Here is a 232,910-nt window from a genome sequence, read left to right as displayed (position 1 = left end):
TTATAGCTGGTGGATTCCCAGCAAGCCAGGGTCATAGAGGACTGGAACCTGTCACAGCCACAGCAATGGTTTTTGGACAATGGGAGGAAGCCTGAGTGCCCAACAAAAAGGTCCCAAGTTCAGCCCAAACTATTTTTTAAAATAACAACCGTGCGAATCGCTGAGACAACATTGTCCATGAAGAGATATAGATTTCGCCAGACTCAGTCTGCCACAGAAACATTAAATGATCTTGTCATGGTGAGCGTCTGTGTTGGCGCCGCCTCTTCTCCTGGTTCCCCCTGTTGCTCTGCAGATCAATATTGTAATAACTGCAGAAGAGTGGGCCAATCATAATCGATAAGAGCAACGTATAGAGGCAGTGGAAGACAGAGAGAAATCACGCTGCCCGAGAGCGAAGCTGAACGTTTCTGACACCTCATTCATTACACTATTGAATAATCCATCTGCCGCCGCGCTGAGCAGCTGAAAAGGACAGTCGACTGGCTCAGACGCATCTGCTTGTGGGGCTCAGTGGAGGAGGCAGGAGATTCTCTGTCGCTCCGAGTGAACACGAGATCCTTGTTTTTCAAGGGAGGCGCCGTAATCACCTCACGGTCTGAGGCTTTCATAGTCGCACCAATTTGCAGGGCACCATGTGTCGCGCGTTTGAGTTCTGAAAACTTTCTTCGGCTCGATATGCAGTAACTTTCCAATTTACAAATTTGCTTCGGCATTAAAAATGGTCATTGCCCGTCAGATATATTCAAGTGCGTTCATACATGTCAACAGAAATGCGGCCGCAACGCATCAGTCTGAGGAGAAACAAGGCTGTGTGAATTGAAATGTCAAGCAGCGAAGAGAGAAGCGCTGATGCAACACGTAAACTCATCAGCTCAGATTCGCATATATCTGACAGAGAAATGAAACGCTTGTTATGAGTGGCCCCCCGGAGAGCCTGGAGGTTTGTCAGTGGATTCCAGGATGCTTTAAACTCTGAGCTAATAAGGTTGTTCTGTTGGGAGCGTGCGAGTGGGCGAGGAAGGAAAACCTACTTCCATAAAGAGAAGCTGAGACTTCAACCTGAATGAAGAGCGGCGGTAAGAGTCCTGTGTCAGGGTCCACTTGAACTGGTGTAGCTTCTCCTGCGCTGGCATTAATAAAGCAGCGCCAGTGCAGATGATTACAAAGTCTTAAGTCGCCATGGGAACCACAAAAATAGTAAGCCATTGTTCGCAGTCCATTTCACACTGGGAAGAATTCATTATGACGCTGTAATTCGTTTTTGATTGAAGATTGCAAGTGAACACTGTGACCACTTTGGGAAATAAACAGCAAATGTATGTCAAAGCAGCAGCGGCAGCAGCGGCAGCCGCTCGCAGTCGAAATCATTTCATGTGTTTGCCAACAAGCTTTGCTCCGTCAATCTCAGTGTTTACTGAGCTTTGCTATTTTTCCTCGCAACAAAACGTCATCCGACTTCAAAGAATATGGGAACAAGCTGAGAACAATAGACTGACATGAGCACAAGATGAAAGAATTATCGGAAACCACCGCAGCCACCGGGTCTTAAACCATGTTTTTCTTTATTGGTCGCAAGTTTACAGGTGCCCCGACGCCCCCACAACCCCTTTAATTCGAGCAGATGATGACTTTAAACTGAACATTAGAAATGAAGAAACAGCTTAATAGAATCCAGCTCTGCTCCTGATTTCAAAACACTGCTGTTGTGGGATTGTGGCGTAAAACCTGTTGAGGGCCCACTGACATTAACACTAGCGGACTGTAGGGCTGTTTATTTATGAGGGTCAGAGGCAGAGGTGAGGGAACGCAGCGAAGGTAGCACGAGTGGAGCATATTCATACTTCACAAAAGGTCAATATTTCACTGGCAAAACAAACATGATGGTTTCATTGTGTATGGATACATCAGAGAGCGACATGAAAGAAGCAACAATGAAGCAACCAGAGTTCAAACCACATCTATCTCCCAGCCTTCTTTGTCGCTCCAGTGCTGCTCCTCTGCAGCGGGAGAAACATGAGAGGAGATTGAACCAGAAAACACCAGGAGTCCTCTCTGTGTCGGCGGCTGGGAGTGAGGAATGTGCACCCGAAAAGGAGAAGGTGTTGACACAAACACTGCAGCTGCTTCTGAGCTCTGTTTGGTCGCCCAGGCGGAAAACCATCAACACCAGACGCGAGCAGTTCTTTTACCCGAGAGGCTTTTAATGATTTTACATCTAACTATTAACATTACTGGGAGAAACATAATGACAATGAGTTCAGAAGTTAAAAAAAAGGGGCAAATAAATCTAATCATAGTGATGTGGGAAAAAGTTTTTTTGTAGAAGTCAATGCCAAGTGCCTAGTTGAAATGCTCAGTCTCATTTATCCCATTTATGCTCAATGTGACATATGGATCCTGATCCAGACTGAGCCTTCCGTTCGTGGTCAGCGTTCACTTCGTCCATATTTCTGCACGTTTTCACAAAGTTTACTGATACGGACCAAACGGAGCAGTACCAGCGGGAACCATGGGTGGCAGTCTTGCTGTTACTAACCCATACGTAGCTCTATTGAGACACGAAGAAGACATAACAACGGCAGAAATTCTCCGTCCTTCAGTCGCTATATATAATGGCAAAAAGTACTTTATCAATGCTTCTTCCATAGTTGCCATGTTTGTTCTGGAGTTTATCATTGTCATAAACTTTTGACTCTGTGCTGCTCCCCCTGGTGGATATATTGGTGAACAGCAATATGAGACCAGTGACGGTAACATTGTTGGACGGGCACAATTTCATACAGGAAGCTAGCATAAATGGCCTTTAACTCTCCTTCATCATGGATGGGGTTTTTTTACGACATCATAACCACAATTCTTCCTGTCTGTAATATATACCCCAAACTCTTAAAGTCAGCCATAGTATAAAGGCAATGATACAAATATTTTGAAAGTCTCTTACTCAAGTTTCAAGATAATCCATCTCTGGTTGCAAGACCGTAACTGCACACCTCAAAATGTTTCCCATGCAAAATGGATCCATGTTAAAAACCAGGGCGGTCAATAGATTCAAATTTTAATCTCGATTAATCGCACTAGACAGCTGAGTTAACTCGCTATTAATAGCAAGTTAATCACACATTTAGCATGAGGCTTAAACAGGGATTTTAGCAACACAAAACCTCGGAGACACTGACCAATTTTCCTTCAAGCTACATGGAGAACAGATGCAAAATGTGTTTGCCATCAATCACAAGTTAACTCAGCTTTAGTGTGATTAATTTAGATTAAAACTTTAATCCATTGACAGTAACATCACCCTTTTTTGTGACATTATTTCATCGTATCTTGAGGTTGACTCACAGGGCTGAGAAGTTGGCGTCGCTATCCAAACCGAAACCATTCTTTGTGAGCGTCAAGAAATCCTAGTGGATTTGAAACATTTGCTTTTATTCCACCACCTGTGTCGACAGTGGACGCAATAGTCTTCTTGCCGAACATCACTATGTGTTGCCTGCGGAGTGAGAATGTGACATTTTCTTGTCGTCTCCACTTGTGAGGTAGCACAGGTATGTCACCTCAGATAAGCAGTTGAATGAATGGAAAAAGTGGATTAAGCTCCAGCTCAGGTTTGAGTCACCGCGACAGTTGCCATAGAGACATACTGCTCCACAATGCCTTCTTCCACCTACAAATCTGAAATTTCCCTGCACTTATCAGGAACACCTAAGGACAACTGTCGCCCCAATCAGAAAAAAAGTGGTTCTGAGGCCACACGGCTGAATGGTAGACTCGAGTTCCTCGGTCACTCTGTGATATTTATGCCTTATTACACAGCGAGGGAGAAGTTTGGGCCGGGAATTTGAGAGAGAAGGTCATGTTTCAGCTTTGAATACATCATTTGCACCTGATTTCCTCGCCCAATCCAACCCAAGCAGAAGCTGACACCGTCAATTAATCCTCATCCAGTGAAAAAGGTTATTTATTATTTTGACAGAATAGACCCAGCGATGACAAGAAGAGAGAAGGCTGCAGGAGATCTCCCCAGGCGGCCTCATCTGACTTGTTATTTCTGTGATGAATAATGATTTTAAAGTTGTTTACCTCCCAAACTTTAATTGCCACAACTCATGGAGCTGCGCGCTGGTGAGCCGAACTGATCAAGAATGCAAAAGGCGCCGAACAGGGACCTGCTTCAAAGCCGCAAAGATCTGACTCCGTCAAAAGTCTGACAAGTCGAGAGCGCTAGCTCTAGTGCTGCCGTCGGAAAAGCACTTGAAACAACCGTACAATTGTGGACCGATCGGGAGGACATTCTGTGAACGGTGGAAATAATAGCAGCGGGTGCAGGCACGCAGCAGCATCAACACCAAACCAGAGGAGGAAGAGGAGTGCAAAGAAAGATGATGCAATAAAGCTTTGACACTGCGCCCAAGATGGAGGGAGCGGAAGGTGATGGATGTAAGAGGCGGGAAATAAAATAGAAATCAGCGGGGAAATGTTTTTTTTGGGGAAGGGGGAAATTGACGGGGGACACACATTTACAGAAGAGACACCGAAGATGGAGGCCGCGGAGTGGGTGGCTGGTCATCAGTGCCGGAGCCCAAAGCAATGAAACATTACAGCAGGATAATGAAGATGGTTTCGCTCGGTCACACTCCGCATTAGCCCAGAGCCAGACCGACCCCAAAATGTCAACAAGTTAATAGACTGGGCATCAGCCATGCTTTTCACGCGGCTGCTCGCCACCTCACACACCCATTATTTACAGGAATTCGGTGGATAAATAAACGTGGATACCGCTACATGGAAATTAATAACATGGCGCAGCCGGCGGCATCGGCGAGGATGAGAGCTTTAATGAGTTTGGCGAGGGCAGAGTGTGGCGTGACCGTGGCGTTCATGGAAGAAAGTTGACAACCTGTAAACATGAATATACAGTTTTAAACAGACTAGAGTCTACTATAAGTCAAGTGCCTTGACTCACCATAGTGGTTTAAGTGTTGACTGACCATGTTTAACCACAGTATTTTTCAGACTATAAGTAAAAAAAATTGCCTCATGAAGAAGCGATATTTTCATATTTTTCAGTGGAAACTTTTGTTTGAAAATTTTGTTGCATGAAGCGTAAACACCACACAGGTCCTTCCACTTAGTCAATGGAATTCATTGCTCCCCCAACATTATTTTGTAGCATAAATTTCCCCTTAAAATACGACTTATACTCTTGTTTTTTCTTGTTCATCCTCCTTCAACATTCAGTCACTCATAACTGCTTTGATAAGTTAGTCTTTGAGTTGTCTCCTTTGATCCGATCGTTCATTCCAGTTCTGCCATTTCCCTTCACAGGGTGGAGCCTGTCCCAGCTACTTGGGGTGAGAGGCCCAATGGACAGACACATGAAGTCATGAAAAACAATTTTTAAGGTTGAAACAGCCAGAATCATCCTAAGCAGTGGCAGCTCTGGAAGACCACATGGATCAGGCTTCTGTAAAAGCCTGAAATTCATCTGAAACTGACCGCCAACCGCCATGTCCAGCACTCCTTCTTCAGTGCTGTGTGAAGCGAGTTTCACATTAAAACTTGTCAGTGAAGAGAGGTGGAGTCTGCGCTTCAGTGGCAGGTCTCTCAGTCTGTGTCCTCTCTCTCACCATCAGCTCAATTAAACGTGGAAATAATGCTGGCTGTTCCATCTCCGCCTTCTTTCCTAAGCATCTTAAGCAATGTCCTTCATTTTGGGGACACAATGAGCCTGATTTAGTTTGAAACATTCCTCTGACGTGATCTTGGCGACTCGCTGGCTGTGACTCGAGCCTTCAACTCTGGACCGAAACCCTCTGAGCGATGAATTCATAACTCCGGCTTCATATGAAATGCATCATTCATGGGCCCCGGCCCTGCTCGCCGCGCGTGAACAAAGTGCAATCTTGTGTGGAATTTAGCCTCCTCGGCACATTCGGGGACACTGGTGGGCTCCCGGCTAATAGGTGACAATAACGTCCATGTTACCATGTCAAAAAGTAATTTGCAGCTAATTATGTAGGCAAATATTCCGAATCAGTCAGGGCTCCAGATCCCAGAGTTCATTTTGGATCTGACACAGTAAACATTGAGGGAAGCCGCCATAAACTAACCAAGCAGCAAAATGAGATGGAGCAGCAGCAGCCTGGCGACCCTCAGTCTGAAGCTATTAGCCGGACGCAGGACCGACACCAGACCAGCGGGACGCGGGGGACGTGTCAGGCAGCTGCACCCAATGATCCTAATGCTCGCCCCCCTATATTGCTTTACTGATCGGCCCTTATCATCCCGCCTATTAATCTGATCAGTCAGCTGCGGCTGGCTGCTCTTCTATTATTGAAGTCTGCCACTTGCTGAGCAAAAGGATGAGGCAAACAAAGGGGCGCGTTCTTTGCCAAAATCTTTAGTAATTGCTCAAAGTCATTTGTAAATGGGGTAAAAATGGATTCATATAATTATCTACTTCATCTAGATTCACAAATGTCCCTCAGCGAACCTGGATGCAAGACTGTTCTGGAGGTTGGAAGTTTCTCAACTGTTTATCGGTGCAGCAAGTTGTGGCCCAGGGGCCGAAAGCTGCCCTTTGCTTGTTCATGTGTGGCCCGTCATTGGTTCGTGTTCTGACCGGAAAGTTTCTGTTGATGGTTTGGTTTGTTTTGTTTTGTTTTGTTTTGTTTTGTTGACATTTGGTGGAGTTAGGACCTTTTTGCTTCTCCTAACAAAGTTAAGCCTCAATGCGAGAAATAAAACATCACGATAACTAGGGGACCAATTCCGAGGAACACTCCTACTTGTGAGGTCATTTTGATTTGTGGGGACATTTTTACCGGACTCAAGGACACAAGGTTCACCCTCATCTTGAGGATGAAGACTTCTAAATAACAAGGTCATTAGGTTTCAGTACGTCCAGGTCCTGGTCAAGTTCAGCCATTTGTTTTAGATGGTCAGGTTAAGGCTGAGCGTTACGGCAATGAGAGGTCCTCACAAAGAAAGTGTGTGTGTGAGTAAAAAATATTTACATATGGATTTGCATTAATATTCTAGCTGATTTCTGATTGTGTACATTTTAAAAATATCATTGATTTTTTTGTTTATTTGTTATTATGATTTTATCTTGTCATGAATTGAATTATGTCAATTCTTTATTTATTTATTGACCTCCATACAGGCATAGTATTTGAATGGACCTGGAGAAGATTTTAGTTGGTTTATTTAGCAGTTTTTATTATTCATAACTATATGTGATTTATTAATTTGTGTCTCTGTTCCAAAGTCATTCTTAATAATCATTAATAAGTGAATCTGCAAGAACTTATTCATATTCTTTTCATGAGACCCCTCAGCTGTGAAAGGATTTATTGAAACATAATCCCAAACGTGTTATTGAAGACATGTAAACTGACTTCATATGAATCTTATGTATGTGAAGTAATATTCTTAGCTTGCGTTTTTGTGATTTGTATCTTTACTTATTGTGTTTTTTTAACAAGTTTTGTTTGTTCACTGATCGCCATAAAATGTGGGGGCGAATCTTGGATTAGTATGATGTAGTTACACAGCAGGATCAATAATGTAATAGCGGAGAATGTGTGGTTGAGTTATGAGGAAGCTATTTGCATTTCATTTTTTATTTTCATGTCATGCTTTGTATTTTGATGGCATTCAAACAACAGAAGAAGGATTCTGGTGTCAGTATGAAAATAGCATCTTCACGTAAAGAAGTTTGAGATGTGAACTGCGCAAACAGTTGGATCAGGGACATGAAACGGTGAGATGTCTTTGAGCATCTCTCAGATCCAACCTCTCCAAAGGAGCTGACAGACAGCAAAGATGCCCTTATTGAGCAGCCAACAACAGTTTGCCTGATGTGCTTGTCAGCTATAGCTCCATCAGATTCTCACGTTGGAAAGAGTTTGTCCACTTGAGACTCCCTGAGAGGGCCGGCGTGACACGGTCAGACGGTCCCAGCAGACCCGTCAGTGTTTGACATTAAACATGCCTGAGTGAGGAGACTCATCCGCCGGGTCCCGTCATCTGTTCCTCGTCGTCACCGAGCTGAGCAGAAAGATTAGAGCGGCTTGAACTGCTCAACATGATAAGAATACTCAGCGTGGGAACATTCGGACGAGGGGACAAACAAAAACTGGACCCCAGTTTGAGGAATTCATTATCGATACTGAACTGGAAATCGCAAAAAAATACAGTGAAAATTGTGAATAAAAACAGCGCAAGACGGAGAACAGGAAGTGGACTTTATGAATGTTGTAGGGTCACAGTGTGCATCGCTTTGGCTGCAGGATGCTGGATGAAATATTTAAACTCAGAAGTTCATGTTAGTGCACTGTCTCTGCAAAACCAACAATCTTTGACTGTCAGAGCACTGAACTTCCACATGTCTGGAAGTTAAAGATCCACAGCTGCTCTCAGTATCATCATCTAAATTTGCTTGGTGCACAAAATTGGTTCACAGATAGAATGTATACTTTTATATATTTTTTTTATTTTTTAGTACACAGTATTTAATGTATTCTCCAACCATACTTTAATTTAACTATGTCAGTTCTCTTATTTATTTTTTATTTATTTGTTGACCTTCATAAAAGCTTAATATTTTAATGGACATAGTGATGATTTTAGTCTGTTTTATATCCTATTTATTATTATATTATAAATTATTATATCCTATATTTTACATCCTGAATGTGACAACTACTCAATATTTTTTTACGAGACCCCCTCAGCGAGGAACACGTTATTGAAGATTTGCCTGTATTTATTAAAATTCACATTTCTTTGCTAACAAAAAGTTCTTGTGATTTTAATCATTACTTATTGTATTTTTTACAACATGTTTTGAGGGCTAATCTTGGATTTGACAGGACATGTGTGGATTAGGATGATAGAATGACATGGTTGTATAGCATCATCAATACTGTAAAAATACTGTACATTTGAAGAATAAACCACAGGTGTGGTTATAGAACACATGGTTCTTATGAAGCACCAATAGCATTATGGACGTCAGCGTTCTGAGAAGGCCAACTGAAGCAGGACGACACGTTTTGTCAAATATTCCTGGCGTTTACTTCACTCTGTTTAGTTGGTTTATAAACTCACAGCAAAAAAAAATATTTTTCAATCACTGAAATCCAATAACACATTCCCCAAAACAGCCACTGGATCAATCTTAGTGGGTTTAATAATACATTTTTAAAAAATGAAAAAACTATTTGATTATTGTCTTTGTAACTCAAGATACAAGATATTGAAACTCAAGGAACAAGAAGTTTAAGTACGTAAATTCTGTAGTTGGCTGAGAATTTTAACTTTAAAAGACTGAAATAGTCCAAAATATTGAAGCAGATGGAAGGAAAAGGTTTTCTTCAACTTTTCTTCTGAGGAAAAGTCGGAGCTAATTTTATGCTAACGTTAGCCTCATGACGGTTGTAGAGACATTCTCCTGTCAGAGTGCAGAAGCACCAGTCCAGTATCAAACAAACCTTCTTTAGCTGATATTCTATAGCAGAAGGTGAAAGATCTTCAGCTACGGCTCAAAAATATTCAAGTTTTTGAGTTAATGAGGTGTACATTTAAAGTGCCAGTCACGTGTCAATGTACCTTATACATGAATAATCTCATTTATATTCAGCAGCAACAGTGATTGGCAGGTGTATTATTAAGTTCATTTATTTTCATTCTCTGTTCCTGCTGCAGTGAGGGAACCCACATCCATTATTGATGACGCCGTGTTGGACATGCTAGTAAAAAAAAAAAGTCGACCTCTACAGGTCGCTTTTTATTTTTTTAGCTGAGTGCAACTCCATATTTTGTCTGCAGGAACATACTGTACTGTCATAAATCAGAAAAATGTGGTCCACTTTTGAGGTGGGAGATGACGTAATGAATGTGTAATAATCTATTAAAGCACAGTGGGAGTCGCCACTGAATTACATCTGTGCGTTATTATGCTGCTCTCGCTTCAACTAGAAGTGGTGCTTCAATTCAAAATCTAGGTCCAAACACTTGCCATCTAATATGGCGTTTGAAGATGCTGATGCTTGGCTTAACTCTGAACTTAATCTGTATTTTCACTTGATCGTAAAATGAGCGCTGCCAGCTTAACTGGTGCTGCCCAAATCCACGTTGCTGAAAAGAGAGACCACGAGTACAAGGAGGGCATCGCGTTTCAGGAAATAACATAAAAGCACGGCGCTGACGGAGATATTCCAAGTGCATGTGTTCCTGTGGAGTCGGGAATCGGCAGCAGCTGAACGTAACGTTAGATTTATTGTGTCTGCTCGCGCTCCCTTCGACACCTGTCTCAAAGGGCGAATTAATCCCAACCCAAAAAGCATGTCCCCCCCACCCCCGCACCCTTCCCTCTCCCGCCGCGTACAGACACGACACATCTGCCTCCGCTTTCAGAGACCAATCACATGGCACCTTCTCATGCAGTCATGCTCCGGCGGAGAGTCAGAAACAAGTCTATGCTCGTGAAAGACTTTCCCCGAGTAATCTCCAAACATTTCCTTCAAACAACTAAAGTGATAACAAATGTGTGGAGAAATATCCGGCTTCTCCACAGGACGCCGCGGAGTTGGGAGAAGAACCACCACGCAGGCAAAGATAAAGGATGAAAATACCATGAACCTCATGTAGGCTGCACAACAGCATGCATCCAGGACTTTGATAAATATTTCAATACGCCCCTGTTGATTCGGTTGTTTCCCTCACCCACAGTTATAGAAATGAATGGGAGTAGATCCGTTTTGAGCTCAAATACAAAACTTCCAAGTTCCTTGGCTGCACTAATCTGAGCAGTATAGAAATTTGATGCGCTGACACGGGTTCAAGACAGGCTTATTTAAATCTGCGACTAAATGTTTCATGGTTTACAGCAGTTACACTTCTGATGGGTGGATGAGGTTTCATGAAACAGTTTGCTGATTTTCAGTGGCCACTAGATGGTGCTCATGTTTAAAAATGGGAACAGTTGTTCAAAGCCAAATATTAAAAAGAGACAGTGCCATCTAGTGGAAAACAAGGGCACTGTTTCATGAAACTTCATCAACCCATCACAAGGTGTCAAACTCAAGGTGCGGGGGCCAAAGCTAACCTGCCAAGTCCGTTTATGTGATGTAATAAACTCACAAACTAACTTTCTCTTTCTAGCAACCAGACATTACCTTATGTGTGTTTTGACATCACTCATCATTGAGTCAGCCTCCTCCAGCTTGTCGCACCTGTCCTCTTCATTGACTTGTAGGATGGAGAAATAAGTATTCGCAGCCTTGTACTGGCAGCTCTTCACTGCACACTGGTGTCTTTGGATGTCGCCCTCCAGCGTTCTGCAGTTCCAGGAAATGATCTTCCAAAAACAAGTGTCAATTGGAAACAGGTGTTGCGCTCAGAGGTGACTCTCCACTAATACGACAACAATGGGGTAACTCAAAGTACTGAAAAGTGGGAAGAACTTTTCTGGAACTACGCCAGTGCACCTCAGAGCTTGTGGTCCAGTCACATGATCGGCATACAGGAACAACAGGCCAAACACATTCTGATGTTAAGTGACCTACTGTGTCTAGTAAGTCTGTTGCACTTGTACATATGACAATATGTGACAGTCCATTGTGTCGCAGACCACTAAATCTGTGATCATGTATTGCTAGTTGGGCAGCGCCAGCATGTTGTTTTGCAGCAAGATACAGTTTGCGTGTGTCTCTATTATGACTAACAGACTTATCAGTCTTGATCTCACTCATTGGTCTTGGTCTTGACTCGGCCTCAGGTCCTCAAAGTCTCGGTCTTGAACATGGTCTCAATGCAGTCAGGTCTCGACTATGACAATAGGCAGCATGATGGAGTAGCGGTCGGTGCTGCATCCTCACACAGTTATGGTTCAACGCATCTTTTGGCACAAGCTGGCATTGAAACAATTTTCTAGGCACTCCTGTTTCCTCCCCCTTATAGTTTATCAGTGAGTCTTCATTGATATATATGAAACATATTTTAAAGTAGATAGATTTTAAACCGTCATTTCCTTAATAAGACATATTCCGATCATAACTAATCTTGGTGATACTACATGCAGCACATATCGATATTATGTACTTTGTATGTACAATTTGCATTTGTTAAAATACTAGGGCTCTTAAATAGTCTATGAACTGGTGGGAGACGCTGCTCCTCAAACTGCGCAGGGTAGGATTCAGTCGCCTGGTGGTGATGATTAATACATGCTCCTTGCTATTGTAGCGTTCTGCATAATGTACATATGTTCCAGTTTGAGGGACGTAAGAAATGAGCCTGAGGAGCATTGAGCAGAGGCAAAATGCATTAAGCAGTCTGTGCTTTTGTGCTTCATGATTAGCTTCAATGCTATTTCATGTATAGAGTACTCAGAGATGTTTGTCTTATTATTATTTATAGCTTATTTATGGGTGAGCCATGCTGTGGTGGAGTCAGACTGCAGACTCTTGGTGCAGTTAGGTCTCCGATATTTATAGTTTTGAAGCAAATTGCACTGCATTTTACCAGTGTGAAAACTCCTACAGCCAAACTTGATCATGATAATGTAACATTAATAGAATAAATAAATAAATCCCCATGTATCCCACCGCCTCCACGATCGTCTTAAGACACACATACGTTAAAACCCACTCGCCGAAACTCGTGTCCGTCAGAGAGAGGCGGAGTGAGAGAAGGAGCGGAGTGAAAGAAGCGTTATTTTGTGCCGCCGCTCTTTCATCCTGCTCACTGAGCCATGCGTCCTGCCTTGTAAACGCTACTGCTCCTTGATTACTTTGTCAGTCTTCCCTTTTGCAAGTGGCTTTTCCTCTGGCTCGAGAATATGGAAACATATACAAAGGAGAAAATGAAGCGCTTCCTAGGGACATGGCGGTTTGGGGCCACGGGTGTCAGAAAACTGAATTACAACTCAAGCAAGCTTCGAGCTGAATTGATGATGGGTTTTATTTCAAGGTTTATTTATTTATTTATTTACCTGACCGGAGTAAACAGCGCCGCAAAAGCGGGGTTTTGTTCAATCGGTGCGACAGCGCCCTCATCAGGACTAACTGTAGTACTGCCGGTCTAATCCAAAACTAGGAAAGAAAATCTATGGATAAAATGGTTGGTTTCCTGCCATAAAATAATATAATTTATTATTATTATTATTATTTATTTTTATTTAATTTCTCTCAATAACATGTTCAATTTGTGATCAACCTTTGTTATTTTTGTTTTTATTTTATTTTATTTTATTTTATTTTATTTATTAACAGCACTTTATTCCAAAGCACTTACCTAGTTGGTGGAACCCCCACTGACCATGGCAATAAATTTAATTCTATTCTATTCTATAATACGAAGTTCGATTGCTGTGCTGTCACATGACCTGTGATGTCATAACTCTAAAGAGACCAGGGAGACCTTAGTTAGCGATTAAAGTGAAGTATAAATAAGTTAGTAACATCTGTTCTTCCTCCTGAAATTAAAATAAAGTCACCTGCTTCTGTCAAGTCACTGTTTTTGATCATTTTTTTTCTGTAGATGTTTTACATAAACATTGATCCTGGTTGCAAGCAAAATGTCGCTTTAATATTTATTCAGTCGCACAAATCTCACAGCTGGTCTTAGTGTGACCTTTATATGTGGTCACAAAAGTAACTCAAGAGAAGATGGCGGGAAGCTCTGGAGCACACAAAAGCCTACATGAGGAAGAGTTCCAAAATGTGTCAGAGGAAAAAATGGGGCAAATAAAAATATAAAACAAGTGAAAGTCCTTCAGACAGGGGGGGACGGGTAGTCATAGCCGTCGTCTTCATCATCTTCACTCTTGGTTCTGCGGCTCTGAGAACCGACAAGTTCAGTGTCAACTTCAGCGTCATCATTTATCCAACACTCTTTCATGCTTCTGCCCATCCACCATAGAAATACGAGAAGTCATCATCAGTTTCTCATGAGTAGTTACTACAGCAGTGGTATTACTGTGTACAGTTTATAGGATGTTTCACACTCACAGAACTGTTGTCACGTGATCTTTGGTCCCCTGAAGAGAAAGATATTTCTTAGCATTTTGGAACAGATGGGTTAAATGAAAGAACATTTCCTCACGCAGAGCTCTGACGAGAAGCACGGTAACCACGGTGACCAGGAGGAGTTCAGCCCCACGCATTGCCAACATCAAATAGTCCAGAGTGGACGAGTCTCTCCCAGCTGAAGGGAACATCACAACGTTAAAGGGTCTGTTGAAAAGAACGACGTCACAGTGCAAGAGGAAGAAATGACTTCAGTAAATGACTGTGTTGAGTGAAGTGAAGTGTGTATGTTGTGTGGATCTTTGCGTGGTGTTCACTGGACTTGCTTCCTGCAGATGACTTCTTATTAGTCTCTTAGTCAAAAAGAGAACCTGCTGGTCTCAAGAGAACTCGGTCAGTTGCTTCACAAGTGCCAACCCTGCAGTCAGGGTATCGCAAAGACTCGGAGTCTCACCTGCTGCTTCGAAGGGGAACATGTGAACGTCCGCGACTGCACATGTGAAGATCTGGTCTCTCATGTAAGAAGAGGAGGGAAGCCGAATGGCTGCCCCATTTTCAAACCCCATGGTCTCCGGCATTGTTTCACCTTCTGGTACATGTTGACCCTGGAGCAGCCATCGGACCTCCTACCTGAGAAGTGAGGACACCTCACAGGTCAAAGTCACGCCACGGGAACTCTCCCAGCGGGTCACTTGAGACGAAGCCATGGTGAGATAGAGGGAGAGAATCCATCAATAGAGAACAAAGATCCTCCATCCTCTTCAGGGGACATGTTCATTCTTGCCACTCAGGACCTCTGAACAGTCACCTGTTGTCAACAGACAAAAATGCCACTGATCCAATATGTTTCTATCTAAAGCACCAGTGTATGAAAAGGACCATAAACTCTCTCTTTCATGAAGCATCAACACTTGAGACATTTGTCTAAGTACTGATAAACACGAGAATAGTTATGAGAGTAAAAAGTAACTAATTCATGCGCAGCATAAAGACCAAGATTCGGAATAAATGTTTTAGAAGAAATAAGAAACGCATATTTTGTTCTCAACACTCACAGGTAACTACAGAGAGCGAGGACATGGTTCCAGTCCAGATGTTAATCTGCCTACAGAAGTAAAGTCCAGCATCTTCAGTCTTCATTTTCTTGATGACCAGAGAGCAGTCTGGTGCCAGATTCAGCCGCTCCACATCAGCTGTGACTCTACCAGATGTGACCAACGGTTGGTTTTCTCCACTTTCACGTTGGAACCATGTAGTTTTGTCGCAGGAATCTGGGGCAGGGGTTCGGTTGTCACATGGCAGAGTCACTTCATCTCCCTCCAGAACTGTGATAAAATGATCGTCATTTGCTGTGAGTGAAGAAACGTGTGTTCAGTCATAGCCATCGTCCACAAACAGCTGGGCCTTCATGTATGAAAAATAAAAATAGAGAGGAAGTGAGAAGAGAGCGGTGCTGAGGGAGTGACTGCAGAGAAGCAGGGAGTCGCCTGGTTGCACTGGCACCTTAGCGTGTGCTTAAACCAGCAACATAAACAGGAGGAAGAGTGGAAGATCTCTTCATGAACGAGAAGGTCGATAATAACGTTGGTCTCAACACTAACAGGAAATCACATGCAGGGACACCAGACCATCCTCCCAATCATCTGCTGTTGAGGCGTCGTACTCAGAATGACAGTAGTAAACTCCAGCATCTTCAGTCGTCACCTTCTTGATGACCAGAGAGCAGTTGGGCGATACCGTCAGTTGGTCCATGTCACCACTGACCCCTCCAAGTGTGACCCACTTTTCACTCTTCGCTGCATTCCATCTGCTCCAGGTAGTTCCATCACAGAACGGCTGGTCAGATATTGGGTTGAGACATGGCAAAGCAACTTCTTCTCCCTCCAGTCTATAGAGAAAAGTTTGTCCTGTTGCAGCTGTGAACAGAGAAATTGTGACTCCAGTCCATCATCCACTGACAGAAGACTTACCAGTGAAGGTAAGCAGAAGCCAAAGGAGTCGGGTCCAGCGTCTTTCTGCCATGATCCTGAAGCAGCTCTGCTTGATCACCTCTGGCCTCACAGTCACACAACAGGAGTGACTTATGCTCGAGTCTGTGGCTATAACCTCAGAGAAATGTTCCTCTGCTTGTGTGCTCGCGCGCCTGACCACAACACAGCGCAAGCCACTGGTTTCCATGCACAAACATGAGCAACATCGGTTCATTCGTTCATTCCTTCTGCCCACATTTCTGAGATCAAGTCAGGCAATTGTATTGTATTTCTATTTTTATTTTCTAGTCTCTAATCAATGCTTATTTATTTTGTAAAATGTTGGAAGATTTAGTTATGTAAAAGTAAAACGTAAATAAGTGCCTTTTTTATTATATTTACTTCTTTTAATCTTCGTGATTATATATATATATAATTTATTTATTTAACATACAATGTACATAATATTGAACAAAATAACTGTTTTAGCTCAAATTATTTTGTGGTACAATAATACTTGATATCCATCTTATAAACAATTCCCTCTATTTTATGATTCTTCTTCTGCTCTTTATTTCTTTTGACCGTTCACAATCGTCTTGATAAGTAATGTGGAGGCTTGGGACATGTAAATGCACACCTCTAATGTCAAGGTTTAGCCAGAGAAGGACCAAAGGTCTCAGGAGAAGTGGTTGTGGTTGACTTGATGCTGACGAATGTTGTTGACAGGCTTGTTCAGGTTTGTGGTTTATAGTTGGGAGGATGTGGCTTCTTCCGGTAGCACTCTCTGATACTTTCATGTTTCAGAAGTTCTTCCAGATGAAAAGTAAGAACAGCAACGTTCAACGCTGATCGAGGTTTTCTTGGTAGATTTTAACTCCTGTTTATTACTATTCATTTCCCCCTCATTGCAGCTGCAAAACCTCTTCACGCTGCTCTCTCTCCCCACGCAGGACCACACGTGTCACTGTGTGTCAAAATCTAATTCAAGAGTGAAAAGCGTGGACTTGAATATGGCATGAAACAATCCAAGCTCTGATGGAAACCTTGAAGCCGGTGATGCTCCTGAAGGTGACGGACAGAAACATGATGAGCTCAGTCAGCGAGGCAGACGGCACATGGAGGCCAGAGACGGGAGCCGGGCAGGCAATCAAAAAGACACACCACTGGTACATGAAAGAGCATTAATGCTGGGGCCGCCACCAAAAGTTTGAGCCCGATATCGATTAAATAAGGGAGCGGAGCGATGTGGCTGGCAGGAGCAGACAATTATGACAGGGAAGCCACGGGGTTCATTAGAGAATAACGATTTTACACTTTTCTATTAAAGAGTGAAGTCATGTTCTGGAGTAGCTGAAGGTGAACTGGCGGCCGCTGAGTTATGGTGTCACTGCTGCTTTTGTTCTTTCATGGACTCTCTCAAAGCCGCCCAGATATAATGGCCGAGTGGCGGTGAGTGGAGATGAGCCATGGGTCATTCTAGGCCAACACATTCATGAGAGAAAGATCTGTCTATGAAGGAAAGCATCATTTGTGGAGGTCAAATGTGGTTATTCATGTCATTTGAAAATCATAATCTCAAAATCAGAAACAAATTTATTGCCATGGTCACTGGGCATCCCACCAAGTAGGAAAGTGTTTTGAAATAAAATAAAATAAAATAAAATAAACAAAGGCTGTTCACGAATTCAACAGTCTGACAGCCAGGGGAAGAAGCTGTTCCTGTGACGGGAGGTTCTGGTCTGGATCGACCGTAGCCTCCTGCTCACTAGGTCCGGAACAGTTCAACAAGGCAGATAAGAGTGGTGCTTCCGTCCAGAGTCAACAGGTGTAGCTTGACAGTCTAAGTAAGTTTAGGGTCGTCTCCCCCAAACCCTGACCTTTGCTTTGCTTAAGGTTTCAGTCTCTTCAATCCGCTACCATCAGGAAGAAGGCTGTGAAGTCTGGGGGCCTGAACCAGTCGACTGAAGGACACCTTCATCCATCAGGAAGCTGAACTCTCTACCTGCACCACAGCACGGATAGTAAGACATTAGAACCTCAGGGACATATGTGTTCATTCATTCACACATGCACAGTCATATACACACACACCCATACTCCTAGTTTCACATTAATTCTTTGCACTCTTATTGTTAACTCAACACTTACATTTTTGTTGTTGTTTATGTTTGTTTTTCGTTGTTCATGTTGTTTTTTTTGTTATTTATACTGTACAGTGGTACCTTGGTTCTCAACCACCAGACGGCTGCTCAAGAAGGGAATTGTTCGAAATCTGAATCGATTTTTCCCATTACAATGAATGGAAAAAGAAATAATGTGTTCCAATCCTTAAAATAGTCTTTTGTAGGAGTGAATGTAGAGTGTGTGCTGCAGGTGCGCTGTTCCTCTATGTGTGTGGCCGCTGCATGTGGGAGGGGTTGCTGAGTGAGTGACGTCTCTCCAGAAGTGAAGAGGTGCCCGGTGCGTGTCCAGCTCTGAATGTGCGCTTCTGTGCAGTTTGGCTGTGACAAAGTCATAAACCAAGTCACTTAGCTCTGTCCCAGACTCGCCTCATCCCTGTCCCAGCTCCAGCCCACAACAGGACATCAAACCCTGGAGTGAGCGCTCCAGCCTCGGAGGTGTGGAGAGCGAGCACCTCCCCTGTGACACTCTACCACGGTCCAGTGTGGAGACAGGAAAGGTTTTACACCTCAATATGAAGAAAAAACAGTCAGTAAATGTAGCTAACGGGACACGTCTGCATACAGAGGCTGCGTTATACACAATAACTAAGCACGTTGTGGGTCAGCTGATCGGTCCGCGCACGTTATGTTTTTTCTGGCTTTTTTTGGGGGCGTTCGAGTTCTGGATTTTTGTTCGAAATCAGAAGCAAAAAAATCTCAAACTTTTTGTTCGAATTTCGAGACATTCGAAAACCAAGGCACCATCGTATTTCATACATGTCGTATATGTCAGCTCATGGGCCGCCGAGTAATGATAGGTAGATTCATTGTCAACGATTGACAATGAATCTACCTTACCTAACCTCATTTTTAAGACGAGCCATGCTCACATAAAAGACGAGTAGGAATGAACATGTGGCGCTCTTCACAGTACAAGGACAGCACAATGTGCTGATCGTACTTGAAATTCGTAAAATGATACGTTTGCGATGGGAAACCTTCGACGGACGCGTCTTATCTAACGGCCATTGTGTCGGCTGTAAGACTTTCAGCTTTGCGTCCTTATTATTTTCGAAAAAATATATATATTTTCTGACAGAAATAATTCGAGGCAAACATATGATTCAGGAAGTGATGTAATTTGGGCGGGACTAAGGGTTAGTTTTCCACCAATGGGGACGTGGCGTCAGAGAATACGAAAATGGCGGCTCTCAGCGTTGAGTTTGGGAATCTGGTGCAGATCAAGAAACAACTCATATCTGTCATTGTGCTCTGTAAAGAAAGAGGACTGCTGCACAGCGCCAAGTGGTAGGATGAGTTGGGTGATGTGGTGTTGAAGCGGTGCTTGTTTCTGCAAACATACGCCGTCAATGACCTGTTAGCGGCGTTAGCTGTGACTCTCGGGTCTCTGTCTATGCGTTTCCCTGCTGTATTTTAACAACTCCTTATGAATTTGTTCGGTACTATTGTGATATTGTTGTAGTTTATCTTTAATCTGCGCACTTTAAAAGGTCTATGCCGTCGTATTTCTCTCTTAAAATGGCATTATTTTCATTTCTATGCAGGGCGTCAGAGCTGGCGTTTGCTTTGGATCCGCTTCCTAAAGATGAATTACCTCCACCACCACCATTCACTGAGGTGTGTCCCGGTTTCTATTCCATTCACACCTCATTGATAAGTGAAATAAACTTTGGAGGACTTGAAGTAGCTGTAGTATGGAGGGGGTTTGTTCATGAGCGAGTGATGGATAGAGCCCGAGATCGTCAGTCCGGTCATATGGCGGTGTCACGGCAGTTTCTATTGTCATAGGCACAAGCTGTGAGTAGCGACTGAACGTACAACCAGGTGAATTGACCCCCTTTTTTTTCAATTGCGTCCATCACTTTATCTTCTTAGACTTAGACTTTCTTTATTGTCATTGCACAAAACGTATCACTATATTATGGCAACGAAATTTCGGTCTGTGGCCTCCGGTTTCCAAAAACAAAACTATATGTCCAAAAATAAATAAATAACGGCCCATGTTAATTTTTTTTTATCCCGAGATAACAGTTATCTCGAGATCATTTTTATTTCGAAATAACTGTTATCTCACGATAATTTGTATCTCGGGATATTTTTTTTTCTCTGGATAAAAAAATAAAGTCATGCATGTCACTTCTAGGGCTCCGTAGTCTTCTGACATCTTAAAACAACTAATGATGGGAGATCAGCACTACTCTACGGAGCCCTGGAAGTGACATGCATGTGTTAATGTTTTTTTGGATGTGACATGCATGACTTTATTTTTTTTAGCCTGAGATAACAGTTATCTCGAGATCATTTTTATCTCAAGAAACGATGACTTCCTGTAACCACTATGTCTCCCATGGCTTCGTAACTGTTTGTCAACATTGTCATTCGCTGTCTGCTGTGTGCTCTGATCACACTTTGATCAAGTGGCTTCTACTCAAAATAATACCACATGTGGCATGCATTCTCCCGAGATAACAGTTATCTCGATAATTTGTATCTCGGGATGAAAAAAACAAAGTCATGCATGTCGCTTCCAGGGACATGTAATACGTCTAGCTTAGCCATGTATGGACTTATTTTGAGTAGAAGGCACTTGATCAGAGTGTTAAAAGCGCACAGACTTGCAGACAGTGACTGGCAACGTTGAAGAACAGTGACAAAGCCATGGGAGACATCGTGGTTCCAGGAGGACGTATACAAAATGCTTTGCCTGAGAGGCAGCTACGCATGCGCTGACGTTTACGAGTGTATCTTGAGATAAAAATTATCTCGAGATAACTGTTATCTTGAGATACACATTATCACGAGATAAAAAATATCTTGAGATAATTATCTCGCGCAAAAAAAAAAACACATGCATGTCACTTCAAGTGCTCCCACTACTCAGATGTAGTCTTTTTTTAAGATGATGATAATTGCACACTGACATAGTGACCCCTACTGACCGTTTTGTGTATTTTATTTTATCCCAGGAGGATGCACAGGACCTGGACACGCTCACCTTGGCCAAGTCTTACTTCGATCTGAAGGAGTACGACCGAGCAGCTTTCTTTCTGAAGGACTGCTGCAGCCAGAAGGCCTATTTCCTCTACATGTACTCCCGCTACCTGGTGAGTTTCTGCTCACCTTTCACCTGGAGGGTGTGTCTCTGACATATTGTTTTTGTCCTATAAATTTTCAGTCGGGTGAGAAAAAGAAGGATGATGAGACAGTGGACACTCTTGGTGAGTAGATGAGACTTTTAGAGCGTTGTGGGTAAAATAGGAGGTTTTTGTTTTGGTGTCCAGGGCCTCTGGAGAAAGGCCAGGTGCGTAATGAAGCCTTGCGAGAGCTGAGAGTTGAACTCAGCAAGAAGCACGCATCAGGAGAGTTGGACGGCTTCACCCTCTACTTGTAAGAGCTGTTTTCATTGGGAGAATGAGTGATGATGACGATGATGGTGATGATGATGATGATGTGGTGCAGGTATGGAGTCGTGCTGCGGAAACTGGACCTGCTGAAAGAGGCGGTTGAGGTTTTTGTGGAGGCCATTTACGCTCTCCCTCTGCACTGGGGCGCCTGGCTGGAGCTCAGCAGTCTGGTCAACAACATTGAAATGGTAAAGCTGCTGTTCTTCTGACTGAGCAAACTGAAGTCTGACCATTGACACCATTGGCACAGCTGAAGTCGCTGTCGCTGGCCGAGTGCTGGATGAAGGACTTCTTCATGGCCCACATGTACACGGAGCTGCAGATGATCAAAGAGGCGCTGCAGAAATATCAGAACCTGATCGAGGTCGGCTTCTCCAAGAGCACCTACATCATCTCACAGATCGCCGTGGCGTACCACAACATCAGAGGTGCTTCTGCCTGGACTGAGGAGCCACTCCGAACAGTCTAACATCTCCTCACTGTTTTGAAGATATTGATCAGGCGCTGGCGATGTTCAACGAGCTCCGGGAGCAGGACCCATGTCGCATCGACAACATGGACACCTTCTCAAACCTCCTGTATGTCAAGGTGAGTTTGGGGTTGAAATCTGGGAAGCTCAGTGAGGGAAGGTGTCGGCGTGGCTCTCAGCACCTTCAGGTTTCTTCTCTGAAGCAGTGGCTTGGTGAGTAATTGTCGTTGGTCCTGGCTTCTCTCCAGAACATGAAGCCAGAGCTGAGCTACTTGGCCCACAACTTGGTGGAGATCGACAAGTACCGAGTGGAGACGTGCTGCGTCATCGGTGAGTTTGATCCAAATTCACGTGGTTCTATTTATTTTATCAAGAGGCAAGCCTTCATATATGTATTTTGTTGAATGAATGAATGTTAAGAAAACCGAAATGGCTAATACAACTGTTGCTTATCTTGCATAAATGTATAAAGGAAGATGAACAAATTCAGGTTCAGTCTTGTTAAACAGCTGACCAGTAGGGATGTGCAATAACTTATCGTACATGATATACCGCCAAAAACAATATCCACAATGACAATTCTGCATCTCACGATATATTCGTTTATTATATTGGACCTGCACATGTGAACCTGACGAGACCACGACGGCGCGCCACACTCTCCGGCTTAGCGGTGTTTGACAGCCAACACTGGAGTGTGACAGCTGTGGAGAGTGTGGTGGACTTTGGTTCATGATCGTAGTTTTAAACTCATTTTTAATACAGGGAACCTTTGATAATGACACTGGACGACTCTGAGTCTCTGGATCTGAGTTTATTTTATTAGATGGAGTGGTCCTCATAGGTTCTCTGACACGGTCGTCTGCCTTGGTTCATATCAACACATGCAGGTCTCCCACTGCGCTAGCGCCTTGTGAAACACTGTGGTGAAAATAGTTGGATATTGGACGGAGCTCCACTCTGCTATTGGCGGAGGCGTCTTCTTATGCGTCCCCATTAGGGTTCACCGATCGCGGACACACTCTCACGGGCAGCGCTAATGCTACGACCCGGCATCAGTTAGGGACCATCAACAAATTCTAAAGCGGTCAATCAAACATAACAATAAAAACAACCATTTTAGGTGAGAGACAAAGGACTGATAGTTTGTATAATGATTTGGAGAATAGAATATGACTAAATGATAATTTATTCACATTATTTCTAATATTTCTTCAATCTAGGAAATGTGTCCAGACCGGTCCATAGTTAAAGTCGACTGTTATGAGACATGGGATAGAGCAGACAGGCGGCTCAATTTAACCCCTAAATAAAGCTGGCAGAGTGGTCGAACAGACTCGAGTGCCTTCTACCAGAGACGTGAAACATTGAATTTCTCATCTAACTATAACTATTATATTTAAACATAAACAAATAATAATGTTGGAGACAAACACCACTAATAATTATATTTCTTTTATAATGAAACTGTTTTATAATGAAATTATATTTCATTATAAAACAGTTTCAAGAGCGACGTAGTAGAAGTAGTGTCCAACACATGGAATGGAATGAAAATGTTATTTTCATTATAATTATTGTCATCGCCCAAATGACATTTATCGTGATAACTCTTTGTTCATATCGCCCATCCCTACTGCCCAGGAGACCCCTGCATCTGAAAGTGTTACTGTGGCGACAGCTACTGAGTTTATCTCTGTTTGTATAAAGTTATTTTTGTACAAATGGATGTTTACAGCTTGTTTTTTTTTTTTACCAAGCAAGTTGTTTGGGCAGTCGTCGACATAGTGTTGGGAGGTGAATGGCCTGGTGCCTGGGCTTTGGGCGCCCTGTTTCAGAATCCTTGCTAAAAGCCTGGTCATAATCCTGCCCATATCGATCGGCTCTGATATTTAAAGTCATTTTGGAGTGCTATGCTGAAGGCCTGTAATCTCTGTCCTTTACTCCAGTGGGTGTTTCGGGCTGTGGACCGCCTCAGGTTTACGATATCACGGAGCTTTAGGCGAGGATTTGTTTTTAGTGAAACTTTTCCAATGAGGCAACAATAGAGGTTTGTGATGGAACAGAGCGCACATGTGGACTGGCTTCCCTGTGATGCTTATTCATAGGATCCCTCAATTGTCATTTAGAAATTCATACTTTTTTTTTTTTATTCATGTAAATGAGAATCAGGAAACAATTTAATTCTAGGTTTAAAAATGAGAGAAAAAAAAAAGCAAATTTCATTTTAGTTAAGAAGAAGGCTGAAAGTTGATGGCGATCTCGTGGCAGGAAACTACTACAGTCTGCGCTCTCAGCACGAGAAGGCGGCTCTGTACTTCCAGCGAGCTCTCAAGCTGAATCCTCGCTGTCTGGGGGCCTGGACTCTGATGGGACACGAGTACATGGAGATGAAGAACACGTCTGCTGCCATCCAGGCGTACAGGTGAGATGGCGAAGGAGGGTGGAGACTGAAGAGTGGTTCCTCACCCCATCCTGGAATATTTCCTAGACATGCCATTGAAGTGAACAAGCGGGACTACCGGGCCTGGTACGGTCTGGGCCAGACCTACGAAATCCTCAAGATGCCTTTTTACTGTCTTTACTATTATCGGAAAGCTCACCAGCTCAGGTATGAAAAGCGGACGTGTGCTCGGACGTCGGCGGGTTGTTGACTGCGCTTTTTTTTTTTTACTTGTAGACCGAATGACTCGCGAATGTTGGTGGCCCTGGGTGAGAGCTACGATAAGCTGTCGCAGCACGTCGAAGCCAAAAAGGTAGCGCTCACACGCGCCTGGTGAACTTGTGTATTTGAGGTCCAAACTGTGTACGCTTCTCTCCTCCAGTGTTACTGGAGAGCATACTCTGTGGGGGACGTGGAGAAAATGGCTCTGCTTAAACTGGCCAAGTGAGTGTGGACCTGCTGAGGAGGTCGGCTTGGATCAAGTCTGACTTTGTGTTTGATCGACAGGCTAAATGAGCAGCTGAATGAGTCGGATGACGCTGCGCAGAGCTACATGCTTTACATCCGAGATATTTACTCCTGTGGGGTAAGAGACGTGCAGAAATGCTCTGTTTAACAGTGGAGTTTGATCGACTGATGCCGGTCTGCAATAGGAGCAGCTGGAGCACGCGGAGGTGAGCACGGCCCTCAGGTACCTGGGTCAGTACTTCTTCAAGAACAAGCTGTATGAGGAGGCGTCTCTGTGTGCTCAGCGCTGCTGCGACTACAACGAAGTGAGTAGAACCTCAGGGTCCCCCCTGACGGGCTGCGCTAAGATTCTGAAACACCTCACTGTTGTTTCAGTCCCGGGAGGAGGGTAAGGCCCTGCAGAGGCAGATCGCCCAGGTGAGGGATCAAGTGGAGACTCCCACCACAGATCTGTTCACACCGCTGGCCAACAACAACACCACGCCAGTACGGAGAATAACGTCGCTCAACCTCGGCTCCTTCACCCCCTGACACGGACGTGTGCTCCCCCTTTAGTTTTCTGGATGTTTGGTAACATTAGTGAGCTTTTCTGCTGCCCAGTTAGATGTTTGCTGGAGGGTCACCTTCCACCTGACCGACAGACTACGGACTATTGTCAGCAAATATGGACTAGTACATTTTTATTGTACTAATGCCAAAAACTCAAAACAAGACAAATTTGTATTTATGTACATACTGAAAATAAAGTATCAATGCCACCGACAGCACAATCACTGCTGTAGAAAATGATTCAGTTACATTTTTAACAGAAACAACCAACGCATCACAACAAACGTAGAAAAGAATGTGATAAAGGAATATATTAAAGGTTTACACATAATGTGGGGTGTCAATACTTCCCCCTGTGGGTGCGGGGTGTCATCATGGGGCTTGGAGGGGGGGAGTGCTGTCGTGAGCGCAGGATCCGGGAGTACGGCGTCACATTCTCCTCCGCAGTGCGCGTGTTGTACTTCCGCGTCGGTGTCCGAGAAGGAAACAGGGACTGGAAAAAGGGGCGTTTGTTTGGAGGGCGGTTCTCCGTGTCACAGTGTGGCGCGGCAGCGCAGCCCCTCTTGTTGCACGACCCCGGCGTGGACCCTGCAGTGGTCAGGGGCGGTAGTGCGGCGGGGGCCTGCGTGGCCTTTCTCCTCAGGTCTGCTTTGATGAGCGTCAGACCGTTCTGGAGCTCCGACAAGATCTGGTCCTGAGAAGACGTGAGTGCACAGGGTTAGACTGGAGCACAGGTGAAGGAGGACGAGTGAAAGTGAGTCAGTCTTTTAGTTCAGAGCTGTTGTAGCACCGTTAGTCAAGCAGAGAGGGAGAAACGGAGGACAACAATGAGTTTGAAATCTGGTCGGATTCTACTTTCATTTAGTACCTGCTTGGCCAAAGTTTCGTCGGCGGAGCTCAGCGCCTGACGCAGACGCTCGCCTCCGGTGTTGCGACAGCATGCTCGTTCTCCGGACTGCAGGTCGGTGCCGAGCCTCTGAAGGTCCGCTCGGAGCTGACTCAGGTTCTGGACACGTGAAGATACACACATGAGCAACTGGTTTCAGTCACTTTCCCCGCACCTGTCTGATGCACTACTGACCCGTTGACCCTCCTCTATCTTGCGGTCCACGGACATGGTGAGGTTCCGACTTGAGGCAGGAACTTCCAGTTGCCTCTGGAGTTTTTCCACCTCTGCATGTGGCGGGGGAGCGAGAACAACAGGGTCAGATGGCGTCTTGTGAGACCAGCCAGAGGGGACCGTCTCACCGAGAGTCTTGGCCGAGAGCTTGGCCAGACACTGGTCCAAATCAACTTGCAGCTTGGCATGTGACTGGACCGTCAGCCGCTTGGACCGGCGGAGGCTGCAGGTCTCCTCTTGGATTTGAGTTAGTGACACCGGCTGCCTATTCTTCTCCAGCTCAGCCATCAAAGCTGCGATCTCCTCATCTTTCTCCTGCAGCAGGACCAGATGAGCAGTTAGACTTGCAGGTCACATTCTGCAGGTCACTTTCTGTCTCACCTTTAGCTCATTGCTGTAGAAGTTCTTCAAATGCCTCTGCAGGTTGGCGACCTTCTCCTCACAGCGCTCCTCGATCAGCCTGCACTGCACCTCCATCGTCTCACTGCAGACGAGAGGAAGCAGATCAACCTCACCTCGTGGTCAGTCATGTCTGCCCCAGGATGAGGCTTCTCTCTCAAGCTTCTCTTCATCTGCCAATGTTCACGCTCAGAGCACCAGAAGGTCTGGACCCACCTGAACCCTTCCCGCATGGTGGTCATGATCTCCATCATCTCTGAGACCACCTGCTCTCGGATGTTGGTCTCCAGCTGGTCCTTCTCCACCCGCTGACGTTGCAACTCCCCCTTGAGGACGTCAATGGCTCGCAGCAAGGCCTGGATGGAGGGAGGGAGGGACGATGGTAACCTGGTTGTTTAAACTAGCTACAGCGAAGTTTGGTACCTCAGTGTCAAACATGGTGACGTCTCCGTCTTCCATGTCACTGTCCTCATCCTCCTCCAACACGGTGCTCTCGTTGTGCGCGTTCCCCGCCGGCTCCCGAAGAAGAGACAGGATGTAGGCGACCCTGTTCTTGGTTGACGGCCCGTGGACCAGCTAGCAAAGAGCCATGCGATCAACCCTTTTGACTCCCAGTGTTCGGACCTTGTAAACCTCCTACCTGAGACGCAATGGCGGAGAACTTGAGGGCCTGGAGGGTCTCGTCATAGATGGAGGCACAAGGGTTGATGTTGACCACCATGCTGGAGGTCCCTCTGCCACAGAAGAAGCCCTGGAGCACCCGGGTCAGCTTGCTCTCCCTGAATGGGACCACCTGAGGGGGGCGAGTCCTGCGGGCGGTAAAAAAATAGGCCCATGTTTTTCTTTTCTTGGAGATGAAAGACGGCTGCTGCTTCAGAAGAAGCTAGTTCCAGTCTCTCTCACGACTTGAGGATTCCAACACCCACTTGTTATTTTGGTTTTGCCTCAGAGCAGCGATGCAGCGCCCCAGAGTCAGAAGGGAGGTGTTGATGTTGTTGGCCTCCTTCATCCGCTCCCCACTGCGCTGGTCTTTACAGCGCTCGGATCCGGCGAGGTCGCACACGGTCAGTCTGCAACACACAACACGGCCCCTTGTCACGACACCTTCATCTGGAGGAAGCAGCAGGAGCCTGGAGGCTGAACGTGCCACTCACTCGCTGATGTGCATGTTCTGACCCGAGTCTGCCTCCGGGTGGACGTGCAGCACGCGGATGGAGAAGATGCTGTGGCTGCTCAGGTGAGACGGCGGAGATTAAAATAAAGATGGATGACTGGATTCAAAGCTTGAAGGGCTTCTTGCCTGCGGCTGGAGTTTTGGTTGAGGAGAGTGCTGGCGAAGCTCTGGTTGCGCTGTCCAGCCCGCAGAACCTTCCAGGCTTCTTCTGCACTGCGGACCTGGATCCAGCTGAGGTCTGAAGGAGTTTAAAAAAAACAAAAGAATGACCTCTGTTTTCTTCCATTGTTGGCAGGTGAGCCACCGTACCCTTCACATAGGGGTTCCCATGCTTGTCGTCGCCCAGCCGCAGCGTGGCTCTCTTCCTGGGCTGCTGGGATGGAGCAGCGTCCAGCAGGTCGTACAGGAACTCGTTGTAGATCTCGTAAAAGGACACCCAGATGGAGAAGCGCACGCCATCCTGCAGGTCGTCGCCTCCGCTGTGCGAGAGGCTGTCGGGCTCCAGATTCACGCTGTCGCTGTCTGCCAGGAGAGGAGGACACGGTGACGCTTCCATCGGTACTGACAAGCTCCTCGCCACATGTTTGTCAAATACGTGAGTGAAATGTAATGTAATGGATGAGTGAGCTCACCTCCCAGCTGAGTCAGGATGTTACTGGAGGACGAGACTCCTCCGATCCCGCTGTCCCAGATGGTTGTGGTCCCGCCGCTACGTGTCGTGTTCTTGTCCTGGAATCAAGGATTGTGTTGTTATAATACACAACACGTGACCTGGGGAAACAGGAACACACCCTTTCCCCCTCGACCATCACTCACCTCACTGAGCAGAGAGTTCCGGCGCATTTCCTCCATGTGGACCTCGCAGGGCTCCAGGTGTCGGACGTCCTGATACAAGACTGGCTTGAGGTCCAGGCCGCTGTAGAGGCGACCCTCCAGCTTTCGGAAGAGAGATGCGAGGGCACGCGGCAGAAGCCCGGCTTCTCTGCCGGTTCCTACACATGAATTGAAGCGTCAACATCCACCGAGTCAGAATCGGTGCCATCATTGTGACTCATCTCACCTTGAATGGTGTAGGTCTTCCCAGAGTTGGTGACGCCGTATGTGTACAGGAGCCGGTTCTCGCCCTTCAAAACATCCCCGACCATGGACTTCATCGAGTGCTCGTAAAACTCCTGTTGCGTCGTCTCGGCTGCAAAGATCTTGGAAGATCAAAGAGGATTAGACTCACCCGACCTGGGGTCGCGACTCAACCGGTGCTTCAGTTACAGATCACGTGACACACCTGTGTGAAGCTGAACTTGTGCATGCTCTGGGAGATGCCTTTCTCTGCCGTTTTCATGTTCAGAGAGGCTTTCGGCGCTTTGAGGAGCAGAGTCTGGTCGTCCTGGACCGCCACACAGCCCTGGAAGAGCCAGTCACCCAGTCAGAACCTTGAAGAGCGATCCTGGGGTCAGTGCCTGACCTGTTCTTCGCCCCTCTCTCTCTCCGCCTCGGTGAGCGGACGGATGCGCAGGAAAACCTTCACCCTCTCCGTGTTTCCTTCGTCCCCGCTGCCCCGCCGCACCACTGCAGGTTTCACCACCAGCTTCTGGGGTGTCATAAAAATACAACATAAAATACCTATTCCATTTTAAATCTCTATCTTAAACTTTAAAAGCGTCAATCTAAATGTCCAAATGAGCAACAACATTCACTCAAACAACCATTAACTAGGTTATTTTCCTTCTTTTTTTGGACTTATCAATCATTAAAGACGTTGCAGATTCACATGTTTCAGTCCTTCCAAGGTCTCTATTTAACTTCCAAGATACAGCACAGATGAAGATGAAGTTCCCATCCGTCCATCACTTCACATGAGCCACATCTCACCGGTTCTGCAGCAGCCTGACGGATGTCCAGTCCTGGTGAGATGACCGATAGCTCAGGAAGCCTGGGTCGTCCCAGACCTCCGTATTCCGCCGCCGTAGATTCAAACACCGCCATCTCTTCCTCATCGTCGGAGCGAAGGCCATTTGGGGACAGGATGAAAGCCATGACCGCCTGCGGGATGAAAGTGAAAACTTGGTCAAGCTACAGCCTTTATTATTCTTGTAAATAACTCACACATCTTTTGAGAAATGAAGGCAACAGGAAAATAATTTAATACACCATTGTTACATTGCTCATTTACTCAACTTCGCTCTGCTCTTCCCGAGCCTCCTCTACCATAGCGCATCTTTATCATCCTCTCATTCACTCCTTCCTTAATCCATGAACCTCACTGGTTGTCTTGCTCTCCTTTCACCTGGCATCTCCACCTCCAACATTCTATGTGCAACATGTACTGTGTCTGTAATGGTCTCCAGCTCTGTCTCCTGTCTACATGTCACGCCCTAAAACAAACATCAGGGTCAACAGGTCTCACCACGTTTAAGTTTCGAATAAGCACCTAAAGAAGGTGCAGGATTTTTGGTTGAATGTTTATGTTATTCAAATGTAAATACGGACACTTTTACCCTCATGCAATTGCAGGTCGGTTTTGACACAAACATTGCGCAATGCTGTTTCCTTCGAGTCAAAACGCTGCGGTATATTCAAAGCTGCGTTACAAGATAAACAGGACATGCGCTACCTGCCACAGCAAGTTCAAAAACGAATTAATATGTAGCGCCCTCGAGCAATTTAAGGCGTGATCTGGATGGAAACGTCCAGTCCAATAGATTATATTAGACTTTAGATATTTTATTAGTCACACAGTGGGGAAATTCAACGTGCCACAGCAGCCAATGACAAACACACTGACACAACATACATACACACATGTATGTGTGTGTATATATATATATATATATATATATATATATATATATATATATATATAGTGACTGACTGAATACAATCAATTTTATAACATGGATGCAAGGTTTTACGTTTTCCAAAGGGTAACGCAAACGCATCGATGACGATGTATGAAGTTTTATTTAGCACGGAAAACCAACGAAAAACAAGTGAAGGTTCTAGTCGCCATGTCTGAAATCGCAACGCGATCATACCTCGAATGGTGTAGACGAGAAGGCGTCTCTACTTCGGTCTGTTTCCTCGGTGGTTACAGTCTAATAGAAGCGAGTCCTGTTTCCCCTGTCGACACCGAAGCGTTGCTCTGAAGTCGCTGCGAGACGATATTTGAACGACGCGCCTTCTCCTCGCTGATTGGTCACAGCAACACAAATAACTGCTCGCTGATTGGCTGCTGCTAAAACAACGTTGCCACAAAGAAGGTGCACTTCCGCCTGAGTTGCCTACACCGCCACCTACTGCGCAGAATAACACATTACAACACCCAGGCGTAGACGTAAACGCCAACACAAATAAAGGTAAATACCGGGCTGAATTTCTCTGTTTATTTTGAACTTCTGAAATTATACAAAAAAAAAAAAAAAAAACACCAACAAAATATAACTCTTTCTGACAGACCAGGGGGAGCATTTAGATAAAAATATCGACTTTTTTCAGGCACATTTGTAATTTAGTTCCCAACTATAAAAAAATAAAAGGGGGGGAGAATTATTTAAAATATATAATGCTGACTAACGCAGCTTCCCCTTCAGTCATCAGCTTGTTGTACAGACTCGTCCACCGTGCTTGTGTGTTGTTGCCGAACTTGCTTCGGTGGACTTTCTAGTCTCCGTCTCTGAACGCTGTGCCGGACTCCATAAGCAAAGTAGATCAATAAACCTGTTGGAAAACAAACTGTTGTATCTTTGGAAATGATTGGAAATGTTTGTCACTTACCCAGGGCCATCCACAAGGCATAGCGGAACCACGTCCCGGGTCCCAGCTGGATCATCAGCGTGATATTGACCAAAGTACTGAGAACAGGAAGCAAGGGCACCAGAGGGACCTGCATGCACACACACCTGAAGTGTTACTGGTTGAAATAATGATGCAACAGGCTCTGGATAACAGTGAGAAACCCGCCTTGAACGTAGCTCTGGCCGTGCTCTGAGGCTGCCTCCAGATCAGCAGGATGCAGAGCACCAACATGAGAGTGATCGCACTGACCAAGAGGACACTCCAACACTCGAGAGACTGCAGCGACGCTGATGTCTTTGTCACGGTGACACTCAGCGCGATGCATAAAAACACTATCACGGTGGAAAAAAACATTGACATCAGATGAAACTGAGGTTTTGAAGCGGAATACACCACTTACGCATTATAAACGTAATAAAAGAAGCAGCACTGGACGTCATCAAGGTGGCTTGTGGAGGAGGGTGGAACAGTTGTCGGATAGAGAAGGTTTCTAGTTTGTTGGCAGCCTGACCAGGATCCGACTGGTACCTGTGGATGCAGTTTAGAAGATGCAGTCAATGAGATAAAAAATAAACAGACATGACATTGTTATGTGTGGCATGAGAGTCTTGAAAGAGCAGGTCGGCCATTTCTTCCATGTCATTTATTATGTTTTATATTGTTTCATAACATCATATTTCAGCAAGTCATATAGTGAAGTGATATCATGAATACTGTTATCTACTCATTTCCCAGAACTAGAAAAGCACTGTTCCTTGAATTTATTCGTGACATATCACATACCATGAATGATGAGGCCAAAGAGCTTAAACGGAATGTGGATGTGAACAACTAAAAGTGCAGTGTCAAGACTCATTTCAGGTCACGGCTTGGGTGATGATGACAACGTTATTCTGTGATCCATCTTACAGTTAATATAAATGTAAATAATAGTGTTCATGTACCTCAGTATCAGAATACAAATGGCCACCAGTGTGTAGGCAAACAGGGTCCCAATAGACATCAGGTCCACCAGGGACTTCAGGTCGAACAGAAGCGTCATTCCGGCTGAGGAACACAATTATGATCCGCATTAACCCTGGCAGAAACGCGATAAAAGTCTGAATGAATTTTACCCGCCACGGCACCCGAGGCCAGTGTGGCAACGGCAGGCGTTTGCCTCTCACTGAGATCACTCAGACATTTGAAGAGCAGCCCGTCTCTGGACATGGCGAACAGGACACGTGGCATCGGGAACATGGATCCTAGAAGGCTGCGGATGCAGGAAAATTGTCTTATTTGAAGCCTATTTAGAAGTATCAACTGAGCACATCGTCGAGTGTTGGTTTAGAGGGAGTTCCATACCTTGTTGACAGAGCACACAGGGATCCCACTGCGACTGCATACTGGGCCGCGCCCCAACCAACGTAGGTGAACGATTCAGGCAGCGGGCTGCTGGCGCTGAGTAAATAGTAGGGCATCATGAGGGTCAGCGCGGCAGACACACCGAAATAAGCCAGGAAGCAGATGAGCAGGGAGCTGATGATGCCCAGCGGGATGGCCCTCTGAGGGTTATGCACTTCCTCTCCTGGAAGAAACACATGTCAGACTCGACATTTACACAACCATTTCAGGGTCTCACCTGAGGAGGCGATGCAGTCGAAGCCAACGAAGGCGTAAAAGCAAGTGGCTGCTCCGGTGAGCGTTCCCTGCAGGCCAAAAGGGAAGAACCCTCCAGTGCCGCAAGGAGAGGTGTCATTCAGGGAGGTGCAGTCTCTGTTGGGACATCACTGTTATCCTCCCCGGTTCAAGACGAGACTCATATCTTTATTACACTTTGAACTGTGCTTCCCTTTTACCAAATCACAGACCTGTTGGACATTGTACTAGGGTTGTAAGAAAATATGGATGTATTCAAATATCATGATACTTGCGTGATATTATATCGATATTTCAAGTGATACTAAGTAATACATAAATATATGCTGCTGCATAGTTATTTTGTTGTTTGCGATACAGCGAAGGAGCCGCTCACATGCGCAACTTCCTGCTGTTTTTAAACCTGCCTCTAATTTCACGACAGAACGATGGAGGGAGGGGTCCGTGTCAGACGCCAAAGACTGTCTCACTTCAAAACTTTGATACTCATGGACTGCCAAAGTTTGCCTCGTGGTTTAAAAGTTGGCAAAAAACTAAATGCATAACACAATAAATGTGCTCCAAAATGTGAAGAGAGAAAGAATTAAAAAAACTACAATAAAATCATGTAAAAGAGAAGTGATAAAATCCAAACAGTTATTTAAAGTAAGTAAATAAATAAATCAGTCATGATACATTTTGCCATATTGCCCGACCATTTCAGGACACATTTGAAACAAATGCATTTTCTGCTATTTGTTTCTGCTAATAGCCTGGCAAAATAACAACAAGTGTCAGTAGCTAGTTTTTTACAAATGAATAGGGATTTTCTACAGGACTTTAAGCACAAGTGCGCTTTGGCCGAGGTTCCTTTGGTGCTGAGCCTTGGGATTTTTTCAATGAACCAAGAGTGCTGTGGCTCAAAAAAGGTTGAAAAACACAGGCCTATAGTATGGCGAGAAAACATACTTGGGTGCATCTTTGAAAGACTCTTCCCGGATCTGCCAGTTGTCCAGGTCTCCTTTAATGAAGCCGGCGAGAATGACAAATAGCAGCACCAGTACGTTCACTGCTGTGAAGACCTTATTCACAATCGCCGATTCTTTGGCCCCAAAAGCAAGAACGCCTGGAGAGAGAAAAGGCACTTTAGGGCGCCTCATTTCTGGTGTTGTCAGAGGGAGTTGGTTTTACCTGCCAGGATTAATATGAGCGCAGCTGCAAAGAAGTCTGGGTATGGAGCTAATCCAGGTAAATCCATGGCTGCGTGGTCTGCCAACATACTGCTGATCTCGTTTCCAATGAGATCATCGAATGTACCGCTCCAAGCCCGGGCCACGCTGGACGCACCTTCAACACACAGGGGGGTTATATCACACCAAAGAAACGCTTCTGCACTGTCGCTGCACTGTAGGCTCCCAGTTACCTATGATGTAAGAGAGTAGCAAGTTCCAGCCGGTGACGAAAGCCCAGATCTCTCCCACGGTCACGTAGGTGTAGAGGTACGCCGAGCCAGTCCTTGGAACCCGGGCGCCGAACTCAGCATAGCACAGCCCGCTAAAGATGGAGGCCACGGCTGCTATCAGGAAGGAGATGATGATGCTGGGTCCGGCCACTGATCGGGCCACTTCCCCCGACAGCACGTAAACCCCGGCGCCCAGTGTGCTCCCCACCCCGAGGGCCACCAGGTCCACCGTGGTCAGGCATCGGTGGAAGTTGGACTCCTCACCTTCTGGTTCGATTGGCTTTTTGCACACCAGACTTGGGAGGAACTTTGAGTCAGACATCCTGCCAGTGAACAAACCAATATTTGGCGTGAAATATTTGATAAAAATAGGAAAAACAAGGTATGTGAAAATTTAATGGCAGCAAGTATGAGTGTATTTCACTTTTAAATCCAAAGTCCCTGATATCAAGGATGAATATTCCATTTATAAACATAGTTTTCGAGCAAAAGATTGTGGAGATTTAGACACACTTTGCTGTGGAAGTAGTAGAATCAAGTAAACTGTGCAAAGGTACATGGAATATATGTCTGTAATGTACAGAAATATGAGCTATGAGGCATCAACATGCCGTGGATGACACATCAGACAGTGACTGCTTCATTCATAATAAAAAAAAACAGTCCCTCAGAAAAAAGGTTGCTATAAAGGAACACTTGAAACCAAATAGAGTAAATAACACTGCAACAAATAGGTTTTTCTAAGGTACTTAAGAGGTCTGTTAAGCAGCCTTACCTTGAGCTGGTCGCTGTCAGTTGAGCAGCTGTTTTGACGCGTCTGCCCAAAGTGTGAGAATGGTTCCATCCGTTCGCTCTTCTCGCTCCAGCTCTACATTTTTTTACACATTACGTTACATTTCAGACGCTCCTGCCAGTTCCCAAAAACACTATCAAAATGGTTCTCCGGGAATTTGAATTCGCCGTGAGGACGATCTTAGACCAACATTTCACACACGAATTAGAAACTGCAAGTTGCCACACAGAGAGTCTCCCATTCCCATCCCATCTTCTTCTTGGTGATTTTGGGGTCTATGAAAACTACTTCTCAGTTCATTATTCTTCATTTGCACTGCATTTTATAAGCTTGTTTTCTGAGCGTGTCGTCACGAAACAAAGGAAACTACATTTGGTTTTGATGGCTTTGATCATGACCACTTATATCAAGCTTTTTTTAAAGTCGAAGCAGAGTAGAAGTGACGTGTGGAGAAGCTTGGGGACAAGGGACGGGAGGCTTGGACATGTTGTTCAGAAACTGTCATGGAGAAGAAGAGGAGCCAGTGAGAATCATGCATTTGATATGGGGCTCACCAAGAGGATTGGTTTGGATGGACCGATCTTCACTCCTGATGTAACTAAATAATGAGAGACAAAGAAGCAAGGCTCATCTTAAACCACCCAAAGTCCATTTCACATCAGAGGTTCAATCCACATTAAGTCATTGAGTGACTCATTTTTTTCCAATAAATAAAAAATGTGTTTTTGGTTCGGGGTATGACACTTTGTCTTTCACTCTGAGGCTGCGGTGCGAAGGCTTTTGTGAGTCAACATGCAGTAAAGTGACATTGCTTTGGCTGGGCAGGTCTGCTCAGCAACAAATGGAAGGGAGCTCCATCAGAGCAGAAACACAATTGTTTGAGGAAGAAAGTGGTGCAGACCAGTGCTTCTGGGGTTCCTGCGGTACCACGTGTCACCTGGGCTCGTGCAACATAATTACGCCTCTTTATCATCAGATAACATGAGTAAACAAGTGAGAGAACTCAGTTTACAATTGAGTTAGTTTCTCCACATGACCGTGTGAGTTGGTAATAAAATGAAGCAAGTCAGTTTCTGCCACCTACTTTACAGCATCAACTTTATTTATACAGTTAATTTAAACATCACAAGATTGATGCCAAGAAAAAAGAAACATAATAATTATAAACCTTTAAGTTGTTTATTACAAAACGAATGTGTAACATGTTAGATTTGGGAACAGAAAACTATTAATAAATGACTTTATTCTTTATTTACAGTTATTTATTTACACTAGAAAAATCTAGTCAGACACTAAGTAATACTTTATAAGGATTAAATACTGGATATGCTGCCGATACACATTTGAGTAAGTTGTTTAACTAGGGTAGTAAATGTTCCTGAGTCTAAAGTGCGACCAAAGAAGGATAAAATCAGCAATGTCAAGCGCTAAAAGATTAAGTAAATTCCTCAGTGAAATTACACTAGAGCAGTGATTCTCTGTAAATAGTATCATTTGTCTATAAAATTACCACCACTGCTTAACACTGTGTCCTTATTCACATGTAAAGAAAAGAAAAAAGAAAGTAATATGGACAAACTTACAATGAAGAATAACTTTATTATCAATTTGCCTGAAATTAAAAATAAATAAATAGGGGGAGAAGGACTGCATTAGACATCAAGTTCAACAGAACCACAAGTCGAAACCAATGTGGGACTTTTCAAACAATGCCGTGTGTCAAACTACCAAATAAAGAACATGGGTGGTAAAGCAAGCTCAGCACATCAACAAAATATCAGACACTTGGCCAGAAAATGTGAGCAGAAGTGTGTGTACTCGGATATTTGTCTCAGTGAGGCAGTGATGAAGCAATACAATATTTCAACAGTTGGTGTTGATTTAGATTTGAGGGGTGTGAGTAGACTTCATTAGCTGGAGGAAATGGACGACCCCGCAGCTGGTCAATGATTCACCAGGCAAAGGAGGTTTTGAACACCATTGTCCCCATCACCTCATTCTGCTCCTGGAGATTTTGCTTCCAGGCCTTAATACCTGCAGTCGAGACACTTTCAGATATGGTGAGTTTGTTTGATTCTTCAGTTCGTGCAAGTCAGCGTTGCCAGTCTATACATTGATTTAAATCCATTTTAAAAAGAAAAATCAGTCTGTGATGCGACACTGTGACTGTAAAACAAAAATGTTTTTGTGCTGAAATGTGCATTTTTATAAATATCTAGAGCTGATATGAGTTACAATAAAAACTAATGTTATAAGTTTAATGAACTCAACCTAATGCTATGCTGAATGTTACTAAATAATATTTAAAACTAAAAAATATAAACAGAAGATTTAGACTTTTTTAGAGGCTTGATCTGGTAGAACAAGGGAAATTGTTCCGACGACTTCATTATCATGGTCCTGCTCCAGCATTTTTCCACGAGTATTAGCCCGACGTGGAGGTGTTTCTCCATGACAACGGGGTTCACTGGCCGTGGCGTGAGACTGCAGGAAGGAGGCTCATTAGAGTGTGACTTCACTTTCAGCTCACACCTGTTTTGCATCACGGGTTTCAGCCAGTGTTGCCACTCACCATCAAACAATAGCACTGGAAAACAGGCAAAGTAAGTCCACTGAAATGTTTCAGTGTCAAAAGGATTCTGTTGACCTGGTCATACCCAAGTGTTTTGTTTACTCTCAACCAAAATCACTAACTTGGATTTGTAAAAACTATAGCAATAACACAATCGATGTTATCGAATGACATAGATTGGATTGTCGTGAATGTTACTGTTTTGGAATTGAAGGGCAGAATCCCTAACACGACCAATGATCTCGCCTCATTCAGATGAAACACTGCTGCTGCCGACGACATGAAGAAGATGAAGTGCAGCCGTGAGATCGACAGGAGATAAATCCCACATTCACATTTGATTCAGGAGCATTTAAGCTCTTGCCAACATGCAGCTTGCTACATTTCTTCTGCTGCTCCTGGCGTCAAGTGCTGTCATTTCCACTTACGGGCCCAACCAGAGAGCGCAGATGACCGGCGACATCCTGCTGGGGGGTCTTTTCCCCATTCACTTCGGTGTTGCATCCAAGGACCAAGACCTTGCAGCGCGGCCAGAATCCACCCAGTGTGTCAGGTAGTCTTAATGCAAACAAACACCGCTGTGTCCTGGATAACCCGAACTTCTGTGCAGGTTTAACTTCCGAGGCTTCCGCTGGCTGCAGGCTATGATTTTCGCGATAGATGAAATCAACAACAGCAGCTCGCTCCTGCCAAACATCACTTTGGGCTACCGGATCTTCGACACCTGCAACACGGTGTCGAAAGCCCTGGAGGCGACGTTGAGCTTCGTGGCTCAAAACAAGATCGACTCGCTGAATTTAGACGAGTTCTGCAACTGCACTGATCACATCCCGTCCACTATTGCAGTGGTGGGAGCGGCAGGATCTGCTGTGTCGACTGCGGTCGCCAACCTGCTGGGACTGTTTTATATTCCTCAGGTGAGGAAACCTGCCGACTTCTCAAGTGCACGCTGACTTAACGGCTCTTCTTTTCAGATCAGCTACGCCTCTTCAAGTCGCTTGCTCAGCAACAAGAACCAGTACAAGTCCTTCATGAGGACCATCCCCACGGATGAGCACCAGGCCACGGCCATGGCCGACATCATCGAGCATTTCCAGTGGAACTGGGTGATCGCGGTCGCTTCAGACGACGACTACGGCCGTCCAGGGATTGAGAAGTTTGAGAAAGAGATGGAAGAGCGTGACATCTGCATCCACCTGAACGAGCTCATCTCCCAGTACTTTGAGGAGCAGGAAATCCAAGCTCTCGCCGACAGGATTGAAAACTCCACAGCCAAGGTCATCGTGGTGTTTGCCAGCGGCCCAGATATTGAGCCTCTCATCAAGGAGATGGCGAGGAGGAACATCACCGACCGGATCTGGATCGCCAGCGAAGCCTGGGCGAGCTCTTCGCTCATCGCTAAACCAGAGTATCTCGATGTGGTGGCGGGGACCATTGGCTTGGCTCTCAAGTCAGGACACATACCAGCTTTCAAAGAGTTCCTCCAACAGGTCCAGCCGAATAAAGACAGCCACAACGAATTTGTCAGGGAGTTTTGGGAGGAAACGTTTAACTGTTACCTCAAAGATAGCCCCAGGTTGCAGGAGAACGAGAACGGCAGCACCAGCTTTAGGCCCCTGTGTTCTGGGGAGGAGGACATCACAAGTGTTGAGACGCCCTACCTGGACTACACGCACCTTCGAATTTCCTATAATGTGTACGTCGCAGTTTACTCCATTGCTCAGGCGCTGCAGGACATTCTCACCTGCACTCCAGGAAACGGGCTGTTTGCCAACAATTCCTGCGCAGATATAAAGAAAATGGAAGCATGGCAGGTAAAGCATGGCAGAATTTGATTCTCCTTCCCGTCCTCACTGAGTGATGGTCATGTTACACATGACTCAAAACACCTTCAAACACAGCTAGGCATCAGGTGAAAGAATGCTTTGGTCCAGAGAGGCTTTCCCTTTGCCCTTGTCTAAAGAGAGGCGACTAGATAAGAGAGGGCAAGTGATCGCTCAAGGACGGAGATAGATAAAGCTCGCAATGAGCTATCATTGACCTGTCTACCATAGGGTTTCCCACAGAGCTATATAGTTGAATGAACCGACCACCAAAACACACTTTACTCTACTTTCAATTTTAAACTCCGCAGGTGCTGAAGCAGCTCCGACATTTGAACTACACCAGCAGCATGGGTGAGAAAATACGCTTCGATGAAAGTGCCGACTTGGCAGCCAACTACACCATCATCAACTGGCACAGATCAACCGAGGACGGCTCGGTGGTGTTCGAAGAGGTCGGCTACTACAACATACACAGCAAGCGCGGGACAATGCTGGTTATTGACAAGACCAAGATCTTGTGGAACGGACAACACTCCGAGGTTTGTTGAGGACTTGTTGTTTATCCACCATCACTGTTGCATTGTGGTAGGTCACATTAACTCACTGGAAAGTCAGTGTTATCTTCTCGTCCCCAGAAGAGATGATAGCTAAGCTGACGTTTTCATGCTCCTTGCCTCAGGTGCCGTTCTCCAACTGCAGCGAAGACTGCGAACCTGGCACCAGGAAAGGCATCATCGACAGCATGCCCACATGCTGCTTTGAATGCACCGAATGCTCTGATGGAGAGTACAGCAACCATAAAGGTACCGTAGCATTCATGGCTAATCTGCCCCCGGGTTCTCATCCTGAGCTTTATCCCCTGCAGATGCTAGCGTTTGCACCAAGTGTCCAAATAACTCTTGGTCCAATGGCAACCACACGTTCTGCTTCCTGAAGGAAATAGAGTTTCTTTCCTGGACAGAGCCGTTTGGGATAGCGTTGACCATCTGCGCGGTGCTGGGTGTGGTGATGACATCATTCGTGATGGGCGTGTTCGTCAAGTTCCGCAACACTCCCATCGTGAAAGCCACAAACCGAGAACTGTCCTACGTGCTCCTCTTCTCCCTCATCTGTTGCTTCTCAAGCTCGCTGACCTTCATCGGAGAACCTCACGACTGGATGTGTCGCATACGCCAGCCAGCTTTTGGGATCAGCTTCGTTCTCTGTATCTCCTGCATTCTAGTCAAAACCAACCGGGTTCTTCTGGTGTTCGAGGCCAAGATCCCAACTAGTCTCCATCGTAAGTGGTGGGGGCTAAACCTGCAGTTTCTGCTCGTCTTTCTCTTCACATTCGTCCAGGTGATGATCTGTGTGGTGTGGCTCTACAACGCTCCCCCGTTCAGCTACATGATTCTCGACATAGATGAGATCATCTTCATCACCTGCAACGAAGGCTCCGAGATGGCGCTCGCCTTTCTCATCGGCTACACCTGCCTGCTTGCCGCTGTGTGTTTCTTTTTTGCGTTTAAGTCTCGAAAACTCCCCGAGAATTTCACAGAGGCCAAGTTCATCACCTTCAGCATGCTGATCTTCTTCATCGTCTGGATTTCCTTCATCCCGGCCTACTTCAGCACCTACGGCAAGTTCGTCTCTGCTGTCGAGGTCATAGCCATATTGGCATCCAGCTTTGGAATGCTGGCTTGTATCTTCTTCAACAAGATCTACATCATCCTCTTCAAGCCCTCCAGGAACACGACTGAAGAAGTGCGGTGCAGCACCGCCGCCCATGCCTTCAAGGTAGCGGCGAAAGCGACGCTGAAGCATAACTCCGCTTCAAGAAAGAAGTCCAGCAGCATCGGCGGCTCCTCTGGTTCGTCCCCGTCGTCCTCCATCAGCCTGAAGACCAGCGACTGCGGAGGTTCATCCGGCAGGCCGAGGGTCAGCTTTGGCAGTGGAACAGTGACTCTCTCCTTGAGCTTTGAGGAATCCAGAAGAAGTTCACTGATGTGAATTATACTACGATAATCCCAAGTGTTTTATTGGACTGTTATTGAGATACAGCATTTATTTTCTCCCCCTCACAGCAAAGCTAGTGCACCCCACCCCCCACCTCAGTAATGGACTCAACTTTATCCAACCGTGACATTCATGTTCACTCATGTTTTGTACTATAAAAAGCATCAATAAAAACATCACTTCAGTGACGCTTCAGTGTTCATTCTGGCTGTTTTACTAACATCTTGTAATGGTTATAACTTCCATTGATAAAAGCTGAATCAAAACAAAAAAGGATAAGCAATGTTTTCCCCTCACAGTGGAGGAGGCCCAGGCTCTGCTTGCTTATCACAGGGCCCTGATATCTACAAACACTCAGGCCTCTCTCACATCTTCATGTCACCACTGAAAAATTTCCAAACACCATAGTGATGGAGGATTGAACACACAGAATATTTATAGATTTAACTTTGCAATCCTGTAACTGCAAAGCATTGAACCTTTGACATGACATTTGTTCTTCAGCCACAGAATTGCCAGCCCCTTCAAGACATCTGTTGATAACAGGGAGAATACATTTACTATGGAAAGAATTTGATGGCATCAAGGTTAAAGTTTCTCCTTACTGTGTATACAGTATATATTGTTGCAACAAGACAATTGTATCCAAGATTGAAATTGACGTTTGTTGTTGTTACAGAACATGTACTATGTATTTGTTCTGTTTTGCACTGTTATTTATGGCTTAATTTATTATTATTATTATTATTTTTTTAAGTAAATTGTTGTAAAAGATGAGAATTCTGACTAGTGCTTTCCAGTAAATTACACAGCAATGTACAACACATTCAAATATGACATTAAGTTAAGTGAGTGCCACATGCTTTCAAACCAATGTAAATACTTCAGGCTCAAATTGGGGAAAAGGTCTTCATCTGAAAATAGTGCAGGACTTTTCTTGTGCCAAACATGCTGAGACACCCTGCAGCTGGAAAACAAAACAAGCGTGTGACCAGCAAGCTGTCGGAGCAGAAACAGCAAGACCAAAGCATAGACGGACAAAATAGATACATTAAATATAGTATTTAAAAAACAAAACTACAACACTGTAATGTTTCTTTTCAATATATATATAATTTATGGATGTCCATATCCCACCAAAATATGAAGTATTGTATCAATAAATCGACAGTTTAAAGGGAAACAAACTGGACTATTGCCCCAACAGGAGTGTTTAATTCAACGTAGTTGTGTATTAAACAAAGCATGTTGCGTTGTATTAAAGCTTTAATTAAGATTCAGTCGCCGTTTGTAAAACAGGAAATACTAAGCACGTTTGCAAAATGAGATTACAAAATAAAAAAAATTGCAGGGCTTTGTATATTGACACTTCCGCGATTGTAGGATTCAGACGATCATAATCAATGTTAAGAACTTGTGAATCAAACAAATGTTGCAATTTGATGGTGACGACCCCGCCTTCCCAACGCAGGTTCACCGTTATACCTTTATTCTGAAAGGACAACACCGGATGTACTTGCGTTATTTCACGTGAATTTATTACCAAACAGTGTCGTTCTGGAGTAGCGTTAGCCTGACAGGTAAGAGGAAACCTCGCTAACTTCGAATTATTTGAACTAAATCCGGGGAAATTGTTTCGTACATTTGCTCCTGTAAGACATTTGCTATACCTGACTGTTGAGAGCGGCTAACTTTTATTGTGCTTTGCAGCTCACATCCGCATTCGTCTGCTAGCCTCGCAAATAGGACATTTACAATCCAAGTTTTTGTTTGTCATCACCAGAAACATGCAGCTAATGCTACGATTACGACGACATTACGATTAGAAATTTGCCGCTATGGTCCCCGAAGATGCTTTTGTTGTCGTCTGCAAACATGAGATGCGGATGCGAAACGTTTTACATTCATTTTTATCATAACATTTCGCTGTAACGTCGTGAATGGAACGTTACAACACTCCCGAGGACAGTAATAACGTGGTAGCTGTGAACTGTGTCCCTTCTGCTCATGTGTTTATTGGTGACGTCGCTGTAAATCATGTGAAAGAGGAGAAGGAATGAGTGTCTGGTATCGCCAGAAAGCAACAGTACAATGAGAAGGAGGAGTGAGTCAGGTGAGAAAACAACACAAAGGGACCAGCTGGGTTTAGGTTTCAGTGTGAAAAGTGTCATTCAGGAGGCTTTTCTTTTGAAGAGTAATGTGCGAAGTGACGAGTGCTTGAAGAGAGGAGCCATTGTTTATGACCTGGTTACACTAACCTTCAGGTCCCAAGCATCTGTGGAGGACATGTTCTCACTGACAAATACCGTGGAATCCATTTGTTTCCATTACGCCACCAGTCAAGATTCTGTGACTGAGCGAGTACTGCCCTTGCATCACAAACGCATCGAACCCCTCCGTTTTCCCTCTGTAATCGAGTTGAATGTGATGCAGTTGCAGTATAAACTTGTGTTTAACTTGTGCGAGAGGAAATCCATTGACTGACTTGGACCCTTTGTGTTACAGTTCATGCGAGTCGGCTGAGGATTTGCGGGATTCAGCGATGGATTTATGCTCACAGTCGGTCTGGATGTGAGGCAGTTTCACCCTCAGCCACCATCATTTTCACATGAGGACAATGTGAAGTTGACAGTGTTCCTCTGGAGTCTGCCGCATGGAGGAGAAGTCCTAAACCAACAGCAGGGACTGTTGTCAGCGGCGTCGCAGCGATGGGCCTCTGCTCGCCTGTGTGCAAAGCTCTGCGCAGGGGGAAGTACTTTGTCTTGCTGCTGCTGTCGGTATCGGTGCTGGTGTGGATCGCCACATTCTCGAGTGAAACTGTGAAGGCAGTCATCGGAGCGACCAGACAGACTCTGAGTAAAGCTGAAAGCCTGAGGGATAAAGTGGAGTCTTTGACGCCGGCAACTGTGCGGGCTCATTCTCCCACAGCAAGAGCTCAATGCCCACAGCAGTCACCGCTTCTACGTAAGTTTTGATTCTATTGGAGCTGGTGGATTCCACGCGAATTACCAGTTCATTTGAAACAACAAAAGGTCATTTAAGTGAGAGATTTATTTGTCGGTGTTATGTTGAATAGTCTTGATTCTGCTGAACTTGGAATTTGTTTAAAATGTTGGTTAAAATTTAATATTAAAGATTGAAAAGTTCTATTCTAACTTAGTGTAAGAATCACTTTAAGTACATGAGCAGCCAGCAAAGGCCTTTAAGAGCACTACAAACGTCCCCGGTCCATCAACTCACTGACAAGTTAATCTAGTCTTGTTTATTGTTCCTGCAGAAGGAGAAGTGAAGTTGACGTTTGAATCCTCGCTGACACTCAAGGACGTAGAGAGCGAAAACTCCAAGTTGATGCACAGCGAGTATGAGCCTGCGGACTGCACAGCGAGGCAGAGCGTCGCCATTCTCATCCCTCACCGGCACAGAGAGAGACACCTCCTCTACCTGCTGCACCACCTGCACCCTTTCCTGCAGAGGCAGCAGCTCCATTATGCAATTTATGTCATCCAGCAGGTGCCGTTTGAAATACTTCAATAGAATTCTTATCTTACGTGACAGAGATAAATTAAAATTACTGTCATATCTTTTACGTTTAATCCTTTCATTTAAAATTCATTGAACCTGATTACATCACCAAAACAATTTTAAGATTTTTTTATTTGGTTTTGAAACTTTAAAAAAACACAATTTCATTTGAATATTTAATATTTCAATTTCACCTTATTGAGCATTCGTATTGATAATTTTTCCCATAGTAATTCAACATATATATTTATCCAACTATTACAATTTTCCCCACATTTCATTGTATATTATTGTTGTATTATATTTTGTTGTCTTTTTGCTTTGTGTCGTCAAACATTTTTTATGATTATTTTTCATTGTCCTCTTGGTCATTTGCGTATTAGAGCTAATAATTTATGGCCTGTTAAGCAGAACTGTGTAAAATTCTAAAATAAAACAACTCATTTTCTGGATGGAAAATGATTCAAATGCTACCAAAATATATATGAAAAAAACTGCCATGTAAATGTATTTTTTTTAAACATGTTTTGATTGATTTAAACAAAAATGATGAACAGATATTGATTTTTTTTTTTTTTTTTAGTAGCTTCATTCCTTCTCTTTGTGCCACAGGCTGGAGATGTGACATTCAACCGAGCAAAGTTACTGAACGTCGGGTATCTGGAGGCCCTGAAGGACCACAGCTGGGACTGCTTCATCTTCCACGATGTGGACCTGGTTCCCGAAAATGATCGCAACTTATACTTGTGTGATAAACAGCCGAAACATTTAGTCGTTGGCCGGAACGCGACGGGATACAAGTAAGAAAGACAGGACAGAGCGAAACCTTGAAGGAGTGATGTGGATCATTTGTTTGGTCTCCTCTGGTCTCAGGTTGCGTTACAAAGGATACTTTGGAGGAGTCACTGCAATGACCCGAGAACAATTTCTCCAGGTCAACGGATTCTCAAACACTTACTGGGGATGGGGCGGAGAGGACGATGACCTACGCATCAGGTAATAACCACATTTAACAGTGATCATTTTGTTGTTCTTCTGGAGACCACTAGGTGGCAGCATTGATCCATTTTATCAAGGCAACAGACTTGCGCTTTAAAATGAGAATGTCTAAACACCACATAAGCACCTCAGTGGTCTTCCTCCTGTGGCTCCACAGACATATCTGTACAAAACTGGCAGCCTCTTTTTTAGCTTTCTCAGTCAGCCATCTTTGTTTGTGCTGTCTCTGTGATAAACTGTATGTCTCCAGAGTGGAGCTGCAGAAGATGCGGATCGTGCGGCCGCCTGCGGACGTGGCCCGCTACACCATGGTGTTCCACAAGCGCGACTCCGGCAATGAAATAAACAAAGACAGGTGAGCACGACGGGACCCAATGAAAGTCCTGACCGGGCAGAATGGACCCCCTGATGAGTCTGCTCTATCTTCCTCTCACAGGATGAGGTTGTTGGGACGAACACCACAGGTTTGGAAGAAAGACGGCCTCAACAGCTGCTCCTACAAAACCCTGTCAGTGGAGAGACTTCCTCTGTATGTGAATGTGACGGTGGACATTGGGAAGCCGCAGAGCTGAGACACTGTTTACTGTGTGCACGCCATGTTCGCACCATTCCAAACAAAACAAGTTTCCATTTTGCCTTCAGTTTCTCATATCAGAAGCTCTGCTTGGACGTTTGCATTTAAGGTACATGCGAACATGTCGACCAAGGCCATGAAGTGAGTTTTACTTTCTGTTTAAATGCCTTAAGCTTTCTTTCTCGCAAGTGAGGAAACGCTACTCCGGCCCCACCTGGTGGCCTTCCGCTGTTAGCAAACTAGTTTGCACTTTTCACATTCCAAACTTGACTGACATGTTCAGATCTGGCTCGGTCACTTAAAGCAATATGGCGAGTGCGTCAGTGAGTTTGTGAAATACAAAGGTCAATTTGTTTGATGAGTGAACACTGGAATACACACTTTCCACCAGTAGGTGGGAGAATGACCCCCAAAACTGCCTTCTTATTACTGAATACTTTTTGAATTGCCTCCCATGACTGGACCATCCTCACACAGAAGTTGAAATAAAAGAATATGTTTGACTTAATACATAAAAAAATGAACATTCACAGTGGCAGTGTTCGTCTCCGTGTGGAGTTTTAAGGCTTTATTGTATCATGGTTCCTTTTAATGTCAAGGTAAATTCACAAGCCATGTTGAAGTTACTTGTATTTACATGCGTTTTCATCCTGTAAAAGGGTCAATGTGATGCTGTGAATGACTGAAGCCTTTGAAGTAGCAAAAATGCCTCATTTCAAAATGCTGAGATCATTTCAGAAAATGAGCCAGAGTTACGTGCCAGAAAACAGAACTATGAAATTCTAATGATTATGATCCTTATGTGGTGACAGGTGTGTGTGAACGTCAAAAATGTGTTTGGTTGCAATACTTCTTAAGGGACCTATGACTGACAGAGTCACCTCTGTCAAACTTTTACGACTGAAATATTGTTTTTTTTTAAAGAGAAATCTTTAGGGTGTAGGGTTGGTATTTATTCCCAAGAGTATTTAAAGTAAAAGTAGGATGATATCTGTGAAATTATATTTGCCGCCTCATGACAAGAATCATAAGTCTATCATTGCATGCTCATAGTATCAAACGCTTAGGTTGCTGGTTTGTTCTTCCGTTGTTGTTTACATGACCATGTCAGTCTTGAGAACTGACAGTTACAAATCTGAAACTTCCTGCCGTAGCTGAGCTTGTACTTCTTGTACTTGGAACCAATCTGTGTGCTTGTTTAGTTTTTGTACTGGATTTGAACTTTATATGAACAACTGAAGAAGTAAAGACTGATTTGCCAATTCATTGTTTCCTGTGTTTTATTACTCTTTTTATTCTATATATTTATTTATATAAATGTATAGATAGATGTATAGATAAATATATAGAACATATAAATACATAGATATATAATTGAAAATTAAATCCCACATTATTTAATAGTGATAACATATTGTTTAGCAAGAAAAACATATAGATATTAAAAATACATACACAATATTTATAGATTAAAGAAGTAGATATTTAAAATAAAATTTAATTCTGGTAAAATACCCTACATCAATATATAAAATATATTAATAATATTATTATTAAATAATGACCGATTTTTTTTAACCAGATTGAGGGATTTAATTTTCGTTTTTTCTAAAAAAAAAAAGTATTTTTTAGAAATGTAAATGTTTTTCTTGCTTATAAGACATACATTCACATACACAGACATTCACATACACATCATAGACATACACTTACATACATTCTTGCAATGTGGGAGAAAAAAAAAATCACCAAGCAAAAAAAAAAAAATCTCCAAGCAAAAAAAAAAATTCACCAAGAAAAAAAAATCACCAAGCAAAAAATAAATAAATAAAAAAATAAAAATCACTAAGCAAAAAAAATTTTTTTTTTGCTTGGTGATTATTTATTTAATTTTTTTTCTTGGTTTTCTCTGAGTTTTTTGTTTGTTTTTTTTACCTGGCGGAAATGGGCTTCCACAGGCACAAAGCCCATACAGACGCAGAAAACTATAAATGTTGTAGATGACAGAGGTCAACGTGTTTGGAGTGGGCCATCTAGTGGCGAAACGCAGACAACGCAGGGAGAAGGCGTAAACTGACTGTGTTTATTGTGCCTCGGCACAGTCGGAGATACTATCGAGGGACGCCCCTCGCGGTCATAGATGGCTCCCTAGTACCAATTGGACCAAGGGTGACTGAAGTAATTGTATATTAAAATGCAGAGTGATTAAAAAAAATGGTTTAAATATGTACAAGAATTAATCTATGTTTATTCATTTTAGTACAGTGTGCAAGAATGCATGTGAAAAATACAAACATTAAGACCATGGTTCAGATATTTTTTGTAAAGATTGTGTAAAAAAAAGTTTATTCGTAGTAGTTTAAGAGAAGTTGTTCCCAAAAATGCATAGTAATTAGTAGTAAATAAAGCAATATATCTACCATATCAACCTAAAACTTGTTTCACGTTGACTTCACTTTCTTATTAGAAGTGACAGACTAAAGACGATCTTCACTCGTGTGAAACTCTTCTAAACGTAGTTTCAGCCAGAGGAGTGTGAAACTATTTGTAGTTTGTAGCAGTCCTAACCATGAAATCACTTTGCTCCAAAGTTAGTCAGCGACAATAAAGGGACTTATTTTGGAACAGTGGGCCGAGGGAGCGGAGGGTCTGAGTCTTTGTGCGGACGCTATGATGTCATCTCCTCTTCCTTTGGGGCAGAAAGAAGCTTTGTCTTTACTGAGGCCCGGTCATGAAGAACACATGTGACATTCACACAACACCAAAATATCTCCACTGTCAGAGCCAAGTTCTCGTCTGCAAACATCAGACCCGATGCTCCATTATCAGAGGGACTTTCTTCCACAGAGGAACAATATCAATCTCATGAAGCGCCTACAAACATCCATCCTTTCATCGTGGAGGCCACAGACATGCAAAAAAACCTCCTCCAGAAATTGACTTCACAGTTTATCGTATAAATTCAAGCTTGGCCTTGTCACATGACGCCTCCATCTCAGCGCCATGTGACCTCTGCTGTTGACAGGAAATCGCTTGCACAACATGATTCTTGTTTTATTGCTCCAATAACAGTCGAGGAGTTTGACAACAGAAATGCGACGGCTTCACTCTTAACTTCAGACGCGAGACGGCAAAACATTTCGATTAGAGCTGGGACTCCATCGTGATCGATCCCATTTTAAGGATAATATTTAAGTCCAGTCTGTACACATGAGCTAAGCATCATGGTGGCAGTGCTCCAGTGCTGAGTCAACTCTCTGCTGCGCATAGTTGTTGTCATGTAGTTGAATGCAGTAGGACCTGGAGGAACCAGCCACAGTGGCAGTGGAGCGAAACACTGCCGGGGGCAGCATTGCAAGTGAAGTGGCCCCTGAGAGAGAGAGATTCCTGTCTGATGCTGAAGTTTTGATGACAAAGCCTGTTCTCAACATCACCCCGATGTAAGAGGAGCACTATGAGTGTCGCCATTTTTCACTCGTGAATTAGCCACCAGTGTGTGGTCCGGTTGGAAAAAGATAAACGGCTGTTCATAACCAGAACCATGTGTCCGTCCTCCTCTTCCTCCTCCCTCCTCGCTGCCCTCTCTGCAGTCACCTCCCACTTCCCTCTTCCTTCTGAACCCCTCTGTTTTTGTTTTCCAGCCTGGACTCTTTGCACAGGAAGCTGTACACATAGGAAGCATTCAGGAAGGTCGGGCTCCGCTTTCCCGTCAGAATGTGGACATAAACGCAGAAAGTGACTCCAGATCTGGGAGTGGACACACTAGTCAGCTGTTCTCCTCCCCTTCTCCACCCAGAAAAACCCTCTCAGCCACGAGGTGGTCTCTAAACAGAGCTCTCCAACAGAAAAGGCACATCTTTCTGGGATGATATTCGGGTTCTGAATGCTTCCTGTGATTGAGGAGTCGGCGTGGAATGGAGGGAGGGAGGAGGGGATAAAGAGAGGACTGGCCAGGGGAGAGAAGAAAAAAAAAGAAACAACAGGAAACCCAGAGATTCTGACGCGGGTTCTGCAAATCCTTCCCAGATAAAGCCTCCGACTGCCACGTCTGAGCCAGCCAACACTCACACTGCAAGTTTCTGTCACTATCAGCAGAGCAGAAGTTGATCCCGAGGAGGGAGAGCGTGGAGAGTGACGTCACTTCTGCTCTCAGCCTCCTTCGGAGTGAGCGGATGCAGAGGAGTCTTTTTTTTTTTGGTGGCTGGGATGTCTATGTGGCTGCCTTCTGACCGACAGGCTCGTCCACTCCCGGGGTCATATGGATCCATGTCTGCCCTCTCAAGAAGCGGAGCGTTCTGATCGGCTGGACGACTGAGTGGAGCCACATGAAGAATAAAGGGACCAAGCAGAAGTCCAAGAAGAAAGGGAATGACAATGCTTTCGGCTGTGACCTGATAGAACACCTTCAGGCTTCAGGACGAGATGGTAAAGCTCCCAAAACTCTCGCTACATTCAGACATGAGCTTGTGTGAGCTGAACAAAGTGTTGTTACGTAAGGATTCCAGGAGGTTTGACGTTCAACACGGGCCGCGGGGCTACATGTGTTTCAAATTTGGGATGGCAATGGCTTCACCCATTGGCCAAATTAAATCCTCATTTGCCACTCTGGGTGTGGCTGGCTGAAATGTGCTTTAGTCAGAGCAGCGCCTGTGACTAACCGAGTCAAACCCACTCGCTGGAAAACCACTCAGCAGTTCGACTAGACTGAATGGAGATGAGTTCCACACTTGAGCTCCAGCTTCTTGGATGTGAGATCCACTTTCACAACACTTGTTTCTGGAGATATTCCCATCATTTATGGTAACCAGACATATAACATATTTACAACTTTAAGAAAGACCTGTCGGATGTGTCAACAATGAGAGGCGGGACATTCGCGGCAGGAAGTCAGGGAGGTGGTCTCAGGAGTGCCCCCAGTCTGGGATATCAAAAAAGTTAATAATCCTTTATCGAATTAAATGACTACTAAACTCAATGGTGAGTCAAATAATGATCAAATATAACACATGACTCGCACTAAATAAGTATACAAACTTCAGGTGCTGCATGTAATTCGCGACTCCACCAGTAGGGGGGACTCAAAGAGGGGGGCCTATCAGGGCTGGACGCTACAAAACATTTTCATTTCATCGGCGTCTTTTCACCAAAAGGAACGCTGAAACACGGCAGCAGTGCAAATAAGACGTCAAATATTTCCAAGGAAGTTAACACACAAACAGCAAATTTCAACGTATGTGATATATAAACATAAATATTTTGGAATAAATACAATGGGAATCATCTAAAAAAAAAAGTCAATGTGAAACAATTCACTTCCCATTAAACCTCTCGCATAGAATCTAGAAGTAAACCCAAAATAAAGTTCATTTGAAGTGTCAGTAGTTGAGCAAATAAGAGAAATGTATTTATTACACGTATTTATTCATTGAACAATTACTCGTAAGACTACTACTAATCGTCCTCCTGTTAGTTCTACCACTGATAATGGCTGCTATGGTTCAGTATTGAGGTCAGGCAAGCGTGTTGTCTGAGCAGACACCCAAACCATCCACTTTCTGCGAAGCATGCCGAGGGCTCGCAGCAAGATAATAAAGCGCATTAGCCAGCGTCGGCGTTAAACGCTCCAGTGGTGTCGACAAACGTGGTCAAGCTGCGAAGAGCAGAGAAGCAGACAGCTGAACATGAACCAGCAGCGCCGTACGGAACCTGGAGCCCTTTCTATCAAGAATCCGACCCTGTTTACCTCCCAGTACAAGAATAGCAGTTCCAGCTTGAGGAAAATTAAAAGGCTAGTCAACCAAAAAAAGTTAGTCAGATGAGACAATAACACGATGCTGCGGAGTGTGATTACAGGCCAGGAACAAACCGGCTTGCATTTGCTTCCCAACTTGTACGTTTGTGTTAGTCAGTGGCTTCTTCCTGCTATTACAGGATGAATGAAGCCTTCGGGGTGTGTAATGAACATGGCGGACGCCATTACTGTCTGCAAAAATATGAGCTGCATTTAACAATATGGCCATGAATATCGGAAGTTCAGTGCGACAACATATATTTTCATCTCTCTTTCTGTATGTTCTATGTCTATAATTCACTAACATAGTTTCAGTATTTATTTAACATATCCAGCCTCTTAACTCACTCATTTAATGGTATATATATATATATATATATATATATATATATATATATATATATATATATATATATTATAATACTCATTTTGTCCAGCATTAATATACAATTGAAATATCGGTGACTTATCCTCCCACTATTTTAACTTGTTTTTAATATAAAATTATAAACTTTTACTTTATACACATACTATTCACTCTATTTTTTGTTGTTGCTTTGAATTTCTCACTTCTTTCTGAAATTGTTTCACGAGCAAGTCTTTTCTACTGCATGCACCATGTCTGGGGCTGTGAAGGAGAGTAGATGGCTTCTCACATCTTCACTTTTTTCAACCAATTCCAACTCTGTGACATATTTGATCTCCAACATAAACATAAAACGGATGGTGCATCTTTCTCCTCTTATTAACCCTCATTTGAACGCAACACTTTTTATCGACACTTTATAAACAACTTCAAAATCTGTGACTTCCTTTTTCTCTCCATCCAGCTCTGAAGTATTTAACTGGACATTTATATCACTCATATATTATCCTCTCCATGACTGAATTAGAAACTACTGGGAAACCCCACTGGGTTTACAATTGTATGTCCTGAGACAAACACTTCAGAAAAGATGCGGTCAGTAGCTCTTGCTGTCCATATGACTGGAGGCCATTCTCAGGAAAACACAACCAAGTAGTCTGAGAAAGACTGTCTGAGTGGTGCTGTGTGGAGGAGACATAAGCAGACAATGATGTCACCATCTTTATCAGAATGCTTCGCTGATTGTTCACGCACCTATCACATGCTTACATTGGAGGAGCAAACAGAGCAGCAGCAGTGTTTGCTTCCACATCTTCAATCGTTGTTTTCAACCACAAATGATACGGCTGTTGCTCACAAGGACACCTCACCTACATAGTCATAATGTGGCGATAAAGCAGTGGCACGAATCCATCTGCTGGTCAAGTCAGTTGGTGCAAACTAGCTCCTGTTAGCATTGGTTCCTAAAATGGAAAGTAAGTCATGGTGATTTAATACTTATAGTTGATGCTGATAATAACACTTATATAAAGTTAGAAGCAGTTAGTGCTGTATGCTCACTGCAGGAAGGTTACAGGTTGTAGTGTCTGGGGTTTGCCTTTTCCGATCCACCCTGAACTTTACAATGTGTAGCACAAGGAATGTTCTTAGCGAGTGTCGGAATGAAACAGGCCATTCTCTTGCACCGTCCACACACTAGAACCCTGTCTCCACTGAGATATGCCCCTAGACAGAACGCAACTTCAGCCATTTGATTCTCTGCCTGAGGTCCAAAATCAAAGTGATGACATCATGTGTGATTTTGAAATGACACTTTAAAAATGTACATAAAACGTTGGCTTCTTCTCGATGTGTCTCACACATTTCAAAATCTACCTTCAATTCTGCTGTATTTTAAGGGACAAGAAGTACTTGTAAAATAGTCGTTGGCAAAGACGAACAATAATCAAACGAGAAAGTTATGTTTCAATTGCATCATAAGAAACAAAATAACAATGCACAAGACAAAAATGTCAGGGACAACAACAATGCCAGTTTTATAGCTTTCCTCTTAGTCCAGGAGGGCCACATAAATACAGTCAAAGGGCCGCTTTTGGCCCCCAGGCCGCACTTTGCCAGGTCTGATCTCATATGTTGAATCAGATCAGGGCAAGGTACGGCCCACATGAAGTCCTGTATTAAGAGTATACGGCCCTCATGAGGCGTCAGAATACATTTTGGAAATGTCTGTTTGTGGTGGAAGGTTTTGTTAACTTGGCTAGTTGTCAGTGGAAGAGTTTGCTCAGATGAAAAAGAGCAGAGCAACACTTAGAGCTGCTGAACTGGGTTTGTGTCGCTGGCCTCGACAGAGTGAAGAGGTCAGTCCTGTGAGAGATATTCCCAGTGGCACAATGCGAAGACGGCCTGCCTTCTCTTGGAGGTCAACAGGGGCTCTTGTAGAAAGAAGAGACCGCAGTATCTCAACTCTGGATTAGGTAGATGTTCTTTTCTTTACTCTTTTTAGATTGCTGCCGCCCACTTTAACAACGCGGACACAAAGGCACATTGTTTCCGTGTCTTCATTTTGAGCTGGAAGAGTCCACAGAATCATATGATTCCACTGAAGAATTTTTTTTTTTTAAAGAGAGATGAGGCCGACAACTGTGTGCGCAGACTGTGCTGAACTGTCTTGCACACCGGTGTGCGGGCTGCTGGTCAGATTTCAAAAGCACTTTTCTATTAGAGGAAATGGCGTAAGTAATAGTGGCTGCAAGGACCGGGTGTGTCGACCTTCCTCTGAAACAAACAAACCATTTTTTACTTCCTGTCCACCTACAAGTAGCGGCTCGGAGGATTAAAAAACAGCGACGGTGAAACAAAGGACAACTCAGGGCGCAAAGATAAGAGAATGTTCAGGAAAGGACTGTGATTATTTTGGAATTAAGATGATGATTATTCTTTAATTGTATGAGATTGAAGAATTCAAGGCAAATAAACAGTCTATTTCACAGTCTGGTGCAAAACTGAGGAGCAAACGTGATAACATTTCTTTCATTTTTGTTGCAGTAATACAATTCTGTCAAATACACAACTTTTCTTCAACTGTTTCACATTTTTTTACCAATATAATGTAATTATGTTGTGCATATTTCATCTATAATGACTCACTTAACTGCAGTCCCACAGGTTCTGCAGAAATGTGCAGAGTTCATTGAGAAACATGGGATTGTGGACGGAATCTACAGATTGTCGGGTGTCACCTCTAACATCCAGCGGCTCAGGTACCAGAGAGAGCTCACGATACACTTTGTCTTCAGCTCTAGACTTGAATGGAATTTCACTGCTTCATACACTTCCTTGTTGTTTAAAAATAAGTTGCAAGTTGGGGACATAAATTGTTGACACAGCTTCCTGGTGAGGCCCAGATTGGGGAGTCGATCCAATCCCCTGAGATCATGACGACATGCTTGTATGTATGTGTGTGTGTGTGTGTGTGTGTGTGCGTGTGCACAGGCAGGAATTCAGCTCCGAGGCGTGCCCTGACCTCACAAAGGAAGTGTACCTCCAGGACATCCACTGTGTGGGCTCCTTATGTAAGCTCTACTTCAGGGAGCTTCCCAATCCTCTGCTCACATACGAGCTGTACGGCAAATTCACAGTAAGTTCAGTCAGTCCATCTAACCTGATAACATGAAGAGAAATGCAAGATACCACTCCTGTGATAACAACCTCACTCAAGGTCAGAGTCTCTCTGTGCAAACCAAGTTGAAGAAAGCTGAAAACTCAGAGACCTGCTTCTTGCCGTCTGTGTATCTTAGCGTTCCACTCGCATAACTTGGCACTGATTCATTTTGGGCTGGAATAGTTTGGTGTGAAGAGGGTTGAGGGAAAATCTGCTTCTCTTTAACTCGCAGTAGAAGTGAAAGGATTTTTAAAACTATTTGTATAATGTATGTGGGGTTGAAGTTCATGGTGGCGAAGGCCTCTGAGGCAACACTTGAGCTGCTGTTCCCAGGTTAATTCAGATACATTGCAAAATTACAGTAAAAACAACAATATTTTTGGCAGACTTTTAGATTTGTTCATGTCAAGATCTATTGCAGGGAGCTCATTTTAATGCTGGGATGCTCTTATTTTTAGATTCTACTGACCAGTTTTGACACCTCACCTCAAGAGGAAATCTTATTTCTAGACTTCTAGACTGGAGGTGACATTTTTTTGCAGTGTGTAAGTCCCAACAATGGATGCTAGGTGTTAGAGGAAGTCAGTACAAGAGTAAAAGTCGCTCACATCTTCATCCCTTAAGGCTGAATTCAAATGAATATGCAACCTAAAAGCCTTATTGTTGGAATGTCAATTCTATCTGCAGGAGACCGTTTCTGTCTGTGGGGATCATGAGAGGCTGCTACACATCCAGAAGGTCATCAAGGAGCTGCCCAGCCCACACTTCAGGTCGGCAGATGTTTTGACCTGCAGGCGTCACATGATACTCTTCTTTTAAAATGTAAAATAAAAAAGACAAATGTCTTCAGAACTCTGGAGTTCCTCACCAAGCACCTTGCTCGCCTGGCCACCCTGAGCGCCAAGACGAACATGCACACCCGTAACTTGGCTCTCGTGTGGGCCCCTAACCTGCTCAGGTGAGTGACGGCTGACTAAGAAGACGCTCGACGTGAAGTTTAAAGAGGTCAGACGGCATCTGGAAAGTGATTCTGGGGATGTGTCCGTATTGTTTCTCAGATCAAAAACGATCGAGTCCTCGGCTGGAAACGGCGACATGGCCTTTCAGGAAGTACGGATCCAACAGTCGGTGGTCGAGTTCATTCTGAACCACACAGAGCAGATCTTCAATGACTCAGCAATTGTCAAACCCAAAGATGGTATGACAGGCCTCATTACTGTGACCTACTTCTTCTTCTTCTTCTTTCTCTTTCGGCTTCTCCCTTCAGGGGTGGCCACAGCGGATCATCCTCCTCCATCTCACCCTGTCCTCTGCTTCCTCTTCTTTCAAACCTACAAACCTCATGTCCTCCTTCACCACCTCCATAAATCTCTCTCCACCTTCTGCCTGGCAGGTCCAACCTCGACATCTTCCAACCAACGTACTGGCTCTCTCTCCTCTGTACATGTCCAAACCATCTCCATCTAGCCTCTCTGACTTTGTCCCCTAAACACCTGACCACTTGTCCTGTCCCTCTGATCTACTGCTTCCTGATCCTATCCATTCTGCTCACTCGCAGAGACAAGCTCAGCATCTTCTCGAATCTCTGCTACCTCCAGCTCTGCCTCCTGTCTTTTCCTCAGTGGCACTGTTTCCAAACCATACAACACACATCACACACTTTTCTCTGCATCCTGTAACTTCACCTGTCCACTTGGGTCCCACTCATTCACATAAATGTATTCCGTCATACTGCAGCTAACCTTCACTCATTACTGTGATCCACTGCCGACAGCTGAACCTTATACTTCTCAAGGTCCACATGTGAAGTGCGGAGAGAAGTATGCCACGCTCCCGATCAGCGGTCAGTGCGGCCCGATGAAACTGATGAGTCTGGAGGAGGCTCAGGCCCGATCGCTGAGTCCCAATCATCCTGTCCACAAAGAACGCCAGCGAGAGAACAGCCTGCCGGACACCAGCAAAGCCGCTCTGTACCACACCGTCATCGACTTGTCAGACAAGTAGGCACACTTTTACTGACTCATTGTAACTACTTGGAGACTAAACCAGTGAAATGTGTTGCAGGAGGAAGCTGAACGGAAAGTCAAGAAAGTGGAAGTCAATCTTCAACCTGGGGAGGTCGGTGGATTCCAAAGGCAAATTGAGCAGAAACGGCAGCGTGTTCATCAGGACAGGATCAGCAGGTGGGTTATTCATATGGGTCACTCAAGTGACATGACTGAACCTCCATGATGGGGGTCAATATTTTGATCACATGACTAAATGTTGCTTCCCCTCAGAGAAGACAGCGCTCCGCCCCTCCAGGAGCATGGAGTCATTGTGCTCTTTAACTACAGGTAAATTATGAGAGAAATATTAGTATGCAAACTACCTCCCACGCTCACGTCCTCCATCTTGTTTTATAATGTGCAGATGAGGGCCAAAGTGGAAACAACAGTACAGCCAGCAGCAGTAACTCTATTCAGAATATGAAATCCAGGACCCTCGACTCTGACTCCCTCCACGACCTGAGCGAAAATGACCAAAAGTGGGATTTTAAAGGGAAGAAATCTGGTGGCGCCACAGGTGGATGGGGTAGCATCAACCAGAAGAGCCCAGCTGGAGCTTCAGGGTCGCCTCAGAAAACCCTGCCAGAGCAACTGAAGGTGTTCAAAGGTGATGACCTGAGAGGCAACCAGCCCACATCTCCAAAGAACAGGAGGATGTTGTACTCAGGCGCGTCCCAGAGCGGTTCCTCCCGGCCCTCATTTCCGGGAAGCTTCTTCCCATTGGAGTCTTCCCCGCGGCATCAGCGCAGAGCTGTCAATATCTCTGAGCCATTCGCCGTGTCTGTCCCACTGAGGGTGTCAGCAGTCATCAGCACCAACAGCACGCCATGTCGAAACCTCGCCAAGGACAAAGCAGCGACCCTCAAACCGTTCAAGGAGACGTCAGAGCCGAGCAGCAGCTGTGGAAAAAGCAACACATTCCCACAGCTGGACTCCAAGAGGCAGGAAGGAACTGAGAAGAAAGAGACAGAGGAGCTGGTAGACAGAGTCCCAGGAGAAGGTAGGCCAACTGGCTCTACACCATTAAACACAGCGCATTTATCATGATCATATTTATGTTTCCAAGCAGACACAAGCTCAAAATCGGTGCAGGGAGATGAAAAATGGATTTATAAAACTGAACTGGACAAGCTGGCAAATGTGACAGAAGAGAGGACGACAGGACCATCTGCTGAGGAGCAACTGAACAACCAGTATTCTCTTTTGAACCAGGTACATCTCCAACGAACAACACACAACAAAAGGAAATGCAACCAGTCTTGTAGCACACAGTCCTGACCCCACCACCAAAAATACCCTCACATACAGCCTCCAGTCCTGGCTAGTGAAGAGATGGGTAAAAGTGCAGTCATGGGTCCAAAAGCTTTCATTCAAGAGTTTCACTCTCTTGGTCTGCACGGCAGTAGAGATCTTCTCTACACTTGGCCATGACATGGCTGAACTCACTCTATTTAATGCCTTTAAATCATCAATCTATTACTTGGTTTTCTTTCAGAGTGAGACTTCATCCAGTGGAGATGATCTGTGGCCTGACCTCAGCCAGGAGCTGAAGATAATTGAGCCGGAGATTGATCTACTGGACAAGACTTCGAAGCCCGTTTTCAGCTCGTGCAACAACATGAAGTTGACGATGGACGTGAAGTCCAAGAGGAGCCGCAGCTCTCCGTCCCTCACTCTGTTGTGCAGGGAGAAGTCGTCGCCGATAATGGACCATGTTGTGGTGGAATCCTCTAAGAAACAACCGTCTGAGCCGGACGTTATGTTTCATAAAAGCCTGGAGGAGCTGGTGGCAGGAAGCAAGGATGACAAAGAGAAGAGGAGTCTCCCGATCTCACCTTTGAGAAAGTTCAACTCAATTGAATGCAAGATGCTTCCTCTTCCGTTGCGAGCAAATGGCGCAGGGGAGGGTACTAATCTGCCCACCCCGGGTGGAGCGGCTGACCCAAGTGAATTCCCTGAAGCCCAAAACACTGACGTGGGAAAAAACAACACACTACCTGAGTTTGAGCTGATTCAAAGGCTGTCTGTTTGTTTGGAGGAGAGGCCCAACACTCTGCATATCCCAGATGACGACGACGAGGGGCATCATGAGGAGCTGGACTTGGTCGAGTCATGGGAGGACCTCAGCTGCAACAAGCAGTGGGTCACCAGTCCTCTGCACTCGCCGGACGTGGAGGAGCTCCTGAACAAGCTGTCCCCGTTCCTCACACCGGGCAAAGGCTCGCATTGCGATCAGGGAAACATGTCCTTCACTACGCAACCCTTCAGTAAAAGCTCTGACCCGCACCCTGGAGCAGTTCCTCCACCACCCAGCAGCAAACCTGACGCTAAGAGAACCTATTTGCCGGCCGTTCCGATGCGAGTCAGCAGCAATTCCGCTCAAGCATCCCTGGCTAAATGCTCAGCGAAACAGAAGTCATCTCAGCGATTCTACAGACAGATGTCCTACGAGGCGGCCTCAGAGAAAAAGGACGAACATCACTACTCCAAGAGTAGACCGTATTCTCTGAATCTGGACCTGGGTCAGCGATGCATCAGAGATATTTCCAACCAGCAGACCAGAACCTCATCTGAAGTTCTTGCGGCGCAGAAGGCGTCACTGCCCTCAACTGGAGCTATTTACAATGGCCTTACCTCAGATCTGGAATTCTTTCTCAACGACGGACTAGCACCCCAACGGAGGAATTCAGCACCGGTCAGCGTGTCTTCGGTGCGTACCGCCTTCATGATCAAGACCTGCCAGGCCAAGGCAGTTCCTGTGGTCCCTCCGAAGGTGCAGTACAGTCAGATACCTCATTCACGACAGGAGAAAGACGTTGCTCCTGTGAAGCAGCAAGAAAAGGAGCCTAAAATTAGCTCTGATAAAAACAACGTTGCACCGACTGCAGTGATGTCAGATCTGAAGGAAGAGATCGAGAATAAGGAACCTGTTCCAAAACACCAAACTGCTGCAGAGTCGGTCAGAACTGTGCCAACTCCAGAGGTGCCGGTGATCACAAGGAGGCACGCTCCAAGTCTGGAAGTGTTTGTGGATGGTTCCAGACCTAACAAGGCTAACCTTCTCCAGAGACCCTCCTTCAGGAACAGACAGAGACCACAGAGTCTCATCCTGCTCAGCCCACCGTTTCCTATCATGGACTATCACCCCTCTGGCGACGACAGCAAAATCCTGTCGTCCATGAAGAGCCTGAATGAGGCCCCGGCGGTGAACGCGCTTTCAAAGGACGTGTCGGAGAACTTACGGACCTCGGAGGGTCTTCAAAACAAAATGACAATTCCAAAAAGTGGTCAAAGACTGGAGACCTCAACTAGCTGCTTTTATCAGCCGCAACGGAGATCGATGATCTTCGACAGTCGCAGCCACAGACAGATTGAGTGATTCAGTTCCCAACAGACATTGAATGACCTTGTAAATTCTTTTATTTTTAAGATTATTGCTGAAGGAAGAGCTTTTTATGGAAGATGAATATGTGGCTCGAGCAGTATTTATCAGATCAACCAAGAACATGTGTGAGTTTCTTCAAGAATCAAGGGAATATTTAAGCGAACGGAGGAAGTTCTGAAAGCTTCTTCTTGTTTGGACTGGAGTGTTTGATCAATGTATTCACAGCAACACATTTTACTCTTTGGATAGTGTAAATTTGAATGGCTAGCTCTTGGAGATACAGTGTCTCTGCAGTGCTGGAATAGTCTCAGAAATTGAAGTGAAGTCACCAGCCTGAAAATCATTGGCTGCTGTTGAATTGGTTGTAAATGGTGTGTACATAATCTGGACATGGTCACATGACATGGTCGCCAAGATGTAACGCTTGGAGTTTTACTCCGTTTTTCAGCTGAAAGAAATACATTTTAACGCCAGTGTTAGTTATACAGCTCTCAAAGGAGTAACTTCGATCGTTTTGTTCTGTTATCGCCAACTAAGACTTGAAATAAAGAGATTACTTTGCAAATCAGTTTTTAAAAAATAGTAAATACATTCTAGATTTTATTCAGTTTCACTTTAGAACTATTCAAGTACTAAAACTGGATACAGCACACAATAGTTATTATTATTATTAATAAATTAACAACCTCCATTACTGTTCATGAACAACTGAACAAATATTGCCACCCAAATATCATGCTAGTGTTCTAATGTATCACCAGACAGATGCCTACTAATCCATTAGTGTTAAATTCCAATGAATACCCTCATAAAATATGTTGCTGTATATTTTTAGATGTACATTTTATTTCAGTCACATTGACAAAAAGACCTGTTGTAAAAGAAAAAAACACGGCAAAGTGAATTCCTGTGCTCAATAGTGGACAGGAAGGGAGCAAAGGCTAAATATTTTACGTTACATATGGAGCTGTCAAGAAATATATCACTAAATGTGCTTATTTATTCCCTAACCAAGTGACGTACATTATGGTAGAGCACAATGAAATATAAAGCTTGATGAAAAACTGATCTGGAACTAAGAGATGAACATGTATTTACTGTATGTGGAAGATCAACATTGTTGAAAAGATGAGCAGACGGGACACGTGCTGCTCTCCTGAATGTAAACTGGATGTTTTGTGCACACCGACTGTAATCTGTGTGTTTGAGGTCTTCAAAAATAAGCCATTTCTAATCTCCTCTTTTGCCCGCAAAACAGGATGTAATCACCAACTGTGCTAGTGTGAATGTAACATGTTATAGTTAAAGATAAACCGTGCTTTATACTCAAGTTTGACTGGACTGGGTGTCTGTTTATGGAGTTTTGGTGAGGAAAATGATGGAGATATCAGTGTTTTGCTGTCACTTTTTGTTTTGTTATTGAAAAATAAACTGTTATTTCAGAGATTGTCTCTTGTTTGTCTTTTATCAATGACTTGACCCTCACATCTGGACCCAAAGTTTGATAGTTTGGGATATTCTTTGATCACAATTGGGGCTCAAATACTTTATTTTACTCATATTGAAAAACTATATTTTGGGGAGTCAAGTTATAAGATATTAACTGAATGAATAAGCCGTCCTTCAAATGCATTTTCAGCCTGACCAGTGACCTGTGTCCCACACATAAAGGTTTACACGCACTCACCTACACTATCAGGAAACAACCACAGGTTCCTTTTTTAGCACCTAGTGTTTCCTTCATTGTCGACAAGAACTCTTGGAATTCTTGGATCAGACAGCAGAAGTGCCAGTGAAAAAAGGAACCTGTGGGCAGGTGCTCATAGCATGAGGACCAATGTGGCATGTTCAGTTTGCAGTCTGTTTTCCTCAAGTGTTGAGAATGTCATACAATTGATTTTAGCCTTCAGTCCTGAGAGAGGGGCGCCTGCATTACGGTGTGACTGAGGAATGTCTGAGGGGCCCCGGAGACTGTTCAGACTCTGGGAAATCAGTGTTGATAAGGGCACTATGGACACATTGATAATGCAGGAAGAAAATAAATAGGTCGTGGGCAGCTATAGATCATATGCATTAGCAGATAAAAAAAAGAAGCATGACTGTTATGTTTTCTAATCATTTTTGACACATCATACAAAAAGAATCATTAAAAAAAAGCTAGTAGTGGGAGTTGATTACTAGCTTGACACCAACCAATTTGTGAAATTCTGCGACAATTTTTATTAATCTAATGTTTTAGCACAAGTCGATGCTTTTTGTGACTGTAACACGTTTTATAATTTCGCCGCTAGAGGGCGTCTCAGCACCGCAAAGCACAGCTTCGACGTTGAAACCATCCAAGCTCTGATGATGAAACTCAAATGATCCTCAGTGAATGTGGGAGTCCAGCTTCACTCTATAACACAAGCCACAAGTCAGTCACAGCCCTTTACACTTACACATGAACCGAATAATGATCTGTTTACCTTTTTAATTCAATATTTATTATCTTCCACTTGTTATGAATGTCTTATTTTTCTTTTTTCTCACCAAATGTCATGATCTTAATCATGTACAGTCAGCTCTGTGTTTAAACTTTTGCCCTTGTTTTATTTTAGTCTTATATTTTCTGTGATATTAAATCGATGTATAGTTACAGATACAATTTGTTCCTGTTACCAATATTCATATTTAGTATTTTGGCTATATATATATATATATATATATATATATATATATATATATATATATATATATATATATATATATATATATATATATATATATATATTCCAATGCCTCTTGATGGAACCGACTGATGTGCAGGTGCGTGACAAGACTCAGTCACCGAACAGTCACAGCCCAAACTTCAGAAGCAAACCTGCACCCTTTATTTGGATCATTGGGCGCTTGCAGAGGTCACTTCCATGTCTGTGCAGTTCATTATTTGTCGACCTTTGACACTGCAGGCCGAGAATTAAAGAGGCGCATTCTCAGCTCACTGAAAAAGGCAAGCAGGGCCGTGCGCATGTTGAATATTCAATTAGTGGGGGGCACCAGTCCTTCATCTTACATTACTGATTAGCTGTTAAATAGATTATATACAGATGAATGCTCCTCAAATGTCGCAGGGGAGAAAAAACGCTGCCGAGTTTCAGCACTCTCTTCACACCGTCACACCCACACACTCACTAATACACACAAAACACATTTTACTTCTTAAAGTAGTGAATGAAACATTGTATTTTAAAGAATACGGGTCGGAAATATGGTTTACGCCCCGTTTCTAAACAAATTCATTTCACTCCCTTCCAATATACTGTGAAACAATACGCTATTTTTTGTTAATTTATCATGTAGGTCTTCAAACATCGATGAGTCCTCCATTAATGTAATCGCCAAAACGGGTCATATGTGTTTAAACACGTATATCATCAACATTCACGAGCCCACAATGGCGGAGACAAGTCGAAACCGGATTTGTTTATAAAAATAAACTTCTATCCCTTCACTACTTTGTGTTTCCAGGTTCGAGAAAGCGTGAAGCAGCAGAAACCTGTGCTCAAAAAGTGAGCAAAAACGCGCGTTTAAAGTTGTTTAAAAGTGTTACAAAGATATAAAAGTGTGAGTAAAATGCATAGTGGTTATAGTGCTCGCTTTGTTACTTGGATTTGTTAAGATAAACAAGTGAAAAGTGGGTGTATGTGCAGTGCCACAGCAATCCACGCGGGTCCAAAAGAGCTCTCATTGAGAAGCCACGTGTCCGTTTCCAAAGCCTCTCCAACTTAACCACCTCCTTTGTACCACTAACCCACATCGGCAGCGTCCCTCCACATAAAGGGATTTGCAATTTCAAGATATTTCAGCTTAAATGTTTTTGACAGTTCCCTCGCTTTTACCTCGGCGTGCTCATTTTAACTGTGCCAAATGGGTCACCTTGGGTTGCTGTCTGCGCGCAAAGGGCTTTTGCGCGCATTCAGTCTGAATTTTTTCCAACTTTCCTTGACGGGGAAACCAGCTGCTGGTCGTGAAAAGACGGCTTATTAATTGTCCTTTGTCATGCAGAATTGCTTGATTTCTAAAGAAACGTACAAAGGCTCTTTTTCAGGATTCAAGTATTTTGTTTCGTGCGTATTTTCAAACCATCGAATCAGCTGCAGCGCCGCGCCGTCTACCAGACTCTCAGGTACTGACTGCCTGCTCCCTTTGTCCCCTTTTAATGCTGTTGTAAATCGTGCAGACTGATTTGTTACAAGCCGTTCTTTTTAATCTGATAGATAAGAGACATGTCAAAGAAAAGCCGTAAATAAAAAATTAGCCGGGATAAAGACAAGGGCGAGTCTGCTAGATGGGCGCCTGTTGACTCAAGCCGCTCTCCAGCGTCAGGGGAGCCCTCTCCTCAGCTCCGTCAAGGTTACGTCCACAATCCCCCTTTCTTCTTTTTAAAAAGACACCGTGGTCCTTTTGCTACAATGAATTGATCGGCACAAAATTAAGAATAAATAAATTGAGCATTTGGAGCAGCGAGGCTATAAGCTCCCCCAGGGCGCATACCCCCGGGCTATTGAATGGATAAAGGGCGCTTTGCAGAAGACTTTGTGAGCAAAACGGAGGCTATATGATGCAATTAACAAAATAGTCCAATCCGGGATCTTAACAAATGCAAATAGTGGAGTTTTGTTAAATGGTTAAATGAACAATTAAGTTAAAGTGACGAGAGTGAAACTGATCGCTGGAAAAAAAGGCACAGTAATGCTGGCAGCGCGGTGTACGCCATTTAACAACCGTTATTTCTGCTTTTAAAAGTCCACAAGTGTGTCTTTATACTGCCACAGACAATTTAAAGCGTATTCCAGATTAGAAATATAAATACCAGATCAAAGGGTTCAGCCAGAGAGCAGCTGGGTTGGTGCGTAAAATAGGCGATTTAACAGCAACGATACGCTCCAACCATCAACTTTGCGCGTCTTTTTACACATCTTTTTACACGTTTATATAAAAAATATGACCATATATAAGTAGGCACAATAGAACTCACCGCATATAAGCCTTCACTGCGGTAGAATTAACCTTAATATAAAACATAATACAGGATTAAAACCGATTCGCACTTGGCACTAAAGCTTAAAGCCATTTACGCAGATTTTGCACAGACAAATGGAGAACATTGGTATGCTAATTAATCATATTTATGTCTTAAACAACAATCTTGTCACATTTAAAGAGGCTTCTTAAGCCGAAACACACCTGGTGCTAATAAAAAAAAAAATCCTCAATAAACTTGCGCACGCTGGGGAGCGTCACCAGCAGAACAATGCGGGTCATGGACACCAAACTGCGTCTTTCCCTCATTTATTTTCATAGTCAGATCGATATCTCTAAGATATGCACACACCATTGTACACCCACGCTGATTATTAACTCCATCACACGAGACGGGTCACTGCAGCCTGCGTGGAGCTTAAGAGAAGCAGATATTTGGGTTGAGGGTCCCCCTGGGGAAGCCCCTCAAGAGGACCCATAAATAATGTCTCTATCACAGAGTGCTTTATTTACTGACTCGTCATGGGCGCACATGAGCTGACCATGTAAACAAGCAATATTGCCACTGTGACTTTTGACTGGTGGCGATGAAAAGCGGTGCGCAATACCAGAGACACGTCGTTGGATTACTCGATTTAACTGAAGATATATATTCTAGGTCGTAAGGGACAACACAAATATACGTGTAAAAATGAAAATAAAAGTCACAAACATGACATTTTGTGGATTTCGACTCAAACATCACCTCAAATTTGGGTCTCATTACAGAGTTTAAAGTTTAAATTAAGGCACCAAAGCTTGCCTTTTAGGATGGATCAAGTAAACATCATGACCTACAAACATTTTAGATGTACAAGAGCGTGAATTGGGAACAAAGTTCCGGCACGCAAAACAAACAGTGAAGATGGGTCGACTTCCTGTTTACCTGAAAACACACGTGGTTTTTCAATAATGAGTAAAATATAGGCTCAAATAGATACTAACTTCAACGTATTTAAGCAGTTAGTCTGCTCCATTGCAACGCAGCCAACGCGTAAAGACGTGACCGTAAATGTGCCAAATCTAGGAAAGCACACTAAAACACCACACGTTTTCCAAATAAAAGCGAAGACACAACAAATTACAGAAAAAATCTGGCTTTGGATAGGATTTTAGTCACATTTCCTTGCGCATCGCCGCTTATTCATTCAGACAATTTGGACAGTGACCATCGTTGCGCAAAGTAGAAATGAAAAATGAAAATGAATATGAAAATATACGGTATTTATGCACAGCAATACTGATTATTGGCCGATTTAACATTTATTTCAGGATTACATGAATCCCAAATCCTCAGTTTGGACAGCAAATGAATGTATTTTAAATCTGATTTTTTTTTTAATTTATTTACAGCCTTTACAGTAGACCCAGCGTTTGTACACATTAAAATATGAATATAAAGCGCACACACAAGCTGAAGGAGATGCATTCCAACTGTCAGAAATGATCATGGAACCGTGGGTTGCTTTTACGCGCGTCGTGAGTGCGTTCGGCGCGCAAAAAAAACACGCAACAGAAACTGTAATCGATCAGAAATATTTTTATTCCAGTATGAACATTTTTAAATAAATAAATACTTTTCATTTTCAGTTACACTGGAGATATACTGTTCTTCCGTTTTTTTGGAGAGGGCCCGTCACTTCCACCCCGCACACAGAGTAGGACTAATACAAAATACTGTCTTGGCAACAACAACTGTTTTCAGAAAAAAACTACATACAAAACGTACAACAAGTATACAAGCTTTACAGTACTTCAGAGAAAAGTCCCTGATTAAATATTCTCTGTATATATTTACACTCGACTGCACACCAGCGCAACAGTCTCATTTTTGGCTGAATTTGAAAAGACTTCAAAGAGGAGGAGAGTTCACGGAGAGACGGACAAGTCCACGTCCTCTTTCTCGGAGGATGATGATGGAGAGACGGGCATGTCGTCCTCCTCCTCCTCGGAGCACCGGGCCGTGGAAAGGGAGGAACACTTGCAGCCGTGGCTCCCGCTCCTCTGCCCGCTGCTCTTCCCTTCCTTCTTGTGCTTCACCCGCCGGTTCTGGAACCAGATCTTCACCTGCTTCTCGGACAAGTTCAGGTACGTGGCGATCTCGATGCGCCTCAGTCGGGACAGGTACATGTTGGACGTGAACTCTCGCTCCAGCTCCAAAAGTTGCGTGCTGGTGAAGGCGGTGCGCATGCGCTTGCTGCTCTGAAGTTTGCTGTTGCTGCTTTCTGTGGATCAAGGGAGCGATATCGTCAAATAATGCAACGGGGAAACGGTGCGTAATGATGTGTCGGTACTCACCGATGGAGATGCAGTGGAACTGTCGCGGGTCCGGGACCGAGTAGGCGGCCTGGTAGATCCCCGGCGCGTGGCTGAGGCTGTTGGATGTGGAGTGCTGCCGCGACAGAGCCGAGTGGCAATACTGCGAGCTGAAGGCCGGAAAACTCGCCTTGAGGAGCGGCAGTGTCGGAGGGGAAGGGTGCAGCTGGGTAGCCGCCATGCACAGCGGACAGAAGCAGAGGAGTCCAGCTTTCCTGGAGTGGCAGGAGCCCGGGAGTCCGTGGTGCGCGTGGTGCGGCGTGTGCACCGCGTAAGGGAACAGCGGCGGGCTGTTCTCGTTGCCTTTATCGCCGGCCTCGCGTAAAATCAAGGAATCCACGAGAAAAGACCTCGGCATGGTTGCAGGCTGCGGTGCTGAGAGAAGTCGGAGGCGCGCGTTCCTCGGGAGTGTGGACAGCGAAGTGGTGCTGAAGCTCAGCCACGCTGCTTAAATACGCGCAGTGGACGGGACTCGGACATGTGACAGCTACGCTGCAAGCGGCCAAGAGCCCTCAATAGGGTTTTGTGCCTTTCTCTCGGCATTCCCACTGCACGCTTCCCCATTATTTCACTTGTTAACTAAATGAACTGCATAATGTAGTCTATTCTTGTCAGCCCCACCCACGCCGAGAGAGGCGGCTCTGCCCATTCTGCCTCTTATCATCACTCTCATTTTTATCATACAACTCCGAGCAGGTTTGGGGGGGTGACGGAGAAAGCGACGTTGCTGTCACTTTTAGTCAGAAGTTTGTCCTTTACGCACGAGTCCGCCTCGCTCTAACTTTTTAAGCGTCTCTGGATTGGAAATGTATAGAGGCAGAAGAACAGCGCGCAAGTCACGCCGCACACGTTCAACCCAATGTGAAGCAAAGCTGTTTTGAGTTGAAATAAATGACAAGACTATCGTGAAACATCGAACAACATGTGCAAGTAGATAATCGCTACATTGAACGTTAATTTCTATATATTGAAGGAGGGAGTGATTGGAGATAGCACTTTTGAAAAAGCATGTTTACATTTAAAATAAATAGATAAATAATAATGGAAAATGTTGAAATGAAAGTTGGGAAGAACAAAATGAAAGAAATAAAAAATAAGAAAAAAATAATGATTTAATCGAATGCATTTAACTTGACATATTGTTATAATAATAATAATTTAGTAGTGATGCAAAATGAAATGCATTAAACAGAGAAGTAGTTTTTAAGAATGCAGAAATACAGTAGTGGAGGATGGAAGACTAGAGATCATTTAACCAGTGAAAGTTTTTATTTGGAAGGAGGATTTACCTATATGATACAGAAGAAGTTGCGTTAAAAATAAACATGTTGCCAGACAAGCTTCATTTTTTGGTGGGGACTTGGTGTAGGGTCTTTACTTGTAAAGCCTGCGGCAATGCACATGCTGAGTTTCCACTCAGAATTGATATCCAATCCACGAAGGTTTTGTGATGACGATGAATCAAACCAATGAGTTGCTCCATCTACCCAGCAATTTGAAGTAAACAACAAATGTACGGCTTGAAAGAGATTCAGGTTTCTCACAACAGTTCTAGAACTGACGCAGAGTTGCTACAAGAATCTTCAGGGTATGTCAAGCACCTGCTCTAAGGCTCATTGAGAATCATAGGTCTGACTTAATCATAGTCATCCCACTCTGATGTTGTGGGGGGGGTTTAAAAGTCTCAATATGTGGCTGGATTTCAAGTGCAAAATGGTGCGACTGCTATAGTTGTGGAGTCACAGTAAAGAGTTTTGAGTTGAATAAAAAGATGTCTGTGAGGCAACATACTGAATGTCGAAGTAGTAGTGAACAAATCCGATTCAAGGTCATGCGACTGTTGACTCTTGTCACATGACCTTGAGCACCTCTGTGATCAAATGTTTTTATTAATAACATTTTAATGTGACCTTCTTGAAAGAAAGGATTTTACAAATAAAACTTGTTTCACAGGGGAATTATCACATGTGCAAAATCAAATGTCCATGGAAAAAATGTCACTTGATTTTCACTAATTGCATTTTGCAGTTATAATTTAAATGAAACTGATGCAGACTGAAATGAAGACTGTTTTAATGACCATCTTGTCATTAACCTTCCCCTCTTGCTGAATTGACGCATCACTGGTGTTTGTTGCCACAGTTACGCACGTGTGGCTTTGTCAACGCACATAAACATTTTCGCACCAGCTGAATGTAAAGTTGATGCATATCCATTTCAGGTTAATGTGTCATTTTTGGCCACAAAAAAAAGGGACAAGTCATTGCCTGAAGGCAGTGCTGTTAAAGAGCGCTGATTAATTCCTTTGCTCGGGCCCCTGCCGGGCCCGGGGGGGGCAGAGAATATGTAAAAATAACCAGGTTTTCACTCGGCGGCCCTTATTGAATGTCATTGTGGAGGGTTTTCAATGAGAGAGAAAGAGAGTCGAATTAAAGTGTGTGACAGCGGCGGATAGACGCAACAAAGGCGACTCTGTCACGGAGCAGGCCGGCCCCGGTGCGTGGAGCCCCCGCCTTATCAGCTCTGATTCAATTAGGTAATAGGAAAACATTTTCTTTCACTTTAGATCTCTGTGAACACCAGCTTCAATGACTGTGCACTCGCCAACGTGCCAGTAAACAGCTCTCATGGCTGGGGAAAATAGTTGCAAAGGGTTTGACTTCCATAGCAACTCTGAATATAATCCACTTAGAAGGTGGAGTGTTGCTGTAATCCCTCAGATCTGGACTCCCGACAATGACCAGTTATCAATTTCAGTGACTCCACTAACTCCCTGAAAGAAAGGGAAACTGCATTATCTGAGTTCTAGCACAGATAAAGCAGCCAATATATTCCATAAGTATTTCAAGAGTGAAGATCAAGTTGAACTGTCCAATAAAGCAAAAAAAAGCAGGAGTAAAATCATATTATATAATTATATTGGAACATGTAAACACAAAAAAGTACAACTGAACCCTAAACCTATTGAATGAACAACATTGCTAAACCAATATCCTGTAATTCTGTCTGCAGCTCCATGTGTTTGTCACGATATATACTTTCTATACTCCATTGTGAAAATTCATACTGTTTTGCGGCTAAAAAAAAGCCCATCTTGTGGAGCTATAGTTTCTAACTTGCAGAAAGTTTTGACAGTGGCAGCGTGTTGATGCGCCGCCCCACACACAAAGACACTATCAAAGGCACTAATTTTCAAATTATGTACAGCAGTCACCCTGTGGATAGGAATAGAGGTTCTGTGGGTCGTCACGCAGGGAGGCTCATCCTCATTTGCAATCCCAACTGGAGACTGACAAATAGTTTTGACCTCCCTCTGGAGGCGCAGGCCAGAAGTGCAAAGAATCCCATCCTCCGTAATCACTTGTTACTGAGATAAATAATCGAGGGAAATAGCCCACTCACACTGCTGCAGCTCTGTTTTTAAACCAGGCTTCGAACACACACACACATCGAGGGCCACTTTATGCATCATCATATCTGTGTTTCCCTCCAAAAGATCAACAAATTCAGCTCCGGCGTTCAGCATACAGCTGTGTGTGCGCAGCCACCAAGCAATGGCTCCCAAATAGTAAATTATTTATAAGATATTAAGTTGGAACAATTGCCATCACTCAAATTCATCCCCGATGATAACACTGACCAGGGCCTGCTGTGCTGCCGCACAAGCACATTTTCAGGGGCTTTTATGCAATTATACCCAAAGATCTCGTGCCTGATGACAAAAAGAGAACAGTCTGTTTATGGAGATGTAGTCAATATCTCCTTTTCTTCTGGTATGAATTATTCATAGTTTAAGACACTTTCCCCCCTCGCTTAATGTGTACACACACTTAAAACACCCACACATCACTGCTACAAATGATGGTTTTAGCTGACAGTGTAACAGGATTTAAGGTCCCACTGGGGTTTGGCCGGGCCGCCGATGGGCGCTGTGACTGTCGAGGTGACACAGAGGGCCGGCTGCCCCTCCTAATCTCCCCCTGAGGCAACATCACAGGCCGCAGATCCTGCTGCACCTCTGTGGCCGCACAAAAGCCTGATTATCATTCATATGTTCGCCACAAACACCAGTCCAATAGATAACAGATGACACATAAGTACCAGCTCAATGGTGCAATATGTTGAGGCTGCTGGAGTCTATAGGGACTAATGAATCCTAAAGAGAGACTCGCTCGAACAAAGAGGAGCAGTCAGACCCGCTGAAATAATGCCACACGACTCAGGAGTCCACAGGTGAACGTGCACTTGTGGAAACCACAAATGGATAAAGTGGCAATCGGAAGAAAGAAAATAAAGGTTGCATCATTGTAAGCAATTGTGTCGATGGCATCTTCCTTAAAAGTTACATTTAGAACAGATACAAAATGTTTGCCATTAATCGCCAGTTAACTCATCTTTAGTGCGATTAATTGAGATTAAGATTTTTAATCGATTGACAGCAGACATTGCTGAGCTACAGACAGCAAGAAGCTATTTAACACAAGTTCTAAAACTTTTTTTTTTTTTAGGATTATCTGATTGAATTTGAGCTATATAAAACCTATTGAGATATTGGTAATCATTGCTAAAAGTCCATGATAAGTCTTTAAAAATATACACATAAAAAATATTTTTTCTTTGTTCCATTGACCAACTAACATCAGTCATATCACTTTCTTCAATTCTCCCGATAGAAACATGGATGTTTGCAGCATTTTTGGTCAGTATCGCCAGCTGTTATTGAATTACGTCTAAAATGGATATTCAAAATTCAATGCAAGTTTTGGGGTATGGTTAATAGTGAGACAGAGAACAGGTGGTTTAGTTTTGGCCGTCATCAAAACTACCGTCTGGATCCATGAAACTTTCAAAGGCTTCGCAACTCTTCCTTCTATTTGTCTCACGTGTGCCAGAATGCTACTGCCACCTACTGTCCCATTGCATTTTAAAGCTCAAACAAGTATGGAAATATGGAAATAAATGTAGAGCAAACTCATCGGACTGACAGAAATACTGGGAACTCAAAATGTGTAGTTGTTGTGACCATTCAAGTTCCTTTCATAGCTAAAACTGCTTTGGCTGCCAGGAAGTTTAAGATTGACCATGTTTACATGCGGAGAAGAGCCAGACCATTGGAGAAATTGCAGCTGTTTGTCCCGGTTTAAATGCAGCATGAGTGAACTGCGGGGTTGAACACTGACCTCAAGTGCCTCTGGTTCAACCCTCAATAGTTGAACTTCAATGGGAACACTGTGTCTACAGTTAGCAAAGATGCATTCTGAGATAGTTATATCCAACTAAGGACATGGCTCCAGAGACTGTGCTGAATGTTCAACTTGTTGAACTGAAGAGGTCCAGAATCTGGCCAGTGGTTCAACCCCATCACCATCCAGGAGCCGACCATATAGCAAAGAGCTTCCATCCATGGTTTTCTGGGGTGAAAATCCCTCTGAACAGTAGCACATACATATTTCCTTACTGTATAACCATATAAAGTAACTGAAAGCGGCATCTTTCAATAATCTATATCTGGATTATGGATTATAGGATTATGATGCACTGAAAATAAAATGTACATTATTGTAACTACTGCCATGCCACCTGTTTCATAATGTACTGCAACAATACAGGGTCTTGAAAAAGTCAAACATATATGGGTAAGTTACATAAAGATGAGCAATAGTCAAAAGGGGAAAAGTTAAAATTAAGTATTCTGATTAAACATGGCTAGTTGAAAAAAACAAGCCTCAGCTTTTTGTAGTAATCTCCGCCACACGAGGAATCCCTGTTAAGTTTGTAATGTGACAATCCAATAAGGCTATTTAATGGTATCTGTTGTATGTATTACACGTTGAGGACAGTGAGAGTCGGTGACGATGACTAGGAAAGCACTCAGAGAGTGCAGACCTCCGCCAATATCACACCATCACCAGATGAGTAATAACCAAGTTATCCCACACTCATGGTCCTGTTCCAAGGCAAAATGTTCTCAGAATTGTCGAATAAAGTTCCGTGAGTTCTGAGCAAACAGCAGTGGGTAGGCGCTGTCCAGGAGAGCAGCAAAATATTCAAAGCCTTCCTGAACCCAAATGGAAATACCAAACACTGGCAAAACCAATTCCAAGAGTTTTAGGAAAATCCAGTCACGGTTTTTGCTGTTGACCAAAAAAAAAAGCACAATGAGTTAAAAGCAGCTACACATGGATGTAAAACAGAAAAGACTATTCTCAGAACAGACTTATCATTCACTTCGTCAAACAGACTAAATGAAATGAGCATAATGGCATGTTAACGTTTCGCAGCCTCAACCCATCTATTGAACTCTCTCACACTCCTCCATCCTCACACTTGCCTGATGAATAGAAATGATATTTTAGCGAGAATAAACCTCACAGAGCCATTAGCTGTATAAATATCTTTGAATTATTTGAAATTCTCTTTTGATGTGAATCCATTGGTTCTGCCATAGATATGTCTGAAACTTTCCCTTTGACCCCTTTCATATAAAAGCCTTGAAATGCTCTTCAAAGGGGTTTGTTACCCCGCGAGGGTCACCGGGCTATTACGTATGGCTGACTCACATTTTTCCAAATCAGCAGACTTTTGGCCGAGAAATAACAGGTCAAACCAATGAATTTAATGAACTCTCCCAGACACAATGGGCGCTTCTTGCCATTTGAACCCCAGTGAAGGGATATGGGCAGGTCAGCAAGCTCTTTCAAGGGGTTTGTACACAAATGCAGTTGCTTCAGTGTCTGCGTTGACAAGTTGTTCAAAGTGCTGGGGATGTCAGTGATAGTGCCTTCATCCGCACAGCCTCCATTGTCTCTGCGTTTTGTGTCCTTCACTCTTGCGTGAAGAGTCCCCGACGTACAAAAGCCAGAGAAGGCAAAGCGCCTTTTGCGATGTTCTGTTTGCCTTATTTCTCTCCGCTGAATGTCATGCTGTAGGCCGGCATGTAGGAGACTTTATTGTGGCGGAGACAAAGCAGAATTACGGCTCGGAACAACTTTTGATGGCGGTTCCCTACTCCTCCTTCCTTTTCACTTTTACTTTTCTGAACCTCCCCTGCATCCCTCCCCTCATTCACTTTCCCACTCCTTCATTGTCACTACTTCACTCTATCAGTTTTCATTTTTTTGTTGCTTTCACTCCCATTATAAACATTCCTTACTGGCTGACTAAAAACAAAAGGATGCGACAATGAAAAAGTTCAATCTCATCTTCGGTATGATGCAGCTGCCCTGCGGCAATGTGAGAACGAACATCTTATAGCATATGGTAGTTGTGTGTTCACTTAATTGAGTCAATTGAAGGCTCATGGGAAACCACCGAGGGGGGTAAGACATCGGGAGGAGGGAGGTCAGAGTGTTAACGCAGCAGGGAGAGGGGGCCAAACGCTCAAAAAAACAGTCTTGTAACCATTAGTTACTAATTTTCAGCTCAGCAGTTCAAGATTACCTCGCGCTCAGTGTGATTCTTAGAGACGACAGCATTAACTCTCCGAGGAAGTCGAAACCTTAAACCGCCAGGATCCTTTAAGTTTATGGTTTTCTCATTAATGACCTCCTGCGGATTACCCCATTTCCTCTCCATTCATCACACATTAGCTCCTCCAGTGAGTCGCCATTGTTTTGGGAGTGTTTTGATTTCTCTTCAGTCTCAACTGTCCGTATTGACTGTCGGCATGACTCTCACACAGCATTAGCTGTCGGGCCTTTTGTCCGCCGCCGGCTTTGTTTTAAGCACTGGTCCTGGCCACGAATCCCAAATATTAAAGTGTACTTAACAGAGAGTTTCCTAGGTGAGTGCGGCACTTTCAATGTAATGAATGAGAAATTTCGGGACATTTGCATGAGTAAGACCGAGCCCCCCCCACTATGATTTTCATAACCCAATATACCCTTTCTTCTCAAATTTCTATTGCCAGCATTGTGATTTGGAGTCAGCTTTTGTTTGATTTTTTTCCCCCATTTTGTGGTGGCACATTACTGCCCCCTCCGTCCTAATGACCCCTGCGACAGCTTTTTACTCGCTCACCCACTTTGCTTTTGATAGACTCGGAAATATATGGCTCGGACTCAACTTTCTCCCAATGTTTATGACGTAAGCGGTGTGAAATAGAGTTTTCGGCCAAAAGAAAACGTCTATATACAAGCGCATATGCGAGCGTTGATGTGATGACGGGTCACTGCCCATCTCACGGGGTCCTAAAGTTTTCTGCAGATGCACTCTATTGAGGAGGCGACACGCGGCGGGACACTGCTGTGAGGTAGTTACTTTTTCTCCATTACCATAGAAACTGACACAGTGGCTTTCAGCTGGTCGAGGCCAGGGGTCCTCTGACACCAACGTTCACACTATTCTAGATCCTGACAAAACCCCAAATAGATCTAAGGGCAGAATAATGAGCGTTTGTGGTCGGTTCAATGACAAAATGAGTTGCCCGAAAAACACGATGACAGCCAGTCGACTCCCTAAAAAACACAGCCCTCCTTGTTGGAACGAGGGCGTGAGGGTTGAAGAGTAAATTAAGATGAGAAGCAGCAGTAGTAATGCTGTCTAAAGTTGTCTTTCCATATTCATTGAATGACTGTGTGAAAACCCATTGTTTTTTACTGAAAGTGGTGTTCAAAGTAAAGAAAAGAAAGATGCCAAAAAGTTGCCCAGGGATGTTTGTCTGGGGTAGTCTCGTAACATGCCCTTTCCCCGGGCCCATCCCCATTGGATGTAGTACGCCTTTTGGGCAGTAGAGTTGTGGGCGGTGACATAATGACGCTGCGCTGTTTCATTCATTGTCGCAATAAGGACGTCTGCAGCTAAGTGATTAGCGTTCTTGTTCGGGTTGTGGCTAATGATAACAGTGACAAACCACGCAATGAAGTAGATTGACTACTAAGCAGTAACAGAATGTGACATTTCACAGCCAAAACTAAACATGACAGAGTCTTGTCATGTTTAGTTTATGAGGAAAAAGCGGAAACAATACGCAGTAACTTGGGGAAAAAGAGTCTTTCCTCTACGCTGTCCTTATGAAGACAGCTGCAAGATCAGAGCAGTGAAAACAGTTACTGTAGAGCGCCGCATTATTCATTTAAGTAAATATGTCTGTCAATAAAATCAGGTGTTTAGCAGCCTAATAAAGGCGAAAACACGTGAGTTATCAAACACGGGTACACATCGCGAGTTCCCGGCTGCACACCTCAGTTGTTTATTAACAATGTTGTCCACCCAGACAGCGATCAGACCCTTTCCTGCCTAGCATTTATCATGTTTGTGTGGAGTCGCGCGGTACATGTAGTTTCCGACATCTACCGCCGAGTCACCTGAGGCGAGAAGCTCATCCCCAGAGACAAGGTGCAGCTCTCCACCCGGGATCAAGTCCGCGACCAAAACCCGACTCGCTTGTGTTCACGTGTCGGACTTTTGAGCCGAACGCACTTTGTCTCGAGACCGAGTCCGCAGTGTGAAACCGCCTTTACACATAGCTGCTGCTAAGATTTTGACTGGTCACCCCCATCCACACAGGTGGGCATGGTACCCATTGATCCCTCCCCCCATTCGGAAAACATACTGTATGCTCTTCAGATCAGTGATTTTAGTGCAAACACCATTAGATGGCTAACTACCTGAGATGAACCATCCCAGACCTACACACACATTCACCATTACAGAACCCAAATAACGCGATCCACGTTTTGTCTGGGATGATCAGACTGTGGCTTTGAAATCAAATTCATACGACCGCAAACAACTTTTGAGCTAATCACGGCATGATCCACATGTATTGGTTTATTCTTTCACTTGTTCACAATTCAGAAACTCTCAGGCAGTTGTCAGATCTTGTACCCTGTAAAACTATTGAATAGAACAAACCTAGATCAGCTTAAATATGATTGTGATGTTATTTTGGTGCAGCTTCTTCTCTTCCTCCCCCTTTAAATGTGTCTTCGAAACCTTCACTCATAATGTGGTCATCGATATCGGATGTGAATTTGAGCAGACTTCGGGTGATCAAAGTTCCCAATGAATCACATCTCACTGCTGTCCTATAAAGTTTAAATCATATGGTGATATTAACATACTGAATCATTGCCAGTGTGAGACGATACTTTGCTGCTCAACCTTAATATATATACAGGAAGAAATGTAACTGCCTGATCCTGTTGAGTCACTTGTATGCATTTATGATACATGAGTTCAAACACGGCGGAAGGTTAGGGTTCACCATTGATCCTCTAACCCCTGGCAGGTGCAGCTCACAGGAGTGAGAGGAGGCGGCCCCTCATCTCTCCCACCTCTTCACGCTGCTCAGCCAGAGAAAGGGAGGAGTGTAAATGAGTGCACTCCAGAAAGCTATCACCTGCTCCCTCCACCCTCAAAAGACCCCACTAACTCTAGCAGCCAGCGACATCCGACAACCTCAAATTTTCTCCGATGACGCAGGGAGACAGACAGGGAGCGGGAGGGGGGGCGATGGGTGAGACAGGCAGGGAGGATGAGGAGGGTTCTCTTTTCGTTAAAACTATTAGCATCCCTGCTGTAATTTTTGTTTTTGTCTGTTGTTTTGTTTTGAGAATAAACACATTCACCAGCACCAAAATGTACATTTGTCATGGCTATAGAGGGAAGTGAATTGGACTGGATGGGGCATTGAGTTTGAGCGCAGCCAGGGCCCAAGGGTGAGGTAGCGTATTGATGGGTGCCCCTCCCAGCTTCTCCCAGATTCCTCCTCTATTGTGACTTTGAGTGAATGTATCCTCCTGCGCCGGCCACTGGAATGTGTCTTCTCTACTCATGTGATGGATGGGGCCTTGTTTTGCACTCCTCCGCCCCTCCCTCTGAATCCCTCTTTCTCTCTCCCAGCCTTTGACTCTTTCATCACATCCTTTTATTCGGCACCAATAAAAGTCAGCGATTCTTCATCGGCCGTTGTGCGGATCTGAGGGCCGCTGTTATTTTTCATCAGGAGTGTGTCACACATCACCATTCAGTCGCTCAGTCACACAAAATCAGACACTGGCACAGAGGCAGAAGCAGGTGGAGATACACCATCAATGAATTAGTCAAATGAGACACCCTTGCACGTCCTTTAAATTTAATTTAGATACTTGCTTAATCGGTTTTAGTGGCTTTATATTGCGCTGGGTGTCTGATGTTGAGCAGCCGTTTTCATTAAAGCTAAATTTAAGGCTCAAATCGAGACAGATGTGAGTTGGCCATCATGTTTTAAAATTGTTTGGAGAAAAAAATAAATAAATAAAATCAATGTTTAGCTCAAACAATAACTAATTTGTTAGACCAACTGGACTAAAATTCTAATAAAAATGTTGTTTATACATACATATATATATATATATATATATATATATATATATTCTGGTAACACTTAATATTAGGGAACAAATATGATCCATAAAACAACAACAACAAAAAAAAGTTACTATTAATAATACAAGATTCTAAGTACTTTATAATAAATAATTGCTAGTTAATAAGCAGCAAATATGCAGTAGCATGCGTTGTCAAATCTACAGTGTTCCCTATTTTTATACATTGTTTTTCCTTAAGGCAATTCATGATTATTATTAAATGCCATATAGAATCAACAAGAGATGCTCCAGCATCATATCAAATTTACCCATCACTGGGATCATTATCAGCAAGTGAGTCACACCAGAACTTGAATCACTCAGACGTTCAAGTGTGGCTATATTAAAAGTATTATTCACCACCATGTTGCATAAAAGGTCCAAAACAGTAGTTAGATGGCCCGACAGTGACTCACAAGCTCAGTCATCATGTCCAACAACAATCCTCTGCCACTTAAGCTCCTTTTTGGCTTTTCTGAAGAGACTTACACACAGACACAAGTATCACTTAGAATGATATTAATGTGTTCTACTCGCCGTGTTATGTGGAGAAGCCTGGAGAAGTCAACACTAATAGCAGGAAATGCCTCGATATAGAGGAGGGGGACAACAAAACATTGCACAAGATGCTACTGGAATGCAAATGAATCGCAGAAGACCATGAAGAGGACTTTACTCTCAGCAGAGGGAAATATAAGTGATTTCAGGCGTAACTGAGTTCACTTAACACCCTGCCAGGGCCGGGAAGGTCGCAAACTCTCAAAACAGCATCTGACGGCCGGATGGATGAACCTTGCCATGTTTCAGTGTCCAGGTCAAGCTATAAATATCAATATATATTTTTTGTTTTGTTTACATGCACACATTCTTTTTTCTTCACTCATAGTGTTGAATTTTTGTTATTCTTTATGTAAATATGCTTTTAAATGATTTTTTTCACTTCTGCTTTTAATTTTTTTTTAAATAATATCCATGCATTCATATGTTTTCCCTGCAGTATTTTATACCCGTCACTGCTTTTGTCCAATACAATATGTAAGTAAATAAACATATGCACCTTCTTTCTCATTTTTTAAATTGACTATTAACATTTTGTTCTTTGGTTTCTGTTGCCCAAGAAGTATATTTATTTCATTTTGTACGCTTAAATGTGAAATAAATATTCAGCACAAAGAAAAAAAAAAGTGTGTATTTTGGTTATGCATTCAGCCAAAGATACTGCGATATAATTCCATGATTCTGAGGGACGGGCCTTTTTCCTCTTCATTTAAACAGTTCTGTTGCATCACTTCACAGAAAACATCCTTTCAAAATCACTGGATCTCACTTCAGGCTGACTCCAGACTGACCACACAAGCTTGTACATATGAACATATAGTACTGTATATTGAGCAGGTGCATAATGACGGAAGTGTTATGCATGTTCGACCATTAGAGAATCTTTGAAGTAGGTGTCAATTCAGACATTCTCCAGTCACATAGCCTCGTCATTATGAATGTGCACAACATAGATTAATTGGAAGAAAATGTCACTTTTACGTTATAAACATTAAACAATCATTATGTTTTCTTTTTATTATATTTCCACTTAGCGCCCCCTGCAGGCTCTATTATCATATGTACTTACAGTAACACATTTAAGGTAGATTACATACAGTAGACGGACAGACAGACAGACAGACAGACAGACAGACAGACAGAGACAGATATGTATATTTTTTTCAATATTTCTCATCCATTGGAAGTTGTGAGAACATGAAGCAATGGTCCGGAGTTTGAGACCTTTCAGACATTTCATAACAAACAAAATGTGTCTGAAAAACGCTTTGATTTGAAGAGAGATTTGTTGGTGTTAACTACAGTTCAATTTAGCCTCTTCTCACCAGTAGAAATCATCTTTGGGATCAACAAACACACTGCAGTGGTTTAAGAAGCTACACGACAGATCGAGTCTTGCGCGTGTTTGACGTTCATGTCGGCGTGTTTGCACATCTGCGTCACAAGTCTCAATGCGCCTGTTTTCATCCACGTTCTACCAGCTCTTGAAGGACGAAAACGTTAAACACATAAAAAGGGAAAAAGGGCAGTCGTGAATTTAGAGGAAAATGGACATTAATGGTATTAGCATTACTCGTGTTCCACATAGCCAATTATTGGAAATTTGACAAGCACACCAAATTATCTCCTCATGGCCGACGGGAGTGTGGTGAAGTCCTCTCTAGCCGCTGAGGAAAGACAATTTCTGCTCATTTGACTATTTTTAACAATAGAACCAAGCCATTAAGACAAATTAATGTCATTATCAAGTCTCTATGAAAATGACAAATACCAGCGTTTCGAGCAGCTTTAGAGGCTATTGACAATAATGAAATTCGCTGTACAGGTACTGAAAAGAAACACTCCAAGTAATTATTTTCTAGTAGCTTGTTTGTCTGCCATCCGTTCATTTGCTTTCAGCTCAATTATCTGACTCTGTGAGCATGTGGAGGCGCATAGTGCTCGCCGGCCCACGGAGCGAGGGCCCTAATTGGGCAATTACTGTTCTGTTTCGGGGCTTTTAGCTCCAGTGGAGAGTGGAGGGAGACCGACGTGTGTAAAACCATGAGGACCTTACATGCGCACATATTCACTGTTAAAACAAAACAGTCTCCATGCACAACAGCGGCCTATATGTTAGTGCAGCAAACACCAGGACACAAAAAGGGATCGCAGCTGCAGGACAAAACCCGGCCATTTGTCAACACAAAGCCCAACTTTCAAAACATGTGATTATGCCACTTGCTTGTAATCCATCTCATGTACATATGCAGCTTTTGCTTTTAAACAGGAGGCCTGCCGGATATAAATAACAGAGAGTACCTACTTTGAAGGGGGGATGGGCCGAGGAAACAGGGTGGCAGCGTGGAAACCACCGGGTCAACAGTCACTTGGAGGCGCCGAGCATCACCAGCAAAGCTGCGTACTTCAGGAGCAAGCCATCATGTTGAGGTAATGCTGTCTAGCTGTTGCTGTGAAGTGAGAACAAAAGCCTTTCATTCGGATGAAGGAGCAAAGGTCTTCAAGACGTTTAGTGATGTCACAAGTTTGGTAAACATCTCTCGCCACTCACTTTCATCTTGAGTCAAGAAGTGTAAAACTGCCTCAAAATGTATTCATTTTCTCAAATTACTTACATTTTAGAAAAAAGAAGGCCTGATTTTAGGACAGGAGATAGATGTTTTCATTCCACAGACTGGAAGTTTTCATAGTGTAAATCACACACTTCACCCTTTTCTGTGGCACATTGCAACCAGTCTAATGCTGGAACCGAACAGTTCTCCTACATCTGAAATTTAATTGACAAAAAACAATGAGCAACCAAGGTTACAAGATGCAACTTGGGTTCTACGAATGTGAGCAATGTAATGGGTAATAACATTGCAAAGTCGATTTGGGGGCAGAGCACAGGTCAAGCCTGGGAATGTGTACGTTTGTGTGTGTGAGAGAGGATGTGTGTCCAAACCCAAGTGTAAGCAGTAGGAAGCAGCAAAGAATCAATGAGAATAAATTGTTTATTTATTTAAATTAAAAAAAACAAAACAGGTAGACAGAAGAACAGAAGGCGACACCAAACCTGGATAGAGACACACAGGACCAAGGACAAATGTGGAAACAGGAAAAGAAGAATCAGTACACACTGAAAGAAACACAAAACACTCATTGGTGGTAAACGCACAAAGACCAGTAAAACAGATCAGAGAGTGGTGGTCAACACACCACAGTTTACACACACAGGTAGAAGGGAGGAAATAAGAACAAACAAAGATGAACTTATGGAACACATACACGGCTGAGAGAAAACAGAAAGAGCCAAACAGAACTCACTCACAGACAATTTAACATTGAAGGCCCAAGGGTCAGGAAACAAACATGCAGATGAGAGACAGACTACTCAGACAAATGCCAAGCTACCGGCATGAAAGCAATGAGAACAGGTGTCTTGACTGAAGATAATCAATTGCAGGTGTGTGTCATAACTAGAAGCCCAGCAGAAGAACAAGGAAGGGAGACAACATACAAAATAAAGTCAAAATAAAAGCGGAACACAACAGTAATGTCGGGCGCTAACAAAATGTAAAATGTAAATGTAAAATACAGTAGAAGGCCCATATGAATGGGTTACATGTGAGATGTAAACAGCCATTCAATGAACTGCTATCATCCATATTTGGTGTTAATGAAGTGAAAATGCATGTGTTGTACAGGAACTCAAAGTACAGTGTGTTCTCGTATTAACCACTTCAATAAAGGATAAAGGTGCATATACCACATACTCGTTGGCAGTTTTGACCCTTAGTTACTCAGCTTAATGGTGCTTCATTTGACTCTTGGGACATTGAGTAATAGAGCTAATGTGACATTTGATTTTTTTAAAATATTTATTCTCTACTCATAATTTCATATTCTCTTGTTGATGTTGCTTTTATGTGAGTCTACAAGCTCATTGTCCGTACTGGAATTGAATCCCAGACCATTTGCTAGCTGGACGTACAGGTCAGTGCAATTACAAAGATGACTTGCTTTTTTAATTTTATTTTCTGACTATTAAAAAACAATTTCCATAGATTTGCTATAAGATTTTATTTAATCTCGTCTAAATTGAAAAGTTTCTGTATGTAACATGTTTTTGTTCTGTCTTTAATCTGTCAACAGTGTTGTTGAAATACAACACAACGTTCATTATTATTATTAGAGTTAATTCACTCAGATCGCAGACTTGAAAATGTGGGGGGGGGTTTTTATCAACTATTTTAAATTGAGGATTTTGTTCTGAATCTTAAAATGCAGTTCCTGTATGGAATTTTATTGTAACAAAAAACCTACATGAATAAATCTGAATTTCACAGTGTTTTATTTATAGTTCTATTCTTTATAGCTCAGCACTCAATATAGACAACAGAGATTATTTGATTATTATTTTGCAAATTACAACATTAAAACCCTAATGTAGACTTTGTAACAAAACAATACATTTCTTTAAATGAATATTTAGACGACGGTCAGTGTTTAGTATTTAGAAATGTGCTATAAACAGTGTATCTTTGTGTTGTGCAGAAACAACATAAACAGAAGCCATTACGCCGTGAAGATAAGATGATTATAAAATGAAAAACATGGTGAAACGGACTGGTATTTCAACAAATGTATTTAAGGTTGGTGACTCTAACATCAAAAGTATTTTTATTAAATGTAAGAGCCTATAGAGGACAAATTACTTCACAAAAATTCCTGCCGTGGCCACAAATGTACAAGGCAGAGTAACTATGGAAATATCAATAAAGAATATAGAGGGGGAAGACAAGTGTACACATATTTATAGTCATTGTTCTTTGTGATCCTTCATGAGCTCACCATGTAATGCGAAGCAAAGTTCTTGTTAGTTGCATGTGTTGTCGGAAAACATTAAAATAAAACTTAACATGTATTTTGTGTTGACTCTCCGTCCAAGGCTGTGCCGAACAAACGTATTCCAATAATGCGAGGCAATTTGCGAGAAGCGAGAAATGGACTTGACTGTTTTGAGTGGACTGTTTAAACAGTCCATTGATACTTTTACTTCTGCACTTTTGACACATGCACAAACAAAGCATTTTCCAGACGGGTGAAATGCAAAGTTGGCATCCCGACCCCTTATTTTCCCATTTCGCCCTCCTCCTGAATGATTTTCATATTCTCCCAGCGCCCATCTCTCTCCCCCTCAGTCGAACATTCTGTCAGACGCTCGCCGGATCATGCAGCTCGTGTTAATTAAAGCCTCTTTGGGATCATTTTCTTGCTCAAGTGGCCTCAGTGCGGCGCCCATTAGGCAGAAAGCTCTGTTATCTGAATTTCCAAATGTAGCTCAACAATTATTAAAGTGAAATTCATCCAGTAATTGCCGCCTCGGTATGCCCCATGTCTCCCTCTTACCTGCAGGGCCACCTGCTCACAGACACCTCCGACTATTTACCAGCGCCGCGCAGGGTAATTACACCTCTCTGACCCTGCCTGACGAGAGCCCTGTAATTACCGTAATGAAAAAAAATTAATGGCAGCTGCATGAGGATCATTATGTAAAAATACTGGGTAATGAAGCATTAGCCTTGATTTTATTTGGATTAAAAACAGCTATAGATATTTAAAGGTTACAGTGTCTGCAAAACAAAATGAAACGGATGAAGGCTTTTGTTTGAAGGAGAGAAGACGGTGGATTTTTATACCTTTTGTCATGCTAATTTGTGGTGACACATGAGTGACATGTAGCACTCTGACTGCAGCCCCCTCCTCGGCTCAGGAGTCACTCGCTGAACAAGCCTGCAGGGTCACTATCAAGGACACTTTAGAGCCTGGATTCTTGTCCTCAAGGGCCTTCTTCAGCAAAGTTCCACATTCTTCTTTCACTTTCTATTTTCAGTCAACAACTCCTGTATGTTCAAAATGAAGTCAATGTCACTCTTTTCAAGTCACTAAAGGCAAAACAAAAGCAGAGCATTTCAACATATAGTGACACTTCCCAACTCACGTATGGAACCAGTACTGTTGTACAATATTTCAGGATTATTCGTTTACCGCAGAAACTCTTCTGTTGGGTAAAAAAGGGCTCAAAAATCAAATCATTCAAAAGAATATTCAGGGTTTAGTGACGACTAAAAATGTAATGCATTGTCTTTATATTCCAGTATCTTTGTCTAAAAAAAAGTTAAAGCCCTTTTTCTGACGCATCCAAGGCAAAGTTATCAGTTTAAAGGTGTAAAAATACTGTATTACCGCAGAGTGACTGACGAACGGCCAACTGAGACTTGCATACCTAAACAGTGACACCCAACGGATGAATGGTGCAACTGCCGCAATCATTAGTTTCTTTTTTAGCTGAGATATTCAAACCTGAAACCCTCAGTAACAACTACAACGCACTATTTGGGTGTGAATTTAAGGAGGGAAAATGTTACTTAATAACTAGTCATTGCTTGAGGACATTTTCGTCGTCGTAAATGTTCAAACAATACACAAAGCCAATTGGAAAGGCATGCAAATATAGTAAAAGCTATAGACGATTTTAATCCACTTCAGTATACAAACAACCTTTAATTTCAATGTCATGTCAAAAATTAAAAAGCTGAATGATGATGAGATCTTATGAGATACTCACCATTTTTCACTCCATCACTCCAAGGTTCTTCATTTAAAATATGATAACGAAAGTATAAATATGAAGAATACTACTGACTTGGAAGACACAATTTGAATCTGTCAAAGGAAATCTAATGTAACAGGGTATATATATATATATATATATATATATTCATTCTGTTGTTCATTCATACCAAAACATCATTCACATAAAGTCACACGGCACCTGTCTCCTTCAAATGTTTTCAGTATATGCCTCAGGTTTGGATCCTGGATTTAAAGGTAAAATCCATGGTGTCTAACATTCAAACAGGCCTGTCCATTGAATAAGGTCAGTCTTCAACCGCCTCTTTAAATAGATTTTAAATAGAGTTAAGTGATACATGTGATCTTAACATTGGGAATGTTGAGGCAAAGTGGATCTGTCTACATGACAAACTCCTCAAAATCATTAAATAGAAAGTAGAGCTCTCAAGAAAGAAGACAGTGTAGTAATTAGTCCTGATCTATAGTAAAGGCTGCAACATTTTAATGTCCCATCGTAATACAGTTTCTCTCCTTCCAGGCTAATTTGTTTACCAGCAACACGTCTGACTGCTAACAAGCGTCTTTGGTGAAGAGGTTGAATGGGTAGTCTGGGGCGCGGCCCCGCTCATTTACAGCATCACGGAGCACTGACCTTCACACCTCACCTCCATTCACTCCCAGAAAACAAACCCTGCAGGGCCGGCCTCCGAAAAAAAAAAAAAAAAAGAACTGTTGCTTCTGAAAAGATACAGAAGGTTTTGTGGCTTGACTCAACTTTTGTTGCACTGCGTGATGCAGCACAAGGAAGCAGCATCCACTAATTAGGAGATGAGGAACTTGTGTCTTGAATGCTCATTCGGAACTCTTTTTTTAACTCTGATCAGTCAACCGTGCGGCCGTCCACCTGCTACCTCCAAATGGCCGACGTTTGTGTTCAGAGTCTTCCTCAAAGAATTCAAATGGGTTTGCAAACGTGCGTTTGTTTGACAAGTTGTAAAGCATTTTCAGGCCGCAGGGGAGCTGGTTGACTGCAATAAAAAAGGAGGAATATAAACATAGTTCAAGAAAGGACGGCTGTTCTATTAGGACTAGGAATTTAAACTGCAAAGCCTGGAGAAAGAATATGAGGAGGGTATGTGTATCGACCAAGCAGGTGATGGAGGTTCATTCAAAGCAGTCGTTTAAAACACGATTCTGTTTTCATTGACGTTAAAGCCACTGAGGATTAGCCTCTTTGTGCTGAGCGGCATATAACATAGTTATCTTTTCGTGACCATCTGAGTGCGAAATCTTTAGAAAGACCCATCAAGGAAGATCCTCTTTTAACCAACCTTTTAGAACTAATAAAACAGAATGAAGATTCAAACACATTCCACACACCTTCAAGCAGGTAGTGTTCTGAAAATGTTTTGCTTTTTCACCATTAAACTGAAGCAACATGTCACTCAAGTTTCAATGAGAGCGTTCACTTTGAAGGCTCAACAGTCTATCAAAAAGTCCCAGCAAAGGCCTACAAAGAGGCATTTCTGAAAAGAAGAGGGGTCCGGAGAAATAATAGAAAAGCAAATGTTGAGAAACCAACGCTTAGAAGACGCCAACATTCGATAGAATGCGCCAGGTTTGAATTAACTTGTGAGTCCCAGAAGAGGAGATGAAAACAAAGGGGTAAGAGTGGGGTCAAATTGTGTCGACCTGAGTTACGTCCAGATGAGCGCACCGGTGCTGACCCACGGAACAAATGTAAGAACACGCCAGCCTGTTTAAAGGACTGCTTTCACTGCAGCTCCTTGATGTCATTGCATCTCCAGTGGGCCATGAGCGGATAGCTGACAGCCTCCTGGTTTGTCGACATTACTTATTAAAAGCCGCTCATTGGTGAGAGCGTCCACAAATTGTCTGGATCTGTGAAAGGGCATTTATGTGATCCGCCAACAAATTAGTCCATTCACAAATTGGGAACAATGACAGGAATTTCAGCATTCAGTCAGTCAGCAGGTGCACATGAGTGACACCTGTTGGCCACTCTGGAAATAGCTTGTCACGGTAAAAATATTTTGGTCAGTGTTTTTGCCCGAAATAATACACAAGTTTAAGACACTAAGGGATATGAAGCAGCACCAGTACACCATCAAGGTGTCCCTCATGTCTGCAATATTATCTCAGTATTGATGGAGCCAATCCTTGGGTTACGTCTGACAGGTTCTATAACAGTTAAGACCAACAAAATACAAATACACAACGGCTTCTTGCTACGTGAAGGTCACTATGAGCAAAACATATTCACTGTGAAATAACATTACAACTTAAAAACCAAGGCATAAATCCACTCAATAGCATCTTCGCTACAAGTCCATAAGAGTGAATGGCTGGACTGACGTTAACAGTTGATAATGGATTACTTTCAGAAACGCTGTCAAACAAGTAAAATGTCTTCATTTTTCTGTCTTTCTGCACCACTGAAAACTCAACTCTAAAGTATTTCAAGCCCTAAAACAAGAATGTATTAAATCCCATGTAAATGTAAATATTGTCGATTCGAGACTTTAAAGATCAAACAATAGTCAAATGCTATTTAAAAAAAAATCTATGTCACAGAGAAACTCAGAAAGAACGAATTGGTGTCTGTACCAAGAAAGAGGAGATGCTATTGACACATGGTGGTAATGTTGTTATGCCCCCTTTTCAAAATAAGTATTTTTATATATCTATAAAAAAGGAATAAAAAATTACATCCTGTACATATATATTTGCCTGATAGTATTTATTTTGCACTAAGTTGAATACATGCTTTTTCCCTCAACTGAACCTCTTTTTCTTCCCTGTTTGTAAGGAATAGTAAAAGCGGCTCTGATAAACAAGTAAGTTGTCAAATGTTTTGCCTAGTGAATTATGTTGGAGCTAAATAACACTGAACGTTTGCGTGTTCGCCACTACATCCTGAACAACACCGAGTTGTTTGGACCAATTCTTGACCTCAAGGGGAATTTGAACGTCATAAATACGTCATATGACACATTATGTTTCATTCATTCATGCTCTGGCTCATGTTTCCCTTTCGGGCTCTAAGGACACTAGGGTGAGAAGCATGGGAAACCTCCAGCACTCAAATGTTTTTGATCTGTGAGAGGAAAGTAGAGTGCCTTCGACTTGCCTAAAACTTGTTGCCAAAAGTCCATGTAAGGTCAGTCGGAATGAGTATTAAGTCAAACCTGAACTGGCATGTGTGAAATTAAGCTTCTCCTTATCATAATCCAATGAAGCTTTATCAAATAAATACAACCAAAATTTGCATCTGATCTGATTGATTTCTGCATACTGGCTTGACAGATGATACGGAAAGAAATTCATTTTTACCACATTGTAACATAGTTCAAGTCAAAGTTAAGCCGCTAGTTATCACCATCATTTTTAAAGTCAAGTACACTTGACCACACTGGGCATGAGCTACGACCAGTGTTAACTGGAGAACACCTGAGATTCCAACTTTGAGGTTCAAAACTAGTTTAACTGTCTCGAAACATTATGCCCCAACCTTAAGCCCTTTTGGGAACAAAGTGGCTCTTCCTGTTCTCCTGATATCTGTGTGGGCAATGAAGGGATCAAGCTCTTTGGCCTCACGTGCCCCCAGAGATCCTCAGTGATGCCGGCGATCATTTGTTTTTCTTCACTCCCTAAAACCTTTTCCACACTCAGAGATATCAGTCTGTTCCTGCCACGAAGCACACGATGAGATTCCTCGGCTCACACAGTCACACAGGCTTTTAGACACTCATTAGCACCTACTAATACAATAAGTGTCACCTTCCATTACATGGTGTCGAGCTGGATATCAGGATTGGAAACCGACCAAATCTGCAGAGAAGGGGCTCTGCCCCTTTATGCGGAGTATTGTCTTTCCACCACAATGTTGGATTGTTTTCACTTGGCTACTTCACTTATGCCTAAAACATAAACACAAACACCTAATATATAAATATGCGCATATTGAGTTTAAACACAAACTGATGTGACAGACTTCATTATTTGGCACACATTCTTTTATTGTGTGCATCTTCTTGTTAACTTGGGGTTTGTTTCAGAGCAGCTGTTTAAGGAGACATCCCTATAGCCCCCCGTCGCCACCCCAGCAACACCCTGTTAAAGTCTGTTGTCTCGCATATGAGATGCACATGCAGGGATGCAAAAAATCTTAATTAAGACTCCTAATTCTCCGTGCTGTCGCCTGACTGATGCTGTGGGCTCACGTGCTTCTCCTGCTTCTCAATAGATCATCTTATATGATGCTTTTTTTCCAGTGTTAAAATCAGAAAAATAAAGTTCATTTCTGATCCAGCCTTTATAAAAGCGAGGGTGATTTTACTCATGCGGTTTTCCTCGCACGCAGCGGCAGATGCCCCGCAGACGACTTGCGACAGATGAGTTGAAAATAAGCGTGACATGTGTTAAACAGGCAAAGCCTCGCGACACTGACATTTGACAAGATGATGAGTGTAGCCATCATTATTGTCTCCACTTAAACACGCAGAAAATATTCAGTGCAGACGTACGTTAAAAAGCAAACGCCCTAATACAAATCAGCCTGAACAGACTCCATGAATAGACGGCGAGCAGCCGGCTGGTGGCTTTAGAATTTGAAACTGGGGGATCGTTTTATGATCAAGATCATATGTAAATGTATAATTTCATCTTTATGAGAATGAATGTTCCAATGTAATCGGAATGGGATTTCCACCGTTATTCAGGACCTTCGACCCCGCGCCTTCCTTTTCCACGAAGGTGCCAATGATGCATGGACTTGAACATGCCAAGGAGGTGCCCCCGATGCAAACCCTCCCCAACCCACCCACCAGAACCATTTGGACCACAGGGAATGGGTTAATCACATTAGAGGCCCAGAAGAGAGATGGGAAGTAGACAGTACCGTGACAGCCGGGGTAGCACTGGCACGACTAATCCCGTTAGGCCGAGGAAAAAGGGGGACGCCATCGCGCCTACGAGGCTGAGAAAGAAAAAAACATTTTCCCAGGAATGAGTTCACCTGTATGGTAACACAGAGGAGCTGATGCTTATTAGATGAAACAATCAAACTTGGCACCAACGAATGATTTTTTTTCTTCATGCTGGGCATCACTTTGTCATCTCAAAAAAATCAGTGGCAGACAGTGGCATCAGATCCTCTTTCATGGCACGGCGGAGCAGCTCCTTTCAAGCCGGTGCCATCAGTCCCCCAAACGCTGAGACGACGGGGAGGGGTGCTGTAAGAAGGACAGGGCTTACTTCATCTGCCTTTGTAAGTGCACCCGAGTTCAACCTTAATGTAAACCTTTGCAGGCAGGATATGAATAGGATGCTCTCTATAAAAATATATCCTGCTGGGTAATCCGGCAGATGGCCACAGCGGCGGACACTACAAGCGCGGCTGGCCACTGCAGGGTAGCAGCGAACGTCCGATCGCCAGCTTCAGATTTGCCCGCAGAGAAATGGAATCAGGATTCTTAACTCCTTGGCAACGCTGGGAAACAGAGCCGTCAGTTTGGATCCATCAAGCTTCCACTTAATCTCACCCACCAGTTTATTCTCGCCATTTTCTTTTTTTCTTTATCTTCCCTTTTGTTGCGGGGATTAAGCCAAGTGGTAAAACAGTGATTTAATGATCTTTCCATGGCTATGTGCACCACTTAAACCATGAGACAAACAAGCTGAGGCACTCGAAGAGTCACCCCCTCTAAAGGCGGCCGCTCAGGAACCCTGATGCTTTTGATGCCGCCTTAAGCTGCGACTGATAATCTTTCCCACTGCCGTGTGACGTGCCGCACTCCTATGGGAAAGTTTCGTGTTTTGTAAAAGCCTATTGTAAAAAAAAAAAAAAAAAAAAAAGAAAAAAAAGTTTAGTGATTACTCAATAACAGTGTCACAGAAACGGCTCACTGATTTGTTTATGCAGATGTAAAGTGACGAGTTAAAACTCAGTGCGTCTTTCAACTTAGATTTTCATAATAACAATAATAACAATAAGAAGCACTTGAGGGCCATCCTTCTTTAATGAATGGAATTTAATACTATGTATTTTGTAGATTAGTTTGTAGGTACATATAGGTACAACTAGCACTTGCTGGTTGTACCACTGGATGTAACACATACTATACCAATCCGATGCATGGACAATTCAAAATAAACCACCACATCACCTGTTCATTTGGAACTATAGTGTTCCACAGTGAAGCAACAGTGGATATGTGACGGAGCAAATTAGTAGGGCTTTCCAGTGTTTCCCGCAACATGGACCGCAGAGTGGATTCCGAGCCATAAGCTGGAATTCACATTTTGGCAAAAGTAGCAATGGTCTTAAGAAGGTTTCAAAACCCTCGTGAACTGCACTGCATACTGAGCCAGATTTGACTTGGAAGCATGGCAGGTTAAGTGGTTAGCAACAATCACTACAGAGGGAGAAGTTGTGTGTTCAAATGTAATGTAATGATTTAATTTTTTTACCCCGCAATTTCACAAAAAAAAATCTATGGTAACTTCAAACGGAATTTCTGTTAGTGAACAATAGATGGCGCCAAAAAAACTGTGCAACAAAACTTCTAAATACAGTATTTCATTGTTGATATCAGTTATAATTACTCATATATCATTTGAAAAAGTGATGTCATTGATACAAAGTCCAGAACAGTCACAGTCAACGCTGTCGTTGTATGATGCGAAGGGTGATGTAAGGTTGGCACAAGGAGTGTTAGACATTTGTTATCCTCTACAGATAATGTGACTGATGGATTGAGAGGTTTCAAAATGTTAATAGCAGCTGCTGTGTGTCGAGCACTGAACGATACACAGTCTGCCTGCTGAGTTCCAGCAGGACAAATAACAGAGCGGAGGTGTTCTTGTGCTGATGGGTAATAGATGGCGCTGGGGTTCTGGCTGATGTCCACTAAGTGGCAACACTGGTGGCTTGGCTGCATCGCGTGATACAAGAAAGGTCAATGATAATGGGAGAGTAATTGGTGAATTGAGGTTAATACTCCAGCAAGAGATTACGGTGCCAGCAACAACATAAAAGTGATGAGTGAAAGATTAGCATGCCAGCCACCAGTTGAAACAGTAGCTTTCAAAATTCCTGAGCTTTCCTTCTTATAACCGAACTGCAGTAGATGAAAATGCTGCAATGGAATTACACATTATCTGTGCCATTTTCCATACAGTGTCAAGTCAATCGCAGCGATACTATTTCAGGGTGTCTCATTAGTGCAATAGTTTAAGAATGTATCTGGGAAGGTTGCATTACTTTAGCCATTCTTAAATACTACATTTTATAATAAAATTCTCATCCAAAATGATGGCAACTTGTATGTGAATTATTTCATTACACTTTATCAAATCAGACTGCTACTTGACTACAGAGTAAACAAAGAAAGTCTCTTGATAGTTTTAATATTGAATTATACAGTTTTGTCTCCCAACTTAATTTAATGAGTTTCAACCGATCTCATAGGTCAATGTCTAACTCACCCTAACTATTACAGTATTATTGAGTGTGGTGCAAATGACATCAGTGTGTCAACATAACATAAAGATCACTGTTAAAGAATCATTGAGCATTCACTTACAAAGAATCTCAATCTGCTCTCTGAAAAAGCAACGGGAGACAATGTAGATGTCCCTCTCTTTTGTCTTTCCTGTCTCTTCCAACGTTTCTTCTCAGCATTCAGCTGTCTCCCTTGAAAAGATGTATTTAGCAATGTTGTCTAGCGTGATTCAAATACACCCCTGGCAATCGTGACCTTTAGACCCACAATTGTTTGTCAGTTTTAACAGTCGGTGTGAGACCAGCAGTCTTAGTATTAGGGGAGTTACACTTTGATTGTGAGCTATTTATGAAGATTTTAAGCCTCCATATCTGGGTTACACTGTTCCCTCCCGCTGCCACGATGACACCATCTGTGTGAGACAGCGTGTGTAGGTCTGTTCATGTTGCTTTTAAAACAAATGGTAAGTGTCACATTTCACAATTAATCCGGGTCATCCCAGCTGGGAGGTTAATAAACTGTCTGCCAGGCGGCCGCTTTTTTTTTTTTTTTTAACAATAGAGCAGAAACTAAGAAAAAAAAAAAAAAGGTCAGGTCAACTAAAAAGCCACAAGGATGGATGCGCTTAGTGAATTTTTACCACTTTAGTTTTAAAATAGCAGGAGCTGACGTGTAGTCTCAGTGTTTGAAACTTGTTTGAGAGCTCTCCTCGAGCGCATATTATACCAATCCTGCAGACTATAACTAACTAGCAAGGTTCTGGAACAATATACACCTCTGCCAAACCATCCACCATCCAAACCATACCCCCAATATTATTGACCTAAACGGGTTTTGTCGACATAATTCAGAATAATCAGCCTGTGTCAACGCAAATGGACAGCAGGTGGCGATAGCGGCACAGGAGGCGCGCTGGTAATTTTTTTCCTCATGAAAGTTGATTTATTTAAGAGACTTGAGAGCATGTTGTGTATTGCTAAGACAAAAATATCAGGGGTTTGTTTGTTTTAGAAGCTGGACGCGTGACCGGATGTAACCCTCTTCCCATTTAAAACCAACGGAGGACCTGGAAGTTTCATTTTCAGTTCATTTTAATTTCACTTATTTAATTATTTACCGTGGAAATGTTTTTTTATAATGCACAACAACATGTCAGAGTTAAAAAAAAAAAAAAGCATACACCCTACATATACCCCAATACTAATCTAAGGGAAACATTCAGCCACGGCAGTAGAGAGCGAGTTGACAGTGAACCACGAATCATTTTCACTACCCACCACTGTTTAAGGTCGACATGTTTTCATGCTGACATTGCCACACCCTGTGGAACCACTTCCACGTACATGTCATACAGATCAGACTCCATGTGTTTCATGGTGGAACATGAAACACATGCACCCGCTACATGTCTGTAATTACTGTTAACTGTATTCAGTGTGTTTGTGCCGTCTATGAATCGTGCTGAAAACATAATCTTGGCTTGCTAATCCATTTAAAACAGAGCAGCTGTTTACAACTGAAAGCTTTATGATGATGACAGATGGCGAAGATGAAAAGGTGTTTTCGTGTGATCAATGTGAATAGAGAGTTTTGTTTAAGGAAGGTTAATATTCCTTTTTATTATTACATAAAACGTGTTCACTCTATAAAACTGCCATCTATATGTTTTTGATGATTTAGGGACTTGTATTTGAAAGCATTTGGCTTCCTCACAAATGTCCAACAGTTTGAATGAGTCAAAAAATAGGACCAACGCTACCTGGATTAAAAGGCTGGATGTCAAATGGCAGCGATGGCGTCTGTGATTGGACGACTCCCGTAAAGCTGCTGAGTAAATCCCCTCCTGCTGGGACGTGGACAGGGATTTGCTCTCATAGTGAACTCGGCCCTGCAGGGATGACTGTCGACATCGTCCATCTCCAAACTGCGGCAGGCCATCGAAGACGACCCTGACCCTGCTTCCAAGTGGGGACGCTGACAGCTGGAAGCTACGTCAGAAGGAACAACCCAATGGCAAACCTACGGTAGGCAAAAACAATGATGTGCTTTAGGATGTTTACTATTGCAGTGAATCTGATCACATGCTTGAGATGATACATCCTGAATTCACCCCTATTTATGATTCAAAAACACTTTTTCAACTCAGGAGGCAACATGTCAATTGGTCATTAGAGGAGAGGGAGACAGTGTTTTATGAAGACAGACTTTACGTGAATAAAAAATGACATAACATTAAGAGGAGTAAAACTCTTGCATTATATCACTCTGCTGAGTTGATGCTTCACAAGACAGTCATCGTTCAGGTGTTCACGATAGTGAATTTAGCAAGCTTCATTGAAACACTGAGGCCATTGATGTTGTTTGGTCTCGTATTGGGATAATGACACTGATGCTTGACGTACAAGACTTAAGGGACTTGACTTCTCCGAGTAATTCTGTTATCAAATGCGGTCACCTGAGAGCAATCTGGCCTAAAATGTTTCTAAATGTGTTATCCTAAACACAAAATTGTGGAAAATGACAAATAATTTTGTAAACAGCACAGCAAATTCTATACTTGAATATGATATGTAATATAGATTGAAATAAGGATTACTATTAATAACACTCAGATATTAAATATGTATATTTGAGTGTGTCACAACTGAACATGACATGAGATGACATGTTTGTTGTTGTAAAGTGAATTTAAAAAAAATACAGTTTTCTCACATACAATAGGAACATTTGTTTGAGACACAGGATAAATAATGATAAATAATTCTATTCATTTATTAATTTAAAAAAAGTCCCAGGTTGAGAACCAGCTAGGTCGACAGTTGTGACCTGAAAGCGAAGCGATCTGGTTATGTTTCATTCAAGTTTTGAAATGTTGTTGCCTTATATACAGCTAACACTGCTGTCGTGCTGCGGTCATCTACAAGATGAGCAGCAATATAATATATAATAGATATAACAATACTTTTATTCCCAAATACGTACCATAAATTACAATGACTTGCATGTCGATGTCATTACCTACAAAGACTACAACGTTCAAGCTTTGTCCTTGGACTAGCGGTTTTGTAGCTAGCAGAGATTATACATTTCATCAAAAACGTAATTTAAAAAATGACGGAAAAAAAGCCATGCAGATGAAAGGGAAAGCCACGAAAGAGCAGAAGAGTGTGCAGTGTGTTTGTGGTTAGGCGCTTGATGTTGGACATGACATGACATTCTGTTTCGACTCATATTTTTTTCTGTACAAAATGTAAGGTGTTAACCCCAAATAGCTTGGGGGTGACCCTGTTTTCTCTATCTTTGCAGATCTTAAGTACGTGATGTAAGACCGGGTCATGCCGTTGGTGAAGAGAAACATTGAGCCACGGCACCTGTGCCACGGCTCGGTGCCCGACGGGGTTGGCAACGAGCTGGAGTGCGTCACCAACAACACACTGTCAGCCATCATCAGGCAGCTCAGTTGCCTGAGTAAGATGCCAAACGCAACACGCCACTTGAGGGTTGCTCCACATCGTCGATAATGCTATTTGAAAATGGAATAACAAATGGATTTGGTTTGGATTCTAAATGAATGAACAAACCAGGTTTCTCCCAGGATAAAAACTTAAAAACTGAATTAAAAATAATCATAAATATAGGCTGTAAAGGACAACAAGTTTTATGGGTTACTCACACTTTAGTTATGCAACCTGCTGTTGTCTAGACACTTTTTGCTGCCAACTGGGATTGATGATTAGAAACACACACAGAATACAATTCAGAGACACCATGACCCTCCATGAACGTACCAGTGGATATCTGGTTCAGGGTCGCTCTGTTTGCTAGTGGGGGTTTAGTGAAGTTGCAGGAGCTTACAGCTTAACGTGCAGCTTATTGCACAGACAGATAAGAATGAGCAGGCGGAGAGGAGGTGAGGCCAGTCTAATGATAGCTCTGTATTAAGTGAATCGGAGCGGCTTGTCACGCATCACTCTTGTTGTGCATGAATACGGATCAAAGAGCATTACAGAAGAAACACGGAAGATCAGCAATGTATAGCAAACAATCCCCAGATATATGGTTGTTTCGCACTGCAATTCTTTAACCTGAACAATCGAGATGGCTGACTGGTTTATGGTGGTTAAAACTACTGTCATCTTTCCCAGCGTGGATGATAACTGTCCAAATAAATTACATAAAAATTAGTTTAAAATGTTATTAATGATTGATAACTGTCAAAGATTGTTTCTGCACACATTGTAATTGAGCGATTGATGTCCAGGCAAGCAAGCTGAAAATGTCTTCGGTGAGCTTTTTGATGAAGCAAACACCTTCTATGTGCGTGCCAACTCCCTCCAGGACCGCATCGACCGCCTGGCCATCAAAGTTACACAACTGGACTCCAGTGTGGAGGAAGGTGAGCAACAACAACAAAATCCAACCAGTGAAAGACTTTGATTTTCGTCCACTAAATTCTCTATCTGGCTTTATGATAGTCTCTCTTCAGGATATCCACTTGAGGAAAGCTTACAAAAGCTCTACTGCTCAGGACCAGCAGGTTCTGTCCAAACGCAGTACTCCCAACTCAGTGGCTGAATTGTACAACAGCAGCGAAAAGCCTCCTCCTCTCTGCAACCTCAATGAATTCAGGTAGAATATGAACATGAAACGCGACATCAAATGAAGCTTTCTTTCCAAACCACTGTCTTATTTGTTGCACAGGGATGATTCAACAGACGCAATGAGGTTCTACTCTGACCCATCGTACTTTTTCGACTTGTGGAAGCAGAAAATGCTGGAGGACACAGAGGAGAAGAGAAAAGAGAGACGAAGACAAAGAGTGAGACATTTTTTAATTCATATATTTCTGCTGACACCTTTAAATTTCAGTTTTGGGAGTTAACCAACATGCTAGTGCTGCCCATTTTAAATGAGTCTCCTGAGTTATTTTGTTATTTTTGCAACACCGAGTATTCCTGTCTATCACAAGGTGACCTTGTGATGATTCCTATGATGAGAAATGGAACAGAAATTATTTGTTGACAAAACATCTTTCCTCCAAGCACAGTGATTGTTTTATTCCGGACAGAAAAGAACAGCCTTGAAACCTGAAAACCTAAAAATGAGACTTAAAAAAGGGGGGAAAACATTTGTGACTGAAAGGGCAGAAGACTCCAGCAAAAATATATCATACACCTATGATCGTAACGTAATATCCACCAGAGACTGTATGTTGCTTATTAATCAAATGTACTGTCCAAAATGTTCCAGGAACAGAAACGCAGTGTGGAATGTAACACTGTTCAGCGAGAGGTGAAAAAGGTGAGAAAGGCCCGCAACCGAAGACAAGAGTGGAATATGATGGCCCTTGATAAAGAACTCCGACCAGATCACCGGCACCCTCAGACCCTTCGAAGAGGAGCATCTTCCGAGGGGTCACTGTCCCCGGATGGCAGGTACTTAACTGCTGTCTGAATCAAATGAACCCGAAATCTCGTTCGCCTTCTCTTGCCTAGTTCCTTTAACAACGTTTCAAACCAGACGGCTAGAATTGAACTGACATCTGTATAAGAGACTGTCTTTCATTGTCTATCCAGGCTTGACCTTCCAGAGCTCCCCATCCCTCCGCTACCCAGCCACACTGTCTGTAACTATGCCAAGTCTCGTGATTATGTGCCAGGGACCGCCCACCCCTCACCACCTGCAGAGCATCATTACTACAGTATTGATGCCAATTACAAAGAAGACCCTCAAGCAGCAGACAGAACCAACGGTCTCCTGCATCCCACTCCAGACTATAAGTATGTGTTCTGCAGGGCATTATCTTCATCCGTTACGTAATCACAGATAGATATAATATTACTTTTTCTGCTGCTGCAACATAATCCTCTTTATTTTTTTCTTTGTCTATCAGGTCTGCCCCTCCTCTGCCCTCCGCCCCTGCATCTATCCCATCAGCACACACAGCTTTTGATTTCCCTCCACCAGCACCCCATAATGGATTTCAGCACATCGGCCCTGGTTACCCGCTTCCACCTGTCCCTCCACCTCCGGGACCGCCACCGCCATCCCTCCCACCTCAACCTGCACACCTTCATCGGCACAGCGAGGGCAGCAGGGCTGAAGCCAAACCAGTGCGGGACGCCAGAAGTGACCTGCTCTCTGCTATAAGGATGGGTGAGTATTCCAAATAAACAATATGAGCAGCTGTGACCATGTGTGTGGTGCTTTATGTTGTCTTTTTCTCTACTTAGGTATCCAGTTGAAGAAAGTGCAAGAGGAGCAGGAGCAGCAGAACAAGCCACTTGGAAACGACGTCGCCACCATTCTCTCTCGACGAATTGCTGTAGAGTACAGTGACTCGGAAGACGACTCTGAGCTGGAGGACAATGAATGGTCGGACTAAATATCAACTCCATGTACATACACATATATTTATTTTATTCCAGACTTATATCATAAATTGTTACTATAGTCTATATAAGTTACTCAAAAGGAACAGTAATAACAAAACCAGGCTAATCTGAGCAGTGTTTCTTGGATGAAATAAAAGTATTAAATAAGCAATAAATACTCAATACTCAAAACCTCTCGAGACATTTAATCAGGCTGAAGGAAGAATGTATTTATTTGTTAATGTCAACAAAAAGTTTAATTTGTTTATTGTCACTTTATCATTTATCATTTTCCCTATTATTATTGAGTCAAATATGGATGTCACCTTAAGAAATCAGATTAAAATGACAGCACTGTAATATCAATTTTATTTCTGATTGAATGTTTCAAGTCAGTATTGTACCTACTACCTCAGTATGTGACCACTTTTCCCAAGTGTTGAGCCATGAAAAATACTTGTCAGGAGTTGAGCCAAAAATGTTTGTCTGCATTTGTTGTTTATATTCCCAAAATTATAAAATGATAACATTACATGTTGTTTTGTCTTTTATCTTCTATCTCTTTGGAGAATTAAACCACAAAACTTACAAAATCTTTTTGATATTATGACAAATAACTGTTACAAATTTATAAACCTATATACTTGTAGTGCTGTAATCATGAAAATAATTTAAAATAAATGTTATAAATAACATCGCCGTTATTTGCCGTTCTGTTGTGTTTCATCCAGCAGAGGTCAGTAGAGGGATAGTATGGTCAACGTGCCGGTAACTGGAAAACTGTCTCCGCCATTTTGGCTCTGGCGATACCCCTGGAAATATGAGCTGCATAAAGTGCTGATATTAGAACACATCTCGAGTTATATATCAGTCGATCCCTTAAGTTGCCAGACAACCTTAAATACATTTGGGAATTAAAGTCAACACCGCATATAATATTCAGGTCTAGAAGATAAGATTGCTGAATGTATGTTTGGCATTAATAAATCAGAAGTTAAATTAAAATTTTCGGAATAAGCAGAAAGCAATACACATGATACATAAAGGATTAAAAGGACTTGACCTCCTAGGTTCTCTGAATCACGTGCCCTCATCTGCCTCGATCAGCCTGGTGCCCTGGACAAAAAGATTTTGATTAAAATTCAAAGACATATAGCGCTAAATGGATGCCATTGTTATAAAGAGCGCAAGGACATCAATAATAACACTAATATTTGGGGAATTATAACCCAATAATCTTCATCCTGAATCTGACATGTTTGGTACACTGGAAAACAAGATGAAAAACGTCATTAAAAAAGACTAACTGAAGAAAAAAAACAACTAGCAGATAAGTCAATACGGAAGTGACAATTGACAAAAAAATATTTTTAAATGAAAATAAGAAATGCAACAAAAATGCTTAAGTTAAGGATCATTTGTGACACGTTCTTGCTTTGATGTGACAGAACTAGCACTTCTTAGTTCCATGTCTACAGGGCACCCAACAATGAGTCGTAAACAACGACAAAGTTGTATCGTCCACATGTGCTGATGGTTCAGTCTCTCCTCTACAACTGGAAGCATTAACTCTGGTAAAATAGATTACAGCCAGTATCTCGGGTTCCGGACTCCATCAAGACTAATGGAAGCGTAGCGCAGAAGCAAGACCAGCATTTTTCCCCCTCAGCATTGATTGAGTCCATCATCCCTGAGTTACACTCGTATGGACATTAAGAGGTTTCAGTGGTCTCAGAATAAGCCCACATTCAGCTTTTAATGCACCTGCCTCCTCCTGAACTCCCTGGTTTGAGACACACATGTGTTGATGTGGCTTCTATAAAGGTTAATGAGTGGAAAGAACTCTGCAGCTTTCATTTTGACCTGATCAATAGAACATTTGTACAAAGTGTCCATGTGTCTTGAGTGGGGTTAGACTCTGTCCCAACATCTAATGTTTAGCAACACAGCGGCACTGCTGTGAACACAAGTCTTGGGTGTCAATATTTATGGCACTGCAGCATCCCTCTTTGTTGTCCCATATATAGACACTAGCTTAACAAACATTAGACACACACTTCTAGTGTTTTCTGTGAGTAAGCAGCGAGGTCAGGTTGCCGGTGGGTGGAAATGTGATGCTGGAGGGTGGGGCGACTCGGCGGATCATCACTCACTCTCTGATCTCACAGCGCCTGTCATGTTTCTGATATGCTCTCTTGTCTGGCTCTGTGGTGGATATCACTGCCGCTCTGACAGGTTTGGAACAACACACCCAGTCAGCTGTGGGACGAGGTATGGCTGACCCTTAAGGACACTCACCCAGTTGAGACCTAAATTTACCCAGCATGCAATGTCAGGACTTTGGACAACAGCCTGATAAAGACAAACTTGGAAACTTTTTGAAGACATCTGGGAGGGAAAGTGAAACATTTCAAAGGTGGTAACTGAACCCTGTTGCCTGCTGGTGAGACATCCGAGAAATGAGAACCATCCCTGCGCTCTTACCCACTGGTGATACTCACCGATGACAGCGAATGATATGTACTTTTCATTTTAAAAAGTAATGACTGCAGAGGAGTTGGAATAATTACACCAAGGCCCACATTAATCTACTAACAATATAGGCTACACAAGGTAAGTCAATCATTTCAAACGTCTTTTAAGTTGATCGAGTCTTGTAATATGGAAGAGAGCTTGATCTGTATAAGACCAAAATACATTCTAGCCAATAACACCATTAAAAAGCAAATTATATACTGAACATTTTGAAGTTGAGAAGAGTGGCATGTCCATTAAACACATTTTAAAATGTAATGTGCGCAATTACAGCTTTAAATCGTCCAAGGTTTAGCCTTGTAGAAGCTGTCATGCTATTATGAGTAACAAATGCTATTTATATTAATGCCCTACTATTGTCTTAGCAATGGTCTCAGCAAAAGTATTTTTTGCTATCAGGCATCTTTCCACAAAAACCCGAGTTGAAAACGTTTCCTGAGACAGATTTTTTAGTTGTGAAATAAGCATTTTTATTATAGTGTGAAAGTGTGAATACCATCAAAACTACAAATGTGTCTTTCCAGGTCAAGTGTTCGACGATAAACCAGACTAAAATAATTCTACACCATGATAAAACGGACTGGTTGGCCCAGATAGTATCCTCAGTTGGTTCAGTGGCCTTGTTTCAACAAATTGCATTAACCACTCCAGGGGATGTTTCAGAAAGGCTGATGGAAATGATTGTTTATTTCCTGCTTCCATCGTTCTGTGGCGCGGTCATCACTAAATTTAACACCATAATTTTGACAAACTGAAATTGACAAAAAGTTGTTGCCACAAGTGTCAAATGAATGGCATGAAAAATGTGATTCTTACACACAGATGTCAGGCAAGATTTGATTTATTAGCCGATTTATCCCTCAGGCGGCGACATAACTCATGACCCTTCTGCTTTAAGCCATCAAAATTGTTTTCCGGTTCTTGCAGATGAATTCTTCAAGGCTAAATACTGCTATAGAAACCTTTTTTTCAGACGACAATTTACATAAATCTGTGGAACACCTTCCTCCAGGTTCACACCTTCATTCTTCCATTCTCAACCACTCATTTCCATTAACAGGCAGGAGCCAGAGGCAGATGGGGAACAACCACTTGTTTGTTTTAGTGTAATAACTACTGTCAAACTGATGATTCAGACCAGTGCCACATGCACAGACACAAAATGAGCTTTAGATTTGTGTTCATTAAAACGTAATTTAATCTAGTTATCCAAATCCAATTCCCCCAAATTAACTCTTTTGTCTAATATCTATTACCACTGACACCAAGAGGCAGAAAACCATGCATCTATCTACAGACTCAGTCATTTGCATTGGTGAGTGCTGTTTTGCATGGCACAGGTGCACAGCGGACTTTAGGGCAGTGTGTATTCTGGCAATAGAAACGGAATATTTCCTGCCCCTGGACAACTAAAAAAATCAATAAGCTCCTCTCAGTGATTGGTAATGTAATGCAGTTTTATGCAACAGTACTTTACCATCTAATAATTAATTCAGGTGTGTGGGAGTCGTGCCATTTATTGTGCACAGCCTAAAAGCCTTTCTACTTACATCACTGTGTTTTAATATGACAGCTTTGGGCATTGTTAAGGAGCCACCATGAAATGGGACAAGTTAAAACCTCCGGAGCCAGACGACCCGATGTGCTGTTGCGAGTGTGACATCGACCAGTGCGGCTCCTGCTGTGACTGTGAAGATGTGGATGAAGCCTTTAACAGGTACGAATGACTCTCTCTACCACCTATTGGTTGGTAAATAACTTTGCTCTCTCATTTTATTGTCAATACAAAGATGGCTACGAGGCAAACCTACAAAAAGTGAGTGTCGGTCTGCTGTGCTTGGAGCGATCACTGACAATCTGGAGCTCTCCATGATCCCGGCACTGGTGCTGCTCCCTCTACTGCTCCGAGTCGCGGCGCTACACGTCCTGCTCGGTTTCACAATACTGACCGCCCTGCCTGTTCTGGTTCTTTGGTACTACTACGCCACGCACAGAAAACGAAGACGCACTCTTTTCTTCCTGACCCTCGCCCTCTACTCTCTGGCCTACATGTATTACCTCTTCATCACAGAGATTCTTCCTCGAGGAGATGTGAGCCAGCTCCAGGTTTTCACAGTCACCTTCGGCATGTTTTTCACCATTGGCTCGCTGATAAACACCAAAAGAGGACCAGGTTTAGTAGCAAGAACCCAACAGGCTGCACCAGTGAAAGGTCAGCAGGTCGACAACGGGTCCACGCCATTCAAAGGAGCAACAGCTGAAGGAGGAGATGGAAAGACCAAATGGAACAAGTGTCCTATTTGTAAAATAATCCGACCTCCGCGGGCAGGACACTGTCGAACCTGTGGTACCTGCGTCCAGCGTCTAGATCACCATTGTATCTGGTGGGTCTTTTTCATCTCAGCTTTATATATTTGTTTCAACATTAAATTTAACACACCAAAAGGTTAATAACAAATATAAGAATATTGAATTAATTTTCACATATTTTTTGCTACCCTAGTTAGAGTTTATTTTAATTTTTCTGTCTTAAAGAATACACTTGCCTTGTATAGTGGGTACACCCTTGAATACATTGCCTTCTGAATGCCCTCCATTCATAATAAAAACACGTTCATGGTTTGTTGGACGACAATTGGACACCTGCTGTTATCAGGCAGGTGAACATTGTGCTATCCGTGAATAGTTTCGCTCACATCACAAAATGGTTTTTGTTTGCTTTCTTCAATTACATTTAATGTGTTGACATAGATTCTAAAGTTCCACCATGTGTGTGTTTGTCTGCTGAGATGTTGCAGGATAAACAGTTGCGTGGGCCGAGCCAACCACCGCAGTTTCCTATTGACGCTGACCGTGTTCGTGGTGACTTCTCTGTACGGCATCAGCCTGGTCCTCTCCAGTCTCTGTCCTCATCAGTATCAAGTGGCCGCTCTGTTCTACTGCCCCGGGGTCTACTCTGAGTCTAGGTACACTACACTATGTCTCAAATGTAACAAATACTTGCTAAATCTGAGAAAATATTGCCAAAGATTTCTGCTAAATCAGGAAAGAAAAACGAGTGTCTTCATTTTTACATTCGACGCCCCATAGAATTTGACATATTTATCTCACTATATTGACTTCCTCCATCAATATTTCTCTGCTCATCTTTACTTTTCTTCGTGTTTCTGCTGCACCCAAGTGGCTGAAAAGTATATTTCAATCATGGATGCCTGGAGAAAACTAATAATAAATGACGGATTATTCAACATAGTAAAATGCTATGTGTTTTTTCTTTTTGCAGCACAGCTCTTTGCTTCACATGTGCCTGGTACAGCACCATCGTAACCTCCAGCCTGCTCTACCTTCTGCTGGCTCAGGTTCTGAACATCAGCCTCAATGTTACAGAGCGGGAGGCCCAGCTGGCCCTCAGGAATAAAACGGGCCGGAGTCGATTTTGTGGACTTGTGGTGGACACGGGACAGTATTCTCAAGGCTTCTACAAAAACTGGGTCGAGTTTCTTACCATGGCCGAGGAGGTCACGTCACCTTCCAGTCACACAGATTTGGTCTGATTTCTGTCCAATTTTTACCTGGGGAAAAGAACAGTTATACAATATCAATGTCGTGCTGACAATTTACAAGAAGAAAAATATTACTTCACTCACAGCAGCTCATATCAAAGTGAAACCAGAAGTGGGGCATGGTCATTTTCACGCATTGACTTTTCCTGTGGAAACACATGAAAATAGATTGAATAAAATTGTTTCCAGTTTTCATGTGATGTGGTCTCCTTTTCATTCATTACAATTTAAAAAACTAGACAAATACAAAAGTGGATTCCCAAGTTATAATTTAACCTGAATTTATATCTACAAAATTATATTACTGTGTTTTAGCGTGTATTTATGAATCTTTGCTGCTTAATGATTCCTAATGATTTGCAAGTACCTTTAAGGGAGGCAGAAAGGATCTATTAAAAGCAGCTAGTTCGAAATAAATAAAAGTATTTTTATCATAAGTCGCCACTATTAGGTTTGTGCATGTGAAAGCTAATCGCTAACGAGTTAGCCGCTTGTTTACCTCGACAGCCATTGATGAGCGCCACCTGTGTTGAAAGCTGGCGAATCACACGAACTTAGAATTGCTTGAAAAGGAAAATAATTTGGATTTGACCGTCCTCCGTGTTCACAGCTTCGAATTCCATCCATCACGGAGCAATACTCATTTTATCAACAGCCGTATTTTCAGTTCGTATATGCGTATGTATTGACAATTTTGTTAATAAAGTTTTTTTTTCAACTTTTTTATTTATTCATTTTTTACTCGATGTGATCGATGGGCAATCATGGCTATAAACTATATCTATGAATGTATTTTTGAAATATTTTACTTGACACAAATACCTCAATTCATCTCATCCTATAAGGTTTTACTGAAGAGAAACGCTGCATCTTTATTGATTCAATAATCTGTTGAGACACACAAAAAATAATTCTTCTAAATTATACGAAGGTTTGATGTGAATTTATTTTAAAGTACATACTTGTACCGCCTGAAGTGTGAAAGGTGAACAGTGTCAATCATACGCCATGCACTCCACTTTTTATCATACTGATTCCTTACTCCCAGTAATCTAAAAGATCCTTTATATCACGAGCCAAAAGATTCGTTAAACTGATGTTCAAAAGTCGTCAACAAGCATTCTTTTACTGATTTTTTTTTAAAGTTTTGTAGTTATGTAGCCGATCCCTTTCATGACAGAAAACCAGTGAAACAACTTTTTTTGTACTATAAATGGACTAAATAAGCAATAAATCAAACCTCATGAGACATTCAATGAGGCTGAAAGATAAATATATTGTTTGTTACTGTTGTTATTTCATATTTAGTAGTAGTCATTCAGTCTTGTCATCCTGGGTTTCTGGGTTTCTGATACTGATGAACTTGATGATTAAGTAGGGAAAGGGCTGTTTGTTTTATCTTGTGATATTCAACACTCCAAGTTAGTGACAAACATTACATTATGTACTAGACAATCATGTGCCACCTCTTTCAGCAATTTTTCAAAAATCACAAAAATTCTATTTTTGCATTGTAATTAATCTTCCCGCTTTTCTTGATGTTCAACAATGTCAGACAAGTTGTTTTTGAGTCATCTTTTGACTTTTGAAAAAAAAAAAAAAATCTGTCATCATCGTGTCAGGCAGGAATCCTCAACAAAGGCAGTTGGCTGCAATCCGACTTGTGTGTCCAGCATGGGTGGGGTCTGTCACCGAGAGTACTGCACAGGGCCACAGAGCCTGGTCTGTCATCACCGGGTCTTGTCAATGAGGCAGACTCTTCATGTTTTAACATTATGGCTGCTCATCAAATGTACTCTGAAAGATCTAACAGTGCTAAACTCATGACTCTCTTGGGTGTCCTCATCACTCCCTCTCATTACATTGTAGTAATACCTGTAAATGACTGTCAGTTCCACGTTATTGACTCCGCCTCGGGTGTATTTCTACTCTGCTGTAATGTGCAGACATGTGTCCAAAGGTCACCTTTCATGACTCTGAGCTACTTATCATATAGATTCAAAGTACTTGAGGGAAAAAAACAGTAAACCAATGATCACAGATGGTGGTTGAACTGGAAGAACTCCATAATGAAGTATATTATGGTGTATACAATGTAGAAACACTATTTTAAATATGATTCCTCCTATTTCCATTATTGCATTGTAGAAGTATGAAGAAACAAGAATTGTTTCCTTTGTAATGCTCATTATTATTCGCAATGAAATGATCACTCCTCTTCCAAATATGTCCACTTATTGCACTGATCGCAACTGTGTTTAACGATATCCCTTCAATAGATAAGTTGTCTGGTAAATAAAGTGCTGTATATACACTGCAGCTTTAAGACGATGCATGCAGTTTCCCATTGCAACACAGGGGGCGTGGCACTGACTGCAGCTGAACTAGCGAGCATGGAAAAGCCCTGCCACACTTCCTGGAGGTGCCACTTTCGGACTAGCTGCAAACACCATGTCTGAGTGGAAGAATAAGTGTGTGGAGGAGTGGGCTCTCCAGGGAGCCCCGATGCCGGACTCCGTGGACTGGAAGTCAGTGTACGAAGCCAAGCCGCTGGGGAGGAACCTGCTGAAGAACCCTTCGCCTCTCGGTACGAGCACACACCCAGGACAATATTTCAATATGTAATACCTATGTTATGGAGAGGGCATGGATCCCGATGCTGAGTTTGTGTTTTATGGAAGCAAAATAGCTGTCACGTTGGTTGACGTCAGCGTGGACAAACTTTTCCTTTGCTTCTTTATCAAGTTTTTCGACACAGAAAACAGGTCCGTAATTGTATTTCTTTTTAACCCATCCACTAGTTGATGGTGATCGTTGTGAAAGAGATGCTCATATTCAGGAAGTCCCCTCGCAGTTTCTCTATATAGCAGCACTGATGACAGAGAGTAACGTAAGTGCACTGACACACTTCCTATTGCGCTTGTCGGAGCATCAACAGGCGACTCTCCTGCCCGGTGTTTCCTCACTGCAGACTTTGCCCTGTAATGACTGCTCTCCCTGTGCTGCCACACCCACTTCAACACGCGACAAGTACCGCGACTGATGCAGCCATCCTGAGCCACTGCCTTGTTATATATTCATTTAACTTTAAATGTGGAATTAACGTGCTTATACTTTGGCACTTACTCCGTCCTTAATGCGTCTCCAGTTCATCACTGTCAATTCAGTCCAATGTATTTATCTCTGCAGCGTAATACCCACGAACTCCCAGATTTATTTCACAACCTTCCCAGTGATACTTTTGAGGAATGCACATTGAAAAGAACTGCCACTTCAACAAGTTCATCAACTCAGCTCCCATTTCTCATCTATGAGTCACTTCTCTTGTGTTGCTTTGCACAGATAAATCATCCAGCTTGTGTGTCGACACACAATGACCCCCTCAGAACGGTGATGTTTACTGTGAGATTACTGGGAGGTGTGGTGCCAATTCTTCTCTGTCTTTATCTCTGCAGGATTAAGCAAAGACAGCCCACCTCCTGAACCCGAGCTACCAGACATCCCCATGCATGGACCTCCTATTTCTGCTCCAGAAGGTATTACATTAAATACACACAAGCTTCTGATAAAAGTTGCTGCTGGATATTCAATTCTTTTCTGAACCTTAGGTGACTTCACTGGTTGGAAGACAGACACGGAGATACTTCCTACGGACACAAGTGGGATCCCACCAGGAGTTGTGATCTGCTACCTGCCTGAGTACAGGTGGGTGAGACAGGAAGGATTTATTAACTTTTTAGGAAGACATATCCATCACTCCCAGCCATGAGATGGAGTTTATAGATTTTTTTAAAACCTAAAACTCACCTGTAAAGTCATTGTCACTTGAAATATAACTTTTTATGCTGGAGCCATTTGCTCCAGTTGTCTGGTTCCTGTCCACATTGTTTCTCTCTCCTCTGCTCAGTTGGTTCACCTTGGAGCAAGTTGTGGACCTGAAGGCAGAGGGGCTGTGGAACGAGCTGATGGATGGGTTCCAGCCGGAAATCGAGGTCCAAGACTGGTATGTGCACCTCACCAGGCAATGTTCGGAGAGCATGTTTGGCCGTCTAGCACTGTGTTTTAGTCAAGTTTTGGATTCAATATTTCAATTAATGTTTACCTTTTTTTTTATTTTGAACTATAAAAGTTGTCTCCTTAAAAAAATTGATACTGACATGTCGATGTAACATTTTTTTCACTTGCTGTAATGAGGTGTGCGATCGGCAGAAGCTCACTTGTGGGAATTATACAACCACGTCTAGTTGAGGCAAACTACATTGTGCAGTTGCACTGATGATTTTGGGTGTGTGTGTGAGAAAGTGATTTTGAAATAGATAACAAAATGTCTTGCCAAATATCAAGTTGCTCAACAAACTAATTACTCCTCTGGATTTATCTTGGCCCAGATTACAGGCCGTTCAATATGAATTGTAAAACATAACATTTCAATTTTATTAATTCAGTCATATGTCGTGGTCAGACCCATCAAAATGCGTATGTTAAATTCAGAGTAGCATCGAATTATTTCCAATCGACCACTGCCTGTTGTAAATGCTTGTTCCCAGCGGCAGATGACGCTGTTACTCTCCAAATAGTACAGCGGTAGTTCACCCGCTGCGACTTGCTGAGCATCAAATCAACAATAAGTAAATAAAAAAAAAAAAAAGAAAAGAAAAGTGATCGACCTGGAGTGATTCATAATGTTCGTTCTTTTTACTTTCCTTTATGACCATTAAAAAGACATACCAATACTTTCCACACATCATCATGGGAATATTAAATGAAATAAAAATAAATGTGATTTAAAGTTATTTAAATTATTTTTAGCTGTTTTCATTGCGCCAGTGTCACTTTGGTAGTTTATATGTGACTCAGTGGTGTGATGTGCCCAGCGACAAATATGCCAAAGAGCAAAAACAACATTGTATTATTTCATTTTTGATTGAGAAGAGTGACTCGCCTACAATTTACGTTTGGCTCAATAGGAAGTTTGCGTATAGGGATTCATTACTTTCATCATTTGCTTTCAACATCCGAATTTAAAGTGTTTATTTGAGTTGAATGAACCTTGTGTTCCTTGTGAATCACTATTTTTTTAACGGACAAGTTTGAGCTGACTGTAATAGTTTGCTGTGTTTGTCCAGGTACGAGGAGAGTCAGGTGCATGATCAAATCTATGAGCTACACGTGAAGCTGCTGGCTGCAGACAAGACTACAGTGATCGCTGAGCACTCGGTCAGCCCCACCGAGGACCGCAGCGTCTACTCTCACACATGGAAGGAGGTGAGTCGTCTCTGTTGCCGACTTCATCTCTGTGTTCGGACTTGACTCAAAACCTCCTCTCCCACTGCCCACAGGTGTCGCATGTGTTTTCCGGCTACGGGCCTGGAGTGAGATATGTTCACTTCCTTCATCGGGTCAAGAACAATTTCGTGAGGCAGTTTTACCCAACATTGTTCGCCGGCAGCTCTGTGGTGGTCAAGCCTGTCAAATCCAGCAGCTAATGTCATCACAGCCTCCTGCACCCATGTACGACCAACTTTAAAATTCCATCTGTATTCTAACAGTAATGCGCATTTTAAAATTAAAGTTGATGTACTACTTCACGCTGATTTGAAGTCTTGGACTTTGACACTCATGAAAATTTAAATAAAAAAAAAATTAAGCTAATTTTAATAATTAATAAAATTACAGTTTCTCATTACTTTTTGACAGTAAGACGTGAACACAAAGTACATACTGTTGGAAGAGATGATAAAACTAGAGACTGGCTGATAATAAAAAAAAATATATTTTGGAACATGAATGTCAAATAAACTTGCATGGAGGAATAATGTGTAACATTTTATAAAACAAAGTCTTGAGATTTTCATGAAGAAAACAAACGTATGGAGTGTTAGCACGCACTTTGCACTTTCATTTCCTTCGAGGGAATCACCCCAAACCCTACCGACGTCATAGACGGCCATTCGGGGTTAATTTCCGTGTCTAAAAAGCGGCAGTGTGAAAAAGTTCACTCTCTCTGGATTTCTCAGGTCGTGCGCATTGCTCAGATTGAGGTTTGTTTTTCATTCTGCGTGCGGCGATTGTAGTTTCCACCGTCTGTGTTGCATTCATGTTCAATCGGAATTTCAACTGACAATAAGTTCCTCCATGATGTATAAACATCTGACATTCGACAAAGGTTACTGTATAAAAATACCCCTTTTCTACACGTTTGAAATTACAGTAATACGTTAGTAATGTTTTATGTTTATTCTGCTAAACCATCAGAAACATCCCTCCTAGTGCTGAAATGTCCTACATTTATATGTGCGCCATGAACGCATCACCGTCTCAGCGTAAAGCAGCAGAGTAACGGGAAAGTTTTTGTCGCGATGTTGTCGGTGTGAATCCGTCCAGCGGTGTGTGCAGGTCAGAGGAGCTTCGCCCCCCCGTGTGTTTATTGAAACCTACAAAATATGGCTGCATTTGGGGAAACTGTGCCCTGATCCTGAAGGTAAGTGAAGAGAGTGGGGGGGGGAACAATCGGGTGGATACCATGTTTTGTCCTGGTCGAGGATGATGCAAGGAGGCTTCACATCTGTTTTTCGTCTCTTTGTCTGGAAAACTTCTGCAGTTAATTTGATCGTGCGAGTTGAGTTAGTCCTTGCAGGTTTGACCTTTGTTTTGCACAGTTTGTGCTTCAATTGTATTGGATCCTCAGTTGAGTTGACTACACTGCCTGAGGGGTAACAGATTTTCATTTTTCTGCACGTAATTCAGCGTTTTTTTATTCATTAAATGCAGCATTCGAATCAAAAGAATTAACCATATACTGACTAAGTAGCAGTAGCATGATGCCTGTGGCTCATTCACCGCCCAAATTAGTCCTGATCAGAACAACATGTCCACATCCAAGCCGACTGCCCAGTTGGATGAGCTGCTGAAGTCACTTCTGGACCCTGCCTGGATCAGAAGTTGCCTCTGCGTTGAGCTTTTTAGCTGAGGTGGCCATTGGTTTTACACCGTGTGGAGGGTGAGAACCAGCAATTGACTGATTATATTGGCGGAAAAGGTGGGTTGACCTTAGCCGTGAAGCGTGAGGCCACCACTGAAAGCACCTGAAAAGGAAATCCCCTGGTTTTCTTTTCTTTAAAGATTTGAAAAAGATGCAGACTGAGGGTCAGAGGTATGTCTAAAACAGCGTCTATTTCCTACTTGCAATTCTTCATTTTGAACTTATTGAGAGAAGTTTGCACTGTAGACTTCAATAATGTTTATCATGATGCAAGCGTATACTTTGAATCAATATTTGGTTGGAAAAAAATACATCATTCATGCAGCCGACATTCATGTCAGCACTCACACAAGGTCACACTGGTGTCCATGATAACATCTCACTGAACTTGGTGTTGTGTGAGATAGGTGTTGACTGCAGCTTGAACCCCTGGAACTGGAACACATCACATCTTCGAGTCGTATTGGTAGCCATATAAAATGTGCTCATACATCTATATTAAATATCTTGAACAGGAGATTTTTATTTTTACTGTCTGTTCTGAATAATTCAGAAATTGTAGTTTTGTACACATATAAGTCGCTTTATCATGGACAAACATTCTTTTATGTTTATGCTGCTCAGAAAATAAACAATTTAAATATCTCAATATTTTATGTGGGGCTAGCTTGATAGCATTTTTTCACATACAACATTGTCTCCTTGTCACTTACTGCTTCATACTGACCCCTAACACACCACATCACAGAAGTTATGTGGCTTTATTAAAAAAGTGAAGCTTTTAATAGCATTGGTAAACACAGCAGACCCTGTTCCATTCAAGTATAAGTAGATAAAGTGCAACTTTCAAATATTTAAATAATCAAGCAGTCAACAGTGTTTGACTAATATAAAATCAAAAAGATACTTCGGCATGACGCACTGAGTGAAATTGAGCTTGATATCATGGAGGGGTTATTAAAGAAATGGTTGGATCCCTAATAACATTGAAGGTTGATGTAAGAGAAAATATAATGGTTTTTTTAAAAATACCTTCATAGTATGGTGGGGTTCTGTGTTAAAAATGCTCTGTCTAATGATGCTGTTTATAGTACTTATATTGTTGGATTAAATTTCAGATAACTTTAGATAAAGATCTTAAAGAAAGAAAATACTTTGCGGCATCCTTAAAATCCTCCTCTCATACAGCTGTTCAGCCCAAAGGGGCAGCAATACGTGGGCGTTAAATCCTCGCGGTCGCCCAGTAAAGCTCACTGATACCTGAAATGCAACCGGTCCCCTTCCCCCAGCTCAGGTAAACCAACGCTGCACCTTTGTATGCAGGCGAGCACATGTGCGCCATCGCAGGTGCCACCCGACAAAGAGCCATACTACACCTCATGTTTCTTTCACATTTCCTCATGGGATCAATCACGAAGGCTCCAGCTGATCGACCCCCTCTTTAACCCCTTTATCCACTTGATTGAGAGGTATCAGCTTCGCCAATGTGCCTCTGTTTACATGACGTTTCATGACCGAAAAAGAAGAGGGTAACCTCATCTATATGTTTTGTGCTTTCGTATGCTGCTTAATACATTCACGAAACCTCATTCAGGTATCAGCAAAGTAGAATTAAAATTCAAAAGATACTTTTTGCACATTTGTATTTTGCAACTGCTGGCGTTGAAACAAATATATGTAGCTTTTCAACGTTTTATTTCAGTCCTTTCTTCATCGAATTTTATTGACTCTGTACTGCCTCAAATTTTTGAAGGTGCCCAAGGAAAGTGTTTGACTAGATTTAAAAGAGTGAAAGTCAAGGGTGAGAGGATCGACCCTTGTGGCACCTCATTTTTAAATATGCTGTTTTATTTTATTTAATTCTAATTATTAATAAAATGTTTGGTTAATAATAAATATTGTTTATTTTTCTGATGTTTTCACATTGGTTATGTGGGCTTCGTCTGGGCACTCTGGTTTCCTCCCTCATTCACGTCAGTATTTGCCATTTTTTGGACCATAAGTGTGAGGTAGGAAGAAAATTTTAATTATTTGCTAAAATTTGAATAAGAATGGGTGGATGGAAACCCCATTAATGGTTGCAAATTGTTTGTTACTGTGTGCATAAATAGGTGTCTGTCTATCCCCATCTTCTTCTCCTGTGTAGCTGGGACACACTCCTGTGTTCTTGTAAGGCAAAAAAATTTGATATTTAAGCAGCAAAAACGATGCATTTTCACATGTTCTTAAATACATACGTACGCATACGTAGCATCCTGGGTATTCCTGTGTGGAAGCAGCATTAAATGTGATGTACACAACATACAGCTAAACAGTTGAAAATAACTGTTTATGATAGGAAAAAAAAACAAAAACAGTTGAGTGAGGTCTTAGTCTTCATCTCGCAGGATTTATCTGAAAAATCTCAAATAAAATGAAAATTAAAGTAGCTAGACAAATTACCACTTTATACACAATATGCTGTTTTATTCATTTTTTTCGCGTTGTATATTCAATTGTCGGAGTTTCATCTTGTGAGACAAAACTTCCTCTCATGCTTTCTTCAGTGAGGAAATCAGTGACTTTCCAATGCTAATCAGTAGCAACATGCAATGAGTCAGCAAACGTTTCCATCTTGAAGATTACTCATTGCTTCCTCATTGGAATCAGGAATTAAGTATTGGGTGTCGACACGATCTCATTGTCGTGACTCGGATCGGACGGTCCGTGTGCGCTCTTTTTCAGGCTCTATCGACTGCATCTGATGGTATTGCGTAACAGATGTGCCCGCTTGGGTTCATGCTGAAGAGGAGAAGGTTGGTCCTTCTAAGGTGACAGAGCTGCCAGGCTGGCAGAGAGTCTCAGGTTCTGGAAACCTCAGGAGCTGCTGTCTGTCTGTTGGCTGTCACTGGCTTGATGTCCACTACACCTCATGTGACCTCCCATATCAATCTTCCTCTTTCTAATCTCCACCTGGTCATTGTGATCGTGCTCCTGAGGAAAGTGTGTGGTTTCAATGGATAGTTGCGTGTTTTGCAAGTCACTTGTGGTTTAACAGATATTTTCTTGCTCTTGAAGTGACCTCCGTATCACCCCGACATATCATGACGTATAACTTTATTAATCTCACACTATTCAATATTCAATATTGCTCTTAACTGTAGAGCGGATTGTCCAATAATCTTTGGGTAGGGAATCCTTCTCCATCCCTGCTGCTCTGTCCTTGGGCAAGACAGTGTAAAATAAATAAAAAAATATTTTGTATTCTGGCGTAATGCTATAGAATGTTCACATTGAGTACCTTGAACACTATGCCAGATACTGGTCATGGCTGTTGGAGCCAAAGTTTTTTCAATGTAAGATTTCAGAAGCACATCTGGAATAGGAATGCTGTGTATCAAACATTGTTTATATGACAGGCCTTGTTCTCTTCCCGCTCGCCCTGTAAGCCACTCCCAACTGATCAGTCTTTGAATCAGTTCTGCTTTCTTTCTTTATTTTTCTGATATATTTAACAATGTAACAGTCTCTATTTTTTATTAAAATATATGTGGTTACATTGTGGCAAGTGTAGGCCCAAATAATAGTGCAGAATAAAGATAAGGTGGTTAACTGGAGTGGGAGAAGTCAGAGCCTCAGATCCATGTTCCAGTTCAAGTGGATATTATGGAGGGTATCAACATGAAGATCATAAAACTAACCACAGACTGCATCCGTGAGCCCTTGACAACAATACAACTAAAACTTCTCACTACAAAATGCGACGTTTCCGCAAAGCACAAAGACCGCAAACCCCTATACTAAAGTGTTATAATGATAAACAGTTTGGGTTCAGGAGCAGGATGTCGACTGCCATGGCATTGATGAGTCTGACATATAACAGCATTTGACCAAACAAAAAAACATGCAATTGGAATATTTCTGGATCTAAAAAAAGCATTTCACACCATTGACCATGACATACTGGTCTCAAAACTGGAGGATTCCTAGTAAAAGGCTGGGTGATAAGTTGCTTGAGCAGGAGGCAACAGTACGTGGAGGTAGGTAACATTAAATCAAGAAATACTGAGATAGAAATGGTAAAGGCAACCAAAATCTCATCTTTGTTGAAACATTCTTGTCTCTGGTTAAACTTGTTTTCTTTGTTGTTTTGGATGGAAACTTATCGCAGGTTAATATGTCTCTACAAGTTTGTTATCTGTTCTGTTGGGAAGCTGAGGGGAAAATTCTCTGTGAGACAGATTGACAACACAGCTCAACTGAGTCCTCCCCTGGTTATCACTTTATTTATCTTTAAAATTCAGCATTAAAATATTGTTTCAGAAGAGGTTGTTGTTTCAAATAAATACTATGTAGTTTCTCTGTAACTTCATATTCACCTGATATTGTTATTTCACTGTAATTTAAGACTCATTTTACATTCATGATATTGATCATTGGGCCAGTTTTCACAAATATCCTCTGCTCAAATCATCTGTTTACCTCGTCCATCCGAGCTTGACTTGAAAGCAGATCAGCTCTGAACTGAGTGGCAGGGTGCCCGCCTCACTGTAAACTAAACCTGGTGATCAGCTGAGCGTCACTGCCTGCGACCAGATTGATGGTAACTCTGGCCTGGACGCCTCTTTTCTTTTTCCCTCTCAAAAGTCAATTAAGTCCTCTCAGGTACTGGTTGGGTCCTTGTGGTTTATTTAACATGCCGACTTGAGATGTTGGAGAAGAATGCAAATGTTGACGTCATTGTTGGTGTTTGAATTCAGTGCTATTTTATAACTGCATTTGTGTTGTGTGAACATCAACACCAACCTCTTTTCAGGCTGACAAACACACTTTTTATTCTAGTTTAATTCTGAATATATCCTTCTTTGAGGTCAGGACAGACTGTGGTTGATATAAATGTCCATTGAACACCCAAATGCACCACTGTTCTTTTGACCAAACGTTGACTAAGACGGCATTCTTTGGTTTGCGGCTGGATTGGAGTGTGCCCTAACAAAGGCGCTTTAATTGGCACCTCCGCGGTTGACCCATCCTTTATCAGTCTGTCTGTCTGAGTGTGCTTTGCCCGGTGGATCATCTTACGCTCTGATTCAGCCGGTTCAATAACGAGTCCCAACATCGAGCCAAAGCCCGAGTTACTTATTAAAGGGACGGATCTGTTTCCTTTCTCTGCACTGACTAATGGCTGTCTATGGTGGTAAATGCCTGGAGAATTGGTCAATAATGTTTATTAAATTCTTACGCTTTGAATGCAGTTCAAGCGAATGCTTTGCAACGCAACTTCAACTCTATCTCGGGAACGGAAGGAAAGCCCAAACCCAAAGCCTGGCCCAACTTTGAGAACATATACAAGACGAATTTGAGGGAGCTTCATCTGTTGCAGTGCGTTTTTATGTGATAGCTCTTGCTGCAGCAAATGTTGGATTTTGAATTTTTATGTTATTGTCCATGCAAAATGCTACCTCGTAGTGCTACCTCTTAGTACTTAACTAAAAGTTGGATAATGCACTTCAACACTGGTTGTAACCAGTCTGTTGGGATGTGCAATCCTGTCTTGTTCAATATATTTATTTGTAGTATTTTGTTTGCTTTTCAACATGTTTAGTGTGACCTTTTTTGTCAAAGTAATTTTTACATATTTTCAATATTGTGGAAAACGGTTTTATTTTAATTTTTGATTTTATTTTTCCTAACTTTGCATTGTTTCACTTTGCAACTGTTAACACGGAGCCATCAGTGACACACTCAGGCACACTTGGGGGACGCTGTCTCAGACCTGGGGCCCAAATCTCTTTGTAGCAACTTGTATATTTAGTGGAGGTGAAAACAAAACCCAGGCTTCTTCTGTCTATAGTGACATAAATACAAGGGGTTTTTTGCCTCCAATTTTGGTCTGGCCTGACAAATGTTGTCATATATGTTTACATTTACAATGAATCTTCCCAAGTGAAGGGAGAGCCGTCCACTTCTAACTTGAACTGTGACATGGACAGGAGTCTAGTTAGGGAAGAAGCAATGAGACTCAGGATAAACAGAGCAAAGTTTTAATGAATTTCATAATATTGTGTGGGCAGCGTGTGTGACCTTTGCTTCCGGTCCCAGCAGGGCAGCTGTTATTGAAATATTATAAGTATTCTTTGTGATTTCTCCATTAAAAACCCCCTAGGCCACTGTCATCCCATCCTATTTCATGTTGCAGGTTGTTTTCCTTTACAATGTTTCTTTTTCAGTTTATCACGGATAGTGGTGAGACAGAATCTTGATGCATGTGGGATGTTTTGGTAAGATTATCGGGGCCACCACAAAATTAAATATTCTTTTCATCTTCTTCAGTGGGGACTCTGAATGTAGAAAATCCTAACACCATTTTAGTTCGCCTCGTAGCTGCCTAGTAATCGATCCAAGAGTTGAAGTCTGTCTGGAAACAGGAAGTAAAACCCCGTCCTAGGTGCTAACTACTTTCTTACTGTAACTCCTATCAGTGTAACGTAATCCAAAGCAATCACTTATCCCCAGTGCTGACAGACAAGCGTCGCTGTCCGAGTCAGTAAAGGGAGATGGGCTTTCAGGCAGCTTGTCTGTTAACACGGAGCCATCAGTGACACACTCAGGCACACTTGGGGGACGCTGTCTCAGACCTGGGGCCCAAATCTCATTGTAGCAACTTGTATATTTAGTGGAGGTGAAAACAAAACCCAGGCTTCTTCTGTCTATAGTGACATAAATACAAGGGGTCCTGCTATATTTAGGTGAATACAGTCATCAATAATGCAGAGGACACTTCCAGTACCGGCTTGAGCGATAGCTGCTCCTGTTTACCTGGATTGCGAGGAAAGAACACTGTTTTCATGGCTTTAGTTTAGCTTTTATGCAGGATTTCTTTGATGTGTTCAGGTTGTGAGCACTGCAAATGGCATGTTCTTCTGGTGTTGTTGGTTTTATTGTTGGTATTTGTGTGTAGACTCGGCACGGGACTGACTGTCAGATGATTCGATGAAGTGAAGAATGACGATTGTTGGAGCGTTAGAGATGTTATTTTTGGTGTTCCTGCAACAGCACCTGCGGGTGTAAGGTGGCCCTCAGTCTGAGGTCGTGGTAACCGTAGCAGGCCTTGGAAAGTGAAATGTGATGCAGCAGTCCTCCTGGACTGTGTTTCTGAATCACAACTCCACAATGAGCTGGCAGGACTCAGCGCCCATCAAAGATGCAGCACTCCAGTATCTGTTTCAGCTCACGCTGTGTCACCTGTGCAGGAGGAGAGGATGGCTGAAGAATGTTTTTACTGTCGCTCCAGGGATTCCTCAAAACAATAATGCTGTCGGTGGGAGGCAGGATAAGAAAGGAGGAGCCGCAGACTCATGAAGAGCGCAAGAAAAAAATATGTTGAACATGATGCTGATTTAGAAAAGAAATTATTTACGTTGAGGAACTGAAAAACAAACTAAAAAAAACGGAGCATAGTTTTTATTTATTGATTCTTAGGCGTAAACGGTTCAAAATAAACGAAATAGTAAATGTATGTGAATAAATCTTGATTAAAATTTTAGAATTTATTAATTGCAATGAATCACATTTTAATATTTTACAGAAAATTATCAAATTTACGTTGAATCTAAGCACATAAACCACATGAACTAAGTGGATGTGCACAGAACATTTTATGTGTTTCTATTCTGAAGCTATTTAAGATTATTTATTTTGCCATACATATCAATGCAATATACTTCATCATGATATTATAGATATGACGTCACATTGAACAGACTTATGCACCCGGAATTGGTGCACTGAAAGCTGTTCCCTGTGAAAGAAAGTATATATGCATCTGACAAGTTTTTTGGATCGATTATTTTTTTCCAGTCCTCGTCGAAGGATATTAATTTAAATAACATGACAATATTAAAAATATTATTAAATATTACACAATATTAAAAACCGCATTTTAAAAGGTTTGGAGACAATAGTTCTTTTTTTATAAATGGAATATTGAAAAAAGGGGAAGTGACATGGGAGTCTGACCGGACTGGATGATAGCAAGTATTCTGTTAACACCTCTGCCAGCACTAATAACCCTGGCAGCCTCCAGTTTTCTGTTTTAGCTAAGGTGATTTTGGGGTGGTAATCAGATGACCGTTCTTTCCTTTCCCTCCAGAAACATCTTCTGACTCAGTGAGCCAAAGACGACCCTCTCCCGACTCATGATGGGACCCCTCCCCGCCTACATTCCCGCATTCCTCCTCCTCTCCCTGGTCCTTGTGTGTGACCCCTGCGCCTCCTACAGTCCTGCACTTGTGCATCGAGGTCAGAGCCAGGAACAGTTTCACGAAAGTCCCAATACATCATATTCCGGCAGACGGTCGTGCCCTGGCACTGTGATCTGTCAGCCCGGGATCCTGCTCCCAGTCTGGCTTCCGCTGAACCCTCCGCCTGGGGAGCAAGCTGGACGAGCGGTCATCTACTTCTTGAGCCTCATGTACATATTTCTGGGTGTATCCATCATCGCGGACCGCTTCATGGCTTCAATAGAAGTCATCACATCTCAGGTATTATTCATCCACCAAATCTTAATGGCTGTAATAAAAATCAAATTTTAAACTGTTATTAATACTATTTATACTGCGTATTAAGTGTAGCGTTTAGAAAGGATCTGTATTTCTTAGTACATGTTCTGGAGTGTCAACCACGATGTGAGACAGAGGAAAATTACTGTGAAAATAAGGAAGCATTCTGTCTGACTGAAGCAGCATAATGATGTTATGAACCCACAGTGGTGGTGGACAGTAAAGAGGTCAATGGACTCCAGAACTGTGCTTTGAGTATCTGACCATGACTTTGTTTTGGAGTCCTTTAACTCGCTAACAGCAGTATATTCACTTTCACACGTTTATAAATATGCTGTACGGATGTGCATTTAAGATAACATACACACATTCAATCTAAATGATGTGTCATTTGAGCATGAATTGAGTACAATTGGCACAAATGGATAGATTTTAATATGTGTAACCATTTTTTTTTTCATGTAAATTGAACAGCCTTTATTCAGTGTTGATAGAGCTAACAGTTGCAGCGTGTGTCCGTGACTATCATAAAGAACTTTGGCTCATGGATATAAGATTATCTGGGTAATATTATGGTTTAATTTGCTATACTCTAATTTCAATGAATCATCTTGAATTTGCTGTGCCTGATATCAACTGTCTTAATTCTCCGTCTTTACAGGAAAAAGAAGTGACCATTACAAAACCCGATGGAGAGAGGACAGTGCACACAGTGCGGATCTGGAACGAGACGGTGTCCAACCTCACCCTCATGGCTCTGGGCTCCTCTGCTCCAGAGATCTTGCTCTCTGTCATCGAGGTAGACATGTTTTCCGCACTCTGTATATGTATTCCACTCAAAACTGTAACCCTGTGTTAACAAAGTTTGGAATTAATCCTGATCTGTTTGCTTCATCTTCAATAAGAATACTTGCAAAAGTAAAAAAAAAACGTTGTTGCTATTTAATATTTATTTTGTAATAATGAATTAATTATTAATAATTATTCTAATATTTGGTTAAATAAAAACTATAAATATGAACAACAAAAATGAACAAGCAATGGATGTTGAAGGTTTATGACAAAATCTCAGAAAAAAAACAAAATGATTTTTTTTCACTGAAAAAAATAATGCTTTAAAAAAAATCATAAACGTCTGAACTGTTTGAGTAAAACAATGATGTTTGTATTTATGTATATTTATATTCTTGGCATATCCTCCATTAACACTGGCCCTTGAGCTTCTAACTATTCTAACTATTACACTGTCATGTAAAATAAGACCATTGAGGTTGAGTTCTCTATGGAGGAATGTGCGACTCCATTGTGTTTGTGATCCCCAGGTTTGTGGACACGGCTTCAACGCTGGCGATCTCGGCCCGGGCACCATTGTGGGCAGTGCCGCCTTCAACATGTTTGTTATCATCGGTTTCTGTGTGGTGGTCATCCCTGAGGGAGAGACCCGGAAGATCAAGCACCTGCGAGTGTTCTTCATCACAGCGTTCTGGAGCATCTTCGCCTACATTTGGCTCTACCTCATACTGGCTGTCATCTCCCCTGGAGTTGTAGAGGTGAGCTTCAGCTCTCTGAAGATTACCCGCCTTGTTGATGTGAAAAAAATGAACCCACTGTATTTTTAATCGGCAGGTTTGGGAGGCCATAGTGACCCTGCTCTATTTCCCTGTGTGTGTGCTCTTGGCCTGGATCGCTGATCGTCGCCTACTCTTCTACAAATACATGCACAAGGAGTACCGAGCTGACAAGCGGCACGGCATTGTGGTGGAAATGGAAGGTGACACGGAGCCCAAAGGCATTGACGTGGTGGTGGACGGAAAAATGGCAGACGGAGCGCCGTGTGCTGGCAACTCATCCAGCGTGACCGTGTCTGTGCAGACGGGCCACGAGCTGGATCAGAACAAAGACGAGGTAACAAATAGGCCGAGACCAGAGTTAACTTTGGAAGCTTTATTGTTTTGAGAACAGTCTTGATTACTGGTTACCTCACCTACCCTGCTCATATTTTTAAAAGAAACACAAGCTCTAGCTAGTGAAGGGGATTTAATATATTACTAGTAAATATCAGCTTCAGAAAGTCCTGTTCATGAGAATATTTACGACAGCTTTTGTGCAATAATGGCTTGTTTTTCAAAGGTGGTCCAGATACTAAAAGATCTTAAGGTCAAACATCCAGACAAAGACCTCGACCAGTTGATCGAGATGGCCAACTACTCCGCTCTGGTCCATCGGAAGAAGAGCCGGGCCTTCTACAGAGTTCAAGTAACACGCATGATGATCGGGGCTGGGAATATTCTACGGAGGCACGCAGTTGAGCGGGCCCGGCGCTCCGGAGTGCAGGGCAGCGACAAGGCCACATGCTCACACATCTGCTTTGAAAGTGCCCAGTACCAGTGTACGGAGAACTGTGGGACCCTCAGCCTCTGGGTGGTCCTGGACGGTGGCGAGGGCCTGAACACCTTCTATGTGGACTACTGCACAGAGAACGGTTCTGCCAATGCTGGAGCCGACTACGAGTTCAGCCAGGGAACGTTGGTGTTTAAGCCAGGGGAGACCAAGAAAGAAATTAAGGTAAATAAGTTACTGCTCCAAATGTCAGTAAAAAATAAGGGGAATTCATATTATTCATGCAATTATTAGTGTTATATTATTAAAAACTAATAATGATAATGATAATCTGAGTTGTGATTATGAGAAAATAAATAAAATAAAAATCAGATTTTCAAGTGTAAATAGGAATTATGTTTGAGGTGAAGGGAAGAAAAATCTGAATTTGTTCAAACAAATCCAAGAAATGGGAGACAAACTGAAAAGTATGAGGAGTATTATTTTTTCAGATATAAAATGCTAACACAATTACACAACTCAAACCGGAAGATAGCTCATATTATGATTTAATGTGTAAATTATCTTATATCAACTTTTTATCATCAAGTAAAAAAAATATTGTATGTTTCGCTAATATTATGTTAGTTTGTATTGATCTAATGACACAATGAATAAGTTGTTCATGATCTGATTTTCAGTTTTAAATTATGAGCCCAGCATTTGACACACAACACTAAAATAAGAATAAACTGAATGTTATTATGTTGATTTTAAAATTTAGATTATAGAAATATGTAGATAAAACTAGGTGAAAATGTTACATTAAATCTCAAAATTTGAGGAGAAAAAGATGGACAGTTACCATGGATAGTTATTATTTTAAACCTTTAAGTCTGCAAAATATTGATTTTAAATTCCCTATTTTACAAATAAAACAATTGTATTGCTACGAACACAAAAAAGTATTTACAGCCAATAAAAATAATAAAACAATATTTGTGATTCATCAATGTCCATTTTACTCTGAGAATGTTGTACTAATGTGACTAATTGAAAAAACTAATTGTGTCCCACAGGTAGGAATCTTGGACGACGACATCTTCGAGGAGGACGAGCATTTCTTTGTGCGTCTTCAGAACCTCAGATTAGAGGAAAGTGGTGCTGAAGGGACTGGCACGCCGCCCAAGGCGCGGCTGGTGGAGCCGCAGGTTGCCACGGTCACAATCTTGGACGACGACCACGCAGGCATTTTCACTTTCAGTCAGAAGGTCCTGCAGGTGAGTGAGAGCACGGAGAGGCTGGCAGTGACCGTGGTCAGGAACTCCGGCTCAAGAGGAACCGTCGCCGTGCCGTACCACACCGTGGACGGCTCCGCCAGGGCTGGAGTGGACTACCAGCAGGTCGCTGGAGAGCTGAGCTTCGCCAATGAGCAGACTAGGTGAGGAAAAATTGGCCAAACAAAGTTCACTTGAAATACTTTCTGTTTTAAATCTGTTAATAATAAGCCATGAAATAGTTATATAAAAGTAAAATGGGTAAATATTATTCTTTTAGTGCATTATATATAGTAAAAAAGAAATTCATTTTCTGGTTCTATATTACTCAAATAGTCAGTTGTCAAACATTTGAAATGTAAGGTGCCTGGAACACCATTAATGTTTTTGAAATATGTTTTTCAATCGAAGGCATGTTACTAGTTATAACAATGTAGGTACAATATTAGACCCGAGCCAAGGACTAGAAAAATGCAGAAATCATAGAGCAATTGGAAACAAAAAGAAAAAAATGCTGATCACGTTTTTATTTTATTTTTCTGTTCAAGCAATGTTTTCTTGTGACACAAACAAAGAACTTGAATACATGAGACTTAAGTGGTCATAGAGAACGGAGTACAGACCCCTATGCAATGATATCAGAGCTCTTGGATGTGTCTGATGCCTCCAGTGGTGCTCGAGTCAGTGGACACGTGATCCTCACTGAGAGCCAGTTCTCATGGAGGAAGTGCTATTAGACAGAATAACCTGATGACTTGACACCTGGAGATTATCCGTCCCCGATCAGGTGTGGGAACCTGTAGTCACCTCATGTAAGCTGACGGATCCTTTTCCCATTAAATTTGCAGGTAATATAAGCTGTGTGTTTGCACATGGACTAATTGCACATTTAGTGGACGCTGTTACATAACACACAGACTCACAAAAAATTTACTGCTGACCAGTCGCAAGTATTTTTGACTCGTTTCACTTCGACTGTGTTTTGAGATTTTTAAATCGCCCTCTACCTGCTCACATTATTGACTTGTTTAGTGTGTGGCCCAACGCTTTGTAACGCTGCTTTGTGGTCCACGCCTGTAGATGCATAATAAAAAAAAAGATGATGCTACGGCATGAAAAAGAAAAGTTAGATCGCAGTCTGACTCTGGCACGCAGTGACACAAGAGCACGCTGTGTTTGCAGATCAATTATTTAAAGGCGCATTGTGATCAATTATTCACCAGCAGTTGTGATGTGATTTGGAGACATGTTAAAGTGTTCAGTTCTATGCTGCGTTTTTATTAACTAGACTTTGCTGTGTGTTTGAATCCAGTCAGACAATTGAAGTGCCGATCATCAACGTCGGGGAGCCAGAGAAGAGGGAGAACTTCTTTGTGGTGTTGGAGGAGCCCAAGTGGTTAAAGAGAGGTCTTTCTGGTGAGCCTGCCTTTTTCACTGCAGATGATCCACCGAGGTATTAAAATAGTCCACTCTTACCGCCGTCGCTAAGATCAAGTATCAAAACACAGGCGACCACGTCAGAGCCAGTAACCCAAGATTACTCTCTACCATTCACCACTGCCTTTGTCCAAACTGATAAAGACCTTCATTATCAGCTCTGTGGCCCCCCGAGTTAACAAGGAGGGACCAAGGACATGAATTACTGATGGAGAGATTCCATATATAGCATTGCAAATGTATCAAACCATGGAGATTGACTCTTTTCTGAGTGGAATTTGTCGTATTTAATAACATATTTAATTGCAAGTTCATGCCTGCCACTTTTTCACTCAGCATGACTCTCAAAAAAAAACAGTGTCAAAACTCATATTATTCAGTCGTTGTTGAATTTTGTCTGGCTAAATATACAAATATACATATGACCTTCTGATAGATATCTAGGATTAAACTTTGAATACTGCACTTACTCTTTAAGTGCCACTTTTTCACTCAGTGTGACTCTCAAAAAAACCAGTGTCAAAACTCATATTATTCAGTTGTTGTTGAATTTTGTCTGGCTAAATATACAAATATACATATGACCTTCTGATATATATCTAGGATTAAACTTTGAATACTGCACTTACTATTCAAGTATATATATGTTATTATTTATAGTTATATATCCAATGAAAATGACATATACTGACGATTAAAATACCATTACTGTTGGATACTATTGGCCTGAATTTGATTCATGTAATGCCATGTTTAGATTCCATATTTATTTGGCCACATGTCTCGCTTTATTTCACTGTGCTGCTTGATCGTGCAGGATAGTAATTACCTCAACTCCATGTTTCTCCCCCCCTCACAGCTCTTCTGCTAAATCAGGGTAAGGTTCTTTGCTGGTGTGCTGCCTTGCTCCTTTACTCCTCCATATGTCCCGTTGATAAGACTGCTTCTTGCATGATTTGAGTTGTGCCCTCTTTCTCAAATGAATTTCTCACATTTCTTTCAGTGTTCATAATCCACAAATCTACATATAGAAGTAGTTTCCATTCCTAATTTAGTTTAGTTGTTTCAGACGTGTGAAACAACTATTTTTATTTTCTATTATTTATGTCTTAGACATACATGCAACCCACTGTACAAATGTGTGGAACTTCTTACCAATCCGTCTGACTTACTAGTGGCTGTAATAATCACTTGGTATGTTGTTATTGCTTTCATTTTTAAGACTTTTTGGTTCTGTTTTACTGTGCTGAATGCATCTCATCTTCTCTTAGAGTTGCGAAATTCTGCAAATTTAAAAAAATGGAAACTTTTCATGAGAATTTAAATGAATAAACGGGAATAACCTGTGAAATTAAAAATTGGTTGTCTTTTCATAAGGACTCAAATATACTGTAGTTGCATAATCGTAACCAAAAAAAAAAACTGATGCCATTCAAATACATACCTCTATCACATGCACAATGCACTCTGCTTACTGCATGGCTATTGAGACCACACCTCCTACTGGCGCTGTGCATGCCTCCGTCACAGATGCAGAAGATTTCTTGAGGACTGGACCACACTTTTGATCTTGAAGCACAAAGACTATTTCAAGGCACACATTTGGGCCTCTGGACTAAAAGTGAAGAAAGTTTGGACGAGAATATGGGGAACATTTTTAAATGAAGAGGAAGACTGCAGGAAGAGCCTATAGACTCAGCAAAACAGCAGAAGATTGCTTCAATATTTGCATGTTCAAAATTTGGAGGAAGAGTGGCTTGTTTAATTTAACATTTTAAATGGGACTCAATGTACATTTGTGGATGGGGGGTGATGCATTTTTGAGTGAGTGCAGTTGGGAGATGAGTAATGTTGGACCCAACACTCCAGTTTGTATCAACCCTGAAGCATGTCATTTAAACATGTTTTGTCCTGCTTACAAATTATTCTGTTGAAAACATTTTATATGGATGTTTCCTTGTGACATCTGTTTGTACTCATTCTTGGATATAGTATTGTATCGGTTAGTTCCCTAAATGCCCATTAATTCACATGGAAAGTTACCAATAGAAAATATTTCTAAAATTCCCAAACTTAACTTCCCATGGAAATTTACCAATAACCTTTTTACTCATGTTTTTTTCTGAACTTTTTGCAATCTTGCTACAGGCAAACCCAGTCCTGAGGAGGAGGAAGCCAGACGCATCTCAGAGATGGGGAAACCCATTTTGGGAGAGCACAGCAGGATTGAGGTCATCATTGAAGAGTCCAGTGAGTTGAAGGTGTGTAGAATCAACAAGTGGATGTTTATTTTTAAAGATGCTTTTTGTTGAAGTCAGAAACTTTGAATAAATCACAATTTATTGTAAAGGAATGATCCTCCTCCCTAGTCACTCTATCCTCTTCATCCATGAACCTCTACCAGTTTTCCTGATGTTGCCATCACTAACATTCGCCTCCTAACTTTCGTCTTTCTGTCCTCTCAATGTTACTTGACTTCACTGGTGAGGGCTCTCAAATATTAATGATGAGCCATTAATGGTGGTAACTCTGGTACCTTCTCATGCATCAGACTGCCAATGGGGTCATAGACCAGGTAGAGTATCCGGAGTATTCGCTGCATGTGTTTTGCTGTTTGTGTTGCGTGTCAGTTTAATATTCCCTTTCTGTGATCATGGGGGATGTTGGTGTCCAGATTCAGTGAACCTCATCTGTGAAATTTTCCGCTTGACAGAGCACTGTTGAAAAGCTCCTGACAGAGACCAACATGGCTGTTGTGGTGGGCTCCCAGTCATGGAGAGAACAGTTCATCGAGGCTGTGACTGTCAGCGCAGGTCACTGTTGTTTTTCTTCAGTCATTTCATCGCCTTGCAGTCTCATGCTAAAGAGCGTTTGCTGGCTCAAATTTTGTTTTTAAAAAGTACTTTAGTTGCACTTTTTAAGTAGAAAAAATGCTTTTTAAGCTCTAATTTCACACATTATTTTCACAATACTGTCTCTGGTTTCTCAACTCTGAATTCTACTGAAGAGCCTTCTCTTAAAATCACAGGGGACGCAGACGAGGACGGGCAAGAGCAGAGACTGCCGAGCTGCTTCGACTACTTCATGCACGTCTTTTGCGTTTTCTGGAAGATACTGTTTGCCTTTGTCCCGCCGACGCAGTACTGGAACGGCTGGGCCTGTTTCATCGTGTCAATTTCCATTATTGGTATATTAACAGCCATTATCGGAGACCTGGCATCTCATTTTGGCTGCACCGTTGGCCTGAGAGACTCAGTGACTGCTGTCGTGTTCGTGGCTCTGGGGACTTCACTTCCAGGTTTGTCAAGCAACACGTATGAAATTGGTGCGACGGAAAGGTTTACGGTTTTAAATGCATTCTTCAGTGACCAAATATATCAACTCAAAGATTAAATGTGTTTATGTGTTTATAATAAGGGTCATTCTATAAAGCTAAAGCAATTTTCATGTCACACTGTTTTCACTCAGTAAGGTAAGCAGTAGGTTTAATCTTAACAGTCCTGATCCGACGACCAAAAAGAGCAAATAAATCATGACATTTTGCGGGAAATTGCCTGCTAGAGATTTACAGTAGGCTGTTGCGAGGGGTCGAGTGATGACATCTGTTGCCTGTGGTGTAGCGTTGCAAATTGTATATATTTTCAAAGTCATATCTTGTGAAAGTTTACAAAATGGCTGCTGATGCGACTTCAAAACAAAACAAAAGACAAGGTTGTAATTGTAATAATGAAATTAATGAAATACTGGGTTTAACTAATGTGAATTCTGAATGTTTTCTTATTCTATGTTGAACTTGTCCATTGATAAAAGGAGCTTGGATAAAAGAAAAACAGTAAACAGAGCATGTGGTTGTTAAAATAAAGTTATTTAATTAGGATAGGCATAACTGAACCAGATTTTGAAAACAAAACAAAACCAAAATAATCACAGAAATGCAATAACAAAGTTCTAAACAACAGTACTAATAGTGACCAACACAAATAACAGAATCAAAACTGTCTCTTAAAAGTGAGGTGACTGCAGCAGGTTGGTGGGGAAAAGGTCCAGAAACAGACCTGGGCCCTAACAAACTGTTCTGAATACATTTCTGAGAGCTCATGAAAAGGCGTCGGAATGATCCAGATAAACACGAGCCGAATAAATCAATGATGAACTGCAGGGTTAATCTCTGTCTTTCTCTATTTTTCCAGACGCCTTCGCCAGTAAAGTGGCTGCAACTCAGGATCCATATGCGGACGCATCAGTTGGAAACGTGACCGGAAGTAATGCTGTTAATGTGTTTCTGGGCATTGGGGTGGCTTGGTCTATAGCTGCCATATACCATCATATCAATGGACATGTTTTCCAAGTGGAACCCGGTTCACTGGCCTTCTCCGTCACACTCTTCACTATTTTTGCCTTCATCGCAATGGGCGTGTTGCTGCTACGCCGGAGACCGTCCATAGGTGGAGAACTCGGGGGGCCTCGGGTCCCCAAAGTCCTCACCGCACTGCTTTTCTTTGGACTTTGGTTTCTCTATATTCTCTTCTCCAGCTTGGAGGCCTACTGCCATATAACAGGCTTCTAAAGGACAAAGCTGGGAGAGTGTGAAAGGAACGACACACACCTGTCCTCTTGACACTTCACAACCGCTGCCATGGTTCGGTTCAAACATTTGCAGGTACAAGCTTCGACTAAAGCTGACTAGCTTTAAATCTTTATGGTGAAAGTCTGGCTGGGGCGCCTGTGTTCAGTCAGGTTTTTAATGTTACATTCCATAATTAAGTCACATGAATACATCACTGAAACAGAAATTAACATCTTGATTTTTTTTTTTCTGACAGCCAAGTTTAATTTCAGCCCACTTTTATTGAAACAAATGTACTCGTTTTATCAGCATAAGAAAAAATACTTACCTTTTTGATTCCAATCATGTAAATGTCGATAGCTCTCTGATGTTCTTGTCCAAGTGTTGCTAATGTCTGGCTTCATCTATTTTAAGTATTAATTGTTTTAATGACTACGAACATACCGTGTCATGGGACGTTTGATGAACAAAATGTGTTGCACAATGATAATGAAACTGCCATTTAAGTGTTTCAAAGTGTTGATTCCTTCACCCCTGAGTTTTCATTCTGTTTATCACTTGTATCATTTGTTGTCATTTGTATTTCCATGTACATGAACTGGAAAGAAGGTTGTTGTCATTTATTGTCATTATATTTTGAAAGCGCGTGTGTGTGTCATTGTGGCTTCATTTGAGGGGAAATGGTCAGAACTGCTCTGCTATAATAGTGTTATGTGGGACATTATGTTAACATAAATGCAACAAAATATGTGTTATGTTGCATCTATTAAACTTTTGTCAGGATGTGAAATTATAAAATGACATCCTAGGTACCACTTACTGACTGGTAGCGGTGGCAACAAAAGGAAAAAAGGACTTTTAGCATTAGTGTTAGAGCATTCTCACCACCGATTGAGTATGAATATGAATATGGAAACGAGAGTTGTTGAAGTTTTAACTAGCGATTGGCGAACGCTACTTCGCTTTAATGGCGGATTCCAGTTGCAGTTTCAACACGCAACAAGGCAACACGCTTGCTCACATAAAAGGACAAAAGTATATTTTATTAGTTAAAGAGATGTGTGTGTATAAAAGAATTAGAGATTAACAAAAAACAGACGATTCTTTCAGGCAAACGTCAAGCGAAGACTAACCGGGAGTAGCGTTTATTTCAGAAGTGGGAATAGGATCATGGGTAATGTCAAAATATTTAGAAATATATTTTCATTTGAGTGGTTTGTCAAATTTGATTGAGAGTATTTTCGTTTTATTTTTTATGGGGTCCATAATATTAACGAGGTCAATGTTGACGTCCAGTAAGTGAGGTCAATGAGCTGCTGCGTTTATGGACCGTGTTTCCAGCGAAGTACATTTTTTATTCAAAACAGTAACAATATTCTCTTTTTGATGTGACCGTTGCCTTAATACTTGATTAATCAAAACAATTTCATGTTAGTATTCCATTTTATTTTGTAAGTTAGTTGGAAAGACGTAATATAATTTAAACAACAACACGAAACGAGGAAACGGATGTTCACACTCTGGCCATTTTTATTCCTCACATACCCTGAACGCAACATCAGTCTGGCATAAGGGACGAGACAACATGGCTGCAGCTGCGGGCCGTTACTACGGAGAAGGCGGCAGAGCAACGAAAAGACAGAAAACTGAGGACGGAGGAATGACAACGGTACGTGGGCCTTATTGACCTTGTTAATGCGTCTTTGTAAACAGTAGTAAACAGTTGCCCGAAGGTGCGGTGTAGCTGCGTAAGCTAGCATGACAAAGCTAGTCCACAGAGGAAACCATAATTTGTCTTTTCGATCACTGACTTAAATTTGCAAAAAAGTTACTCCCTTGCCGTTTTATAACACACGGCCAAATTGTTTTAAACGACGCAACACATCTTTATTTGCCCGGTATTCTTTGTGTAACGAGACTGCGCAGGAAATTCCAACAGGCCGTCGTACCAATAATGCTAGCATGCTAACGGGTATTCAAACCGCAAATGTTACGTTAGTGTTGGTGCACCTTTTCACTAATCTGGGTTCGGAAATTGAAAAGATGGCTGTGTTTCATTCGAAGGAGGGTTACGAAGATCCCCACAAACCGCTCCCCTCCCCGGTGGTGCACATTCGCGGCCTGGTGGACGGTATTATGGAGTCGGATCTGATCGAAGCCTTACAGGAGTTTGGGGCAATCAGGTAAAGCCCTTTGATTTTAATATGCTTCAACTGTGTAATTCCTTTTCTGTTCAACATTGTTCGTTTCGTCTGGGGCGCTTAATGGCCATCAGTGAGTCATATCACTTAGTATAGTGTTAGGCTTGCTCAGATTAGCTTTTCTACATGCTTGCTTATACGGGCCCATTGTATTCAAGGCATTGCCCCCCCCCACCCCACAGTTGTAGGGGCCTGGTGGGTCTGCTGATCGATGATCTTCCCCACCAGGCCAAAATGTATTCAGACAAACAACAATCCCTTATGTGTAAGAGCCCCTGTGCTGCTGCAATAGAGTCAACCAGCTTTGTTAACATCAACGCAAGTAACCTTGCTGAGTGTGTATATATCACAGGATGCTGGATGTTTTCAGGTAGCTGGCAATGGGGTCTTGGGTTGCCACCCACCTTTTTATTAAGGAGTCATCCTATCTTTATTTTGTGTGAAAGAGATGCAGAGAGAGTCTTGGGTGTAACTGTAAACTTGGAAACAAACATTGAAGTCTGTGACATTACAATTCCCACAACACATTTTCCATTTCTTTTCATCCATTCAGTTATGTGGTTATGATGCCCAAGAGACGTCAGGCCCTGGTGGAGTATGAGGACTTAAATGGGTCCTGCAACGCCGTCAATTACGCAGCAGAGAATCAAGTTTACATTGCAGGCCACCCTGCCTTCATCAACTACTCCACTAGCCAGAAGATTTCTCGCCCAGGTGATGGGGATGACAACCGAAGTGTCAACGCTGTGCTTCTGCTCACTATTATCAACCCCATCTATCCAATCACCACGGTGAGTCTTTCAACAATCGCCTCCTGTTCAATTGGCTTCATATACTACAGAATTCTTGGAAATATGTTTGACTTTGTGAACTTAAAAACGTAATCGACATTGACGCATTTCTTTGGTTTCACAGGATGTCCTGTATACCATTTGTAACAACTGTGGTCCAGTGCAGAGGATCGTCATCTTCAGGAAGAATGGTGTTCAAGCCATGGTCGAATATCCTTTTCAGATGAATTTGAATCAAAATCCTTCCTGCTTTATTTTTGTGACCTTGTTGCTAGGAATCGATTATCATGATTAATTGCACTTGCACCTTAACTATGTTGTTACATTTGATTCCGTCCAAAGTGCCCAGAGAGCAAAAGCGTCCCTCAACGGGGCAGATATCTACTCTGGCTGCTGCACACTGAAGATTGAATATGCCAAGGTAAATGCTAGTCTTTATTAATGATTGAAATGCCGCATGCGTTTGTATGTGTGGGGTAACGTTGAACTTTCCGTTTTCCAGCCACCTACTTTGAACGTCTTCAAGAATGACCAGGACACCTGGGACTACACAAACCCAAATTTGGGTGGTCAAGGTAACATGCTACCCCAGTACCCCCTTATTTCTACCTCTTTTCCTTTCATGCCGCTGTATGGGAGAGGAAGAGATATCTGCCTCCAGGTTTACTGCCTTTGATTGCGGAGAAATGCATTTTTTTTCAATGCTGGCAATGATCTCTGCGATCCAGGGCTGGTATTCCTGTGACGCCAACACAGTCTCTATTCGTTTTCTTGCCACACAACCGGCACAAAGGGCATGAGGAGGAACCTCAAAGGGCAGCAAACCTCAATTTGAATGCATGTGAAGAGCCTGATTCACCCTTCACAGTAGCAAACACAAGCTTCTTGACAGAGGATCACATTTCCTGTAGAGCATGTCACAGCTGCACAACTTCACCTCCCTGCAATCACGAGTTTAGAGTTTACAAGCAGGTCATATTCTATTAAACATATTGGAGATTTTATCCCTGGTGAAAAAAAGTGACATGTAATGAAATGATTGTAGCTTTTAACATCATGAACTGTAGTGATATTCAACTATATAAGCAGGTCAATGTCTTCAAATCTGTCATCCAATGAATTGTGTATTTGAAATCAGTAAGCACCAAGTTCCAGTGAATGTTCAATGATCGGATTTTACTTTTTTTACGAAAAAAATATGTATGGACAGAACAGTAAGTAAAAGGGGAAAGTGATAGAGATGCAAACTCTTGCTGCTCTGCCGTTTTGGCTCTGAAACAGCACTTCAGATTTCTCACTACTTGATAGATATGTGAGGAACTCATACGGCACACATGTCCTTTGCAAATGATCTGGATAAGATTGACTCCCCCTCCCTCTTTCAACAGGTAACAAAATTCAATCCATGTAGAGTTTTAGTGCAATTTACTTTAATATGAAAGTGTTAAAGTAATGCTCATTAATGTAAACAACCAGTGAATGTTTATGTACGGCTGAATGGTGTTTCTTTTTCTTGTCAAAATATCTCATTAGTTTATCAAAACATACAGGTCCATGTTCTCAATTTCAACTGCTGTGCACTTATGTGATGCTTTTTGTTGGATGCTAGCAGGATTGTAGCATTCGCAGTTCAGTGCCATTCATTTTCTTACCTGAAGGTTTGTGCTGCCTCCTGAGTCAGAGGTGTACTCCTTGTGTCCTCATTGTGCAATTACATACAGGCTCATCGTCCTTTTGGCAGACACATTCTGCCAAAGACACATTTGTCTCTACAGAATAACATCCACAGCTGTTAAGGGCTGTACAGGAAACACCGGACACTGTGGGGATCAAACACTGGACACAGCTCAGCACTCATCCTCATCGTCGTCATCATCACCACTTGCCGACATTGGATTCCATTTTAATGTTGGTGGTGGCCACTTACGGCAGCTTGTGCAACAGGGACACAAGTTCATGCGAACACCTTGCATATCCACTGCAGGCTCAACAAAATAATACTCTAAGCGACTGCCACCACCTGTTTACCCGTACCGCACATGCCATCTGCAAGACCCAGAGGAGTCGCCGCATTTCTCAGAACACATTGATGAATAATGGACGGGGTGAGGTCTGTGGCCAGTGGTGGCCACGCCCCCTACTCCTCTGGATGCATCTGCCATAACACAGCCACAGGGAGCTGCAGAAGAGTTTCAGGCACACTCAGCCTCACCAGTGACCAGACGTCACCACATACTCAAGCAGTAGGACAAAGATGCCATTTTTCCCCCACGATCAGGCGCCATTTGTTGCCATCTTCCTGTGATGAACACAACACGACAGCACAACGAACTGAACATCCATGGCTCAACAAGTGAGCTTCATGACCGCACATCGCCGCTTGGCTTACTGTCGAGCAGTAACGCCTTTTCAAGAGGCTGACAGCCACCAAACCAACACTCAAGCGTGAGAGCCAGTTTCACACGAGAAGAAACATCTTCAGGGGGGGCCTATGAAGACACGAGCATCAAACACCCATCAAGCATACCAGCACAGATGCAGACAACAAACAGAAATGATGGACTGGTGTTCTGTTCTACCCTATACCTTCCTTTCCATTTCCCTCGTTCTCTCTGCTCTTTGTGTTGCTTCTAAGTCATTTTTTTTCTCTTCCCCTGCCCCCCTTTTTTTCCACTGGTCAGTAGTGATGCCTTTAACGCCTCCCGTGTGATGCAGGTCTGGCTCAGTGTGTGTCAGTGGACAGACAACCCACCGTCACATGTCCTGCTTTGTGGTGTGAGCACGGTAAGACGGAAATGAGCCTCCAAACGGAAACTTTTTAAAAGGAGCACTGTGGAAGTTCAAGCTCGCACGGACATACTTTTTTCTCTGGAGACCCAAACGTGGACCGAAGACAAAAAAGATTGAAGTGGTGAATGAGATGTGTCTGAGGTTGGCAGGTGGTGTCCTGCTGAAGACTGCCCTCTTCCTGCCCAATGTGTCCCGGCCTCTGTATGGTGCAGTAAGTACTTCAGCAAGACGGCCATAATGTGAATTGTCCAAACAAAATATGCAACAATCTGTTGTATCACGATGTTCATTACATCAGATTCAAGCACACTGAGGACACAACACAGCGGGGATTTCTACAAATCTCGGGGATCCCACTCATTTTTTTTTCCACTTAACTGAATGTCATGGACACTGGACACATAGTTATCTGTTTTGTGTCAATTCGTTTTTCTATTTTGGTTGTTTGCTACTGTTGAATTCTATATGTTGGATTCATTTCTCAAGCTCCCACAAAAACAACCAACGTCAAAAGAAGCGACAACAACTGTTAAGAATTGGTTTGTGTTTTCAGTGAACGGGTCACAGGTGGATGCTTTTGAAGCAAATCTGAAAAGTCTAAGTCAACAACATGGATTTGTGTGAGTGACAGTTGTTGCGCCACACATTGGTTAAATTACAGTTGCATTGTCACGGACTATCAAATCCATAGTCTCATTAGGAGTTAATATCAGTCTCTGCATGTGAACTCGATAATCCAGTTTTAAGAACTTGAGCTGTCAGCTATCTGGAAGAAGCCAAGCACCAAAAAGGAACATGACATAGTGACTTCTCTCGAGGTTAGCGCTGCTCTGCTTCTCCTTTAAAAGCTGCTTTCAGGTGCCTTGATTTCATTGGAATGCTGCTGAATTCATGAAGCTTGATGTTTGCATTCTATATAATACACCCAGATTAATGCTGTATTTTTTTTAATGAACACAACACTCTTTGTAGTTCTTAACACTGATGGTTGAAGGAGTAGATTACTTGGCAGCATGCGTTTTGAAGGAGCTTGTACAAAGCTGTCGTTTTACAGCTTTGTACATCTTTATCTGGCTGCTGTGCTTATCCAAAGCGGCCAGCAGTGAATTAGCATGTTGTGCCTAGCACTGAACTTGTAGTGTCCTGTTTCATTGTCCATAGTCGCACCCCAGTAAGCAACAGCTGCCTGTCCTAACTGCTTATAGCTCCTCAACTATTCATTCAGTTGGTGCTCTCTGTTAAGTACAGTCCAGGTACTTCTCCAAAAGGTCTTTTAGGTTTGTCCAGCAGTCCGTGGCATTTGTTTCTAAACTGCAAAGTAAGCCATCCACTTGAGATCTGAGCACTGGAACTTGCTGCCAATCGAGTTAGCCAAAGCATGTTGTACTTTGTTTCCGAGCTCTTGTCGTTCTATCAATAAATACTTCAGCGTCATCACTATTGGCTTTGTGTGAACGGAGCGGGAGCAGTGCTGCTCTGCTCATCTGGATGTTACATGATGACTCTTCATTGCATTATTAAACTTTGTGTTTGTAGTGCATTGGTTGCAGTCGACACATGTCATGCAATATTACTGCGATTTCTTTAACAGGGCCAGTTGTATTGTCTGTGTGGAAGCACAGTGATTTTGCCTATAAGTTCACACTGCTTCTAGTTTGTCATGTTTTCAGCTGCATCACTGTGACAGTGCAGAACATTACTTTTTTTTAATGTTAATTTGGACTTGTGTGTATGTGTACTTGCACAGATGCTGATGGTGAAGGCAATTGGAACAATTCACAAGGTGTGTGTTTAGACTAGGATGTTGGAAAGTACATTTTGACATGTTGAACTAGACAAAAGAAAAATCTCCATTATGTACCAACCAGAAACTGCAGACATCTTGCATCATGTCAACATTCGCCCTCCGCTGCATGGCAGTCACAACCCTGTCCTGTAGAAATGTTTCCCTTGTCAGCTGACCTCACCTGCCTTACAGTGGAAGCGATTGGTAAAGTGGTTTGTTTTTGCCCCTCTAGATCCGAATGGTAACCCCAACAAACGTCAGCGGCAGCCAGCTCTTCTGGGAGACCACCCCCCTGACTATGGTGAAGAGCCGGCTCTTGGAAACGTGTTTTAAAAACGGTCAGTATTGGAACTAACACGCTCCATTTCTTCCCAGGTGGCCCTCAGGGAGGATACCATGGCTACAGTGATGATGGCGGCTATGGCCCGCCTCCACACCGCATGGGGCCGGGTATGGCGGGCCGCGGGCGCGGCGGGCAGCGCTACGGCTCTGGGTACGGCCCACCCGGCCCTGACTATGGACCTCACGCCGACTCGGCAGTTCTCATGGTTTACGGACTTGACCCGGTGAAGATCAACGCAGACAAAGTCTTCAACATCTTCTGTCTCTATGGAAACGTGGAAAAGGTCAGTGGAATGTATTGTTGAAAGCGCTTGTTTTGTGCTTTGCATTGATGTAAATCAGGTTCATTTATTTCAGTAGATGGTCAATATGGTGTTTCACGTGTTAAATTGCAATATGGGTTTGTTCCCCAGGTGAAGTTCATGAAGAGTAAACCTGGGGCCGCCATGGTGGAGATGGGCGACTGCTACTCAGTGGACCGAGCCATCAGCCACCTCAACAACACCTTCCTTTTCGATCAGAAGATCATCGTTTGGTAAATATAGGGGCCAAATATCTGTGGGAAAAAAAAAAGAAAAAAGCAGATGGGAAGAGTTGGTTTGTCGCCGACAGCGTGTCCAAGCAGCAGGCCATCGTTCCAGGCCAGTGCTACCAGCTGGAGGACAACACCAGCAGCTTCAAAGATTTCCATGGCTCTCGCAACAACCGCTTCACCACTCCCGATCAGGCTGCCAAGAACAGAATCCAGCACCCCAGCAACGTGCTGCACTTCTTCAACGCGCAGCCGGACATTTCGACGGAAATCTTCAACCAGGTATCAGCGTGACCTTTGAGAAGCTCAGGGACCGCACCTTAGACTCCCCCTACCCCCTAACTGACCTCCGTTTCCGTGGCAGATCTGCGATGAACTGGGAATAAAGAACCCTGCCAATGTGAAGCTTTTCCCTGGGAAGGGTGAGTCTTCCTGATCAATGGAATCTAGGGGTCTTTGAATACAGAGTGGGCTCATCTCTTTTGTGTGTCTGAAGGTGGGAGAAGTTCCTCTGGCCTCCTGGAGTGGGAATCTGTCAACGACGCCATGGAAGCCCTGGCGCTGATGAACCATCACCAGATGAAGAACCCGAGTAAGCTCTCGCTCCCCTCCCGTATTCGACTCCATATTTGATCTTGCGCTCACACTTGTCCTCTCTTCCAGGTGGACCTTACCCGTTCACACTGAAGCTGTGTTTCTCCACCACTCACAACGCCAGCTAAATTCTCTCCCAGTGTCTTGTGTCATTGCAGTAACAATTCTCTCTGTTTTCACATTGTGTTTAATCCCTTTGTTGAGAATTTATTGATTCTAGCATCGCTGTGCTGTAGAAGCCGTTTAATTTTTTTTTTTCTATGCTTCGTTGTTTTCCAGGATTTTTGTATGCTCACGACACTACCCAGTTGTTCCTGAAACTTTCAAATTGCCCTGAGTTTTTAAATAAATTGGACTGGGAGTCCTTGTTTATTTGTATTGTCTTGAAGTTGGTAAGAAAGTATTAGTATCCAGAACCACTGACCTCTGCCAGACGACTCAAACATACACCTGAATAGCGTCATGACTTTTTAAATAAAGTGAACTGGTGATCAAAGCGTCTTTCTTCTTGTGAATTTAAATGTGTCCATCTGTTGTTAAGACTCACTGTTTTCCAGGCTCTGCTTTCTCACTGAATACGTTGCATTGCTAGTGTCCCACTTGTGCATCTGAGCAGGGTCAGTCTTACACTTTTTTTCACAACTCTTAAGTCCTTTGACTTTAAACTTGACTTGTTTATTCCAGTGAAGATCTGGACTTCAGTGTCAGCCTCAACTACACTGATCACAAAGCAGTGTGGTCGTGACGCCACTTGCTCCATGGCTTCCTGATGGAGCCCAGGTCAAGTTGTACTGGCATTAGCTGGGAGGAGAGCTGATGATAAAATGTGTTTCCAGATGGCAAGTATTTGACATGTAAACTTAACAGAATGTTTAAAAAATGATATATATCTATGTATACGGAAACTTAATTTTGTTGCTGACTTTCCTTCCCGTCCAATACAATGCGATGGAAACATGAAACTTAAATCCTACAATTCCCAGACTGCACTGCGGCTCGATCCGCGTAGGTGTTTCCGGTGTCTAGCAACATTTTACTTCCTTCCACACAGCTCGACGCGAACAAACCACCAAAGAAGACGTCGTTAACTTTTAAATGTGCCCGCTAACAGCCACGCTGTTCGCCTAGCGTTTGTTTGAACCCACTCCAGAGTTTTGCCCGGGTCTGTGTGGCGAGGAATCCCCGCAAACGTCGAGCGTTCCGAGTAGGCCTCCCGAAGAAAGTTTGGTCGAGGGCCTGTCAACAACATGTCCTCCGCCTCGCAGTCCTCCTCCAGACGCCAGTGGTGCTACCTGTGCGACCTGCCCAAGATGCCGTGGGCCATGTTGTGGGAGTTCAGCGAGGCCGTGTGTCGCGGCTGCGTCAACTACGACGGCGCGGACAGAATCGAGCTGCTCATTGAAACGGCGCGGCAGCTCAAGAGCTCCCACGGGGTCCTGGACGGCAGGTCTCCGGGTCCACAGCAGAGCAAGCCCGGCACGTCCGGCCCCAGCGAGCCCGCGAGGCTGCACGGGGAGCGTCTGGAGAGGGGCAGGGGTGAGTACGGGGTCTCCCCCCGGCTTCCAAACGGTCTCCACCGAGCGGAGGACGCGGCGCTGTCCGAGGGCAGCAGGCAGAGTCCCAACACTCGGCGGGCCATGGCCGGCGCCGTCCCCGCGCTGCACGGGACCATCTCTCAAGCCTTGATAGCCCAGGGTCTGGTCCCGTCCCCGCATGGTCTCCTCACTCCATTACCGGGCTCCAGAAGCGGAGCCACGCCTATTGCGGTGTCTGCTGGTCCCATCATGAGCGACGCCGCCGGCAGAAGACAAGCCGTGTCCCTGGGTGTCGGGGCCAGCACCTCCGCCCTGGTGGGCATCGACCCTGCTCTGTGGAGGAACAGCGAGGTGATGGCTGAACTGAACGAGGTGGCCCGGAACAAAGTGGAAGGCTGGCCCAACCGGCCCAAAGCCGTGCGAGATGTTCTGGTGGCGCTCAGCAGCTGCGTCCCCTTCACCGTGCGCTTCAGGAAGGACCACAACCTCCTGGGACGGGTGCTGGCCTTCGACACCGGCGCCACTCCGGAGTTCGAGCTCAAGGTGTTCGTGGAGTATCCGGCCGGCTCGGGAGTCATCTTCTCAGGGGTCCCGGATCTGGTCAGGCAGATGTTCCGGGACTCGGCCAAAGACGCCGGGAAGGCGGTGAACTCCGGCTTACGCTATGTGGAATACGAGAAGCGGCAGGGCAGCGGGGACTGGCGCGGCCTGTCCGAGCTGCTGAATGACGGCGTGCGGATGTTTAAGGAGCCTCCCATCCCGGAGGTCCTGCCACAGCCAGACACGGGGCTACCCATGGCGGCGGCCGGACGCCCTGGACCGGCGAAGGGCTCGACTCGCCGCCGCAAACCTTCCCCGGGCTCTGAGAATGGAGAGACGGAAGGGCGACCCGATCACCAGTCCAGAGAGCTGTGGGCCCGAGGGGCGTACCCGGGTATGGAGCCTCACCCGGGCATGTCGGCTCCACCGGACGGTCCGCCCCGTCTCCACAGCCAGCCCTCGCCTATCTCCTCGCTCATGGGCGTCGCAGACAACCTCAGCTCCGCTCAGATGGCCCGAGAGAGTCCCAGCATGTCCTCGGCCCACTCCTCCACCACCGGCCGCCCCACCAGCAGCAGCAGCCCGTCCACCGCCGCCACCTCGGCCTCCCAGGCCGCCATGGGCCAGGTGGGCCCCAGCAGCAACACTAACGCCGGCGAGTCGTCGAGCGGCGGCCAGGCCACGCTGCTCTGCTGCACGCTGTGTCGTGAGCGTTTAGAGGACACTCACTTCGTCCAGTGTCCCTCAGTGGGCCACCACAAGTTCTGCTTCCCCTGCACCCGGGGCTTCATCCGCAGCCAGGGGCAGGGCGGCGAGGTGTACTGCCCCAGCGGGGAGCGCTGCCCCCTGGCCGGATCCACGGTGCCTTGGGCCTTCATGCAGGGGGAGATCTCCACCATCCTGGCCGGCGACGGAGACGTGACGGTGAAGAAGGAGAGCGACCCTTGACGGCGCTTCATATCATGAACGGTACGTTCAAAGGTGTGTGTCAGTATCTCCATGTACACTTTATATTTTGGGATTTTTATCATCGTTTACATGCAATGTTTGGGACTCAGGTCTTGTGTGAAAACATCCTTTGTCAGAGTTGAGCTCAGTGGTTGTATTGTTGTTGTGTGTCAGGCAAAGTGACACTTACACTGTGTGATAAAGTGGTGTCAGATGTCGCTGCATATGCTGCTAAATTCAGCCTCCTCATATTGGTGAAGCTACTGTTTGTTTCGGACCCCACTTCCTCCTTTCACTCTCTTCTGTCCGTCCACCTGTCTCCGCTGCTGCTCTCATAGAAGGACAGTTTATTTTCTCATCAAATTGCTGAACAGCTGAGTGGAATGATCTGTCATTTAGAATCATATAAAAGCAGCTACACGCACGTTAGTTTTTTAACGTCAAGATTCAGAATGAGGTGAATTTGAGTTTTGAACGCTTTAGCACCCCTGAAACAGGATGTGACCTTTTGCTCCACATGATGTTCAAGTGCCTTATCATGAGATGGGTGTGTTGCTCAGTTGTCCTGCGGATGTTTCGCTCCATAACGGTTGTAAAGTAAATTTAAGAGTTGCAGCACAAATATCAGTTATCAGTTTTGAAATTCAGGAAAATAACTTCATTAGTATTTCGGAGTCGCAGTCGTTGAAGTACTTGTATCAATAAAGAAATAGTGTGAAGGAAGTGTATCGTGACTTGGATACAAGCTCCTCATTGATATAGTGAAAATCATCTTAGTGTGTTGAAGTGGTCGCGCAAGACACACAAACGTCGATGAGATTATACTGCAAGTTTAAAACTGTGATCCAGTTCTGAAATTTAAATTGCAGCTGGTTCCTCCTCCTTCGTCCCATCAACATCGATTTAGGACCAAGTTTAAATTTTGATTAAAACCTTTGCATCGTGGTAACTGTTGTAGTGCAAAATGGAACTTATGGCAAGTGCGGTGGGAGTGCTGTTGAATGGAGACATGGCCCGCTGGCCTGCCGTTGGACACGCCACTTGGTGCCTCCAGCTTGACTTGTGTCTCCTTCTCCTCTGTTTCCACAGCTGAGACCCGGTAGAAGCACTTCCCCGTTCTCTCCAGCAGAGGTCAATCATGATGACCTCTGAGGACAGAAGCGCTCTGGACTTCAGGAGGACAGTAAACTACACAAACACACTTACACAAATAGACGGACTTCAGTCAAGAGAGACGCGTCCGGTGGTCTGCTACAGCACGTGTGAATGTCGACCCCCCCTACTTCTCCTCCCTGTTCTCGATCGAAAGCACACACCGTTTTATTTCTAATGACAATCTTTGTGTTTTTATTCCGCATCAGTCGCCCTCACTCGGACTGGTCTCACCCCAAAACTACAAAAGAATGTTGAAATGTGGCAAAAAAAGCTTTTTCTTTTTTTTTTAAAAGCCAAGGATTGAACGACGTTGATCTGACATTCGCTCTTCGCCTCTATTGTACGTCAAAAATGTGAATTTACTTTGGATATGGCTGTAATTTCTATTTTTGATACAACACAAATTTCTATGTATTTGTTTATAAGAAGACCAAAGATGGCTTCCTGCTCGGCGTAACGTTTGTTTGATCGTGTACTCACTCACCTCGCCGTCGCTCACTAACGTTCTCATCGGTCAGCGAGGTCCACTTCTTCTTCTATTTACCTTTTTTTCCACTCTATGTACGCTAAGATGACTAGCGCCACACTCTTCAATGGTTAACCCTCATAATCGATTCTACAATAAATGACTCAAGTAGACCAAGGTGATGTGGAGTGTTTTCACCCTTTATTCCTGAAACACATGGTGAAACGGTGCAACGCAGCAGGTCAGACACATGCAGAAGCTCCTCCCAGCACAGATCCAACACACAAGATTATTTACATTCATCCCTTTTCATTGTAAACACACAAATCCGGTGGTATATTTTAGGCACCCTGGGTTATAAAGACTTAAAATCAAGGTCACGTCCACTGTGACCCTCGAAGAAAGTGGTCATAGTTGCCGGTAAAGCTTCTCTGAAATGAACGTGGAGCCACTCTGATCTCAGTAAACATCTCTAGTGGTTCTTCAGCAGGTCAGATGGGACAGCCGCTGTCCCCCAGCGCCTCCTTCGCCCCCTTCAGCGTCTCCCTCTTCACACACTTCCAGTAGCCGGAGAAGCCGTTCTGGTGCTGCACCTGAAGGCACCACGCGGTGTGTCAGGTGTGAACCTTCTGGATCGGGCGTCCACTCACCTTGAGGCCTCGCAGCACTCGGTCCTTCATCACACCGATGAACTCCTTGTGGCTCAGGCAGTTGTCCCCGTCCATGTCAAAGAGCTTGAAGACAGTGTCCAGCACGCTCTCCGACAGGTCGTGACCTGTGGCGATCTTCACGGCTCTCTTGAACTGAGCTGAGGAGCACAGACACGCATGAGCCCAGGCGACAGGGAGAATGGGACGTGGCGGCTCGTACCCATCCCCACCGGACGGTTGGCCTCCGTCACCATCTTCATGGAGATGGCAAAGTCCTCCAGGTTGTTGGTGAAGAGGCAGAAGACCTTGAACTCCTCGAACGTGATGCTCTGTAAGACAGGGCGATCAGAGAAGTGGCTGGTGAAGGTCCTGGATGTGAGCGCACCTGTCCAGCCGGGATCTTCTTCCTCATGTTCTCCCAGTAGATCTCATTGTCCTCCTCGTTCGTATAGTGCAGCAGCCACTCTGCAAAGTCCTCACGCCTCATGGTTTCCATCCCCTTGGAGAACTGCAGGAACTCCATCTCCTGGACTTCAGCCTGCAGGTCCTCCATGAACCTGGAGCGGGTTTTGATCACTTCATTGTCCCATATGCTGTTACGGTCAAAGGTCATGCTACTGCGGATTTTTACCTCTGAAACTCCTGGTACTGCAGCTTGTTTTGTCCGTTCCTGCCGAAGAAGTAGGCCTGCAGCGTGGTGCTGACGCCCTCGCCGTCCTCTGCCAGCATCGCCTCCGTGCCGTCCATGGACGCTCTTCTCTTGCTCTTCCCGATGATGTTCTTCAGCTGGAGGCCGACACAACCGTCGTCATTCACTGGAAATCTTTCAGTTTTCTGGGTCAAAATTCACACGACACTTCCCGAACAAACATGAGCTCATGCTGCTTGAACAGTTTGAATATCCCTTGGTGAATATTCAGCCAGTAGTTGCCAATCTGGCACAAAAAAAAACAGTCAGACCAGCAGATTTCATAATACGTTACTGTATCCTTCACTTGCACGGAGCAGTGTTCAGCAGAACCCTGGACGGTGGAGCCAAACATTTCAGGGCTGACCCCACACTCCAGCGCACACTGAGCAGACATGCAGGCCACGTCCAGAACCACAGAGGTCCGGCCCGACCCAAACAGCTGGTCTCACCTCTCAGGCTCCCAACTTACCAGCGGTGGCGGCGGCGGCTCCAGAGCTCAGGCAGCGTAAATAAAAATGGTGACATTTGGAAACATGAGAACCAAACTGTGTTCCTCCTGAGATGATGGCGGTGCTCCGCTCACCTTCATGAACTCCTTCTTGTCCACGTGTTCGTTGCCGTCGATGTCCAGCATTTTGAAAGCGATGTGGAAGCCAGTTTGAGGCTCTGCAGCGACACCACAGGAGGGAAACTGAACTACAACCACACGCGATTCTGATGAATGACACCTGTCAATCATTGACACATGACCGCCTCTGTTTTGGATTATCATGTGTTCAATACAGTTGTTTGCCATCTTTTATCTCATTATTAAATAGGACTCTTAACAGATTTTATCTTAATACACATTAGGGGTGGGATTCGATTAAAAAAATAATGTAATTAATTAGAGAATTTGATTCATTGATCTCAATTAATCACAGTTTAATCGTATAAGATTATATATATATATATATATATATATATATAGTATTAAAGACTCCAGGCTTATTATGCCTTACAGAAAATAACATGTTTGAATGGAGAGAATGAGTTGCTTTGACTCACTGGTCAGGATGGTCAGCAGGAAGAGATACTCAGTGTAGGATATCAAACCTGCAAGGAAGCAGAATACAATGTTTATTATTACGAGAGTGTTTCAGGAATCCACGAAATACAGAGGAGAGGAAGGGAAATCCACATTGACACTCGTCTATTGTTCCAATAATAACGCTTCTGAGTCAACACTGCCTCCTACTGGCCACTGGAAATACATCGATCCCTTTCATGAACTCACCGTCGTCTCCCCAGTTTCTGAACAGCTCGTTACCGGCGCGAGATCGAGATGCAATGGCGAGCATGTTGTTCACTTCCTGGATGCAGAGAATATGGGGAAGAATTCAGTTTCATATGCTTAAAATAAAGATGTGTGGCCAAATCTTGTTTTGATTTAGTCACGCACCAGGTGTGTTAGGATTCATGTGACTCACTTACTTGCTCCGTCAACACCCTCTTCTGCAGCTTGTCTGCGTCAGAAAGCACAGTCGGTCATGTTCTCACACAACCACACAATCCACAGTAGGGACGGGCGATACGGGCAAAAAAAAATAGCATGGTAAATGTGTCCAGAGACTCGACCAGTGTCAAGGTTCCCTGCATTAAAAATACGTAGTACAGTGGTACCTCAATCCGTTCCAGACGGCCGTTCGAAATCTGAATCAGTTTTTCCCATTACACTGAATGGAAAAAGAAATAATGTGTTCCAAGCCTCAAAATAGGCTTTTGTAGGAGTGAATGTAGAGTGTCTGCTGCAGGTGCGCTGTTCCTCTATGTGTGTGGCCGCTGCATGTGGGAGGGGTTGCCGAGTGAGTGACGTCTCTCCAGAAGTGAAGAGGTGCCCGGTGCGTGTCCAGCTCTGAATGTGCGCTTCTGTGCAGTTTGGCGGTGACAAAGTCATAAACCAAGTCACTTAGCTCTGACCCAGACTCGCCTCATCCCTGTCCCAGCTCCAGCCCACAACAGGACATCAAACCCTGGAGTGAGCGCTCCAGCCTCGGAGGTGTGGAGAGCGAGCACCTCCCCTGTGACACTCTACCACGGTCCAGTGCGGAGACAGGTTTTACACCTCAATATGAAGAAAAAACAGTCAGTAAATGGAGCTAATGGGACACGTCTGCATACAGAGGCTGCGTTATACACAATAACAAAGCGCGTCGTGGGTCAGCACACATTATGTTTTTTCCAGCTTTTTTCGGGGGCGTTCGAGTTCTGGATTTTCGTTCGAAAACAGAAGCAAATAAATCTCTAAATTTCTGTTCAAACTCCGATTTGTTCGAAGTCCGGGACGTTCGAAAACCGAGGTACCACTGTATTCTCATGGTGAGGATTGTTTTTGGCGGTGTATCACCCATCCCTACTCCACAGCATTGACTGATGGAGTTGATCTGTGGAAGGGTTTGGTCTGACGCCGTGTGACTTACGGTCTACATCCTCCAGCATGATGGAGTGCAGGAAGTCTCTGGGCGTCATGTAGGGCTCCTGCTCGAAGACCACAGAGGCGAACTGGAAGAACCTGAGTCTCCTGGCGGACAACTGAGGGGCGGCAGCTTCCTGGAATGAGCATCATGGAATGAGCACAGGTGTATCTGCCTACTTTTCTGAGGACATTTTGGCCGGTCCCAACAAGTTTTATCGACTCACTTAGACAAAACTCTTCATGACAGAACTAGCTGTCAGTTTGGTTGAGAGTCCTGGTTAAGTTTAAGCCATTTGTTTTGGGGCTGAGGGACGTGCTCACAAGGATATAAATGCGAACGTGTGTGTGTGTGTGTGTGTGTAATCAAATCTGGCCGCGCGTCATGTCAATAGTGCGTGTGTGTTTGTGTGTGCATTGGCGGGGCGTTGTTTGAAGATAAAAGGCTTGGCTACTGAGTAACAAAGCACCGTATTTAGACTCTCAAAGCACAAAGTAACGTCAAAACGTCCTCGACTCGAGTGTCAACTGTCATGTCAGTTGAATTTGAAAAACTTTCGATACTTACTTTTTGCTCTTCTGCGTGAACGATGGCCAGAGGAAAACTCCGGTTATAAACATTATTTCGGTGATAAACGAACACTCCGGCACCAACAAGCGACCCAAGCACTCCAGTCGTGGCAGCTCGGCTCCACCAAGAACCTTTGAAAACTTTGTTATTCTTGAGCAGAGCCCGCAACAGGGCAGAAGCCCGTCCCCAGGAGGCCATTTTCAGGAAGCGAGTGGCTGTTGCTGACAAACATCGCGAGACTCCCCGAGAAAGCAGACGAGATTATAAACGAACTGTCATAAAAATAACAATTTAATAAGATTACCAGGCGATAAATCTCCACTCGAGAGAAAAAGGTCTAATATCAACTATGCTATTTACGAAACTATAAATACCATTGATGCGAATTACACTCACGCATTAGGACTCGATGTGTAAAATCCAAAACATATGTGGAAATGAATATAAATTATACATTTCCTTTTAGTCGTTCATTTATGCATTTTGTGAATGGCCAATAAAGATTTAAGGCGTTAAAACTGCTCACTGGTCTGGAAAAGCTCACAATGCACATTTAAAAAAAATAAAATTTAACACCTTTAAATATAAAATGTCGATATAGTTATAGGTATTACTCTGACAGAGAAGTACAACAAACTTTACAAAATTTATTACTAGCTATTTCAGAAAGGAAATAATACATTATACTTCTATGCTATTCTATACTGTACTCGAATATGAACTGTGAATCTAAAGAAGTATATGTGTATATATATATATATATATATATATATATATATATATATATATATATATATATATATATATATAAATGCAGTGGTACCTCGGTTTTCGAATGTCCCGGAATTCAAACAAATGGGAGTTCGAACAAAAATGTTGAGATTTTTTTGCTTCGAATTTCGAACGAAAATCCAGAACTCCAACGCCCCCAAAAAAACATACCATGCGCGGACCTCTTCACTTCTGGAGAGACGTCACTCACTCGGCAACCCCTCCCACATGCAGCGGCCACACACATAGAGGAACAGCGCACCTGCAGCAGACACTCTACATTCACTCCTACAAAAGCCTGTTTTAAGGCTTGGAACGCATTATTCTTTTTTCCATTCTAATGGGAAAAATCGATTCAGAATTCGAACAAATCGCTTCTCAAACGGCCGTCTGGAACGGATTGTGGTCGAGAACCGAGGTACCACTGTATATATATATATATATATATATATATATATATATATATATATATATATATATATGAACAAAATGCCACATTGAGCGATGCATGCTGTATTATTAATCACCGGCTGAGTCTCACATATCACAGCTACTTCCTGTGTAGGACGCAGCGTCCCAGAGGTGATGAAGAGTCTCTCCCACACCAGACTGAATGTCATTTGGACAAACATTTTGTTGTTTCCTGTGTGTGTCTGTGAGAGAGTGAGAGTAAAAGCTTCAGCATCCACATGAATTTCACGTCAAATTTAGCATCAGCAAATTTGGAGGTTTATTTCATGTCATAGCAGCAGGTTTTAATGTAAAGTAACAAAGACATACACACTTTTAAGACCATCGATGAAGGAAACAAAGTTTGCACATTATTATTTTCTTCAGTCACTGTTTCTGCTGCCAGTTTGAAAGTTTGTTGTATTAACACGGTGGCAGAAAACAACCCCCCAACCCCGAACCCCAGTGTGTGTTTCTTGAGTGATCGGAAAGCAAACACTTGGATGGATAAATATCTGCCACGAGCAATGAGGTGGAACGATTACAGCCACATAAAAATACTCTCTAGCTCCTATTTGGATGATAAAAAGATGTATTGCAATGACCCCGGTCGCCGCGTTCGCTCCTCCCATAAACTGCAGGACATGGCACTTATGTTAAAACAGTGACCTGAAAATAAACATCACATTCACATCATAACATCTCGCTGGACCGACCTGACGACTGCGGAGACTACAATCCTCAGTCAACCCAAACACGTCTTTTGGTGTTTTACTAGAAAGGAAGACCGTAAATAAGTCTTGTTTGAAACACATTCGCGGTGCAACATGAGAGAATCAAAAAAAGAAAACCACACAGCCAAAAGCACATTTGAATGAATTCTCAGCTGCTTCCCTTCACCATGGCCACAATTCACCAACACTGAGGACGGTTTTATTGTTCTTATACACTTTAGAAAAGAGGTGACACGGACGGCAAACAGACTATTCGATTATCCGCAGCAGCGACAGACTGAACATATAAATGGACGCACGTCTCACAGACACACTGAAGTTATAATGTCAAGTTCTTATTTTGGGCAGCGGGGCCTCTCCTGAATCGGAATAAATATCGGCATACAAAAATAACAACAAGCATACTCGCCGTATGTCCTGCTGCTCTTCCCTGGTGTTTAATACAACTATATATCAGTGTACTTAGATATGCTATTATTTATTCCTAATTTGCATATTTTCATTTGTAATGTAATAATATATTGGAGAGATGACTGCGTCACGTGGATTCATACAAATGTTTGAATTTCCAGTATTGTCAGTATGGACCTCAGGGTTTATGGGTTCACATACAAAGATAGTATATACATATAGACTTGCCTCGGGCGATTGATCCATATCAGTTTAGACTTTAGGGGGCAGTGGAGGGATAGGGGGCGCTAACTTTTCTAAGTCTGTGAAAAAGAACCAGCAGTGACAATGCAGAACAACTCAACAGAAACATGCTGTCTTTGTGCCAAACTTACCTCTGGATGTTGGGGAAGTGGACCATGACGGAGACACGTCTCCTCACTCACATCCGATTATTGCATTTCCAGTCCGACCGAGTCCCAAACAAAGGCGAGTTGCACTAACTGACTAACTTCATGCAATGTTTTGATTTTGTATACAAAGGCATTGTGTCGTATAGGCTCAGTGTTACTCAACACGCGTCACGTTTCATTTGGTCAAATCATAATATCAACGGAAATTATCGGTAGAAAAGTGTGTTTGTCGACACCGATGACGTCGGGTGCATCACACCAGCATTCCAGTATAATAACACGTTATAATCTAGCCATGTGGTGGGAGGTTAAATGCCGGTACGATGAGAAGTATACAGATGTGCCCAGTAAGCTCATGTGAATCTCTGTTTCCTCCTTTTCTCTCTTGATCAAAGAGGATAAATAAAAAAAATATATTGCTTCAAAAAAAGTTGTTTTTTTTTCTAAATCGAGTGAAACGCTTCATTCACCGCTCGTCCGCAGGGATGTTGCATTTTCAGTCAAGATACATAGAGAGAGAGAGATGCCGTGATTCGGAGGTTAAACGATCGACGATGGTGGTGGAGAATTCCTGGGACCGTCTGTCGGCCAGAGTGCGACTCTGACTTACCAGCAGGTGGCGCAATGCAAGCATTGATGTATTGCCCAGGTGAAGGGGAGGGGCCGAGAGATGAGTCTGTCACAGTTGTTCTGCGGCTGTACATGCTCTCCATCCTTGCCTCCCGCTCACCTCCCCCTCAGGTGCGAGTCAGTCCCAACGCAGACGGACCCTCATTTGCTTCTACCGGAGGTGCTGGAGCCCCCTGCCCCGCCTTCCACCCTGTCGGCGATCTCTGATGTGTCTAGCTTCTCGGAGCCCTCGCCTTTCTCCGACCGCTCCTTCTCCGACCGCTCCTCTCCTTCGGCCGGCTCGGAAGGTTCTGACCTGGCGTCGGCGTCTCCCTCCGACTTCTCCTTGCGCTCGGAGCGGTCAGCGTCCATGGAGGAAGTGCCCGGCTTGTCCCACTTAGCCATGGAATCGTGCTCGGATATACACATGGTGATGTTGGAAGTCCAGGCCTTCAGATCCTCCTGAGGATAGAGACAATGGGAACAGCTCACAATCGTACCTGTCATAAACATTCTCACTTCTAAGACAAGGTCCATAATGTACTTCAACAGTTGTCACTCTTTATAAAGGCAACAATTCTACAACTAAAAAAAATGATATGCTCAGAATAAATGTCTGATTTATTTTTCATACTTGGGTTGCATGGGTCTCTTTTCTAACAGAACTTTTGCGTTTTTTTTAGGGGGGGTAACAAGTGAAATAAGTGAGTATTAGGAAGTGGTGGCAGAAAAGATGATCCGAACGGAACAGGATGCACCAGCCATAATGAGCCTAGTGTGTGACAGGGCAACAAAATGGAGGAAGTTTTTTTGGGGGGGGGAAATAACAAAAGAAAAATGATGACAGTTTTGTCCCAAGACTATTTGTCTTTTTAGCACCGTCAGAGCAGCCACCATTTTGATTTCCTGTTTTTGCCAACATCACTGTCACAAGCTACTGTACATCATCATGTTGTGGAGTTCTTACCTCGTCTTTTGCATGGAACACAAAGTTGTTCCCATCGTTTAATCTGTTTAGGAGACAAAAAAAAAGGTCATGCCATGTGGAGCGTGTCGCTTCAGATTAAGGCGTAATAATCATCATCATTCCACTCACTGCAGAATGAAGACGTTTTTCTTCTTCTTGTATCCCATGGAGGGGTCGAACGAGCAGTTACTAAGGTCAACAGGAGGTTCTGCGTTATATGTCGTGGCGTGGTTCCTCGCGTCCTTGTAGAAGGTCAGCAGTCCTTCTTTGAGTACACAGTAAACGTTCACCCACGACTTTCCACTGCAGCAGATACAACACACGGTGAGATTCCAACCTTGTGAACGAACGAAATGAGAGCTGTCTGTGTCTCACCTGTTGGGGCTTCTCTGCTGAGCCTCGAGGTCAGAGGTGGTGGCCTTCTTGCGATAGAGGAAGCCTTCGTTATGGGCAGTGTGTGAAGGTGGCTGAGGTGTTGTGGGGGCACCGGTGGCTGGGGCGGAGCGCGAGCGCCGCGTTTCCTCCGGCTCCTTGGGGCGGGGCCTTCTCCTGGGCTTGGGCCGATCGCGAGCTCGGGGGCGACCGTCGAAACGTGTCACTGGTGCAGAGAGGCTGCTGGGAGGCCTGTAGGGTTCTCCTCGAGCCTGAGAGAGCAGAGTGTTGACATGTGTCTTCTGATAGCGGCGTGAATCGTCCCTCTAGGGTGAAATCATGGGCCTTACATGTGCTGCTTCTCTCTCCTGGACTTGCTCAACGATCTCTGCCATGGTGGATCTCTTCTCCCTGTAGTCGCACCAGAGTGTGTCACAGCATATTCATCACACGATTCCTGCCCCGGTACCTACCCTGAGCGCTTGTCGGAGCCCTCCTTCGCCGACCCCTCCAGATCACTGGAGTCTTGCCTCTGGATCCTCTGCTTGCCGCTGCCCTCCTGCTCGCTGGACGACTGCCTCTCCAGGCGTCTCCTGTAGCGCTCCTGCCGCACGATCATGGGCAGCTCGTTCAGCCGGGCCTGGATCTCCTGCTCGCTGGACGTCTGCCTGCCAAGTTTATATTCCCGCTCGCGCCTCAGGTGGTCCATCTGAGGGTCGGAGCGACTGCCCCGTGGGTCCCTCTGGAGCCGCCCGTGGAGGAGGTCCAGTCCCGACTCTGGCCCCATCATGTCCGCCATTGGGATGTCCCCGTACTGCTCCCGCTGGATCCGACTGGCCTCCAGGAGCGGGTTCACGGCCTTGTGGATGTGGTTGATCCGCGGTTGCATGAAGTCCGCCTTCAGGTGCTGCCAGGCGTACGCCATTTTGGGGTCCATGATGCCCCCGCTCTGTGCGAGGAAGCCCGAACTCCCCAGGCTCCCACTGCTGTAATGATTTTGTGCCAGATAGCCAGAACTTCCCATCCCACCGCTAGTCTGATAATTCTGTGCCAAATACCCCGAACTGCCCATGTTAGGCTGTTGTGCCAAATATCCCGAACTCCCTAAATTAGGCTGCTGACCCAAGTATCCCGAACTACCCATGTTTTGTGATTGTGGTAAATACCCAGAGCTTCCCATATTTTGTGTCTGTGCCAAGTATCCGGAACTTCCCATGTTGTGTTGAGGAAGGTATCCAGGGCTTCCTAAGCTCCCGCTGCTTTGCTGATGCGCCAAGTTCCCTGAACTCCCTAACCTGCTGCTGCCGGGCTGGTTTTGCATCGAGAGGCCAGAGCTCACCCCGAAGTAGCCGGAGCTGTCCGCACTGCCCACCGTTTGATGGTTTATCCCAAGGAAAGAAGAGTCCGCGCCGGCGCTCTGGGACGTGAGCGCCGAAAAACCCGAGTCGCTCCCAGCTCCGGAGACCTGATGGTTCATCCCCAGGTAGGAGGAGCTCATCAGCTTCCCGCTGCCCTGTTGCTCCAGTCCGTGATAGCCTGACCCGTTCAGGACCGGGTTGTAGCTCATAAAGGATGACAATCTCTGCGTTGCAGGTGTAGCGCCCAGATCCAGACTACTTTGTAAGGGTTTGGGCTCCATGTGTGCCGTCTGCCTCAGGAAGGAGGAACTGGTGGAGGGAATGCTGGGAGTCAGACACGAAAGAGGGAACATCCTCCTGCTGGAGAGCGGTGTCGTCTTTTTATCCTCCTCTTTCTTCTTCTCGGCCTGAAAGGCAGAATTAAGAAGAATACTTCAGAGCAGAAAGAGACATTAAACGCCTGCAAAAGTCCATTAAACCACTTGTGATGCAGATGAGGAGCAGCGTGAGCGAATGACGGCTGGAATGGTGGGAGAGCTAGCATTCAAATATCTCAACCTCCTTACAATAACACTTGTTTTAGACAACAAAGATTGATATCTAGTTCACCTTTCCGCTCCACATTCCATGACGTTTAAAAGACACTTGAAATACAAGGAAGTGTAATACTTGCAAGCCACTCCTTTCATGCTTCTATCTCTCTGATGTTTCATCATCTTTACAACTGAAATGTGGATGACCTATATATGGTGAATGTTATTGTATCAGTGTCTGTTCTGCTGCATTTGTACAAGCCCTTAAAACAAGTAGGATTCAACTCATGAGCTATCGACTTCTAAATGTAAAAAAAAACACAACGCCTGCTTGCCCCATTACTAAAGTGTGAGCGCCCAAATAGTTTGTCCACACTAAAGCTTACTGCAGAAAGCTGGCGGAGGGAGCTGAAGCGTTCTTTCCAGGTTACAGCAGCCTTGCGGAAGGCCTCGTGGCGAAGGATGAGCTGCTCAACCTCGTCAGTTTGAGCCCGGGCCTCTCCTCCCGATGGCTCCTTGGAGGCGATCAGCGGCTCCTTAGCCTTCAGCCAGGCCTCGGCCTTCACCGTCTCCTGGGCGAACTGGAAACTCTCCTGCTCTGGAGGTAGAAGACCAACATTCTGGTTACTACCATCAGAATTAGGAGCTCTTTCACGTCAGAACAAGAATGCATGTTAGGCTGGGGTTGAGTCGAGCCACTTACTGTGCTGTAACCGATCCTGGTGTTTGTCCCATTTCTCGATCACGTCCTTCTGCTTGGCCAAAAGGCTGTCCAGCTTTTCTTTTATCTGTAACACACGCCACCCTTTATCATCCTGCTACAGTAGAAGTCGATGAGCTAACAATATCTGTCATGCGATATCCCATGTTTGAGGCCTCGTCCATGTTAGTTTGACTCACAGCTTCTCACATATCACACTACCACTACTTTCATAACAAAAAAAAAAATGTTGGAATTCCTTGATAGAAGAGTGCAAAACAAAAAATGATATTTTGAGGAAATACGGATGCTTTTCGAGGAATGAAGGTTAGCCGCAGTAAGACGGAATACGTGTGTGAATGAGAGGGAGCCAAGTGGTTCTTAAGTACTTAGGCTCAACTGTCCAGGGTGATGGAGAGTGTGAGAAAGAGGTGAAGAAGCGGGTGCAGGCAGGATGGAATCATTGGAGAAAAGTCAGGTGTGACAAAAGAGTGTCGGCAAGGATGAAAGGGAAGGTGTACAAGAGGGTGGTCAGGCCAGCAATGTTGTGTGGTTTGGAAACAGTGGCACTGAGGAAAAGACAGGAGGCAGAGCTGGAGGTAGCAGAGATGAAGATGCTGAGGTTCTGAGTCAGCAGGATGGATAGGATCAGGAAGCAGTAGATCAGAGGGACAGGACATGTGCTCAGGTGTTTAGGAGGCCAAGTCAGAGAGGCTAGATGGAGATGGTTTGGACATGTACAGAGGAGAGAGAGCCAGTACATTGGTAGGAAGATGTTGAGGTTGGAACTGCCAGACAGAAGGTGGAGAGGAAGGCCAAAGAGGAGGTTTATGGAGGTGGTGAAGGAGGACATGAGGTTTGTAGGTTTGAGAGAAGAGGAAGCAGAGGACAGGGGGAGATGGAGGAGGATGATCTGCAGTCACATCTGATCCAATTTAAATTCTGGACTAATAGCTAAAGCTATTTCCAAAATCAAACGCGGTGAGTTTTTCTCACCTCTTCTGATGCAGGATTGCCGGCCGCGATCAGGATCTTCCCCAAATCCGCACACTGCTGTATAGTCTTGGCACGCCCGTCTATTTTGGCTTTCATTTCCTGATGATGCTTCATCTGCACCTCCAGGGCCGTCAGGTCCCTGTCACAGACAGTTCAGTTGAGATTAATGTTGTTGAATAAAAGAAGGAAAAGGCTGCAACGTAACATTACTTACACCTAATCTCACTCACTCATCTTTCCACCAATTACACAAGGAATATTTAACATGAAATAAAATATGCAGCACAATAATTTATATATATATATATATATATATATATATATATATATATATATATATATATATATATATATATATATATATATATGGTATTGAATACAGCATGTGATATCTGCATATTTGTCTCATGTTTATTCAGAAGAATGTATAACACCAGCTGTGTTTTGTTTTAAGCCAAACGTGGACCTCTAACAGCTTGAGAAATATATAAATAAATACAGCAGTAAATGTAGCCATTGGTTGCATGAAATTGGGAAATAATGCATGAGAAAGTAGGTCAAGGGGAACCAGCAGCCCACTTCTACAGATACAGTAATGAAAGTCTGTCCACCGGGACAAGAACATGAGCCTGGAGACTTCCAGCTCCAGCCAGCGTTGAATGGTAATTGAATGTGCTTAAACTGCACTGGCAACAAGGAAATGATGAAGGTCTTGCCTGGGCTCGTCCCACACCATCTGGCCCATGATCCCTTCCATCCACATTAGGTTTTCCCGCACCACAGAGAAGAACTGGACCTTGTCGGTCACTGATGTCAGTTGGACCCGACTGGCCTCGCAGGAGCTCAGAAGCTCCTTCCAGGCGTCCATCACTTCCTGTTCCTTAACCATAATGGCTTCTGCCTTTTCTCCGGCGTAGATGGTCCTCAGCTGTGCTGCGTTCTCCTGAAGCTGCCGGACCTGCAGAATGATACAATGAACTCGGTTCTCATACCACAATAACACATCAGAGGTCAACTGGTCAAAACATTATGAACTCACTTAGAACACAGTGCTGTTTGTATATTACTAGTTCTGAAAGTGTGTGTGAAATATGTTACAAAAATGAAAGAGAAAGTGCTGTGTTTTGAAAGTCACTTCACTCACCTGTGCTACTAGGAGTTGAAGGGCGTGCTCAAAGGAGTGCATGAGTCTCTGCAGGGTGGCTGGATTGGTGATGTTGGCTTGGCAGGCCCTCACCTCTGGCAGCTGCTTCATCTTCCCCGCGATCTGAGCCAAGACCTACAACACAGGACAGCGTCGTCATCACGCTTTAAAAATAGCTGCGGCGCGTCACTGCCAGACCGTCTACCTGCTGACTGACAACGGTGAGCCCGGCATACCTGACATCCAAAATAAGTAAATCACCTCTTTGCAGTCGGTGAAGAACTTGTGAAGCTGGTGTGATGCTGCCAACATCTGTCTTCGGGTCTCCATCAGCTCCAGCAGGTCGGCCCAGGACTCATTCAAACCGTCTTTCCACTCTGCGATCGTTGCGGCGTCCGAATGTCCGCAGTCGATCATCTCGTTCACCATTTTGTTCACCTGCTCCATCCGCTGCTGGCCGATGCCATTGGTTTCCGAGGCGAACTTGGTGAACTTCTCTTGGAGCACCTGCAAAACAAAGACAGTCCCACAACCATTCTTCACTAAAATTGACAGCAATAAAAGACACAACCATGCATTCATTTCTCATTCAAATAGCACATTGTATAGCATATAAATGTGAACATTTATTGCACTGATATCTACAGTATATTATTTTTATTTTCTTGTCAACCAACTTGAGAAGGTCCCTCAGGCAATACGGCATCACCAATATCTATAGGTAAATATAGGTCCAGACTACATGCGTGGTAATGAGAAGCTTACACATATTTAAAAAAAGGACGAAAAAAAGTAATGAACTATAGGTTTCAAATTTGTTTGAAACATTTCATATTTGATCTCAGAATTATGAAATTTAAGTTGTATCTGTGTACAATAAAAAGCTTATTCTTTGCATTTAGTCTTGTTGTGCTTGAGTTCTGAAGTTTTGTCAGATGAATTTTTCAATTCTCATTGAATTCACGATCTCATTTACAATTCTTCATTACAGATGTTGGTTATGACATCCCATCGTATATTGCGGTGCACCTGGGTTGGTGCACTGAAAACTGTTCCCTGAGAAACAAAGGTTGCGTGCTATGACTGTGCTTTATTTGCATAGACGATTATTATCATTATTTGTAATGAATTACATCAAAAATAGAGCAGGAAAATATGAAACTTACGCAAATGTTTTTTCATTTTTGCATTTTAAAAATGCAGTAATGTCTGTTTTGTATATACAGTTATATTCAATAGAAATCATCTTTATCCTTCAAATGTATTTATTTATTTGAAAAAGACATGCTGCTGTGCCAGCGCTGACCGTGACGTCCTCCAGGTCCTGACCCAGCTCGGTAGAACTGGCGATGGCCTCCCTCTCGGTGATCCACTTCTCCAGCTCCTCCACATCCTTGTTGAGCTGGTAAAGCCAGTACTGCTGCTCCAGCTTGGTCTTCCTGTGCTCCACCATGTCCTTCAAGGACACGTAGAGCCGGTCGATGTGCGACTGCTGCTTGGTGATCTGCTCACTGATCGGTGCAGAGGCAAGAGTTATTGAACACTGAAAACGATATAATGGTGTTGCGTTGATAGCTTGAATGCAGTAATATTTACAGTACATATGCCAAACTTCTCTAAGCACCTCTCAGGATGTCCCAGCTCCAGCAGACGCTGGCACTGCTGCGATAACATGCCCACTGTCTCGGCGTAGGTCTCTACTGTTTGCTCGAGGGCCAGGTGGGATTTTAGCAGCTGCAGTGTGCTGGCTTCGTCCTGCAAGTGACCACACCTGGGTCAGTGAGTCGTGAGAGCCAACACACAGGTGCTTGTGAGTGTTGCACGTACGTTGCCTTTCTCCTCGTTGACCAACTGCAGCTTCTGGCCCGACAGCCAGGACTCCACCTTGGCAGCGTCGCTGTAATACTGTTGGGACTGCAGCGTGGCATCCAGCAGCACAGACCGCCGCTCCGTCTCCAGCTGTAACACCTCCCACAGCTGCCTGACATGACCAGCCCCTTCACGCACAAACTCAACCTCGGGGGTGCGCAGTGACGCGATTATCCCCGCCCGATCCAAAACCTCCTCGACTCGTGCTCGCCGTCCGGTCAGCTCCCTTTGGAGGGTCTACGGAACCACAGACGTCGTCTTTCAGATCAAGCTTGCGATTCGTGTTATTGAGAGTGTCCTTACTGACCTGATTCCTCTTCACATGCTGCTGGACATTCTGAAGGTTATTGCCATAATCCTTGCAGGAGGCCACTGGGAGTCTCTCCTGGATCCACATCTGTGACACAGCAATGATCACTCAGGGAATCTAAATTCAGTGTCCAAAACATGGAACCGCTTTCACTCACAATCTCATCCTCCAGGTCCTGTGCGACTTGGTGCATCTCTTTGGAAGCCAGCAGGATGCGGCGCCTCTCCTTCAGAGGCTCAATGAGGCGGACGATGCGGGTCTCCACCATGGCTGACTGCTCCCCTCCCTCCTTCTCTCCAGCCATCTGATTCTGCTGGGGAATGCAAACCCCCTGCAAGCCTTCCAGCTCTCCTACCTCCTTGTAAAAGTCCCCCATCTGAGACTCCATCGCCTGCAGAGAAAGATGGTGCCGGTCATGTGACAGATCTAGTTTCAAATTTAGGAAACAAATATTAAAAGCACGAAGGGAAGTTTAAATCATGTCTCATTGTTTGACATAAAGATGATCTAAAATTTGGACCATTCTGAATTTGAACCTTTCTCAATCCTTACTTCACAAATAACTGGGACTTCCTCGGTTTACGTTCTTCAGGTGAAATTACGTGAAGAGTTCTGCGATGGCCAGGCCATCTGTGCAGAATTTCAGATGCCTACAGGAGGGACAAAACACTTCCAATCGTTGGCTTTCATAGCAAGGTAGCTCCACCTTAACCCTCCCGAGTTAGACCTATACTCTCCTCATTTACAGCACCCAAGACCAGTGCTCACTGGCTTCCTCTTCTCCTTCTATCAGGTATCTTCCTCTCCATGAGTACACATTCAAAATCTCCACTGACTGTCCTCTCCGTGTGTCCTCACCATCTGGCCTCTCGACCTTTGCCTCTTCAGAGCTGTCTCTCTGATATACTCAATTCTGATCTTGTCCTAGTAGGAACTAGTCGCTACTAAAAGTCTGGGTATGATCAACACAGAAATAAATAGGAAAACATATATGTTCTACATGAACATTTTAGTTGTTTCAATAACCTTTGATATCATGTATTTCATGTATTAGAACATGATAATGTCTAATTTGCAGCTTGAGAAAAAAATATTTCAACGTGAAAACAGAACTATGAAGCCAACAAGGAAAAAAAAAGGTAAGCAATAAATAAAAAAAATCTATATTGTTTGTTATTCAGTGCTAAAATACAGTCAGGTTTTCTACTTTCCTATTATCACTATAATGACCTCATATTTATCATGTGACTGCAAACCACTACTGTAAACCATTACTGTTTTTTATTTGTATAATAAAATAAATGTGTCACAATCCATGAAGTGCTTGGGGTCCGACTTGCCTGGAATTTTTGGAGCTGCTCATTGAAGGTGGGCAGATGGTGGGCCTGCTCCAGCTGAGGGGGCTGCTGCTCCAAGTGAGAGAGCTGGTGGTCCAGGTCCGAGTAGCTCTTGACCACCGGCTCCGGCTTGTTGTTCTCAAAGAGCTGCCGGGCTTTAGCTTTCGTCGTGGTCTCCAGGTCGGACCAGCACTCGCGGATCTCCTCCAGCTTCTGCTGCACCACAGACTGAAGCTCCGGCTTCTCCTGGATCAGCTCGAGACCCTCCTGAAGAAATCGGGGGATCATCAAATTCTTCCGTCCCACAATCACAATGCTTTGCTTCGACTCAGTAATACATTACATCTCTATTTCCTGGCTGAGCAACTTCTCGGTTTTCATGGGTACAGTGTGTAAATGTCAGCGTTAGCTTCAAGGGTTAAGTCTTATGCTGGATATTCCCTGAAAAGCCTTAAGTGCATAAATGCTGCAATGAGCAGACCAGCATCACTATCACTGACTGCTCCGTCTGGAAACAACAATCCTGACAGCATGCACCTCATGAGCTTGTTTAGGTGACCAAGATGAAATCCAAAACCCATTCACCAACCGAAGATGCAAAGTGCCATCTTCATCAGTATCCCGGATACTTTCAACCACCTCAGGAGAGACATGACAAAACAAAACAAAACAACCCACAACCACTCAAACGCTGACGTTCCTGTATTTGTGCTTAGACAAGCATATTAACAAAGTAAAGTAAAGTCCTCTATGCTTTGTTTTCATCTGATCCACTGCAACCAACCTCACATTGCGTTCCTGATTCCACTCACACTCACATCCCTTTGTACTTCTGCCCATCTGACCATTCCAGGTCGACATGCTTTTGAGCCCACATTGTTTCCACCAGTTCAGTACCACATGCGAAATAAAGAACTGAAACAGTTTGATAGCTTCATGATCACCTTATTTTATTATTTTATTCTGAAAGCATTTGCTTCACATTACACATCATAGTTTCCCATAAAAAAAACCTGTCTGGTGACCAGTCCGGGCCAATTCTGGATCTTTATTTGAGCTCATGTTTAAGTGTGACTGGTTCTTCCTGACAACATCTTGTGTCAGCACAATACTGTGACACTGTAGATGTTTGGGGTGAAAGCTTTCTAGAATACACAGAGGGCAGCTGTGCAGCCGGTCACTCTTCTCACTAACATGCTACAATATAATAATCCAGCATATAATGGGCTTTATCTTGCTGTCTTGCCCTGTGCTGAACCTCTCCTCCACCGCTTTCATAATGCAGTGCTGCATTCCACCTCTTGGCACAGACTCGTTGCTTAACTGCTGCTAGCACTCACTCGCTCGCATCCCATCGTCCCTCAGCCTCACTCTGCCTCTCATAATGCAGAGCCAGCAGAAAGTGCCCCCACATCCCCTTGCTTGGCTTTACTGACACACAGAGAGGAAATCAGAGAGGGGTGGAGGCGGGGGGGAGTAAGGCAGAGTGAAAAGGAAGAAGGCAGTCAAATGAATAAAAAGGTTTATGGGAGAGGAATAAGGCTGGAGGTGTGCCGGGCGGCGGAACAGCCGTGGCACAGTGGGATGCGAAGGGCAACTGTGAGGTGTATTTTTACAGCAGTCACGGCTGACACGTTTTCGCCGCTACCACAGACACACTCACATGCACACGCACACGAGTCACGGATTCATGGCAGCATAGTGTTACCAAATTCTGCAGGCTTCCTGTGCTGCTGATGCAGCAGGATAATGGGTGGGATTCAAGGGCTTGTTTCATTCCACTCACACTAACAAAGATGCCTCACATCAAAAATATGACCACGCTACTCTCTTTGCCTTACAAGATCTCAACCCCAGTACAGTCCAGTCTTTGCTAAAACACACTGCAAACGAAACACTTATTTACAGAAATATAGAAATCTTAAATCACATATTGCGTAACTAGTGTTCTAAGTCGCTCTATAATATCACCCAGAAATGCTTCATAATCATATCACTAAACAGTATCTTTGTATACAGTGTATTACTGTATACAAAGATACTGCTCTAATAATCCAAACAGTATTGCATTAATATTGAGAATGAGATTATATTAACATGTTTCTGCTCTCCTTGCCACGGCACCTATCAACGTCGGACTCCTTTGTCTATTAAAGGTTCACACTTCTGAACTATCACCGGCAACTTTCAAATAAGAAGCACAGCCATCAGCATATGCCGAGAATCACTCAACACAAGTCTCCTTCACGTGTTCCAAACAAAGAGCCTGATGTTTTACTATTTAGGTTTAAATGAAGTTGAAGTCTAGTTCAATGGGGCTATGATCTTGTACACTGATCTGACCAAATACAACTGCAAGTGTTTTGGTGATACACTCACTTAAGTCAACATGAGTTCCTCGAACAAACATATAGTGCTTTGCTACAAGACTGGCTCCAGAGGTTTACATTTATACGGTAGATGCCTTACTACAGGACATGATGGCGATATTATATATCTTGGCTGTCTGCATGGAGTTGCTCCGGTTTCCTCCCACAGTCCAAAGACAAGATCACTAGGTTAACTGGAGACTGTGTGTGCCCTGCGATGGACTGGCGACCTGTCCAAGGTGTATCACCGCCTCTCGCCCCATGACTGCTAGGAAAATGATGAACAGGACTAAGTGGTTGTTAACAGACGATGTATGCATGGTGGGAATGCCTCCCATTCCACCAGATAAGCAGGACGTTTCTGGGGAGAACCAAGTCTAGGCCTCTTCATTTCAGACGCGGTCCCCGCAACTCATCTTCACGTATGTGGTAGAGAACGGATTGTAGGAAATGGGTGGATGGATATATATATTTATCTATATATTTATATATACAAAAATACAATAAAGTTGAAGTCTAGTTTAATGGGGCTATGGTCTTTGTACACTGATCTTATCAATTACAACTGCAAGCGTATATAAAAATATATATATATATATATACATATGGATGGATTTACAAACATAAGGTTCACATCAGACGAGTAGCATTAAAACAAAACTTATTATAGTGAGGGCCTCTAGGGTAGTAGTCGTATTTTATGTTTTTATATAAACACGTGATTGTCGGATTTTAGTGCCCATTTTTTTTCTTAAGAAAGGGGCACTTTTCACATTCAGGGAAAAGGGGCGGAAGCGTCGCCCCACTAGGGGTCTACCGTGCCTGACTTGAAACTCATAGAAGTATCACTTGGAACAGCATCGATGACAAAGGCCCAACCTATGACTGAGACTGTTACTCAGTTCAACTTGCAACAGAGATCCGGAGTGTCTCTCGTACTTCAAGGCAATTGCTCATAAAAAGGAGCTCAACTTAACAGAAGGCAAAGGTGGCCATACTCCTATTCTCACTCTATTTATCTCACTCTCAATTTAAAGTTCTAGTGTGTGTTTGGAATGGTTTAAAAATCCTGCTCACTTTACGTCCTAAATGGCAGACCCCAGACAAGAGTCCATTTAAACTGACAGAATCCCAGCAAACAATGTCAAAACAGCACTGGCCCTGAAAATGACCTAAATCTCCTGGTAGCCTTCATCCTAATGAAGCATTGTAGCTATGTTGCCTCTTAACAATACAGCTTTGCAGAATGCACATGTACTTGAGCGATGCATAATCCAGGGTCGTTGTAATTATGGGGATAAAAATCTGCCCTCAGACTGGATTAGCATGAACAGTATTGGGCAGATTTACCACCATCTGATAGTCGGAGAGTCACAGGCACAATGTCACAGCCAACATGAGCTTCTGCTCCATCGACGGCCGCTCATTATCGCCAGTTCAGTTTCATGTAGAAAATAAAGCAGTGCAAATAAGTGAAAATAAATCCGCACTTGACAAAGAATTGGGTTTAAAAAATGGTTCTTTCTAAAGCCCATTTAGCCACATGGTGAATAGCTTGGATAAGAACCTGCTCAGTCAACATCCGTTTGACCTCAAATCGACACCAATAAAACACGGCGCTGCAGGAGTTGTCCCTTCTTTAGCATGTGCCTGACTGTCGTCATTGATTTTGAGTCAGTTTCGTGCAGTGCATCACCGTCCGGCTGGTGGAAATATTTATGAATCCGCAAATAGCCAGGGATAAATACTGCTCAACCTTAAACGTGGCTTTAATTGCAGCTGCAGGGGAATAGCCGCCTGCTATTTTAGGAGTCCGGAGAACTTTTAAATCAAATTACACCAGACAGTCACAGCCATTAAAAGACAAAACAAACAAACGCTGACAGCCCAGTGTAGGGCTCGTACCTGCTCTTTGGCTTCACATGCATTTTGTTGAGCAACAACTCTGCCATTACTTTACATTCCCTATTGAAATGTAGTTGGATTTGATTCAAACAAGGTGGAGTCAAATGTTTTACTGTCCACTAAACATCATTTAAAGACAGGATTTTCCCAAGTCCAGCTATTCTTACTTCCAACAGGGTCATTTTGGTCACCAAATCTCACATTCTGTTTCGTATCGTACAAGCTGTTACACAACTGGATCTCCACATTGGAGTGGAATTCAATAGATGAGAAGTGCTGCGTCACCTCTGCCAACATGTTCAATGGAAGCTAGTTGGATCTGGTGTCTACAGGTGATGACTAACACCACTGTCGTCTGTGCTCGAGGAGCTCAGCATATCACGCAACATGTTATGCTGCGTTCCACTGGGAAACTAGGTCTTCCCTGAGAATCACCACGAAGAACACATTTGACTGAGATGAAGAAAAAGACGACCTCCGTATAGAGCACAATAGAAAATAATGGAACAAATAACAGCTCTTTTGTCACAGGCAGGCAAGTGAGTATCCCTTGGAACTAGGTCTTCAAGTCTCTTAGGCAATAAACAACTGGAACAGCTGTCGTAGAATTCCAGCACAACAGCAATACTGTGTGAAAATATGAAACTGTGCGTACAGATGGGAACTCTACAACCTCCTGAGCCTCAAGCATCTTCATCCTCAGCATCCAATGATACTTCAGTTTCTCACCTCAACAGCCATTTCCAGCTTTGTACAAACATTTTGTGCCATAAATAATGTCTCTGTCTCTGGCACAACAGATGTCATCCTCTTGAATAGTCTACATACTTAATACCTACAAGTTTTGATGAGCATTATGAAATACCATGTAATGCAACCTAAATGATAGTTTTTCTTCTGGTGTAAATCCACTGAACATCTTGGGTAAATTCTAGATTCAAACTGCCGTCTCATAGGCCAACGGCCTTGGCATTTCAGTAAGTAAAGTATACAAAAATATGGTCTTCTAGAGCAGAGAGAACAATATCAAAAAATGTTAAAATCCACTAACCTTGAGCTATTATATGCTAATATGTATAATATAGTGCTAGAACAAGCTTTACAGTTTTGTGTATGAACATGAAGAGAATTTATCATGAGGGCGCAGTAGAATATAACAGACTAAATGCCTCACTAATATTTAGTAATATTTCCTTATGCAATAAATACTCCACTCTTTTTTTTCCAAGCTGCAGTCAGAGAGGGAAGGGTTTTCAGTGTGGTGTCTCACTGCTTTTCGATTTGTGAAGCAAGAGGGAGATCATGATTCTCAGTCACAGGAGGAACACGTGCCACCCAGCATAGACCTCAGTTCTAATCTTAAGTGACAAAATTTGAGCACGGGAGTCTCAAGAGGGGGAATGATGGGGTGGGGTGGTAGGTCAGTACACACAGCCTTCCGTCACATGGACGTTATGTGGGTGAGCGTGGTGATCATGGCTGATCTTAAAGGCGAAGTTCTCATCAATGATGCGATGGGGAAGAAGTAGCGGCTCCAAGCAGATGTCTGGACTCTACTTTAGATAGGGAGAGAAGCCCGAACGTCAAGGGTAGTTTATCATCTCCATTGAGAGAAGCTTGTTGTGGTGGTCTGCGAGTGTGTGAGGAGGCACCGGGGCAGACCAACCACTCACTGAAGACACATGTATCTCGACTGACTCAGAAGAGCGATGGAGGTGGAAGTCTTTGCTTAGACAAGACAACCTGAATCAGCTGAATAGAAACACTGTCAATTGGATAACGCTGCTTATCCTTTTAAAAAAAAAGCGATGATATAAATAGGGACCCTATATATGACAAAACAATACAAATCCCATTCCAGGAACTAAGTATAGACATTCCATCCAAACATATTAAAGAGGCAGACTAAATGCCAGAGTCTACCTTTGTGTCCTCAGTGAGAACCAAGGGAGAATTGATGTAATGACTAGCAGCAGGGGCCGCTCTAAAAGGACGTCGAGTTCTCCCGTTGACAGCAGGATGCATGGTCATCTGTTCTCTGTCTCTCAGGTGTCGACAGAGAGAGCACTGGGGTTGGATGATGGGAAGCTCACAGGACTACGGAGACGTTGGGAACAGTCTACATGGGATAGGCTCACACATACGATGACTTCCGTGCTACACAGCAGGAAGTCAAATCTAGCCGGTCTCAGAGTGGATTGTCAGATTATCGTGTTAGTTCAGAAGACCTATTTCGGGTTCTACTGTTTGAGAAACGCTCCAAAAATGTGTGATGATGATTTCACAACCCCCGCAAAAATGCTACATGAATGCATGACATGCCACCTAAAATGAACCGATTTCCTCTTTCTCTGCTAGAATTCTTTACCTTCTTTTTCTGAAACATTTTCGCTTGACATTGCAGCACTACTGAAATTAACCTGAACACATTCGGATTTTCTAAATGTAAAAGCAATTTCCGATTCAAAGTCAAGAACATGACCAGACAATTTGCCATCATAACTCTATTTGTTTGTGATGTACCATCAATCATACTAATGGTTGTTCTAACAATCTTTGTCTGTTGTCAAGAAGAGTAAATACTATGACAAGATTATGTTTTCATTTTTTGGTGAGAGTGATGAGAGACTCTGGAGCTTTAAATGTGGGTGCAAGCAAAAAGGTAATGTCAAAAACATCAATGTTTTTTAATTTAAATATCATGGATTTTCAAGACAGTATTAAGCTGGCCACCTAGAGCAAACTCGAATGCCAAAAAGTCAACGTATAAATGAAAAATATTAAAAGGCAAAGCAAGTGCATGTGAGTCTTCCTTATTTGGAGAAAACACTGCACTTGCAAGAGAGGTTATGAAAAGTAGCCTCATCGTGTTCCTGTTTTTAGGTCACCGTCTTTTTGAATGAATGAAAGTCAAAGTATTCGATAACAAAACATCTGTAGATGAGAACATAGCTGGATGAACTACGATGCTTAGCAAACAGTATAAAGAGTTCAAAATTGCAAATGACAATTCCAAAGGCATCACATGTGAACCAAAACAAAAATAAAGAACCTAAAACAAAAAACTAGGGTAAGCCCAAAGCCTTTCTTTGAGGATTGCTGGAGAGGGAATTCCAACTTCAACAGAACAAGACAATGTATTTTTTTAAGGTTCTATACTCATAAATGATATAGAAGGCAGCTATATTAAATGTTTACAGCGATAATATAATAACAATAAGCGTGACGTACAGCTCACCTTGCTAAACATTCGTTCACACTGTTCAGGCTAAGGACTTCCGGCAGACCACAAGCCTTCAGCGTTTGAATATTCTTGCCGTCTGTCATTAACCGGGTGGAAACCTCACTGGCATATTCAGTGAAGCTCGACTGCGGCCCAGCTGAGCCTCTCTCAGGCAGTGGGCTGTGTGAGGATGAGCCATTGCTCTGTCAGTGCAGCAAAGCATGATGGGAGTGCAAGCCCTTAAAACTCATAAGGACCGGAGGATGTTTACATCACCGTATTCGATCCACGCATCAGGTGCTTGATGAGAACTAGCGCCTGTTGGAGTCTGACAAACAAACTGTGGATGAGAGGCCTTCGCTGTTGCCCTCTAATCCTGAAGTTGTCAGCAAACATCATCGCCAACAACCCAATCCGCCACAGTCATAACCTTGAGCTTATGCTGAAAAATGAGGGATGAAAGGATGCGGTGCATGTGTTCCTTTGCTCATTGGGCCTACCACACCCACCTCAGATCCTTATTTGACATGCAGCGCTCCCCCACAGGCTTACCTGCCCATCTTACCTCTCCATCATCAGCATCACCTCCACTCACCTGCTCTATCTTGGCCAGCCATTCTTTATTGCGGGCCAGCTCTGCCATAAAGGCCTGGTGCTTCAGCCACTTCCTGTGTAGCTTTTGAGCTTCATCCCGCGCCGTGTCCCGGGCCATAAGCATCTTCTCTTCCACCCGCTGTCCCAGTCACTCAGCTAGGGGAGACAAAAATAGCCACCATCAGGAGCCCAGTGCTTGAGCTAGCCCTTCTTCCCCCTTTTCCCACAGGACGTCCTGCCAGCCTCCTCTACGCGAGAGCCACCGGCTCTGCTCTGCAGGGGCCTGGGTACCTGTGCTGTCGCCACCAACCCCACCCCCACCAGACACCCTTTTCTGGAGGAAAAAAAAAAAAAAAAATCAAGATAAGCACCTCAGCAGCACTGGTAGCAATGGATGCTCTCAAGCCCTTCCTTTGGGTCGCCCCTGGGTCCTCATGTCCCACTACTTCTTGCGGTGCTGATGCTGCAGTGCCTGCTAGCCAGTCCTCGGGAAGGCAAAAAACACCCGGCGAAAAAGAGTAAATGCGCCAATGAAAACACTGGCAGATGCACACATCCAAGATTCCGCGTAGGTTGTGAGTTGTCTCTCCGCCCGAGTGTCGATTAGAATCCAGCCATTAGCGGAGGAGGAGGAGGAGGAGGAGTAGCATAGCCACAGGATGATCTTCCAGCCGGGGCAAACCGGACCATCCAGCAAACACCAGTCCCGGTCAGTCTGTGTAATGAAGCTGTAGACAGGAGGAGGAGGAAGAGTTAGTGTGGGAGGAGCAGGGTGAATGGGATGCAGAGGCAGTGCAGAGGAGGCCAGATAACATAAGCTATCTTCTCTAGAAATGCCTCCTTCCCACCACTGCAAGATGCACACACAGGCTGGTGTGTGATAACACGCTCGATTTTCTCCTCAGCTCCCCTTCCTCATGTCCCCGAACAGCTCAGCCGCAGTTGGTGCATGCTGCTGCAGTCCTTGCCTCTCAGCTATGCTCCTGTGTGTGTGTGTGTGTGTGTGTGTGTGTGTGTGTGAGTGTGTGTGCAATCACAATCAGCACTGCAGTGCCGGAGCAGTAAGGGAGAGAGAGTGAGCGAGAAGGAAGGAAGAGAGGAGGGGGGGAGAGGGCAGTAGGAGTGGGAGACACAGGGAGAGGCGATGGTAAAAGGAGGGGGCGCCAGAGCAAAGAGGAAAAAGAAAAAAGCATAGGATTGCAATTCAAAAGAGGGAAAAGATGGTGTTGGTGTTGGAGGGGTGATGAGATGGGGGGGCAGTGAAACAGAGAAAGGAGGAGAGAGCCTGCGTCATCCCTCAGTGTCACCAGGGACATTTCTCTGCACTAGAAATGACTGCACTCGGGACCAGGAGCAGGATTTTGAGGGGATGCGTTGAAAAACGGCTGAATGAGAGGAGGAGGAGGAGGAGGAGGAGGACGCATGCACGCGTGGTCCACTGTGCTGCCGGCTGATCTGGATCATTGTTTACAGTCGTTCTTCAAGAGGATATTCTCTCCGATTCATTATGACCAGTCCTCACACCTAACATGTTTGAAGTCATCAAACCACTGACTCATATCAGTCTTCGTCGTGTTGAAGCAGGAAGACTCTCCAAATTTTTAAACTGGCATTCCTGAAATGTAGTTTTATTTGGAATTTTTTTTTACTATATATTTTACTATATTTTATACATGTATCATTGAAGCCGTATTGATAGTGTTAGTAGTAAATAAGTTATTGCTGGGTTACTGGGTGATGTTTTCGTGATAATATTTCCACTCAAGTCGTTTCTCAACAGTCTTGGTTCTGTGACAGCGCAGCCATTGGTTTGTGTCGTAGCAAAACAGATGGATACACCGACTTTAAAAAAACAAAAAGAGAATTCATCGCTTCACAGTGAAATTCCCAGAAAGCCAGTCACTGCATTTCATTTTCTTTCACAGCCATATAAGCCATTGGCTGGAAAGAAGAAAGCTAGACATGAATGACAAGTCATTTTCAAACTGCCAACTACAAGGCACTGGATGAGTTTCACTTGTTGAGGAAGTGGCTCTTTTAGTGGCGACGAAGCGCTTGCTAATACTAATGTTCTTGGACCACTTTGAGGACGGAGGACGGAAAGAGCAGGGCTTGTATTGGGATATTGTTTTGGGGGCCAGCGGCAAACTCCCCAGAGAAAAACATGAAAAATAAATGTCACTTTCTGGAGAGAAAGTGAAAAATAAGCAATATCAAGTGTAATAACCAGCTATTTCATGAGGAAGTTACATATGTGAAATAGAAAAATGTAATGTTTTCACGTTATACTCAGTCCCAGAAAATGGCGCTGTGTTTACAGACACCCTGTCCACCCTCGTATGACCTTTGTATGATCCAGTAATTTATTCAACATTGGAGGGGCGGGTCAACCGCGGCAGCAGTTTACAATGGTGCTCATAAAAGGTGTTGACTACTGCATTGACCTCCTCCAGGGTAATGGCTGCTGATCAGTGAACACTGTCGTAAAAGGTTGCCAAGTCGGGTTTAGGATTTGTGTCCATTGACCCATCCGGTTTGTACAAAGATGCGAAGGTTGTTTATCGGATGTGAGACCCAATGTCTTCAACCAAAGCGATGGATGAATAATCTTTTGGGCCATGTATTTCTTTTAAGGCTCCAAGTGCATCATGTCAAAAAAAAAAAAAAAAAAGCTTCTTAAATTGCACCAAAATCCAGACATCCATACAAGTATGTGATAATAAGGCAGGCAATTTGAGACCAAGCATTGGAAGGTGGACATCCTCTGTATTCCCAGTCACACATGCCAATCTCCATGTGAAGGACCAGCAGTTCTACACTGAGCTTCTGCCACAACATAACATAACATCAAACTTCTCACCGTGACACCATCATGAGGACAACTCATGTTGGTCGTTTGAATGAGTTAAGACATTAAAAAACGAAGAAGTTGACATCATTAGAAAATTCAATCAATACAAAAAATAAATAAATAAATAAAAATAACATGCCACCTGACATTCACTCCAAAATCCTGTAATTACATGTGCATTTCTGCACGGTGGCGTCACGCAGCTGTAGGATTCAAATGTGACTCTCTGACACCATCTACAGGACAATTAAAAAAAAAAAAAAAAAAAAAAAAAAAAAAAAAAATATATATATATATATATATATATATATATATATATATATATATATATATATATATATATATATATATATATAGTCTTCAACAAAGTTACATTTATTTTGGGTCACACATAATTTAAAAAGAATATTTGAAAATTCTTAGCCAGAAAACTTGACTTTATGACTCTTTTTTTCATCAACTCTGTACACCATTATACTTATACATCAAAAGTCATTTAAAGGATTTGTCGATCTCTAGATTCATGAAAATAAATACATTAATGAATAAGTAAAGATGAATATATTAGGGGAAAAAACAAAATGAAAAGACTCAAATGAATAAATACAAATAAATATTGAAATAGTGGTTTTAAATGTGGAAAGATTTTCAATAGAAAACTTTATGGAGAAACAAAAATTGCTTATGAAATCAAACCTGTATTTTAATAGATATGCTTAATACGCACCGAATGCACAATTATCGATACAAACGAGCCAACAAATCTTTTATGCAGTGGTCTTTGCGCGCCATCTGCTGGTGCATAACTGCAGTATGAGGTATTTTTTTATTGAGGCATGCAAGAGACCCTGGCTGCAGCCTGGAGAACGTTGAGCTCAAGCGCTCTGCCCCCGACATGAAACCGGCATGAAACATCAGGAGGGGGAAAACGAAGAAACGAACAACAACAACAAAAAAAAATATCTTCACTCATCGTCACTATCTGTATACACTGGAGAGCCATTTTCATGTGTGAAATGATAATAAAAAATTATAATAAATAAATAACGTAGGAAAGTCAACGTGGACTGTCTTTATGGCGCCATCCTGTGGCACATTTTTACAACTGCAGGTTATTTTATCAGCCTCTGGAATCTTCTGAATTAACATGAAAATTACAAGTGGACAAAACAGATACTTCAGTCTTACTCTGAAATGAGACTTTTGTGTCGCTCAAATGACAGAGTATGTGGTTTCGCTGTACAGATGTGTTTTAATACTAATACACACATTTCAATTGTGTACTCCGCTCGCACAAAATACTGGAGAACACTTGGAAGAAAGTTTCCATACAGTAATAATCAAGACAACACACAAATGCAATTTGTTTTTATTGTGAGCCTCTCATTCATTCATTTCAAATGAAGCAAAGACTTCAGGATTGTGAACTCTGAAAGAGAGAACGGTAAAATTAGCAAGTTAGAGTCAAAGTCTAATATGCAAAAATGGGCAAATCCACAAATATGTACAGTACCTTTGCAGTTCACGGTAGACTGGCCCTCAATATGACTGTAAGCCGTATAAAGAGCCTCTTTATAGGTACAGAATGGGCAAAGAAAAAGTCCTGGGCTGCTGTTTCTTTGGGATCACACCCAATCTCCAGATTGTTATGTGTCTCTATATAGACAACAAAATAAGCAGACAGAATCGTCACATTGAAAACATTTTCATTTTTGTTGTGCAATACATATCAGACTTTTAAAAAGACTCATGAAAACATCATTTATTCTGACAAATATATATCTTGTTTCTACATCACTGTGATGTATTTCATCCGAATGTTATTACACTAAGAGTGTACTAAGTGAACTTAGTGTACTAAGAGGGAGCTGAGTCACAAGACGAAGCTCAAGATTTACCGATCAATCTACGTTCCCACCCTCACCTACGGTCACAAGCTTTGGGTAATGACCGAAAGGATGAGATCGCGGATACAAGCAGCTAAGATGAGTTTCCTCCGCAGGGTGGCTGGGCGCACCCTTAGAGATAGGGTGAGGAGTTCGGTCATCCGGGAGGATGCTGCTCCTCCTCATCGAGAGGAACCAGCTGAGGTGGCTGGGGCATCTGATCCGGATGCTCCCTGGACGCCTCCCTGGGAGATGTTCCGGGGAAGAGCCAGGACTCGCTGGAGAGATTATGTCTTCGGTCTGGCCTGGGAACGCCTCGGGATCCCCCGGGAGGAGCTGGAGGAGGTTTGTGCGGATCGGGAAGTTTGAGCTTCCCTGCTCCGAATGCTGCCTCCGCGACCCGACTCCGGATAAGCGGCAGAAGAAGGTGAAGGTGAAGGTTATTACACTAGAAATCTAAAATGACGAAACCATATGCAATATAACATGTAACGTATAAACATTTTTGCCAGACTTACTTACTTAATATTATTAACATAGGGTAACTAACTGTTAGACATGTTGCATAACAACGATATAATATAAAATGATAAGGTAATATGTTAAGAGCATATTCAAAGGTCCGCTTTACGCTCTTACTTCCAGTGTCGTGGAACACTCGGCTGAAGTTTTGGGGCCTGTTGAAGACAGGCTGAACTCAACGTTGAGTCACTTACGTGGACAGGAGCCTCGAGCTCAAGGTGGGCGGAGCTCAACGTTGAGCCCCGCCCCATTCTCAAGGCTGCAGCCAGGGGCTTCTCAAGTCATGAGCAGCTCAACTTATATCATTGCGAGCTGATATAAAATGTTGTTATATGAACGGGATTTTTATTAAATATCCCAAGTAAATAGATATATACAGTACATTGCCAATAGCAAAGGAAGGGTGTCTGGAGCCCCTTGATACTAAATAAAAAACTGCTAATACTCACAGTAATGTAAACCACTAAACTAAAACTTTATGTTCCTTTTTTGCTGTAGCCGCACACTGAACCATCTAAACGCCTTCGGTGATACGCGGTAAAGCACAATCGCGTGTTGATAATGCAATTGTGACAAGACAGGCGGCAGCAGAGAGCACCTACACCGACATGAAAACCCCAGCATTTCTGCACAGGAAACTCAACGTTAGTTTTACTTTACTGTTTCTCTGTGATGTGCTCTATGCAAACCATTGTTTCCTGCAAGAACAATAAACCAGACACCACAATATTAGCAGATGAGAAAGGGCACATGATTCTACTGTGTGAGCGACAGTCATTTTATGTCACATATTCGCAGAAGCAAGACCATGTTCACTTCACAACAACCCACTTTTCACATTGGAAGTTGCAAAATACGATGAGATAAATTCACTTGAGAGACTGTAAACTGCATGCATACTGCACTTAGATGAATCTAAAATGTGTTCCCTCTTTAGAGACACTTTGTCCAGCACGGCGAGGTCTGAGGGTGATGTTTGCATGACTGGAGAAGTCAACCAACATTTAGCAGCGCTTGATCTGATTTACTCATTTTTCCTTCCTCCAAAAGTATCATGTTTTCTGGCACGCAAAGCACAAGGCAGCCTTTAATATATCCACCAGCTCCACACTTAACCTGTCAGTCCATCCCCGTCTCTGGGAGCAGACACTTCTCAGACGTCCATTTAACAGAGTGTTGTAAACGTAACAGAATCATTTAACCGTGCTTTGTGATGACACTTTGTCTCCACTTGTGGAGTCAGAGGGCATGACTTTAACTGCTGTGGTCCGTGTGGGAACTAGCCTACAGACAGTTAACCTTGACCACATGTTCCAACACTCCCAGAGGACCCTCTAATGATCACCCAGTCTAATGACTGACTCTGCTCTTTGTGTGGAATGTACAATGAACATACACTTTAGCCTTTGTCAGTGGTCCTCTTTGGTCAGAAAAGCATACAAATATAAAGCTATGAATTTTGCATTTCAAAACAGTATACCTCAGAGTTCTAAAGAAGCGAAGGGGCTTGTTGTTTACGACCTATTCCCATGTTGTGGAGCTGCAACAGTGAATACAAACCTGTAAAATCAGTGATTCATCCCATGATTCAAGCACTTGGGACGGGGGAGGAAGCGTGCCGACATTCCTCCGCGGAGGAAACGGTTAGACATGTCATGACATCAGTACTGACAGATTTGCATGGCTTTCTTACGAGGTATAAATCACAGAGAAGAAAGCTTATAGTAGCGTTCTGCTTATGGCTAAATTAGAGACTGGAGGTCGGCTACTGACCGACACATGAAGCGCTGTTTTTCCATAACACAGCGACCAGCTCGCCTTGGTGAAACAAAAATGCCTCATGACTCTGAGCCGCTTTGAATTGAGGCTGGACATCAGCAAACATGTTCTGAGGAGACGCAACTGATGCAAAAACATTTCCCATGTTAAGGCTTCTCTCTATGTCCGTGATCAGTCATCGCCACGGTGACAGATATTTTGTGAATAACACTTTCATTGTGGATGCAAGCACCAGCACCTGAGGCACTTTTTCAAACCGACAAGAGGTTTTATAGCCGTCGTGCTAGCTGAGAGGGATTACGGCAGCCAATGACACGTAATTGCCGGTAATTTCAGACAGAGTGATTCACATTTGTTGTGTTTGCAGACTTTCCTCTTTAAGACATTTTAAGTCTGACACCAAGACATTCTCACATAACACCACCATCACTTGTGTGCTGACATACAGTGACGACTCATCCCCAGCGTAGACTATACCTCACAGTGTTTTACAGGACCTGTGTGTTTAATGTCTGTTTTACGCAACATCGAAAACATGTCTGACAATAATGCACACAAGTATAATAATATAAAAGTATAATGAAATTGCGTCACAGGATTTACTGAAGAGTGTTTTTAAAACAAGAAAAAAAATATTACAGTCACACAAGTATGTCGTTCGAATCCGGTAAGTCTTTACGCCAATATTTCTTACATGACATGAATATAATGGTATTTATTTTCCTCTTCTTTGGTCATCATTTACCAATGGTAAATCATAAGAAACATTCCTTGCTGTTCGCCAAAAATGAGTTGAGAGTAAATCATGGCAAACTCTGCAAACAACAGGGGTGTGTCAGGAGAACACTCCCAACTGCCTTCAACCCAAGAGTACCATGATACTGAGTCCATGAATGCACAAGTCAAATCCTAAGAAATAAAATGCTGCAGGACTCTGAAGTTAAGATCGATATTTTTTTAAATTTGGAATATACTACACATTTAAGCTATGTAACCAAGTAGGATTCAAATGAATTCTATTATCAAGACACCACGAACATTTTGACTTCCAGGTTGAGACTTGCTGACTGCACACTTGACTTATGCTTCAGCATATTGAGTAGCACAAGTCATGATGAGGTCGGACAGATAGAAGGAAAAAGAGGAAGCTAAAGGTGTTGATGCTTTCAGTGCAACATGCATCATTTGGCGCGGTGCAAAAAAAAAACCACCTTCCGGATCCCACAAGAGTTGACCGTGTCATCTTTTCTAACTATTCTGAATGAGAGACCCCCATTGCTAAAGGGATTATTGTGAGTGCTATTACTGTGACCAGCTAGTTTCTTTCCTTCTGAAGCCATCTTCTACAGTTGACCATCAACATGATGGAAGCCAACAGCAATCTTGGATGTAGTTCTGAGAAATATATTTGGGGAACCCAATTATCCAGACCTTAAACAAAGTTGTATCAGCCCATTAAAATATGTTTTTATCAAAATAGTTGACTAAAAATGGGAGAAAAGGAAGAATTAACATGTTGGGAAAATAATGTTTTAAAAAAACAGCTAAAAACGGGAGAAAAAAAAGAGTAGAAGAAAGAAATAAACATTCCCACTAGCCGCTTATTAAAACTTCTCACTCAGTTTTATTGGCTTACAGCTACATTATGAATTTGATATCTTTATTTACATTTGAAATATTGTCGATAGCAATGAGCACAATGGGACAGGAGGTGGCAGAACTAAAAAAAATGAACAACACTGAAAAACACTGTGCACAAGAGCTGCTTAATCTCTACTATAGAGATTTACCGATCTCCAAATAATTTGTGACTCTAGACGGTATTTTGAACATCATAAAAATTGAATAATTTATTCTCTGCCCTGTTATACAGATGGACTGATTTTTTTATATCCCTATCCCTTTCTTTTGTATTGTTTGTTTTTTTGTATTTTTGCCAGACAGTAACATAGATAAACACTGACAACATCAAAACATCCATGGGGAAGCTAATAGTTCACATTATTCTAGAACATTCTTAAATAATATCTAAAACAAACAAATAAAAAACATTGTCATCATCAACGTCATAATAGCACATACAGTATCCGGAGCTCCTCACAACGACATTCAAAGTAATGGATCTATTGCAAATGTGTTTATCTGGAGAGTTTGTCTGTCTTGGTGAGAAAACTGTGGCAGCGAACTCAAGAATGGATTTTAAAAATAGTCTCTGTATCATGCAAGAAGAAATACTGACACAATTGCAAGCACTGTTTCAATGAAGCAGCCATGTGATATTATAGTTATATAAATATAAAACAATATAAAATAGTCATGTTACATGTAAAGTAACATGTTTAGAATGTTTGTAATGTATCAAAGGATTGAGATAAACATTCATTCATTCAAAATCTAGTGGGAAGATCCAAACATCAGACTTGAGGAGCCCTTAGAATATACATCCAGTTATTGAGGTCAACCGACCTGACTCCACTGAATGACCAGGTCCATCAATAGAGCTTCTCTTCCACAGTGACACCAGCACATTCCAAGACGACAGAGAGAATTGAGGGTTTCCAAAATAATGACACAGAAAATGCATGCAGTCCAACTGTCTTATCAAAGTGTGTCAACCTATGCGGATGGACAGTGTATAACTTAAGTGTGTATAACTAACTACTACAATGTGCAATGACTGGACAACATGAGGTGCGAGAGATTCCTGTGTCTGTCCAGAAAACTGAACTGTGTTTCTGACATTCAAGCGATCAGTTCCATTTCACCCATGGCTCTGTGATTTAATCCGCTGTGGCAGGCAGCGTTTGGACCTGACAGTTGTGATTTCACCAGACAGATGAAAGCGGAGCTTGGTGGCCTGCAGTGGCTCGAGAAAAACACGTGTAAAGACCTATAATTGCTTGAGAGGAAAAGCATTTTGGCAGACATGGCTGACTTTGATATCTTGTTTCCAGGTGAGGGGGTTCAGGACTGATCAAAGAAGCGCCAAATGAAGAGCGATTTCATCATCCTGCACTGTCATGACTCCAAATATATCTCTTTCCTAGAAAGATGAGTCAGGATTATTGCAACAGTTCCAAACAAACTGTTCAATCCTAGCATAAGAGAACAGCAATCATTTTGTATTTGAGTGAAGGGGCAGGTTGCAAGAGAGTCAGAGCTAGGCCTGCACGATAAATTGTTAAGAAATCGTGATTTCGATTCACTCTTATGTCATTTTGATTCGCATTTCATTTACAAACCAACTGGATTTGCATGACAAATGCTACTCTCTTTTGAGACCGGCGCCGCAAGTCACAACTTTCTGAGTTCCTACAATGCTCGTGGCGTCACCTTCAGCCAATGACGAAGCACCTTGCAGTCACGTGTTTCGCTCGTGACGTGGATGAGGTAGCGATTGGATAGCTCGGCGACAGGAAAGAAACTGAAGAAATATGGATGACAAACCGGGAAATAGTTACGAGAATCAGCAAACCGATCAGTCTGAAAGTGAACCTGTTCCGAAAAAAAGGACGAAGCACGGAGAGTTTTCCAGGCTCATGCACACTTAGGAACACTTTCAGTCGTCCTTTTGACATAATAGTTGCTGCATTCTGCAAGTTTTTTTTCTTTTTTCTTGAAGAGGTCTCATCATTTTGATAAGAAATTCATTGTCAATTCATGTGATTGGTACAGTGATCGGCAGCAAAAACCCAGATCGGAACATTCCTACCACAAATCTTGACAGCACATAAAACATCATATGTTTGGTGCTGTAACTTTGTTTTGTCATGGTTTATGTGTGCAATAAACTTCATTTTTCTTGAGGAAAAAATAAAATCTATCAATTCTTAGCTAAAAAAAACAAATCGTGATTCATGTTTTCCTCCGAATCGCGCAGGCCTAGTCAGAGCTAATGAAAAACTGAGCGACTTTCTAAGTGAAATAGCTGCCATCGAATGGCAACACAATGACAGCTTTTACTGTTGAAGACATTGATTTTTACACACATCAAGTGATTCTGCAGTGGGATGAGCCGCCTTTTTTGGACGGCAGCCTTTTTATGGAGGTGAGAAAATTCCATGGCAGACACCAAAAACATGCATTAACATACCACTGCAAAGCCAAGGTTAGCGAACCCGGACCTTACTCACTTATTACCCCTAACTACCCCTTTGGAAATATACATCTATAACATTTGGCACACAGACCTCTAATAACAAACGGGTAACAACCGCTCATTATGGGGGTTTGAGGAGGAGATTTACAAATCCTAGGTTCAGCACCGACGGACTCCTTGCTGGAAAATGCTTATTCCATAAGGAGGACGGCGAACGGCCCGATAAAATCTGGTGATTTACTCCCGGCGGCTGATAATTACGGGTGTCTTGTCACCTGTCAAAAATGAATGGACGGGGAGAGTCCGAGTCTGTAGTCTTCATGCTCTTTACACCACAGCAGTAAATCTGACATGTTTGTAAAGTCGTAAATCACTGCTTTGGATGAAGCCTGCACGCTCCTGGGCGGCGATGGCTAAACCTTTGGAAATATGTTAGCTATAAAAGTACGCAGAAGATCGGCAGAGTTACTTAGAAGGTGTGGCGAGTGAGCTGTTGCGCAACGTCACAGGAATGCTTGCATGTAGACACAACAAAAGGATCGATGTTTGAAGGCTTTAGCTAATGTCACTACAGTACTGTGCTAGATACAGTGAGACAAGAATGAGGATCAGCACCTCAAGTCAGGGGCCATGGATCTCTGCCAGTCTTGTTCCCAAGCGATGCTACATACACATAGCTGTGTTTATACTCATCCAGTACAGTCACAATTTTAAAATCTTTTCTATCTTTACACCAATATTTCTTACATGACATGGTTATAATGGTATTTATTTTCCTCTTCATTGGTCATCATATACCACTGGTAAATCATAAGAAACATTCCTTACTCTTCGTGGTGGCGCTCATTCTCTATCGGACTACGCGACTTCTGGATTGTATTTAGATCAGCATCCTTTAAGCCACTGCAGCAGCAAACACACTAAACAAACACACAGAAGCAGTGTGTTTGCAGTCCTTTCCCCCCGGCTGAGAAATAATTGTTATCAAAAGCACAGCCCGTCGTGAGGCAACAAAAATGCTGAACAGCTAGCGTTAGATGAAATCTTCACTCAGTCATCCCGCTAAACACGATGAACAAAATACATCTGTATTGCAACACGGAGTCTCCACACACCCACACCAGTGAGTCTCTTATGCTGAGGGGAAAAAGGCCAATATTTGTCTGACAGTTTTATGACTGAGCAATGGTCAGGATAATTGTGTTTCTGCACCGTCCAGTTTATGCACCTCAACTCATTGGTGCATATTTTAAAATGCTGCTTTTATAGCTCGTCTTTTGAGTATTATTATCTTTATCCATATCTTTCTGATGAATCATATGCTCAAAATGTCAACAGATATTCACGTTTTTGGTTACAATTAAATACAAATCAAACCTGAAAGTCATATTTTATTTTATTTTATTTTATTTTTGACAGCACTTTATTCTAAAGCACTTTTCTGATCCCCACTGACCATGTTAAAAAATTTGATTCTGATATTTGAAACAGCAAATGAAAACACTTCTTCACATCAGATCATGAAGCGAAGGAACAAACGTTTCCACTCAAGTTTAAATTTCAGGCTGAAACTGCGGGCTATAATTGCTTAAAGGATGGCGTCTCAAAGACGCTACATGTACAATAAAACTGAGAGAGCAGGAAGGAAGCAATGCGTTTCAACGACCCTTAGCTCAGTATTTCAGGGCCTGCCCTTTAGTTACCTGACCCGTTGCACTTGGCCAGAAGCTCTGCTAAAGGTCAGTGCAGTCATCTTTTGCTGTCTAACCTAAAGTGACAAAGTCTCACAGATGAACGCAAGCCTTTTCAGTTGATAAACTCAGATTATATTAAGTCAGGAGGATAAACACAGCACAAAAGCATGAACAAAACGTCACCCAGGTTGCTTCCTTTTTATGTACCACTAGCTAACACGCTCGCCCTTCAACAGCTCACACACCTCTCTCCTTGAGTCCAAAAAGATTCTGAAAGATGGATAGCCCCAACCTGCAGAAATTGCAGGTTCTAATTGTAAAATATTTGCCCTTGTTTTTCTCTCTCTTTGAAGTCTGTGGCTCGCTGCGCTCTTGTCCTCAGGTGCTGCCCGGACCTGATTTATGGGGACGTGTTGCAGGGAAGTTGCTCTAAATTACATGGCCCTTAAAGCTCAGTAGTAAGACACTGAGAACGGTCACTCCAGAGACGCCTAATTGCGCGGACATATCTGCGGCAGATAAGAGCGTTCCTCTCTTCCCAGACCTGAGAAAAAGGGAAATGTGCATAATGGATTGGAAAACATAGATAACTACGTAAGATGTCACGAATTCCCATCGTGGTAATTGATGCATGATGCTTCCTCAGATAAGCAACCTCTGTTGAAAAAGTAGTGGCAACAGATGTGACCTTATTGATTTGTGCAACGTTCGTGCAGCGAAAAACAAGGCAATTCGAGTTTGTTTGTGGTTCTAGAAGAGGATCTACTGGGATCCAAAAATGTGCTAGCTCAGGCAAGAGTCGGGATTTTCATAAAAGTTATATTTATTGAAGAGTCCTTTTTAAAAGGGAACAAGAGTCTAAGATGAATGCATATCGGTAGGTCCCTGTCTAAACACTCATACTGACCACCTTCACCGCTGACTCCGCCTCGAAACATGTGGCCTACATCCATTTTCTCACTTTCATCGATGCCATTCGATCTGCTCCTTTTTTGGAAGTTTCCATCTAATCGCTGCTAGCATGAACAGTCTCCGTGACTGTTCTTTCATTTAGCACTGTATTTAAATCTAGTGTGTCTGACACTTTTGTGGCCACATAAAACGACTTGGTGGTTTAGTTTTGGCCCCCGGGCCTTAAGTTTGACACACTACGCACAACAAACTGCACAGAAATATTGACGCTACAATTACTTCATTCGAAATTAATTCCATAACGGGGACTTCAACTGTTTTTAATTATACCAATATACAGTTCACTATGGTTTTGTGATATGTTGGCAAGGTGAAGTGTCTAGGAACAAGGGTGAATCATACCAAATCATTATACGCGCAATAAAAGTGAAATATGTTTACAAATGTGTTGACACTTTTCAGAAATGTACTGTTTTGACAGAGAGGTGCACTCTGAGGTAATGATCCAAAGTTTACATAAGGACAAATGACTACTTTAGTTAAGGTTAAATGTAATTACAGAATTCCTTTTTACCCCAAATAATAAGTTCTGCACTAAATCCTAGCATAAGTTTTGGTAAGATCCTTGAGGGATGTGAGGGAGAGTCAGAGTAGGAGGAGGAGGTGACAGTGCCATTTGCCCGGAGGGCCCTCATAAACCTGGAGAGGGAGAGAGTGTACCATTCCTCACAGGTGACTGCATCATGTGACTTGGAGAGCTTTAAAAGCCAGCAAACCTGTCTTGTCGACGTACAAGTGATCACAGCACCCAAGAGGAGTCAGAGGTGGAGAGTCCCTGGGCTGTCGGAACAGCAGCAAATACCGACAGCCCCACAAATCAAACAGCGACTTGGATGCGGACTGAGGTGGAAATCTTCTACGGATCTACCAAACCTCGCTCGACTCAAGAGACAAGATGAGCTGCAGCAGCGTTGCTGGCTCTGAGTTCTCAGAGGAGGAGCTGGAGCTGGGAGAGCTTGGCCAAGGCGATGAGGACGAAGGTCCCAAGGCGTCGTTTCAAGACAGCGAGAGCTCCAACAGCAGCCCAAGTGACCCAGAAGAAGGACAGACCAAGAAGCGGAATCGACCGGTCCGCTCAAAAGCTCGTCGAATGGCCGCCAATGTACGCGAGCGAAAACGAATAATGGACTACAACCAGGCATTCAATGCCCTCCGAGTCGCTCTGAACCATGACCTCAGTGGCAAACGGCTCTCCAAAATCGCCACCCTTCAGAGGGCCATCAATCGCATTTCTGCTCTTTCCGTTTTCCTCAGCTCGAACCCTCCTAGCAAACCCTGCGCTCACAGGGAGTGCAACAGGTCATCCACAGCACCAGCTACCATGGGAGTATCGCGACACGAGACCAGGGTCACGGCTCCTCGTCTCGAGCATCAGACTTACATTCCCTGGCATGCGTCCATCTCCCACCAAATGCAGCCTCAACAGGGGTCCCACGTGCACAGGATGCCGGTCGAGCAACACCTCTACATAGACAACAGTGCGTCCTCATGCCCCCCGTCACCACACTACCCTTGTTACCCCACTGAGGGACAGCTTTACGCTTCACGTGGACACTGCGGCAGCCCGCACCGTCACCCGCCAAGCCCAGTGCGATACTCTCAGCTTGGTGAGGGACTCGGATTTCAGCCAGGAATGTGGACATCTTGCTCACAAGGCTACATGGACACGTTCGTCGAGCCATCTCCCACAGTGGGACTTTCATGGCAGGTCGGCTACCTGCAGGAGCCAGATCACAGTCTCTCCCAGGGCTCTGAGATACTATAAAAGGAAAGAGCTTGAACAGCGGAGCCAGTTGCTTGGAGCTGCCAAATATTTATTCTCAGGGTTATAGTATTATTGATTATTGAACTGAGCCAAAGTACTTTCAAGCAATTGCCTGACATAAATAGTGCAATCACAGAAATGTGTACATTTTTGAATCCGTTTTTATATCTCTACTCATATATTGTGTTTGTCATTCCAAACTTTGACTCCACCGGTCCGTATATATGCATATTTATAGAAGAAACCAGCATATGGTATGCGCTTAGTTTCGTGTCACACTGTTTGTCACTTTTCAAACAATGCATTTTTATTAAAAAGTCTGTTACAGATGATGTTTTGTGAATATGTAAAGAATTTGTGCATTGTTTTCTGTATTTGAAATTAAACGGTTTAAAACAAAGCCGTGGTCATGTTGCATTTTATCACTAAAATGACCCTGTCGTATTGGCTTTGGATTTCAAACAGCACTCGTGTGCGTGCATGTGTGCGTTTGCTGGATTATAGCCCGAGGTCAGTACCCTCAACAACCACGAGTGTGAGATGACAGAGGTCCTCAGTTGAAAAAAATGTCCTTGCAAGTCCATTCTTGTCATTTTTCTTGTCGAGGAAAGGTACAATTTACAAACTGCAAAATAAAGCAACCACCAGCAGGAATGCTAATGTTGCAATGCAGCCACCTCTCGAGCTGTTTTCACATTTAGTGTGTGCACAGATCAGAGAAAACAAACAAACAGTGAGGTCAGCATGTGTAAACTCAAACCGCATCCCACCCTCCACACTCAACAACAGCCCTCCCTCTCCTGCTGAGCTGCATGTCATGGAAAACAGCTTTAATATTAGACTGTAGGACAGAGCCCACCGACAGATTTATGTAGTCTCAGGAAGGAAGAGTGCGCCCCGTCATCATCGCGGTGAATCCCCTGTCGTGCTGTGCTACCCCGCAGGTGGAACTGGGTGTGGGAGTTTTTTTTTTTTTCTCCTTTTTAACATCCTGGAGGTCTTCCAAACCAAGAGCCTGGACACTGTATAGGAAAGGCTTGGCCTGGGGAAAGTACTGCAGGCTTGTTACTGAAATAAATGGCTTGCCACAACAATTAACAGGCAGGAAGGAGTACGGACAAAGAGATGAATGGAGAGGAGGGGACGAGCAGTAGGAAGAGGTGGGTATGTGTGATGAGAAAATAGAGGAGGCAAGCTGAGCTTGCTGCTCGGCTTTTTTACAGACGTGAATCACTGCAAGAGCTTGACTCATGAGTGAGAGATGAGTTTGTCTGGCAGCTCTCAGTGACGGCATGTCTCTTTCTCCTCCCTATCTGGCGCAGAAATTCACCCGGTCCACTGCCACTATATCTCCTTCACATCAGGCCAGAGTGAAAGTGAGATGATTCAGGAACTCCATCACTGCCGGCAAGCATGGACAACACACCTGAACAATAGGCCACACACATCAGAGGTAGAACAAGAAACAAATCCAGGATCTACATTCAGGAGAAGTGATAAAAATGTGACAAATGAAAGACAGTACTTTTCAAGTGAACACATTCAGACCCTGTAATCGGTGTAGTAGCAATTTTCTGTGACAGCCAACCAAAGAAATTTCAAGGCTGATCAAATAACAGCATCTGAAAACTCGGGAGTAGAGTAGCAACCGAAAATTTTTTGTACATCCAGCAATGAAGCAGTTATCTAGCATGTAAGGTCACACTTAAGAACACTGCAAAAGTAACAAATGTACTATTATTTCCTAAGGTTAATTATGTCCATTTATTCAACAATGATAATATCATTGAGTCTAAACAATATTTGAAATTATAATACAAGATTCTCAAACATCTTTTTCCTACTTTTTTATTTATTTATGTGCATTCCTAAATTTCTAAGACAAAAAGGGTCACACTCTCATGAATCCCAGCCAAATCTGTTCTGGTATGTGACAGGATATTTATTCTACCTCTTGTCAGCGCACCACAGCGCCTGCCGCTCCTTCCTGGCTGAGCTGCAGTCATACAGCTCCTCTGACCTCTGCAACATGGGAAATAAAGGCCGCATATATGTGATTTCTCACAACCATAAGTGGTTTGGTTATTAAATACAGTGGTACCTCGGTTTTCGAGCGTCCCGGACTTCGAACACATCGGAGTTTGAACAAAAATTCCGAGATTTTTTTGTTTCGGATTTCGAACAAAAGTCCAGAACTGGAACGCCCCCGAAAAAAGCTGGAAAAAAACATAACGTGCGTGGACCGATCAGCTGACCCACGACGTGCTTTGTTATTGTGTATAACGCAGCCTCTGTATGCAGACGTGTCCCGTTAGCTACATTTACTGACTGTTTTTTCTTCATATTGAGGTGTAAAACCTTTCCTGTCTCCACACTGGACCGTGGTAGAGTGTCACAGGGGAGGTGCTCGCTCTCCACACCTCCGAGGCTGGAGCGCTCACTCCAGGGTTTGATGTCCTGTTGTGGGCTGGAGCTGGGACAGGGATGAGGCGAGTCTGGGACAGAGCTAAGTTACTTGGTTTATGACTTTGTCACAGCCAAACTGCACAGAAGCGCACATTCAGAGCTGGACACGCACCGGGCACCTCTTCACTTCTGGAGAGACGTCACTCACTCGCCAACCCCTCCCACATGCAGCGGCCACACACATAGAGGAACAGCGCACCTGCAGCAGACACTCTACATTCACTCCTACAAAAGCCTATTTTAAGGCTTGGAACGCATTAGTTCTTTTCCCATTCATTGTAATGGGAAAAATTGATTCAGATTTCGAACAAATCGCTTCTCGAGCAGCTGTCTGGAACGGATTGTGGTCGAGAACCGAGGTACACAACATAGCTTTGTAATTGAGTTTGATATTTTGCACTAACTCAAACCAGCAACTGTGCAATGTGGTTCGAGCAGGGAATAGAGGTAATATATCTGTACTGAAGTTAGAACAGACATGGAAGACACATTTTGTCACCACAGAGACATGGAATTTTGATTTACTTGTCGGATTTTATGAGGTCACATCACACAAGTAAGAGGAAGGGAGTCCATAGAATGTTTACAAATCCAAACTATTCGATCCAACACCAACAGAGTATAAATAAATAAATGAAAATGGTTATTATTATTGATCATAATAGTTCAACTGGTTCTTTTTTTCAGGCTTGATGTCCAGCCCCAGCCCCAACATGTAGATGACATTATTGTAGAGTAATAACAAAGTAATAATTGTTTTCATGAAGCAGGATACGTGTTCTATCGCAGTTTTTCAGTTGTCATGTTGACAGGAAACTTTAAAACACCAAACAAATTAAACTACTGGCTGGAACTAGTGGATCTCTCCGCTCATTAATAATGGAGCCTAAAGAAAGGCTGGAAATTTACAGGGGTCCATAAACTTCTAAACACGCTGCACTACTCCCCAAGTGATCACGTACCTTTGTGAAAAGCAGCCTGTCAGGATCATTAACAGCAGCTTATTTTCTCCACAAATCTTTTGCTGCTGCTTTGTCTCACACCTTTCACAGTTTGTAGACAAACACCATTAAACTTTTTTGAACAGCAAGGGGCTTCAAGGTTGGATTTGCAGATGAGACACAGGGCTAGACAGACAGCATTGGAGTGTGACTCAACCAAGGATTTACCTCATTTTTTTCTGAAATGGATGTCTGTCAGTGATACATCTTTTCCTCAGCCAGTTCCGCCTCCTCGACACTCTGCTGTCGAGCTGATGGAAAAGGAAACAAGCAACCATGAGAGGAGAGATGCCAAGACACAAGGGTGTGTTGGTGTGATTCATGGAAATGAGTCAGTCAACAGGCGAGGTGCGGGTTCACAACAAAATGACATCATTTGTTTATGTTGAAAGCCACCAGAAGATATGTTGCATATCATATAAGACATTTCTCTATGTGGAACAATGTCTCATGTAAACCCAAAATAGTTTCCTTGCTCGACAGGTCAAACTATTTGCTTTTATGTCTCTTCTTCTGATGACACTTACAATGTTGTTTATGTTTTGTTATGATTTTGTCAGTGCCTCCCCCCAGCTGAATGACTCACAATGCGATGCCTTTTCCTGTCACAAATCAAACAAGACCATGCTTGTTTTATTGATGTGTTTGGAGCGACTGGCTGGCTGCATTGCCAGGCCTGAACACTAGATGGCACCATCACAATAGGTTGTGATCTGGAAAAAAAAGCAGGCCAGCAAGAAAAAAAAGACAAGCTAAACATTCAAATTTATTAAATTATCAATAACAACTACTTGATAATTTATGGTAAGTAGACGTGAGATTCAAGGACTTCAAACAGTGCCCACTTTATGCCATATAATCCATGTACAAAATACTACAGAATGGACTTGTTGGGTACTTGACCTGACACCTCAAGTCTTGATAAACTGGGAGGATTCCATTGAAATATCCTTGCTCTTGTAACATTTGACTCACAACATATGTTTTAGTCAAGATACTTATTTATTTTTATACAGGGAATCTGTTACATGAACATCTAAGTCTACCTCAGCAACCGCATCAAGTGAGCACTTTTTTTTTTAACTTATTTACGTAAATAAGTTGAAGCAATTCAGGATTGACCCATAAAATAAATGAAAGCCACATTCACAAATTCACAAAAGAGGGAAACCAGCAGTTTGTTAACACCTGGATAGAGGCAAAAATATCTATTGTTATCTATGATGTGCTGTTGCTGTAAAGCACCTTTGTGTTCCTGGATTTTAGTTCTGCTTTGTGACGCGGGAATTATGAAATTATTTTGTGATAGAACAATGTAACAATCTCAGTTATGTTAAGCGTCATTTTTTTCATCCTTTACTTTATACTGGCTTCACACCTTCCAGTCTGGTAATTGTTAGGTAACAACGCTGCTTTAAATAGCTCGGAAAGCAAGACTCATTGGAATTTGTGCTCGTCTGACATGAGCTACTCAATATAAAGAAGATCATTTCATTGTCTCGCTGGTGGGAGCGTAACAGATGTGAGGTGTGTGTGAAGTGCATGGCCACGATTCCTGAGAAGATTATTTGACAGAGCTGCATCACACAGGAAAATGACCACAACAGAAATACACTTTTGCTTACACCTGACAGATTCTGTGTGGCGAAAAATCTACTGTTCAAGTCTGTGCAATACTTTTACCCACAACTGAATCGACAATTTTGCCATTTTAGGTCAACATTTTAGCGGATGGACAGAATACCAATATGTATATGACATAACTGTCCTGCCGTCCTGAGCGTATTTCTATGGATTAATTTACCATAATAAATAGACGAGGCAGTGTTTACAGCTCTAATCTATGGTGGATAGAAGATAATGGACTGTATTAGAAAGATTTGTCACACTTTGCTACCCATTTAAAAACAACGCTTGAGTGATTACAATGCATCCTTGTAAAAACTATCCCCTGAACATGTCCTTGGATAGAAGCTAGCCCAGCTGGTCTCAGATGGAAGCTGAGAGGAGGCATTTTCAGGGGAAGAAGGCTGGAGCCTAAAAGAATGAACATGAACTGGTCACTAGACAGCATGATGAAACTAGGTAGAGGGAGAAGTGCGGGAAAAAAGTGAGAATTTAAAGATACAGTTTTTATTCAACAAGTAAACAATATCATTTCAGACTTAGCATTATACTCACTGCACAGGTTTAGTACCAGTGGACTTTTTTTTTTTAACTGTCATGGAGCTCAGCCTGACGCAACACAAATCTAATCCACAGTGGGAGATGGTATCTCTACAGCAGACAGTGGCCTGCCGGGGGCCCTTTGCTTGCATTTGTGTGGCCCTTTAGAGGACAGATCATAAAGCAAAACTTCAGAAAACTCCAAAGTTTGCATTCTCATATTTAACATCCCACCTCTTGATGTATTTTTATTTTGTACTATTCTATTATTCATCAACAGTTTTATTATTTATTATTATAATTTTTTATTATACATTATTTTTCACAAATTCTGCCTTTGCTGCAACAACTGAGGCATTTTTGTTTGAATAAAATTTAAACAAAAATGAATGATATTCTTTGAATAAAATAAAGATATATGAACATATTTTTTAAATATATTTTTCCATTGTTACTCAATTCTTTTTCTCAAGCTTTTTCTCAAGGTGCCTTTCTATTCTTTCTATCAGTATTTTGACTCAACAGCCCCTCAGTAAATCTAATTGTCCAGCTCTACACAGACAGAGGACAGTAAATGAATTCTACCACTAAGAGAGTGGCATCACTAAACACCAAACATAACAACAGACTTCAACAAAACAATCATGTAGAGTTGAAAAAAAAAAAAAAAAAGAAATGATTGTAAATGCTTTTTAAACACATTTTGGAAGGGTCTAGAGAGTCCAAAATAGAATGTCAAAGCATATAAAAAACATTCACGGATGCTGTAAAGTCAAATTAAAATTCAGGTGGAGACACAGGTTTAAAAAAAAAACCTGTGAAAGATAGCAAAATACCATAAGCCCGGAACAGGAACACAAAAGCTGATAATAAGATGCCCTTATTCTGCTGATGTTTTTTTTTGAAAGCAAGAGTGAAGGAGTGTGACCTGCAAACCCTCAAGCAAGATTGCAGCCACTGCGCGGCTCAGTTGCAGTCGACTGTGGCAAGAGAGGACAGAGGTGCCAAAGTGACAAGATGACACATCTTCCAATCTGCCGAGGATAACCTGCTCCACTGACATCGAGGTTAAAGAGGCGACAGGATGAGCCGAGAATATAGTCTGGCAGTTCTGGCTCCAACAACCGCAGGGGTCGGATCCAGCACCAAGATGGTATTGATTGTGAAAAAATGAGGTTGGCACATAATGCGGGTTTCTGACTTTGGCTCACACTCGCCGTGAACACACCTCATATGGGGGGTTTCATGCCTATTTGGTAGCTTGTCAACGTTGTTTATTAGTTGGGTTTCAGGGAGAATGATAGCTGCAGTTATGCGGTGGAGAACTGCGGCGGCGGGAAACATCCTGACATTCATCCTGTCTGGCTGCTGCTTATTTATGCACATCTGCGCATAAGCAAATACCAACAATTAAACATATACAGTAGCCTTTAAGACAAACATTCCTATTGTTTCTACGTAGAGATACATTCATATTTCAATTGAGAGCCAACTGATGCCATTTCTGTAATACTTGTCCATGTTTACTCATCTATAGAAATGACTCACACTCATCATCACTTTGACATTCCTGTAAACATGCGGCTACAGTCCTCGGGCACACGCTAATCTAATCCCATACACACACACACACACGCACACACATACACACAGGCACACGCACACACAGGCACACGCACACACACGCACACACAGGCACACGCACACACACGCACACACAGGCACACGCACACACACGCACACACACACGCACACACACACGCACACACACACATGCACACACACACACACGCACACACACACACACGCACGCACACACACACACACGCACACACACACACACGCACACACACACACAGGCACACACACACACAGGCACACACACACGCACACACACACACAGGCACACAGGCACACACACACGCGCACACACACACACACACACAGGCACACAGGCACACACACACGCGCACACACACACACACACACGCACACTGACAAACATGAAGCACGCACGCCATGTCTGCTGAAGTGCCACCTCCCAGTTTCTGAACAATATTAAAATATCATTGTCATTCCACCCCTCATCTCCTCTGTTTGCTGCCTTCAGCTTTCCCATTGATTCCACTTCAAATTCGCTTCAGCGGATGCTATGTTCCAATTAAAGCCGCATCATAAACGCAAGTGGAGGATCAAACAAGCACAGTGTCTGCAAAAACATCTGAGGCATGTTTCAAAACGTCTGTGTCCAGATTGGAACTCTTCAGAAGTCTGTTTAGAGCTCTCTCAGCAAAAGCTGCGAATGCTCGCTCTGGAGGAGAATTGTGTTATTCATAACTGTCAGCAAGAACAGGGACATTGAATTAGCTACAGTAGAAAAAAGAAGTCTTCAACGCAGTGCAATGGAATTCTAATGCGGCCCACGGAGCCTAGTGCAGTGTAACTTGACAAGAATGGGAGCGGATGACACACAAGGAGAGGGAAGAATGCAGCTTTGAAGATGTGAGCATGTTGCAGGAAAACAGAGAACTGAAGTGACATTTGATAAATTGGATGATGACAGAACTATGTGCACTCAGAGATTAAAGCTCTGCACTGGCAAAAAGTTTCAATAAGCCTATGGTTTATTTTTCAAATATGCTTCAGCTGTGTAGTCAGTAGTGCAGCAACTAAACATTATTTTGATGATGGAAAAAATTGTGACGCACTTTTCAGAAGTCTCAATAAACTGCAGAAGAATAAGAATGAGCAAAACATGCAACAAAGATAGAGGTGTTAAAGAATAAAAAACAATAAAAAAAAGAAATTAATTTCAAATACAGTATCCAAAAATATGTATATTTCAGTTAATACTGAAACAATCTCTCCAAATATCAAATCACAGCTGACTTCAACATTTACTACTCTATTCACTGAGCGCTGTGGTCTGCCGACGTCGCAAATCTACTCTCCACTAAAAAGCAATTGAACAAACCTGTGCACCAAGGTTATGAGTAACTATCATTTCATGAACAAGTGTGTCGTTGGTCTCCCTGCACCGGCGACTCAATGTGCACACTTTCGCAACACAACTGGAAGGCGAGTCTTCTGTTGTTATTGGAAGCAAAGTTGCGATGTTAGGAGAAGGTAAGAAAATATAGATGCACCCAACTATCACTGAACATGGTGGCACGATACTGTATTAATATTTTAAGACCACTGTAGCGACATTTATGAAATGAATTCTTGGACATGTTTGTGAGTTCATTGAAGTGTCTGAGCACTAGTCGAAAGCTAGTACAAGTCACATCCCACTTACAACCTGCTCAACTTAGGTCCACCCGTACTTACGACCACGGCCAGCGGATGCTTTTTTTAGTCTGCCACCGGAGCACGTAGCAGCCGGCAACACGTATGACAGCTACGGCAGCACAGTATCCCAGCATCTCACTCTCACACAGTGTTCTACCACTACAGTAGTGTCTATAACCCTTGCGTCAGCTATTTTGAATGGCCTTTCACTTACGTCCAATCTGGTTGGTCGGAACCGATCCCAGTCGTAAGTCGGATGTTACTTGCAATTCGATTTGACCCGAGATCTTGCGAGTGTTCTAGCCGAGTTAGGACATTATCATTGGCTGCCCAATATGATGGTTGAATCAGATGGGATGAGACAGTCACCTGCGATATTTAGATGGTGACAGACAAGAGTCATGTTGGCAACATGTGAAACACTGGAGTCAAATAACCATGCGATGCCATACATCAACAAACCCACTCCACTGATTTACAGCATTTACAGCCAGCTCTTTTTCTTGTGTACAAATATTACGATATATCACTGTACTTGACATGTGATACTTCACATTTCATAATAGATAATACTGTCTCTTTTGTATCTAGACACATATCATATCGCCAGATTCCTTTTGTCACGACCGTTCATAGGGTTGATAGGCTCCGAGGTCATGTGACTTCACTATTTTGGGTAAGGTTTGGTACGAACCAACCAAACTGGGTGTTCTGAACCTTAGAATAGAACTACTCCCCTCCATTCCCTTGTACACCCCCATAGCAGCTAAAAGAAACGGCTTCCAGTGAAGCTGCAGTGGCAGAGACAGGCCTCTACACCGACTGAGAAGAAAATTCCAAGAACATAGTTAGATCTCCAATTTAAAGTTCGAAAAAAAGTTCAATATTTTTCCAATTTGGCCACTTTGAGTCAAATTCATTGGCCCGTCGTGCAGCCTTCAGCCCTAATGACCTGAGGAGGCCAGATCATTTTAAATTGGTAATTTGGTTAACGGAGTGGCGCTAAATAATTGTAAAGTAAATTGGTCTTTTAAGGGGTTATCTGTTCCCTGACACGGAGCCGCCTGCCAGGAATGTAAAACGGCAGCTTGTTAAGCGATTGGACAAGTTGGTTTGGGCGGCTACATTGGCGGCCGCGGCTCTAATGAAATTCATTTTCTCCCTTTTGTCAATCCCGGCTCTAATGGATTGACTCTTTTTTGTTTTTTTTTCTTTGTGAAAAATGGGTTTAATACTGACGGAGGTGAAGTGTGTGAAATGTCAGGAGCATTGTTAACACATTTATGTCCGCAGGATTAAAGGACGACAACAAATGCACTTTTCTAGAACCTTTCCGATACGTATAGCAAAAGCTCCTGCGATTCTTCCTCAAAGTCTTGATGCTAAACTACATTTCCTTTCAGGTTTGTAATACAAGTTCAAATTAACGTCCCCTGGGAGAGATAAGAAAGGGATCAGCTGCAGTGAGAATACCAAAGAAGCTGTGTCATTAGTCAAAGATAAAGATACATTATGTGCCAGACTGACTTGGCCTCTGGGGCTTTACTGTATTACTCCGCCGCCGAGGTTTTCTTTTTGTCTGGCTGTGCCGCTGTGATGCACAATTTAATCAATTCCCTTTCCCGAGCCTGAGAAACAGAAAGAAAAGGCAATTACTGAAGGGGAAAATATGATAAGGTTGAAGAATTGAGCCCCAACTGTCAAAGGAAGATGGATTAGTTTTGTTCAGGTAGGTAAGTCAAACTGGCTTTATATTTACTGTGTGGTTAGAGGAAAATGAAAGCCAAACATTATCGCGTCGAGGTTTGAGAATCCCTGTCAACCTTAGGATCTGAGTCGAAACGCAAACAGCAACTTAAACAACCTGCTGGCTTTTAAAAGACGTGAACAAAGTTGTCGTGGTTTGGGCTGTCTTTTTCCAAGGTCGCGTGTTCTTTGTTATGACTCAACTAGGCTTGTTATCCCTCCCTTCGTCCCATGTTAGACAATAACATCATAAGTACATTCACCACTCATGAAGTCAGGAAATGCCATCTGGTTTTGCAAAATAGTTTGTGTAAAATGATAAATAAAAGCAAAGTCAAAAGAATGACAAGTTTTACACACCACACACACAGATAGATAGATAGATAGATAGATAGATAGATAGATAGATAGATAGATAGATAGATAGATAGATAGATAGATAGATAGATAGATAGATAGATAGATAGATAGATAGATAGATAGATAGATAGATAGATAGATAGATAGATAGATAGATAGATAGATAGATAGATAGATAGCCACTATTCCCTTAGTTAACTGCATCAAATATCATGCAAGTGGTTTAGGTAGGACACTTAGGTCAATAAGTAGACATTTATATAGACAGTAAACTTGTGCAAATATTCCTTTAGAATAATATTCATATTCATTAGCTCTGTATGTAGCTACGAAGCATTAACAAACAAGGATACGTCATTTTGTCCCTTGCCATTAAAAACAGAATATAACTTACCACAATATAACAAACAACTTAGAAAGAAAAGCCGGAAAAAACATAAGGTGCGCGGACTCATGACGCGCTTTGTTATTGTGTATAACGCAGCCTCTGTATGCAGACGTGTCCCGTTAGCTACATTTACTGACTGTTTTTTCTTCATATTGAGGTGTAAAACCTTTCCTGTCTCCGCACTGGACCGTGGTAGAGTGTCACAGGGGAGGTGCTCGCTCTCCACACCTCCGAGGCTGGAGCGCTCACTCCAGGGTTTGATGTCCTGTTGTGGGCTGGAGCTGGGACAGGGATGAGGCGAGTCTGGGACAGAGCTAAGTGACTTGGTTTATGACTTTGTCACAGCCAGACTGCACAGAAGCGCACATTCAGAGCTGGACACGCACCGGGCACCTCTTCACTTCTGGAGAGACCTCACTCACTCGGCAACCCCTCCCACATGCAGCGGCCACACACATAGAGGAACAGCGCACCTGCAGCAGACACTCTACATTCACTCCTACAAAAGCCTATTTTAAGGCTTGGAACGCTTTGTTTCTTTTTCCATTCACTGTAATGGGAAAAATCGATTCAGAATTCGAACAAATCGCTTCTCGGATGGCCGTCTGGAATGGATTGTGGTCGAGAACCGAGGTACCACTGTACTTGAGTCATGGTTTTTTGATAGCGAAAGTGGAGTTACTTAGTATTTGTGATGCTAATTCCATCGCCAAAGGTTTACTTTAACCATATCTCAGTGGAAAGTACTCACTGTTTATTAAACTATGCAGATGATGGCACAGCAATTTGACTGTTGTCAGTCTATTAGATGAACTTTGTATGTCAGAATAATAACACTAAACTGCTTAAAATTATTATCACACAAATACTGATTGGAAGAAAACATCTTTAAAAATTCTTTACAATGGAGATGCACACAAATATTTTGCACTGCTGCTCTGGCCACAAAGGAATACGCCTTCACCAGACATTCTATTCAGTCATTTATTGTCGACCAGGGCAGCCAGGGGTGAAAGTTTTAATCCCAAATGCATCCCAACGTTGCTTGGTTTAAACCTTTGGTCACACTCCAACGCACATGGAGACACACATTTGCACACTTTGACTTCGGAGAATTTAGTCATTCATTTATCAGAATGTATGTATTTGGTAAGAGCTGCAGCTATATGTATAATATCCTTTAATGTCATGTTTCTCTTCCTGCTCATTTAGTCACAGATTAAATGTGTTGCATCGCTGCTTTCATCTTTCAAAAGTCGCATGAAATTGCATTTTTGTTCTCCATTTAAAAACCATGCCGAAGTTTGTCTTGTCGTTGTGCATCAACAACAGATTTGTTTCTCTGTGCCTCTTCATGGAGACGATTTTTCTGCACGGATTTTTTGTTGCGGATCGAATTGTAAGAAACAGATTGATGCGTCAAATAGCGACAAAGGGTCGCAGACCCTTTCCCTGCTTCAAGTGGAGCCAGTTTCAAAACAATAATATGGTTCTTCCAGCACCCTCAAGATGTTCCAGTGCAGATGATCTGTCAATCCCTCTGATTTCCCTTTACATTTATCCCCTGCTGTTCCGTAATGGTCTTTAAAAGTGTACATGTGGCAGAACTAATGTGCTTTGCTCACCCGATCCTGCAGAAATGTCAAATTGTTTTGCTTTAGAAAGAGTAAGCCTTTTGCTCAATGATCCTGAAAGACAATTCATAGGGCTTGCCGAGCAAAAATATCAAGCTCCGGGCTACCGAAAAGAGGATTCCACACTGGAGAAGAAAACTGCTAAATAAATAGCAAGCCTCTTTCGCCAAACAAACTCCTTCTAAAATTGATCATCCTGCTGATGCTGCCGCTGGCCATGTATGATAAGAATGGAAAAGAAGCGAAGTGGCGTGGAAATATTCACAAGCAGGAAAAACACTTAGAAAACCATAAAGCCAGGAATCTGCTCGTGAGATATTCAAAGATTAAAGTGAGCCCTTGATGCTTTCGGAGCACATTATTGCTTATATTTATGGAGCAAAACTAAATTGAATGCACTTCAGGTAGACTCCAACAACTCCATTCAGCTATTACTTTTTTCCCTCACGAGCCCGGAGGCATATTTTTAATGGAACTTCTGCTATTAGACGCATACAACCTGCAGACCGGTTGATGGATTAGATTTTAAAAATAATCTTTTTTTTGCTACCACGTCTGCTGGGATGGGCTCTCAGTATGCGATGACCCCAGCTAGCTATGATAAGAATTTGACATTGAAGGACTGAAAGCTATTTTTGTCTGGGGATAAAAGAAGTCCAGCAGAAATAGGTTGTTTTTCAGAAGGTTCTTGAGAGGAAATTATTTTAAATGCATATATTTTCAAATGAGACAGGAAGGGACAAACAATGGAGGGCTGGACTGGACGTCTGCCTGGCAGTTTCAGCCTCAACATCTTCCTACCAATGTGCTGGCTCTCTCTCCTCTGTACATGTCCAAACCATCTCCATCTAGCCTCTCTGACTTTGTCTCCTAAACACCTGAGCACATGTGCTGTCCCTCTGATCTACTGCTTCCTGATCCTATCCATCCTGCTCACTCCCAGAGAGAAGCTCAGCATCTTCATCTCTGCTACCTCCAGCTCTGCCTCCTGTCTTTTCCTCAGTGCCACTGTTTCCAAACCACACAACATTGCTGGCCTCACCACCCTTTTGTACACCTTCCCTTTCATCCTTGCCGACACCCTTTTGTCACACATCACACCTGACTTTTTTCCAAAGATTCCATCCTGCCTGCATCCTCTTCTTCACCTCTTTCTCACTCTCTCCATCGTCCTGGACAGTTGAGCTTAAGAAGTACTTAAGATCCTCCACCTTCTTTATCTCTGCTTAATGAGTTTTAGAAGCAACTGTCAAGAAAAACATCACAACTTTTACTATCCCCATACCTCAGAGACGGGCAAAGTGTGGCCTTTGCCTGTATTTATACGGGCCTCTTGGGGTCAAAACAACAACTGAATTTACATTCTTTTCCACTACTTTTAGAACTGAAATGATTTTCAAGAATAATTCACATTTTATATGCAATTCTTGTCCCTAAAAATGAAAACAAACATTTTAATTAAGTGCCTTTATTTCATGTTTTACTTTGGTCAACAAGAATCTTTGAACAAAATGCATTTTTAAAAATACTCAGTGATCAAATATCATATTCGAAGCATACAATGTCATAGTGAAACTACACATTTTACCATTTAACAATGTACAAGAAATGGACGTTACATTTAAACAGCTGCTTAAATACACACCCCTGTACCTAAAGAAAAAAATCATGGAAAATCTTCATTCGGAAAAGTGCAGTTTTTGATATATCAGAATCAGAAAACTTTATTAATCCCAAAGGATATACATCTATATCTATAGATAGATAGATAGATAGATAGATAGATAGATAGATAGAAAGATGGATGGATGGATCGATGGATGGATGGATAGATGGATGAATGGATGGATGGATGGAAGGATGGATGGATGAATGGATGGAAGGATGGATGATGGATGGAAGGATGGATGATAGATGGATGAATGGATGGAAGGATGGATGGATGGATAGATGGATGGATGGATAGATAGATGAATAGATAGATAGATGAATAGATAGATAGATAGATAGTACAAGTGATAGAAATTGAATTTTGCTTGTGCAACCTGTTTGAGCTGATCAGGCTGAAGTAAACTATGAATATGTTTCTTTTACTCTTGATGGTCCCCAGAAAGATAGATAATGAGAAAATGAAATCTTCATTTTATATTAAATTCTTCTTCTTATATCTATCTATCTATCTATCTATATATCTATATATATATATATATATATATATATATATATATATATATATATATATATATATATATATATATATATAGATATATATAGACGGTCATCCTTCCAGACTGACTGGAAAATACGTCCCAAAATATTCTTTTGACATTAACCATCAGAGATTGTCACAGAAGCTCATGATCCTCCACCTGAAACTATTTTCATCCACCCCCCAGCGACACCTCTCCTCTCCTCATGTCCTAACTTACCACATGGATGACACTTGCCAGAGTTCCTTGTATTCAACTGTCATCTTTCAACTTATTGGAGTGCTTTCTCTTCTCATAAAATACCTCTCTGCTCAACTTTACCCACAAACCACTGGCTTCACACAGGATCCCCATGACCTTGTGAATAACACTAGAGGTGAAATACAAGTGAATTTGTGTCTGCTGTGGACAAAAAGAAATGAGTGAGGACTGCAACTGTTGTTGCTGAACACTAACAGCATACTGAATGTTTTTCTGAGCCCTGGACATCAATTAAGCAGGAAGGTAATTATCGCGCTGGAACATCGCCATAGATTCGCGGAGCATTCAACCGCAAGGCAATTAGCCTCGTACGACCCCAGTTACAGGAGTAAGGAATGAAAAAAGACCAATAATGTATCTGGAGAGTTTTCCAGAAAACACTTCTCGTCTCCCGAATAACCCCCAAATGTGGCAGCTCAAACGTGTCAGATGAAGTTGCTGTGTTAACTGGGGGGAAGTGGATCGTGCTTGTTTATGCCACGTCAGTGGAGAGAAACAAGTGAGGCACCGTCTCAAGAAATAGATAATATTGTGCTATTAATGGCTCACATGGCGATTTGGCAGCCTTCAAAAGAACTCATTTTTGAGGCATGAATATTGAGATTGGATCATTTGAAGTGGATATAAATGGAATTTTGTCATGTGTGCTATTGATTCATATCCAGCAGTGATACGCACTAGAGTGAATAAAGACAGTGTTTTATATATACTGCATGATGGAAGAGCTGTTTTCAACACCCTCATCGCTGTCCCATGACTTATTGCAGTCCTACTTTCAACAAGTTTCTCAGCCTCTCACCCTCTGTGTGTAATAAGCAATAATAATATGTAACGTACAGTATGCATATCAGCAGAAAACAAGAAAACTATTCACTGGCAGGTCTGCTTTTATTGTGAATGTCCAGCTTCCTGTTATGTTCTCTGCCTTACTGGGGTGCGTGTAGTTTCCTCCTTTCAAATATGGATATGGCGAATCCTCTTTTAATGGCGACCCACATCACCTCTCATGTTGGGCATTGACTTGTGACGGGTTGAAGAGGTTTCGTGAACCACTGATCTACTTTTTAAGGCCACTAGGTGGCACTGTCTGCTGTATAATCCTTGGATTTTAACAACCATTTTCTTTTTAAACTGCTGCTTTGAACAACTGTTTAAACAAAACCTGAAATCATTCTTAAACCGAGAGCGCCATCTACTGAGAAAATTCTGACTCCATTCCATGAAACCTCATCGACCCATCACTAGTAACGGCTGACTCGGTATCTTCTCGAGCTTCACCTGGCATCTTGCATTATTGCTTTAGTTCTGGTATTTCCTACACACCTACCACCCTTGAGTTCATTTTTAATTTCCAGTGTTGCGCCTCTCTTTCTATTTAAACTTTCTATTTCTTTCTTTTCTAAGACGTGCTGCGCGCAACGTTGTATTTTAAAGCCTGAGGGGACCTGCGCAGACAGAGAGATGGAAGAGTTACGATCTGCTCCAGAGCTATTTGTTTGGTTGAGTGTCCCAAAACTGTCAATAATGTAAAAACGGTGGTGTTTTTGCAACACAGAACAGTGTGTTTTAATAGTGATGCACCCCAAATCTGTCCATAAAAGTGACTGAAAGAAATACCCAGAGAAAATGAAAACTTAAAATTGCTGGCTTTAATGTGGTTCTTGAATTTACAAAAATATTAGCTTCTGCCATTTAAAAGTCGGCAAATAGTCACTTATAAAGAGATTTGTTTTTGTCTTAATACCAGAAAATAGTTAAAATTTTAGTTGAAATAAATTTGTATTTCTTTTGCCCCAGAACCATTTGTGAGTCAATAATCGTACAGTATAAACCAAGTTCAGCCTAATAAACATTTACTTAAAACAACTCAGGGATTTTATTCAGGAGAGTGTTGCATCGTATGCTGTACTACTACTGCCACCGTGAAAATGGCTATTCTTAAATGGCAATATACATCTAAACACGATAAAGATTGATTTGTCAACCCATTTTTATTCCCATCATCACATTGTAATGATACTCATCAAAGTTTCTAATTCACAGGTGGAAAAATAGGAACAACTTTCTGAGAAAATTCAAGAATCCTGAAGCAGTTTTACTTGCTATGTATGTTGTTCCAGCAAAAAATAAAGTAAATGAAAAAGTAAAGTCTTTGAGAAAGATGTGTTGGAAAAATACTGACTTTCTGTTTAAGTCTCCTTTTGTCCTTGAAAATGAATGGCCAGAGATATATTTTGCCACAGGATTCTTCCTTTCTGAATTTTAAGTGAGCTACTGTAAGATCAGCTTGGCATCACTGCCAGAATCCAACATAAACTGATTTGATGTCGAAGTGAGTAGATCAGTAAACTCATAATGATAGACTCCAGTAGCCAGTAAAGGAGAAAGCCAAGACTTGCCTCACAATTTGGCAGGACCCTGAGTTCCAACACATTGGTTGCAACTCAGCGTAGAAATAGAATTTTGGCTCCAGTAGCTCAAGGGCACTCGCATGCCTGAACAGGTGGAACTCTGGATCTGATATAAAATCCAATTGGATTGGATGGACACTGAACCTTGACCGCGCGTGCGTGTCTTGATGTTCCTCCTTAGATTGTAGAACAGCTGATCTCCCGATCTCAAGTCACAGTGTGGCATTTCAAACGGCTTGTTTTGGTCCTCTTGCCGATTTTTATCAAATAATTGCAGGGTGATTGCAGAGAGTTAACCACAGAGCCAAATGATGTGGGCCTCGATTGTTTTAAAAGCCATGTGGGGATGAGAGCAGGAGGAGTAAAGCAGCACGGTGGAGTTGGTCAGATCTGTATGGAGCAAGTGAAGGGAGAAACGCCTGGGGTTCATGAGGAACGCGCTGGGATTGGTGTCCAATGTGCAGAGCCACATTTCAGTTGGTGCCGTTTTTTGCGTGTGTTGCTGTGTATTTTTAGTTTTGAGTTGTAAAATAAGGCGACGATTCTAACTGGTCTTAGCTGAATGCAACATGAGAAAGTCAATACTCTGTGAACTCCATTATCAAGGCACCACACCTGTGTGTAACTTACTGGCAAAAGTATGATTCTTTCGTTGGAAAATTTAAGTTCCTATCGATTCGCTCGAGTGCAGATGATCGCTGCAACAGTGACGGTGAGAGTCCAGTCACACAAGGATGAGGTGAAACTTGTAAGGTTCTGCTTCATGAATGCCAAAAGACAAGTGTGGCACCTCACATAAGATCACGTCAGCTTCTCCACAGACTTTCCTGTGAGACGCAGCCTCCAGAAAGAGAAGAGAAAGGAGCTAAAAACTCCACTCCTAAACAGCACTCCATCTTCACTAAACTGATTGAGGCCAGCGCCTCCACCGAGGCATCATTTAAAGCGTCCCACATCCTGGCCTAGAATGAGGCAATGAAGGCATCAATGACATTTAATGTCATGTCAATTTCATGTCAATGAAAACGTATTCCCAGCATTTGAGTTCGGTGGGTGAGGAGCTCACCGGCGCCATCACAGTGTAAAAGTAGCTCAGAGAATGTAAAAGGTTGGAGACCCCTGGAATAGCAGAATGAGGGAGTGGAACATTAATATTTTAGCAATCTGGAAAACTCCCAAAAAAAGATGCCTGGAAGGTCTTCAAATAAATATGTATTGTGAAGAGCACTCAATGTCAGACAGGGGAGACACAATGTCGACTGCCGTCCAAGTTATTCTTTAGGTTCTGTAACTTCTACCATTTAAATGACAAAAGTCAATGAAAAGATAAACAGCCAACTAAGATTGAAATTCTTATTCTAATTTAAAGAACGACTCCCTCTTGTGCTGAGATGTTTTTTGTACTGTTTGTTTCTCCTCCCTCCTTGTTTAGCGTGTTCTATTGTGTATTGTTAGCCTCCTTCTAGCGTTGTGTATTGCATTTTATTTTCAGATGGTCACGGACTTCAGGAGAGTAGCAGTTTCTCTGTCCCCTCTCATGTTGGCTGGTTCCTATTGTAGACTCCTTCTGCTTCCTTGGAACCACCATCACGGAGGACCTCAAATGGGAGCTGACCATCAGGAAGGCCCAGCAGAGAATGTTCTTCCTGAGGCAGCTACGGAAACTACGACTGCCGACGAAGTTGCTGGTGGAGTTCTACACAGCCATCATCCAGTCCATCCTCACCTCCTCCATCATCGTCTCATACAACAGCGCCACCTCCAGGGACAAGAGCAGACTGCAGCGCATCGTACGTTCTGTTGAGAAGGTGATTGGTTGCAGCCACCTCGTCAGGACCTGTATGTCTCCAGGACCCAGAGACGTGCAGGTCGGATCAGAGCTGACCCTTCTCATCCTGGACATGGACTGTTTGTTCCTCTTCCCTCTGGCAGGAGGCTACGGTCCATCCAGACCAGAACCTCCTGTCACAGGAACAGGTTCTTCCCCTCGGCCGTCAGACTGTTTTATTTTATTTTATTTTTTCTGTCAGCACTTCATTCCAAAACACTTTCCTTTCATATAGTATTTTGTTTTTTTATTTATTTACCTCCTTCTTGTGCAGAAGTCGAGTGTATTTCGATTGGAGTTATTATTAAATTTGTTGGACTCGACCTATAATCTCTGTCTCCTCCATGCTGCATGTGGGTCGCCCGTTACAGTTCCGTCACAACCAAGCTACATTACTGGGGTAATAATAACCACTTTGTTACATAGTTATTTACTGACATTGAGTTGCCTTTCTTTTCATAGATGATCTATATTTTTAAGTGAAATAGAGAGACTTCAGGGGCACTCTGAATTTTTCAGGTCAGCGTCTCATGTCTGAATAGCAAGATGTAATTGTGTTACGCTATGCGCATAAATGCAAACAGCCAATACCATCATCAATGTGAGGTGGAAAAATTATGACTAAATTGTTGATTTAAAGCGATTGAGGTTTTAGATTTACTCTTCATGATGCCTAACTATCAATACTCTAACAGCCGCTGGGAAGACGGAGGAGCAAGAAACCTTGACACTAAATATTCCCACATATTTCAATGCATGCACGTGGAACAAGAACATCTTGCCCAGGCATACGATGAGACGAAATAGTGTCTCTGTGGAAAGCCGGCGGAATGGCACAATAAAATGGGCCGCCATTAAGTTGCCATTTTTGGGGGGACAATTCAGTATAAAACGCTCCCTGTGCTGAAACTGTCTGCAAGGGCTGGGAAGATGAAGTAACCATCCTTTAAGTTGGACCCAAGGTGCTGCGCCTTTTGAACAAAGCTATCGGAAAAGACCCAGACAACCCCCGCTGGTCTGAAAAGGATTTGTTGTCATTTTCAGCTGCCTTCAAGCAAAAAAGCCTCTAAGTCTGAACAGCTGCCAGAGGGTGATCGCCCACATTCTGAGGCCTGGGAAGCCTGTGACAGCTGAGCCGTTGATCCTGGTAGAGCCGCTGAAAAATCACGGCGGTGGCGGTTACCGGCGCCGGTTGAAGGATGAAGGGAACACCCAGAGGGCCGTCCTAAAGAGACAGCTCCATTATTGGTGTTTAATATGCAAAGGGGAAACTGCTGCTCCCCTTCAGGTGTGCGATCATGGCCCGGAAAACAGAGAGGAAATCAGTGAGGACATTCGTCCTCCAGCACTTGACTGCGACCCCTCTATACAACCTTGAAAGGAGGAAAGGACTACAACTCTTGTATTGTTTTTTTAAAAGCGGAAACACAATTGTGTGCCTCTATAATAAAGACAAAATAACATTACTCTCTCTTTTTACTCCCTCTGCTTCAAGTAGAAGAATGGCTCTGCTATTCCGAAGTGGAATCATTCTTCTTCAAAAGTCCTCCAACGACTTTTCTGAATGTCATATTTCCCTAATTCTGGGGAGAATAAAAAAAGTACTGTGTGTGAGCGTGTACTTGGCTGAAGCGGACCAAGATCCAGAGGAAACGGGGAGAAAAACAAAAGGCATCACTCGTGTTATCGAAGTCGTCAGCGTAAAAAAAAAAAAAAAAAAGAGTCTTGAACGACTTTCTTGCTGCAAAATCTGTAATTGCTTTTTCCAGTCCAATCTTCTTAAACTCTCACATTCCTCCGCAACCGCTGTCATAACCCTGCCCAGCGGAGTTTATAAATAGGAGTCACTGCGTAGCAGTGTGTAATTGAATCGAAGCACTTTTTGTTTGAGCGAATTTTAAACCGATTTCACATTCGCTGCTTTGCCGTGCGGATTCGTGACACCGTGCTTTCTGGCTAAATTGTGCAAAACAAGCCCTTTAACTGAACTGATGCTTTAGAATTTTGCATTAGATGAGGATGAATGAAGAGTTCAACCCATCTCTGAACGGATCTCTGAGCTTCTGACAGATAAAAGACCAATACAAGTATCTGACGCCCAGCCTACTGCTGCCGCACCCAAGGCTGTAACAATAAACAACAGTAACTCCACTCATCACTCACTCAAGTGACTAGCGGATAACATCACACTGTCTGACATTACTGGATGGAGATGTGCAGGCCAGATCCAATAAGAACAACCTGGGGCTCCTGAGGCGATTTCTCACCGCCTAAGATTTACACAAGCTCTGCTTCCAAAGAGGTTTTATTCATTTCATTTAAAGCTTTGCAACTGACCTCCAAATATATGGGATTTGTTTTGTGTTCTCCTCTGTATCTACCAAGTAAATATTTCTAACTTATGGCTGGGAACATTGGCTTATAATTGTCACGCGACGAAGGGACGAGGGAGCTAAAGCCACGTATAGGGGACGTGGTGTAGGACCCAAGTGCGAGTGGTTATAGGCACAGGAGGCAGGAGGGAATTATAAATAATATTTAATAATTAAACAAACAAGAAAACAACTGAAAGCGTCACCGGACCGGGAGTTAAATGAGCTAGCTAGCATAAGAGACCGAAACAATGACAACCGGGAGTTAAATGAGCTAGCTAGCACACAAAACAAGAAGCTGAACAGAGAGGGAGAGACACGAGAACCAGCTAGCTAGCATGAGAGACCGAAACAATGAGAACCGGGAGTTAAATGAGCTAGCTAGCACACAAAACAAGAAGCTGAACAGAGAGGGAGAGACACGAGAACCAGCTAGCTAGCATGAGAGACCGAAACAATGAGAACCGGGAGTTAAATGAGCTAGCTAGCACACAAAACAAGAAGCTGAACAGAGAGGGAGAGACACGAGAACCAGGAGTTACCTAGGGGAACGAGAAGTCCAAAAAACACAGGAGCGAGTGGACACATCACAGGGAACATGGAAACGAAGGACAACACTGGGAACAAATCATGGGAATAAATATAACGGTCTGGCACACGTTGCTGGAGCCCAGGTGTTCTTGTAGACAAGTCATCAGGTTAATCGGCTCCAGCCGTGTGCCAAAGGAACAGAGGGGAAAAAAGCAAAACCAGGACTCGGAGCCTGGAAGCGGAGCCATGACAATAATCCTCAATACAGTTCATATACTGTGCTTCTTCTGACCCCTGATTTGTCACTGTGTTGCGATGAAGTCAAAACCTGGTTGCTCATTTCAAAGTTTACCTTGAAAAGTTTGTTCAACATCTCCCTCTGCCTTATGTTATCGGTCAGAGCAGCGGTGTCGAACTCAATTACGCGAAGGGCAGCCATGTTAAACACAGTCCAAGTCGTGGGCTGTCTGCCTCCACTTTAATTATGGAAGGTTAGTTTGAGTATAAAACTTCTCTGTGTTTGGTGTCACACTTTTTGGTGTTTTCCACTTCTCCAACAATGAGCAAAAACATCCTTCAGCGTTTAACAAATTCCCTCCCATTCAGTACGTGGGATCATTTTGGTGAACTTTAAGCAACGATTTCACGCCAACTATATGGTTTAAAGTTTAAAAAATACACAAAATATGAGCCTCACATTCTCAATAAGTTGCCAAGTTGCCTAAGTGAGATACTTCATACACGATCATGTGCATGTGCACGTGAAGGAGTTCTTACTCTCAGACGCTCCAGGCAATCTTAAGGTCGGCTGTGATCTTTTCATAGTCTCCGCTCACAGAAGCAGGCTTCCTGTGGCTTCTCCTTAATAACGCCGGAGGGAATTATGGAGGTGAGTTTCGCAATTGAGCTCTAGTTTTGTAGCTCATTTGTGGAGGACTGACAAGCTGCCGTTATGGAAAGGCAACATGAAGTGAGCACCAATAACATGGTCTGCTAATGAGGACGCTCTCCGAGCAGAAAATGAAATCACAGTTCTTGCCGCCGATGCGCCTCCAAATAAAGCCCTGCCTTATTGTATTATGATGGGATGCATCTTAGGATGCAACACAATCCTGTGGCTACGTAACCAAAGAGATGCTTTATAAACGGAGTAATAATGCACTGTGCACATTTGCATTTCTATTGCAACAAAAAACCCAGTAGGTCCCTGCTGTTAATGGTGTCCACGCGACCGCAACACAACCACAAAAACCAGGGCCGCGCCGCAGCATACAATTAAGCGCATTGATCACATTTGTGGTACATAAATATCTCCCATTGATTCTGTGGAGGAGGAAATGGAAAATGTTGCTTAGAGACAGCGTGGTTAATTAATGTCAAACACAATCCGGGGCCAAGGCTGCGTTTGGCTGCGGTTAATAATGTATTAGCTAATACCCTGGTTTTATATATTTATGGTCGGCTTTTTTATGCACCCATGATGAAAGTGGGCCATTACGAGGACATTTATCTGATTTAGAAGCCTCTCCTGTTTAAATGTTGCAAATGCATTGAAGGGTAATTTTGTTTTATAGATATTGGAATAAATGAAGGGAGATTTTTGTCCAGCAGAAAAGAATATGCAGCAACCACTGGGTTGGAAGCACATAGCGGAATATCTGCAGACATAAAAGCCTGTGAATTATTCATTATTAAATATAATACAAGGGTAATATATGAGTTTTTACAGGCTAAAGAGCGTCATGCTGCCAAAATATTGAGCCTCGTCGCATCAAACCAATGAAGTCACAGCTGTTTTATTGACCTTAAAACACTCAAAATGTTGCTGTTTTCGCCCCCCATGTCCGCAGTTCCGCCAACAGAGTCGATCTCCTGGAGAGGCAAAGACAAGAAGAAGCAGCTGAGACCAGCTGTGGTGTCAGAACTTGGGACACTCGGGTGAAAACAGCACATTTTGAGCGCTTTAATGTCAATCAAAGATGTGGTGAGGTCATGATTCAAGTACAGAACATTGCTGGGTTTGTTTCATGAGTCAATCTCAACGCTGGACCCTGTTTTCCAAACTAGTTTAGAAGTGATCCTCATGCATAAGCCGGGTGCAACACTGACCTTTCTACAGTGTAGACAGCACCACTGCACCCGCGGCTTATAGACCGGTGCGGCTTATGTATGAACAAGATCTATTTTCCTACTTAAATTTAGTGGGTGCACCTAATATTCCGCTGCACTCTATGGAATGGAATTTATGGTATTTATCTATTTCATTTGGAGTGGATTCCAATGGAGAACCACATGGAGATGAAGGAGAAGGAGGCAGTTATGTCATTGATGAATGCAAAGGCAGGGGACAGAAAATGTCTATATTGATAATACATTTTAATTCCACAAGAGCTGCTGTGCTTTGTGATCATAACATACTTGCAGTGTCCCTTTTGGCATCTGTCATTTTGTTAAGAATAAAACTACACTTTCATGTTTCTTTTCTGCTGCTTGGTGTTCATTGGCGACCTGCGTGGGCCTTCTGTTCTGGACTGTGGTGTGTGGAAAAGGAAATGAACACCCAGAAGAACTGTTTCACCACATTGCCAAGAAATACGTCTTTCAAATTAAAAGACTGTCTACTCCCTCATGTTAAGGCTTTCGATGAATTATTTACAGTTTGTGCATCAGGACCAACAAGTCGATAACTGTCCAGGCTTTTATCAGTTCACTCTTCACTCATGCGGATGTAAGCTTCCGACGAAGGACACCACACTGACACATCTGTCATCTGAAATGTCCATGTCATTAGAAGAACGGGGGATGAAGTTTCAACTGTTGCTTAGTGCTAAATAGCCGCTCCACCTCCAGAACCACCTGTTGAAAGGGGAAAGAAAAAAAAAAAACAAGTCCATTAGTTGAGGCTCAGTTTAGCCGAACAGCGAGTGAAGGAAAAATCCAAGTGCTTTTCATGAAGGACTAGAAAAAGGCAATTTAAACACCCTAAATTCAACTTGCACGTACTCGTCCCTTCATGTTTTATGACTAACTCTGTTCCAGATGTAATCATTATGCACATTTTAAATCAGACAGACCCTGTTTAAACTTTCCCCAAATGTCTTAATGTTCCGCCGCTCCATTAGCATTCCCCACTCTGCCATTTCAAATTGAGCCTTCAAGGCTTCAGTATTGAAGAGGCAGGGTGGATTAGAGGTAGCAGTGATTTGTGTTTGTCTAACTTGGATGTTGGAGCAGCGACTGCTTTTGTCTTGTCTTTTGTTTCGCCAGTTATCACAGGGGCTATTTCAGAACGGGTCCAGCAGCTCAAGAAGCATTTGCCTCCCGTTGGATTGTCGCCGCTCAGCTCGCCATTCATCACTTTGGAATTAGCTTGGCCTCCTGTCATTACACCGAACCCCTGACGGGTAATCAATCTGTGGGCAATGCCCGCTGAAAAAGAGGCCTGGCGATTGATTCCAAGACAAAGCAAGACGTAACAAAAGGTGCAAAAGGACGAGTGCAAATAAACACTCGAGAAAAATGCAAGGTGTTTTGTGGGAGGCGGTGTGGAATCATTGTGCTTCCAATCTGGAGTCGGGATGAAAGCACAAAGAGAATGCAGTACGTGGAGAGTTTGGCTGTCTGGTTGGATATCACAGAAGGCACAGGGAGACTGGGAGAGATAAGCTCATTCTGTGGTTTGGAAGAGAAACCACTCGACTGTCACACTCAGTCTGTGCAGATCCATCCCTCACACACACACACACAAACTGGCCCAGTGAGAACACCAACACGTCCCACATGCTGGCAGGTGGAACGACATGGTATCCGTGTTGCATTCGCTGTCTACTCTGCTACTGCTGTAACAATCAACAGCACGGGATGAATAGATTTCCAGTACAGACTCTTGGTGACATGTTCTTGACTGTATGTGAGAGATATGTTTTAATAGAGTTCCTCCTCAGGCTGGAACATGAACACTCCCGACCCCTCCTACACGATGATTCTCACGGAATCAAACAGAGATTGACAGACATATCTCACTCCTGTTTGAGGATTCATGTCGATTTTGCTGTGAAGAATTAGAAACAAGTGCCTGTTAAGCTTGGATGCATTCATCAAAACAGTTTATGGAATCAGTATAGCATTCACCAAGGAAACCATGTAAAAATACAGGAAGGGAAAACATGAAAGGGAGCGAAGAGCTTAAAACCACTGCCAAACCATTCATTTCCATCCAAACTTTGGCTTTTTTACTCAACATTTCTGCGCCACAGTTATTGTTTCGACCGTCTAGGGCTGCAACTAACTGAGTCTGAATATAGTGTTGCACACAGCAATTGGAAAAAAAAATCTGGACTATAGAGTGCACCAGCACACTAGCCACACCCACTAAATTTAAGAAGGAAAATAGATCTTGTCCACACATAATCTGCACCGGTCTATAAGCCACGAGTGCAGTGGTGCTGTCTGCACCATAGAAAGGTCAGTGGTGCTTAGAAATGCATGAGGATCACTTCTAAACTAGTTTTTAAAACAGGGTCCAGCATCGAGACTGACTCATGAAACAAACTCGGCGATGTTCTGAACTTAAATCATGGCAGCACCACATCTCACCACACCACATTAAAGTGCTAAAATGCGCTGTTTTCGACTGTGTGTCAGAAGTTCCGACACCACAGCTGGTCTCAGCTGCTGCTTCACGTCTCCAGTCCTCCAGAAGATCGGCTCTGTTGGCAGAGCTGCGGATACACTGGGAAAATAGCGCATTTTGAGCACTTTAAGGTAAATAAAACACCTGTGATTTCATTGGATTGATGTGACAAGGCTCAATGTTTTGGCAGCATGACGCTCTTTAGCCTGTAAAAGTCCATATAGTAGCTGCTGAAAATTACGGCATACATTTTGGTCTTGGTGCCCATACTGGCTATCTTGGGTCACAATGACCATTGCTCCTCTTACTGCGGATTGTGCTTGCTCCAGGATGCGCGGAAAAGAGAGCAAAGATGTTGCGACTCGTCAATGCATGAATGCGACTAAGTTAATAGTCGGCTTGGTGCGGCAGGCCTCCAACGAACCGGCGACTCCACTGTGTGCAAGAAGAAAATGTAACTTACAAACGGAATGCAAGACTCACTTGAGCAAAAAATACCCCGAAACTCATTTCCCTTTTCAAAATGTCTTTGAGCAAAGCAGAAAGGTTGAACCCTTTTGTGAGAGACTTTTGGAAATGCAGAAAGAATTTTGGGGTTTTTGTATGCTGATGAGTGAGTAGCCCTGTGAAAGGATGACCTTTCCCTGGTACCAAGAGGAACAGAGTTTGGTGCGTCGCTGTAACCTTGAATGACAAGTGAACACGTCCTCCAGGATTTTGAAAAGGAGACAGAAATTGAAGCGAGACAGTTTTTGGATTCCGGCGGCAGGATTCGAAGATTCGAGAGAAGCGCGCTCTAATTAAAATAATGTCTCCATTGTGATTTGAAACAGAATATTTAATCGGTTCACGCAAGCTATTCGCGATTGGATGCTAATCACAATCGCAGGAACACAAACCTTGAACCGCCGTAATTGAATAGCAGCTGCCTATTCAGTTTTGATTGAAACGCTGACTCAGCAGAAGTTTTTCAATCTAGAAATGAAACACAGGTGTTTTTTTTTTTCATCAGAAATTAAAAACGTGTCATGGATTGAAGTAAAAGCGTTCTTTGTCAATCTCTTCCGCCAAAAAAAAAAAACTAGTGCAGCAAATATAATGAGGCCATTTGGTGTTTAACTGCAGCTGGAGGATGAAGACTGCCATAGTGTCTAAGAACCATGTAATGTAATGTGATATCAGTGTCCCTTTTAATTACTGAAGGCTAATTTTAGCATGAGGCTTCGCTGTGGTTTGCTTCAAAACACATTCTCCTTCACTGACTCACTGCACTGGAGACACTCATCTGTGTTACGTCCGCACTTTGTTTCTTTCTGTTACTTTTTGTATTTATCTCCGCGTTCTGTCGTGTGCTTTTATTTTGGTTACTTCCGGTTGTTCCTGTTTCTGTTTCCCCGCCTTCTATCTAGCTTTACAGGCAAACCTGTCCTTCCCAGGGTATATTCCCCGTGATGCCAGCTACGTTTGCTAGATGGTTGCTTCTTGCTCCGTTTAAGGTAAATTTTTCAAGACTCCGGTGTAATCGCTTTCCTCCCTGAACTTTTCCAGACTCTCCCTGTGCACTTGAACTCTATTTCTGCCGTATCCTTTGTTCCGTGTTCCTCCTCGCTCCACTTCCGTTTTCTCTCCCAGTTTCAATTCATTCCGCATTGTGAGCTGTTATTTAAAGTCTCACTTTTTAGTTGTAAATCTCGGTCAAGTTTAACCCTCGCGTGCCCTCTTGTTTGTCTGTCCATATATACATTTTTATTAAATCTTTGTAATTTAATCCCGTCTCTTCTGTGCCTTCTGTCCGCCAACACTCCCTGCACTTGGGTCCATAATCCAGAATTATGTCAATCTGCTCTCTAATCTGTCACTGAATTGGCTTTTACTTCATTTTAAAGGAGGTTTCCAAATGAATTCTTAGCAGTTATGATCACAACTGGCATCAGCTGTATGTGTTGTTAGTTCCTGTGGGCCTCTTGCACTGACTTGCTAGGGCGGAATTGGCCTCCGGGCCTTTAGTTTGACGCTTGAAATAGAGTGATAATAGTTTGGCAAACTGTGCCAATAGTCTTGCTTCATCATGTGCTAAAGCTATAGTTAATCTTTCTAGTTAAACTCATCGTCGCATGGACATGTGCTTCACCTTCAAAAACATGATGTATTACCGGGAACGAAAGAGCAGAAGCAACGAGAGGAGCTTTTCTAATCGACTGGTGCGGAAAGATAAATTGTTCCTCCGCCTCTAAAGCCTGCAGCCATCCCTAAATCAAAAGGTGACGTCAAAAGAAGGGACGCATCTTACAATTACATCATACTCTTTTTTTTTTTTTTTTCTTTCTTGGCAAAGCAGCCAGTTGGCAGTGATGCAGGTTCCGGCTGCATATCACCGGAACAAAGTCATGATTCAGACGACTGATTTAAAGGAGGCTGTCACAAACACTTGCTTCATCGTGTACGTATACGCGACTCCACGACCGCAGTCCTGCAGATAAAAATAGCAGCTCATATCATGCATGAGCTCAGGTGTGAATGCAGCCACTTGAGCACGTATAATGAAAAACGGAAGGTTAAAAATAGGTGAAATTTTGTGCCCCGTTTCTCCCCGATGTCAGGAGACATTTCCAGTCAGCACAGGGCGTAGCAGCCTGGGGACACTGTAAAATTGAATATGTCTGAAAAGATGAGGTTATTTTGTGATACTTTTAGACATGCAAGGTTAGGAAGTAAAGAGATGCTCAACATTAAACTAAAATGATTACAATCTCATGTGTATTTTTCCATCGTTGTTGCCTGTAAAAATAAAATGCAGCCTTCTTGAGGTGACCTTGTGTCACAGCGGACACATATTACAATGCATCAATTCATCGTCGGGAAATAGTGCAAACCCCTTCGAGGCTGAATTTCGGCCCCTGGCTGGCCATGGGAGCTAGAAAAGGTTGACTTGGATTGAAATACTTTTTTCAATTAAAAGCATAAATTGACTGATTCTCCCACGATGGATGTGGCCTTCGTGTCCTTGAAGAAAACTTCATTCAAAAGGAAGGACACTGGACGGTGTATAAACCTTTTAAGGAAGGAAAAACTGCTGCATTATGGGTGATTATTGAAAGAATGAAGGTGAAGGAACGCATCAAATATTCAGACTTAAATATATGCTACATTTAACTTAAAAAAAAAAAACCTAAACAAATATCTCAGGAAATAAAAGGTGGTCTTAATGTGTCTCATTTACAATCATATTCCCTATCAATAATGCCTGATAAATAAACCAAATGTTACTCAGGTGAAGCCCCCAACTGTGTTTTACATTTCTGAGGGTGACCTCACCGATAGGAAAGAACGCAATGCATTGTGGGCTTGTAGGTCACCTGAAAGGTTTGTGCACACCGTCGCCAGCTCTCAGCTCCTCTGAGCTGTTGTTAGCTGCCACTCATTCCCAGAACTGCAAAAAAAAAAAAATCCATTAATAATCCATTACTGTGTCCCGTGATTATTATCAAAGCACACAATTCACTAGCCACTTTGGATTTTCGCTCACACTTTCTACTCCTCCATTAACACTTATGGACTTAAGGCTCATATATGTTACGTGAGGCTGCGGACATAAAGCTTATGGACCAGTGCCACTGGGAAACCGTGGCGGCAGTGTTGCGGTTACCACCTGATACGTTGCCGTAATGAGACACAAAGAAGACAAAACAAGGTAGGTAGGTACAAGTTTGATTGAGCCCCTAGGAAATTGAAATAAAGGATTTCAAGGCAATTTCTACCACGTTATTTTCCACCAAATGCGATGTTTGTCATCGAATTGTTTGCGAAGTTTATGTCCGTTCTTCTCCAGAGTCGTGATTGGCTGACATGAACGGAGCTTTGTTTTCCTTTAATATCGCACAACAGTACAGTAGACACTTATACATATCCAGATACATTTTTATTCATTTACCAGGGAAAATATGCGTTGTTCCGCAGACTGCGGAGAAGAACGGACATAAATGATTCGATGACAAACATTGCATTTTGTGGAAATAAATGCAACGCATGTGGTAAAAATTGCCTTGAAATCCTTTATTTAAATTTCCTCTGGCTCATTAAAACATTTAAAAAAATATATATTGTATATGTCGGATGTGACGCCATCGCTCCGCGGCAGGTAGGACACATTTGGTAAGCGGACACATTTGGTGCCTACAGCGGAAATTCTCTGTCTTTAAGTCGCAATATATTTAACAGCCTCACCAACCGCCACCTCCTACAATGCTGCCTCCGTTTTCATCTTTTATGCAAGTGAAGTGGTACATTATCAATACATCTTCAACAGTCGCCATGTTTGTTTAGGAGTTGGAGGTTTGACTGTGGGCTGCTCCCCCTGGTGGATATATTGGTGAACAGCAATACCAACGTAAAATAAGGAATGGAAGCATGTGATCAGTGACAGTAATGTTTGAAACAAATTTTGTATGCAATGGGAGCATAAATGTGTTTGCAGTCATGTAAACCAATCCTCTATTTCTACACCTTTTTAATACACAAAACCCTATAAATCACACAAAATGCTTGAATAAATTGACTATATAGGTGTATTCTAAAGTTCAGCTTGTGTTTGCGCTCAATGAGTGTTTTTTGTTTCATTGTGTTGCTACATCAGGGTTGATAGCTTGAGCTCATCTTTGGCCAAAAATACCTGCCTTTGTGACTTGGCCAGTTGAATCTGCTTTGAATTGGTTTTAAAAGTGTTTCACAACGTGTCTGGATCCCTGCTGCGGATGGCTGAGAGAAGAGAGCACATTACATCTGACACTCCGCCCTGAGCACTGAACCACAAGGTATAAAGTTATTTAACTGATCACTTCTTTTGTGGGTGGTTAATTTTCTTCTGTTCTGACACATCCTTTTAAGTGCTCACAATTTTGTCCCTGGAACAATTACGTAATATCCATATGTCTGACTCTAAGAGCTCTGTTTTCACTAGTGTTTTCAGATAATTTTTTTTTTTAATATGCAACAGGAATATTTCTGCTTTTGACTGTATGGAGTTGCTGTCGTCGCCGTCTGAGTGGTGCCACACTGTAACGTTAATGTTGGATTTCTATTTCAAATGATCAACACTAAATAAACACCCGCTCAGTTCCCTCTGTTTGTTCCCGAGTGGAGTGGCTGCAGCCTACTTGAGGTGAGAGGGCTTGCTGAACAGGTCACCAGCCTGTCGAAGGGCAGGCATGGACCAACCAAGAGCTGCCTCCAGCTGGAACTGAACTATGACCTTCATGCTGCAGCAGAAATCTAATTAATGCCAAATAATAGTATAATTCTTCATTTTAGCAAGGATGCCAGTTCCAGAGTCAGACTCTCCTACGGCACACAACAACCTCACAATGTCAGGGTTTGTTTTTTGACTGAGAAGTAAATCTGTGGAGCCTGGTTAAGACGTTTGAGAGTTCTGTCTGAACTTGAAATCGTAAATTCTTTCTACAAACTGAAAAAGCAACACAAAAGAAAAAGTAGTTGAATCTTGAACAATGTAGGTTGAAATGAACATGAAATTTTATTTCTCAAGTATTATAAAATAGGAATAAATTGAATTTTACCACGACATTATATGTTTAATTAAAATTTAAAATTTAAAATAAAAACAAAATCAGCATTACATTTAAAAAAAGAAAGAAAAAAAAGAAGAGAAATGATAAATCAAGCTTTGCCACACTTTGTCCATACTGAAACCAAGAACAGAAAGTAAGTTCATTCATTTCTGGCCACTTCCTGGACAGGTCCATCCAACATTCTAATGCAATCCAGTCACCAATACACCTCTCTCTGTGACTCTATTTCTAAGATCAGCTCAACAAACAGTGGAGCTGTGAAGCCTGATCGATCCTGGATTTGACAGACACCATCATAGTGAAATGCGGCGCAATATTCAGTGATCATTAAGGGTTAGAGTTTAAAAGCAATCTCCATAAATAAGCTACGCTTTTTTTTATACTGTAAAGCCAGTTATCTCCTTGGTCTGTAATAGATATTGATTCACTATCAAATATGAGCATCTACCCGCAGAGGACAATAAAGAACGGAGCTTTAATGCACAGATAAATCATCGCTGGAAGGAAGAAAAAAAAACATTTTCATCATTCTCGCGGTGCATGAGGTGTTATGGAGTCGACCGAGTGTCTGAGCTGCTTCAGAGTCTACAACGAGGTGGAGGAGTTTCATTGTTCTCAGGGTATGTGTCTGCCACAGACCGCATATGTCTGACAATTACACCGCTCATTCAAAAGTGCTTTTGCATTAACTTTTCAAACTCAGAACCATTTTTCCCACTCAGAGAGATGCAGTCACTTGGCAACGGACAGGCCACTGCTGCTGTAAAATGTGACTCATAATTGTATTTAAAATAGCCCTCAGAACATCACTGTTTCTTTGAGGAACCGCTGAGTGGTGGTTGGAAACAGTAGTGGCGGTAGAGAGAGTGTTAGCCATGTTTCACCACCTGAGCGTGTTACACCTGGTGGAATCTTTAGTCTCTCATTAACCTCTGAAGGCGTTCAGGCTGTGGGAGGAAACCAGAGTGGTTCTGCAAATGGGAACACTCAAGCAATGCGTTGGAAAGGACACAAGTTGGACCTAAAACCCAGAGTTGCTTGCAGCAATTGAAATGACAAAGAAATCCCGTAAAAAATATGTTAACGTTGAAAAAACAGAGTAGCATTGTGGGAACATTTTACTTCAAGGTGTTGGTGATATTGGATCAAGTTCATTCATAAGCAACATTTGTAAAACATAAGTTGTGGATTTAACTTGATCTGGCTATACAGACTTATCCTTAACCTAAACTTAACCACACAGAAATTGTTATTAGAGACAGACAAGACATTCAATAGAGCTGATTCATGACTCTTTATTTAATTTGTGATCAAAAACCATATTTAATCTACTTACACGTAAACAAACCAAAACCTTGTGAAATGAAATGAAACCATTTGATCGTGTCATATAAAAGTCCAACCAGCAGCAGAAGCAGGTGCAAGTCATGTTCATCAAATTTACTAAAAAAAAAAAAGAAAAAAATGAACTTGATGAAACTGTTGAGAAAATTGGAAAAACTGAATACAATTTTGAATAAAATAAAATAAAACCATGTCTAAATATCATAAAGTATAATAATAAAATTATATAAAAAATATAATAAAAATAATATATTTTATTTAAACTCAAAGGAAGATATAAGTAAAGTGCAAATTAAAGTATTGCAATAAAATGTTCCAATTGATTTTCCCTGCTTCAACAGGCGCTTTCATGAACTATTGGGCAGACATGACTTTCTTCATATTTATTTTCTTTTCAAGAACTTCTCTATTGTTGTTAACTATCACAGATTTGCGGCTTGTCAAGACAATTCAGTGACACACTACTGACACCATACGTGGTTAATGTATTAAAACTGAGCATCTCGCGGCCCAAAGGTGTAAAACGAAAAAACTTTTAGCGGCCCTCTAGGATCACTGTCATTCGTGACATACATTCATATTCTATGAAGCCTTATCGATGCTCTGATACAATTATTGCTGAATAAATGTTTGATGATATCAATTTCTCTGAGAGTTGAGTGAATTTAACTGGAAGTCAAAAGCGAAGGTCATGCTGGCTAACACAACTGGCCTCGTGCACATACACGACACATACATTCCTTCGTGAGATACATGGATTTGTAAAGTGGAAAATAAAAGTGTCCGTAACTTGAGATCGGCGTCAATAAATCAGACAATATTGGGACTGGTCCCGCCATGTGTTCGACTCAAAGACATGAGAATTTCCACCGCAGCGTGTGAAGCAGTAAAAAGTGGGGCAGCTCTATCTATTTTACTTCACGGGGGCTGCCAGGTTGAAATGAACTCAGTGTGAACGTCTGAGCGTGCATGGGGATGAAAAGGTAGCAGAGAACACAACAGCTGAAGTGATACAGAGAGTGGAGAGGCACGCTGGCACAGTGGGAGTCCCAAAGATGAATAAAGAGCAGTTTCTTCATGTATAAGTCATGCAGAATGACACGTAAACACTTGAGGCTACTGCTGCAGCTCTGCAGAGAATAAAGAGATGTGCTGCAGAGGATGGAGAGGCAAGGATGAAAGAGGCCTTCACAAAGAGAGAAGCATCCCCAGGCTTCAGAAAATGTCCTTCAGCATTCATCTTGAGAGGTCAAGGCATGACACTGAAAGCCAAATAGTTCTGTGCATCTTTTCCTGCGGACAAAGAGTAAAAAACAATGTCGCAACGCAGTCATGCATGGAGAAGCAAAACTTTCCACAGTTGGAGGCTGTGTAGGTTTTTCTTCGCAACATCTTGTGGATCATGGTCTGAGCAAAGTTCTCTTTGTAACACATTCACAAATAATAACTTGACTAGCAGCAACAGAGGTTTACAGCAGAGGTGGACAAAGCGTAGCACTGAGGTCAGAGAGAGAAGTTACTGTTCTGCTCATTAAGTATATTTTGTATTTTTCTGGTCACATATTTCCATGCGTTCTTTACGTCGGCATTGCATGTTTGTTGCAATGCTGACTCTTTTATGACCACAAACTCCAAAACAAACATGGCGACTGTGGAAGAAGTATTGATAATGTACGTCCTCTAAAGAGGAAACAGAGGCAGCGTTGTTGGAGGCTGTCAGCAAGCTTTTGAATATATACACTTCTTCCTGTGTCATTAGAGCTACATATCAGATAGTGACAGCAACACTGCCCCCTTTGGTTCCCAGTGGCACTGCTCAGTTTGGTCCGTATCCGTAAGCTTTGTGGAAACGGACAGAATTAGTGCAGCGCACAGACAGAAAGCTCTGTCCGGATCCAGATCCATACATAACGTTGAGCATAAATACAAAAAATGGCTGATGTGCCAAGTTTGGGCCTCCTTTTTGGTTTTTACTGCTCAATTCTCGCAGCAATTCACACTGCTGCACTCGCTCAGTTACTTCACGATCCACTGTTTTAAACAAATGAACCATTTAAAAATGGTTTTTGGGTGTTTCGCTGTGTGTCAAATTCATGCTTGTCATATTTGATCGCCTTGCAACACATTCCCACTCACAACACGGCTGTTCTCAAGTGGACTTCTGCGTCCCAGGGAGGTGCAGACGTCAGGCTTCCGTACTGAATCTTGACGCACCAGGCTTCCAAATGAGCCACGTCTCCACTCCTGCTGCATTTGCTAATGTGTAGGCAATGCGTCATTGGACTTTCTTACACTAAAATACATAAAACAAAAAAGCAGTAAGGCAAAGGTTTAAGCTATGAGTTGATGCTCCCTATAGTCCTGAGTCACAGTGCTAACTTTTCGCCAATCTTCTTCTTCTTTTCCTTTTGGCTTCTCCCTTCCACAGTGGATCATCCTCCTCCATCTCACCCTGTCCTCTGCTTCCTCTTCTCTCAAACCTACAAACCTCATGTCCTCCTTCACCACCTCCATAAATCTCCTCTCTGGCCTTCCTCTCCACCTTCTGCCTCAACATCTTCCTACCAATGTGCTGGCTATCTCTCCTCTGTACATGTCCAAACCATCTCCATCTAGCCTCTCTGACTTTGTCTCCTAAACACCTGACCACATGTCCTGTCCCTCTGATCTACAATCTCTTTTCGCCACTGTGAGGTACTATATAAGCAAGGTACTATTTGCTCAACCCTATGAAGTACCATCTGATGGTTTATAATTGTCTGCCTGGCATGTCCTCCTCTGCAACCCAATCTTTCTTTTTGAACGTCACAAGGTGGAGAGAAGAAACATTTAATTCAATTGAAACACCATACTTCACTGAAGACAGGCTTCTGCATCAACTTTGGAAGCTATGGTCCACTTGTTGACAGTCAATATGCGACCAACTCATTCTCATTCATATTGACTATTGACAAGGGGGTGTCTATTGTAGATGGTTCAGATCCAGGATGAGTCTTCGAGATGGCATTCAGCTGCCATCGCGAAGATGAAACATGAACCACTGAGCCTTTGTAACATAAAGCTTCTTTAGGAAAGACACACTTCTTCTTAAAAGCTGCTCAGTAAGGTCTGTCAGTGGCATTATCGACTCACTGCAGAGCGTCAAGGAACAATGTAGCGAAATGTACTTTTGTGTAGGCGCCATATTTGTTATTTGTAAAACTAAGTTACTCACAAACATCTTGTGTTCAGGAACTTGCAAGAGCATAACAGGGCCCCTTTAAAGGAGCTGCCAGAGCGATTGAGCCAACAAATATGTGATAACATGCCTGCAAAGTGCACGATTTGTCGGAAGATTGAAGCTTTGCACGTGGTTAGTCGCGTTCATCTCATCAAGTGTGCTTGTTAAGGCAAAATGAAGAGCATCTTGATTGCCCCAGAGACGTGAATGCAGGCTCTAATTCATGCAATTGTTGGTTTGTGGCGGCTAAATTTAGCAGCTCTCCCTCCAGATGTGTCGCCCTCTGGCTCGCTGGTTACGAGTCGTGAGCACAGCTTTCTAATTAATATTGCACAACAGAAGTGGTGCTGATCTTCAGACACCGAGCTGAGCTCCTTAAACCAACTCTGCCGCCGCTAAAACACACACACACACGCGTGCTCACTTGAAATGTATTTAAGGATGAAGATCTCATGAATGTTTCAGCGGAAACAGAGAGCCCCATGCAGAGCGCTTGCTGTCTTTTAGACCAGCGATGATGCAACAGGTACACTGCGTTGAGAGGAGACAAATAACGTATTCCGTTTGAGGGAACGCTTATGGAGCCGTATTTTCCAGTTGAAACAAAGCAGTGCGACAAGAGATGAGCAGCGATAATGGTCGTCTGAATGTGATTCATACGTGAACGCTGTGATGAATAATTGCGGCAGCTGGCAGGTACGAGTGTGTGTTTACATGTTGAATGTATTTAGGGCAGCGGGGACGGGTTGGTTCGCTCGGCTCCGGCTAAGCTCTCACGCACACTTGTTCCCTTTTTGCATCCATTAACATATTGGCATTTTCCTTTCATCTGTGTCTTTTATTATCGACACTCTGAATAAATTACGAGTTCGTCCTTGTAATGCTAATTCATGTGTGTTCCATAAAAAAGCAAACACTTTGACAAAAGATGTCCTAGAGCAGAATAAATGGTGGAGATGTCGGCTAAAACAACTCAAGAACTGAAGAGCCACATATTAGAAGACGTGTTGTACTCGTACATATTAGGCGCCAGAATGATGATACCGCAGTGTTTCTACCTTTAGAGCTTGAGGGGTTGGAGCAGGCTCGGGACTGTTGTTGTGGTCAGTCTGTGGAGAAACATTTCATTAAAAATGCGCACAATATAATTGAGTTAAAACATATTATTATTTTCCAAACACCGACTATTGTCGAATGTGTACTAGGGACACTGGCTACTTGAAGCTTGATGCTGGCTTCGGGCTGCTAACTGTCACTCCACAGTGCGATTTCGCGAACACACCATGGCCTGCATTCATAATATATATACATATTAAGTCACTTGGCTAGAGGGTTTTATGCCAGTTACAAGAGAGTAGGCAGCCATGTGCTACCATGTTAGCGCTCTCTGCTAACTGCAGTTCAGTGCTCTGCTCAGCTCTGGAGGATTGTAGATACTCGAATAACAGCGATCAATGGACATCATGGGCTGTAAAACTGCGGGGAAAGTAGTTGAATATTAGTTATTTAATCCAGCTCCTTCTCCCCTGCTGCATCTGCACATTGGTCTGTGCTCACAATGACTGAAACAATTTGGCCCCCAAATAGAACCTGTTCTGGCACCTTGTTATTGCACATCAACAGCTTTGTATATTTATAAACAGTGAATTATACTCATTATAAATAAATAAATACAAGCATAGCCGCATTCTGGACCAAATATCTGAGGGAAACCATGATGTGCATTTTTATTATTATTCATTTTTAAATTAATAAATCCCAATAAATAGCTATATAAATGGAATTGCCATCCAAGTACCGGGAATAATCACCACTTTACTGAATAAGAGAGACCATGAAAGGAACAAATATATAGTAGGTCCTCAACCTAAGATGAACCTCGGTACATTTGCAGTCATAGGGCCAGCCACTTGAGGAGCCGTCATTTCGAACTGTAAAGACGATTCAAGGCTTCGTCTTTGTCTGCCTTTTTTCTTTCTTTTAACCAAAGCTTTGGCTCCTTTTCTGCTTGAATCCTCCCTGCAAAGTAAAAGCTTCAGCTATATCTTCCTAACTCCCAACAGAAATCCAAAACACACGTGCTGTCAAAGAACAGAAGCGATAAATGAAAAAGCCTGTGAATGGACAAACAAGAGCTGAACAGATGTGAATTCAATACGGCCGCAAATGAATGATTATGAGCATCATATCTTCTTGCCTCTGCAACAACTGATACGGCGACGGCAGGGACTCGCATGCGGCATGACGACTGGTGAATGATTGGAAGAGGCAGTCCGCATCGAGACGCGCTGATTGTATTTGCCATCTCTCAACCTTTAACTGCGCTGAAATCCTGATACCTTAATCCAGTTTATCCCTCGCAGGCGGAGGCAGCCAGATTACGCATTGCCAATCTCCCGATTGTACACTGACCTTGAGCAAGCATTAATAAGAGCACTCGCTTAGCATAGGCCGTCGCTGGACAGACGCATCTCAGTGAGGGAGCGGGGAACCTGGAGAAACCTGGAGAAACCCAGAAAATGTTTGTCATGGTTACTTTTGTTCTTTTTTTTGTTGATAAATACAAATGATAAAAAAAGAAGTCTGAAGGAAAATGAACATAAATATCAGTAGAAAGGGATGTTAGCACAAAAGTATATATATATATAATTGCTTCCACAATCTGTGAGGGGAAAATGGTGAATGTAAAAATACATTTATATATAGATTATTTATTCAATCAATACATGAAAAAATGTTTGTAATGATTATTTGTGTTTTTTTTATAAATACAAATGATAAAAAAGACAGAAGTCCGAAGCAAAATGAACATAAATATCAGTAGAAAGGGATGCTAGCACAAAAGTATATATATATATATATGATCAAGTTTGTCTACTCCGGCACCAAATGCAGCGCCCCCCACTGGTGTTCCCCAAGTGGAGCAGATGTTGAGTGGTTATATAACAGTGATAAAATTTAAAACACTTTCCTTCATCAATGAGTCATACTAACTCTGTGGAGGGCGCTATCAGGGACAAGACTGGGAAGACAGAAGTGGCATCTGCATGAAGAAGCTGGAGAGCCACTTTGCAGCATGCAGCATTTGCCAGCCACAGCATTGGGACTCGTGTTATATTACTCATTCATATTCCAGGAAATAAAGCAAAAAATCAATTTAAAAAATACTTGTTGTGAGCCTGAAACAATTACTGTTATCAATGACCCTCGGCCATGTTTATCTGTTTGCTTTCAGTCGTGGAGATGAGAAAGTAAATGAAGGTATTCAGCTTTGATAGATAACGTGACTTGGTAACAAAGAAGAACACCTCATACAGTGGCCCCCAAATGCAAATACACAAGGAGTGAATATCAGTCACACATCTAGAAAGCTGATGGATGTTTATTGAATTGATTTATATGAGAAGACTTCTTTAATGCATGTCTTCATAGAGCAAGATTTGAAGATTGCAACCTTAGATCTAGATGCTATTCATCAGTATTTAGAAGGAGGATGCTACATACCTATTATTGGTAAAGAGAAGAAAAATCTTAATTTATTTTTATATTCATTTTTATTTTTAAAGAGATCATACATGAAGAAAGGAAATCAAATACATGAGAAATAAAGCAATAATGTGTCGAGGAAGATATATGTCACCCATCAACAATAGGCAAAACATATGAACACGTCTTTCTTAAACGCTTATCGCAAATTTCTACTGCTATATTTCAATGCTGTAGAAACTAAAGCCGGAAAAAGAAATTCTCTCCTTACATAATGGTTCATAAAGGAGTCATTCCACTCAGACACGGAGCAAAACATGAATTAAAGTCCTCATTTGTAAACATAAAACTGGAAATTACTGTGGAGGAAAAGTGAAAGTTATTGTCAATACAACAACTTATTAACTATCCATCAGTTCATCCACCTCAGTGAAATGTTCCAAAGTTGCCTGTCAAACTCGCTTAATAGCTCGCTGCCCTGTGTTGGCAAACGCTGCACGCTTCATTGAAAGTCCATTTGACTCCCTGCAATCCGATGACTAATCTTTGACTCAGATTTGATTTGCACGCTGAAGAATAACAGTGAATAAATATGCATCAATCACTCTGCTGCTTTCTCGGCTGCTATTAATTCAACACTTTTTGTTTTTTATGATGATGAAGCTTCACCACTCTTCTCCCAAACTGGACTCCATGTGGTGGCTTCCCAGCCAACCTACAACCTTTGGGACGCCGATGAGCCAAGCGCCGGATTAGGGCGAGAAGCTGTGCAGGAGTGGAAATGTCAGTGGATGTCAGAACTCTGGCTGGTGAGTGGGTGATAAAGATTGTTGCTGGGACCGATTAGAGGCAGGAATTTGAATAAACTGCAGGGAAAACATGTCTGGAGGTTGAAGCAGAGCAGGGCTGGGAAACTCATCACACATGCTGAGAGTTTGGCAGCGAGTAAGTCACTTTATTTTTTATAATTAATTCCCAAAAAGAAAATTGTAATTTAACCACAGAACTTTTCTTCACAAAAAAAAGAGGATCATCAATGAAGAAAAAAAATAAAATATATATATATATATATATATATATATATATATATATATATATATATAATTTATGCAAAAAATGTTTCTAATGATTATTTCTATTTATTTTTCAAATACAAATAAAAAATCTGAAGGAAAATCCACATAAATATCAGTAGAAAGGGATGTTTCAAAAAAAAAAAAAAAATATATATATATATATATATATATATATATATATATATATATATATATATATATATATATATATATATATATATAAGCTTCCACAATCTGTGAGGGGAAAATGGTGAATGTAAATATATGGAATGCAGATAAAAGGTGCAATATCTAAAATTAAACATACATTTTTAAAGATTATGAAAATGAACAAGTGGGATTCAAATAGGATGGTGAAAGAAAATGAGCAGAACTGACTCAGTATTTCAAATCTGAACAATTGTGATCCGAATAATTTACAGTGATCTGTTACGACAATTGTATGGCGAAAGGTGGAACTCCTGAGAATTCTATTTTAAAAGAGAATTCAAAGAGGGAAGAGCAAAACAAGATGCTATTTTTAAATAAATAAGGCAAACTGTTGGGGACTGACACCCGCAGGAAAAACAAAATTCAAATAAACAAAAGGACTGTCGCAAGTGACGCAACATTGGGAAAACAGCGCGCTTGAGTGTGTGCCGTCAAAACACATCTATTTTCTGCCTGACTCCCAAATAGCCCTATTAAGGAATAATTGCTTCTCCAGGCAGCCTGCTAATGATTCCACTGTAATTATATGGCATTCATGCAAAGGGTTTTCACGGTGCAGTGTGACGGGAGACCTGGTGCGGGGACCTCTGCGCCGACGGCATGACCCGTCGACGAACCCAAACAGAGGCGGGTGCATACTTCCCATTATGACGCCTGCCATTCTGTCAAAACTGTTGCTTCTGCAAAGTGCTGTGCGTCGACGTTTGCCAGTAGATGTGAAGAATGTTCCCCAAATGAAAGATGTGGTGACAGCCAAACTTGAATTTACCCCAAAGAAAATGACAAAAACATACAAGCTGTTTTCAAACAACAAGACATGCCGTTGCTTTTGAGCTATATTCTCTTTCAAGTGAAGTTCTTGCTGCATTTGCCAAGTTATAATTCATTTCAATTAGATATATACTCACCTCACTTGCTTTCATCTCCAGCCTCGTGGTTGTGTGTTTGAGTTTGATGTGTCTATTATGGGAGTCTAAGTTAAATTTGGATTCTCTTCATTGATTTGTCTTAAAAATGGGCCCAAAATGTAAAAACTTGTGGGAGAAAATAGCTATCTAGGCCAGACCTGGGTAAAGTGAGGCCCGGGGGCCAAAAGTGGCCCTTTGACTGTATTTATGTGGCCCTCCTGGAGTCAGAGTAAAACTGTCTCTGTTTTTTCATTTCTTTCTCATTTGATTATTTTTCTTCGTCTTTTCCATCGGCTATTTTAGGAGTATTTCTTGGCCCTTAGAATACATCAGAATTGAAAGTAGATTTTGAAATGTATGACACACATCGAAAATCTTTAAATGGAATGTGGTTTAAATGAAATAAAACACAACAAACCAACATTTTCTGTGCAATTTTAAAGTGTTTTTTGGCCCATTCAATTTAGGCTGTATCAGATCTGCCCCTGGCTTCTGCCCCCTAGTGTCCAGGAGGAATAATGGCTTTAATTGTAACCAGTTTTGGATCTTCTTACTTCATAGCTAAGCAAGTGTTCATCCAATGGAGGAAACTCATCTGTGAGGTTGTTCGATACCTCACGACCGGTGGTGACTATAGGAAGTGGTTCATCGAGACCTTTCGACAGCACTTTCCTCACCAGGAAACCAACCCTGTTACTGAAGATACTGAAGAGCTATCCTGTCTAAATAATCTTTCCTTCACTCTTGATCTAGACCCCAAGATACTCGAGTTTCACCACCTCATCTCCACTAAGGGAACAGGCACCTACTCTTTTCCCAATTGGGAACCATGGTCTGAAACTTGGAGGAGATGATTCTCCTCCAATTCCTCCACACAATCGTCGATTGTTAGTGTTATTTCCCTGTTTTATTTTTGCTATAACTGAACGGGATGATGTACGAGGACACAATTGAAACAAAGGAGCGAGTTTCAAAATGTTCATTTCATTAAAATGTTCCATTAGTCGCCTGAAATAAACATTGAATAATGAAACTGAATAATCTCTGGCTGTTTTGTTGGAAAAGCTCACGCGGTTTAATAAAAAAAAAGGGACACAGAATTGGCTCCATTCATTAGCATTCCAGTCGGTGCCAGTAATTTGTTGGTCACTGCGAGCTTTACACATATTAAATGAGTCACTTCAGTGTTTACTCTTCTGTTGCCGCTCACTGGCTGAGCGTGTTGTTGTGCTTGACACACTCCGTCACCACTGGTGGCCCAGTTACATACCTAATGTGGCCTCCCAATTCCTGACCACTCTGTAAGGAACACTATTATAGCTTCAGTCATCCTTAAAAAAAACAAAAAAATCCATCATCTCAGACACGGGCAAATTAAAATCACACACCAAATTAATTTAATGATTTCGCCTCATGACAAATAGGGCGGCGAAGCGTCGCTCAGAGATCAATTGTGTTACGGCATCTGGCTCCGGCATTGATGTACGATGGAGTAATTATTCCTTACATACACCTCATCGTGCTTTTTGGCTCTGGTCGGATTCTTTTGAAGGCGCCACTGAATTTATTGACAGGCCGGTAATTGATTCATTTTCCAAGCGGAGTCCCTGAAAGAGCAGTAAACACTCCCCCACTGCAAGACTCTTTTTGCATGAAAAGCATGTCATGACGCGGAGCAAGACCACCCTTCAGTCAGGGGTGAGGAATTCATTCTCCCATGGGGCTGAGCTGCTGCAGCCGAGTGTGTGTGTGTGTGTGTGTCCTTTATTAACTCGCAGTGATGACACGCCTCAATCACATTGTCTCACTGGCAAAAAAAATAGTGAAATTGAAATTCAGTTTTATCATCTTCTGTTTAAGAAGCGGTGTCGGGTGAGGCAAACTCCAAAGGTGTCTCTTTAAAACTTGACAAGTTGACTGGCCAACCATGAGCTAAATATGCGTGAAAGGTGTTAGATAACAAAAGCAACATGCGG

At 42.9% G+C, this 232,910-nt stretch overlaps 16 protein-coding genes and 1 long non-coding RNA gene across 35 annotated transcripts; 11 read left to right on the top strand and 6 right to left on the bottom strand.

Annotated features, from left to right (window-relative positions):
• The first annotated feature begins 19,348 nt into the window (after window positions 1-19,348).
• On the top strand, window positions 19,349-25,872 carry cdc23 (CDC23 (cell division cycle 23, yeast, homolog)). The gene is made up of 16 exons (XM_053846897.1): window positions 19,349-19,485; window positions 19,743-19,815; window positions 21,165-21,302; window positions 21,374-21,416; window positions 21,480-21,585; window positions 21,658-21,790; window positions 21,853-22,030; window positions 22,093-22,190; window positions 22,320-22,401; window positions 24,343-24,496; window positions 24,563-24,682; window positions 24,752-24,827; window positions 24,897-24,958; window positions 25,022-25,100; window positions 25,168-25,287; window positions 25,358-25,872. The coding sequence occupies exons 1-16, from the start codon at window positions 19,379-19,381 to the stop codon at window positions 25,511-25,513; spliced, it is 1,725 nt and encodes a 574-aa protein (XP_053702872.1). The 5' UTR covers window positions 19,349-19,378; the 3' UTR covers window positions 25,514-25,872.
• kif20a (kinesin family member 20A) lies at window positions 25,683-97,511 on the bottom strand. 9 transcript variants are annotated; one of them, XM_053846883.1, is made up of 23 exons: window positions 87,397-87,546; window positions 87,095-87,298; window positions 86,805-86,894; window positions 83,715-83,863; window positions 61,377-61,564; window positions 30,094-30,264; window positions 29,687-29,812; window positions 29,507-29,626; window positions 29,285-29,423; window positions 29,041-29,216; window positions 28,857-28,953; window positions 28,534-28,746; window positions 28,351-28,462; window positions 28,205-28,279; window positions 27,977-28,120; window positions 27,691-27,859; window positions 27,474-27,626; window positions 27,267-27,406; window positions 27,033-27,135; window positions 26,780-26,966; window positions 26,613-26,704; window positions 26,400-26,537; window positions 25,683-26,225 (listed from the first exon to the last, which is right to left on the bottom strand). In XM_053846883.1, the coding sequence occupies exons 5-23, from the start codon at window positions 61,467-61,469 to the stop codon at window positions 25,872-25,874; spliced, it is 2,802 nt and encodes a 933-aa protein (XP_053702858.1). In that variant the 5' UTR covers window positions 61,470-61,564; window positions 83,715-83,863; window positions 86,805-86,894; window positions 87,095-87,298; window positions 87,397-87,546; the 3' UTR covers window positions 25,683-25,871. The 9 variants fall into 9 exon arrangements, with proteins under 9 accessions (XP_053702858.1, XP_053702857.1, XP_053702863.1 ...); XM_053846882.1 differs by having other exon boundaries at window positions 83,719-83,863; XM_053846888.1 differs by having other exon boundaries at window positions 29,687-29,809; window positions 83,719-83,863.
• Window positions 31,591-53,529, bottom strand: zgc:175280 (cationic amino acid transporter 2 family protein). 3 transcript variants are annotated; one of them, XM_053846894.1, is made up of 13 exons: window positions 35,871-53,529; window positions 35,360-35,418; window positions 35,057-35,206; window positions 34,825-34,980; window positions 34,603-34,759; window positions 33,638-33,771; window positions 33,361-33,583; window positions 33,132-33,268; window positions 32,961-33,063; window positions 32,417-32,544; window positions 32,182-32,348; window positions 31,996-32,104; window positions 31,591-31,938 (listed from the first exon to the last, which is right to left on the bottom strand). In XM_053846894.1, the coding sequence occupies exons 2-13, from the start codon at window positions 35,415-35,417 to the stop codon at window positions 31,808-31,810; spliced, it is 1,653 nt and encodes a 550-aa protein (XP_053702869.1). In that variant the 5' UTR covers window position 35,418; window positions 35,871-53,529; the 3' UTR covers window positions 31,591-31,807. The 3 variants fall into 3 exon arrangements, with proteins under 3 accessions (XP_053702869.1, XP_053702868.1, XP_053702870.1); XM_053846893.1 differs by having other exon boundaries at window positions 35,057-35,418; XM_053846895.1 differs by lacking the exon at window positions 35,871-53,529 and having other exon boundaries at window positions 35,360-35,839.
• casr (calcium-sensing receptor) lies at window positions 38,829-42,275 on the top strand. 2 transcript variants are annotated; one of them, XM_053846903.1, is made up of 6 exons: window positions 38,829-39,013; window positions 39,071-39,377; window positions 39,435-40,274; window positions 40,595-40,825; window positions 40,966-41,089; window positions 41,152-42,275. In XM_053846903.1, exons 1-6 carry the CDS (start codon window positions 38,829-38,831, stop codon window positions 42,273-42,275), a joined length of 2,811 nt encoding a protein of 936 aa, XP_053702878.1. The 2 variants fall into 2 exon arrangements, with proteins under 2 accessions (XP_053702878.1, XP_053702879.1); XM_053846904.1 differs by having other exon boundaries at window positions 40,939-41,089.
• b4galt4 (UDP-Gal:betaGlcNAc beta 1,4- galactosyltransferase, polypeptide 4) lies at window positions 43,811-48,650 on the top strand. Of its 2 annotated transcripts, XM_053846900.1 has the most exons (7): window positions 43,811-43,861; window positions 44,787-45,245; window positions 45,559-45,791; window positions 46,416-46,603; window positions 46,677-46,799; window positions 47,053-47,157; window positions 47,239-48,650. In XM_053846900.1, the coding sequence occupies exons 2-7, from the start codon at window positions 44,990-44,992 to the stop codon at window positions 47,372-47,374; spliced, it is 1,041 nt and encodes a 346-aa protein (XP_053702875.1). In that variant the 5' UTR covers window positions 43,811-43,861; window positions 44,787-44,989; the 3' UTR covers window positions 47,375-48,650. The 2 variants fall into 2 exon arrangements, with proteins under 2 accessions (XP_053702875.1, XP_053702876.1); XM_053846901.1 differs by lacking the exon at window positions 43,811-43,861 and having other exon boundaries at window positions 44,619-45,245.
• arhgap31 (Rho GTPase activating protein 31) lies at window positions 51,112-60,035 on the top strand. The gene is made up of 11 exons (XM_053846892.1): window positions 51,112-51,801; window positions 56,191-56,293; window positions 56,526-56,670; window positions 57,382-57,464; window positions 57,545-57,652; window positions 57,753-57,892; window positions 58,469-58,694; window positions 58,759-58,877; window positions 58,974-59,030; window positions 59,107-59,742; window positions 59,809-60,035. Exons 1-11 carry the CDS (start codon window positions 51,702-51,704, stop codon window positions 60,018-60,020), a joined length of 1,929 nt encoding a protein of 642 aa, XP_053702867.1. The 5' UTR covers window positions 51,112-51,701; the 3' UTR covers window positions 60,021-60,035.
• Window positions 68,725-70,068, bottom strand: gsx1 (GS homeobox 1). The gene is made up of 2 exons (XM_053846902.1): window positions 69,487-70,068; window positions 68,725-69,413 (listed from the first exon to the last, which is right to left on the bottom strand). Exons 1-2 carry the CDS (start codon window positions 69,860-69,862, stop codon window positions 69,058-69,060), a joined length of 732 nt encoding a protein of 243 aa, XP_053702877.1. The 5' UTR covers window positions 69,863-70,068; the 3' UTR covers window positions 68,725-69,057.
• LOC128748275 (actin-binding protein WASF3-like) lies at window positions 97,414-102,434 on the top strand. The gene is made up of 9 exons (XM_053846896.1): window positions 97,414-97,581; window positions 98,864-99,025; window positions 99,819-99,953; window positions 100,033-100,186; window positions 100,259-100,376; window positions 100,808-100,992; window positions 101,134-101,337; window positions 101,451-101,713; window positions 101,791-102,434. The coding sequence occupies exons 2-9, from the start codon at window positions 98,893-98,895 to the stop codon at window positions 101,940-101,942; spliced, it is 1,344 nt and encodes a 447-aa protein (XP_053702871.1). The 5' UTR covers window positions 97,414-97,581; window positions 98,864-98,892; the 3' UTR covers window positions 101,943-102,434.
• Window positions 101,776-108,690, bottom strand: LOC128748281 (uncharacterized). 2 transcript variants are annotated; one of them, XR_008412783.1, is made up of 6 exons: window positions 108,529-108,690; window positions 108,114-108,175; window positions 107,972-108,038; window positions 106,525-106,614; window positions 102,995-103,047; window positions 101,776-102,756 (listed from the first exon to the last, which is right to left on the bottom strand). It is a non-coding gene; the product is annotated as an uncharacterized LOC128748281 (long non-coding RNA). The 2 variants fall into 2 exon arrangements; XR_008412782.1 differs by having other exon boundaries at window positions 101,776-103,047.
• On the top strand, window positions 102,750-108,156 carry zdhhc23a (zinc finger DHHC-type palmitoyltransferase 23a). Its single transcript, XM_053846898.1, has 5 exons — window positions 102,750-104,544; window positions 106,040-106,183; window positions 106,257-106,850; window positions 107,265-107,432; window positions 107,750-108,156. Exons 2-5 carry the CDS (start codon window positions 106,065-106,067, stop codon window positions 108,018-108,020), a joined length of 1,152 nt encoding a protein of 383 aa, XP_053702873.1. The 5' UTR covers window positions 102,750-104,544; window positions 106,040-106,064; the 3' UTR covers window positions 108,021-108,156.
• A 1,723-nt stretch (window positions 108,691-110,413) lies between the features above and the next one.
• nccrp1 (P1, F-box associated domain containing) lies at window positions 110,414-113,779 on the top strand. Its single transcript, XM_053847580.1, has 6 exons — window positions 110,414-110,616; window positions 111,485-111,565; window positions 111,638-111,734; window positions 111,937-112,032; window positions 113,156-113,294; window positions 113,369-113,779. The coding sequence occupies exons 1-6, from the start codon at window positions 110,481-110,483 to the stop codon at window positions 113,513-113,515; spliced, it is 696 nt and encodes a 231-aa protein (XP_053703555.1). The 5' UTR covers window positions 110,414-110,480; the 3' UTR covers window positions 113,516-113,779.
• Window positions 113,780-114,369: 590 nt separating this feature from the next.
• LOC128748259 (sodium/calcium exchanger 2-like) lies at window positions 114,370-133,792 on the top strand. Of its 3 annotated transcripts, none has more exons than XM_053846856.1 (13): window positions 114,370-114,510; window positions 123,143-123,533; window positions 124,213-124,350; window positions 124,874-125,101; window positions 125,178-125,456; window positions 125,682-126,116; window positions 126,950-127,311; window positions 128,460-128,563; window positions 129,444-129,461; window positions 130,733-130,845; window positions 131,298-131,397; window positions 131,613-131,882; window positions 132,775-133,792. In XM_053846856.1, the coding sequence occupies exons 2-13, from the start codon at window positions 123,189-123,191 to the stop codon at window positions 133,149-133,151; spliced, it is 2,769 nt and encodes a 922-aa protein (XP_053702831.1). In that variant the 5' UTR covers window positions 114,370-114,510; window positions 123,143-123,188; the 3' UTR covers window positions 133,152-133,792. The 3 variants fall into 3 exon arrangements, with proteins under 3 accessions (XP_053702831.1, XP_053702833.1, XP_053702832.1); XM_053846857.1 differs by lacking the exon at window positions 114,370-114,510 and adding an exon at window positions 115,123-115,182; XM_053846858.1 differs by lacking the exon at window positions 129,444-129,461.
• Window positions 133,793-134,204: 412 nt separating this feature from the next.
• LOC128748260 (heterogeneous nuclear ribonucleoprotein L-like) lies at window positions 134,205-142,683 on the top strand. 3 transcript variants are annotated; one of them, XM_053846859.1, is made up of 16 exons: window positions 134,205-134,325; window positions 134,714-134,820; window positions 135,216-135,334; window positions 135,906-136,143; window positions 136,268-136,355; window positions 136,470-136,564; window positions 136,646-136,718; window positions 138,859-138,927; window positions 140,681-140,716; window positions 140,952-141,020; window positions 141,095-141,345; window positions 141,475-141,596; window positions 141,674-141,875; window positions 141,958-142,015; window positions 142,090-142,185; window positions 142,257-142,683. In XM_053846859.1, exons 1-16 carry the CDS (start codon window positions 134,322-134,324, stop codon window positions 142,313-142,315), a joined length of 1,686 nt encoding a protein of 561 aa, XP_053702834.1. In that variant the 5' UTR covers window positions 134,205-134,321; the 3' UTR covers window positions 142,316-142,683. The 3 variants fall into 3 exon arrangements, with proteins under 3 accessions (XP_053702834.1, XP_053702835.1, XP_053702836.1); XM_053846860.1 differs by lacking the exon at window positions 138,859-138,927; XM_053846861.1 differs by lacking the exons at window positions 138,859-138,927; window positions 140,681-140,716.
• Window positions 142,684-143,201: 518 nt separating this feature from the next.
• On the top strand, window positions 143,202-147,606 carry LOC128748888 (interferon regulatory factor 2-binding protein 1-like). 2 transcript variants are annotated; one of them, XM_053847952.1, is made up of 2 exons: window positions 143,202-145,243; window positions 146,300-147,606. In XM_053847952.1, exon 1 carries the CDS (start codon window positions 143,435-143,437, stop codon window positions 145,208-145,210), a length of 1,776 nt encoding a protein of 591 aa, XP_053703927.1. In that variant the 5' UTR covers window positions 143,202-143,434; the 3' UTR covers window positions 145,211-145,243; window positions 146,300-147,606. The 2 variants fall into 2 exon arrangements, with proteins under 2 accessions (XP_053703927.1, XP_053703925.1); XM_053847950.1 differs by having other exon boundaries at window positions 143,202-145,231; window positions 146,300-147,597.
• Window positions 147,021-151,434, bottom strand: micu2 (mitochondrial calcium uptake 2). The gene is made up of 11 exons (XM_053847953.1): window positions 151,193-151,434; window positions 150,632-150,761; window positions 149,646-149,677; window positions 149,449-149,524; window positions 149,220-149,267; window positions 148,756-148,838; window positions 148,113-148,267; window positions 147,867-148,038; window positions 147,702-147,810; window positions 147,482-147,639; window positions 147,021-147,424 (listed from the first exon to the last, which is right to left on the bottom strand). Exons 1-11 carry the CDS (start codon window positions 151,391-151,393, stop codon window positions 147,323-147,325), a joined length of 1,266 nt encoding a protein of 421 aa, XP_053703928.1. The 5' UTR covers window positions 151,394-151,434; the 3' UTR covers window positions 147,021-147,322.
• Window positions 151,435-152,463: 1,029 nt separating this feature from the next.
• Window positions 152,464-173,244, bottom strand: sptbn4a (spectrin, beta, non-erythrocytic 4a). Its single transcript, XM_053847793.1, has 20 exons — window positions 172,611-173,244; window positions 172,241-172,395; window positions 164,152-164,415; window positions 162,969-163,202; window positions 162,809-162,898; window positions 162,460-162,738; window positions 162,257-162,387; window positions 161,939-162,143; window positions 160,894-161,139; window positions 160,633-160,767; window positions 160,205-160,446; window positions 159,489-159,627; window positions 158,496-158,580; window positions 158,179-158,390; window positions 156,375-157,666; window positions 156,252-156,312; window positions 155,905-156,173; window positions 155,659-155,832; window positions 155,530-155,572; window positions 152,464-155,024 (listed from the first exon to the last, which is right to left on the bottom strand). Exons 2-20 carry the CDS (start codon window positions 172,361-172,363, stop codon window positions 154,725-154,727), a joined length of 4,524 nt encoding a protein of 1,507 aa, XP_053703768.1. The 5' UTR covers window positions 172,364-172,395; window positions 172,611-173,244; the 3' UTR covers window positions 152,464-154,724.
• Window positions 173,245-186,937: 13,693 nt separating this feature from the next.
• bhlha9 (basic helix-loop-helix family, member a9) lies at window positions 186,938-187,807 on the top strand. Its single transcript, XM_053847874.1, has one exon. The coding sequence runs from the start codon at window positions 186,938-186,940 to the stop codon at window positions 187,805-187,807; it is 870 nt and encodes a 289-aa protein (XP_053703849.1).
• Window positions 187,808-232,910: the final 45,103 nt, after the last annotated feature.

Source organism: Synchiropus splendidus, chromosome 17 (assembly GCF_027744825.2).
Source record: "Synchiropus splendidus isolate RoL2022-P1 chromosome 17, RoL_Sspl_1.0, whole genome shotgun sequence".
In the NCBI taxonomy this organism is placed as follows: Eukaryota; Metazoa; Chordata; class Actinopteri; order Syngnathiformes; family Callionymidae; genus Synchiropus; species Synchiropus splendidus.
This window is presented reverse-complemented; position numbering and strand designations above follow the sequence as displayed.

Bases quoted from the DNA above. Each gene is read 5' to 3' on its own strand.
- cdc23 (XM_053846897.1), top strand. From the start codon at position 19,379: ATGGCGGCTCTCAGCGTTGAGTTTGGGAATCTGGTGCAGATCAAGAAA. The intron at 22,031-22,092 runs GTGCTTCTGCCT...ACTGTTTTGAAG, and splicing joins GGCGTACCACAACATCAGAG to ATATTGATCAGGCGCTGGCG. The intron at 25,288-25,357 runs GTGAGTAGAACC...CTGTTGTTTCAG, and splicing joins GCTGCTGCGACTACAACGAA to TCCCGGGAGGAGGGTAAGGC.
- zgc:175280 (XM_053846893.1), bottom strand. From the start codon at position 35,417: ATGTCTGACTCAAAGTTCCTCCCAAGTCTGGTGTGCAAAAAGCCAATC. The intron at 33,584-33,637 runs GTGAGACCCTGA...TGTTTCTTCCAG, and splicing joins CGACTGCATCGCCTCCTCAG to GAGAGGAAGTGCATAACCCT. The intron at 31,939-31,995 runs GTAAGTGACAAA...GTTTTCCAACAG, and splicing joins TGCCTTGTGGATGGCCCTGG to GTTTATTGATCTACTTTGCT.
- casr (XM_053846904.1), top strand. From the start codon at position 38,829: ATGCAGCTTGCTACATTTCTTCTGCTGCTCCTGGCGTCAAGTGCTGTC. The intron at 39,014-39,070 runs GTAGTCTTAATG...ACTTCTGTGCAG, and splicing joins GAATCCACCCAGTGTGTCAG to GTTTAACTTCCGAGGCTTCC. The intron at 40,826-40,938 runs GTTTGTTGAGGA...ATGATAGCTAAG, and splicing joins GGAACGGACAACACTCCGAG to CTGACGTTTTCATGCTCCTT.
- b4galt4 (XM_053846900.1), top strand. From the start codon at position 44,990: ATGGGCCTCTGCTCGCCTGTGTGCAAAGCTCTGCGCAGGGGGAAGTAC. The intron at 45,792-46,415 runs GTGCCGTTTGAA...TTTGTGCCACAG, and splicing joins CAATTTATGTCATCCAGCAG to GCTGGAGATGTGACATTCAA. The intron at 46,604-46,676 runs GTAAGAAAGACA...CTCTGGTCTCAG, and splicing joins CGGAACGCGACGGGATACAA to GTTGCGTTACAAAGGATACT.
- arhgap31 (XM_053846892.1), top strand. From the start codon at position 51,702: ATGAAGAATAAAGGGACCAAGCAGAAGTCCAAGAAGAAAGGGAATGAC. The intron at 51,802-56,190 runs GTAAAGCTCCCA...ACTTAACTGCAG, and splicing joins TCAGGCTTCAGGACGAGATG to TCCCACAGGTTCTGCAGAAA. The intron at 57,893-58,468 runs GTATGACAGGCC...CACTGCCGACAG, and splicing joins AATTGTCAAACCCAAAGATG to CTGAACCTTATACTTCTCAA.
- kif20a (XM_053846887.1), bottom strand. From the start codon at position 61,469: ATGAAGGCGGTACGCACCGAAGACACGCTGACCGGTGCTGAATTCCTC. The intron at 28,747-28,856 runs GTGAGCTCACTC...CTCTCCTGGCAG, and splicing joins CATCCTGACTCAGCTGGGAG to ACAGCGACAGCGTGAATCTG. The intron at 27,407-27,473 runs GTACCAAACTTC...CCCTCCATCCAG, and splicing joins TCACCATGTTTGACACTGAG to GCCTTGCTGCGAGCCATTGA.
- gsx1 (XM_053846902.1), bottom strand. From the start codon at position 69,862: ATGCCGAGGTCTTTTCTCGTGGATTCCTTGATTTTACGCGAGGCCGGC. The intron at 69,414-69,486 runs GTGAGTACCGAC...CTTGATCCACAG, and splicing joins GTTCCACTGCATCTCCATCG to AAAGCAGCAACAGCAAACTT.
- LOC128748275 (XM_053846896.1), top strand. From the start codon at position 98,893: ATGCCGTTGGTGAAGAGAAACATTGAGCCACGGCACCTGTGCCACGGC. The intron at 101,338-101,450 runs GTATGTGTTCTG...TTTGTCTATCAG, and splicing joins CATCCCACTCCAGACTATAA to GTCTGCCCCTCCTCTGCCCT. The intron at 101,714-101,790 runs GTGAGTATTCCA...TTCTCTACTTAG, and splicing joins GCTCTCTGCTATAAGGATGG to GTATCCAGTTGAAGAAAGTG.
- zdhhc23a (XM_053846898.1), top strand. From the start codon at position 106,065: ATGAAATGGGACAAGTTAAAACCTCCGGAGCCAGACGACCCGATGTGC. The intron at 106,851-107,264 runs GTGGGTCTTTTT...GAGATGTTGCAG, and splicing joins CTAGATCACCATTGTATCTG to GATAAACAGTTGCGTGGGCC. The intron at 107,433-107,749 runs GTACACTACACT...TTCTTTTTGCAG, and splicing joins GGGGTCTACTCTGAGTCTAG to CACAGCTCTTTGCTTCACAT.
- nccrp1 (XM_053847580.1), top strand. From the start codon at position 110,481: ATGTCTGAGTGGAAGAATAAGTGTGTGGAGGAGTGGGCTCTCCAGGGA. The intron at 110,617-111,484 runs GTACGAGCACAC...TTATCTCTGCAG, and splicing joins GAAGAACCCTTCGCCTCTCG to GATTAAGCAAAGACAGCCCA. The intron at 113,295-113,368 runs GTGAGTCGTCTC...CACTGCCCACAG, and splicing joins ACTCTCACACATGGAAGGAG to GTGTCGCATGTGTTTTCCGG.
- LOC128748259 (XM_053846856.1), top strand. From the start codon at position 123,189: ATGATGGGACCCCTCCCCGCCTACATTCCCGCATTCCTCCTCCTCTCC. The intron at 125,102-125,177 runs GTGAGCTTCAGC...TTTAATCGGCAG, and splicing joins TCTCCCCTGGAGTTGTAGAG to GTTTGGGAGGCCATAGTGAC. The intron at 125,457-125,681 runs GTAACAAATAGG...TGTTTTTCAAAG, and splicing joins TGGATCAGAACAAAGACGAG to GTGGTCCAGATACTAAAAGA.
- LOC128748260 (XM_053846859.1), top strand. The intron at 140,717-140,951 runs GTGTGTGTTTAG...TTGCCCCTCTAG, and splicing joins CAATTGGAACAATTCACAAG to ATCCGAATGGTAACCCCAAC. The intron at 141,021-141,094 runs GTGAAGAGCCGG...ATTTCTTCCCAG, and splicing joins AGACCACCCCCCTGACTATG to GTGGCCCTCAGGGAGGATAC.
- LOC128748888 (XM_053847952.1), top strand. From the start codon at position 143,435: ATGTCCTCCGCCTCGCAGTCCTCCTCCAGACGCCAGTGGTGCTACCTG.
- micu2 (XM_053847953.1), bottom strand. From the start codon at position 151,393: ATGGCCTCCTGGGGACGGGCTTCTGCCCTGTTGCGGGCTCTGCTCAAG. The intron at 149,525-149,645 runs GTAAGTGAGTCA...CTCTGCATCCAG, and splicing joins AGAGGGTGTTGACGGAGCAA to GAAGTGAACAACATGCTCGC. The intron at 147,425-147,481 runs GTGAGTGGACGC...TGGTGCCTTCAG, and splicing joins GAGTGCTGCGAGGCCTCAAG to GTGCAGCACCAGAACGGCTT.
- sptbn4a (XM_053847793.1), bottom strand. From the start codon at position 172,363: ATGCTTATGGCCCGGGACACGGCGCGGGATGAAGCTCAAAAGCTACAC. The intron at 162,739-162,808 runs GTCAGTAAGGAC...GTGGTTCCGTAG, and splicing joins AGCATGTGAAGAGGAATCAG to ACCCTCCAAAGGGAGCTGAC. The intron at 157,667-158,178 runs GTAAGCTTTAGT...TCTGCCTTTCAG, and splicing joins CCCTCCGCCAGCTTTCTGCA to GCCGAGAAGAAGAAAGAGGA.
- bhlha9 (XM_053847874.1), top strand. From the start codon at position 186,938: ATGAGCTGCAGCAGCGTTGCTGGCTCTGAGTTCTCAGAGGAGGAGCTG.